Raw genomic sequence first — 230808 nt, 5'->3', positions numbered from 1 at the left:
TGCCCGGGACACAACGCCCGGTACCGGCCGGGATCCTCCCGGGACACGATATCCGGGATCAGCCCGGACGAAGCCGGTGCGCGATGTCCGCTGTCAGCCGGGCTCCTCCCGGGATGCGGTGCCGAGTTCCCGGGGTGACGCTGCCCTGCGCTGCCCGGGGGTCCCAGCCAAGAGCCACCCCAAAGGCGGTTTATATTTATCCCGGTATCTGCTTCGGGCGGAAAGTTTCGCTCTGCCGGGCACAGCTGTCGAGTCCCATCTCCCTCCTTCCTCCACCCCCGGCCGCGGCGAATGGCAGCCCCGGGTGCCCCTGGCCAGCCCGCAGCCCCCGGCCCGCTCCGTGGGGGTCTCGGTTTTGGGGTCCCTGTGTCACCCCGAGGCGCTGGGTGATGGGTGAGGGTGAAGGTGCTTCCCGCACACGCCGTGGTCCCTCCGTGTGGAGTCTCCCGGCCGCGTCCGACTCACCCACAGAACAGAAAAGATCCTGAATCGAAGGGACACACGAGGATGCTCGAGTGCCCCTCCTGGCCCTGCACAGCCCCGAGAGTCACACCGTGTGCCTGAGAGTGTTGTTCAAATGTTTCTTGAGCTCTGTCAGCCTTGATGCTGCGGCCACTTCCCTGGGGAGCCTGTTCAGTGCACGACCACCCTCTGGGGCAAACCTTCCTCTAACATCCAGCCTAACCCTCCCCTGACACAGCTCCGTGCCATTCCCTCAGCGCCTGTCACTGCCGTGCTCCAGCTTCCTGCCTTGGCCCTGCTCGGGCTTCTTCCACCTCTGAGAAAAGCTTCTGGCACCCAGTGAGGCTGTGAAGAGGCTCAGAGGAAAAAAAGCCAACCTTTTTTCATTCAGCATCCTGTGAGCTATGCATGCACCCACTTTTCCATCCATTTTCCAGCAGGAGCTGTAGAAAAAAAAGACATTCCCTGAGCGGCAGGAATTGTCTGGCTTTTATGCTCTTGCTTTCTTAACAACCTCAGTATACATATAAAAAATATTATATTAATATAAATTAATATAAAATATATTATGTATATTAGTATTATATATATAGACATATTGAATATATCGAATATATCTAGTATATATTAGATATTTGGTATATTATCTTATATAAAATATATGTATTATTTATATATAATATAATAAATATAATAGAATAAATATAATATAATAAATATAATATATAATATAATATAATATATAATATAATATAATATAATATAATATAATATAATATAATATATAATATAATATAATATAATATAATATAATATAATATAATATATATAATATAATATATTATATTATATTATATTATATTATATATATTATATATATTATATATATATATATTATATAATATATATTATATAATATAATATATTATATTAATAATATAATATAATATATTATATTATATTATTAATATAATATATTTTATTATATATAATATAATTATATATTATATTATATATAATATAATATATTATATTAATATTATATTATATTATATTATATTATATTATATTATATTATATTATTAATATAATATATTTTATTATATATAATATAATTATATATTATATTATATATAATATAATATATTATATTATATTATATTATATTATATTATATTATATTATATTATATTATTCTATATTAATAGAAATACGTTATAATATATAACATAACTATATATCTATAATAAAACTATTTATTTATAATTAAAATGAATTTTTTATTATTATAAAAATTATTACAAGACAGAAAATATTTTAAAAGTTAAAATATTATAGAATATAAAAATATTGTTATTTATTCTATTATTATTATATAAATTTGAATTTATTTTTAATTTTTAATTATTATTTATTTATTTATTTATTTTTATTTATTTATTTTTTTTTTTATTTCTTTATTTTATTTCTTTATTTTCTTTATTTCTCGTCCTCCCACAGCTCCCTAGCAGCCCCGTTCGGCTCCGTGCAGCGCTGCCGGCCCGGCCCCGCCGGCTCTCCGGGGCAGCCGGCCGGGCTGGCAGCGCGGGATCCGCTTCGAGCAGCTGGGGAGAAGTGCAGAGCACCGACAGGAGCTAAAGCGGAGCGCCCAGCCTCCGCCGCAGCGTCTCCATGGTGAGAGAGACCTCCCTGCCTCGCCGGGTTCCTTCTCTAGAGCACTGACAGCTCCTATCTCTTTCACTTTTCCCTTGCCTTTTTATTCTTATTTTTCTTTTTAAGCGGGACTGCACGGAGGGGCTGATGCTTCCTGCCACCCCTCGCTCCGGCAGGCGTGGGAGCAGGTTTGGTGAGCCTGGTGTGGTGTGGGAGCTCAGCACATCACTCCTGATGTCCAGAGCTACCGAGAGAACCCTTGGGGGGCTCGGGAGTCCTGGAATGTTGCCAAAAGCACTTGGTGGCTTGATTTTGATCCATCTAGAGATGTGCCACCCATGTATGAGGAAATGGAACATGCGAGAATCACTCAGGTGTGAATGGTGAAGGGAAGATATCATTATAGGGTGAATCACAAATTTTGGGGTTTCGGTACAGGGGGGTGGTAGAGACAAGATGGAGGAATCAGGGCGTGCCACCAAGCTCTTCTTTCTTCTTCCTGTCTTCCATCTTCTGGAGTGGTGTTGGCATTTGGAGATTGGTCTGGGATGAGAGTGTTAGTTAGTGACGAAGATGATAGGTATTGGGGACAAAAGGTAAATATGATAGACGTAGTTTTTGTTATAAAAGATGCGGCCGCCTTGGGGGTGGGCAGAGTGCCTTTGGCTGCCCTGCTGGTCAGATCCTTCAGGCAGAGAAAGGACTTTTTAGATAAGAGATAATAAACAACTCTGAAGACCGAAAAAACCTAGTGTCCAGACTCATCTTTTGAGGCCCAGCGTGCAAGAGCCATCCTGAGCGTGTGTGGGGGCAGAGACAGACAGCCCACCCCATAGTGTGGAACCGCTGATTTTGGGGACGCTGGGCTCACACTGCTGCTGCTGCTCTGCTGGAGGACATCGATGTCACTGCTGGTTCCCAGCAGCCTGGGACAGGGCGGGATGGGAGCCCAGCCCTTCTGCTGGATGCACCAACCCCCCCTGCAAACATGAGGGGGTGCAGGGCTGGGAGAGCACCCAGTCACCCCAGTATGGGGCAGGTCAAATTCAGCCCATTCCCCCAGCCCTGGCTGCAGAGCACTCAAAACCAGAAGCATCACAGACACCAAGTAGTAAAAAAATTCATGCATTGCCCTTGCACAGGCTGTGTGTGTGGGTCTGCCCCAGGTCCCACGCTGGGATAGCAAAGACACAATAACAGGCTGTGACCAGCAGTGCCAAGCAGGGAAAAAATATCCCTGCATAATTATCATATCCATCCTGCTGGTCAGCCTGGGGACCTGTCATTGTCCCTGTGCAGAGGGCAGAGGCCACCAGACACACCAAGCCTGAAAGCAACATCTGAAGGGATCCCTGCAAGCTAAGCTATGATTACTTTTCTTTTTTTTCCACAACAAAAGGAGAATGAGGCAATTAGGAGCTGGTTCCTTTGTAGACATGCCTTTTACTGAGGGAGACACCTGCCTTGGGAGGAGGAGCAGGCTGGGCACGTGTGTGGCTCTCCAGGGTGGGTGGCACAGGGAGCCAGTGGCACTTCCCTCCTGTGGCACAGCCCCCAGCACATGTCTGATGCCTTGTGCAGGCTGAGCTAGAGCAGAGGCTGGACAGAGCTAAAGAATAAAGCAGGGGTTTATTAAAAGGCCTCAATGGATCCACCTTGGGCAGCACAAGAGCCCAGCCAGGGCTGCACCCAAGAGGGATCAAAATGGTCCCAAAATGGACAACAGGTCATGGAGTCTCTCACTGTTATCAGTTCTGCTCCATTTGCATATTGGAGTTCATTGTCCCATTCCAGCTCCAGCCCATGCAGTCCCACCCTGCTTGTTTTTCTCTCTCCAGCCCACGGGGTTTGTGCTCTTGGGCTGAGATTTGGATCATTTGTCCTTGGTGCCCAGCTGGAGCAGGAATTGTTTTGTCTCCCTGCTCTGTGCAGAGAGCTCACCATCCCCTCATGTGAAGCCCAGACCCACACACTAAAGCAGCCCAGAATCTGAAAAATGTAAAAGCTCAAACCTGAGGCATCATGTCAACCTGGCAGAGCTGCTCCTCTGGTTAATAAATGTCCCCTCCTGTGCCCTGGGCTCCTCCAGGCTACCCATTGCATATGTTCTCATCCTGCCGCTCTCCTTTTCTTTCTCCCTCATCACTTTTTGGGTGATTTGGTCCCGGCACCAATGTCCCAGGGGGAGAACCCTCCTCTCCATCGTGCCTCCCACCATCCTCCTGCCAGGCCACCAAGAGGGACTTGCTCCTGACCGAGCCTTTGCCAAACATCTCTCTGAGGCACCACCAAGCCCTGTCAAAGCCAAGCAACCCCACGCCCTGCCTGCGCATGGAGCCCGGAGCTGCGTGGGTGGCAGCTGCCTGCCAAAGCCATTTCTTGGCAGAACATGAGGTTAATGGCTGAGAACTCTTTCCCTGACCCCCAAGCTGACAAAATCCTCACTGTGAAAACCCAAGCTGTGCCAGTTTTGGGCAGGCAGCGCTCGGGTGCGATGCCTGGGGCTCCGTGCTTTACCCCACCTTCTGTTCCATGCTGCTAACCTGCTCTGTGTCCTGCACCCAGAAGGTCCTTCTCCTGCTCTGGTGGCTCCCCAAATCCCACATGCTTTGGGCAGAAAGCAGACCCCAGAGCACAGAGCTCTGCACTGAGCAGAGCCACCCTCCTTCCCTGATTGGAGCACCGGCGTGGAGCTCAGGCTCACAGGGCACCGTGTGCCTGTGATTTCCTTTAGGAATATTGATTTTTTACATGTGTTGCTACACAAATCACAGCACCTGGCTCACCTTCACCCCTGCAGGGGGAGAGGGAGGAGGGGAGACAACCACTGAGCGCTGCCCCTCTCCTCTGCAGGCTCGCTGCTTTAGCAGTGATGAAAAACCCTGCTCCTTCTTCCCCCTGTGTGTCCCCTCTCAGCAAGGCACAGCAAATGGACACCCTGATCAGTGTTTTTGGGAACCAGTACCTGCTGGAGCAGCCAGGACCCCACAGCATGGCCCTGATTTCCATGAAATGGAAATGGAGTCACAGGAAACCAAAATTCAATACTGGCTAGGGAAGAGGTTAAACAAAGAACTGAGGTCTCTGCCCTGGCATTAGCCAGGCCCCCTCTCATGCATCACCTCCAAGGAGTCTGGCTCCGTTGCACATTTCCCCTGCATTTGTAAAGCAGCAGAGCCATTTGTTTGTGTATAATAAAGGGAGAAAAAATGTGCAATTAGCACATTCATCATATAGGTTTTTTTAGATATCAATGAAACATCGATCCCCTCCTTCCATAAATTCCTGCGCCGTGCTGAATACAAATCAGCAGCAATGCATAACCCCCCTCAGAGGTGCATAAATCTGCCTTCTTCTGGCATATCATTAAACCTCTGAAACACTGATGGAAAAACTCCTCTGGCAGGTGCTGAGCACTGATCCCCAAGCATGCCCCAAGCCCTGCTGGGCGGACATCAGCACCAGTGTGGTTACAACACAGGAACTGGCCAGAGGTTCAAAGTCTGCAGCTGGAGCTGTGCAAATAGTGAATCTTTCTGTGGAGAGAGAAATCTCAGCACTGAGTCTTTCTGGCTGGGGGCAGCCAGGTGAAATGTTGTGTGTATTCTGTTTTCTAAAGGGAAATGAAAAGGAGAAATTTTGGTTTGGTTGACCTAGAGTGTTTTGTTTTGTGTGAAGCAAACACAAAAACATTTCTTTTTGTTTCATTTTATTCAGCCTCCTGCTTCTTCTATCCTATTTCCCATCTTTTTTCTTTTTTTCTTTTTTTTTTCAGCAGGAAAGTCTGGCTGTTTGACCCAAAGAAAAGGAGGGTCAGAGGAGAACTTATTGCTCTCTATAAGGAGGTTGTGGCCAGGTGGAGATCAATCTCTACTCCCAGGTTGCAAGAGACAGGACGAGAGGAAATGGCCTCAAGCTGCACTAGGAGAGGTTCAGGTTAGATATTAGGAAAAATTTCTTCAGGAAAAGGGTTGTCAAATGCTGGAATAGGCTGCTCAGGGATGTGGTGGGGTCACCACACAACAACCACAGCAGAGCCCTTAGCTGTGGAACAAACCCCATGGTGTTATTCACTGAAAAGAGCAAAAGAAAAAGTCACTTCTTATGCGTGGGGTTTTTTACCAGGATAATGATGAAATTTAGCTCAGTTTGGAGGTTTCAGTTGCCCAGAAACTGCGTGGAGAAGACAGAGCTGAGGTGCTCAGCAGGAAAGCCCAGCTGAGTTTGGGCTGTCGCTTCCACACTGCTCTGCCTCTTGCCAGCTCCCCCTTGGCTCACACTGAGTGAGTAATTTGTCACTGCCCTGTCACTGCAAGGCTGTGGATGTCCCTCATTTCCCTCTCCATCTCCCCAGGCAGGGTTCTCTGCATCCTCTGGTACCCAGCTCCCGATTCCCTGGCAGCTCTCTGCCCTCTGTGGCTGCTGGCACTGCAGTGCTGACCTACCTGGAGCACACCAAACACCCCCCAGGCAGGAGATCTGCTCTCTGGGGCTGGAAAGTGCCCAGCAGTGATCCTGCCAGGATGCTGCCCTCTCCTGCATCCCACCTTGGGCTTTTCTGAGGGCACCAGGAGGGTTTCTCCCCAGTGAGGGCTTGGACCTGTTGTTCATCCCTGCAGAACCCCTGGGTAATCCCTATTGTAAATGTAGGTATCCCAAAGGGGGGAGAGAATGATGTATTTCACTTCATCTTATTAGAAGGTTAATTTATTTCTTTATTACACTATATTATGTTAAAGAGTACTATACTATATTATACTAAAGAATACAGAAAAGATACTTACTGAATGCTAAAAAGCTAATAATGAAAACTTGTGGCTCTAGAAAGAGTCCTGACACATCTTGGCCCCAGTTGGCCAATGAGTTAAAGCAACTCACCCTGCAGTTTATTTAAGCAATCACCTGTGGGTAAAACAACCTTTAAACACATTCCACATGAGCACAGCACAGGAGAAGCAAATGAGATAAGAATGGTTTTCTTTTTCTCTGAAGCTTCTCGCTGCCTTTCAGCTTCCCAGGAGAAAAACCCTGGGTGAAGGAATCATGTTCAGAGAATGTGAATGCCACAAATCCCCCGTCCTCTGTCTTCTCCACGGAGATGAACACCACCTGACGAGCTCTCCTTACAGCCTGCATCCCTCCTCAAACCTTCCTTGCTGGGGGTTACCCCCATCCTGCATTCTTCCCTGGAGCCCTCCCTGAGTGAGCGCTGCCTGTGGGTGACAAGGTCCGCTCTGGCAGGGATGCAGCTCTGGAAAAGCTGCTTCTGCTGCTGGCTCTGCTCTCCCCCAGTGTGCAGAGATGGAAGGGAGTGCCTGTAATTGCAGCTGTCAGGAGTAACAATCACAGTGCTGCTGTTATAAATGGCTCCTGCCTGACTTTTACTTACAGATTTCCCTCACGTGATGCTGCGAGTCGCACAAGATAAAACCTGCACCACAGAAAAGCAATTGCACCTTCCAGCTCTGTGGAGGGGGATTTATGGCTTGCCTTGGCTGTAAAATAGAGCAGGCATGGTGTGTTGGGGAGTTTTCCTTTCATGAACAGGATGGGACTGCCGGGTTATGTTCTGTGAGTTTTCATTTGCAGCATCAGCCTCATTACAGGGTTGAGACAATAGAAAGATGGCAAAAGCTCACGTGCAACCAGCAGCAGCCAGAGATTTCTTTGTTACAGAGCATTTTAAAAACTTTCTATCCAACAGCACATTGCTAAAGCTCACAGACAATTGTTCTAGCCAGTCACACCTACACCTGCTTCACACAAGGCTTGCCTGTCTGCTCTCTATTAACAATACACAATACACTAGTTCTGAGTTTTCTATTCTTTCTATTTCTAAAGCCTACTTTTCCCAAATTTCTCAAAATCTTCTTACCTTTACTATTTCCTACAGCATGGCTCGGGCTGCAGGTGAGCATGCCCTGGTGGGCAGGCTGGGGTGGCTCAGGTGTCCCCTCCGTGTCACCCTGCAGGGGCTGAGCCCAGCTGTCAGAGCCCCTGCCCATTCAGTGGTCCCTGTTAGCCAGGGAAGGGTTTCAGGCTAATTCCTGCCAGACTTGTAAAAATTGTGATGATGTCTGGAGACAGAGAGGATCTGCAGGGCATGGGGGTCTCAGGCTGTGAGGATGACCCCTGCCAAATCCCCTGGCATCGCTTGGGGGCCCTGAGGAATGCCAGGAGGTGGTTCCAGGGCTAATTCCTATGGTGAGGACAAAGCCAGGCTGCCATCAGAGATCCCAGCAGAGCACCGAGCTCCCAGCATGGACTCATCCAGAGCTGGGAGGGAGCCCAGCTGATGTGCTGCCTTCTCTCTCTGCCCTGCTGGCATGAGGATCTCTGGGACGTGTCCCCTCTTGCTTCAAATGATTCTGATCTGGCATCTGTCCTGAGGCTGCAGGACCTGGAGCTGCATGTTATGGTACCTGTGGATAGTTCACACTCAGCCCTGGTGCACAAGAGAATGATCCTGAGATGAGTGATTCCTTCTCTGGGCCAAATGAGACCCTCCAGGGAGGAACAGCCAACCTAATGCTGTCCCAGGAGCTGTCCCAGCAGACTGGAGCATGAAGTCTGACACCTGCAACCCACTGGGGGCACCAGCAGGAGCTGAGACCCTAAGGATGCTCAAAACTCAGGGCTCAAGCTAGGCAGGGTCAAGCCAGGTTTGGCAGGAGCAGCTGTGCTTTCATTAAAACCACAGGATCATTAAGGATGGAAAACCCTCTAAGATTGCTGAGTCCAACCATTAACTCAGGACTGCCTTGTTCACCACTAATCATGCTCCTAAGCATCACATCCACGCTTTTTTTGAACAATTCTAGGTACCATGACTCTACCACTGCCCTGGTTTGCCTGTTTCAGTGCTTGACCACTGTTTCAGTGAAGAATTGTTCCCTAATATCCAATTTAAACCTCCTCTGGAGCAACCTGAGGCCGTTTCCTCCAGTCCTGTCACAGGGCAGAAGAGATTTACTCCCACCTGGCTATAACCTCTGATGACAGCCCTTGCAAATAGGAAGCCTGTGGCCTTTCATGCACTTTGATAAGGCCCAGAGGTTGTTAAAAAACCCACAAAGCTATGTCAGGATTTCCAAAAACCCCTAGGAAGTCCAGCCAGCTTTAGAAGGCTCTGCCACAGCTATTACCACACACCTCAAGCTCACTGGCACTCGACTTTCTGTTGCCATTACTGGCACACTGGATAAAGGACACAAGTTTAGTGCAGAGAATTGCAGTGACACCTCCAGCATGTACCAGCTCATTGTGTCACACGTGGCCATGGGCTGCTCCTCCCAGCAGGACCTCTCACATGGCACGGCCCCAGTCCTTGTCTGTGTCACAGACAAGGGAGGGGTGGCACAGGAAAGAGGGGGTGGCACAGGAAAGAGGGGCTCCCCCAGCTATTGATGGTGCTTGTGGCAGCTTGGTGCCTGCAGCAGTGGTGCACCAAGTGCCAACATCTCCTGTTTCTAACACAGCCTGCTGGGACTCTGCTGTGACAGTGGCATTGGCTGTGGGACCCAGCAGCAGCTCCATGGCTGCTGTTTCTCGTCCCAGGTCACCTCCCTCCCTGCTGTTTGGTGGGTTTTCCTTCACTCCCCTCATGTGGTGTATTCCCCTGGGGAAGGGCCAGCAGTCAGGACGGCGAGGCAGGGCCGTGTTGTACAAGGCAGGTGAGGTTGCTGTAAACAGGACAGGAACGGTCCCAAGGCCACCTGGCACTTTACCAGCCCCTGTCCCCTGGAAAACATCCCAAAGGGATAAGGGTCTGTGCTGTCCCAGAGCACAGTGGGGCTGTCCCTGGACACGGTGAGGTGCAGTGGGCACAGGCTCCCTTCAGCTTCAGCAGGGGGATTTAGTAGTGCAGTGTCACAAACATGTTTTATGAAAAATCCTTTCCTCGGGATTTTTCCTCCTGAGAAGCTGAGAGGCCTCAGGAACAAATGTAAACAATTCTTGTCTGCTGCTGTGGGATGCAGCAGGTGGATCTGGGATTGGTCTCACCTGGTGGTTTCTAATCAATGGCCAATCCCAGCCCAGCTGTCCAGACTGTCTCAGTCACAGACAAACCTTTGTTATTCATTCCTTTTATATTCTTAGCCAGCCTTCTGCTGAAATCCTTTCTTCTATTCTTTTAGTATAGTTTTAATATAATAAATATAATAAAATAATAAATCAAGCCCTCTGAAACATGGAGTCAACTTTCTCCTCTCTTCCCTCATCCTGGGACCCCTGTGATCACCATCACAAGTGGTGACCCCAGTGAGGAAAGAACCACCACAGTGCAGCACTCCCAGGGCTGCATCAGGGAGGTTGGAGGCACTTCCCAGGCTCTCCTGGAAGCAGCCCAGGCAGCCCTGGGGCTTGGAGGAAGCAGCTCTTATTCCTTCTCTAATTTTAGACCTTTTCAGCGCCTTCAGTTTTCTTAACCACTGGTCAGCTGCTGTCTTCTCACACAAAGCAAGCGTGCATAAATTAAAGCAGGCACATATATGTGGGTTGGAAACCGTCCAGGAGCAATCACTGACACACCAGGGAAGGGCGTGAAACCCCCCATCTGCTCGGGGATTGAGGCGGCACAGCGAGTGCCCAGCCCAGGCAGCCCTGGCACGGCTCCCAGGGGCTCATCCCTGCGCGGCACCGGGGCACGCTGCCCTGCTGGAAGCCCCGGGGTAGGGGCACTGATCCGCGGGGCAGACCGGTGATTTCACACTCCCTGGCCGGGCTTCCAGGCAGGATGCTGCTGTGACCTCAGCAAAGAGGAGGGGACACGTGTGAGCCACCAGGAGCTGCTGCCTGCTCGTGAGTCAGCCCGGGAAAGGTCACCCAGGGCAGGGGCAGCTCAGCTCCCAGCACAGGGCACACTCCTGGGAAAGGGAGCTGCTGCTTTCCCCCTGTATCTGCATCCCTGAGGGCTTCAGCAGCAGCCAAACCCACAGATGGGCTTCCAGTCAGGGTGATGTTGGGATTTTAACATCAGGTGTGTGGATGCTGGATGAGCCATGCGTGGGACAAATCCTGCCTTGAGGAGAGCAGGGTGGGTGACAAGCAAGCTCACAGTGACAAGCAAGCTTACTGCCCATAGACCCACATCTGCATAAGCTGCCCCATCTGTGTTGGGAATTTTGAGTCCATATCCACCTCTGTGATGGACTCAAGTTAAAGCAGGAAGTTATAACGAGGTGGGAAATGTTTAATTTGCACATATGCCTGCAAAAGGGTCACTATCTGAACATAAAGAGTTGGTATTTTTCACCGCATCAGATTTATGGTAAAAAGCCATAAATATTTTTTATATTATGCTTTCCCCACCCTGGCAGAGAATAACATGAATTTAGAAGCACAGTAGAAGTGGAAAACAAAGAAAAGAAGAGATAGAAAGCAGCAGAGAAAGACAGAAAAGGTAAACACAGAGCAACAGAAGTGTTAATGGATCAAATTCAGCCAGTGGGTAAATTTACCCTGCTGCATCCAAGGTGGAGAAGGCACAGCCCCTCCTGGCAGGTCTCATCCTGAAACAGGGATGAAAGCATCATCCAACCCACCTTGGAAAATCTGCAGGAGCTGCCAGGGAAGTGCGTGGAAGAGGATGGATGGATACCAACATCTCTGCCACTGGAATCAGATCAATCCACTGCATTATTATGTCCTGGAAGCCACTGTTCCTCCTGGCTTTAAAGAACTTCCTGCAGGCAGCTAACCTGGCTGTATGAACACCCTGACAAGTCCCAATGGATTGGGCTGCTCCCAGTCTGACCTTGTGCACTGCCTCTTCCCTGGGGTCTGGGACCCCCCAGCTCCTGGTGCTCATCATCACACCCTCATCCTCCTCCAGCAGGGAGAGGAAATGTGAGAAGAATCAATAGCTCCAGCTCAGGCTGCCGGGGGATTTGTGCATTTTTGCACTGGGAAATCTGATCTATCGACCCCGTTCCTCGAGACTGCCACTGATGGAGCTGATGGTGGGAGGGCTGGGGACTGGGGGTGTCCAGCCCAGGGCTGCTGCTCTATCGATCCTGGAAGTCAGGGCAGCCTCTCTTGGTGTGATTTACTCCATTCCCTTGTTGTTCCACATCAAGTTTGCTCCCAACCTGCTTTTACTTCTTTATTTATTTATTCCCTGTCTTCCTTGCCAGACAGTGGCAGTGAAGCCTCTGGGTGGTCCCTCTGGAGCAGGAATCACCACATGGGTAGGGCAGGGCAGGGCAGTGAAGGATGCAAAGAGCAGCCTTTGTCCCTGCTGATGCCTCCCCACCAAGGCTGGGACATGCTGCTGCTCCCCAAACCCTGGGATTTGGCATAATTTCTCTTGGTTTTAGTGGAGAGTTGACTTTATCTTCCCAAATCCCGCTGATGTTGAACGACAAGGGAATTTAGTAAATCACACCAATCCCCATGACCCCACGGTCCAGGCTCAGCAAACCCTGCTCTGCTCATGGGGCCAGGGAAGGTCATGCTCCTAAAGCATTTCCTCCCGTGCCCACCTGAGCCCCTAAATATCCAGGCATATTAAAACCCTGGGGAGAGGGTGGGAGGAGGTCCATGGGTTTCCTGCATTGTCCCCTGCAATGCAAAGCCCTCTTCTGTGATTGTATGAATGCCAGTAAAGCAAATTTTCCCTCGGCAAGACTCTTTTTTCTAAAGGCTTTTTTGAAGACTCTTTTTCCCCAGCGATGCAGAAGCTTTAAAAGTATAATTATATATTTTTAAAAAAATCCCACCATGCTATTTATAAATTATTCTATATGCTCCCAACAAAGCAAGTGCCAGACTGCACTGGCGGAAAGCCCACTCTGGCTTCTCCTTGCTTGGTTTCAAAATGCAAATAACATTGCTTCTATAATTTTTTTTTTCCCTAACTACAACAGCACGGGGAAATCACAATGCAAACTCTTTCCTAGAAAAAAGAGAGAGAGAGAGATGAGGAAAATGTGGCAGCCTTGTGCAAGGGAGGTACGGGGAGTGAGATCCAGACCTAAGGTACAGAGGCTGGGATCCAAACTTGAGCTGTGGGGACAGAGATCCAGACCCAAGACTAGGATTTTTTGGGACTAGCATCCCTCATCAGTGTTGCCTGGACTCCCCCTGCCTGCCCTCCACCCAGCTGTAGGCAGAAGGCAGTAGAGGGAATGAATAGTGGTGGCCTTTTCTTTTTCATTTAAGGCTTCTCCTTGCCCTCTCTCCTTTCCTGAATTCCTCCCCCAAGCCTGGATATGCTGAGCTGAGAGTTTTGAAACCTTTAGAGGAGTTGGAAAGCCCCAGGTCCCAGCAGAGCAGTGAAACACGAGGATGCTCAGTGTGGTCCCAAGGGGTGTCTGATAACGGGAGGCAGGGATTTGCCAATCAGATATTTGAATGGAGCTGTTTCTGCGGGGCAATGGTGAGCAAAGAACCCAGCCTCTGCTCTGCCTCCCCTGCCATCTGTCTTCGTTTAATGACAAAAAAGTAGCATTTATTGATATAAAATAAATAAAGAGAAGCGGGCGGGGGGGATCACCGGTTATTTTCCATTACAAAATTTGCCAGCTGTCGTATCAGAAGACATTAATTTATTATACACCCCAGCACGTATTCCAGGCAACGCCTCCCGCAAATAACAAAAAGAATATTTATCTCTTAATCCCCTTTTCTGCCCCCCTGCTGCAAGTTATCTGCAGCATCCAAAGGCTCGGGGCTGTAACATCCCAGCTCCGTGGGCTGGGGCAGGCTCAGCCCCGGGCGATGTTATCGGGCACGGCGATAACAATGCCAAGGTGAGGCATTGAAAAGCCGCTGACCTGCGAGATGTAAAGTCAAGCTGTGGCACCGGGCGGGCCCGTGGCGGGGCCAGCTCCGGGCAGGCTTGCTGGGAAGTGTCGCAGCAAGGGCACGAAAGCTCTGCTCGTTAAAGGCTTGGCTGCAAACATAATTAAGAGATGGTATCAGCGAGAGCCAGGCGAATCTCAGCCCTCGCAAATCACAGATTCCCGGGGATCCTGCGACAGGAGCCCCGTAAATCTCCGCAGCAAAAGAGCTCTGCAGGGGTCAGGGGAGGGATGCTCCGGCAGCTGGAGCCGGGGAGGGACCTTGTGGTGCCGAGGGGAGGGTGGGAAAAAGCTGAAAACTGTCACACCAAAGGTTGGGAGGCTTCAAGGAAACCCAAATTGATCCCAAATCCCAAAACCAATGAACTGGGGAGGGGCAGGGTGAGGGTCACTGAGGAACCTTGGGATAACCAAGGGTTGCAGCCCCGTTCGGAGCGGCTCCAGTTTGGTCCCTCGGGCCGTGATCCAGTGGGTACCAAGTCCCCAGCCCCAGGGGTGTCTGTATGGGGCAGACACGGTCCTGTGCAGGTGGGATTGCTCCAAGGGATGCCCTGGAGCCCCTGCTCCCCTGTCCCAGCCCAGCATTGCCCAGCACAAGGGCAAAGGCGGTGGAGATCATTAAACTTTTGGAAAGTTTTTCTGTTCCCCTCCTTCCCCTTTCACTTCCCCTCTTATCTTTCTTTCTCTTTTCTCCTGGTCTTTTGTGGCCTGTCACACCAGCTTCCCTCCTCCATCAATCCTGCACTTTTTCCTACTCTTTCCCCCATCTTCACCCCTGCTCTCTGTCTTTTCTCTCCTTGATCCCTCCCCATCCTGCCACTTCTTTTTCCCCATGCACACCACTCTCCCTGCTACACTTCTCCCCTTCCCATCCCCTTCCCATTTCACCTCATCTTCACCCCATTCCCTTTCAATCACATCCCTTCCACATCCCATATATGCTAATCTCATCCCATCCTACTCCTTTCCCAATCCCATTCCTTTACCATCCCATCCCTTTCCCATTCCCTCCCTATCCCATCTCATCCCCATCTCATCACCATCCCCTTCCCATCCCATCCCATCACCATCCCATTCCCATCCCACGTGCATTCTCATTCCTATTCCCATTCCCATTCTCATTCCTGTTCCCATTCCCATTCCCACCCCTGTTCCCATTCCCACCCCATCCCCATTCCTGTTCCCATCTCCGTTCCCATTCCCTTCCCATTTCATCCCCATCCCATTTCCGTCTCATCGCCATTCCCATTCCCATTCCCTTGTTCCAATTCCCATTCCCATGTTCCCATTCCCATCCCATCCCCATTCCTGTCGCCGTTCCGATCCCCATCCCCATCCCCATCCCCATCCCCGTCCCCGTCCCCGTCCCCATCCCCATCCCCGTTCCCGTTCCCGTTCCCGTTCCCGTTCCCGTTCCCGTTCCCGTCCCCATCCCTCCCCAGGCACCCCGCATTCCCGGGGCCGTCCCGCCCATCCCGGGGGTCGCGGCTGCCGCTCCCGCGTCCCAAACCCGACCCCAAACCCGCGCGAGCCGCGGCGCCCCCCGGCGGCGAGCGCGGGAACGGCTCCTCCCGCGGGGCGGTCCCGGGGCGGTGCTGAGGCGGTCCCGGGGCGGTCCCGGGCGGTGACCCCACCCCGGGGCGGCGGTGCGGCGGTCCCGAGGGCGGGCGGGCCCGGGGCGGTGCCGGGCGCAGGCCCCGCCCCGCGGCGGTGGGCGGGCGGCGGTGCCGGGGACGCGCGGTGCCGGTGCCGGTTGGCTGCGGGCGGTGACGGCGGGAGGCGGTGGCGAACATGGCGGCGGCGGCGGCCGAGGAGGCGGCGGCAGCGGCGGGGCGGCGCTGAGGAGGCCCGAGGCGGGCTGAGGAGTGGCGGGGCGGGCGGGCGGGGGCCCATGTGCGGTGGCGGCGGACCCCCCCCGCCCCCCACTACCGACGCCCGTTCGCAGCCAGGCGCCGCCGAGGCGGCTCTGCGGGCGCGGAGCGAGCGCGGCCCCGGCCCGCCGGCGGCGGCAGGATGAAGTTCGCCGAGCACCTCGCGGCGCACATCACCCCCGAGTGGCGGAAGCAGTACATCCAGTATGAGGTACGGCCCCGGGCAGCGCTGCGGGCACCGGCCCCGGCCCCCCGCGCCTCCCGGTGCCCGCCGTGCCGCGGGGCGGTGCTGATGGAGAGGCGGCGTGTGTGCGCGTCCGCCGCGGCGGGGAGGCTGCGGCTGCGGCGCCGGGCACCCCTCGGCTGTCCGGCTCGTTAATTAGTGCATTAATTACCGCCCGTAACCTCTTGCCGGCGGACAGAGGTCGGGGCACACGCTCGGCACCGCGCTCCCGCAGCCCCGGCCGGGGCTCAGCACCAGCGCCGGTTCCCGGAGGAGCGGTGACTTTGAGAGCTCCCGGCCTCCAAGGGCGATCCCGCTGCGCTGGGCAGCTCCCGGCGCCCTCCCTGCCCTGCCGGGGGGCACTGGCACCGCTCTGGGCTCCCCGGAGCCCCCCAAAGCAGGGCTCCAAACCCCATCAACTCCCCTGTGCCCCCCAAACCAGGGCTCCAACCCCCCATCAACTCCCCTGTGCCCCCCAAACCAGGGCTCCAACCCCCATCAACTCCCCTGTGCCCCCCAAACCAGGGCTCCAAACCCCCACCAACTCCCCGGAGCCCCCCAAACCAGGGCTCCAAACCCCATCAACTCCCCTGTGCCCCCCAAACTAGGGCTCCAAATCCCCATTAAGTCCCCCAAAACAAGGCAGCAAATCCCCATCAGCTCCCGTTTTACGATCGTTTTTAAGTAAGGCTCTGCAGCTCGCGGTTTCACACTCCAGTCGGGGCGTTTGTGAGCACTGTTTGCAGCAAGTTCTGCTGCATTAATCGTGAATTATCTGCAGAACACAGCTTTTTCGGGCTTTATCACGGCAGCCTGCTAAAGGTCATGCTGATTGCTTCGTTTCAGATTTATCACACCGATTCTGGGCTTGGTTGGAGCTGGACAGAGCTGGGGGTGGTAATTTGTAGTAAAACCATTTCCTAATTTACTGTCAGCAGTAAAAGTGGCAGGTGCCAGAGATGTCTTTTCCACAAGTAATAATTAAATCTAGACAACGGAAAGCTGATTATAGGACAGCCGTGATCAGCAAAACTTCTTGACTGATTGACTCAGTTAAAACCACACAACATTTGTTATTGTTTGAGGGCCTGTATTTTCTCCCTAGGACTATAATAGCGATTTATTTATGCTATCCATATTAATCTGTCTGCATTTGCAAGGAAAACCACATTTATCTTAGCTGGCTTTGTTATAATGTCGAGCTTGAGAAGTTTATATCTCCCCTTTTCACTCTTCCTTTGTTTCCCTTTACCTGACTGCAGAGGAACGGATGTTTAAATAAAAACTGCAGTTGGGTTTGGCTTTACAACAATGTTGTGATCTCCTTGAATTATGTGGAGAGCTAGATGGCCAAATAATGCCATCAGTCTTTGAGGAGGAGGAAAACCGTTGTCTTGATAAAATAAAGGGCCAGCTTAGTTCTGCATTGTGTCTCTGATGGGTTATCCCTGTGAGAGTTGTCTTCTGCTCCTGAAAAAAGAAAACTTGGATCTCTTCCTAAGAGCAGCTCTGGAGGTGTGTTGGAGGGGAAGGCGAGGGGGGAATAAAAGGGTGAAAGATCTGGCTGCATGCTGAGCAAACAGCTGTGGAGAGAGGGGAGGGAGACCCAGTGAACTGCGACACCTTGATTAATGTGTGAAGAGCTCTGCTGCTCCTCGGCCGCTGTTTTCATTAGGGAAGGTTAATTTTCAGCTGTTTTAACTAGGGCACTAGTATTATGTCATTCTCCCTTCCTCCAGCCCAGTTTAAAATGTATATTTCAGTAAAAACAACTCCCTTCGAGTTGTTACTCTTTCTAATCATAAGGAATCTCCTCCTTGGATAGACAGCTTAATGTGGAGTGAGGGAAAGCACAAACCTCACCTTCCCTTTCAGTGATAACTTTCACACTCTTTGTTTGCCCTGTTGCAGCTGGCTGGATGTGAGTCAGCCTCCTGCTCATGCATGTTACAGTGGTGGAATAGCCTGGCATTTATTATTCAGTACCTGGTGGTCGTGTGGGTGCAGTGCAGCAAAGCCCAGCACCACCTCCATTTACTTGTTGATTATACCTGAGGCAAAAAGCACCCAGCCCTCCTTTGTCCAGAAAAATTCCCATTGTTGATTAGCAAATGTGAGGTTAAACTTTGCCTGTGTCACTTGTGCTGCTTGTAGAAGGTGTCACAGTAACATTTTAAAGCATTATTTGTGTATTTAGTAGCGTTATATTGTTTCTTCACCTCACAGTTTATACCTTTTTAATTAATGCAGGAAACACCCTCTCAGAGTGAGAGATCTTGGGTAGATTTTTACCTGTGGAAAGATTCTTCCTGTTTCCAAGATGTCACTTTCAAGATCACAGAATTCTGGAGTGGTTTGGCTTGGAAGGGACCTTAAAGATCATCTTGTCCCATCCCCTGCCATGGGCAGGGACAGCTTCCACTGTTCCAGGTGGCTCCAAGCCCCATCCCTGCCTGGCCTTGGACACTCCCAGGGATGGGGCAGCCACAGCTTCTCTGGGCATCCTTTGCCAGGGCCTCCCCACCCTCAGGAAAGATTTTTTGCCCAATATCTGATCTAGCCCTGCTCTCTTTCAGTTTGAACCTGTTCCCCATGAAAGGACTGAAAGATGATACAGAAATTGCTTTCTCTAAGTTGCTCTGTATCATAAAGCTTACATGTCCTCATCTTAATTTTCTGCTGTGATATTTGGAGCTCTTTCCACTGGAGAGCAGGTGATTCCTGGAGTGTGGCAGCACCCAGGTAACCTGTGAGATCCTTTGAAGGGATTTTGAGCAAGCTTTGCCTGTCAGACCAGGTGTAATCTGTTGGTGATAACCTCAGAGTGTTTTCAATACCTAAGAATGTAGCTTCACTTTCAGGTGGTCTCGAACAATTGATAGTTGATTGCCATCCACATGCTCTTTCCTTCCAAAAATAATCAGTTTAAGTATTCTATGTGTGCTTGTGGGAAGCATGGCAGTTCCCTGGGCTTAGGGCTGGCAGGCAGGGTGAGAGCTTTAGGGAGAGGAAAAAAACATAAGTCACACCTATCAAAATATATCTTACTTTTGCCTGTTTAATTTTCTTTCAACAGGCAAAAGTAAGATATATTTTGATAGGTGTGACTTAGATTTATATTTTTCTTTCAGCAAAAGCTCTGCAGTGACCATTACTGCACATCTAAACTTTTGGAGAAGGAGCACTTGGCTTACAGAAGAGAGGGGAAATGGCAGTGAATGCTCTTCTGTTTCATTCAGCTTTTCCCAAAGACATTTACCATGACTGAGCCAACAGTCATGTGGAGCTTTAAACCATGATGAGCCTGATTTGGCTTTTTATTCCAAATTTCCATTCTAAAGATTGCATGAAATGATGTGGATGTGCCTCACCCTGGCAGCAGCAGTGCAAGGCTTTGCTCACCTTGTTTTAGGGGCTCTGGCAGTGCATTTTATTCTGTAAAGTGAGTCACATTTTCCTAGCCTGTTAAACTACAGCTGTGATCTGTACTGCTTCAGGGTTCATTTTGCCTTAAAAGTTTTGGGCCACTCATTCACCCTTCAGTTCCTTTGGAAAAATAGGAAAATGGGAAAAATGGAAAAGAGGAAAAACATGAAAACAAACACAAGCCCAACTTTTTGTGTCAGAATGAAATCTCAAGTAACTTGCATGAATTTCAGCTGATTTTTTTTTTTTTTTTTTTTTGGCTGAGAGTGTGCTCTGCTGCATATAATGCTCATTTTGGATGCAGGGAACTATTGGGGTTGTTAGTCCTCTGTTTATCCACAAACCCTCCTGGGTTCCTTTGCTTTCATGTCCCTCTCTGGGTTTCTTTCAGGAGGGGAGCATTGCTCAGACTTCTAGATGTAAATGTGGATTTGCACATCCAGCTGATGGAAGTGTACAAGTCACTTGTACAGTTGCCAGATGGCTGTTTGGTTGCAGTTAATCTGGCCTGAATTTGTTTCTCTGCAGAAGCCTGGTGGTATTTTTATAGAAAAAGTACATAATACCTTTGGCATCTCAACAACTGGGGAGGGGGGAGGAGCAGAACAGTAATTACAGGTGCAAGGTTCATGGGAGAGGTGGGTAAAGGTGTGAGCAGGTGACCTCCCTTCCCTTTTTTTAAGGTTTTAAGTCCTTAAAACCCCAGGTTTTAAGTCCTTTTGCTGTTGCAGAAGAGAAACAGGTTGCTAAGTTTTAGGCATAATTTCTCCCAGACACCACCTGCAGCAGGAAGTGGGTGGGGGGAGAGGATAGCTGAGGTTGCCTGCTTGCCTTCAGAGTGTCTCTTGCAGAAACAGCCTTTCAGTTTTTGGGAGGTGGCCAATTCTGCTCGTCAAACCCAGCTTCATGATAGGCAGTTCACACCCAGGCTTGCCACCTCCTGACACAAATCTGTTGTGCTATTTCACTATTTGTCCTTCGGGCTGTTAGCAGAGGAGCTTAGAGGAGCTTAAGTGGTTTGAAAGACTCCTTTAAAACAGTGGGTTTTTTTGGGTTTTTTTTTTTTGAGTGTTTTAAGGTTTTTGTCCTTAATTTTGTTCACTATTAAGGTCTGATGGTTGCATTTTCAATTGTTTTCTTTTCGCCTTTTTTTTTTGTTCTCTCAAATGTATTTACACAAGTTGACTGATGGTGCAAGGTGTAGCACTGGCACAGTCTAAAGCAGGGAAATAACCCACTTGGTTTAGTTTGAGGGCAGAAAGAGTAATTCAGAAGTGTTTCACATTGACAGTGATGGATAACTTCTGTAAATGATCGCTTCTAAAATTCTGTAATCTGGAGACTAAATAGTTTAGGTGTGAAGGAGCACTGAGTCTTTCACTTTGAGGTTATTGGTTTACTTATATAGGTCAGGAAAGCAGTAACAAAATCTGCTGCCCTGCAGCTGCCAGATTGTACAATGTCAGTCTGCATGGGGAGAGGTCTGTGGGACGACTGACACCTTCAGCTTTCAAGATTGTTTAGTGCAGGACTGTCAGTGTTGTCCTTTTTAATTTGTTTTTTTAAAAAATGACTGATAAAACCAGAGATAGGAATCACACTGGGTTTACCTCTGGGTGGGTTAGGAGGTGAGTTGTTACTACAGTGACTTTCAGTGTGCTGTCTCTTCTGGTTTGTTTATCCTGTGTCACATGTTGGTTGTGGTTCATGGAAAAAGTTACAGGTAGGTGAGGATGATGACTGGGATGGAAAAGGAGGAAGATTCTTTGACTGCTGGGTGTGCAGAAGCAGATCATGTGCTGTTGAGCAGTGAGTCACGGGGGGAAAGGACTGAAGTGGCCAGTGCTCCTGAGGAATTTTAGAGAAGCACCAGGAGCAGAGGAGAGCTCTGCTGCTGGCATGAGGATCATCCAGCAGTGGCTCAGTTGGGAAAACAATTATGCAAGTGACCTTTGCTGAGACCTCTGACTCAGGAGCCAGACCTTTGAGAGATGCCAGAGCTGCTGGTGCAGGCAGCCACCTTGGGTATCTTGTGATAAACAGACTTGGCCTTTAGACCTTGTATTTACCCAGTGTGTTACAACAGCACTCGGCTCACCATGCTGAGCTGGTGGTTTTTACCTCCAGGGTGTTGGGGGATTTGTCATTTAACCTGGGAGCTTTTCTCCTGGGGCACTGTGACACACACCTCTGCTTCTGCTGTCTTTCGGGGTTATGGAAGTATGGGATATGTTGAGAATCAGGCAGAATAGATGGGAACTAAGAAGACCTGAATTAGTTCTTTGTGTTAGATTTCTGTGGGCTCAAGAATGAGGGAATAAGGTCAGGTTTTTGTGGTGGTGGAGGAGGGTACTCACGTTCAGTAGGAGCATTAAGATGTGAGGTGTGTGTAAGCAAATCACTGTGCAGTAGGAAAGGGTCCCTTCCTGTGGCTTTCACTTCCAAAATTATGGCTCAGGTTATTCATAAAGTCCTAGAATGTTTTAGGTTGGAAAGAACATTTAAGATCATCTTGTGGCATGGGCAGGGACACTTTCCACTAGACCAGGCTGTTCCAAGTTCCATCCAACCTGGCCTTGAACACTTCCAAGGATGGGCCAGCCACAGCTTCTCTGGACAACCTATGCCAGACCCTCACCAGCCTCACAGTAAAGATTTTTTCCCTATTATTTTACTCCAGCCTGCCCTCTGGGAGTTTGAATCCGTTCCCTCTTGTCCTGTCATTCCTGGCCACTTTCCCAAGTTCCTCCCCAGTTCTCTTGAAGCCCCTTTAGGCACTGGAAGGGGCTCTAAAGTCTCCCTGGAGCCTTCTCTTCTCCAGCTGAGCAGCCCCAGCTCTCTCAGCCTGTCTCCACAGCAGAGGTGCTCTCACCCTCTGATCCTCACTGTGACCCTGCTCTGAGCTCCCCTCATTCCTTCAGTCATGGGTCTGAATTCAGTTCGTGTGCATGTGAGTGAGCAAATCTTTAAGCTCTGCCTGGAGTAATACCAGCAGCTCAGCACCTGCCTGGGAAGAGCCTTCCAGAGAGGAGCTACAAGGCAGCTCATGCTGCCTCCAGCACCTGAAACCTGATTACTTAATTAATTCTGGCTGGTGTTAATGGTGCCCTTCAGTTCCCACTTCTAGAGAAGGCCATCGCCCTTGGTTCCCTGATCTCCTTCATCATGTTGCCTTCAGCTTTTAGCTTGTATGTGAATTTTTGTGATCCTGTGTAACAGTGATGAGGAATCCCTGAGGCTGCTTCTCCTCCATTTGCCTTGACAAACCCCTCTGTGTCACGCAACACTTCAGGTTTTGTTGTCATTTCTTCATTTTTTTTAATGTAAAGCCTTTAGCATCCTACCAACTGGGAAACATTTTTCTGAGGGAAGATGTTGAAATGTACAGTTGGAATAAATTTTATAGATTATTAAGATAACAGGCTTGAGATAAAGCAGTCAGTAAACATGAACCTGTTTCACTTGTGAACAGAAATGTGTGTGATAGCCTTGACATCACGTACCACAGCTTTCTGTGCCAGCCTGCAGGATAAAAGGGCTTTAATTGCTTTTGTTTTCAAACAGGCATATCAAAACAGTGTAATTTTTTTTTTCCTCTTTTAATACTAACTGTGTTCCTTGTTCTCTGCCTCTCCCTTGCAGGCTTTGAAAGAGATGCTATATGCAGCTGTGGACCAGGCCCCTTCTATAGAAGGTAAGCAAATTGTAACCCACAGTTGTGTTTTTCTTGGCACTGCGTGCTGGACATGTAGTCCTGCTACTTTTCTGTCCTTAGTCCTCCTAAATTGGTAAACTTAATATCCTGATGGGCAAATGCCTGGCCTTTCACAGCCTGCGTGCTATATTTGATTGTTAGCACTCTTTGTCCTCTTTTGTTGGGACAATAAAAGTCTTTGTACAGTTTGGGACAGCAACAGCTGGATTCCTCTTGCTTATAAGGTCATTCAGTGGTGGAAGTATTTTCTTCATTGCTTGAGAATAGAGCTCTGTTTTTCTGTGAGAGCCTGCCACTCTGGGGATAGCTGTGCTGGAGAGACACTGGTTCCTGGTTAGTTACTGGTGATTTGAGCTGGGAGAGTCTCATCCTTTTGTTCTGTGTCCTTCCTGAGTGCTGTGCTGCCTCTCCCATGTGGGCATGAGTCTATCTTCTTCTTTGCATGTGTTTATTGCCTTCTGACTGCTCTAGATTGCTCTAGTAAGGTGTTTGGTTTTAAGCTCACTGGATTTTAAATGGTTTCTTTAATTAAGTGATGATCTGTGTAAAATTTGTTAATTGAGCCTTTTACTCTCTGTATTTTCCTTTTGTTGTCTTTAAAGTACTGAAGCCTCTGTGTGACTTCACTCCTTACTTTCTTGCCCTTCACGTGGATTTCTGACTGCTTTCTAACCTCCTTACCTTTATTATTTTTTGCTTTTATTACACAGTTAATTTTACAGATTTCTGAACATGGCTCTGGGCTTCTTGTGTATTTATAGAGCAGGAGGAGAAGTGCTGCTCCTGGTGTAGTCAGTTGTCTAACCTCAGTAATGCTGGTCACTCTCAATGTCAGGCCATTAATTACTTTCCTTTTGTTGATCAGAACTGGGAAATGAGGTGTGACGTAGTTAATATAATGTGATTTGTTTTTCTTTAAATTCAACTCAACTCCACCTGTTCTTTGAGAAGAATTTTAAAGCCACAGCTGTAATAATTAATAGTTGAAGAGAGTGTGTGTGGGATGGGGCAGTCTGTCCTTAAACTCTTCAGAGGTGCATTCCAAGCTGAAAACTTTGTGGAAGCCATGCTCAGGCAGGTTAAATTTTTAAATTTAAATTTTTAAATTTAACCTGACACTTAGTAGCTCACTCAACTCATCGTGCTGATTTTGTTAAAAGAATCACACTTTTCTCTACATACAGGTCCTAGAACTAGGTTTCTAAAGGTTATGATCCTAGAATTCAAAATGTATGGCTTATCTTTGGGAAACTCAACATACCTTGGCAAAGAGGAAAGTGTTGCTTTATTATTTTAATGTAGCAAAATTCCATAAAACCCACCCACAAACCTTTCTTCCCAACAGCAAAAGACTAAGAGGAACTGAAGTTTTCTGTGTAGGCCAAACTGATGATAGTAAGTTTCCAAGACAACTTACTAATTAATTGAAAATCAGCTTACTAATGTTATTGGGAAACTGGAGCCATTATAAGACTTTTTCTTTTTCCCTCTCTTCTGTCCATTGGTTTATTATTGACAGTGTGAGCAAATGGTCTCTGTGCTAATGGGACTTCTTGGTCTGATGTTGGAATGTGACTGCCTGGGCTTGGCCAGGGTTATCTGGGATTTCAAAGTGGGCTTGAGTTGCTCATTGTAAAGTGTTTTATTCAGCATTTTGATTTCTTTCTTTGCAGTGCTCGTGTTTCAGTGGTGTTCTGGAATGTGCTGTGATGTTTATGTGTAAACATATTTGGCAAAGCAGGAGGAGGTGAAGAATAAAGTGATATTATAGTTGTGCTCTTTTAAACACTGTTAGAGTTTTAACCTGTGCTTCTGCCTCCTTTGATGCTTTAAAAACCTCAACAAAAGGGAAGCAATGACTTAAGACAGTTTCCATCAGTAGAACAATGTTCTTTTCATTTTTGGAGGGGTTGGGTCTTTTCCTCTGTACTGCAGAGAATATAATCCAAACAGAATATAATCCAAACACTCCTATTTAAATCTGTCTGCCTGACCTGCCCTTAAGTGCAGAGCAGTTCCACTAATTCCTTCACCTTTTGTGCTGGAAATAAATCAACACCTTTTTTCCATCCCTGTTGCTTGCATCCTTCTCTTTTTTAAGCCCTTCTGCCTTTGTTCATAGAAACTTTAGGCCAGGTTTAGTACTTGACTGCACACAAGCCATGCCCAGAGCACTGCTCTAGTCCCTGTCACAGGATTTGGAGCAAGTTCTTGCATTTTGGGAGGGAATGGAGTAGCTATTGTCAGGGGCTGGCTGTTGGCCTGCATGTTTCCAGCTTGATGTGGATTTTGCAGTGGATACTTCTGTGCTGTTTTGAGCTCAGCACAGAGACTACAGGGCTGTGCTCCTGAAACCCAGCCTCCCAGTATGAGCCTAATGTAAGCTCATTTTAGACTGGTCTAACTAAAATCCATTTGCTAATTGATCTCGTTGATCACAGGCACGCTGCAGAGCTCCAGAGCTGGCTTTGATTTACCTTGCATGAATTGTAAGCTAATCTTTGGATAATACATTGGATTGTGAAGACAAGGGAGTTTTGTACAGCAAAGCTGAGGCTGTTCCTGGTTCTTGTTCTGCTTGGCTGGATGTGTGATCTGGCATTTGTGAATGAATTTCTTAGATTGCTGCTGCAGGCTGCTTTCTATGTCAGTCAATAAAATTTGTGTATAGGCAGAAATGCTTCCTGTTGCTTAGCAGAATGCTGAAAGCACTTTGGAAATTCTTTAAAACAACAAAAAAAAAGTGCCACCCAACCAAAGCATACTGTAAATAATAGGCAAGGCAGGTAATAGGTGAGCCATCCATCATGAACAGCTTTCTTTGGGTTTGTATGTAGGCATTTTCTGTGTGTGTCAACAAATCTCACTTCAGAATGACTCTTACAGTTTTGCAAGTGATAGTTGCTTGTGCTCCTTTAGTGGACAAAGTGCTGCTGGGAAGAGGGTCTGTGCAGTTTATTCTGTGATTATAGTCCAAACTGTGCAGTTTATTCTGTGATTATTTATTATGGTGACCCTTCTCCCTGTGCTACATTGAATCACACCTATGTCTACCTGCTTTTTCCTATTTTTGGGTAATAAATGGACTGTGATTTTAACAAGAAACCTTGTGGAGGTGGATTAGCAAAACCTGTCAGGGCTGTGTGGTAGGAGGAGGTCGTTCATACACAATTGCAAGGTGCTGTGGCTCCCTGTGTTTGATGGGAGTTATTCCAGACTGTAGCATGTCTTTTCTGGCAGTTCCTAGCTGTACACATAGATTTCTTTAATCTGTTCAAAGATACATTTTTTGTCATCCATCTGTCTCCTTTGTAATGACAGTTTTTCATACAAGTGTTATTCCTCCAGATGCTCCTCATCTTTTTACAAGGCAATCCCCTGATGAAACCTGCACCATCCTTCCACCTGAGCAACATCTGCACTAAATTAGTGTTAGTCTGTTAATTCAATCCCGTGCACGTCACTGGGAGAGGTATCAAAGGATGCTGGATTCCCAGCTGTACGATGAGCCTTGCTTGGCTTTCTGGAGAGTTCTCTGGAGCGTGTTTGCTTCGTTAGCTGTTCGTTGCCTTCTGCTCACTGCTACCAGAACAAGGGGGATGAGTGGGTGCTGCTCCCAGGATGTCATTCCCAGCTCCCTGTGGCACAGCAGGAAGGCCTGAATGCAAGTGTGCCAAGCCAGGCATCTTTCCTGACCCTAAGATACCTTTAGCAAGAATTTGTGATGATTTAGAGGCTAAACCCAAGCATAGCTCTGCTTTCCTCTGAGGCAGAATGTGCAGTAGGGCAAAAGCACCAAATACTGATCTCATTGGGAGCACGCTGGCTTTTTTAGTTTTTGTTTTTGGTTGATTCCTTGTCCTCCCACTGCTTCCTGTTCCATTTGTCACCTAAGTAAAGCAGGTTAGTGGACCACTCTTGCTGGGAGTGCTGCTGATTATTCCACTTGGTGAGCAGCTGTGTCGGCATCTCCCCGAGCTCCTCGGCTGCAGCGGCCACCAAAGTGCAGCTGTAAATTATTCATCCTCATTTTCTGCTCCAATGGACAGGGGCCACTCTAAATATTGTTTCCTAGAATGTTTGCCTTTCAGATATTTAAATTTATCCTCTCTGTAATACTTGTGTAGACAAATATCGTTGTTGTAATATCAGATGGTACAGGAGCGTCCTCCTGGTATGGAAATTGCTTAACCCCAATCCTGAATTCCAGTGGCACCTTTCAGACAAGGATCACACTGGTTCTGTGGGGCTGGAATGGTGTATCAGGGTAGGAGTGGGGAGTACAGGTGCTCTAGGGGAGAATTTAAACCCAAAAGTAAGAGGTGGTGTTAAAGCAACATGAATTGATGGGGGAAAAGCTTTAGTGGTGGCAGATACCCTCTGCTGGTGCCTGTAATCTTTGTGGTCTCCTGTTTACTCATGATGGATTAGGAAAGCAAGAGATGCAAGTTTGGGACATTCTGAGAGTGCCAGCACTGGCAGCCTGTCCCACCCTTATTTCTGCTTTCATTTGTAAAGCACTTGCCCTGTTGACTGACAGCTACAGATCTTTAGTTTGGATTTATTTCTGTTGCTGAATAAACAAAAGAGTATTCTTTAGGGGCATAAATAATCTGGGTGAATAAGTAGGGTGTAGGACATCGCATTCTTTTTCTTTCCAGAGGAAGTTATGAGCCTGACAGTTTTTGTTATATGCAGACATGCTTTATAGGGTTGATCAAAGGCTTATGATTTGTCTGTATATATGCAGATGCCTTCTTTTTATTTCAAAATAAACATTTATTTCCAATTGCACAAGCTTACTTTGTAGCAGCTTGAGGTTTTGTTTACATGGGAATGCTTAAGGCTTAAAAGAGTCTTCAGCAGAAGTGCTGCACGTCAGAAGCAGTCACAAAGAGATTAATGCTTTGTCTTTATTTCAGCATGTTGTCACACACCCACGAGGACACGGGGGTTGGTGTCCTACACCCCAGATCCTTGGGGTGCAGGTCCTTGATTCTGTCTAGGCTGTAATTCAGCCTCTGTGTTTATAATTAGTATGTAAACTAACAAAAAAAAATATATAATCTCATGACAATCCTCTTCTCAGTTGGAGGCCTGATGCCAGGTATGGGATTAGCTGTAAAAAAATAGGTTCTTGGACTTGTGGGAAATGTTAGCTCCCAGAGTGTGCAAACGGTGGCCAGGAGGAGAACTTGGCAGCATAGCAGCATTTAGAGAAGGAGATGATGTCTGGTTTCTCTTCCTGGAGCAATAACATTTGAAAGGTAAGCAGTGCATGTGGTTGGAGTAGGGTCCAGAGAGAACAGCTGGGTGCTCAGTGAAATATGTGGAGCACAGATGCCTGTGTGAAAATGTGGAGTACCCCGTGTGTGCTCCTGCAGAAGTCGTTTTGCTGTCAGGAGCGGTTCAGTGCTCGCAGCAAGTGGGCACAGAGACTGCTGTGTGCCCAGCCCTGCCACTTCCTGTGCCTTCAGAGCAGCCCACGCTGCTGGTACAGCGCCTTCCTCTGAGGGGATGAGCACCCAGGGGCTGAATTGTGCTTAACCAGTCAGGAGTGCAGTGTGGGTGTGGAGTAAAGGTCAGGTGAGGCACAGAGCTGGAGTCACAGAGTGGCATCAGAGAGTGCTTTGGGCTGGAAGGGACCTAGGAAGGTCACCTAGTCCAGCCCTCCTGCCATGGGCAGGGACACCTTCCACTATTCCAGATTGCTCCAAGCTGGGTCCAACCTGGCCTTGAACACTTTCAGGGATGGGGCAGCCACAGCTGCTCTGGGCACCCTGTGCCAGGCCCTCCCCACCCTCACTGTGAAAAAAGCCATCTTCCTTCTATGCAATCTAAACTGAGTCTTTCAGATGAAAACCACCACCCCCTGTCCTAACACAGCAGGCTGTGCTAGGAAGTCTGTCCCCAGGCTAACGGGGTGATTGAAGGGGACTTGTTGATTGTGGAGACAACCAGCCAATGCAAGGCTTGATGTCATTTCTGTCCCACAGACCACAGGGGCTCAAGCTGTGGTCTGAGAGTACATTCAGGACCTGCTGGTGTGCTCAGGGTCCTGTCCTGCCTTCTTAAAAACCAGAAAGTCTCCTGGAGGCAGTGGGAACCTCCCTGGGGCTCTTGGGGTGGTGTGGGACCACACAGGGTAACTAGAAGCTCATGGGGCTCGGTGGTTTAGCAGCTTGATCACTGATTCTTTATGAAGGAAGCTTGTGATTGCAGTCACTGGAAATGCTGGACTTCCTCACCCTTTCCATTTGCCCCATGGCTGATTCTCTGCTTCATCTGTGTGGACAAGCCTGGAAACTTGTGTGGCTGCAACTGGAAATAAATTTTTTCCTGTGCTCTGTGGTGTGTTGTGTGCAGCCTCAGCAGCAGCTCCGGTTGCTCTGACACGTTCACGTTGCATGAATTACTCGAGTCCTGGGTGTACCAAAGAACAGGCTCAAGGCTTAGGAAGAGGCAGTTAATTGAATCATAAAAGGTTCTTGTGGGGGTCCCAGCTGTGGGTGTCTCTGGGTCTGGGTTGAAGGCACTTGAGATGATAGTTCATGTTCTGACTCAGGTGTTCATTATTTCTTATCAATAAAACAGTCTCACTGCTGTGAGTTCTGCAGCTTTTCATCAGAAGGCACAAAATGGCCAACAAGCTCTTGGTACAAGGGCTTTTAAGGCTAAACTATCCAATTAAGAACTGACACCTGGATTATTTTCCCTTTTAACCCAGTAACTGATCCCAAAGAGCCCCAGTGGGGACTTTTCTGCCCAATTACAGAATGCCACCCAAACCCATGGAGAAGGAGGAAGAAGAAGCATGAAGAAGAAACCCAGGATGACACCCTGTGCTCCCCATCTTGCTTCCATCCACAACACACTAAAAATCCCAAACCCTCAATTTCTCACCCAGTGACACACCCACACTGCTCTCTATAATCTATTTCACACTTTTGTGGGTTCCAGTCTATCTTGAGGTCTGGGAAACTTTCTCCATGGATGAGGGTCAAAGTCAGAGCTCCCCTGGGGGTCAGGGCACCCCAGAGCAGACACAGAAATATTCCCAGTGCCCTGGGTTACCACAGGTTCTGAGTTGGAAGGATTGTGGAGTCCTGACTCTTGTTATCCCTGCACAGGACCATCCCCAAAAGTCACACCATGTGCCTGAGAGCTCTGTTCAGTGTCCAGCCACCCTCTGGATGAGAAACCTTTTCCTAATATCCACCCTAACCCTCCCCTGACACAGCTTCAGGCTGTTCCCTCCCTGTCACTGGGCACCAGAGAGCAGAGATCAGTGCCTGCCCCTCTCCTTCCCCTCATGAGGAAGCTGAAGACTCTGCTGGGTCTCCTTTTCTCCAGGCTGAACAAACCCTCAGATGGTTTCCCCTCTGTACCATTCCCCAGTTTGCTCTGTAATTTTGTCCTGTGCCCTTTTCTTCCTTTCCTTCAGCATCCCTTGGTGCTGAGTGCTAAGAGGTGTTAAAGCCTGGATAATCCAGGAGCTGGGGAGGTGCAGGAGGTCCTGGTGGGAGTCCAGGCTGACCTACAGGAAAGGGCTGGACCTAGAGCCAGGTTTCCCTGGCAGCTCTGCAAACCTGCTGCTGCAGAGGGGGACTATTCCACATTATTATTATTCCTTAATAATGTAGAGTAACAGCAACATCAGAAATGCTCAGCTGTGCCTTTTCCTTTTCCCCCTCCCTGCATTTGCCTTCCCATACACTAAGATGCCAGTCTGTGCTTAGAGGAATGAGCAGTGCTTGTAATTTAGCTGGAATGTGCCAGGTTCCACATTAGTGGTCAGAACTCAAGGGTTGGAAAGCAGATTTGCCATGCTGGAGGACTGACAGGTAGCACCCCTGAGACAGCAGTGAGGTACCAGGCAGCACAGTGGCTGCACACATCAGAGCACTGCACATGTTTATGCAATAGGCCAGTATTTATTGCTCTGTTTCAAAAAAAGGCTTCTCTAGACATCTTAACAGCAAGATTTAGTGTGTGTGTGAGGCAGCTTCTGGCTTGCTAGTCATTCCTTTGGCACTGTGTTTGATAGAGGTGACTTGACTTATTAGACAATTAGGATTTTTGGATGAGGCTGTAGCTACTCAGTGAATAATGCAACATGAATTAAGGTTGATTGGATTCCCTCTCTTTAAAAATGCATGCTGTGCCCAAGGGAATGAGCAGAGTGTCCCTGGAAGGAGATCTCATCCTTCTACATCACAGCTGCTTGTGAGATGCTTCAGAAAAATGCTCCAGATGCCAGTGGCCATGGAGTGGTGACATCTCTGTGGGATGTGGTGGAGGACCAAAGGCTGTCCCTCTTCCTGCAGTGGTCCTTCCTGTTCTCTTCATCTGCTCTAAGGCCACAGCCCACGGAGAGCATTGCACAATTGGTCTCTGAGCACGAGGAGCTCTGTCTCTTTGATTTGGTAATTTTACAACTAGCAACAACGTGGCAAAAAGTCAACCCAGTCCTGGTGACTTCTCATTTCTGAAGTGAAAATGAAAGCCAGTTGCATATTTCACCTGTGCTGAGTTTTTTTTTTAAACAATGTATCTGTAGCCTTACAGCTTGACATCAAGCAGATAAAAACTCATTTAAAATGTGCTTTTTTAAAATACATAATCTTTAGTTTAACTTTTAATTTTTAACTTTAAAACTGCAGAACAACAGCATCTTGATTTTTACAAAGCCACTGTTAAAAAAATAACTCAGAAATTTATATATTATTCTATTTATTACAAGACCACGTAGTTAAGATATTTTAGATTGTTTTATGCTGCCTTTGTTGAGTGTGGTAACCTTTTTTCCCTGATTTAGTACAGCCTAAGTGTGAAAGCCTGATCCTATAGTCCAGTTCTTTTGGGACCTGAGAAGGGGAAACCATGGAGAGGTATAAACCATATTTTACTAACTTCTGGTATGACAAGAGTGCATCAAATTCCTTAGTTGTAAGGCAGCAGCAGCATGAGTCAGAGTTGTCTGTGTTTAACTAAAAATCACAAAGAGAACTGCCTGAAAAGACATAAATTTACTTTTTAAAGTGGTTTTTCTCTGTCCAGGGTGGTGACTGGGATCACAGAGGGCACAGACATCCCTGGGATGGTGCAAAGCCTTTCTGGGCACTGACTGTTCTCAAACTGTGCACTCAGCAGCTCAGCTTCCCCTCTGCAAGGGGGAAACCTTGTTTATCTCCTAGGAGATGGAAAACCAATTTCTACTGCTTGATGGGAAGCTGGCAGGCTATTTGACTAAACAAGAGAGGCAAGGCAGTGTGGCCAAGAAGAGGGGAATATAAATACCAATATAAATGCAATTTATTTTGCATGTGCTATATAGCCCCAAGCACACGTTTTAGAGGGGGAGTGAGAATCTTCTGCATGCTGAAATGCCAGCTCTAAATAGAAAAAGAGGCAAATTTGACATCCAGACTGTGTTTATAACCTTGGTTTTATTTTTACTGTAATTGCTTCTGCATGCTTTTATAAATGCTCCCAAAGTCTCTGTGGGGCAAAGTGCAGAGGAGCTGCAAAGATCAGTGTGGGTGAGCTGATAACTTGGGATCTGTCTTGTCCCACAGTTGCAGACTTGTTCTGACATGTGGCCAGGGCTGCTATTCTGGAACCTCCTTGCTGGGATCCCATCCCTGCACACTCTGAGAGTCACAGGGTTCAGTGCCAGCCTCTCTGCTTGTCAGTCCTGCCACGGGTCAGCTGTAGAGGAAAAAATGGGCACTGCTGGTCTAAACCCCCTTCTTTCATTTTCATTCCCTCCTGTTCCAGCTGACTGATCACTTGTATGAGTTTGTTCTGAATTTCTTTGGTTTGAATGCTGTGTTGGGGCGTTGGTGTGGTTGCTGAGAGTGAACCCAGGTCCTTTATGGGCTCAGCTGCAGGAGTGAGTCACAGGAGAGGCAGTAAAATGGGGTAATAACGAGCAGAATTGGCTGATGGACCTATAAAGTGAATTCTATAAAGAGCTTAATGGGATTTGGCTTTTACTTCACTATTTTAGTGTGGCTTTGTCTTCCTTAATCAGAAGTAGCAATCAGAAAGAAAGGAGAGAAATAATCTGAGAGCCTGATGTGGCATTCCATGTTATTTCATGGTCCTTGAGCTCTGCAGCACCCCAAGGCAAAAGTGTCCCAGCCACAGGAGAACACACTTCTCCACTAGAAGCCTTGGTTCTGCCTGCACCTTGGTGCACAAAGCTGCAGGAAAACAACTTTTGGATGTTTCATGTGCTTCTGAAGCCTTTGGGAGACTGCAGGTCACTATCACCCAGAGACAAGAAAGCTTCCCAGGGAGGATGAAGGAAAGGAAAAATCAGAATTCCTTTTGCCTGTCTGTGATGAAACTAGATGAAATCATGCTCACAGGTGGTATTTGTGTATATAGATACTGCATTTTAGATGCTGGAGGTGATGATTTTGACAGTCATTTATGGTGTGGATTTAATTATTACATCAATGAGATTCGTTTATGAAAGCTTCACGTTTCGAAGGATAAGCCAGTAAAATATAGATTGTAAATAGGATTTTGAGCAGTTGGAGGCAGAGAGGATAGAGACAGGATTCGGAGCTGGAAGGGCTGGCCACACCTGATCAGCCCCCTCTGCTGTCCTGATCCTGCTGAAAAGTGTCTGCTGGCTCTGGTCAGCACTTCAGATCCTGCAAAAATACCCCATGCATGTGTGAGTTTCAGCCATATCTCAGCAGCAGGGAGCCTGACACAGCTCTACTGCTGCTCCCTTCAGCAGATGTCCTTTTTGTGCTGAGGCCTTGGGAAGGGAAGGGTGATGAGTGGAGGGTTCATGTGTGTGCAGCCAGCATGGCAGGAGCTGCTCCAGTCCTGCTGCCTGCCTCACATTTCCAGGGGGTGAGGGCACTGCTCTCTGCCTTTGCTGGATTCAAGGTCTCAAATCAAATCCTCTGTTTAATTCTAAGCTTTGGCTTACAGGCCCAAAGTTCTGAGGGTTCCCTGCATTTTGGATTGTGACTTCTCCCCCTTCTTTTTGCACCAAGAACACTCCTTTGATGGGTTTGTCAGTCATCTTTCTTATGCATTAGAGCAGGCAAGGCACGGCTATAAATCTTAAAATCTTTCCACCACGGTGCAAGGCTCCATTGATCAAGTAGATCATCCAATTCTGGTGGATCATTTTGCCTCTGGTGTTACCTGCACCCGTGTCCTCTTGGAGGGGAAGGTCTGTTTGCTGCCAGTGGTGTTAAACAGGACTTTAAACTCAAGCCTCAAAGGTGCCAAAAGTCCTGACAAAAGAGCTTTCAGATCTTCCCCGCCCGTTTTAGAGATCCAAATGCAGCTCGGCTGGAATTGATCTGGGCCAGTTTCACTTTCAGTTTCTCCTGCTTCCAGGCAGCTCCTCCAGGTTCAGTTCCAGGTGTTGTTCACAGGGTAGATGTGGTGGCAGCACCTGAGATGGAGCAGATGTTCATCCAGCTCAGGAGGAATCCGGCACTGGAAGGAGCCTGATCTGGGCTTGGACTTGCCTAAGCCCAAAAGATGTAATGAATTAGTCATCAGGCAGAGAATTCACTTCCCTGGGGGCATGGTACAGCCCAGCTGGCAGTCGGGAATTGCTGATGCAGGAGCTGAGAAGGTTCCCCCAGTGCTGGAAATGCAATACTTTGAGGCTCAGTTGCCAAGTCCTTTGCTTTGGTATTTCAGGAGCAACACGAGGCCCTTTATGGCAAGTTTATGGTCTCTTTCCCTGTCCTACAGAGCCAGTTAACTGCAAACCTTAATTGTAGCAACTCTGCTGTCTCCTACATGTGAGGCAGTTTTATTGGGTCCTTTTTGTGTGGTCAGCAGGGCGTGCCAGAGGGTTTTCCCATCTCCACCTGTTCTGGGAGTGATTTCAGGGTTACTGAGCTATATGGGTCACAGTGGGGTGAGTTTGGGATGAGGTGTTTCTGCTCTGTCACCCTCGTACCACCTTGGCCACAATTCTCATTAGGTTCTGGTTTATTTTTCCTCTCTTGTTTTGCATTCAGCAGTAGCACGTGGCTCGTGGTGGCTGTTCTCATGTGTGATAATTATTTTCTGAGATGTTTGGAAGCTTTATCAAGCGAGGAAGGGGAATTACAGCTGTAATTGTGTGCTGTTCTCGACATAATTAGCTGAATGTCTTTTTGAGATTTTCACTTACATGCACTGTTTCTGTCTTTGGAGTGGTTAAAAAGGCTTCTGTCATTATTCTTTTCCTGCCCTCTGAATTTCCCCTGCATTGCTCCCAGCTGTGCCAGTCCTTAGGGGAGTTGCCATTATGGCTCTTGGCCAAACTCTCAATTTTTCTGTTACCTTTGCTGGACAAGCCCCACGTGCAGTAGCAGATAAATGAGTGATTCTCTGCTGTAGCAAGGGAAGTGGCACAAGAACTTCAAGATAATGGTTGTTACTGTGGGCTTTCAAATTTTTTTTTTTTTTTTAAATAGTGAATGGTACCTTCCAAATTTTAGCTTCAAGTCTGCCTTAACAACTCTCTGGTACCTAAAGGGCTTTATTTTTGTTAAGACCTATCCTGAGCTGTGTTGGAAATGCAAAATAAAAATATTGCAGGGGGATTTATTCTGTGCACTGCAGATGAGATTTCTGTGAAACTTTTTACTTGCACTCTTTGCTCTGAATGTTTTGCTGTTACTTCAGCCAAGATCATGTTGGAGTTTGAAGATGGTCTTGTGAGAGCACAGTCTAGGAATGAAGTGTTCAGTTTCTGTAATGTTGCTGTGTCATCACTTTATAGTAATTGTAGGAGATCCACTTGCAATAATCTAAATTAAAAAAAAAAGAAGGGGAAGGAGTTTAGACATGGTGCTAAATTCACAACTTCATTAAGTTCTTTTGCAGATGTCTATCAGACCTTGCAGTGTGAGTCTGCTGTTGGGAGATTTTTAAAAAGAGGAAGTAAAACCAAACCTCTCAGAATAGTATCTGAGGTCAGTGCAGGTTGGTGTCTTTTAAGAGTTCCTTGTAACTGTAACTCAAAGAGGTGGTATTATTTTAATTAATGATTATTATTTTAATTAATGATTTTTTGTCAGATGAAAATAGTTAGCTGTCACAGAATGGAGAAAACTGCCACTGTGCCTTCTCTTCCCATCCTTATCTTGACATTTTCCAGTCCACAGGCTAGGCTAAGGCAATACATCTTGGGCTGCTTGGGAACTGGTGTTTTGTCGTTCTTCATTTTTCAATTTTAAGTTTATTTACAGAAATCAGCAAAAATAAGGAAGTGCTTCATGTGCAATGCTCACTCGCTTGAGTGTTACATACGGTCAGAGTTGACAACTTCTCTTTTTAAGGGGCTGGATACAGATTTGTGTTCAGTCATCATTCAGTTTTTAATCTTTCAAGACTGGCATTATTGATATTTTTTAGTGCTGAGTCCTATTTCTGGATTTTTAGTTTGACTCCAGTTCTGCTGTGCTGGAAGTGAGTGCAGCACTAATTCTCTCTGCTCTGCACAACATTGCCATGAACTTCCTTGGAGAGCTGATTTATCTAGACCTTCAGTTTCCCCCGTTGGAGGGTGACAAGAGGTTATTTGAACTGAAAACAAAGGCTCAAATAGCTATTTGAAATCTAAACAGAGCAGGGAGTGTGCCATCTGAGAGCCAGTTCCCTTTGCTTTATGCAGTGCTGCTCTTGCACACCACACTTGGGGGAATTTTTTGTTGGTGGGGAGGAAAGTTCCCAGTTGGGTTGCAAAGCCTGTGGCTGTTTCTGAGGAGAGGGGAAGAGGAGGAGGCAGAATCCACCCACCTCTGCCCAATGCCCTCGAATTCATCTCCTGGGCTTCCCTTCAGTGCGTGGGAGACAAACTAGCTGCTCAGATCCTACCAAGAAATGGCCTATTTAATAAGCATTCTGTAGATTTATTTATTTACAAATATTCCTGGTCTGTAATTAAGGAAGGCAGCTCTTTTCTGTGCTGCCTGGTGCTCACTTCCAGGCTGGGAGCTGCACGGGATGAGTGACTGCATCCGTCTGTTCCCAACAGGCAGCTCTGCAGCTGATCAGAGCAGCAGGACTAGGCTGCTCCTGTGGAATTCAGCTGGGGAGGAGGGGATAAAGAAATAGCAGCTCTGAAGCAGACCTACCTGAACTGCCAGGCTTTGTCAGGATAACAGGAATCATTTAGTGGTTTGGTGTGGTTTGGTTTGGTTTGAGCAGAGGTGCTGTTCTTTCTGGTGGAATATTTGCTCTTCAAAGCCCAAACAAGTGGGTTACTCCTGATGGAAAGCTGCACTGCACACAGTTCCATGTGCAGGGCAAAGTTTATCTCCACCAAGCTGTAAGAAATGCAGGGCATCCTTTGTGGGTCTGGGTTTCCCAAACATGTTTCTTATAAAGAGGGTTTTTGCTTCACACACATGTATTAAATTAAAACTGCATGGATACTCCTATGTCTGTCTTAGAAAGCAGCATATTTATCTCAGCCATGGAGAAGAACAGGAAACTAGCAATATGCCATGGATTACACTTGCCTTTTGTGCTCTAGATGACAAGTCAGGTTGTCTTTCCCCCCACCACGTTTCTGCTTTGGTAATTCACCAGACAGTCTCACCTAAACTGCATTTATTGAGGTAGCTCTGTTCAAAGGCAGTCCTTTTGTTTTCTCTTTAATACTGCTTTTTATTCATCCAAAGTGCACCTCTGTGCATAGTAAGTACTTGATATGAGCCCATATAATCACCTTAATGTAAAAAGAAATAGCTTTTAGAACAAATAATTTTTTTCACGTTCTGCACTTAAGCATTTGAAATTATTTCCAAAAACTTAGATTTCGTTGGTTGAATTGAAGTTTATGCAAATTTCAGTGACCCATTAAATAATAAAATAAAGAAATGTACAGCACAAACTTTGATCTAGTGTTTTTGGAGCTGTGTCTGTGGAAATGCCACTGTCCCTGTCTAGAAAGAGCCAGTGGAAGAACTAAACCAGCTGCTATCAGCTGTGGACTCTTTCTGGTGCACAGTGAGGTTCTTGTCTCTTCTCTTGCATTGTTGCTTTATTTCAGGTTAGAAACCAGTAAAAAGTCAGAGTTCCCTGTTAAATGAAGAGTAGAAATACGTCAGTGTGTCTACTACAATCTGTTTCCACTTACTGCTCCTGTCAAATTGGTTACATTCACAAAGCACAAGTAGCAGTTGTGGTGCAGGATCATTTTAAAAGGCAGATTTTGTGTAATAGCTTTTCCTTGTAATTTTATTTTTATTACAGCTTTCTTCTTGCTGTATAGTGAGGATTTTAAGTCTGGAATAGGACTTGGTGTCTGATTCTTTGACAAGCTCATTTTGAGTCTAGCTGTCTTATTTTTATCGATTACAGTATTTCTTTTCTATTTTCTGGGTACCTGATTTAGTAGCTGGTAACTGAAGACACTTGTGTGTTCTGTAAAATTTCAGTGTGAGCGTTTGAACTTGGAGTATGTGCTGCTGTTGGGGAGTGGAGGAGGTGGAAGAAGAAGAAGCAGCAGAAAAGTGTGGTTTGCTTTCTGGGCAAGGAGTGAATTCCTGCAGAAGGCATGGCACTGTGCAAAGGGGAAAACCTACACTGATGGTCCTGAGCTGTTTGCACTCCTTGTGTTGGCTAAATCTTGTAAAATTGTTGGAGCTGTGACTCACTTTCTTACAGAGGAGAGTAAGATAATGTGAGTAAGCTCAGAGCCTTTTCTCCACTACATTGTTGATACAGGACATTTTTTCCTTGTTATTGTTAAAACAGGCCTGCCAGAGTACCTTAAATGTAGCTGGCTTATCTCCCATGGAAAACTCTCAGTTCTGGGGGTCAGGGCTGTCCTGCCTTGCCTCTCAACTGAAGTCACCTGGGTTGCTGTATGTGCTGTTGCTGGTAACATTTTTTGTGGAATTTTATGGAAGAGTTGTTGGCAGTGTGGGTTTGAGTCTGTGGGCTTTGATGTGAGCCTTGTTAGACATCATCATCCCTACTGCCTGGAAATGGAGGCCACTGGAAGAGCCCAGGAACATTCTAGAAACCATGAGCCAGTGTAGACAAGGCTGCAGAAAATGCCTCGGGGTGTTTGTCACGACTGAGAAGCACAAAGAGATTTGGTGATGGGTCCTGAGCAACTTGGAGCTTGTTCCCAAATTATTTTTGCTTCCAAATCACCTTCTGTGGCATTTGTTCAGTTAAGCCACTGGGTGTTTTCAGTTTTCCACGAGCTGCACTCTCCTGAGCTTTCCCCTTTGTGTCTCTTCCCTCGAAATGATCCTTTCAGTGTAGTGATTGGACTAATTTAGTTTTGTGGGCATCTCATGCCAGTTATTCCTGTTCTGGCTGTGAGCAGGAGCTCTTCCATAACAGCCAGGTTGCACCTCATCCCGTGACCCACTGCTGTGGCTGGTTCTGGTGTCAAAATTTACTTCAAATGAACTTATTTTAATTTCCCCTAGCAGTTGGTGCTGGCAGAGAGCAAGGATCTGATGTTCTGATTAAGAGAGAGCAGGAGGGAATTTGTTCTCTGCTGCTTTATGCCCCTCACCAGAGGTGTGAGACCTGCAGGTTTTGCATCTCCTGCTCTGCCATGGGTCTGATGGAATCTCAGACCTTTTGCTGTGCATTAGCATTTTAATTTTTTATATTTAACCCGTTTAACGTTCCACTTTACATCTTTCAAGCATTTTCTGTTGGGGGAGAAGTGGTGTTTGTTTGATTTGGAATCAGTGTTTAGCTTTAATCACTAGTGTGGCATTAAGAACTTTATCACAGTAGAAGCCTGAGGGTTTAAAAAAAAAAAAAGTCTGTGACTTCTCTCTGTTCTTGCTGTTTGTGTAGGGAAGTGTGTTGGAACATTCCCTGGTGATGCTGGTACTTCATTTGAATAACTTGGAAGTGTGGTTTCTTATAATGAGTAAATTTATCCTGTGGAAGGAACTTTAATCATCTAGATTTTTTTTTTTTTTTTTTTTTTTTTTTTTTTTTTTTTTTTTTTTTTTTTTTTTTTTGCATGACTTCCTCACACCTAGTTAGAAATTCATGAAACCTGGTGGAGTTTCCAGGACCCTTAAGGACTTGCAATGTTAAAATCATTCATTAACTGTTCTAATTATGTTTCTTCTAAGGCATGCCTGTGTGCTTCAGGGCAAGCAGATATAATGACAAATACATGACACCTGGCCTAAATTGCAGAAACACAGAATCATTAAGGTTGGAAGAGACCTCTGAGGTCCCCAAGTCCAACTGTGAATCATGTTCACCACTAAACCATGTCCCCAGGTGCCACATCCACACATTTTTTGAACACTTCCAGTGATGGTGATTCCAGCACTTCCTTGGGCAGCCTGTTCCAAAGCCTGACCAGCCTTTCAGTGCAGAAGTATTTTGTAATATCCAATCTAACCCTCCTTTGGCTGAGCCTTTTTCCTCTGTCCTGTCATGTCCTACCTGGGAGAAGAGGCTGTCTGGGAAGAGAAATGAAGTCTTCTCCTTAAATGCATCTGGACAGATGATGTGGCTGTTAAAAACTTCATGGAAAGAATAAAAGGAACAACATACAGTGGTAGGTCAGATGGTGATAGATGAACAGTGCACATGGATATCTTTATTTTTCAGGTATTTATTTGCAGGACCAAAAAACTTGGCACAGGATTTTCTCCCAAGTGTTAATGAAGGATTTGGTTTGTTGGTGTTCTGTTTTTAAAATCAATGGAGACAGTTTTTAAGACATTTTCTTTTACACCTACAAGGGCAAAAATCTTTTCCCAGTCAAGCAAACAGATCTATATTTTCCTGTGATTGATGTAGGCTGATATGGGTGGCATTTGAAATTCAAACTGCAGGCATCTCTGTTGCAGGTGGCTTCTCTGAGGTGGACCTGTAGATAAGGCTGCTGTGTAGGCTCTTCCAACATTTAATGTCAGAAAGGTGAGCTAAAAAGAGTTAATTTTATTAACAGAGGTAAGTTTGGGAAATGATAAAAGGAGGTGGTAATTTGTTAAAGTGTTTTTAAAGAGCAGTCAGTCTGAGTCTTTGCATTCAGGAGGGGTAAAACATGAGTCGCTGGAAACAAGGCTAGCAAAAGTTTAAGGTGTTCAAGGTAGAAGAGAAGCAGTTCATTGAACAAAAGCCAGAATGTCAGGAGCAGAGAAAAACCAGCTTCTTGAGAGAAGTTGTATCTGCTGGTCTGTCTTGTAATCCTGCAGGAGTTTGGCTGCTTGTGGATTTTCACTGAGCAGTGGGGTAAATTCCCTTGGACTTGGCTGGTGATTGGCTTCACCTGTGCTTTATCACTGGGTGCTGAAAGACAGGCATGCTGGCACCAGAGAGTTTGTTTAGATTTGCCCAAATGGAGTTTTAGTGTCTGTTAGAAATGAGTTGTAGCACCAAGCATGTCTCTTGAAAGTGCTTGTTGGAAGGTTGCCTTTTGTGTCAGAAGGAGGAGGGAGAAGTTATCTCATGGATACAGCTGTAAACTGAAAATAAACCTAAAATCGAACCTAAAAGTAATTTTCTGTTCCTGTGTCTGCACGTGATCATCTGGAGCCTGGAATGCTCCACAGGGAGTAACAGGACCAGTCCCACTGGAATTAGTAGGAAATTAGAGCTGTACAGGCAGATCAGATCTGAGAAGCAAACACTGAGCCACCACCACCACCACCACTCGTGGCTTTCTTTCTGCTGCTTTCTTTCCTCTTGCCATGCTGGGATGGGAAGTCCCCAGTGGCATTTCTCACAAAGGCTGAGTGTTCCTAGGAAAAAACAGGGAAAATGGGATTCTGGAGCCAGCCATGGGTTGTGGTGGCTCAGTAACCACGGGATACTTGAACAATACAGAGAGGTGTGTGGAGGACAGCCCACATTCTCCAGCTGTAGGCAAGAACTGGTTTTCTTGCATTTCCTTTAGAGAAACAATCAGGCTTGTTAAGATGATTAATTAACGGAGTTTTCAGCCATTAATCACTCCAAAGACCAATATGGGTAGCCTGCAGTAAAATCCATTAGCATGCCATGACCCTGTGCTAATTAATTGTTAAACTCTGGCTCTGTGAGCAGCTCAGTGCTGAGATGTGGATGGCAACGGGGTAAGGAAGGCTCCCTGACCTATGAAAATTATTGATAAAACTTGTAATAATGCTGAATTATTGATAAAACTTGTAATAATGCTGGCTCTCTTGTTGTTGGCTGACTTAAGGAGAGTGTGTCATTAATGCTAATAAAGTTATTAAGTAGGAGGGAGGAAGACATGATATGGAAAGGGGAAAATGGGTGCATCATCATCTGGTATAGCCTTGGCCTCTCAGGTTGATCCATATGAGAACTCATTTAAAACTTGTTTATTTAAACCATTTGACACACAGTTCACTGGGTTTGGAAAATAAAGATGAGGGGAGAATGAGCACAGTCAATGTTTCAGATGAACCACGGGTTTTGTGTGACTGTGACTGGAGTGACTCCAGTCCAGTGGAAATTAGTGCCCAAATGGACTTGCTGACTGAAGGCAGGCTGTCAAAACCTAGGTAAAATGTCAGTGACAGCTACAAACAAACTTTGCAGAACTTCTTTTCCACCACTCTTTTACTGGAGTGTCCTTGAGAGGAAGTGAGTTTTTTGGGAGTAACACGAATTCGTACTTAAAGTAAAAATATAATGGGCTTAAAAGGACAGACAGTGCTTGAACTTAAATGAGAATAATGCTGAAGGTTAAGATGACTGCAGTGACCAAAGTATTGATGTAAGGCAATGGTGATCTCTAAAATAATGGATAAGATCCCATGCATTTTGGTGAGGGAGGTGTGTGATTATCTTTATGTTCTTAATTGTATCAAAAGTGGTTGTTTGCATCTTGTGAATTGATGTTTCAGGTTTGAATCTGCAGGGTGTTCTTGATGCTGTTCAGTTGATTGTGGAAACTAATTAGGCAAGAAAGACTTCTGGCAACATTTACTCTCAGTCTCAGTATGTTTTCATTTGAGTCAATTGAGAGCAAGACATTGACCTTCTTTTATAAAAAATACACCTGAACTCAAGATTGAGCTAAAAAAACCCAACCAAACAACAAAACAACCAACAGAACCAAAGGAAAAAAACCCACCAAACACAAACCCTCACTGTTATAACATGTCAGGCTTAGACCAAAAGATTTGTATTTTAACTTTTTCAAATCCTTTCCAGCAGGAGGACTTTGTTTTATAGGAGATGTTACTAAGGGTGTGCAGTAGTGGTGAATTCTCTTTAAGGTAATGGCAAAGCTCTGATTTACTTCAAGACCCAATAAATCTCTCCTGGAAGAGCTGCTGGTGCTGTCAGGACTGTGAATGCTGGGACATCCACGAGGACACAGGTCTGCTCTTGCCATGGCAGCAAGCCTGATGCTGCTTTGCAATCCTCTGCTTGAAACTCTCTGATGTTCCTGGGATGCTTTTGGTCTCTCACCTTCCAGGAAACTTTGTGAAACTTCCTTATAGAGCTCCAGCTTCAATGGATATTAAATATCATTTGTCCAATGCAAGCCATCTGTTATCTGTTCCAGCAGCCTTCAGATAGCAGCAGTCAAAGAAAGAAAAATGCTTCCCTCAGTCCTGTGGTTTTTTTTGCTTTACTGTCTTCAAACAAGTTAATTTCGTGATGTTCATCCATTTGCCCAAGTTTCTTATCTCTGCAATCCAGACTTGAGGATTCACTTGCAGACCTGGTGTTTTGGGATGTGGAGGGGATAGGTTTGAGGGTTACACCTTCTCTTATCTCAATTATTGGTTACTTTTGCATTTCTTCTGTTAATCTTTGTTACTACTACAGAACTGCTTATAACTATGCATTTTAAGAGGCTGAATGGTGAGAAATTGAGCTTTGTGCTGTCACAAATGCTGGCATTCCTGTGCCACTTGGATCTAGCTGAAGAGTGGGGCTGTGGTTTTGTGGCACAGCCTATGAGCAGGTCGGGAGGTTCAGTTCTCTCTCTGCAACTGCAGCTTGGCTCATCTGGTCCCAGTTTCACCCTGTGCTGGTATTTCTCCTCCCTGAGAATGTGTGCACACAGAAGAGATTTTCCTAGGAGAATAAATTCCTATTTGTACCCCAGAACACATTACTCAGTTGTAGGAGGGAACTGCATGTTCATGGTATATATTTAATCATATAAATATCATTAATTCCACGGTCTCCTTTCCTCAAAGCACTGGTCTCCCATGGCTTTTAGGCAAGCTGGTGATAAACTGGGGCTGGTGGAAAGGAAGCTGATCTCTGCAGGGTTCCACCAGCTTCATATGGGTGAGGTGGGCCAGCAAATGGTGAGATTTTTGTCTTACCACCACTCTTGCAGCCAAACTGAGATTTTTGGAGCTCATGTTACCATTGAGAAGAGGATGTCAGGTCTTTTAAGATGCTTTCAGATTGACATGAAACAATTGAGGTTTCTGTTAGAGTTGTGGGCAGTTTTTTGGCAAAAGCCCTCCAAGGTACTTCTGTTCCACATTGGCAGATAAGTTGAACTCCTTGCTTGTCATGTAAATCAGGAAAGTGGGGTGGATGGCAGCCTGAAAGGTTTTGTGTGACATAAAAAAAAAATTTGTTTGGCTTCCATAAAAATGTTATTTGAGGAATGCATAGACTCCTTCCCAGCCCAGAAAAATATGGGATTTTTTTTGTACTCTGCACAATTGCAACTGAAGGGACTTTGTTCATGCTTCAAAAACATGACTTGTATTGGCAGCAGAGCCCAGGAATCTCTAACTTTCTGAAAGTTTGCATCATGTGGGAATTCTCTGTGATAAAACAGTAAAACTGTTAATTTTCTACTAGCAATTGGGTCATCTTTCACTGAAAGATGAGTTTAAAATAACCAAAAACCTTGCTCAAAGAGGAATGTTTGGTAATAGGTCTGGTGCAGGCAGACCCACAGGCTTTTCATCACATGAGAGTTTGGGACTTATTATTTAGTGCAGTTTCAAACACAAGGAACTTTAAATCTAAATTTGATTCCTACATAGAAATTAGCCATCTTTAGAAGCTGGAATGTATTCTCACAACAACTTTCATCTTATTTTAGATGAACATCTCCTGAGGTCACTCCTCTTTCTGTTTTAAAGCTCACAGTGCCACAACATCATAATTAAATGGGATGCTTTTTCTAACTTTAACATGTATTGTTTGATGGGTTTTTTTGAGACATCAGAAACTGGAATAGCTTAAATTAGAATGGTGAGAGAAAACCAGATTGCTATTCATTGAAAAATAGGAGGAATCGAGCCAGTATTTATTTTGCATTTAGAGCTGGTGATTTATTTCAGGTCCGTGCAGGGAGCAATCAGCTGTTTTATCTATCTGCAGTCAAGTTAAGGAAAGCTGCTGACATGATCTCCAGTTAATCTCTGTGCTCATCTGAGACTTAAGAGCTGCTGAAATAATGAGAACATATCTTCTCTCTTATAGCATTTGAAGTGATGGCTTTTTAGCATCCATACAGTACTGCACAAGCTGGTGAAACCTCATAAGTCTTTTTAAACAAAACCTCTCCACTTGGTTGATCATTTGGATTGGGTGGGTGATGCAAGATAGCTTGAAAAGTATTTCTGTCAGAAAGGATGATTTGAAAATTGGCCTTTTCTAGCCTGCAGTGTCTGAACAATTCTGGTGCTTGAAGTGTCTTCTCTGGTGATCAGCAAAGCACATTTTTCAGTAACTTCTAGAGAATAAAGAAATAATTGTGCCAAATACTTGTAAAGCGTCTTTGCCTTAGCTATCCTTCCTGGAGAGAAAATTCCTATTCTAGGTAGGAAACACTGATGTTAACTGGAGTGAAAGAAAGGGAAGAGGGGAAAACCTGTGCTGTGGTATGAAGATCTACCCTGAATTTCACCTCTGTTGCCATTTTTGAGATTATTTGACAGCACTAAGAGCCCATGTACCTGAAAGGAAATAGACAAGAATTTCTCTCTTGGCACTCCCTTGTTCAGATATCCTAAAAAGCTTTGGATTGTTTTGCTGGAGGTTCAGCACTTCATATTGCTCAGGTGCTAAGAGGTAAGGAGCTAAAATCTGTTTTGGAGCCTTGGTGTCTTATTTTAGTGTACTGGCTTGGTCACCACCCCTGCTATCTGATAGCCTGCATCCATCATGGAAACCTTCCTGGCTCATGGCTTTCAGCTCTGCTGTCTTGTCATGAATGATTATTTCCACTTGCCTGTGCCTTTGGATGTGGAGCTGGAGTCACTCTGGGTGTCTCATTAGCAAAACCCAGTCACTGCCTAGGCTGGTGATGCTGAATTGTTGATGGACTTGAGCCTCAGCTGTTGCTGTCTCAGTGGGGATTGGGTGGCCTTCATGTGCAGCTGTCACACAATGGAATGTGTGTGTTTGAATCTGGCCCATATACCCATTATTCTCCAGCTTCTGAATATTGATTGATCACTACATAATTCATAAATAAATTTTAAAAAAAATCCCTGTTTTGGGAGTGAGCTGCTTCCTGAGCTCTGGAACTGAGATTTTTTTTCCCCCCTCACATTTTTCTCAAGTGGTGATTTTGGTGTCTGACCCCAGTACAAGCTCACACCCAAGTTTTTTTCTTTACCAGTGCCCCTAAGGCAGAAACATGTCTGCACAGGCTTCCAGGGAGTTTCTTTCTCTCCTGTCTGCCTACTTCCTTGTCTTACTTGAGGAAGGTGCTGATAAAATGAAGGGGTGAGAGAGGCATCACTGGAAGGCAGATGTGCAGAAACTGGGCTGAAATGGTCACACATTCTGGGCCTAAACTGATGGAGATGGACAAAGAGATGGGGTCTCCATGATTTACATGCATGAAGCTGTTTCTTGATACACATTTATTGATACACATTTCTTGATACACATTTCTTGATACACACAGCTGAGTTTATTACACCTTTTCAGCTATAGCTCAAAACAGCACCACCATAACTTTTATGTGACTTGATGCCTTGAGAAGACTGACCTAGAACAGAGGCTGGACAGAGCTAAAGAATAAAGTAGGGATTTATTAAAAGGCCTCAATGGATCCACCTTGGGCAGCACAAGAGCCCAGCCAGGGCTACATCCAAAATGGTCCCAAAATGGACAACTGGTCATGAGGTCTCTCACTGTTATCAGTTCTGCTCCATTTGCTTATTGGAGTTCATTGTCCCATTCCAGCTCCAGCCCAGGCAGTCCCACCCTGCTTGTTTTTCTCTCTCCAGCCCACCGTGTTTGTGCTCCTGGGCTGAGATTTGGATCATTTGTCCTTGGTGCCCAGCTGGAGCAGGAATTGTTTTGTCTCCCTGCTCTGTGCAGAGAGCTCAGAACTACACACTAAAGCAGCACAGAATCTGAAAAATGTAAAAGCTCAAACCTGAGGCACCAAACTAAGTAACATTTCTTAATCACAGCTTTGTGCAGACCTGCACAGGCAGGTTCAGTCTTGCAGAGTTTCTGCATTCCCAGCACAGCCAGGTACACCCAGGTACCCCGTTCTCCTCCTTGGGGTTCTGCCCTCTGCTGCCAGGGCTTACAGCCTCCTCAAGCTCCCACATCCACTCCTGTCATGAGCTGAGCAGTGCTCCCAGCTCTGCTCTCTGCCTGAATTCCCACACCAAGCCCTGTCTCATTGAGACCCCTGAACAGCTGATTGTTCAGTATCCACATTGTGCCTTATCTCCAGATGTGTCTGCCTTCCTGCTGCCTACACCTGACTTGCTAATTGCTGCACTGATTGATTTCCAGCAGCACAGATAGCTGCAGCAGCTTCATTAGCAAGGGAATGGGTTGTTGAAATTGAGACTTGCTGAAGGGTTAAGCATTGGTACGTGGTCACCACCTGTGGATTCCTACATTTCCCTAAGGAGATGTCACTGGTGTGTTGTAACTTAGTGACAATTGCTCTTTAGTCAAAAAGAGACCTCATTTGGAGAAATCTGCCCAGGGAGGATTTTTTCAGGAAGATCCCATTTTATTTTTTTACATAGCAGATGATTCTGTAACATATTTTTGCAAACATTTCTTTATCAGGTCTAGCACAAGTAACATAATAAGCAACTTAAAGCTTGATGAAGTGGAGCATGGATTATTCTGCAAAGTTGATTTTCTTGTAGTTAAGAGGGAGTAGAGAATCAAACATTTTGTGGGAGGCCTGTTAGGGTCATCTGAAGTTTTCCATCTCTCCCATTTATTTCCTCTTGAGGGTTTGTCTTTATTTTTCTTGTACCCACCTGGCAAATGCTCTCACAGAATAAAAGTGGCTGTGTTTTACAAGGGCAATTCTTTCTTTAAAGAGCTGACACAGATGAGTGAGCCTCACTCAGATTTGTCTCCTGCTTTCATCTGCTTTCCTGATGGGTCACTGGAGCCTGACCTCACTTATGCTGGCCACACGTGCTTTTAAAAACACCAAACAGAGGAATCTGAGGCAGCAGAGCCTCTCCAGGAAACTGCTGTGACTTGGAGGATGAAACAGGATTTGGGTACCAGGTTGTGGCTTACTTTAAAAACCACATCTAGGCATAAAACAGTGCTAGCAGTCAGGATTTAACAACAATTCACTCAGGAGGAGAGTGAAGTACAAATAACTGGTAGAGACTTGGCTTAAGCAGGTTGGTCAAACATTCTGTAGCCATTCCTCCCCTTTTCAAGCACTGGCTGTTAATTCTGCCATGACTCCTTCATGCAGTAACTCCCCAAGCCAGACCTGTATCTGCTGCAAGTTGAGAATCTGCCTCAGATGATGGTGAGAACACATTCCCACTTACTCAGATGTGCATTTTCAAGGTGATGGCCCTGACCCACACAATGAAAGGTCAGTGAATGCCACATGCACTAAAGCAACAAGGTGATGTTCATATGATGGACATCCATGATGGAAACTCAGAGGTTTTTTATTAAATTGTGGTTTTGTTTGCAGTACAGCACAATGTTTAATTATTAGTGTAACAGTGCACCATAATGAGAAAACTTACAGCTTTCTTCCCCAATTTTGCTGAGGTTTCTGACACAGCATTTCTGAACTGATACTGTGAGACCAGATGCTGTCAGAATGTTGGTGATGTGGAGCAGCCTCTCCTGGCTTAGTGAGGTTTTTGTTCTTACTGCCTGAGGACATCTGCCTGGTGCTGACAAACTCTGTGTGGTATTTTGTAATTGTTGCCCCTTAGAAGTTGGTGCCCTTCTAGACTCATATCAAGATCCACACACATACTCCTGGTTTTTTCTAAGGTTACCATGAATAATAAAAAATGCAATATTCCAACCAAGAACTCTTTGTTGGTCAGTATTTCACTGTCTTGTCTTGACAGTCTCCTTGTAAATGCTAGAGGATTTTTCCTAAATAGTTGTGAAATAAAAGTGGAAAAGAAGGTAATTTTCCTTTTGCTTATGATGATGTAGTGTGAGCTGAGCTACTTTAGGAAATCTGTGTTCATCTTTCTGAGAAGCAGCTGGTAGAATTCCAGGCTGAGTGAGTGAATAGAGAGCAGAGATCACTGCTGGTGTATTTATTGCAGAGTTGTTGTGTGGCCTTTAACTTCTGAACATCTCTGGCCCTGTAATGTCATCTTGTCTCTGGCGCCAGCTTCAAAACTCTAACTGCCCAGTTTGTCCACCTAAGCCTCCCACCTAGTAATTTGGCTTCCTTAATTGATGGAACAGAGTAGAAGTTCTCTATATTTGACTCCTATTTACTTTAATTATAGTAAATTTTGTCAGAAATAAAATATCACTGTGCTTTATATGTTACAAAGCTCATCTCAAGGAGCTGCATGTTCTCCCATGGATGGAAGTTTTTGCTCTCCCTATCAGCTGTGAAGCTTGATGGAAACTGCACCTGTGTTAATGCTGGAGCCAGGAGCCAAGGTGTTGCCTTGAGACTTGGCAGCACAGCATGTTTTTCAGCCACAAAAACCTCCACACAGCAAGTGTGGAAGCTGTTGGTGAGATTTGGTTATGAACCACCATCACCCAGATCTGTTTACTTTAACCAAGCAGTGCTGTACTTCGAGTTCACCTGCTCTGTTTTTACCTTTGTGTCTTGAGGAATTTCTTTAGGGCATCCTTAACCATCAGGTGTTGTGCAGGCACTGTGGGCATGGGTAAAAACATTTGTGGAAATGTAAAATATACATTGGTAGAGGATGGGTGTTGCTGCCTTAATTCCTGTTGTTTAAGGTTTCTTTGCTCACAGCTACAATGAGTTAGTTGCTCTACTTGTACTTTTCATGGTAGATCCAGTCATGAATGCCATTTGCAGCCTTGTTTTGGGGGGTTTTTTATCATCCTTGTGCCTTTGGTCTCCAGAAGTGCTGGCACAGGCAGCCAGGGAGGCACTGCTTCTCCAGAATACCATTACCCTGAGTTACTCTTTCATGCAGTAACTGGAGGGATAATATTCCCAAGTTCCTCACACCATAATAGGAGTGTGTAGCAGGTATGAGCATGCCTTTTATGAGCCACTAAATGTGAAGAGCTCCAGGCAGGCTGCTTGTCTTGTAGCCCTCAGCTTTGACACAGCTATTAGTGAGACTGGCTTTGGCTAGTTGTGTAATTGTGTAATGCTGTTGTGGCTGCCTGGCTCACCTCCATAACCAAAATGAAGGTAAATTACAGCATTCAGCACAGAAATGGATCAGAAGTTAACAATGCTTGTGTTTATAAAGCAGTTGGAAATTGATAGTGGAGATGTCCTGGTAATGGTGTGTCTTATTGTTCTAGCTTGTTGGTGCCTATCCTGTGACCTTGGGATTCAGGAATACCTGAGTCTTTGGTACTGTGCTAGAAGAAAAGAGAGGCAGGAGGCTTTGAAAGTAAAGATATTTAGTCATTGGGTCTTAGGAAGAAATTCTTCCCTGGGAGGGTGGTGAGGCCCTGGCACAGGGTGCCCAGAGAAGCTGTGGCTGCCCCTGGATCCCTGGCAGTGTCCAAGGCCAGGCTGGGACAGTTTAAGGTGTCCCTGCCCATGGAACAAGATGATCTTTAAGGTCCCTTCCATTCCCAAACCATTCTTGGATTCTCTGATTAACTGCTGGAGTGGGGATGGGCTGTGGCTGTAGTGGGAATGCTCTTGGTTCTTCTGTACATCATTACAGTGATCATGGGTACAGCTCCTTGGGGAGACAGCAGGTTCTAAAAATTTTTATAATTTTTGTCCTCCATGGTGAGTGAGGAATAGCTGTGTCCTTGAAGCACATCTTGACTCTTTGTGGCTGTGGAAAAAGAGTTCCCTAAAAGCTCTTAGATCTTTACTTTGGCAACAAGAGACTATAGTTGCTAAAAGGAACTCCCTAAGTTTGAGTTTATTATATCTGCAAGACTGGAGGGATGGAGATGATGGAATGTCCAAGGGATTTGTCTGGAATGAGGCCCTGGCAGCAGATTTTGCTGTCCTTCAGCTGTCCTTTGTGGACAGATGAGGGGCATGGATGGAAAAGCCATGTCTCACTTCTTGTTCCATTTCCCCATGACTGCTGACCCGAGTGCTGCTCAGCCTGGAGTCACGGGGTGTTATTCATGGGGGAATTTCCCAAGGCCAGCAGAGCTGTTCCTTACTTACATCATCTCTGTGTCTGTGGGCTGCATGAAGCCATTGGTGGTGTGAGGACTGGAAGGTGCAGGGAGAGCCTTCAGAGTGTGCAGAGTTTCAAAACTTGGTGTTTATTCTTCCAGAATAACATCAGGCCCAGTTCCCTTTGCACGTTGTGCCTGGCACCCAGGTTTGATGGGGGGGCAGCGAGGAAGTGACTTGGGGGATCTTTCAGTGATTTTTCTCAAGGCTGAGATACCAATATCTTGACATGAAAAGACTTTTTACTCTCAAAACTGGGGAGGAAAGGTTAAGGGGATATCCAGAAACAATGTTAGACTGTGACCTTTGGAGGCAGACCTTCACCAGGCATTTCCTCCTAAATATCTTGTAGTAAAGTGTGAGGTGGAGGGGCTCAGATGGAGCTCACAGTACCAAGCTCCTGACGGCTTCCACAGGGCATAGAAGAGGATCCTCAAAATTTCCTAGTCTTTTTTCCCTTGAAATCACCTTTGGGAGTATCATGATGGACTTCCATCATTTAAAAAGGTCCCCAGAGACCCAGGATGGAGTGCTGTTGGAGATGGGATCTCCACAGATACTGTCTGGTTAATCCTGAGAACAAGTGTGTGTTTTCCCACTTGCTTTAGGACTTCATTTAGATAAGAACTTCTTCCAGCTTCTCCTACCTCTGCTCTGGCTGATGTAATTCAAGCCAGAAATGAGTATCCACACTTATGTCCAGAACTTCAGGCTTTGCTTGCTCAAGATGCATCAGATCTTCTGTGTTTCATCAGTGCACGTGGGCAGTAAAACAAGTGGTGAGTTCAGCATTTGTGGGGAGCATCCTACACGTTTGGCTGCAACTCCTGCACAAATGAATCCTCACTCTACTTGGACAGGTTTTCTGGGCTGGAGGGGAGAATGCTCTGGGAAACATGTTTCTGTGTTTGTTGGAGAGTTTCTGAAACATCCTACTGGTGATTGATGGCCTTTGGAATAACTTCTAAACTCGACACAAGGAATCTTTAAGTAAAACTGTCAGCTCTCCTCCCCACCTGTGAAAGTGAAGTTCTCAGAAAAAGGTGTTAGATGTAATTGTAAATATGTCCATGGCCAGGATATCCCATCACTGTTGATACAGCTGTTACCCAAAGCTCATGTAGAAGCAGATGTGAAATCAATACCTACATGATGCCTCCCAGTCATCAGCAAACAAAGCTTATTTCTGGATCACATTCTTTTAGCTCCAGAGAACCGGAAGGGGCTGGGAGTGGGGAATTCCCAGCGGAGTGACTAACTCTCACTGGGAAAAGAAACAGAGGAAATACCTCAAGCAACCAGTCTGCCCAATGCTAGCAAGCATCACCATTAATTATTACTTCGGGGTGATCGTGTTTTCCTAATATTTGTCAAAAAAACCCCAGTTAGAATGGAAGAGATTTTGTGGAAGCCATCTTCAGGAATAGGGAAACACCTTTCTAAGAACTATTGGGAAACAGTGAAAGAACATGTCCTCCTGTTTGGCTGTGTTCCTAGAAAATGCAGGCTTTGCTGGCTGACCTTAGCAGTGGGTTTACATATGTTTAAATATTTAACCCATTGCATTCTTTGTAAGGAAGTGTGTTCATGTCTGTAGGGATGGATGTGATCTATGTCCTTGGTGTGTAAACCCTCTGAGACTGTCAGAGGGCAGAAGGGTAGCCAAGGATAAACCCAAATAACAGGAGAACTTGGATTTGTCAGAAAATAATCCCTTTCTTTCAGTAAAACTGTGAGATACCTGGCATGGGAATTTGAGACCCTTAGTTAACAATAATAATAATACTACTAATAATAATGATGATGTTGCATTCCTCCATGCTTTGTGGGTGTGCTAGCTGAAAGATTCAGAATAGCTGGAGAAGGAGGTGTTTCAAAGAAATAAAATGGATCTAATATTGGTGTTGCTTTCCTGTCACTCCATAGTTTTAATGTTTTTCTGTTTGGAAGCTGGGAATGCTGAATGCCTTATTTTGACTCTTTCTCCCAGCTGGGAGGTAGGAATCCAGATCACATTTGATGACTGCTCAGGGCCACAGAGATTCCTATTTCTTTTATTACTGGTTGTAGAAGAGAGTTACAGCATCTAACTGCTCCAGCAATCAAAAGCAGTTAATGCTGTAAAGTGAAGAGACTTCCACCCTGACTTCAGATGTAGTAAAATTTCACAGCTGGTAACCCAAGAGAGGGAATGAGGGAAATAAATAACTCAGTCTGAGGTGTTACAGACTGGCATGTGAGCCCTGTGTCATTGACAGGGGAAGGACATCTGGGGGCAGGAGCCCCTCTGCTCTGGGGACAGCCTGGGAGAGCTGGGGGTGCTCACCTGGAGAGGAGAAGGCTCCAGGGAGAGCTCAGAGCCTAAAGGGGCTCCAGGAGAGCTGGGGAGCAACTGGGGACAAGGGCCTGGAGTGACAGGACACAGGGAATGGCTTCCCACTGACACATGCCAGGGTTACCTGGGATGTTGGGAAGAAATTCTTCCCTGTGAGGGTGCTGAGGCCCTGGCTGAGGTGTCCCTGCCCCTGGCAGGAGGTTGAAACCCAGTGGTCTTCACCAACCCAAAGCATTCTAGGATTCTTTGCTGTTGGGACACACAAGACAGATGATGGACTGTGGACCTGGCTAGCATAAAAGATTTGATAACAGGATGCCTTGGCAAGAGCAAACAGAACTTTGAGGATTAAATCAAGATTGCAAGATTCAATCAGACGAGCTCGCTGGAAAAAAAATTACATCAAGACTTCTGCCAGCAAGAGAGGTTAAAAATGCATAAATTTGTTTATGTGATGATTAACCCAATCATTGTAGTAAAATATTATTAGTCTTCCTTCAATGGTGTATAAGCATATGTAGCCCACAGTAAAATTGGATTTTTTGACCACCTCCCTGTCTCTCCAATCACCAATACTTTGGTTCTGTGAGTCTCATAATTCCCAGAACTGGTCATGATACTGAGATCATTTTATTAGATGAATTAGGCAGAGGTGTGAGTAGTCTTGTCCTTTGCAGCCACAAATGCCTTTCAGAGAGTCTTTCCACGTGAATACTTGCAGGAAAAGGATCTGCAAGGACAGCAGTCTTGTAAGAATTGACATAGGAGCAAAAATCTCTTTACCATTAAGTGTGCTAAGTGTTTGGATTTCCTGTTTTGCAGCAAAGAATTGGTTTAGTGTCTTGGCTTTCTCCATTCAGTTTTGTTCTTGCAAGCAAAATGTGAGAGGAATTCACTGCCCTTTTCTTGTTATCAATCCTTAAGAAAGAGGAGCTAGGGAATCTTTTCATGGCAGCTGGATTCCAGGCACAGGTAGATGGTGAGGATGACGTTTGTGTGGGCTGAAATTGGAGTTTATTTTTCTTTTTGATGTGTCTTTTGTTATAGATCTGCTCTCATCTCCCTGGAAACTGAGGAGTTGGAGCAGCAGTCACAGAAGTAACAGAGGAGCAGGTTTTAGGAAAAGAAAAAGCTTATTAGAGACTGGGAGATTGACCTGACTGCATAGCTAGTAAACACCTGAAAAGGAATATACTTTCCTTATACTAACCATGCATTCAGTGTGGCAGTTGTTGCTGCATTTTTTTGGTCTTTGAGATTATTGTGGTTTTTTATATATATATATTTTTTTTAATTTTTTTTTTTTTTTCACTATTCCTTGAGCTTTACATTGAGCTGACTGCAGACTTCTGCATTGCCTCCCACCCTGAGCCTGCCTCTGTCCTTGAATTCTCCTTGCTTTCTGAAAGCACCAGCAGCACTTCCTGGAAAGATCCAGGCTTTTTGCACTTGAGCCATGGAGATTTCAGTGGAGTCACTTCATGTTGTGCAGTGCCACTTACTTGAATACATATTTTCTTTAATAATTCTGAATGTTGTTCGTTTTGTATGCCAGACTAAGCTGTTTCAGGAAAGACAAGAATTCCACTTGGAAGTTTCATGGTAGATTTGGGAGGATGCTACAGCTTTGTAATGCCTAAGTGCTTTGTATGGATGCCTTAGTGCTTTGTGCTGAATGTTAAAGGTGTGTGTATGGGGAGTCTGTGAATAATTAACAAAATGTCTGTGCTTCATTTTCTTTTGATTGACTGAACAGGAGGACCCAAAGTGGGTTCAGCATTCTGTCTTCTTGCTCAGTGTTGATTTATCACTTGGATTATTAATCTTCCTGAGCTGAATTTTATGCAAGTTGTCTCTTGCATCCCCATGAAGGAACAAAATGTTGCTAGAATAGTTACCCAGCTGTGGAAACTGAGATCAAGAAACTATAGCAACTCTTTTGTATATTATTTTCACAGTTTTGGCTGATGTTTTATCGAGGACAGCACACTCAAATGATTGATTGAGACCCCTAGAGATTCATAACATGACAAGAATAGGTACCAAACAAGTCCTTCCTGGTTTTATCTCTAGTTGGTCTTATTTTTTTGTCTGTCAGCATTTTGTGTTACTGTCATATTTTCTGGAAAAATCCCTTTGCCAGGATTTCTTTTCTTGGGAAGCTGAGAAGCCTCAGAGAAAAATGAAAACAATAATTATCTGATTGCTTCTCCTGTGTTTTGGAACGTGGTCTGGACATTGTTTATCCAGCAGGTGCATGTTTGATTGGTTTCATGGGAATTGTTTTTAATTAATGACCAATCACAGCCAGCTGTGCCAGGACTCTGGAAGGAGTCACGAGTTTTCATTATCATTCTTGTTAAGCCTTCTGTCTGTATCCTTTCTCTATTTGTTAGATTAGTTTTAGTACAGCATTCTTTAATATAATATAGATCATAATATAATAAATTAGCCTTCTAAGAACATGGAGTCAGATTCATCAATTCTCCCCACACTGGGGTTGCCTGCAAATTCAAGAATTTTGTGTTGAATGTCTGTGTGTTTGTTCCTGGGCATGCAGGGCTGCACTGAAGTGTGGAAATGCACCGTGCTGGGTGAATGTGTGTGTAAAGGCACCTGAACTCTTGAGCAGGAGCTGGCCCTGATGCACAATCCTTTACTTTGTACCTGAGAGAGACACAGCTGCAAAAGGGAAAAGATGGTATGTTTTTAGCAGATCAGTTTTGTGTCGTTCTGGTCCTGCTCTTCTTCCCCCACCTGCATATGTCACTTGAAGAGGTTTGGCCAGAGCTGGGAGGGGTGCAAAGGGGGACAGAAAGGATGAATGAAGAGCAGCTCTGGTGTGACTGTGTTCATTAGCACTATTCAGCCTTGAGTAAGAGAACTGGGAGAGGTCTGTGTGATTAAAAACATCAGAGGTTTGCTCTTTCTGCAGAAACAAGAACTAGGGGACATCAAAGGGAAGGAGCAGCTGCCAGATGCAGAGCAAGAGGAGTAACTAATTCTGCAGGTGCAGAGGATGTTAGGAGGAGGCTGTGAGATCAAAAAGGGATTCAGCAAATTCTATTGGACACAAATATATTTAAGCTCTGGAAGGCCCTTGACCATGAATAGCTACTTCTGGAAAGGTTATTTAGAGGAAGCTTCATTTACACAGTTTTTTTTTGTCATCATCTCTTTCTCAAGTCAAAGCATAAAGGTTGTAAGAAGACTATTAATTATTGTGAGATGACTTGCAGCAAGCTTTGAGCATTTATTCTGATGTTTTGGTTACTTCATTAGTGCTCCTGTTGCTGTATGAGAGCATGTAGGATCTGTAAAATTTGCTTGTTGGAGTGTCCTGGCAATGCAGGCCTCTGCATGTGTCCCTTTTTGCACATTTGAATTTATGTGCAGGCTTCCTTTCACATCTCTAAAAGGGGTTTAACTGCATCTGTTTGTATAAACCAGGAAAAATAATTGTGTAGGCAGCTGTCTGTTCTAGCTCCTGGAAGTTATTAATGAAAAGGGAGGGACTGTCACACCCCTCTGCTTGCTTTGAATTAAAAGGGATCTGGGGGCAGATGTCAGTGCCTGTGTCTGCCCATGGTGCTTTCGTTCTGCTCTGGCTTTTGGCAAAGCAGCCAAGTGCTAGAAGGGGATATGGGATTTATCTGCAGGATAAATGGGATATGGGATTTATCTGCAGGATGGGATTTATCTGCAGGCACGGTGAGGTTCCCTCTGGGCTGCTCTGCACTCAGTGTGTCTTCTGCAGTCAGAAACAAGTGACATCCTTAAAAAGGTGTGTTAAACACTAAAAACTCTGTCACTTGGCATGGCCAGCTTTCCTGCCTGTGGACACAGGACATTTGGCAGTCATTGTGAGCCACTTCCTCAGATAAATCCCAGCACTTTAGGAGTTGTTTAATAAGTGCTTTCTTTCTGGAGAAAGGTGAATTATTATATTATTACAGTAGATTATTTTATATATATATATATATAATATATAGATATTGTATATATATAATGTGTAAATATAAATATATACATTATATTTAAAATGTATATATATACAATATATATATTGTATGTATATAATATATATACAATATATATAATGAATATATAAAAATATATATAAATAAAAATAATATAATATATAAATATATGTAAATAAATATATAAAGATATATAAATATACAAGTATATATTATATAAAAGAATAAATATAATTAATTTATATATAACTAAATATATAATATATATAAATATTAATAAATAATATATATAATAAATACAAGAAATACATATAAAATAAATAAATAAAATATAAAATATATAAATTTATAAAGTAATAAAATATTTATGTATAATATATATAAAATATATATTATATAATAATAACTATAATAATAACTATAATAATAACAATAATAATGATGATGATGATGATGATGATGATGTAATGAGGCATTGTCCATCCTTGTTGTTATCACTGTTATCCCCAAGAGCTCTCCAGCTCCATGCCATCCCCACAGCAGGTCTCACTAGCCAGTTGCTCCTCTTGGTGAGGTGCTGAACACCCGAGGGCTGCCCACAGTCTTTGTCTGCTCTGATTACAGACATCTGGTGGTACAAAAGCTCTCTCCTAATGTGTTGGGCATAATGCAGGTGGGATGGGATGCCTGGCTTTCAGTATTCACCTTTGTCCTGCAGAGCCTGCTGCTGGTTTGAGTGCTGTGAGCCTGGCTGCTGCTGCCTTGTCCATTCAGCCCCTTGTTCAGAGGCTGGCAGCAATCAGGGGATGCTGCTGCCTTTGGGGAGAGCCTGTTCTGGGGCAGGCTGATAGAAATGAGGTGTTCCTGCTTCAGCAGGGGCATGGATGGATGGATGGATGCCTGCTCACGTCCCTGGCAGCTGTTTGGGGGGAAGCTGTGCTCAGTGGGGATGCTCCCCAGGGCTGCAGTGCACCTGTGTGTCCCTGGGGATTGCCATGCTGCCTTACTGCTTAAAAGCTCATTAAAGTTGCATCTCCCACTCCCAGCTCCCTCCTTGCCCCCTCTGGCTAGCTGTCCAGGCTTTTGTGAGCAAACTAGAATTGATCATAGCAATTAGCTAAGCCCAGGGGACATTTTGAAATGTTAATGTATATGGTTTTTTCCTCGCTCTCAGACAGCTCTTTGCTACTGCCAGTGATTTGTGCTTTCTTCCTTTGATGCATTTGCTCTTCTTCCTTTTTAGAGTTCTCAGTAGATTGGTATTTAGGTAACATGGTGCCCTCAAGATGTTTGTTTAGCCCTAAATCTCCAAGTCAGTATTAAACTGGTGATGTTTCCAGCAGCTGTTAAAATTCTGCTTGTGTTTTTGCCCCTGCATTGTGTGCTCTTACACCAAAGATGCAGAGCAAGTGACATTTAATTCATCTAAAAGATGAATGGCACAAGTCAAGATTTTGTATATTTAGAAATAACCCAAGATCCAAGCTGCTGTATGCTTTTAGAGGAGCTGGGTTGTTGGAGCTGTTTCTTGCTTGTAACTTCCTTACCTTGAAACAAATCCAGTAAAAAAAGAAAAATGTGTAAATATTTGGTTAAGAGGTGATGGGGAACTACTGTCTGAACCTCAAAGCTGTGACTGTTGTGTGTGCCCTAACAAGCATGTAGCTTGCCTCTTCTTGGAAAATGTTTGTCTTTTTCCTACAGAAGCAGCATTCAGTGTCCTTTTCTGACTGATTTCCTCCTTTGTTTTTTGGCCCAAGTTCAGCCTTAGCTTTGGTTCTGAAGTGGAAACTCATCAGAAAGTTGTGGCTTGCCAATTGAGAATCTCAGCTGAGGTGGTGGTTTTGTAGTATTGACTCCATGTGGCAGTTCTGATCAAAATAAACACAGCTCACCCTGGGAACTGGATGCTTGCCTTGGAAAATAGGATTGAAGAAATCAAAGCTGTAGTATTTTAGTCTTTAGGATGTAATTGTAAACACTTAAACAGCAATGGTATGTATTCAGTTTCCTCTCCTTAGTATCACAAGTAAGCCCATCTTCTTTTAGGCTAATCTAAATTTTTCCTTAAAGATTATTAGTTATTAAAGCTCTTAGCAATTTCTGGGGCTGGTAGAAGTCCCCAGGTGCTGTTTATTTAAGGATGTGGGAACATCTTGTACCAATACCCTTCTTAAACTATTTTTGTTTGTTTTAGAAAAATGCCAGACTAGCTTGCTGTATTTCCCAGTGCACACCATTATGGTGCTCTGTTACTTTGCTCAGTTATTATATGTGTTTGTAATGTTTGTGGACATTGAGTGTTTAATTATTTTTGCCTTGATAACCAGACCCAGTTTTACATTCTGTACTTTTCTAACAAAGTGTGAAGTGAGCTGTTGCTGCTCACTCTCAGTATAGAATTAATCCTGGAATAACCTCTGTACCCAGCCATTTGATGCTCTTTTTTTGGGTTGCATCTTTTTGATGTGAGAGCAGGGATTTCAACTGGTGAACTTGTCTCTTATCACTCAGGTGATGGCTTGGGTAGGTGGCTTGTATAACTTAAATTTTCAAGGCTCTCCCAGTCTTGTACTCTCTTCTCAGTATTAGAGAGAATTCTTGGAATTAACAGGGTGCCCACAAAGCTGTGGCAGCCCCATCCCTGGAAGTGCCCAAGGCCAGGCTGGACAGGGCTTGGAGCAACCTGGGAGAGTGGAAGGTGTCCCTGCCCATGGCAGGGGGTTGCAGTGAGATGAGCTGTAAGGTCCCTCCCAGCCCAAACCACTCTGTGATTCTGTAATTAAAAGAGCAGCAGTGCTAAGTGAAATTATTGCAGGTTTGAGTCAAAGGCCAAACCTTTGCAGGTGAGGGGCTGGTGGTGACCTTCACACTCTGAGGAGGACCCCAGCCCTTCTCTTGCTTCTTGTGTCTAACTGGGGATTTTTTTTCTCTCTTTCTGCCCTTCCTCTTCCTTCCATATGAATTCTGATTCTTTCTCCTATTTTGACTCCTAACCAGGGTCACCCTGTGGTTCCAACTCACACACTGAATTTGGTGTTTTTGTAATATCACAAAAATCACTTCCTGTCTTGTCAACAGCATTAGGACTATAAAAAGTGCTCTGGAAACCTCAGAAGCATCCTCCATAAATATATTTAATTAAACCCATAGTTTCCAGTATGCCTCAAACACATATATTGTTCCAACTCATGACACAGTGATAATAAGATGACAGCTTTAAAATGTGCTGCTTTGGCTAAGGCCTCTCCTTCCCATCTTCCTGTGTGGTTTTTAGAGGCTATTGATGGTGCAGCCTTCATATGGCACATGAATTCTTTGGCAGAGTTCCCTCTGCTTGCAGTCCAGACCTTTACTGCTGCTCTTCTCACACATACAAATGTTGGGGGGGTTGCAGTCCGTTTTTGTAGCCTTGTTGTTCCTTGCTAACCACAAAGCATAAAAAGTGCTTTAGGAATTCACAAGAAATGCAATTCTTGCATTGTCTGGTCTTGGTTTTTTTCCTCCTTCAGCGATCTGTGGAGATGTCTTCACCATGAGAGAGGCCCTCAGCTCAACTCTGCCTCTTTCCTTCAACCTCACCTTTCTGTAAAGGTGAAATTTTTTTTTTCTGCAATTTTTTTTTCTGCAATTTTTTTCCCTACAATTTTTTCCCCTGAAAAGTAAGGACCTCATGGGTTGAAGATGCCAAAATCAACTCCAGAAATGCCTCAGTTTTCCGAGTAGAAACGTGGAGCATTTTTTTCTGTGGTAGGGTGAAGATGGAGGTCACATGGTGGCCAGGAGATGAAAGTGCCTTATGTTATAGATTTAATTGTCAGTCTGCTCTTTGGTTGTGATTTTGTAGGCACTGGATGATTTGCAGAGCAGTTCATCATGAGGGAATAACAAATCCATTGAAATGCCCAACATATGGATTGCTTTGGGAGTGGGAAATGTCAAGGAACTTGCAGAGGACTGATCAGGTTTGGGACCAATAAATGTGAAGTTGATTTATAGGTTTTTAATCAAACATGCTGCTACTCAGACTTGCTTTTGCCAAAAGTAAAAGCGAGGTCAGAGACTAGAATTCCTGCTTTCCCTGGCTTTCAGCAATGGCTCTGTAGCTTGGAAAAAAGGAGTCTTCATTGCCCTCAATGGCAGTGTGGAGCTGGCAGCAGCTCCAGGGCTATTGCTTGTGCCACCCACGCTGCTGGAGCAGTGCTGACACCCAGCTTCAAAGCACAGCTGTGGAATCCTGCCAGCTAGGTGGCTTTGCCTGCTCCCAAAAGGTGGAGTCACCTGCTGCTCTCAATTGGAGGTGGATGTGGAGGGGTTTTTTGGAGACACCCCTCACCTTTGGGAGCCCCAAGCTAAAGGGAGGGAGAGATACTCTTCACACTCTCCTCTGTCCATGGGACTTCATCCAGCACTTCAGTTCATAAATCAGATTATTGCTGGTCACCCTCGTTTTCTGATGGAAAAAATAACTTGGAGAAGGAGGTTTGGGATGGAGATGGGTGTGATGTGCTGAGCTGGATCAGAGCTCTCTCTGCTGCTGTGGGTTCACATTTATCCAAGCATTCACTCTGAATTGTAGGCTGCAGCCCTGGGCAAAGACAGGGCTCTAATTTTGGGCTTTGAGAGATGGACTTAGCCAGGACTGCCACACATACTGTCTTAAGAGGTACTATAAATGCTGGCCTGAGGAAAAGAATGTGTTTCATGATCATCTCTCTAGGTAATTATTTTAAAATTCACAGGGGGAGTTTATTTCTGCAAATTAAAGCAATTAGATTGTGACTCTCTGCACAGCCTTGCAAGGAGGCTGGTGAAGTGTCCAGTTCCATGCACACTCATCTCAACACATTTCAGTGTCATGGCAAAGCTTTTCTGCCCTGGAGATCCCTGGGCTGTGGGAATTCAGCCTTGCCAGGAGCAGGGCCAATTTCTCTGCTCTCAGCTCTGGCTAACAGTGGCTTTTTTCTTTATGATGTAGATAAACATCTGTAGATAAACATCTTCATCATTCTGATTATCATTTAAAACCTTCAGCTTAGATTTCTGAGCTACAAGTTTTCACCCTAAATGAATGGATGTTTCATCCCCTGCCCTATTCCCATAGAGCACTTTTGAAGTCAAGGAAAGGCAATTTCACTTGGAAAAGAACAAGATATTGTTTATGGCTCCAGCAGTACTCCAGATCCTTGTCTGGATAAGCAGAAGGGCATTTGGAAGGTGGTTTCCTGCTTTTCTTCCTGCAGGTTCTACAGGATGGAGAGACTCCACCAGGGAGGGGAGACTGGGGAAAAGAGAAGTATATGGTTTTCCTTTTTGCTTTAAGTGTCTTTGAGACCTCTCCAATGACACCTTTTCTTCTTGTCTGGGGGTCTTTGGTCCAAGATGATGCTCAAAGCAAGTCAAGCTGGATGAGGTGGGTGAGGGTCTCATCTAACAGGGCCTTGGTTATCTCCAAGGATGGAGATGCCACCACCTCTCTGGACTGTCACTCAGTTCTCCACCATCATCCTGGTGAAAAAACATCTTCTCTAGCTGGGTTTCCTAAGCTGCAGTGTCCATTGCCTCGTGTCCTCGTGCTGTGCACCTCCAGGGAGAGTCTGGCTCCATCTTCTCTGTGCCCTCTGATTCCAAAGCTGCAGTAAGGCTTGGTCATTGATCATCTCAGTGCTGACTAAACCTGGTCTTCTTAGGTTGTCTCAGCTTGGCTATATGGGATGTTTTTGTGAGAGATGATCTAGAGGTCTTTGGGCCTTTCAGCTTCTTCCTTAGTTTTTGAGATGAAAGGAAACATTCACTGGAAAAGCACCAACTTGTGAAAGACTGCTGGGACTTCCCTCTCTAATTCCACATTGCAAATCTCAACAGCTTTCCTTTGCAGACATTAGTTACCTTGGCTTGTTTCATTTCTGAAGGAGTCCAACTCCAGAGGAACTCAGTGACCTCCCTGACAGGTTGTTTGTATCCAGAATAATTGAGTATTGCCACTGCATTCAGTCTGTGCAGTTAGAAATAAAGCTCTGGTGTTCTTTGTATGTTCAGGCAGATTTTTCAAGACTTTTAAGACACTTTTTCTTTCAGACCTGCATGGTTTTGAATGTATATTAATGTGTCTTTCAGAAGCAGAGTCACAGTAAGGGAAGGTGTTGAGCACCCAAAATATCTTCTCTGTTTTCTTCTGGCCTGGCACATGCAGCATGCTTGCTTAATTAGTTAGTTAGTTAGTTAGTTAGTTAGTTAGTTAGTTAGTTAGTTAGTTAGTTGGGAACAGGGCAAAACTTCTCCCATTCAGAGCTCAGCCTTGCAAGTAGTTGGGCTGCAATAACACAGGCAGATGTTGGACTGGAAGGAGTAGGACTGGGGCAAAGACCTGGGGCACAGAGGCAGGAAGGTCACAAAGGTGGTTTTAACAGGTTCCTTGTAATGGTTGTACTCTCAGAACTCACCCAGAGCTCCTTGCCAGTTCTGCTGTTAATTATATTTGCCTAGACTTTTTATAGCACAAGTTTATTTGCAAACAAGGTGTGGGAATTCTAATATTTGCCTGTGGTATGTTTAAGAGCTGAGAGCACTTGATCTTTTTTTTTGTTTTTTTTTTTTTTTTTGTTTGTTTTTTGTTTTTAAGCTAGATCTTAATTTCTTTGAGCACCTCACCTTAAATAATATTGTTTTAAGAAAACAAAAACAACCCCCCAGGGCAAATCTCATTAAATTTCATAACTGAATCAATTGGATGCTGGTTCTTCATAATTTTTTCTATTTATAGTGCTGCCATGGAAAAGACCTGCTCTAGCATAAATTCCTTCCTAAACAAGCTTTTCTGTCCTTGTGTCCATTTTTCTCCATTGCTTAATATTCAAGAAGCTGCTGTTGCTTCCTAGGGGGTCCTGGTTTTGCTTCAGACTGCCTTGCAGCATGCTTTGTTCTTGTTGCAAAAGCATCATAATTGGTTAATCCTGCCCTTACACTCCTGTTGTTTAGTGTCTTGGTTTTTTACTGTTTAATGTGCTTAGTAATGTCAACTTAGCCTTGAACCTATTAAATATTGTGTTGCTTTGTTTTTAACCTTTTCTCCCCTCACTGTGATGTCAGTATATGCTCAGTATCCACAATGCTGTTTCACAGCTCTGTTGCCTCTCCCTCTCCCCCTTTGAGAATGGCCTAAAGGGTTTTCAGAGTTTTTAATTAAAAAAAAAAATTATGTCTGTGTGTGTATCTGTCTTTAGGGATTTATTCAAAGTGGTCTTTTACTCCTTGTAAGTTTTCCTGTTTGGGATACCAAAAGGATTTTGAAAGGTATTGAGAAGATTATTTGGCTTATTTTGAAAGAAAACCATTTAACTGTTTCCTCTGGGACCCTTGCTCTTGCATCTGTAATTTAGGAGTGCAAGTGTCAAAGATAGAGGCAACTGGCTTAAGTACTTATCTAGGAACATGGATAACAAGACTGTTGTAGAGTTTTCCTTATGTTTTCTGGCAGGAAAAATTCTGCATGTACTTGCTGGAGATAAACCAGGCTTTTTAGTCATAGCTGTAGGTTTGGTTTGTCAGTTTGGATGGCTGAACTAAATTGCACTATCATCAGTCTGCTTTCTTCCCAGCTTTGAGAAGGCATGGGATAAATGCTCCTTATAGCAGAGGAGGCTGTCACTTCCATTTTCGAGGTGCTCTGGTATCCTGTGATATGCAGCAAAACATGATCAGGATGTCAGAGGGGATTTTCACCTTCCCAGCCCTTTTCCAATCCCCATTTTTCCTCCTGTCGCTGCTTTGTTTCCAGCTCGTGGTGGAAGCGAACAACTTCTCTTCCAGCTTTCTGCAGGCAGCTTGAAATCTGAAATTCAGAGTGAAAAGGGGTCTCTGGAGTTAGTACAGAATGTTGCTTCTTTTCTCATCCCCGTAGGTTTAAATTTCTGCCATGAAGTGTTTTGCAGAATAAACAAGCAGTACTGGCCTCATCTGCTCTCGTTGGTTTTGCAAAGCTTTGTTGGAACGACTCTTTGAAGAAAGAACAATTCTGCAATTAGTAGGATTTTGCTTGGTGTTAAAGGTTAAAAATCTTGCTGGCAAGGAAACTGGGCCTGTGCCAGAACATGCTTTTAAATATCTGTATTCTGATCCTGTTTCCAAAGGCAATAGTAAGAAAGCCCAACCCCTTCACTTGGCTGCTGGGGAGAAAACGCCGTGCTGGAAGGAATCCATCTTATCAGCTTGTGCCCTTTTCCTTTGAAGAGGAGCTCTTTGTCCTTTGCCTTTCTGAGAGCCTCCTACGAGCACAGCCAGCTTCCTTGGCTGTTGTGTCCCCTCCCTGAGCTGCCTGGTTAGTGCTGGGCTGGGGTGGCCTTTCCCCAGGGGTGAGACACCTGGCCCAGGACAGCGTTCCCTGCTCCTGCCTGCTCTCCATCCCTGCTGCTCACTGTCCAGAGCCTCCTCATCCACAGGCTGGGGCATCTTGGCCATTGTCACTGGCACAGAAACCATGTCCCTGAATTTCTTTTGTAGCCCTGACTCTCACCAGTGATCTTATGTGTGATCACCAGGTTGGGACCCTTGTGACAAGAAGGACTTTGAGGGGCTGGAGTGTGTCCAGAGAAGGGAAAGGAGCTGGGGAAGGGTCTGGAGCACAAGGCTGATGAGGAGGGGCTGAGCCTTGAGAAAATGAGGCTGGGGGGAGATCTTTTTGCTCTCTACAACCACCTGAAGGTTGTAGACAGATGAGGGAAGGCCTCTTCTCCCAGCTAGGAAGTGACAGGATGAGAGGAAACTACCTCAAGTTGCTGCTTTGTGTGGATGTTAGGAAAAAACCCACTGGAAGGGTTCTCAGGTGTTGGAAGAGACTGCCCAGAGAAGTGAAGAATCACCAACCCTGGAGGGATTTAAAAGCTACATAGATGTGGCCCTTGAGAACATGGTTTAGTAGTGGCCTTGGCACTGCTGGGTTAACAGCAGGGCTCAATGGTTTTGCAGGGCTTGTCCAGCCTAAAAAAATCTATGATTCCATGAGAAAGAGCCATGTGAATTCCCAGCTTTCCCCAGTAGATATTGACGGTGCATGTGAGCCTGTCCAGCCATCTCCAGCTCCTCAGAAACAGATGGGCACAAAATGGCATCATGGGACTGGAATTTCATTAGTTATCATTGTTCTTGTGCTTTGGAAAATTAATTTAATTTGAGATAACAAATGAAAAAGTCGTAGGGGAGCCTTTCCCGCGGTGGCTTTGCTGCCACTGTGCCTCTGCCATTTGCTGGGCAGGCTGCTCTTAATACATCCATTAACTCCTCCTGGATGGGGTGAGCTGCTGGCTGCTCTGGCTGCTGCTGTCAGTTCCCAACGTGGAGCATAAGCCTGTGAGCCATTATGCCACTAATAACCAAAAAGGCCTCTCTGAGTGCTTTTTGCTGGTTTGCAGCCTGTTTCTGCAGGCTTGGAGGATGGAAGGGATGGGTGAGCCAGGTGGGTCGTGCTTGCAGGAGGTGTTTTTCCCTGCTCTGTAGGACAAATGTGGGAATATGTAGTCTGGGCATGTTTATTTTCAGGCACACAGCAGCAATTCTTGCCATGTTTTAAAAACTGACTCCTGAGTTGCTGTATATTACAATATTGATATCTTTCAAAGAAAGCTGCCAGAGAGAACTGATCAAAGCTGAGCAAAGACAAAACACAAGCTCAGAGCATTCGAGTTTACTGACCTCATTACCTTGTCTCCAGCACTTTAAATTAAGCTGTTTAGATGACAAAATTCCATCTTCCTGCAACTGAGAATCGGCTTTGACAGCACACTGAAATTGTAGTGTCTGCTACCTCTGGCCCGTTCTGCATAATTCATAACATCTTCTTTGCCTAAGCCTTAATTAAACCTCCAGATAAGTTGGGTTTTAGTGCTATTTACACATTCTGACCAGAAGAGCCTTACTTTTGTGCCAATGTCACCATTTCCCACGGATTTTTGAGCAGGGAGCAAACGGATCAGCTTGTGTCCTTTCATGTCTCTATTTGCCATATGATTTTTTTCGTTGTTACCAAGGCAACCCTTCTACCCACCCCCCGACAGGCAAGCACTCAATACAATGTAAGTTATTGTCTGGAGCAATTATTAGGCTATTATTAAAGCCCTGTTGAGATATGTCAGTATCCCATAGGAATTTTAAACAAGTGGGAGCAGAGACAAAAGCGAGCCTTGGAGGATGGCGAACTCGTGCCGCTGCTAGAACAGGGAGGGTGCCCGTAGCCCCCCTAACAACATCTCACAAAAACTGTGAGCAGTCTCCCCAAACTGACAGAAGTCAGGATGTGCCAGTGTGGATTAAGATGGAAAGGGGGAAGAGGGGAGAGTGCTCTGCCAGGGCTTTTGGGCTGCGTGCTGCTCCTTGCGTGGCTGCTGTGCGTGCCGAGCGCCTCGGCGTGAGGTCGGTGCAGCCCACGGGGACGTGCTGCAGCACTGAGCGTGTTCTTGTGATGGAGGTGATAGTAAAATACCCCCGTGCCACGTGGATGGCAGAGTGCTCTTTGTTAGAAAGTCTTCTGCATTCGTGATCCCTGTTTGTGTGCCCTGATTTTAAAAGGGAATTATTCATCGGCAGCGGCAGGATGTGTGGGAGCTGGGCAGCAAGCAGCTAAAATAGGAGAGGAAAGTGGCTCTTGACATGATATGTTTATTTGTTTATAGATTACAGCGTGGTGTTTCTTTTCCAAAGGAAGGCTTTTCCAGTTTCCCAGCAGTAGAAATTCAGAAGATCCAGGAGCAGAACTTGCCTTGCAGTCTCCTCTTGCCATACATTCCCTGCTGGTGCCACTGGGGTTGTGTTCATGAAGCCACCACTGCTCATGCAGCCATAACAGCCCAGCCTTCTCCATCCTACCCCCTATCCTGGGACTGCATTTTCTGTCGCCTTTGTCTCGCTGATGCAGTCCTTCTGTTGAGCAATAGCAGAACTGACAGGGTTTTATAGCACTGTATCGATTTCTTCCAGGAATTTCCTTCCAAGAAGCTGCAGTGTTGTCATGGGTCAAAGATGTCACCAGACTGATTTGGCGTTTCATTTGTGACAGTTGTCAGAGGAGGCTGTGGCTTGCCCAGAACATCTTTGTCTTGGGCTGTGCAAATGTTAAGAGCAGTTGTGAGTGCAGATGGAGAACCCATTAATGAGCTGCATATGCAAAGGAAGAAAAAAAAAAACCAAAAAAAAAAAAAAAAAACCAGGAGAGTTTGCAAGAACCTTTTTTCTGGCTGTTGGAAAGTGAGGTTCTTTCTGGTTATTTAAAAGCTCATTTCTCTGGGAAGCTTGCTTTTAACTCCTGTAAATAAAAGACCCACCTCCACAACTTCTCCTTCCCACTGCTTGGGAAAGGTGTCCCAAGGTCTCTCAGTCCTCCACTTGGCACAGAAGTGGATGGGGTTTGCCTCATCCCTCTGCACAGCAGTTTTATTTCTATATTATCAATAATATTGCGACAATATGTTTTGTCAGAAAAAATACTCGGGGACATGTTTGTATGTCTCTGGTTTGGTGCTCCTCTCAGACTAGGGCACAGCATTGTAAGGCTGTAATGCTCAGAAGAACACATTTATTGGTTTTCATTTATGGTTTTTCTGTGGTTTAGTCCTCACATAGATTTTGTGCCCATGGACAGCAGCAGTGAGGGCTTCCCAGCTAGCAGAGAGATCCAAGTGCATCTGAATCCATCTGCTGCTGGCATCTGGCAGCTGTCTGTCAGGTGAAGCCAGCAGTGGGCTCCTTTTTCCAGTTCCTGCATCATTTCAGTGCCTGGTCTGCTCCCCGGGCTGTTTTCCTGACCTCTGCTGAAATAAGGGCTGGGAGTTGAGTGAGCTCTGTGGTCACCCATAGGTTTGTGGGAGGCAGCACAAACGGATGCAAACCCTCCCACCACAGCTGCTCAGAGCTTTTTGTGTCTCAGCAGTGGAGGCAGCTCAGCCCAGCTCATTAATGAGCACTGCAGCCAGGCACGAGCTGTTCATAGAGACTTTGTTAAAGGCTTGTTACAGGAAATCAGGTTTCATTGCTAATGGCACTGGAATATCTATCAGCATATGGCTTTTGACAGCATTACCATTTCAGGCTCTGAAAATGATGTAACTGTTTTACTATAATAAAATAATTACAATTTTCAGAGAGGAATCTAGGGCAGTAGGCTATGGTTCATAAAAACACTTGCTTTGGCAAACATTTTACCACTCAAAATAAAAAGCAATTATTTAAAACTATAAAATCTCTTTTGCACAATGTTGCAAACCTTATTTTAAGTACTGGCAGCGTTCCTGAATGTGTCTGAGCACACCATCACCTCTATGGAACACAGTTTAAGTCTTGTCAGATTGGCCCACTCGAAACTTTGTTGTGAATATTTTAAACATAGGCTGTTGCTGTTGAGCCTTTGCTGCTAGTTGTAGAGGTGGCATGTATTTATACTACATTTGCAGGGAAAGAGTTTGGTTTCATCTTTCAGTGCCAATGAAGCTGCTGATGAGGAGAGATACGTAGGTTGTGGGTACCCAAAGAGCAATTCACAGGTCATTTCTTAGGTAGTATTAAACAACGTGCTAGTAAGGGATGCTAGGTGGTTGTGCTGGTGGGTTTTTAATTGCAAACAGCAGAAGCAAACTCAAAATAATAAAACTCTTTGCTGTTGGCTGCAAAAATGCTTTTGCATGAAATGTCACTTGCTATAAATTCCCTAAATTTGCTCTTTTACAATAAGCACAAATGATACCCGTTAGCTCAGCAGCAGCCACTTGCTCAGCTTGGTCTTTTCAAGCTTCTTCTCAAGCAGCAAGACTGATTTAATGTTCAGTGACTTTTGTTTGGAGGCTGCCTGTGTGCCATAGTGTTCTGTGCCTTGTGGGTGTCCTCGTGTCCCTCCAAAAAATCCCCTGGAACTGATAGCTGAGCCCAGAGTGCTGGGGCTGCTCCAGGTATCCACACATCCCTGGGAAAGGAAAACCTGCTTTTTTCTCAGGAAGTGATTGCACTTCCTTCAAATGTGTTTGCATTTCATTCTGTACCAGTTTTCCTTGTTGCCTTTGGTGCCTTGTGTTGCTGTGTCCTCTTGTGCCATACAAACCTCCTAGGTTGGGTATGTTAACACCAAATGGACCTTTCAGATATCAGGGTGATTATAACAAGTGCTCAGCTCAGTCCTGCTTCCAAATTTCCAGTGTTATTTAGACTCCCTGTCTGTATGAAGAAGGAGAGAGGTTTTTTTCAGACCTGCTTCTGCTGTGCCCATTGTTACCTGTGTGTGTGTGACAGCCTGCAAGTGAGATCCAAAGCTGAAAACTCTTTCCCCAGAATGAGCTGTGTGTTCATTCTGCCTGAGTCTGTCCCTTACAGAAAACACTCTGTCTTGGCCTCTGGTGCAGGTTATTTTCTTTATGCCAGCAGTTCTTCTTGGAATGGTCTCTAAATTCAGGATGACTTCTTTCTGTGTGTCAGTTTAATGCAGACACAACAACAGATACTTGGTTGAGTTTACATCCTAGTCCCAGGAGTCTCCTTTGGTGCTGAATGCAATTTTCCTTCATCCAGCTGAATTTGAGATGACAACAACAGTGGAAGTTCTCACCTCTGGAGAGCAGAGATGTGACAAAGCTTTTGGTGGAGCACCTAGCAGTATGGTTTGGGGCTTCCTTTTTTTTTTTTTTTTGACAAAGAGTTGTTGGAATCCTTCTGGCAACCCCATCTTGTATTTCTGCTGAATTCTGACTGTTTTGTCATCTGCATGCTACCTGCCATGTGGCACATTTCATATACTTGTTTGGCAAAGGAGAGGAAAATACATCCATGTTCTGCTTTAAAAATAGTGCTGCCGTCTGTAAGACCACTTGTGTTGTGTGGGGGGACTGCCTTGCTAACACTGTCTCTGGAGGCAGATTGACAGCTACAGAATTGCAGTTTTGGGCTCTGTGTGTGTGATTCAAGTGATAAAACAGCCAGGAAACCTGAAAATTAATTCATATGTTCTGTGTGAGTTTGCTGGGTGGGGGGGCTTTAATCTTTTGGACTACTTTTTGGTTAAAAATTACCATTGTTGCAGAGGAAGGGCAAGATGCTTCATGAGAAGCTGAGTTGACTCCAGTGGGTCAGAAGAGGTGGCTGGGACCTTGTTTAGCAGGAGCAGAGGCTGTGTTTCTAAGGCAGGGTAGTGGAGACCAAACCAGAAGCAAGGAACTCTTGTTGGCAGCATCAGCAGCTTCCCTCCAGAGAGCCTCAGAGGGCAGGCACATGAGTAGCATTACTGTCAGGAATATAAATAAATATACATTTGTCTGTACATTGGGAACCAGGGTGGTTTAGTGTTGGTAAACATGAAGGTTTTTCAGTTTGAGACGTTTCTTTGAGCTTAGTTGTGAGCTTTGTCCTTCAGGAGGCTCTGTGGACATTTTGCTTGTGTCTCTGGCTTATATTTCCACTTCATTCATTCCATCCCGTCCCTCCTAACCCATCCCTGTGTTCTTTCATGACTGTAATGAATTAATGATTTTATGCAAATGTGGTGTTTGATGGACTGAGGAGGTGTGCCTTGGGACTTGTTTAAGCTATCACATAGGAAATGCATCATCTGCTTCATGTTTTCTGCAGTTGCACTCGGTTTCATTTTTCCTTTATTGCTTTTTCTTCTTTAATTCTTTTTCCCCTCAAAGCAGTTCTTCAAGGGTGTTTAGACCTCTTGCCTGGATTTGAGGATTTAATTCTATTTTTCCATCCCTGTGCCCCACCCCCTTATTTTCCACCCTAAATGTGAAGGGGAAAAAGCAACCATCCCTGCCTTGCATATCTGCTTGCTATTCAGTTCCCAGGGGAGAGGCACTGAAAGCTAAATGCAAGGGCTGGAGGTCTGGGCTCTCTGCTTAGAGTCACTGAATGTCACTAATTAGAGCAGAGTGGTCACTTACATATTTATTCATGTTTCAGAAGAGTTTGTGAATCAATTGAGTGAATGAACTGGGGCAGCTTCAGTTCTTCTTGTGTTGAATTTGCTAAAGGACGAACCCCCAAACCTTACATGCTTAACCCCCAAATCTGTTGAGGTTGGTTCTTTGTGCTTTGCTGGTGCACACCAGTATGGATGTAACAAAACTTCATTTCTGTGTGACTTATACACCAAGCTTTCCCCCTCCCTCGTGGAAAAGGAGCTGATTCCCACCTCTGAAATACTTGCCAAAAATAAAAATAATTTATTCTGGTGAGAAGAAAATAACATTACCTTTAAGGCCATCCTCACTGTTCTTGATGGATTAATTTGCCTAAAGCTTAAATTAAAATCCTGGCAGGACTTGAAACCAGGACAACAGCCACTTGTGCTGGTGCACGAACAAACCCCCCAGAACAACCTCGGTGGGTTTTTTTAGCCAGTGCAGATGGATTTCCCCCATAAACACCTTGAAGTGTTGCCTTTCACCAAAATCCTGTCTGAATTTAGCTCCTAACTGATAATAGCTCATTTCCAGGGTGGGAGCAGGCTGGTGACAGCCTCCTGGTCCCCCCTCCCTGGGAGATTTGCATTCCATCTGCTCTGGCTGTTGATTAGCAGCATGCCGGCTACATGAGCAGTGCTTCTGGATGCTGCGGTCATCTGTTGTGATAAAATTCTTCTGTGAGGACACAACCACACAGCTCAAAGCACGGTTTGGGCAGTGAGGATATCCATTTTGGGCCTTGCTGCTCTGTGCATGGCTGGCTCCAGGTTTTCCAGAACACGGCGAAAGCTTTGGCGGAAAGAACTTTGCCAAGCTTTGGTGGACAAAACTCTGAGCTCCTCCTGCTTCCTGCAGCTGCACTTTGGGATGTTTGTCTCTCCCATTCTAGTTGGATCCCCCATGCTTCAAATAAGGATCAGCCTTTAATTTTACAGGTTTTGCAAAGAAGAAGGTTTCGAGTCAACCAGAGCTTCCAAGTGGGCAGTGTCTCGTTAAGTGCTGCCTGGCAAAGGTTTCTTTGGGAAGATAGAAGCCCATGTTTTTAGTGATGTTTTTTAATTCAAATTTATTGAAAGTCCTGTTATTCTGTCCTTCTGCACAGCTGATGCTGCAACTGGGACTTTAAATTTAGGCTTTTTGCCACTGTCAGGAATAGGGGTAAAATAGAATTAAATGTGGTGGCTCTGTAACACTTCCTTTGAAATGTAAATAAAAAGTGACTTAGGAAGTTGGGCCATTGAGTTTTTTACTCTCAGCATATTCTGAGTTTGTGTTTGGATGCAAAACCTTTCTGTTGGCAGTTACTTCTGCAGTTTGTGTATTCCCTTCCCACCAGGTTTTGTTTGGGAAGTAATAGAAATTACTGAATGGTTCCTTTTGCCTTTTTATTTAGCAAGTGCCAGCAGTGCTGTGCATTGAGCCTGGGGGAGATGTGGAAGGGGGGGAAATCACATGCCTCTCAATCTTTCTTCTCATTTGGGGTATAAAAATCCTTTTCAGAAGGATTCATTCCAGTTCCAGTTTGGCAGGGATGCTCCAAGAGGAGATACCCAGCCCGTGTGGTTTCTGGCTGGGGACTTGTGCTGTGCAAAATGAAAGAGATTAACTTGGAAAACAGACAAACAACCAAGTCCTGATCTCTGCTGCATTTTAATCTTAAACTAAAATTGCCCCTGGAACACAGTAGCTCTGTTGAGGAGTTGAAGTGGGCATTTCAAATCAATCCCTGGGAAAGACTATTTTTTCTCCCCTTGAAGGAAGGACATTTGAACTGGAGCTTATTCCTTCCGTGGACTTAAATCATAGCAAAGTGGCATCTGAGGAATGCTGCTTTTGCTTGAATTGGATTTAAACAAACCCTTTAAGTGCAGGCTTGAGAAGAAGGGAAGGCAAGGGATGCTACCTGAGCATAGGAAGAAAACAACTCCAAACTTGTGGGGACCTGCACTGGAGAGCTTCTGCTTATCTTGAATTTACCACAGTGTCTCCAGGCGTGCTTCAAGCCATGTGGTTTAATTAATACAGCAGGGTAGGGCTCAGCTGGGTGGCTGTGCACTGCATGAACAAGGGGGAATATAACCTTGGGTAGGCTTTGTAGTGCTGTGGAGAGGATCCTCCAACATCTGTTGCTGTAATAATGTAAGAATTAAAGCAGAAGAATTGCTGCCCTGAGTGGAGAAGCAGCTACCTCAATGTTAATTTGCTGGTGTTTTAGCTAGAATGGTATAATTTTAAAAGAAAAATATTGGTTTAAATTGTGCAGAATGCTTAGGAGGATGTTGTTGTAAACATTTATGAGAACTAACAATCTGTTCTGTTCCTGAACATGATCTGGCTCTGAGGCCCTCTGGTAAAATCTTGCACAGAGTCAGTCTCCAACCCTGTGTCATTGCTCTGAGATACCTCAAAAATATATTTTTCTTCATCTGATAACTGCTCTCTTATTATCTTCTTGCCAACTGTTTGCATTTACTAGCTAGTAAAATAAAAAAGGAAAAATGAATTTGAGTCGTGGTGGCTCCCTGGGGGGAAATGAAACCATTGAGAGCAGGTTTGAAGTAGGTTTGTCTTTGTGCCATGTGCTCACTGTACTCCATACAGGGGGGCTGTTGTTGTTTCTGCATCATTTGTTTTGTCTTTCTGGTTGTTCTTAATATTAATTGAAGTCTTTCCCAAGACAGTTCTGTTAATCTTCTTTTTGTCATTTCCCTCCTACTCCTGCCCTCAATATCTCCAATGAACATGTTCTCCTGTGTCTGAAAAGAGCTCTAAAAGTAGCATTGTTGTTGCTTTTTTAATGGTCATGGTCCATTTATTCACCTGTTTGTTTTTTCCCCCACCAATGCTAATGTTTCTAATTGTTTGCTTAGCATCTGAATTTTATATGTGCTGTAATTGTTATAAGGATGCAAACAGTTTCCTGGAGTGATGGGTATATGTCTCTTATCAGCTCCAATTATGCAAAATGTTTTCAATTAGCTGCAATTCCCTTCCCTGCCTCCCCTCAAACCCGGGGAGCTGAGCAGGGTCTCTCCAGGGACACCACTGTGCTTTTCTGGAGCAGCCTTTCCCCTTCCACATCCCATCCTGTCCTGGCAGTCTGAGGATCAGGAAACACACTCTGCTCCTCCTTATGTTTTACAAAAGTGAAAATACTCTTAACCACACCATTTCCCTGAAAGTTTCCAGTGTTTTAAAGGAGGAGAGATTCACTCCACCTTTATAATCCCCCAGTTTAGCCATCAGCAATGGAAACACCCTGAAATATGAAGCTTTTCCTGGAGCACATCCCTTGCTGTGCAGAGCCATAGCAGGTACTAAAGTGCTTTTTACAGCTCTGCTACCCACCAAAGGGGGATGCTTTGGTAGATGGACTGATGGCCAAAGGTGGAAGGGCAATTTCTGGCCTGTCTTTGCACAGATCAGTTGCTGAGCACTGACCAAAATGTTCCTGCAAGCCTTGAGGTGGTTCTGGCTCTGAGGTCACCACCTCTGTGTCTGGTGGAAGGTGTCCCTGCCCTTGGCAAAGGGGCTGGAAGGAGCTGCTCTTTAAGGTCCTTTCCAACCCAAACCTTTCCATGATGACCCTGGACAGTGGCAGAGGACAGCAAGGAGAAAGCAGAGGAGTTTCCTGACAGAAAGAGTTGTTGTTTGGAGGCTTTCTAGAAAAAGAATTGTGGATGTGGATGGTGTTTGCTTGGGTAATGCAGAGAAGAGGCCCATGCCTTCTGCCTAGTGTGGAAAAGATTGCTGTGTTCAAAACAGGATGAACTAACTGTGCTTAAATAGCTTCATCTCTCAAAAGAAATATTTTGAAGCCCTCTAAACACTTCCTCTGTACTTGGAGTATACTTTTCTTCCTATCCTGCCTCAGAGTGACCTTGCTGCTTGTTTTAGGCCTTATCTTGGCCCCTAATTCATGGCTCCCTGCCTGTCAGAATCCAGCAGGGAGCTGAGGAGGTTGAGGCTCACCTTTCCCAGCACATGGTCGTGTGTTTGCTGGGTGCAAGGACTCAAAGAACTGCTGGAGGCCAGAGCAGGGTTTTGTAAAGCCTAATTTGTTGCCTCTACTTCTGTGTTACTCATCAGTCAGGAAGGGTGGGTGCAGTGTGTGCAGCTGCTGGAGCCCTCCCCAAGAAAAGTGAGCAGGGTTTGGTCCTACAGTGTGCACACAGGGCTTGGACAGGGCATGGCTTTAATGCTGAAATGTGGCATTTCTTAAAAGTGGATACCACACACTCTCAGAGTGTGTGTGCTGCTGGTGGCCACCTGGAAGTCTTGATTGTGGAAAATGCTTATTTTATGATTGGCTTTTTGCAAACATTAAAATGAATATTATCTCTGTTGTGTTAGAAAGTGATGCTGTATTCATTGTCTTAAGTGTGTTAAATATAGTTTTAGGTGATAACATAAGGCTAAAATAGAAACTATGCTATGTAGGATACATTTTTTAAAGAAAGGACTCTCACTGAGATAGCAGCCACAGGACACCTAAATCTTTCAGAGAAAGAGAATTTATTGCCCCATTATCAGAAATGAACTTCTTCCTGCCGTGCTCAGCCCTGAAGACACCATCAGGATTCAGAGGGAGAAGCTGACACTGCCCAGACAGAATCCTGTGTGTGAATGGGATTGATGCACCATGGATGAGGTGTATGAATATGCAACAGGCTGTTGCTTTAAGGGTTAATCCTCTGTTAACGTGGGTCCTTTTTCAGGCCTATTTTGCCCAGAAAAAGGTACCCGGACTGTCCATAACTCTTTGTTTTTATTGTCTCATATTGTCCTAATCCAAATTGTCCAAATTATTATTACTCTAATTCTATTGCTATTTTTATAACCATTTTATTACTATTAAACTTTTAAAATTTTAAAACCAAGTGATTGGCGTTGTTCACATTGCTGAAGAGCAGAGCTCTTGGAATTCCCAGTCTCAGTTTGGATGAGCCTGGTCAGGGGCAGTGGCTGGTGGTGCAGCACAGGTGATCTCCTTGTCAGGCTGCATTTGCAGGGATGCCTTTATCACTGGGAAAGTGCTGACAGGATCTGGGCCTCTTGTTTGGGCATAAATTACCACTTTTCTTGTTGCATTTGCTCGTGCACAACCTGATTTTTGCCAGCAATTTAAAAAGAAAAATCAAATGTACATGTACTCTGCCGAGTATATTTGGTAGGAGGAGAGAGGGAAAGAAAGTGGGGAGAAAGCACTGAAAGAACAAGACTACAACTCTGATTTCGAGATGGTTCTGCCCTGCATTTACCTTGTTCATCAGATGTGAGGGTGACAGTTCAATCTGTCATCAGACCCAGCAGAAGACATACCTGAAGGATATCTGTGGAGGGGACAGTGGCCAGCCTGTCCAAGAGTACTTTGATCAAGGCATTGCCCATTTCAAACATCCAGCTTGCAAATGTTGCTGCAATCATTGTGCAATGCCACATCACAACAAATTCTCTTTTTTTTTCGTTTTCCAGCTTATTTCTTCTTTTCAGCATTTTACATTTTTACACCAGAAGTATTTGAAGGGGCTCTGAGCAACTTGGTCTGGTTGAAAGTGCCCCTGTTCATTGCAGGGGTTGGCCTTTAAAGGTCCTCTCCAGCCCAAATCATTCTGCAATTCTGTGATTTTTATTTCTGTGCAAAATAGCTTAAAGCAGACTGAAATATCTCAAAAATGTCAGTTGTGCTGGAGGAGACAGAGCCAGGCAGTTTGCATCCAAGACAGGGATGGCTTTTCCCCATGAAGGTGTCGTGGGAGAGTTGGAGAAGGCAGGGCTGGAGGCACATGGAGTGTTGGCAGGAGGGGAGATGCTGCTGAGAGAGAGACACCAAAGCCTGGGTGAGTTCAACCTGTTTGAATTCAATAACCCAGACATTTCCTGTGCTGGTACCAAGGGTATGGGCATGTGAATCCAACTCCAGTGAGTTTTGTTGGCTTCTCCAACATCTCCTTGTCAGCTGAGCTGTGGGGTCATGCCTTGAGTCATCTCCCATCTCAGGAGTCCAAGCAGGTGATGTGATATTCCATTTAAGTCAGTCTAACTCTGCTGCCAGAGGAGGAATCTCACTCTCACCACCTCCTCCCTGCGTGCAGGGAGTTCTTCCAGAGGGCTAAAGCACAGGGAAGGACTTTATTGATCAGTTTGGTTTTGAATGCCTTTCAGTTTTAATGCTGGCTAGTTCTTTGAACACCATATGAACTTCCTGAACTGGTTCACTGTGGATAAGCAGCAGCACCAGAGCAAGGAAAATGGCACTGTGTGTGTGTGGAAGAGAGGGCATAAAGGACAGCCTTAACTGCTGCTGAAATTCCCCATAACTCCTTCTCCATGTGGTTTTCCTAGGAAAAACTCCATACATATATACATGAAAAGTACACTGTATCAACTGACTGTCATCTCAGTTTTGTTTCAATTCTTTTCTTCTTTTTGGTTATGTCAGATGCTCTGACAGTTTTTTGTGCAGTTTTAATGAGAAGGAAATTGTTGCTGCTCAGTAAAATTCTGGAAGTAAAACTATGAAAGCTGGAGGCTCAATAAAAGGAGCACAAACAGTCATTTTATAATGAAGCTTTATTTCCTGACAGAAACATTTTTGGCTCAATTAAAATATTCACAATATCAAACTAGTCTTTCTTGATAAATAAGAACACACATTAAAGATTAGAAAGTTTCCTTTTATATCTCTTTCCATGCCACTTTCCACCTTCATTCAGGAGATGGGGCAGAGAAAGAATATTTGTGGTTTTTAGGGTGATGGATCTCTGCTGTAATCAGCACTGTTTGATTTTACTTTGATTTCCTTTTGCTCTGTTGCATTTCCAGTCCCCAAGTTCTTCTCCCCATGCAAGTCCCCAGTGTTCCATCACTGTTTTGGAGGCAGAACTCCACAGCTTGGGGTGATTTTGCCTTGCCTTTCCTGGAGCCAACATTTATATTTATTTAATTGTTACTTGGCTGGAAGGTTGGGAGATTTGTCCTGATAATCAGCAGAGTTTGCTGAATGCACTGAGTTTTGCCAGGCTGAAGGGAGAGGTGGGGAATGTGACTGTATAGAAAAATTCAAGTTTGAACTCTGAGCAGCTGCTTTTTGATATCAACAATTCTGGTCCTGGTTTTCCATGCTGCTGTGTGCTTTTCTTTTATATTTGTCTTCTTGATTTAAGGAACAAGCTGGGCAACTCAGGGAAGTGTCCTTATTTCCATCCTTATTTCCATCCATGTGTTTTAGAGGAAGGAAAGTTTTCCAGACAGGTTTGCAGCTTCATAAAACACAGCTGTGCTATTTACTCGAGGTGCATCCAGTGGATCTTCAAAGCATGAGCAAGTGCTGCTAAGTTTTTCATTTGGTGGCCCTGTCACTCATGAAAAGGGAAAAAATATCCCCTTGGATGCAACATTGCTCAGATGAAAGGCTGATAAAGGGGGAATAGAATGGATTATTTTTCTTTTTTTCCTGTTTTTTTTTTTTTTTCTTCTTTCTTCCCTGGGGATTTTTCTAGCTTCCAGTTGCTTCTCTAACTCTGTTTCTTCAGGGAGGTCCCAACTTTCACAGGTGTCCTCCTCATACAGGGCACCACTAAATGTTGAGTTTTATCTTTTTTTTTTTTTTTTTTTTTTTTTTTTTTTTGTTAAGGTTGAGATTAAATGTGTGAGATGGTATTTTTTGTTTGGACTTAGATGTTTATTAATTCTGATCTATATTACAGTCTCACAAATCCTGAGTTTTATAGTATTTCATTCTAATAAGCTAAAAATGGATGTGTATTTCTCTTTCTAAGGTTTTTTAAGGATAAATTGTCTAATTGAGAAATGATACTTAAATTATTTTTAACTTAATAACTAACTACTCGTGGCTTGTAATGTGGACTTTTTATTTAATTATACAATACTACTTGAACTCATGAAGAAGAAGATGAAGAGGAAGGTAAAGAAGGAGGACTGCTTTCTGCCCTCACACTTCTATCTTGCTGTATAATTACTATATTCTAAAACCTTAAACTGAGTTTTCCACCGTGTGATATTGCACACCTCTATTGTACCCATTATCCCAGTTCTGTCATTCCATTTTGGAAGCCTTCTCCATGGCCTCAGGTCAGTGCAGTGTTCTCTTGGGGGTCAGTGCCTGGCAGCACAGAAAGTCTGAAATTCTCAAGAACCAGCAGGAGTGGATGGCAGTACTGAGCTGTTGTCTCATGTAGCATCAACCAGAGATGCAGGGACCAGTTCAGATCTCATCCAGAAGAGGCTGGAACATCTCTGCTTTCCTTCTTTCCTTCACCTCTGGTGTGCCAGCTGGGCTCTGGGGGTTTTGTGCAACCATAATTGCTGCTCTCTTGTCTTGCTGTAATAAAAGCAGAGCTGGAGGCAGCAGGTGAGCAGCTGGAGGAAGGTGCAGGTGTGTTATGCAAGCTGGGAATGTCCCAGTGTGATCCTGGGAATCCCACAAAGCTCTGGGATCTGTGTTTGCATCTCTGGCTGCTTGGCACCACCCAGACCTGGGCAGGTTCTGGTGTGTACCAGCTGAGTAACTCAAGCCTGGTGTTCTCCATTCTTTGTCCTGGACTAAAGGTCAGTGTGAAATTGGACTCTCAGTTCCTGTTGACTGTCTTTCCTTCACCCTGGGGTGTGTGGCAGTGCTTCTGCTCTAGTTTATTGGGAGGCTTCTGCAAAAACTCACATAAATCTTCACTTTTTTCCTTGAAAAGAGAGAAATATCAGGGTGGTTGTTAGCCAGGGAAAGGGGGTATTGAGTGCTGTCCCTGCATGGTGTCTCCTGGCATCCAGGTCTGTCATCCTTTATCATTGGTATTTTTAGGGTAGGTTTTGAAATACTGCTGGGCATTTCTGCTGCTTTTCTTTCTTTATTTTATTTTTAATCACAAGTTTCTGCCTAGCTGCCCTTGAAATCTGAGCTCTACCACCTAGGCTGAGTTTTATAATTCTCCTGGGAGCAGTGAATCTCTTAATGGTACAGAAGTGAAGCATTAGTGACTCTCCTGGAATAGCTGACAAAGACTTGCTTGCAGAAGGAGTTATGAGAGCTGGGTGCTTGTTTAAAGAAGAGCACCTGGAAACTGCAAAACCTTGGAATTGTCTTCTCACACATGGCTGCTTTGTGGCCTGGTTTTTCTGCACCTGAAGTTCATAGCAGGACGCATTCCCAAGTGGAATATGAGTTTACAAACTCACTACTATCAATAATTTATAGTGGACACTTGGTTGGATGTCTAGCTTGCAGGCACGTTGTGGAGCTTGCTTTTGCTTTCCAGCTAAACAAACCAGCTATAAGAATCTGCTTGGTTTCCTTGTAAGATTTCAGTGATAGAGTCTAAAAACTAAGAAAGCAAGGTTTTTATCAATCTGAAAATTGTCATTTCTAAAGGTATTTTGGAATAGGTTTTGTTCACTCTGGGCTAATTGGTAAAAACAAAGGGTTTGTTCAGTGGAGAGCTGACCAGCTCATCTGGGCTGGCTCACAAAAGCAGCTATAGCCTGCTTTGAATTTTCTTGCCGTTGTTTTTAATATCAGCTAGCTCAAGAAGCTTCCTCCCTGATGATTTGTCATTATTTTAATTTGAGGTCCACTTTTGGTGGGTGGAATAAACTCCAGAAGAGTTGCACACCATCACCTGTGCAGCTTGCAGCTCAGATCTTAGGGTGGAGTAACATGAACACAAATGATCCTTTATTTGCCCACAGAACTTTTTTTGTTGTTGTTCCTTTATTTATTTGGCTTCCTTCTTCCTATAGCAAGAATAAGTCCTAGGAAGAAATTTCTATAGCTGTACTTTAGGCATGTAAAAGTCTGTACAAGCAAACTTTTATTTGCCCTGAGACATAAAAGTTCATGGTGAGTAATTAATTTACTGAACATTTCAGTAAATAATCCAATTTGCAGCTGACCCAAGTGAGAAAGGGAGTTGCCTTATGGAGAAACTTTTCCTTTGGAAAAATATCCCAATAAACACCAGAGTTTAACAACAAAACCCTGTAAAGGGTTTTGTAAAGATAATAATCTTTGCATTAAGGGACTTCACAGTCTGGTTTTTTTTTTTTTACCTGCAGAATGTCACTGTGCTGTGTAAAAAGGTTGGGGAAATGAGAATTTTGGTGCTGCAGATCTGTCAAGGGTGTGACAGAATTGTGATGGTTGAGTAGACAGACAAAGCTGATGGGGTTTTGGAGACAGATACATGTTTTCATTATAGTGACCCACTCTTTAGCATTTTCAGTAGCAATACAAGTGGCTTTTTCTTGTTTTTCCCCCTAGTTTGTCACTGGGTCTAGAAGTATAGGCAGTTACTGTCTTTATAGAAACAAGAAAACTACCTTTTAAAGCTTGTTAATTTTTTATAACACAGATCTGTTGCTGTACTCCTAGTTGAGTGCTGGGTACAGGGTATGAAAAAATTTAAAAAATGAGTATATTGAAAGTGGTGCTGATGTTAAACTTGTGATCACCTGTTCAGTATTATTTGATGTGTTTAATGCCAGTGTTGAGCTTGATTTTTATTTTTATTTCACTGACTGGATTTCAGATCCCTCCTCATAAATCAAATTGCCTCCTCTGTAGCTAAAGTGTTGAAATAATGTTACTCAGGTAGAGCTCTTTTGTGGCAAACAGAAGATGATTGAGAGAACTACACCTGTGCTGATCTCATAACAAAGCTAATTAATCTTTTTTAATTAAATGCTCTTTAAAATTCAGCATGATAAAGAGTAGAAGGCTTATTAAAAATGATAATTTTAAAGGGCACTGCTCTAACAAAGACAACTTTTCCTGGTGTGTTCTTGCAAGGGACTGAGTGAGCAGAGCTGCCTGGGATGCTGATCATTTGTTTGTAGACTACAGCTGCAGAAAATGAGAAATTAAATGCAAAGTTGAGAGGAGCACTGAGAAATGAGTGCTTGGGACAACTTAGGGATGTCATTTGGATGTTATTTTTTCAACTTCAGGTTCTATTTTAGGTGTGCCAACATCTGAGCTCTCTGCAAACCTGAAAATGTGGCAGGGGGGAGAAATCCAGATTGCTGCTTTGGGCTTTGCAAGTAAAAGCAAGAGATTTGCAGGCTTCCTGTGGGTTTTTATTTAATTCAGGACAGGGAATCCATGGGAGGATGAGGTCTGGAAGGTGCAGTATTGATCAGACAGTCTGCTTGGAGCTGAGGGTGAATGGAGTATGAATGCTATAGAAAAAGAACAAAAGGAAGGTTAGGCCAGCCCTCCTTGGCAGCTGGAGCTGGATGCCTTTTAGAAACAGCCCCTGTTGTCATGGAGCTCCTGAAGCCAAGGCCAGGGGTCTGGCACTGTGATTTTCTCATGGCAAAACAGCCTTGTCCTGTCCTAGCCTTGGGGGGAAATAAATAAATGAATAAATAAATGAATAAATAAATAAATAAATCCAGGCAGTAGCCTTGGCAGCACTTGTCTATTATTGCAGCTCAATGACTGAACTGCAGTGGGACCAGCACCAAAGGGAAACCTTTTCTTCACAGAGATTCCTCATTTTTTATTTATTTAGTTATTTATTTTAAAGTCTGGCATCTGCCCTGGTCTGCAAAATATCTTCTATAAGGCAGCATTTGACATTTGGAGAAGGATTTTGAATAGTTTATGTAGATCTTGCTTTTCTCTGAGTCAGCAGGGTTTTGAGGCTGAGATAGAGACCTGAATTCCTAATCTCAAGGGTTTTGGAAGGGCTTCCAGTAGGAGTTGATTTGTGTTCAAAGCCCATTTTCCTGTTCTAAACTTTAGATTATGGTCAAACTGTTCAAAATACTTATTTGTAATTTCTTGAACTGGTCAATAATTTACAAAACAAGACATTAATTGTGTTACTTGGCATTCATTATGTTAGTTTACCTCTTTGTTGCTTTACTAAACTTTTTGGCCACTTGGAAAATGCTGTTTTGTTTGCACAGAAATATTCATGCTTGACTTTGTAGACAAAAAGCATATTCCATGCTTAAAGGCATTTTCTTTTTTTTTTTTTTTTTTTTTTTTTTTTTTTGTTTTGTTTTTAATCCTTTGGTAGTTACAGAAGTTTAAAAACTTGCTTGGTCCTACTATTATTTTGTGAATGTACTGAAACATAAAAGCAAGCTATGGTGGAAGAGGTTTGGAAGAGGAAAGCAGTGAGCCTGTGTGCTTTGATTTCTTTATGACTTATTTTTTAAGTGCAGGAAATGATGGTTCCCCCATGTCAGAAAGCACCTCTAGATAAAATTTTCTGCTAGACCTGGGTAAACTCTTTGTGCTGAAGAATTTCCTTTTCAGGTCCATCCTTAAAGAGTCAGCTCTGGTTTGGTACCTCCTGATTACTACTATTTGCAAAGTTTCAGGCATCTAGTGAATAAAATCTCTGCATTTTTAGTATTGCATAGTAATTTCTGCTGCTTCACCCCCTCCCTGTTTGTGCTTTTCTGTCAGGTCAAAGATTTGGAAGTCTTGGAGGCAAGTTCAGATCAACTTTACTGGGAGGGCCCCAGGCTGGGATGTTGTAACTGCTGTGACTCTGCTGTTAGGAAGAAAAGTTATTTTCTTATTTTCTGTGGTGCTCAGGCTGCCCACGAGGAGGGATCCATGTGGGAGCTCTCTGTGGAGTGGGATTGCTCATCCTTGGGCCAGAGCCCTGGAGCAGGGCTGCAGTGACACCCCAGTGGTTGTCCTGCAGCAAAGAGGAGCCCAAGCCCTGCCATGCCAGGGTTTGTTTGCTCCAGGGAGGGAGTCCTCATGCTCAGGAGTAGCCACAGAGCTGCAAGTAAAATGACTGGATGAGAAAATAACGCAGGGAGCCAAAGCTTGGAGTTTGGAACAGGCTGCAGGGCCCTTGAGACTTCTTCTCTACAAGCCCTTGGGTGGTGGAGTTGTAAACACCAGGCAGAACTGGTTATTTTCTCTCTGTTTACTCTTCAAAGCATCATCAGACTCCAAAAGAAGACAGACTTCTTCCAAAGTTGCCCCTGCACTGCAGTTTGGTGTTGTGCTCTTTGCTCTTTCCATCCCATCCCTGTAAAATGGTGCTGACGTGTGTAGGTTTGTGGGGCTTAATATCAGAGCCAAACCAGAGGAATCTAAATGTTGAAATTTTGTATTTCAATATTCTCTCGAGGTTGGTTTTACCTAGAAATTAATGCTAAAAGGAAGAGATTTCTTGGTTATGACAGTCCAATATGTGTTTGTGGTAGTGAATGAAACTTCACTGTAGTCATTTGTCTTCTCAATTTAATAACATTGATTTCAGCATCTGTTTGAATCTGGTAGAATCAGTATTCCTGGAAGTGCTCCAAAAACATGTGGATGTGTCACTTGGAGACATGGCTTAGTGGTGGGCTTAGCAATGATTGGATTCACTCCTCTTAATCCAGCCTGAAGCAATTCTGGGGTTCTTTGGTCTGCTTCTCAACATTGTTGAGACCATAATAAAATCTTTATTTTCCTGTTTGTGTCAACACTAACCCTTGCAATCTGTGAAGATTCAGGGGCTGTAACTATGGGAGGGCATGAAGAGTCTGCTCTGCTCCAGCATTAGAACATTTGGTTTTTGACAGTACTGAAATTGGTAATTATAGCCTGTCTTGATTTTTTTTTTTTTACTCATTAAACTAATTTCTTAATTACTAGAAAACGCATTCTGTCTTTGAGATTCTGCACTGTATTTTTTATTACAACAAAGTGACTGAATAACTGCTTTAATTTCAAGTTTTGACTTTAATTATGGAATCGTATGTAGTTCTTGCAAAAGAATTAAAGCTGTTCCAGAGCAGTGGGGTGAAGGAGAGCTGTGGATCTGATCACAGTCACCATAATTTATGTCTTTTCCTTTCAACTTTGCTGATGAGAAAAGCTTTTATTTTCCAGGAGGGAAGCTTCCACACAGTTTTCTCTATGGATTTTAGTATGCTATGGTGCTATGTTTGTATTTGAGGGATTACCCTGATGAGAAGGTGGGAATGGTGGCTGAAGCCAGTGAGTCTTCCTGGAAGATCAGGTGAAGGCTTCAGTTAAAAATTTGGTGTTTTCCTTCTGAACACGAATGTTTGCCAAGCTGGAGTGAACACTCAGGGTCAGCTTCAGTCTTTGAAGCAAAAATGGAGTTGTGAGGTCTGAAATAGCACTTGGAGGATCAAGAAAGGTGATGGGAACTTTGGTCAGGGTGCTGTTATGAGTGTGTCCCTCTCTGCCGTGGTGCAGTTCCTTTTACAAGCAAATATGTGTTCCCTCCAGCCCTTTGGACTTGGTTGTTCCTCTTCCTCTGCATGACAGAGATGGTGGATTTGCTCTGCAGGACTATTTCCATGGCAGCCACTTGTAAAATTGTCCCTATGTCCTTCTGTTACAACTTCTTTGTTTTTCTGTTTTGTTTTGTAGACACAGATGAGGACACGGTGAAAAGATGTTTTGCCACGTTTGAAGAGAAATTCTTCCAAACCTGTGAGAAAGAACTTGCCAAAATCAACATTTTCTATTCAGGTAAGGTGCTTATTTTGTGTGTATTTGTGGAAAATTCAGCAACAGAAAAAGGGCCTGAAGGTCCCAAACTTTCAGGATAACCACAGTGGTGATGCAGGTCTACCATCAGGTAATTAGAGGGTGAGTTTGTGTGGAAAACTGCTCTGGTTTAATCACAGATCTGGAGCACAACCCTGGTATTAACCTGGCTAACCCTGCCTGGAGGGAGAATGAATGGTAGGTGATTTCACTTCTTTGAACTTTCATGCTGAACTTTATGGAGATGCTCTTCAAACTAAAGGGCACAGTCTTTCAGTTTTTGGTTTTAGGTGTTCTGAGCCTCCTAGCTGGTGTTTCCTGAGCTTCTGCAGGAACAGCTCTCATGGGCTTGTTTGTGTATGGTAGCTTGATCATCTTGATGGGTCCAACAAGTTTTTAAACACTGAACTCTCACTGAAACCCCTGCAGCTTCCTGGAGTACAAAATCCAGCAGCAATTGCGTTGTGCCAATTGGGCTGTGTATTTTGAGGAAAAAAGTTGTGTAGGTAAGAGTGGGGATTTTTAGGTGTCATATACCAAGTGCTGTTTTTTGTTTCCTCTGAAAAAGTTGCCTTCCCATCCTGTGTTCTGAAAACAACTTTAGAACAGGTTAATTGGAAATTCACCCTGTAAAATTGCTACAAAAGGCTCGGTGTGCTCTGGCTCCTCCTGCCATCACACTTCAGATGATTTTCAGCCTCTTTTGGTGAGGTGTAAAATGGGGTTTCAGCTAGAAAAGCATTTAAATGTAGATACAGCAGTGCATTGGCTTCCTCTTAACATGTTGATTTATTAACTTAGTGCTATAAACATGATTTGCACCACAATATGGTAGCCTTTTATGGTTCTGATTTTAATTTGATAACAAAGGCACAGCTGAATTGTGCAAAAATATTTTCATAACCATTGGGTGCTGACTTTATTGCTGGCTCTTTTACTGCCAGCCAGGATCTGGGTTGTGAACTTGAGGAGAGCTGAAAGCATGATGGATGCAGTGGCTGAGCACTGCAGCTTCCCTCTGTTCAGCTTCCATCTAGGGAAGTAAATCTCCTTGGGGCTGGCTGTGCCTGCTCTCCCAGCTCCCTGGAGCACCGTGGGTGTCAGGACAAGAGGCAGTTTTTTAGGTAAAACTGGTAGTTTTTATTAGGTCAGCTGGGGTTTAGACTTTGTAGGCATTTTTCTGCACACAGTTCGTATGTCCCTAACTCAGAGCACTGCTCTGTGTTGTTTCCCTGGGAGATCTTGAGCTTCTGTCCCAGATCTGAGCTTTTTATGCTCAGAAACTTCCTTTCTGAGCCATATCAGATCCTGTGCACTGGGAGCTAGACTCTGTGCAGGAAGTTCTGTCAATTTAGATGCACAATACAGATTAGAATTTCCTCTAATGAGGACCTGCTGCCACACGTGCACCCACATAGACACACCCATTCCAGCACTGTTTAAAATGGCATTAATAACAGAGGGTAGGGTTGGGGTTTTTTTCCCCAGCTAGCTGTCATTTCAAAAAGTTCCAGGAGAGAATACATGTAATTTGAAAATCTCCTGTGATAAGATTAAAATAAGTCTTTTACTTGCAGAAGAGCAACGTGACTTTCATAGAATGGAAAGCCTGTTATTAGGGTTATTAGCATTGAGCTGCAGCAAGACATGTTCCATCAGTGCTTCCTACCCTTGATCCTGTCAGAAATTTGTCATGTTGGACCCTGTTGTAACTCCAGGCATGTGTTGGCTTGGATTATGACCTGGCACATCCTATTTATTATAGGTTTGTTGCCCAGCTTATTACCCCCTGTCCTTACTACAGTAAATATTGTTCCTTTTTCAAGAAAATCAGATTTTCTGTTGATCTCTGCTTCATTTCCTCATCATCTTTCCCTAGGCTGAAGGCTCCTCAGTGAGCATCACCCACAGCACAAATAACCTCATCCTCTTGGGGTGGCCTGGTCCCAAGCCCCAGTTCCTCCATGGAACACTCAGAGTCTGCTGCAAAAGCCTTTCTTTGCCCTTCCTTGTGTGCTCCCCCCAAAACATTCCCTTAATTCCCCAGCCCATCAGCCCAGCTCAGTGGAAAGGAAAACTGCCATTAACTAAATCAGATTTGATAAACAGTTTGCAATTTTTTTTACTGTGCTTAAGAAGATCCATCCCCAGCTGAAAGACAGAAGAATTGCAGTGAAATTTTCAGATGGTTCCAGCAGAGGAATGCCTAATAAATGCCTGCACTCCTTTTACTGATAGTTCTATTTTCTTAGAATTATTTTACTAATAGAAATAAAACAAAAGTAGAAAACAACTGGATAAAACCCTACACAACAATTTACAAAAGGTTCAAAGCTGGCCTGAGCCACATTTACATCACTGAAGAGACTGATAAGAGACTAAATAAGCCAAGCTACAACCCACAAAAAAAGGCTTTCTGAGTTTATCATCTCTTTTAGAACAACAAGAGGTTTTATTGTTTAATACTATTATTTTTTTTAGTCTGGTAAATACTTCACCTATAAAATAAACAATTTTCCCCCACTCTTCTCCAAAGAAGTATTTTTCCTGAACCAATTAAGAAAAAAAACCTGATTAAATCTACTTTTGAAAAAAACCCCTTCAGAGGTTCTCTCCCAAATTTACCCTAAACCAAAACTCTATTCAAGTGCTAAAGTTTTATCTGTGGTCCTTTTGGGTTGTGTTTGGAATTTTCTAGATGACAGGTTTGTTATATTTTAAATCTCGATCATCAGGACTTGGCTAAACAGTAGCAAGCAACATTTCCGTGGTTCATTTAGGAATTGTTATTTGCAGGAAACCCTGGCTTTAAACTGGAAAGCAAAATATTGACCATGAAATGTACAAGTAGGGAAGGGGAGGAATGCTAAAACTAAAATGTGCTGCTGGCTGCTGATTCCCTCCTGTCTGGTGGAACAGGCTTTGATCACACCCATGCCCATGGAAATGGAATCTGGGGGAAATTTTCCTGGTTCAAAAGTCTTTTTTCCATCATCCTCATGTGTGAACTTTGATTTAAACTTGGGAAACGAAGTCAAAAACCAGCTTGGAGCTGCGTAGTTGAGGTGATAACACTTTAGGCTCTTTTAGTCAGGATTTTAGCAGCATTTTTTGGGCCAAGCTGCTGCTTTATGGCAAGCACTTCTGTTAAAGTCTGCCACTATTGGTTTTGGATTTCTTGTTAGTCTTGGCCATGAAATTACACTTGAGCTGAGGGCTCTGTGGGCATCAGGTCATGCAAAATGCTGCAACACAAGAGTGGTTCCCGTTTCTGAGCTTTTTTTTCAGCTCTCTTGTGTGACATTTTTTTAGAGTCACTTTTCAGAATGTTAAATTAGTGATAGACAGTGCTAAATTAGTGGCAGGGGTATATGACACTTCAGTGATTCTGGAGTACACTGCAAACTGAGAAATTCATTTCTACTCTGCTTTGCTGTTTCCATGGGCAATTCCCTAGGAGGTTTTCAGAGCAGCAGCACTCTCTGTTTTGTTTTGTTTTGCTTCTGCATTGAGTCTCAATGGTAAAAAAATCATACTTTAATAAGAAGAAATGATTTATGGGTGGGATAACTCGAGTCAATGCAGGAGAGAGAAGGTGGTGACAGGATGCTGTTTCTCAGGAGGGGCATTTTTTATGGATAGCTGCAGTCATAAATATTTCAAGGCATCGTATTTTCTTTAAATATTGTGTTATTAGGCTGATGGATGTTAGGATTTTTCTGGACATAGGGACAATGGAACAGTGCTTTCAATTGAAAATATTAATTTAAACTCTTCCATATCTACTGATTTGATTTAAAGGAAATTTCAGTGTATCACAGATGGTTTAATAAATGTTTTCAATATAGAGAGTGAACTTCTGAGCTTTATTTATACGAAGGCTTTTGATTTGAACAGATATCTGTTCCTTCTTCCCGAGGGAGTTCCCAAAGTGGGGAGGGATTATTGTTTTGGCAGTCTGATCTTGTTGTGGTAAATATTATGTGGTTGTAGGCTGTGGGCAGACAATTCTCACTGTGGGCTGCATTGCCTCTGTTTGCTGGAGTCCTTGCAGCTGTGGAAGTTGTCAGAGAGGAGTTGCCCTTTCCTGCTTTTTAAATCTTCTTCCTTTATTAAAGTTGATAAGCAAAAAGTTTAGAGTTTCAGGCTCCTCTGTACTTGATTTCCTATATTGATCCCCATTTTCTGTTTGGAAAGGCATTCTCCTTCTGGCAAATACCTTATGCACAAATGTCAAATTATTTACAGAGTAGTTTTGCTCTTAAAATTAAGCAGAATTGATTTAGACAAAGGAGAAGGGAGAGTAAATCTGAGTGGGGAGCAATTGAGAATCATCACTGAGTTATGTAAGATACTAATGAAGAGAGTTGTATTGACATCCAGGAGGCTGTTGGGGCAGAGCTTTGTGTAGTAGAGGGACCTTGTGGTCTCTTGTGCAGTGTGGGGTGTCCTGCTGGGTGGAGGTGGCTCCAACACTCTGAACCTGGTCAGCCTCTTCGTGGCCAGCACCAACACCTCTGCTGTGACCCTGCTTATCAACAGAGATGCCAAAGCTGTGAGTGAAGCTCAGCAGGAGAAAAAAAGCCTGGAAGGAACCAGTTGTACAGAACAAAGAGAACGATAATGGTCTTAACTGTGCTGGTTTTAGCTTTAAAAGATTGTTATTTAGCCAAAAATATTGTTTTCTGAGAGTACATAAAGCAGCATGTTTGAAGGAACACCTTCTTCATACTTCAGAGACAGACTCGTTCTGAAAACACATCAAAATGACATTTAAGTGCAGGTTGATGGCCTCTTTAATCAGTAAATAACGAGGCAATGCTTCCAAAGTGAGGAAAAGAGGGATAAATTATTGCAGTGGATCATGTACAGCAGCCAGCAGCGTTGTAACTCCTGATCAAAGCAGAGCTGTGTTTGTCTGTCGCTGGGAGCTTGGCAGAGGGGCCGTGCTGCTCTCTGAGCAACAAAATTCAGTGTCACATTTGAAGTGTGGGGTTTGTCTTCTTTGATTTCCCTACTGTCACATGAAAAGATAGTAAACACAAAGTCAGTAGTGGGTGCACAGATCTGAAAAACGCTTTGCTTACTCACTGTCATGTTTCATAATATTGTCTAACAGGATTTTTCTCTAATGCTCCTGGTGCACTTGATTTATGTGGGAAAGAGGAGCAGCTTTTCTGTTGTGCTCAGAGTAGATGTGTGGTCAGTGCTTTGGTATTTGGATGAGACCCTAAATGAAGCAGAATTAATTTAGGGTCCAGCCAGTGTGGGGAAGCCTGCCCCACTGTCCTTGTGCTGGTTTGCAGTCCCCAGGTTCAGGCTGGGCCTTTTCCATCCCTAACAGGTATTTGTGTGGTGCTGGACCGAGCATCCTCTAGAAATCAAAGCTGGGATGGAAGCTGAGAGGTCTCAGTTCCTGGCTAATGCTGCTTTAGTCTGTGCTGAAGGGACAGCCCCTTGATTTTGACCCTATTAATTTTTTTTTTTTTTTTTTCTTGAGAACTTATGTGTTTTACGTAGGTTCAATGAGGAAAGCTTCCTCTTTTTCTCTGCCCCTGTGAGACCACATCTGGAGTTCTGCATCCAGGTCTGGGGCTCACAGCACAGGAAGGACACGGACCCAAGAAGAACAAAGACCCATTAGAGTGGGTCCAGAGGACTGGAGCAGCTCTGCTCAGCCAGGCTGGGAGAGCTGGGGCTGTTCAGCTGGAGAAGAGAGGGCTCCAGAGATCCCTTACAGCCCCCTCCTGTGCCTAAAGGGTCCAAGGAAGCTGGAGAGGGACTTGTGACAAGGGCTTGGAGTGCCAGGACAGGGGGAATGGCTTCACACTGCAGAGGGCAGGTTGGAATTAGACATTAGGAATAAATTCTTCCTTGTGAGGGTGCTGAGACCCTGGCACAGATTTGCCCAGAGAAACTGTGCCCAGTCCCTGGAGGTGTCCAAGGCCAGGTTGGACAAGGCACTCATGGGAGATGTCCCTGCTGATGGCAGGGGGGTGGAATGAGATGGCCTTTAACCCAAGGCAGTCTGTGATTCCATGCTGTGACAAGAGAAATCCACAGAGCAGGGACAGAGGGCAGGTTGGAATTAGACATTAGGAAGAAATTCTTCCTTGTGAGGGTGCTGAGACCCTGGCACAGATTTGCCCAGAGAAACCATGGCTGCCCAATCCCTGGTGGTGTCCAAGGCCAGGTTGGACAAGGAACTCATGGGAGATGTCCCTGCTGATGGCAGGGGGGTGGAATGAGATGGCCTTTAACCCAAGGCAGTCTGTGATTCCATCCTGTGACAAGAGAAATCTGCAGAGCAGGGACAGAGGGCAGGTTGGAATTACACATTAGGAAGAAATTCTTCTCTCTGAGGGTGCTGAGACCCTGGCACAGATTTGCCCAGAGAAACTGTGCCCAGTCCCTGCAGGTGTCCAAGGCCAGGTTGGACAAGGAACTCATGGGAGATGTCCCTGCCGATGGCAGGGGGGTGGAATGAGATGGCCTTTAACCCAAGGCAGTCTGTGATTCCATGCTGTGACAAGAGAAATCCGCAGAGCGCTTGGGTTACCTCACGAAGGGGGAAGGCCGTGCAGCACGGCGCGTTTCACCCACAGGCACGGGGGTGATTTCTGGGGCGTTTTTGCTTTTCGGGGTGTTTTTGGGGCTGGCTGGGCCCCGTGTGACCCTGGCAGGTGACGTTTCCCTCTCTCCACCCGCAGAGAAGCTTGCGGAGGCGCAGCGCAGGTTCACCACGCTCCGCACCGAGCTGCAGTCCACGCTGGACGCGCAGAAGGAGGCCAGCGGGGCCTCCACGCTGCAGCGGCGCCGCAAACCCGTCTTCCACCTGTCCCACGAGGAGCGGGTCCAGCACAGGAACATCCGAGACCTGAAATTGGCCTTCAGCGAGCTCTACCTCAGCCTCATCCTGCTGCAGAACTATCAGGTACCCGCTGAGGGCGGCGCTGCCGCGGGGCCCTGCGCGCAAACGTCTCCGGGCTTTGTGAGTGCTTTGGTGCCTCAGGTTTGAGATTTTGTGTTTTTCAGGTTCTGTTCCACCTTAGTGTGTGGGTCTGGGCTTCACATCAGGGCATGGTGAGCTCTCTGCACAGAGCAGGGAGACAAAACAATTCCTGCTCCAGCTGGGCACCAAGGACAAATGATCCAAATCTCAGCCCAAGAGCACAAACCCCGTGGGCTGGAGAGAGAAAAACAAGCAGGGTGGGACTGCATGGGCTGGAGCTGGAATTGGACAATGAACTCCAATATGCAAATGGAGCAGAACTGATAAAAGTGAGAGACCCTGTGGCCAGTTGTCCATTTTGTGACCATTTTGGTCCCTCTTGGGTGCAGCCCTGGCTGGGCTCTTGTGCTGCCCAAGGTGGATCCATTGAGGCCTTTTAATAAATCCCTGCTTTATTCTTTAGCTCTGTCCAGCCTCTGTTCTAGCTCAGCTTTTCAGAGTTGCCTCGCTCAGTTTTTCATTTATTTCTTCCTTTCTGGGGGGCCCCATAACACTTCTAAAGAAAAGGCAGGTAGCAGTGTACACCTGGTTGCTCTTAACTGAGCTGGAAGTGCTGAGCTGACCTGCTGAAGGACTTTTCCTTCTTCCTTTTCTGGGCTGGCTGACCCCAGCACCTTTGTCCAGGCAGGATCTCTTCCTTTTGTAGCGTGTTGTTCTATGCAGGGCAGGTTGGGGAAGAAGCTCTTTTATCTTCTATTTGTCCTGAAACTTGAAATCCCAATGTTCTGTTTCCTCTTGGCGTTGCCATGGTAGCGGCTGTGACCTTGCTGTATCAGAATTTCTTGCTAAAACATCAATTTAAAAAACATATATTTTGATTTCTGCAGGATACAGGCTCATTTGCTTTGAGGTATGAAAACAAACCAATCTTTAGTTGTACTTGGATTTTTGGCTTGGCTGCAGATGCTGATCTTGTTCCAAAAATCTTGAAATAAAAATCTGAAACTGTTAATATATTTTTGGCTGGGCTACCTCTTCTGGAGTTAAATGCTCTGAAATGCTTTTAAGTGTTTTACTGTGAGAGGCTCTAGCTTGTTAATTAAGAATGTTGGAGCTTAAATTGACTACATGTTTATTTTCAGATCTTTGACAGATCTTTACTGCAGAATTTTACTAAACAAAATTCAGTCAGAGTGAATTGAATACCACTCTGCTCTGTGGACAGAACTTAGTCTCCCAAAATTTTGAGTATTTGTACCTCTCCTGCAGTGATGTTATCTTTGAGCATGTGTGTGGAAACTCTGAGTTTCTTAATAAAGTGTTTTAACTGTTAGTGGTAGTTCCCAGTTCAAATTCCTGGGAAAGGTGGAGTATCTGTATCTTCTTAGGAACGGAGTGAAGCAGCATCACCTGCTGTGATTTCTTCCCTTACATTTTATTTTCTCTTTTAACAGAAGACAGCTATACTTTTAATTACAGAAAAATCAATTCTGAGGCTTGATGAAGAATTTAATTGGGGGCTAACAGTGATCATTCCCTTGGGAAATCTTTTCCTACTATTCCTCAGTGTAGAAAGGCTGGTTCCACATGATATTTTTGCTTTTTGCTGCCATGAGTCCAGACCCACTGTAAGTCTACTAAATATTGATCTAAACCCCATCTGGTTTTTCACACTTTGCAGAGGCAGCAGAACTGCTTTCTACAACATAACTCCAGAGAGAGAATGAGAAAAATTCCCTCAAACTGATATTGAAGTTGAGGACAAGGAATACAAACACAAAAACAGACATAAAACTAAATCCCAGAGTTCTACTGCTGTTAATCACTCTTGAGCTTAGAGTATAACAATGAGGAATATTCAAGCTCTTGCAGTTTTGGAGAGAAGAAAAACCAATAACTTGGTGGGAGGATGATGTACCTGAGCCCTTCATGTGGGAGATAAAAAATGAAATCAACAGCAGCATGATAAATATCAAACTGGCTTTGATGAAGTGCTGATGCCTTGATTTGGGTTACAGAGGCAGGAAAATCCACCTGAAGCAAATTCCTCACTCTCTTAGGGGGGAAACAAATGCATTCATTCCTGAGGTACACAAACCAACTGTCAAATGCAGCTGTAAGCAGTCTCCAGGGCAGCTCTTGCATGTTTAAATGATTAAACTCCTGATAAAATGAATTTATACTTATCAGCAATGTGTTCTTCTAGAGTGTGTATATACATTAAAAAAATCTATCTATTTGAAGTGCTCTCTTTTAGGACAAACAAATTAAGCATATAAGATTTAGTTACTTTTTCTGTATATAATATAATGCATTTATTGGGTGAATAATGGAGGCTGAACCAGTTTTATTAAATTTCCTTGCTGGTGCATTTCCTGATTTATATGAGCAAAGATTTTTTGAGTCCCCTGTTTGATTCTACTTGATGTTGCATTATATTATTGCCTAAGTTGCACTGTTTGTTGTTTGTGGAGGGTTTTTGGTTGCTTTTTCTTTGTTTGTGGTTGTTTTTTGGATTTTTTCTCCACAGAATGCAGCAGAAATGGAGGTCAGGCTTGGAGAAGGCCCCTTGCCAAATAAAAGCAGCAAGAATAGCAAAATATCAGACTGCATAAATGATGTTTGTTCTGTTCCACAGTCCCATCACTGTGTGTTCCTTGTCAGAAGCATCACTGTGACCAGCAATGCTTTTATCATGCACTTTGGGACTGCAGAATTTTTGCAGCCAGAGGATGAAATGCCACTGGAGAGGTTTTAGGGTGTCTGGTATAAACATATCCCAGCCAGCCAGGGCACCCCAGATTTAGGGGTTGTACCCGTGGCAGATGAAGGGATGTTAGTTCAGGCCACAGAAAGGTCCCTGACCAAAAATCATCCTTTTGTTGCAGTTTTTCATGTGAAACTTCTGCTCTCCTTGGGGTGGAATGCTGGTTTTTCCAATAGAAAGTAATTAAAGTCTCTTGTCTGCAATGAGGCAGGTCATTAATGCTTTGGCTTCCTGCTCCTGTCTCCCCAGCCTCATTCCCCACCTAGATGGGAGGGTCTGGCATTAAATCACTCTAAGCATAATCACATTGAAAATAATTTCACTGAGTAGTTGGTGCCTCTCCCCAGGGCATTAGATTTTGCTTTATTCTCTGGTGTTCTTTCCAAGCTGCTCTCTAAGCTTTTTTCAGAAGTGAGTCTTGCCGTGCTCTCTCTGTGTTTCTGCTGTTCTTTGACTGAAGCATTGAGTTTTTTAGGCAGCACTTCCTGCACAATGAAATGCAGGATTGCAAATACATCATGCCACAGAAATTGCTGCTGTGTGATGAGCTTTCCCTGTCTTAGGTACTCTGCATGGGTGTTGAATCAGGGATCACCTATAACTTGGAAATCAACAGTTGCTTCTTGTTTTCAGCATTGTGTGCTTGTCTCTGCAGACTGGAGAATTACATCTCCCACATCTGCAAGCCTAAGCTGGTTTTGCAGTCATTGTGCAACATACTCTGTGAAAAAACATGCTGCTGTGGGGATGGATTTAATCTGCAGCACTGACAACTTTCATACAAAGATTTCCCTTCTATAATGAATTTAACTGGAGGACTTGATTAGAAACCAGTGTCAAGTTTAAAGAAGTCAGTAGCTCAGATTTTTCAGGAGGGAAAACCCCTTAAGGGTTATTTGTCTTCAAGGTAGCATCAGGTCACTTCTTGAATAAAGGAGGAAGCTGGAAGTGATCTGGCTTTTCAGGAAATAAAAAGCTTTAGGTAGCTCCCTTTTTATGCTACATTTCTTATTTTATTTGCTAGGATTATATATTCCTTATAATAAAGTAAGAACTCAGAAACTTCCTGACAAGGAATGCAATCATTTTGATTCTCATTAACGATTCCTTTCTCGCTGGCACTGGGGAGAGAACCATTTCTCTTTCTTGGGAGATGGCAGGGGTTTGAGAGATGGCTGGGCTTTAAAAGCCAGCATGTTCTTTCCCTTGCCTGCAGAACCTGAACTTCACCGGATTCCGCAAGATCCTGAAGAAGCATGACAAGAACCTGGAGACGGCGCGGGGCGCGGAGTGGAGGGTGGCCGAGGTGGAGGTGGCTCCCTTCTACACCTGCAAGAAGATCAACCAGCTTATCTCCGAAACAGAGGTGAAGAGGCTGGCCTGGGCACTGCCAAAAATCCCCCCAAAACGAGGTTTTGGTCACTGCTGGTCTCTGGAAGTGTTCAAGCACGGGTTGGATGGAGCTCTGAGCAAACCTGTGCTAGTGGAAGGCGCCCATGGCAGAGGGTTGGAACAAGATCTTTAGGTCCCTTCCAACCCAAACTGTTCTATGGCACTGTAATTCCCATCGTGTTTTGCCCTCTCTATAGCTTGTATTTACCACCAAGATGGGTAGTAATTGATTTTGAAATGCCACTGACTTTTAGCACTGCTTACATCAGTATGGGTATGTTCTCTTCAGCTGGGAACTTCTCCCTTGGCAAAGCCTAGTGCAGCTTTAACTTATGAAGGAGCTTGGTACAGCATGCTGAGCTTTTCATGTCTTTGTATTAAAAAAATACTGGGCCAGGGCTCGCCTCTAGCTTGGAAACCAGCATTTAGTTTTGGTTTGACCACATGCTCATCATCCAGGTGACCTTCAGTGGTGTGTATCTTTGTCTCCTCAGGAAGTGGTGACCAACGAGTTGGAAGATGGGGACAGACAGAAGGCAATGAAACGTCTGCGTGTTCCACCCTTAGGAGCAGCTCAGGTGAGACACGGGGGCTGTGGAGCAAAGCTGCTCCTCCAGCTTGTCAAGGTGCCAAATCAGAGTCAACATCTGAAGGAAATAGTGGAAATAATTGATGTGAGCGTGCATGGGGCAGGGCCAGATAATCTGCTTTAGTTCCGGAAGGTTTGGAAATAGGTTGCTGCTCCTGATGCATGCAGACAAGGTAATGAAGGGAGGAGATAAGTGGTAAAAGGAAATTTGTACTAATAAAAGCATATGCTTAGTGTTTGTGTGGTCTGGAATATTTTTTCAGGGGCCACTGAGACTCCCAAACTCCATTTCAACATGGCAAGAATATTACACAGCATTTTCAGTTTAAAAAACCTCACTTCAAAAGCAAGAGTGCAATAAGGGATCAGGAGCTTGTGTTTGTGGTTTTAGGTTGGCTCTGCAAACTAATCTGACTCTGCTGATAACCTGTTTCCCTCACCTTAATTCTGCTGTGGCTTTGTTCACAGCCTGTACCAGCCTGGACGACATTCAGGGTTGGACTCTTCTGCGGGTTGTTCATTGCACTGAACGTCACTGTCATACTTTCAGGTAGGTGTCCTGCCATGCCTGGGTTTGGGTGGATTCTCCTCACTTAGGGAGGGCCTGGACCTGCATGTTCTGGGTTAAATCAGAGCCATATCACATTGGTGTGAGCTACTGGCTCTGCTCAGCAGTAGGTTGTGGTTTTTCTCATGTTGTATATGTCAGTGTTGAAGACAAAAATCCTTTACTTGTGGTTTCCTCCTTATTTTTGGAGGGATATTCTGAGGGTGCAACATCTATGTGTAAAAGCAGATTTTTGTTATCATTCTGGGAACACACAGCCTGTGCCAACTTTGAGACAGGTGCTTGTAGAACTTGAGCTTTGCATGGTGTTGACTCCCTAAAGAAAAGACCAGCAGACACAGAGCCATGTGACCAGATGCCTGTCGGGATGGAAATCAGGAACTCATGTGGAAATTCCTAGGATTTCAATGCCTGGAGTCTGCTAATGGAATTAATTGACTTTTTCTTATTGGCAGTAGTTGGCAAGATTGTTTAAAAGCTACAATTAATGGGTGCATCTCTCAGGCCCTGGCTTTATTCTGCTTTATGCCTTCTGAGTTTGGCCCCTGATTAGAGTAGTACTGCAGATCCAGACACAGAGCTTAATCACAAGCAGCTTTACTAATTGTGTGTGTGATTTCTGGAGTGTTGTAACTTGCTTAAGCAGTACAAAGGAAAAGGCTTAACAAATCAACTTACCAGCTCTTGCATTAGGGAGAGCCCACGTCTGTATTTTTATGACTTAAAAGAATTTTTAATCGGATGTTTCTGTAATTGCATCCAGCCATCTCTTGGGATACAATGCCTCTGTTTGAGGAGCTGTTTGCAGTGCTTCTCATTTGGTCTTCCCATTTTAGAGGCATGAAGCTTACCCATCTGCACGAAGGCACTGTTTAATGTGTAGAAACTGTTCTTTATTCCTAATTTCTGTTACTTAAACATTTGATCTCTGTGTGAGATGCAAAATGATTGAAGCCCGTTGTGTTTGCTCTCCCTCTCGGTGCTAAGAATGAAGAAGTGAGGCAGTTGTGAGAAGGAATTCATAAAAATGATTATATCTCCAGAGCAGGTGTTACTAACCCAGTGTGGGTAATAGGTGAGTTGTATCAGCAGGCATGATCTGATAGCTGAGCATTACAGCAGATATTGGGCAAAAACCTGCATTCCAAGTGCAGAGTGGGTGTTTTTAATTGGTCTGTACTTTGCTAACCTCTCAGCTGCTTTTGCCAAATTGTTTGTGTGATTTGATCAGCTAAGATAGGATTTTAGTGTTCTGTGTGGTGAATTTGTGAAACAGCATCAGAACATGGCTTCTGCCAGTGACCCAGTGCTGCACTGCCTGATTTGAAAAGTACAGAGATGAGTTCATCACCACTCGGGGTCTGTTAAAGGCTGCAAAGCTACAAGTGGATCCCAGGAGGGTGTCACCCTAAGGAAGACAAATTCAGAGGTTTCACTGTTTCCAAAGGGGTTCCCTAGGTGCCAAGCTAGTGTGTAAGTGAGGTTGGAATTTCACAGAAATGTGCATTTATTTTATTAACCAGAAACCTGAAAGGCTTCATGCAAAATCTCGAACCCTTACAGTGATCTTGCTCTTGTTTGAGAATTAGGCTGCCATTAGACATGTCACCAGGGATATTTTCACTTCAATTCAGTCAGTATTTTTGGGGCTACTCTGCCCTGTTTGGTGTTTTGATCAGATGACCCATTGTGGTTCCTTCCAACCTTACCCGTTTTGTAATTTCGTTTGGTTTTCAGGTAAAAATCTGAAAATCTTTCTTTTCAATTCCACCTTTAAGACTTAATTTCACATTTAAGATATGTAATTTCTTTCATCTCTTTTGGGGGTGTGTAATTTCTGCCCAAAAGTTGACTCTGTTTTGCCTGAATCCAAGAGTCTAAAGTTGTACATTTAAAGCAGCAGTTCTGGAGTCATTTTTTCTTGCACAGCTTTTTCTCTGTAAGTTATGTCATATAAAGTGTAGGTGCTGAACACATGAAATTCCCTGTGGATTTGCTATCTCTGAGAATACAGTTTGAAAAACTTGGGGCTATAATTCAGGCAGGTCTGTGGGAATAAATTCTCAGCCTCAGTTCTGTGAAGTGCAGGTTCTTTCTTTTACCCCTCTTAGAAAGCACGTGGGGGAGAAACTCTCAATGAAACTAAAACTGAGGATTTTGAATAACTTTATTTAATTTATGCTTTTCTTATCAAACCTGTGCCTAGTGACCAGTCCTTTATAAAGAGGTTTATTCTGGAGAAAGCTGCTGCTGTCTAAGGCTGCTCATTGTTTGAAACGAAGCACATTTGTTTCCAAAGCCCTGAAAACTGAACAAAGGAAGCAACAGGCTTTCCAGTGCTGCTGCCTTGTGCTGGGATTTCTGCTTGGGTGGGGCTGGGTGTTGTAATGCTGGCCATGAATATGTATTGCATTACCATTGTACTGAGTGCGGTGATTAGGAGGTCTTAGCATTGTTTTAAATGCTGTAAATGGTTCCTCTTGGTTTTGTGGGGAGCTGAAGTGTTTGTGTATCTGTCTGTTGGGATTTCATCTCTATTAAAGCAGAATATTTCAGTGTCTCTAGTCAGATTTATGCTGGTGCTGTCCCTTGTGCCTGTAGTGTGAGGCAAGGACGCTGCTAATGACTCGATTACAGCAGCTGGAAAGGGAATTTTCCCCAAAATGCTCCTAAATCCTCTGACAGGCTAGACAAAAAGTCCTCCACTTGCTGGAACCTGCAGTGGTGTACACGTGTACCGTGTTTTCTCAGGGTACAGCCGAACATCTGAGATCCAGGATAAAGCCTTGCTTTGTGACATGACCTCTGTTATCCCTAAAATCCTTCCTTTTTTTTTTTTTTTCCTTTTTTTTTTTTTTTTTTTTTTTTTGTCTTTGCCAGGTGTGGCTTTTATAGATGGACCAAATGTGTGGCCACTGGTGAGAATCTATCGAGGTGGCTTTCTCCTGATAGAATTCCTCTTTCTCCTGGGTATCAACACATATGGCTGGAGACAGGCTGGAGTCAACCATGTCCTCATCTTCGAGCTCAACCCCCGCAGCAACTTGTCCCATCAACATCTCTTTGAGGTGAGCAGGAGGGATTTTAGAGTGGCTGAGCCGTGCTGAGGATCAGCAGGATAAATCCTGCACCATTTCCTGGCAAGGACTTCTAATACAATTAGAAGAGGAAGTTGCTGAAGTCTGATTAGATTACAGGGTTGAGCACTGCTCTCCCTTTTCTTCTAATGAGAACACATTGCAGGTTTCGGGGCTGTGTTTTCATGATTGTTTGTTTGTTTTCCTGCAGATTGCTGGTTTCCTGGGTGTTTTGTGGTGCCTGAGCCTGCTGGCATGTATATATGGTCAATTCACCTACATCCCCATGCAGGTGAACCCACTCATCTTGTATGGCTTCATGTTGCTTTTTCTCATCAACCCTACCAAAACCTTATATTACAAGTCCCGTTTTTGGCTGCTCAAACTATTGGTAAGTGTCAAAGCTGGTTGAAATAAGTGATTTTTTGTTTAAATGCTGTGTCTGAGCAGTAGCTGTGAAGTGTATTCAAGTGTCATTAACCCTCAGGAAAGAGGGATGCTGGGGGGTGCTTATACCACTGTGATTTACAGAGCACACCTGATCAGGTGTTGACTGCAGACTGTTTTTGAGGGTGGGTTTGCAGAAGCATATTCTGCTTCCTGTACCAGCTGACTTGTTAACCTTCCTGTTGACAGCTGCTTACAGATTTTTGCATGTATGGAAGCCCTTGGATGTCTTGGTTGTTTATTTCTTAACCTAGTGAGACAGATTGATTAGAGGTCCAGTGCTCTAAGGCAAGGCTGCATGGATGCTCCTTAGCCCAAATTGGGATAGTGCCAACGTTGAGAGGGTTCACTGATGGAGAGAAAACCTTTGGGAAAGTTACTACCTATAAAATTATGTTCATGGGTGGGGTTTTTTCTATTTGTGCTCTTTGTTTGAGACTGAGCTCTTTATTTTTTTGTAAGATAAGTCTGGTGAATTCAATGTCAATATATGTGCTGCTTCAGTGTTCCAGTCATAGGTGGGAGCTCTGGAAGAACAGTTTTCAGGCTTGCTGGGTGACTCAGGAGTTTCTTCCCAAATGGCTGTTTCACATGCTCTTCCCCACCCTGTGCACCCTTTTAAATTGGCTTTAATCAAGCTGGTTCCCTTGACACCTTCTTCTTGCTAGCACTGTTCTGAGAGCTTCGGGCAGAAGAGGGGGTTTGGCTGGCTGGTTTTCTTCATTGAATCATTTCAATGCCAATTAAAACAATTAACTTTATCTGGAGCACAGCAAAGATGAGAACAGCCTCATGCTTTGAGGACGTGTGTGCAGGTATACACACAGTGAATTAACCTCTCTGAGCTCACCTCTGTTATTTGATTTGCTGGCTTGCTGCTATGCCAGCTTCTTCCTTTGTGCCTTCCAGCACTCAGCCATCCCTCACAGAGGTACCTTCAGTCCCAAGCCTCATTAGTCTGACTGCTGTCCCCTGGTGTGAGGGGAAGCACTGGATGTGCTTTAACCACATGAGCAATATCTCTGCTAATTTACCTCAATATCTTACCGGGGTGAGGTTCTCAGTCTCCACAGAGCTGTTGGGCTGTTTGCAGCTCCTGCCCTGTCCCAGTGATCTCCAGACTGTGCTGCAGTCTGAGATAGAGTTAGAGGATCATGGAATAGCCTGAGTTGGAAGGGACCTTAAAGATCATTGAGTTCCAACCCCTCTGCCACAGACAGGGACATTTTCCACAATCTCAGGTTGCTCTAAACCTCATCCAGTCTGGCCCTGAACACTTCCAGGGATGGGGCAGCCACAGCTTCTCTGGGCAACCTGTGCCAGGGCTTCACCGCCCTCACAGGGAAGAATTTCTTCCTTGTATCTAATCTAAACCTACACTCTGTCAGTTTTAAGCCATTCCCCCTTGTCCTGTCACTAAATGCCCTTGCAAAAACAGTCTCTGTCCACCAAACCTGCACCTTGAAATATCTCAAGCTGGAAGGGATCCATAAGGTTCATTGAGTGCCTTGAGTGTGCAGAGGCCAGTTCATCCCAAGGTCTCCTGGGGAAAAAAAGCTTCATCAAAATGCCAGATCACCTTAATGGTGGGAGATGACATGGTACTTGAGTGCATTATGTGGAAGGAGGAAGGGGAAAGAAGAGGCCAGACCACATAAAGAGCAGCTTTTATTGTGTGTACTTGACCAGCTGGGTGTGTTTTATTTCTCCATGCAGCTGCCAGCAGCTCTCTGGGTGAAAAGAGGTTTAAATAGTGCAAGTCTTAGAACTGTTCTGCTCACACAAAATTATGTTTGGTGAGCATTTTTCTTCATATGCTTCATATGTTTCATTTCCAGGCAAAACAAAATCTGACATATCAGGTGTAGCAGAGCATTACTGGCACTTTCAATTTTTCTGGAACCAAATCAGGGGCATGCTTGAGTGTGTTGTAGCATTTCCTCGTGGAGCTAGGAGTCCTCCTGCCTGGCCCTGTGACCAACATCAACTGCTGGTCAAGGGTGGGATCTCTTGTGCTAATTCCTGAGGGATGGCGAAACATCAGAATTGATCTTCCTCTGAGTGAAAAAGGTTCTTTAGCCTGTAGTAAAGTCTAATTCCCCTGCCAGGCTCTTCTTTCTTGCCTGAGTGCTTAGGTGAGCATTCTTGGTGCCTTTGCTGCCAGTGAGAAGCTCCTGAGTGCCCTGGTGTGGGCTGGGGAGAGCAGCTCAGCGGGTGGAATTGGATCTGAGCCCAGGGAATGTCCCTGTGCCCAGGGAATGTCCCTGTGCCCAGGGAATGTCCCTGTGCCCACGTTCTCTGCAGGAGCTCCATGGCCACAGCAGTGCAGGGAGCCTGTCTGTGAGAGGTGAAAAGCTAGCAAGTGTTCAGCTCAGATATCTGGCATCTCAGCACCAATTAGAAGTGCAGGGATCAGCACCAGGAAGTCTGTGCTCAGGCTGTGGAATTGTTGACAGAGAATTGTAACTGGTTATTGAAACTGAGGTGCAGCTCTTGTGTTTTATGACTTTGTCCTTATCTGGAGGATGTTACAGACACTTCTCAGCTGGGAAGCAAGGAGCTGGCTGTGGTACCTCCACTGGAATTGGGGCTGCAGCTCCAGCTGTGCCTGGGCAGCAGGCAGAGGCCACAGTGCCTGGCTCATGGCGTTGGGAGGGTTCAGATGGCAGCTCAGGGTCTGAAGGAGGTTTGACTCAGATGCCAGTGCCAGATATGTCATAGATCTATCTGTTGACTCCTCCTCAACTGTAACCTGTAGGTGGAAAACTTACTCTCTTAGAAGTTTTATGCTGTCACTTGGCAGTGCTGAAGTATTTCCCCCTAAATTAAATAACAAGAATATTATTATTTATTGTTTTCTTTCTTTTTTTTTCCCCCAGGGAGATCTGTCTGTAAAGCTATTTTCACATTTCATTTGCTTAGCTAGTCTTTATTCATGGACAAAACAATGGTCTGTGATGAAACAGATAAAGATTGTATCAGGGAGTGTTGGGAAAAGGGAGGAAGGAGTTTCTGTAAGGGAAGGCTGGTGTGGTCTTTGACCTCTGTTCTGCAGCTGGGCACCTTTGAAGACAGTCCTCCCTAAAGGCTGGCCTTGTTTGACCTTTGGGAATAGGTGCCATCCAACATGAGCACAGAGCTTTCTGGGTCAAGATCCATAACTGCTTTATGCCACTAACTCTTAATCCCCTATTTGGCTTTGAAATTTTAGGAGCAGAGCCTTAAATCTGCATTACAGGCTGATGGGGGTGTGTCAGTCCTTTCCTGGCTTTCTGCAGCTGTGCACCCTTCAGGTTAATAAGGAGAGCAGTGTAAAAGATCAGTGTTAGCCTGTGCTTTCATTAATTTAAAGGTTCATAAATCCCACAATGACCGGATGGTGCTGGTGCCTTCTCTGTGAGAAATTGGCCATTAGTAGCTACAACTAACTGGGCAGGGAGAGGAGTAATCAAAGGTAATGGAGCAGAAAACTGTCTCCTTTGGAAGGAGCAAAACTGCTCTTCAGGATTAGAGGGGAAGTGGACTGGGATTGAGGGGGAGTCCAACTGACAGGCACTAGGATTTCCTCTGCCTCTTCTTTCACCCTTTCCCTGCTGGAGGCATTGGTAGAGCCAGTAACAATCCTCACTGTCACAACTTCTAACACCAAAGAACAACTCATGAGTTAAGTAGACCAAGGCATGACCAGACTAATGGCTGTGCTGAGGGTCTAAATCCAACTGACATTAAGTGTGAGGGGGAAGGCAAACGTGGAAGATGTCGATGGACACGATGTAAGTGCCTGAAAGAAAGTGCTGATCAAAGTGAGGGGCAGTGAGAGAAATGGAGCTGTGTAAAGCTCTTAAATAGAGACTGGGAGTTTCTGGGAAAGAGCCTGGTTAGAGGAGACTGGGCTGTTCTGCCAGTAAAAAACAAAAGGCTGAGGGGGGCACAGGAATAGATGCATCCAGGAGGAGGAAAGCAGGAATGTTCTTTGTACTGAAAGCAAGGAGACAGTTATCCTTTTTTGTCAGCAGGAGCAAAAGGCCAGCAATAAATCTTCAAGCATTTCTGTTATTTCCATATTTGTTCAGTTCTGTGATGTCCTGCCACTGCATTTGGATGCCTTTGACACAGCCATGAATTTTTCCTGCTTTGTTTTTCCTGACAGTTTCGAGTGTTCACTGCTCCCTTCCACAAGGTAGGCTTCGCAGATTTCTGGCTGGCTGATCAGCTCAACAGCCTGGTGGTGATACTTATGGATTTGGAATACATGATCTGCTTCTACAGCTTTGAGGTTCAGTGGGAGGACAATGCTGGACTTCTGGCAGATACAGGTAATGCTGGTGACCCTGGGAATGGGGTCAAAATGGCCTGAGAAACACTGAGCCAGGCAACTTCCTAATTGTCTGTTTTAAAGAGGGTTATTAATAGTACAGGAAACCAAAATAATTGGCATTTCTTGTAAATGTGGCATTAGAGAGATTCTCCCCTTTCTTACTTCCATCCAGAGAAATGGAATTTCACATCAGTGTTCATTTCCTAATCCAGTCATTTGGCCCGATGTCTATATCCATCAAAGAATTTAGACACAGCGCTCCTGATTGGAAAGAGAAATCCATTTTCCTGGCATTGTTGTTTTATTTCATAGTAATTTAACCATGTATTTGCCCTTAGCCTCTTCCTGTTGCTCATCATGAGAATCCTGAGCTTGTTGAGCACAGCTTTCTGTGCTGTAGCCTGGTTCTTACGGGCTCCATTCCGAAGCAAGAGAGGATGGAGAAGCTCCTTGGTGCCACCTCTTCCTTGATTTGAGTTGGTGCTGCTCTGCCAGGGCTGTCCATGCTCTGTCTTCCCTTATTTTCTAGCCAGAAGGAACACAGAGCTGGAATGTGAATTTTGACTTTGGCCTTCCCAGTGGCAAAACAGTACCTGTCTCCTTACTGCTGACTTTCCATTTTAAGCACTGCTGGCAAATCATATTGTCTGATGGTTTTGACAGTTGCTGAGAGAATTTACTGTATGCTTCAATAAGCATCAGTGTTCACTTTGTTCTTCCAATCTGTCTGATCTTTCCCTTCATTTTAAGAGACAGCATCGTGAGCAGCTAAATATTTACTTATTAAAAATAAAAATTAAAATACATAAAGCAACTGTGTGCATAACAATTTGTCCTCTTCCAATCTGAGCAGTGGAATGATAGCACGGTGTTTTGGGATAAATATCAGCTAATAATGTGTCTCCCTTAGTGTGAATAAGAAAGAAATGAATGTTAGGCAGCAGGGTGTTTGGTTTAGATGTGCTGAGACAGCAGAAGAATATGGAGTTCTTGGGAAGTTCCAGGAAAAGCTGAGGGTTTCCTGGTCATTGCCTTAATAAAAAGAAGGCTTTCAAACATGGAGGATGGGACACAATGGCATTGTGGTGTGGTTGCTTCTCATCTCAGTTTTTGAAACCAGCCTATGCCTTGGCTTTGCTTTTTGAAAAACAAAGTGAAAAACGCTAAACCCTGTCCCATACTGAAATGCATTTTTTCCTGTTACAGTGCACAAGGAAAACAGGTCAAGGACATCTTTGGCAAAGTAGCCTTTTAGAGCTGTCCTGCAGAGTTTCTAAGTGCTCTCCCATTTATGCACAAAAATGCAGTGTCAGAGGCCTTTTGTAATTCCACCCTTAATTTGATTATTCACAGTCCCGCCAACAATGCTGAGCACGTTTAAAAATAGATAATTTCTAATCTAGCATGCTGGTTATACTGGCAGGATGAGGGAGTTAGATGGTGATCTGTCTGGATGTGTTATTGATGCCACCTGAACACCTCCAAGATGGAATATTGAGCTACTTTGGGCTTCTTGCAGTTTGTGTGCCTCGGTACCAGCTGCTGATGGGGAATCGCTGCCATAAAGTGAAATTGCAGACAGGAAGACAAAACCAGTTCTTAAACTTACTAACTCTTTGCCTTAACAGCTTCATCTCCTGTTTTTCTTGCAGATAATCAGATTTGTAACAGCTACTCCTACGGAGTGAGAGCAGTTGTCCAGTGCATCCCTGCTTGGTTGCGATTCATCCAGTGCCTGCGCCGTTACCGCGATAACAAACGGGCCTTTCATCTGGTTAACGCTGGAAAATATTCCACCACCTTCTTCGTGGTGACATTTGCAGCCCTCTACAGCACTCACAAAGGTATTGGTGATTTTGGAGAATCCTGTGCAGCTCCTGGGGTTTGCTTTCTTTACACTGGAGAATCTCGGAGTCTGGCATGCCATTGAAACGCGAGCTTCTTGTGTTTTGGCACCTGTGAACCATCTCTGGGGAAAGGCAGGGGCCTGGCCAGCTTGTAAAGAGTGTTTTAAGATCTTATTTTAGGTGTTTTTCACATCCCTGGTCTCCTTAGAATTGCACTTAGGCAGCGGGGGAGGGAACTTTTAGGTTTGTCTTTGAAAGCTGAAATACCTGTCAGGTTCTGCTGTGAAGGGAGGTGAATGGGAGGGAGATATATGAGAAAAGGGATAGCACAGAAAATACTTCTCTCTTAACATTCATGAATATTTAACCTGCATCATCTAAATAACTGGTCCATCATTCCTAAATGTGAAGGCATGTGCACACTGCCAGGAAAAAATGCTCTCTCTGATTTTCCTCTGTGATTCTCTCCATGTTTTTTCAGCAGCTGGTAAGGAGTTGTTTCCAATCCATTTAACTGCAGATTGAGCTCTGATCCCTGAAGTTCCTCATCTCCCTGGAAACGACAATTACTCGATTCTACTCTTGTTCTGAAGGAAAAAAGCTTTTAGTTTCTGCACTTCAGGCAGTCGCCCTGCCCTGCCTTTCATTGTTCTGAAGCCCTAAAAGCTGTATTCTTTCATTTGAGAATATCTCCCTTCTATATACCCAGAAATTAGCAACCACACACAGTTGTGAGCAATTACTTAGCCTGGAATATTCCTGTGGTGAGGCAGGGAGAAGTGTTGAAGGCATGATTCTAGTAAACAAGCTGGGTTTTTTGGAGGGGTGGCAGGGTTGTTACAAACCTTCCCGTGGCCAAGAAATGTCTGCTTTGACATAGCTGGGCCAAGAGTCACACTGGTGATGTTTGTCATTGTATTTTAGTGGCAGGGAGGGGCAGTGGCCCAAGCTGGCTGAAGGCTGGGAGTTGGGCTCTGTATCCAGAGCTGGTGTGGGAGCAACCTCTGGGAGCATCCCTTCTGCATTTCCTCCCTGCTCCCTTGTCCCTGAAGCTTGTTCCTGTTTTAACTTGTTTGCTCAGTGACATTCTGCAGCCCTGCAGTCCAGTTAGTCACCACTGCTAGAGCCTGGGATGAGCCACTGGCAGATTCCCTGGCTGCAGAATCACTGCTTACATCCTCTGTAGCCAGAGCTGCTCTGGGGAGCCTGACTAATGCTTCTGCCTCCCTCAGGGGGGAGGCATTGCCAGAGCCTTCATTTGGGATGGGGTTGTGTCTTGGTTTGGAAAGCCAGGTGTCTGCTAAGGAAGGCAGGAGCCTCCATTGAAATGGAAAATGTAAACCCCCTCCTCTGAATTATTGTATATTTGAAATTAAACGCTCTCAGGCAAAGATATGGGAAGAGGAATAACAGTTCTTTACTAGGAAAAATAAAATACAAATGCAATGGTACAAACAAAAACCACTGCCAGAGTCAGAGCAGGCCCTGCCCCCTGTGTGTCAGGGTGGTGGCACAGTCCCATCCCAGGATGGCTCAGGGTGGTGGCACAGTCCCATCCCAGGGGGGCTCAGGGTGGTGGCACAGTCCCATCCCAGGGGGGCTCTGGGTGGTGGCACAGTCCCATCCCAGGGGGCTCAGGGTGGTGGCACAGTCTCATCCCAGGGGGGCTCAGGGTGGTGGCACAGTCCCATCCCAGGATGGCTCAGGGTGGTGGCACAGTCCCATCCCAGGGGGGCTCAGGGTGGTGGCACAGTCCCATCCCAGGGGGGCTCAGGGTGGTGGCACAGTCCCATCCCAGGGGGCTCAGCCCTCCTGCAGTGCCAGCTGTGGTTCTGCTGGAGCAGGGATCCTGCACAAGGGGGGAGTTTTCCTCTGCAGCTCCAGGGCTGCTGGAGATGGGCCTGGAATTCCTCTGGGAATGCAGGGCAGGAGAAAGCTGCTCCTCTGGGAATGCAGTGGGCAAAGGCTGCTGTGCTGTTCCCAGGGCAGATTGGATCCAGGTAGGAATGCTTGGCTCCTCCCCTGGGTGGAGCATCTCCCCATGGGATGCTGGAATTTGATCAGCCCTGCAGGGACACTCACTGGCCATGGACAGAAGATAATTAATAATTAATGGCCCATGAACAAAAGAGATCTCCTGGAGGGAGGATTGGCTGTGGGAGAGATAAAGAAACCTGCCCAGTGAACAGCAGAGAGCTGCCCCAGCTCTGACAGATGGTGATAGAATACACACATATCCTACAGCCCAGGACAGGTTGGAACCAGGAGAACCAGCCTCTGTCAAAAGGTCCTGTTGAAGAGTTTGACCTCCTTCCACTGTGCCTGAAGTTTTTCATCCGTGCCAGTGTTGCTACCCCAGTTCTGGTCGCTGCCACACATAACTGGTGTCCCCTTTCCCAGTCTGGCAGGGAGTGGGCTGTAATGAGGTGTTTATGAGCCTTGTTCCAGTTGCTGTGAGACGTTCCTGACTCCCAGCTTTGGTCTGTCCAGTTTTGTCAGTAGCACATCGTTGTTGGTGTTGTACAAAAAATATTTGAAGCTTCGTGGCCTTTGGAAATTACACAGTAGCAGAGATTTGTAAATGTCACTCTGCTGGGCTTTTCAGAGGGCTGCCTAAAGCCCTGGTCATGTCCCCTGAGGCCTGTAGGCCTGTTCCCATCCTGCCATATGCACACTTTCTAGTGTGCTGTACCTGTTAAGAAATTTTATCTAAGTGCTTTACATAGATCACCGGTTTGTTTGGAATTTGGAATCAGATGGTTTATCATCAAGTTGTTATGATGCTACTGTTGAAAATAGATGTGCTGCTCACCCACACCTTCTCTGTGTCTGCCCAAGGATAGCAAACACCTCTCTCTTACCTCCTAAACATCTGCTGGGGGGAGCTGTGTGTTCTGAAGAAAGTGCTGCCCAAAACAGGTGTCAAATTAGTGAAGATCCTTGCTCCTCAGACCTGCTCTAAATTTCAGTAACAAACCTATTAGTTTCTGTGGTATCAAGAGTTTTATTTTAACAGTCTTCCATGCCTGTGCTTGCAAGCCTATGACTTACACCTCTGGAATGACAGCTTTTGGCTGCCAGGAGGAGAGGGCAATCCCTGCCCTTCCCTTGGGAGGTCAGGTAATGGACACCAGTGCCTGTTGTCCACTTGGGAGGCCTGGGGACATCGCGGCCCTCTGAGAAGTCTCATCTTCCTCCCAATAGCTTGTAGCTGCTCTGTGGGGTGTAGTCAGTGCCTGCCAGCCATGTGAAGATGGGCTGTGTGGTTGGGAGGGTTTGCTGCTGTGGAGAGCAGCTAATTTGTACCCAGTGCACTGACAGCACTTTGTGTTTTCCTGGGTTTGCTGCTGGAAAATAACTCTAAACAAACATACAAATGTCACCTTATTAAGTGATGTTTCTGTTCTAGTCCTGTGTGGTATTCCCTACTCCAAACCTCCTATAGTGAAGGATCCCCTCAGTAGCACCATGTACTGTGGGCTTTTGACAAGTATCTGTTTCCCCAAAATATCCCTGTTTAATAATTCATATTGCTCAGGCAGTGTATAATTCTGATTCTTTCTTCCTTGGGAGAAGCCATTTCTTTCCTTTCCTTCCCTTGGATTCAGATGCAGGGTGCAATTTTCTCTGCTAATTGCAGTTTGGATGTCAGACCGTTAAGAGAGCAGAGTGAATTCTGTTAGGTTTCTGCAAGTCTGAAACTTGCAATGCTGTTGGTCTGGGACCAGACCAGCTTTACAGGGGTAACTCCAAGCTGTCATCTTGATATTCAGGTATCATTTGGATTAGTGAAGCAAGTGGGAGAGGAGCTACCCCAGAACATAATTCTGGAGCAAGCAGAGGTGACGTAGACGAGTGCAGACTCCAGCACGGCTCACAAGCACAGCCACATTTCAGGGACAACAGCAACAACACGAGGACAACTGTTGCTGAGTTCCCAGAGGAGGAATTCTCAGTATTTTTATCTCTCCCAAAGGAATGGGAAGCAAAGGCCGTGTTCTGTAAATATAGTGCTGCAGGGTGTGTTTGCTCAGGCAAATGAGGCATGGTTGTAACTCGAAGCTACCTGGCAACCAGGGAGCCGCCGGTCCCTGCCCGCTCTGTCCCCTTCTTTCCCACCCTTGCTTTGCACTAAGGAGCTCAGTGCTGGCATTAAGTTCCCTGCCAGTGCTGAGTAGCTGTCCCCAGAGCCAGCCAACAGAGTATTACATTGCCTTATTTAATCCCTAGGGAAACCTACGTGCTGCTGGGGAAGCAGATGATTAAGCCCAAGCCTGCGGCGGAATATTCAGCCCGAGCGCGGCGTTGTTTTGACACGCAACTGCTTTCTGCTGTGTTTTCACTCTGCCAAAAGCAGATGTGCTCAGCTTGACAAGTGCACCACTAAAGAGGCTCCCACTTCAGTCCACGTTATCACAGCATTTGTAGAATCATAGAGTGGTTTGGCTTGGAAGGGACTTTAAAGATCATGGAGTCCCAACCTGCATACTTTACGCTATCCCGGGTTGCTCCAAGGCCTGTCCAGCCTGACCTTGGAACACTTCCAGGGATGTGTTCCACAGCTTCTGTGGACAGCGTGTTCCAGGGCCTCACTACCCTCACAGGGAAGAATTTCTTCATCACATCTAATCTAACCCTGCCCTCTGTCAGTTTGTAGCCATTCCCTTTTGTCCTGTCACTCCAGACCCTTGTCCAAAGTCCCTCTCCAGCTCTCTTTGAGCCCCTTTAGGCACTGGTAGAGGCTCTAAAGTTTCACCAGAGCCATCTGGTCACCTCTCAAGGCTGAACACTCCCAGCTCCCTCAGCATGTCCCTATAGCAGAGGTGCTTCATCCCTCTGAGCATCTTCATGGCCTCCTCTGGACTCAGTCCAGCAGATCCATGTCCTCCTTACACCTAGGGGATCCCAGAGAGGGACATCCATGGGCCTCCCTTCTTGTATAAATTGTGCTTGCATTACAGAAGGCACACTGACATATCTGGAATAGCCAGCTTTGGTTTCACTCCTCACTCAGACCTGACTCAGGCTGTGTAGGATAGGGTTCTTATATTTAGGTGTTCAGCTCTTCTAAGAAACAGTTGTGTCGTACTACTCAAGGAGTGCTGGTCACTTCTGAAGCTTTAGTAGTGATTTTTGCTCCAACTTTATTCCTTTTAAAATGAGACATCGTGGTTTTGCTGCTGACAGTTTTCTCTCACCTTGATGCAACTTGCTCACATGGTATCATTGGGAATACCAAAATACAGGTTTGGCTTCTGTGCTTGAAGAGCTTCTTGAGTGCTTCTATTTCATAATTTTCTTGTTTTGAGGGATTTGCTGGTTCAGTGTAACCATTTTTTGTTTACCTTGTTATTAGCTGTGTGGGATTTTATCCTTTAACTGAAAGGTAGGATGGTTTATGGACATTGTCAGTTTGATTCACACACTTTATTCAATGAAATTCTTGTGGTCTAAATAGAATCCTGCTATTTATTAACCTCTGAATTATTCCAAAGTTAATCTACATGGCCTGGAAACTTCAGTAAGCATCTCTTCTTCCATCCTGCTCCCACAGTTTTTCCAGGTACTCCAGATGAGCCTGCTGAACACCAGTTGCCATTGGCTTGGGGTGCCCTGGAGAGCCCTAGGTCAGTCTAAGATAATGGAACTGCCATGCACTTTCTCATTAAACAGCCCAGGAAATTGGCAGTCATTAAAAATACGGAAGTTAACTAAATAGGGCTGTCTCTGAAGGGCAGTGCTTCTGTCTGTGCTGTCCCCATCACTTCAGAAAGAGGTTTCTCTGCAGTAATGTCTATTTATGATTTTTAAAGGCAGCCCTAAGAGAAAAGGGCCATGGGACAGAGATGTGGAGTGTCAAGGCAAAAGCCATCCTATGATTAATGGGAGGTGTTGGACCGTCCCTTATGAATAGAGAGCTTCAAGCAGGTCTGACCAGAGGAAGATGAATGGGAAATGTGCAGCTTTTGGAAAATGCAGTGGAAGATTCCCAGGTCTCTCCCTGCTGCCCACTCCTCATTAATCAGGATGGCTTTGGCCGTTCCCAGCGGTGACACCGTGTCACACTGGGACAGGTCACTGCTTCTGCCACACTCTGTCCCCATGAGGGCCCTGAGGAGGGCTCTGACTTCTGTACAAATGTAGACTCTTGGCTAAAAGAAATGAGATGTTGCCTCTTGACACTTCTTCGCTGCTGCTTTGCTTAAATTGTGCCCGGAGGTGACTGCAGAGGTTTCTGGTCACCATCATCTGATGGTGATGCACAGCTGGCTGAGGTGACATCCAGCTGTGCCCCTGGGGGCTGCAGGAGGTACCTGGCTGCACCTGAGCTCTGTGGGTGGTTGGTTGTGTCGCTTAGCCCTTGTCATTGCTGTGTTAGAAGCTGCAGGTGGCAGCCCCGTGGAGTGAGGCTGCTGGTAGGTGGGACAATAAAGCACTGTGATCCTACATGCTTACAGCAGGAGACAGTGAGGTGATGTGAGAACTGGGACTGAAATGACAGCAGTGCAACAGTGCACAGTCCCCCAGCTGGGATAGATAAGTTCATCTTTAGCGGGTGGGGCAGGGCAAAATAAGTGAACATGTGGAATTTTTGGAAGCACAAAGCTTTTAAAATCACAAAACAGTGAAGCAAGTAGCATTTGTGAGATCCTGTTCCCTCACTTGTGTGTTAGTTCAAGACCTCCCATCTCTCCCCCTCTTCCTCAGCACTGAAAGAGCTGTCAGCATTTGATTTAGGTGTCACAAGAGCCTTATAGAGTGCTTGGATTGACCTCTTGAAGTAAAACAAACTTTGTAATGGGATTAACTGGCTTCTTCTTAATACTTGCTTTTTCACAGCCTTCCCTTAGCACAGCACACTGGCAGCTCCACCAGGATGATTATTTGGAGCCAAAACATGCACAGTCTGTCACATTGCTGGGAGCTAGGATGAATTTTTGTCTGCAGCCCTGTCATCCCGTGCCCAGGAGGCCTCCAGTAATGAGTTGTGTTCATTAGGCAGTCTTTCTGATCCTTTCCATCAGAGAGGCAGCAGTGTCATTAGGGAGGAATTGGGAGGCATTGCCATGGGCAAACATCTCTCATCCTGGCCCCTGACCTCCTCAGGGCTCTGTGGTACCCTGCTTTCTCCTGGTTTCCTGTTAGCTCAGCTGATTGCTGACACCCAGCCCAGTATCCCAGTGATGGTGCTTGGGGTGGAGCTGGGAGGAGCCGGGAGCATCCCTGGAATGCTGCAGCAGGAGCAGCCACAGTTTATTTTTAATTTTGGTTTTGCTAATTGTTAATGTTAGGTTTAGTATGTTTGACATACTGTTGGTCTTTTACTTTTAAAATAATTTCTTTATTTTTAAATGTGACCTTTACTTTTAGTTGTTTTAATGAGTTCTTACCCAGCAGTGCCTTTGGAGAGTTGAGTATATACAACAACTTATGAGTCTTCACTTGTTTTCTAAGTTTATATTTTGATGGTTTGTAAAAATATGCTTTCTTAGATTGGTTAGTTGCCCCCTGACTATAACATAATTATTTGTTACAGGTATTAAGGTTTTATTTAATATTGACTGTGTTACCTCCATGTCTACTAAAATTTTATTTTCTTAGTCTTTATTTTTTTACTTTAACTTTTTGCTTTAATTTAAAAGTCTTAAAAATAGGTTGAATACACTCAGTTTGAGTTATTTTTGTTGGGTCTCTTAAATTATTGGAAACGTTCTTTTTTAATAATTTAAATACTTTATTACTTTTTTGCTGTTTATGACTGGTCGTTACTAAAATTTTTATAGCTCTCTGAGTAGCTTTTGTTTTTTTAGAAGAACACAAATGTCACTTATTATGCCTTTGTGTTAAAGGTGGCTGGGGAAATGGGGATGCTAATGAATGAGGTGTAAGTTAAAAGGGTGACCTACTGATTCTTAATTTCACAGGCACTTAAGGTGGGAAGCCTGACCCTTTTTTTAATGGAACATTTTAAGAAAAGCAAGTGGCTGCATTACAAGCAATCTTCCTGTCAGATACACACAGGTCTGGAGTCCGTGGTGGTGCAGAAATGTAGGGGATGCAGTCATCTAACAGTTTTTCTCTTTTGCTTTTAAAAGAAGTAAATTTTGAAAGAATCTGCTGTTGGATGTCAAAGGGCTACAGAGGTAGCAGATGGCATTGTATCCCCATCCCCATGCAATTCATTGCTGATCATAAATCCAGATATTCTTGTTAGTGAGACTTGTGGCAAATGCTCTGATTGGAAACCCCATCCTTCTCAAGGCAGGGATTAAACTTTCCCTAAGAGCACTTCTCAAAAGCTAAAGGAGGCACCAAAACAGAACCAGCTCCAATCTCAGCCACGGCTGACATGCTTCCTCCTGTTTGCAGTTAAATCACACTTGTCACTTGCTGAGGTACAAGCCAGGAGTTTGCTGCCATGTCTTGAAATTAGACACAAACCAACGCAAACCTGCAGAGGGTTTTTAATCCAAACACGATTTTGGGATTTCCCTGCTCTGCAAATGTAGACTCTTGGCTAAAAGAAGATGTGAGATGTTGCCTCTTGACACTTCTTCACTGCTGCTTTGCTTAAATTGTGCCCGGAGGCGACTGCAGAGGTTTGCACAATGCAAGGGAAGGTTCTTTGGGAAGAGTCGGTGCTTGGCAGGGCCCATCAGCTCTCCACAGCCAGCCCTGCCTGTGCTCCTGTGGGTTATTTTTGCCTTTTAACTGCATCAAGTCCCCTGTCAAGTCCTGCTCCTGCCATTGATCAGTGCTAAACAGCAGGACGTGCTGGCTGGGCAGAAAGGCAGCTACCCGCTCATTAAGATATCTAATTACTGAGGGGAGAGGTAATGCTGTGCTTTGAGCACTGAGATGTTAGACAAATGCTTGGGGATGTCACTCTGATGGCAGTTCTTGTGTAGATAAGTCACTTCTGGCTGTCACCCTGCTCTGTGCTGTGCTGGGATGGAGTTAATGGGCACACACCATCCCTAGGCCTGCTCAGAGCTGTGCTTGCCTTGCACACTAAATACATCTGTGCTTTGCTTCTGCTCAAATCTGTGATTGAGGCTGGCTTTGGCAGGCCTGGACTGGGAGTCGTTTAGTTGGCAGAGTTGCTGTGGCTAGCTTGGTGTTCTGTACAGCAAGGCTTACCTGGCTGTGTTCCCTGATAACCTCCAGCTGTTATCAGAGCCCTCCCCATCAGCACAGCCCACGGTGGGTGACAAGCCAGGAATGCTTATCAAGGGCCATTGTGCTCTTATCCAGCCCTTCAATAATACATGGCATTGATTTTTGCTGTGTTGAATACTATATAGTGTTTACATTCCCCAGAATAATTCAGCAGGGTAAACAGCTGAATTCTTTGGAAGTAAAGTCAATATTAACAGCATTCAGGAGAGCACTGGCTGTCTGTCTTTGATGGAAAGCAGCCTTTTCTCTTGCCTGTGCTTCGAAGGGGCTGGGATTTCTGCAGAGCAGTGCTCCCTCAGAATGCCACTCAGATTCTGTGGCCCCTGGGGCTGGTCTGGGCATCCAGGATATTGCCTATCAGCAGTTTTTGCAGGCAGTAAATTCTGCTGCTGCAAGTGCCTTTGCCTGTTTTCTGGGACTGTGGCCATTCACAGCTTCAGTTCAAAGGTGGAAGCCATCCATTATTTATCTAGTTGACCTTCTGGAGCAATTTGAGGTGTATTTGTGCACAGGATCTGCTGGAATTGCATGTTACAGGGTAAACTGAGGATGCTAATGGAAATTCTGTGGTGAAGGCTGCAAACAGCTCCCGGGGCATGCTGCTTCCCACAGGCTTTGTGGCAAGTGGAGGAGCATTGTGGACTCAGATAGCCTCTGACATGACATAACTGCACAGCTCCAGGCTGCAGACATGGCAATGTGAGCACTGAAATCAGCCCATCCTCAGGCTCTGAGCTGCACCTGCAGCTTCAGAGGTTTTGTGCTGCTGCTGTTTTGTCCTGCACGTGCTGCTTTGAATAACAGCAGCTCAGGAGGTTGCTCTGTGGTGGTGCCCTTTGGAGCATGGAGCAGGAAGGTCCTTCATGCCTCTCCTGGGGGATGTCACTGGTGCCATGGGGCACTGAAAACTTCCTCTTTTTTCCTTCCTGGAGAGGCTGAGATCTGCCAGAGTGCTTCTCTCATCCAGAGCCTCCCTCTCATGGTTTTTGGTGTTTTCTAGCACCTCATTAAACAAAGAAAAAGCACACAGGATGAAACAGTTCCTGCTTAAATAGACCCTGACATCATCATAAATATGCAGGGCTCTGTATTGCTCCTGGAAAACCGGCAGGCCAGGAGTTGATGGAGCCTCTGGGCAGAATATGAATGCCTTGATTTTCTCTCCTCCTGAGCAGCAGTGGAGAGGGCTGCTAGGACCAGCCAGCAGAGACCCAGCTATAATTGCTTGCCTGGAGCAGTAACATATTTCTGCACACCAGCTGAATACCAATGAGGACAGAAGGAAGGAAGGTATCAAACAGAACTGCAGGCAGGAGGAAAAGGAGGATAAGTGATTAAAGGAAGGAATTGGAGGCCAAGACTGAAAAGACAATGGGCTAGTTCTGATTAGGGCCTTTTACCAGGGAGTGATTTGGGTTTTTAATGAATTTTTTTTTCAGGAGCTGAATGCATTGCAGAGCTGGTTGGTGAGAAAGGGAGCAGGAGCAAGGGGCCAAGCAGTGTGACCCCAGGTGCCACTGAAAAGGCTGCTGCAAAGACAGAGGCAGGGAGAGGGGAACTGAGCCCAGGATAACTTAAATGAAAACAAACACATCCTTTTGAGATTGGTGAGATTAGATTTCTCACTTGGGCCTTTTCCTTCCCAGTTCTCCTCTTTGTGATTGCTCTCAAGAGTCTGTGCCACATGCTCTGGATGCCCCTGCTTGAGCAGACAGGTTGGACCAGGTGACCCACTGTCCCTTCCAGCCTGAGCCATTCTGGGATTTAGGTTTAAGCAGCAAGAACCTTTGAAATCCCCTTCCTCTGTAACTGCCAACTTAGGATAGAGTTTTCCTCACCCTTTGAGTGCTTGGAGATGAGAATTAGGGGGCAGACTGGCCCCTGCATGAGCACAGAGCTCCAAAGGAGCTGCCCAGCAATGCTTCCCTGCTCTTCTGCCTGCTCCTGCAGGGCATGGCTCAGGATGGTCCTGGCTGCACTGCCTTCTCCATGGCTGCTCCATGAAGGAGTGGAATAAGACTCAGTTTATTTGAATTCTGTCCTTAAGGGGAGAAAAAATGCCCCAAAAAGAACCCAACCCAAAGCAGCAGGATGTAACTTCCAAGCCTAAGGTGAGAGGAAGCACTGCAGCATCACAGGGTGTTTAGGAGCATTTTAGGTGGTTTGAAAGCACATACAACCCATGAACTGCCTCTGAATTATCCTTTAGGGTCTGGTAATGGGAACTAAACATGGAGATCTAATGAGCTAAAAATAAGGCTGGAAAGAACAGGCTTAGTGTCTCATGAGTCACCGAATGTCAGCATCTGCCTTTTCTTCCTGAAATAATGTTGTGGAGGCTTTGGAGGAGCTGTGGGGGGAGGAATGAAACCTGGCAGTGCAGCCCTCATTGCTGAGCTCCAAAATCCTCACCTGTGTCCCTTTCTGTGGGCAGCTGCACGTTAAAAATAGCCTGGGAGAGGCTGTTTCCAGGCAGCAGCAGCAGCGTGTGAGGTACCTGGGCATCCGTGAGCGCTGCTCCTGGGTGACGTCAGCGCTCTGCAGGGACCAGGAATGCGATGCTGGAGCCGTGTCTTGGCCAAGCTGAGGATGTGGGGAGTGCTTAAAGGCTTCCAACCTTGCCCCAAAGCAGGGAAGCTGCTCAGGGCTGGGAGCTGCAGCCATCCCGTGCCCTTTTCCTGTGCAAAACGGGCTTGCTGTATAAGTGGTTTGCCTTAGGGGGTGTTTTGAGAGGGGAAGATTCAGAGGTTTGCCTTAGGGGAGTGTTTTGAGAGGAGAAGGAGCGTGTGGGTTTGACCTATATCCTGCACATCATGTCCAGGAAGCCTGAAAGGCGTAATGGGAGGAATGTACTCTCATTTTCACCTCCATTAATTTTATCGGATCGCCGCTTTACATCTAATCGGAATTGCTGGAAATACAGAGGGAAGGAGAGGGGAAATTGTCCTGTTGCTCTCTGGCTGATCAGCTGCAGGGATTCTGTTGTTTTAAAGCCACATAAATAGAAGAAGGTGCTGTTGTTTAGCGTGGCGTTGGGCTTGGGCTGAAAACATCTTTTTTTGTACTGGAAACGTTGTTTGCTTTGTTAGAGGGAAATCAGTGAATGAGCAATTGCTGAGGCTGCACAGAAAGGAGAGATTCCTGCTAGCAGCCAGGTGCAAAATGTCTCAGCCTTCTGAAGCATCATAATGGGGTTTATTTGCATGAAATTTTTGAGCCAGCTTTCCAAAAGCAAACAGAAATACCAGCTCTGTTTGGTTTTCCCCAGCCAGCTGATGTAGGGAATCGTAGCCAAATTGAGAGCAACGTAACCTTTCCAGGGGGTAGTGGGAAACAACCTTGGAGAAACTATCCCCAGCTGAGCAGATGGTGGGCCCACAGTCTCCTGTTTCTGAAGAGGAGCTCTGTGTGGGTATTTAAAACTCCATACAGAGCCTACTTTAGGATTTGTGCATTTTAATGTACTGCTGCCTTTTCCCTTTGCCACCACAAGCTCTGAAATGGCTGGGGGTAATTCCTGTACTGCTCATGCTCTTCAGGCTTTTAGCAGAGAGAAAATGGGGGAATTACCAGCTGATTCACAGTTGTTGATGTTAATACAAACTCAAATATTTTCTTGCCAAACCCTCCTCACTGAGCTCTGCGTCAGTGCTGTATCCTTTGTACGAGCCGTGTCCTTTGTGAAACGTGGCCCTCAGCTTCCACCTGCCGTTCAGAGCCAGAACGGCAGCTCTGCCATGAATCCAGGAAAATAAAAATCGTGGAGTATCATGAGCTGGAACCCACAAGGATCCTCGAGTCCAGCTCCTGGCCCTGCATGGGACCATCCCCAAGAATCCCACCATGTGCCTCGGGGTGTTCCCCAAACATTTCCTGGATTCTGGCAGGCTTGGGACTGTGACCACTTCCCTGGGAACCTGTTCCAAATATTAATGTAAATTTCAGTGCTGAGAGGTGAACGAGATGAAAGTGGAATTTGAATAACAATATAAAGCAGGTCCTGCTAAGGGTGTTGGTTTGGCTCAGATTAATATTTGATGTATTTTCCCAGAACTTGGATAGAAGAGGTGATTTCCACTGTTCAAGTGAGGCAGTTTGTAGCTGTTTTAAGAAGGAATTTGCTCTCAGTTCTACAGAAGTGTGTTGTTCTTATCTTTTCCAGCTAAAAACCACAGTGACACCCAAGTGTTCTTCTACCTGTGGATTATCTTCTGTTTCATCAGCTCTTGCTATACCCTCATTTGGGACCTGAAGATGGACTGGGGTCTCTTTGACAAAAATGCTGGTGAAAATACCTTTCTCCGAGAAGGAATTGTCTACCCACAGAAAGTGCGTATGCAGCCTGCTCTTACCTTAGGACAGGCTTGTAACACTTTAACCAAACTTGCTGAGTTTAGAGCATGTTGCAGTTGCTCACTGGAGCATTTCAATGCTACAGCCTGGGATTTTCCAGCAGTGGAGCTGATTTGTTTCCAAGAGATCATTTCTAGTTGAAATGATCAACAAATGAAATTTGATTCCAAGAGATCATTTCTCACTTCCAAGAGATCATTGCCCTTGTTTTGTTTGAGTTTGAGCAGCAGATTCTGTAGCTTCCCGAAGACCTGATGAGGTCTTTTGGATGCAGAAGGTGTTTGTTGAGCTGTTTTGTTCTTGTTGCTCCTCAGGCATACTACTATTGTGCCATTGTAGAAGATGTCATCCTGCGTTTTGCGTGGACCATCCAGATCTCCCTCACTTCCATGCAAATCTTTCCCTACGCTGCAGACATCATTTCTACTGTGTTTGCCCCCCTCGAGGTGTTCCGGTAAGGCTGCTGGGCTGAGCAGCTCATTTCTCTTGTTTTTATGTTCACTTTTTAGCTCTGCAGCATCAGCATGGGAAGCATGCTGGATCCTTGGATGTGGAATATCCTGGTTTTTATTTCAAGGAGACCAGCATTAGCAGGAATGTTTAATCCAAACAGGGTGTTGAGTGAAGAAAAGGGTAGGGGCTGTGCCACAGTCTGGAGCTGAATCCTTCACACTGTGTTTGCAGTTCCTTCTGAACCATGACATAACCTTGAGGGGTTAGTTTTTACCAAATTTCTCCTTGAAATTTCCAGTTGGAACTGAACTTGATGCTCAAGTTTCCAATCTTCAAACCTCTTTGTATTCTGTGTCGTCGATTTGGATCCTGCAAGCTTCCAAGACTTTTAAATACCTTTCCTGTAGCTGGAAACCCACCCCCAAAGCTTCCTGGGAAGAACTTGATGCTGACCCTCTCTCATGTAGGGGCTGGAGGTGGCCTTTTGTAGCAGTGTGCTCCCCTTTGATGGAGTGACAAAACTATCCTTTGTCCCCTCAAAAAGGAAAGAAGCCCAGAAGTTTCTCTCCTCGATTAGGTGAAAAAGCCACCTCATAGGCTTAGGGGACTTCACCTCAAACTTAAAGACATCCAACTGGACAGAAGCCAAAAAGTGCCACCTGGGTAATTTACTAGAAAAAGAAGTGAACAAAGAAACTAATGGCTTTTGTGAGGTGTTTTACCAGGAACAAGAACCTCTTGCACCTCACTTGGTTTTTCTCTGTTTGTTATTTTGCCTTTTTGTTTCCAGCACTGCAACAGAAGCCATCCTACTGATTTTAATGCTTCCAAGGGTAGCTGTGCTATCTTGGGTGTGTTTTAGACCTCCAAAAGCTTACAAGACCTGGCTCGAAGAAGCTCCTATAACAGCCTTTGGCTTGTAATGCTTGAACAATGAACCTCCATGCTGGCCATAGTGGGATAGGAAATAAGCCTGACAGGTTCTGTTCTCCAGAGGAGAGATGCTGCTGTTAGCCACTGGATTTTTCTCCAGTGCTTTGCCAAACACAGGAAACGCCTGTAGAAGGGGACCTCAGTTGGTAATTCCCCTTTTCTCTCCCCATCCATCCATCCACGCAGGCGGTTTGTGTGGAACTTCTTCCGTCTGGAGAACGAGCACCTGAACAACTGCGGGGAGTTCCGTGCCGTGAGGGACATCTCGGTGGCGCCGCTCAACGCCGACGACCTGACGCTCCTGGACCAGATGATGGACCAGGAGGACGGCGTCCGCAACCGCCGCAAGAACAAGCAGTGGAAGCGCAGCCTGAGCGTGTCCCTGCGCAGGCCTCGCCTCGCCTCACAGTACGTTCAGCCTCTGCCCTGCCCCAGAGCCCTGCCCCCGAGCTGCTGGTGGTGCCTGCTGGGTGCTTACAGCCTGGGAGTGAGTCCTGCACCGGGAGTCCTGCACCGGGACTCCTGCACCGGGAGTCCTGCACCGGGAGCGGCACAAAGGGGAGGGCGGGTCCAGTCAGTAACGAGCGTTCCTCTCTCTGCCAGGGAATTAATCCATCCTTTAGGCATTTGGGGTTCTGGTAAACCATCAGGAAAGGGAGTTCTCTTTATACTTTTCCTTTTAAGGCTCCCCTCCGGCAGAAATAGTCTGCCAGAGGTTATAAATGCAAACTGGAGGAGAGGTTCTCCTCAAGCAGACATTTATGAGGAAGAGGGAGAGGGGCTCTTTATACCTCATGGTGACAGAAGGGGCAATGGTTTTAAACTGACAGAGGGCAGGGTTAGATTAGATAGTAAGTAGAAATTCTTCTCTGTGAGGGTGGTGAAGCCCTGGCATAGGTTGTCCAGAGTAGCTGTGTGTGCCCCATCCCTGGAAGTGTTTAGGGCCAGGCTGGATTTGGCCCGGAGCAATATGGTCTGTGGATGTCACTCACATCCCTGCCTCTGGCAGTGGGGTTGGAACCAGATGATCTTAAAGGTCCTTTCCAGCCCAAACCATTCCATGTCTCTGTATGATTCCAGTTATTCTTTGGTTAAGGTTCATATGTAAGATCTCAGACTCCTTCCTCTCTCAAATCCAAGCCCATACATTTTTTTCTTCCCACCCATCATTCTTGTACCCCAGACGTTTCCCCACCCTGAACCCCAGCCCCTGAACCTGCCCGCTGTGTGCTTTCCCTGCAGTGTAGCTCCAGTGTCCTGTGTCCCTCCTGCCCTGGCAGCACAGCTGTGCAGCCCTGCCCTTTGGCCAGGGAGCAAGCCCAGGCTCCTCAGGGATGCTGAGGCACAGCGGGTCAGGAGTGTTGTGCAATCCCTGCAGCACTGCATGGGAGGGGTGGGAGGAGGAGGAGGAGGATGTGCTCTGGCCTCAGGGCTGTGCTTGGCTCTTATCCCTGCACGGATGGGACCAATACCAACAGCCTTGGGGTGGCTGCTAGAGACTGAAAAATGTTATGCAAAGGGAATGTGAGCCAAAGGCTGCTGGAATTCCCTCCAGCCATGCCCATTTATCCCGCAGACATGCAGTGAGTGGAGATGTGCCAGGCATATCCCTAAAGAACTTCCTGCTCTTCCTGCAGCCCAGCGGGAGATGCAGCAGGAGCACTCCCCTGGATCCTGCAAGGCTTTGGTGGAGTTCTGTGGGGAGGGCTGGGCAGGTGCCCACATCCAGCAGTGCAGTGTCCCCAGCCATGTCACAGCCTGGCAGGTGACACAGGCCATGGGCAGAGTGGGCAGTGCCACAGGAGGAGGATGCTGAGGGACAGCTGGGGATCTTTACAAGGCTCTGCTATTCCCAGGGTGAGTGGGAGGGTGTGAAACAGTAGATTGTTTATTCCCCTTCTGCATAAGAAAGACATTTTTTCCCTTTTTTTATTCCCCTAAGTGTACTGTGGGTTTGCTGTCTGCACGTCATTCCAGGAATTCCTTCTCCCCAGTGAGTGTTTTGTGTTTTGTTCTTTTCCAGGTCCAAGGCTTCTGACACAAAGGTATTGATAGAGGACCTAGCAAACGAAGTGAACACATGAGATGGCCACGTTCTCTTATTCCACATCCTTTGTTTTCTCGTTCTGTTTCCCTCTTCCCCAAGTAACCCGAGCTCTGGTACAGATCCAGCTGAAAACAGGAGAAAACACTGAACACGTTTTCTGAGCTCTTCCAGACCAGATCCTATGGACTCCAACAAGCTCACTGTGTTTCGTTTCTTTTCTTCTGGGTTAATTTTAATGTTCTATTTTAAACAAACAAACAAACAAACAAAATAAAATATTTTACTTTGTTTTGCCAATAAAGAGGACAGTTCAGGAAAGAAGGATTGTTTACAGTCTCAACAAGGACATGCAAACCTTATCTGGATAACGAAGCATCATAGGGACTCCCTCATGGGACAGTGCCAAGAGCACACTCAGTTTCTGCTTGGCCCGGTTTTGACTGGTTGAAACCGGACTTTTTAAATCTGATTTTTTTGTTGTTGTTGGTTTTTTTTTTTTTTTTTCAGTTGTTTGGTTTTTTTCCTTCATATCCAGCGCTGAGGCACTGGCTGCACTTGCAGGGAAAGTGCACTTAGAGCAGTATCTTCATTCATGAAGCTACTTTTTAATTTGATGTAACTTTTCTTATAATTTTTTGGAAATATGATGTATCTGTTGCATATGGTTTCCACATTATTTATGAAACTTAACAACCATATGAGAGTGATTTTGAGTCCTGTGCAATGAAGGTTGTAATGGTAAAACAAAGTGGGGAATGTAGATCTCCATCTCCAGGGTTATGGGGTGATGGCCCTGCAAATACCCCTTCAGTGAGACAACTTGCACTTGTGTGTACCTTCTCTCTCTCTTTTATTTCTTTTCAATTTTGTTTTAAACCAAAGTTTCTGATATTTTTTTAGTTGCTGCTACTGCTTCTGGGCATGTCTCTCATGCCAGTTCAAAGCCAACTTCTCCATGTGTGAAAGTAGTGCAGATGATCCTAAGGAAAGGAGAGTTGGTTCCCACCAACAGCACAAACCACTGAGCGAGCAAAGGCTTTGGAACTTCATTCTCCAGACCCAAAAGTACTTTTCCAAGCCTTAGGTGTGTCATGAGGGCATCTCAGTCCGAGCAGGGAGCTTTTCAGGAGATCTCCAGCAGCCCAGCAAGGTGGGACAAGGTGAAGAGGTGACAGTTCTCATGGGACAGAGGGGGTTCATCAGGCTGGGGCTTAGGAGTGGTGGTATGTTTCAGGGAGCATGGAAAGAACTGTGGTGTGCCCACCTGATGGGGAAGGTGAGGTGGAAAACAGCTCTTCTGTGGCTTCTGGTTTAGTAAAAAGCCTCTGTTGGGCACTGTCCTGGTCATCTGCCCCTTGACTCATCTCATTGCCCCAGTTTGGGAAGTGGAATGCTTGAGCAGATTTGGGTAAGGGACAGCTGAGCAAATCATGTTGGAAGAGAGATGTGAACTCGATGGTCTCGTTGGGCTCCTCTCCTCCTGGGAGGGAGCCATGGAGGCCTCAGAGTCCTGTGGTCCTTCCCTTCCCTTGTTCTCCCTGGGTCTGCAAGGGAAGGGTGAAGCTCCTGGAGGAGGATCCTCAGCTGGCTGGTGACAGTTTGGGCAGTGGAATGGCAGCAGTCTCTCCTCAGTTGCTGTTTGGTGGTTGTTTCCCTTAATCAGCACCGTGTCCCCCACGGCCAGAATGTTGCATTTCCTCAGTTTGCCTGCTGTGCCTCTTGCCCAGAGGAACTGAAGAAGGAAACTTGCTTCTCTTCATTTAGTTGGAAATAGATTAAAACCCTTTAAATAGATGAAAACTCCGTTGGGATGCTGCTCCTCTCATCTCCCTCCATGTGGGGCTGCACTGGTGGGAGCAGAGCTGGATGAGCTGGGGCTGTGCTGTCCATCTCCCCTGGATTCCTGTCTTACCTCCCTTAGGTCAGCTCATACTTTAAACAGAGCATTCCCATTCCCATGGAAGTGGAGTCTGGGATATAAAGCCCCTTAAAATATTTCAGCCCTTAAAGTATTTCAGGCCCTTAAAATATTCCAGGTTCCTAATTAGCACTGGTGCCATGTCCAAGCCACGTGTGGGTACTTCCAGCAGTGGGGAATGGAGCCATCCCTGCCTGGGGAGCTTAGGGGAGGGCAGCTGCACTGGGAGGGTGGCAATCCAAAATTATTTGGATTCATTCAAATCAAGTGACACCACTGGGTGGTACTTAAGCAAAGTGGGGCTTTTTTAATACAAAGAATCTGAGCTTTACTGGTAATTATCTTCCTTTCAGAAGGAAATTAAAAATACAGAGAGACATTGTGAGCAGTTTGGTCTAGTGGAGGGTGTCCCTGCCCTAGGCAGGGGGTTGGAACTGTATGGTCTTTAAGGTCACTTCCAACCCAAACCATTCCACGGTTCTGTGATTAGGAAGTGATGCCAGTCCCCTGGGAGCACCCTGCCTTCCTCAGCTGGGCTGGGGAGGGTGGGGCATGGCTGGGTGGCCTGTGTCCATCTGTCCATCCTGCAGTTGCACTGTCCCACCCTCGCCTTCCCAACGTGATGGGGTGGGTCGGGTTGCAAGTGATTAAATTCTTACACTGTAGTTTACCCAAATCCTTATGGGAAGCAAGAATTCAGTGTGTCCATCTGCTCTGCTCCTTGCTCTGCTCTTTCTCATCCTTTTTTCTGTCTTTGCTGGCAGGAGAAGTAAGGAGAGGAAAAAAAAAAAAAGGGGAGGTAGCATGCTATGAGGAGCAAACATGATCTCCTAAAATAAAACATGGTCCCTTTTGGCAGTGAAGATGCTGTCTCGGGGGAAGGCAGCCTGAATTCCCAGAAGTGTGGCTTTTAAAGGCTCCTAGCTCCCAGCCCTGCATCTGCCTGTTCCCTCCCTCCCAGAGATTTCTGAGAAATCAGGCGTGCAGATTCCTCCTGAGAGAGAGTGCTAAAGCCAGGATAGCTCCACGTCTACAGGAACATCTGGCCAATAAAGGGAGACCTAATGAAGTAGAACAGATGGTGAGAGAAAATAGCCCTGTCCCTCCTTGGGAGCAGCAGGAGCCAGGGCAGTGGGGACATTCCCAGGGTGGCTTCATTTCCTGAGCTGGGCTTTGCTCCTGGGTGCTTGAGAGAGAGAGAGCAGCAGGGTGGCAGTCCAGAAGGACAAAGCAACGTTAAAAGGAGCTGGGGGTGAGGGGTTTTTCCACTGCTTTAGTTGCTGGCATGCAGCTGGGTGAGAGGTGGAAGCTGAGGAAGTCTTTAAGCCGTGGATTTCAGGTGCTGGGCTGTGCCTCGAGATTCAGTGGAGGTTGGATTGCACAGCTCTCAGGATGGTGTGGAGCTGCTTTGGTCCGGTGAAACCCATGGATGGTGCAGTCTAGGGAGAAGAGATGCCACACTGTGGCATTTGTGACTTTTGGAGATTCACTTTGAACTTGCTTCTCCATGCTGATTCTCTCCAGCTTTCCATCCTGCTGCTCCTCTGGGGATTTTGGGGGTAAGGTGTTGCAGCATCCAGAGTTTATTTGCTGCCTGGGGTTCCCTGTGTGGCTTTGGGACAGTGTCACCAGAAACACCAGGTCCCTGTGCTTGGGTAGGGCAATGCCATGTGCCATGGGTGTGCTCCCGACAGGACAGCAGGGCAGGATTGGGATCTTTGGACTCAGCAAGCAGGAGTGGTTGCTCTCCAGTGAGAAGTGATGCTGTCCCACCACATTTTAAAAGAAATGCATTTGCAGCACTCCTGGCTGCAGCCTTTCTGTATCCAGTAAGCTCCTACCTCTCTCATCCAGGTTCATTCCCAAAGTCAGCTGCTGTTCATCCTGCACCTTTCCCCAGCCTGCTCCTGGCTCTCCTCATTCTCTCAGTGTCTTTGCTGATTGATTCCAATGAAAGGGGACAACTGGCAGCAGCCTTCAGCATGAACATCCTGGAATGGGAGAGATCTCTGGTGGAAATCTCAGCAGAGCTGGATCCTGCTGCTCCTACTCCCCTAAAAACGCTTGTGCTGCTCGTTCTGCCTCTGCACTGGTGCTCAGCTGCAAGGCCAGTGTGGCAGACAGGGAGGGAAAGCAGCTCCTGCTTCAGGAGATAACAATCCCTGGGGATTCACTTCCAGCGAGCAGTGGGGACAGCGTGAAGCCTTTGCTGTGTTTTGAGCAGGGGTTTGGCCTCGTCCTGCAGGGATGCTGCCCTGCTCTGCTCGCTGGGCTCCAGGGGCCGTGTCCCCAGCGTCAGGCCACGTGCTGGGAAGTGTCCTGGGGCTGGGACATGGCTTGGCAAGCTGGGGACACAAAAGCCATTTTGCTCACATGCTGCATCCCAGCTCCGTGTCCTCCGTCCTCTCCTCCACCCTTCTGCTTTGCACTCGCAGGGGGAAGGTGATCTTCTGCCTTAAACTTTATTATTATTTTAATTTCAGTTTTTATTCCAGAAGGCAATCGGATTGTTTTGTCTCCTTGGAAAAGAGGGGCTGGGGCTCCTGGGGGAAGAGTGGGAAATCCCTAGGGTACCTCTGCAGCAGTCACGGCTGGGCTCAGTGGCTGTCACCTCATCAAACCTTGCCTCCTTTTCATTGCCCCAATCCCAAACTCTGCACCTTGGGGCGAGTGTCCCCTGCTGCCACCGCGGGCTAAACTGCTGTGTCACCATCCCTGGGGGCTTTGATCCCTGCTGCAACAGCCCGGAGGAGGAGAGGGAAGGGACACGGCCCGGGAAGCTCCCCGATGCTGACACCCCAGCCCTGCTCCCGGGGGGAGCCAAAGGCTGCCCTGGCCCGGGCAAGAGGCACCGCCCCCGCCTGGCACGGTGCCCTGCGGCCTGACAGTCCCTCAGGCTCTGTAAACCAAATTGCAAACTCTTCACTCCAGAGGGGAAATTGGGCATCCTGGTAGAAGTTGCCATGACCTCTCCATCCCGCAGGTCCTCGTGGCCAAGGGTGGGCGCTCGGGAGGGGCCCGGAGTGGAAATGCCAAAGTTTCTCCCGGGCCCCGCTGCCGCCTTCCTCTCCCCCTCCCCGCTGTGTTGGTCTAAATGATCTTTCTATGAAGCCCTGTAGATGTCAAAAGTAATTATGGAGTGTGATTAGTCCTCTGTGGGTGCTTTCTTTCTTCCCCTCTCCTTTCTCTTTTGCTATCCCCTTCTCCACTCTTCTGTTTTGGCTCAGTGGAAAAGGTGAGGACAAAGAATTGCCGCTTGCTTGGACTCATGATGTATCTGTGACTGCGCTATTAGCTGTCTCCTCCTCCTTCCTCCCCAAATGGATATAATTTTTGAAGTGTGGAATTCCCTTCTTGATAAGTAGGTTTAAAAAAAAAAAATACTGCACAATGTGATACTGTTTCATAGTTTCTAGGTGGTTGTATACAGCAAAGTTACTGTGATTGTGTTTTTTCAAAGGAAAAAGTGATTGGTTACAAAATCTGTCTTTTTTTCATTATTACAAGCTCTTTGTTTTCCAATGATCTGATGGCTCTTTTGTCCCTGGTCTGTGTGTGTGTCTTCCCAAGTCCCACCCCTGTGCTGCGTCCACCCACGGAGCATTGGCTCCTGCTTCTCCTGCTCTCTTGGGAGCTGTGGGATGTCGCTGGAGGTGGAGGACATCCCTGTCCTGGGAGGAGGTGGAGGTGCTTGGAGGAGGGAGATGTCTGCAGAGGGGTTGGAGGGGCTCACAGAAAGCAGCCCACGTTTCCCTCAGCACCAGCCCAGCTCACACCCCACATGCCAGGGGCTGGTGCTGGAGGAAGGCTCCTGCCCAGACTGTGCTGTGCTGGCCAAAGGCTCGTGGTCCTTTTGGGAGCCTTTGGTTGCCTCTCTGCAGCTGATCCCCAGTCCAAGGTGGTGTCCTGCCAGCACAGTGCGTGACCAGAGGCTGAGCAGCCCAGCCCTGGGTTGTTTGGGGTCTGTGCTTTTATTTTGCTCTTTAAATCTCTTCGTTGCCTCTTGCAATCAATCTCCCTCCAGAAGAGAGCCCAGAGCCTTGAAATCACTCTAAGCCTGTTGCTGCTCACAGCAGCCACTTCCCGGAGGTTTAATCCCAGCCACGGCTCCCTGCTGGCATTCCTGGCTGGTGACAGGAGCCTGGCTGGTGGCAGGAGCCCTCCTGCTGCCCTTGCCTTGGCACCTCACCCCAGCTCCATGGGGACATCTCCCGGGCGTGTGTCACCTCCAGAGCCCAGGCAAAGGAGCCAGGATCCCTTTCTGGAATGGCCTGCAGGTAAGGATGGGTCCTGGTGTCACAGGGGAGGTTGGACACAATGCTGGGGAACAGGGTGAGGGGGGTTCCTCTGCCCTGGGCTCTTCCACACAGAGCTCTCAGCTGGCCCTTCCTGCCTGCAAGCAGCCACGTGAAGATGCTCAGTCTGTCCCCCATGGAGCCACCCGTGGGGAAGGAAGCCCTTGGGCTCAGGTTTGGCTGTGATGAGAAGCCCAGGGCCACCGGGGTGGCTGGGGACATTTTAAGAAGATAAAAGTGATTTCTTGCTGCTCGTGCTGGCAGGGGCCGGTGCGGCCAGAGCCAGGAGGATTAAAACAATTTCATAATCCTGGTGATTTCCTTTTGATCGGGATTATGAAACCAATCACGAATATCAAAAGCCACAGCTTAAAGCGGCAGCCGGAGCGGGGCCGGGACGCCCTGGGCCCCCTCAGAGCCCCGGTGCCCCCGGGACGGCAGCCCTGGCACCTGCAGGTAAGCGCTGCCCACCCGGGACCCTCGTCCTGCGTGGGGGGACCTCGGGGGAGGGGGCAGGATGGGGGTGTCGGTGTGCGGCGGGCAGGCACGTGTGGCATGCCGGGTTTGGGGGTAGGGATGTGTACGGATGCACCCAGCTCGGCTCCCACCGCCCTCCCGCCTGGAAATGCCACGGCCCTGGCTCGCTGTGGGTCCAAGCAGGATTTGGCCTCAGGGAAGCAGGAGAATTGAGCACAGCTGCAAACGTGTGATGCTCGCAGGAAGGCGCCGAGAGCCGGCGGGCCCCGTGCCGCGGGGACATGCGGGACAGCCCCCCCGGCCGCGGGGACATGCGGGACAGCCCCCCCGGCCGCGGGGCAGCGCCCGGCTTCGCTCCACAGCCCACACAAAGGACGTTTCTGAGGGAGGGCCAGGGCAGGATCCCTCCCTCCCGGACCGCTGGGTTTCCCTCCTGTGGCGTTCCCTGGGGGGCAGCGCGGGGTCAGGCCCTGTCCCCAGCGTGGCGGTGGCCGTGGTGGCCCTGCGGGGACCGGGCGGTCCCGGGCCGGCTTTGGCCGGGCGCGCGAAGAGGAGGAGGAGGAGGAGGAGGAGGAGGAGGCGGCGGCGGCCGGGACCGGAGGCAGGGCCAGCCAAGGCCCCACAGCCCAGCCAAGCGGTTGAGCTCGGGCTCGGCTGGAGGGGCTGGGATTTGCTGGTTTGGCCTTTTTTTTTTTTTTAATTTCTTTTTTTCCCTCCCCTGCTTCCTTCCCTTCTTCCGCTTTCTTTCTCCTTCTTCCCAGCCCTCTCCCGATGCCGCTCCGGGGGTAAGGACAGCCCTCGCATCCCGCCCGTGGCCCCGTCCCGCTCAGCCCGGGGCAGTGAGGGGCTGCGGGGCGGCGATGGGGCCCGGGGGGTGCCACGGGGATGCTCCTGCAGCCCCGGCCACGGGGGAGGCTCCTCCAGGGCCACCACGGGGACGAGATGGGACGGGATGCTCCCGGCGGGGTGCAGGAGGGCAGCGGCTCCTCGGTGCCACCGGGCCGGCGAGGCGGGCGCAGGACGAGTGCCACGTGTGGCCCCGGGGGCCGGGGCGGAGCAGGGGGTGGCTCTGGCTGGTGGCATCTTCGGCGAGTTGTCGACGGGAGGGATTTGTGTTCCGCGGAGGTTTGGGGCCCGGGTTTAGCTCGGGATGTGTCAGTTCCCTCCGGGCCTTCTTGCGGGGTGCCCCCGGGCACCCGGAACAGTGTGGGTGGGCACTGGCGCTGCACAGCCCCTGGCCACCCGTTTTGGGGAGCCACCGATCCCTCATTGCTGCCCCATTCCCCGCTGCTCCCCAGTGATGCTGGCAGAGTGTCGGTGCTCGGGGTGGATGGGTGGCCTCGTGCTGTGTCACCTCCGTGACCCCTTCCTCTCCAGCCACACGCCGGTGGCATTGCGTGCGTTTACCCCCCAGGGCAGGTGGGGTGATGCCCTTTGTGGGTGGGCGAGGGCAGTGCAGGGGTCATTCCCTGGGTTTTATCCCCGCAGGAATCATGGAGGGGAGCCCTCCCGCTGAGGCTCGGCGCCTGCCGCGGCCCCCCAAGCAGCACCCGCAGGGCGGCCGCAGCCCTGCCCCGCCGGAGCGCCCCGAGCCCGCCCGCGGCCCCCACGCCGTCCTGGAGGGCAAGGTGAAGGCGCTGAAGGAGAAGCGGGCCGGGCGGCCCGGGACCCCCGCGGCTGCCCCCGAGCGCCCCTCGCCCAAGAAGCCGCGGCCCCGGCGGGGGAAGGCGGAGGTGGAGCCGCGGGTTCAGCTCCGCACCTACCTGACGGACGGGCTGCTGGACGGCGGCGAGCCCGAGCCTGGCAGCGCCCCCGCAGCCCGCGGCGGCACCCCGGGGCTCTGGAGGGTCCCGGCAGCCAGGGAAGATGTGCCGGGCGGCCCCGAGCTGCCCCCGGACAAGGGTGGCAGGTCCTGGCACTGTGCCTCCCTCCACGAGAGACCCTCCCTGGATGAAGAGGCCCGGAGCCCGCGGCGGGACCGGGGGCGTCCATCCGTGCCCGCCCCCCTGGCCGAGAGCTGGGAGAGGCTCTCGCTGGCTGAGCGGGTGGAGAGGAACCGGCGGCTGCTGCAGGAGGTGCTGGGCCTTGCCGCTCCCGGTGGGTGTTCTGGGAAGGTGGTGGCTCGCTCAGGACAGCTGGGGGAAGTGGGACGGAAAACCTTTGGGATGACGGGAGTCCTCAGGGCCAGCCTGCCACGCTGCAGGTGCAGCTCCCTGCTGCCTCACACCCCAGGGCTGCCCCATCCCCTGCACTGGCATGTAGGAGGTGCTCATGGGTGATACCTGTCAGTCCCCTCTGGTGTCCTGGTGAGGAATTTCACTGCTGGAAGCAAGAGCAAGAAAATTTTGGGGACACACCAGGTCTGTGGGCATCACTGTCCCTTTGCAAGCTGCCGCCAGAACAGAGAATAAATTTCTCTTTTGATAGAATCTGCCCCAATGACCCCATGCCCCCATCCCCATAGTCCCACACCTACAGCCAGGTGCTGTTGCCCCACCTTCCACTCCTTTGGGATCTCCCAGAGGCAAATATCTGGGAGAGCCCTGTGGAGGGTGGTGGGATGGGATTATATGGGGGTGCTATCAAGAGGATGGGGGCTGCCATCCAACCAGGCTAATGCCTTGTCCTGTCCTGCATTTCAGAGGTGCCAGCGAGCGATGGGGACTGGGACTCGGGGGTTTCGCTGCAGGACGCTGAGGGCTGCAGGTAGGTCAGTCCCAGCGTGGCAGAAATTTCCCACTCCCCAGTCTTGTATTTTAAATGCACCTGCTGAGGCAGCTCCAGGGAAGGGCTGTGCGGCAGCTGGTGAGGGAGTGTGGCTGGGCCCCAGCGATGCTTCAGAGGGACAAGGGACAGGAGCTGGGTGTCCCCTGGTGTCTGAGCTCAGGACATCCCTGCCAGGACGCCGGGGCAGGAAGGGAACTGGGGAAGAGGATGGGACAGAAATTTGCTCCAGGTGCTTAAGAGGATCGAGGTGGCAGGATTGTGTAATCTTGTTGGGCTAATGAAAAACCTTACAGGTATGGACTAAAAATAAGGAGGTGGCATAGGCAGGTGAGAGGCTGGGGGTGCAAAGGGCAGCACAGTGAGTGGGGAAAGCCCCCCCCCAGTCTCGTGGTCACTGCCTCTGCTCTGCTCTGGCAGCTGGATCAGCGATGGGGGTGCAAGGCAGAGCAGGGATGCAGCACCTCCTGTGGGCAGGGCAGCCAAAGCCTGGGGGAGGTCTGGGCCTCCCGTGGTGCTGCTGGGGGGGCAGCGTGTGCCCACCGTGCTGCACTGAAGAGGTTAAGGCCAGGCTTCCCGAGGAGGCTGCCTGAGCTGATTATTTTAATCAGGAGGATTAGGGCCATGGCCAACCAGGAAGGCAGTGGTGCAGCAGGGAGAGCTGTCAGGTCCCTCACCCTGCACTCAGAGGGGGCTGGGGTTGTGGGGAAAGACCCCCTGCAAGGGAAGGGAAGGCAGCAAGACAATCAGGTCAGGGGGCCGCCCCAAACCTCCCTGCCTCCCCACCGCCGCGGGATTTACACTGGCAGGGATGGGAAGTGGTGCCTGCCCCCGTTTCCCTGTCTAGCTCCGGGATGCCCGTGGCATAGAGCAATGGCTCGGCCGAGCCTGTGCCAGAGCTGGGTGGGTGCTGAGCCCGCCCCAAAGTCTCACCTGGCACACCGGGGGTGCGGGGTGCCCTACGGGCCATCCCCCGGCGTGGCCGCCAGCCCGCCCCCGAGTGGCGGCCAAGCCCCGCTTTCCCTGGGCAGGGCAGACTCGCCGTCACTGTTAAAGCACCTCTAATCCCTGTTATTTTTTCCTAATCCCGCTGCCCGCTGCGGGGCCGCAGGGCCTTTGTGGCCGGGCAGGAGCTGGAGCTGAGCCCGCGGCACGAGCAGGCCAAGCAGCTGCTGCAGCGCGCCCGCATGAAGGCCCGCACGAACCCGCTGCGCGCCAGCCACGACATCCTCCTGCTGCCCAGCGCCGTCCCGCAGCCCAGGTCAGTGCCACCTCCCTGCCCCACGGTGTCTCCCGGCCCGCAGCCCAGGTCAGTGCCACCTCCCTGCCCCACGGTGTTCCCCGGCCCGCAGCCGGGTTTGGGGCACATCCACACGGGGTTTGGAGCGGGCACATGTGTGCGGGCAGGCGTGCGGAGCCGGGGGCTGAGCCGCAGCCTCATACCCAGGATGTGCCCGGCCTCTTCTCAGCGCCGTGTTCGGGAGGCGTTTGGGAGTTAATTGTGGTTTGTGATCGCTCGGAAGTATCAGTGCTGGGAGGATGGCGTTTCCCCGCTGATGGGGAATGTTTTCCTGGGCTAGACTCGCTGCTGGAGGCTGGACCACAGCGGCGTCTCGCCAGGTCATGTGCGATGTGGTGTTCCCGGAATGATTAACCACACACCTCGGGCAGGGAAGGGGCGATGGAGGTCGAGCCGTGGCAGCAGGGAGGTGCCGGAGCCTCTCCGGATTTCACCTTCGGGCTGGAGGGAAGCAGGGCCGTGCACAGCCGGGGAGCACCGGGCGGACTTCCCTCCTTGCGCTGGGTTTTGCACTTTCCTCCTTTTGCACTGGGTTTTCCCCCTCCCGCCCTGCTTTCCCAGGGTTGCCGAGCAGCTCGCCTGCAGGGCGTCCGTCTGTCTGTCCCCATGGCAGGGAGCCCGGCGGGAGGCCGAGCGTCGCCCCGCGGGACGGCGGGAGCCTGAGCGACTCGTCCAGCGGGGAGTCGAGCTGCGGGCGGCCGCGGCGGCCGCGGGGACCGTCCCCGTCCCGCGTCCGCTTCGAGGACGAGTCGGCCCGGGACGCCGAGGTGCGGTACCTGGAGCGGCTGCAGCTGCGGCACCGGCGGGCGCTGGGCTCGGCCATCGCCTCGCCGGAGCCGGCCGGCAGCAGGCAGCCGGGGGACGGCGCCGGCCAGCCCAAAGCCCGCGGTGGCGACCTCGTGGCCGGGGGCAAGTGCAGCGCCTGCGGCTCCTTCCTTGGTGCTGCCGCCGGCCGGGGCACGGACGCGCAACCTGCCCCCGACCTGGCCAAAAGTAGCCCTGCGGCACAAAGAAGCGTCCCAGGGGATAGCAGAGGGCCGAGCGCTGCCCAGACAGAGCCTAAAATCAGGCCTCTGGGCCCAGGAGGGTCGCCGCTGTGGATCCTGCCCTCCCGGCAGCGCATCCACACCGAGAAGATCAAGGAGACCTACATCGGGGATGTCACCTATATCGACGAGGTGGACTCGGCCCTGGAGAGCACCGACACCTCCGACGGCTGCCGGACGGACAGCGAGGAGGCCGGACCCCGCAGCCCCCACCTGCGGGGGCACCGGGACCCCCGCACTCGCGGGCACAGAACTCCCCGCGCTGCCCCGCAGCCTGAGCCGAGGGCCAGGAAGGGGACGTGTGTGGCCAGCGGCGGCCCCGAGGATGGTGACTCGGGTCCGGGGCCTGTTTGCCCCCCACCACCGGGACGAACCAGCAGCCGGGAAGATGGGGAACCCCATCGACCTCCGGGGGGCAGCAGCAAGGGAGTGGGGAACACAGCTCGCCCTCCGCAGCAGCCCAGTGAGCCCCTGGAGCCTTCCTCGCAGCTGACGACCAGCACCCCCATCCCAGGCACCCACGTCCCTGCACCCCCTCCTACCAAGAAGGCCTGCGCCCAGGTGCCTTGCAGGAAAGCGCTGTTCTCCAGCGGCAGCCGCCAGGCGCCGAGCCAAGGAGTCCGGGGCCCGGAGCCCGATGCTGGCAGCGCAGCCCCACCGCAGCCCGGGGGCACGGCGGGGCCGGCCGAGCGACGGAGTCCCTGCAGCCCCCGGTGGCTCCCGGGGAGCCCCCTCCGTGCCTTGTCCACCAACAATTGCAACAACACCCACGGGCAGGATGCCCCGGGGGCAGGCAGAGGTAAGAGACGCACGCATGGGGTGCTGGGGAGTCCCCAATGAAACAGGGGTGTGACTGTGTCTCTGTGGTTGCAGGGACACTGTTACAGCCCTCTGGCAGCCCAGTCACTACCGTGCCCCCGGAGGCTGCTCATCCTGCCGGGGAAGGTGCCGGGATGTCGGAGGCGCAGCCACAGCAGCACCCGGCCGGGAGTGCTGCACACGGGTGAGTGAGCACGGGCAGCCCTGGCATCCCTCCTGGGCACTGCAGGATGCTGCTGGGTTGAGCTCCCTGGCTCCACAAACCTCCCAGAAACCACAATATGGGAGTTAAAATGTGCCCGTGTGTTGCTGTGAGTTCGGGGGAGCTGCATTTCCCCACATCTGGTTCTGCCAGGGATGTTGGAGCAGATGTGACAGAGGTGTTTCGCTGGTGTCGGGTTCTTCCCTATTGAGGAAAATCTGCTGCCTAGGGGCTTTCCAAGTGCAGTCCTGCCAGCCCTGTGCCTGGCACTGCATGTCAGCCTGGCAGGAGAGTTCCAAGGTGGTGCTGGGTCCTCTGACCCGTTGGCAGGATGTGATCCCTTGGGGCAGAGCCGGGGACTTCTGAGATGTGTTAAACCCCTGAAATAACGGAGAAAACAAGGAGGGAGCCCTTCAGGTCACTCTGGGTAGTGACCAACTTGTGTGTGCTGGGTCACTGCTGCGGGGAGGCGGCTGCCCCCGATCTCACCGTGTGCACCCCGATCTCACCGTGTGCACCCCGATCTCACCGTGCTGCAGCTCTCGAGGCTGCCAAGGCGAGTGTAGGATGCACCCCCAGCCAGAGGCAGCTGCAGGTCCTGCAGACACTCAGTGTGTGACCGCCACGCCTCTCCTCCTCCACCCAGGGAGCCGGGGCGGCCAGTGAGCCGCAAGGGCAGCAGCGCTTCGGCGTCGGGGCTGAAGAAGCTCCTGTGCAGCCTGAGCCAGAGCACCAAGCAGCGCCTGGGCCGCTTCCGCTGCTACAGCATGGAGCAGCTCCCGGCCCCCGGCGGCTCCCCGCAGGGCAGCCCCGGCGTCAAGAAGTCACCGTCCCTGCAGTCCCTGCAGCTGGTGAGCTTGGACATGTGGTGGGTGCCCATGAGGAGTCTGGGGTGGCACAAGGGGAAGGATGCTGGGCTGGGATGAAGTGTTCCTGAGGATGGATTTGTGGCTCGGGCAGTCCTGGAGGGGGCACGGGGGGATATGCCACCCAAACCTGCTGCGTTTGAAAAGCTCAGAGCCAGCTGGGAAGTGGAAGGAGGGAGAGAGGGTGGTACTGGAAGAGCAGATATGCTCCTCCCTCCTCAGCAGTGAGCTGGGGAGTGCTCCACAGGGGCGGGATGTCCCAGTTCCTCCACTCCCTCCGCACATCAGTGGGTGAAGCACTGCAGTGCTGCACAGTGTTTGTCCCCATCTCAGCCAGGTGTTTCTCCCCAGGTGTCACCCTTCTGCCAGCCCCAAAAAGCTGCCTCTATCCAGAGCCTGCATCCCCAGCTGGGGAAGGCACCTCGTGCCAGTGCCTACCTTCTGCCCCAGACCACGGCTGACAGGTAGGATGGGGCCTGGCACATCCCTGCGGTGCCCAGGAGGCTGTTCTGGCATGCTGTGGTAGCTCAGTGCTGCCAGGGGCTGTGGCAGCTTCCCTAGTCCGCACTCAGCCGTGTTCCCTCTCCCCACAGGAAGGGGGGCTCAGGGCCGCAGCGCTCGCTGAGCGTGGAGGACATTGGGGCGCCCGGCCAGCTGCGCGCGGTGGGGCGCGTGGTCCAGGTGTTCCCTGATGGCACCAGCCAGCTGGAGCTGCAGCGACCCCCCCACGGCGCCTTCGGCTTCTCCGTCACCTCCGGACATGGCCGGCCCGACACAGGTACTGTGGGATATCCCAAAGCTTTGGCACACTGTCATCCCTCCAGTGGGCTCCCGTCCCACTCCAGGGGCGAGCTTGGGCACGGGTGCAGGGGGTTGCTCCATTGCTGCTGAGGAGATGTAGGAGGGGGGATGCCGCCATGCGTGGCTTTGGCTGCGCACATTCCCGTGTGTCCATCAGCTCGGGACACTGAGCCCACACCAAAGGCCGTTTATGGCAGGTTGGTCTCTGTGCAGCCCCTGGGCTCTCACCCACGCCCGTTCCCTCCGCAGGTATCTACGTGCAGGAGATGGCGGATGCTGGCACGGCCAAGCTCTACGCGGGGCTCCTGGGCGTGGGGGACGAGATCCTGCAGGTGAACGGCGCCGCCGTCTCGGGGCTGGGGCTGGCCCAGCTCCGGCAGCTGCTGCTGCGGGCCGACAGCCTGTCCCTGCGCGTGCTGCGGCACCGCCCCGCGCCACGCTAGCCCCGGCACGGCTCCTGCCAGAGGAGGAGGATGTCCCAGTGATGGGAGAAGGATGTCCCAGTGATGGGAGAAGGATGATGTCCCACTCACGTCCCAGGATGCTGCAGAATGGCATGGCATGGACCAAGCTGCCTCGCAGCGCCATGACCTGCCTGGCTCCACTGCAGTGGCTTTCCTTGTCCCCCTGGGAGAGAGTGTGGGACCAAGGACCTCCCAGAGTCTCCAGGAGCTGCCCAGGTGTGAGGGACAGGGGACAGCCTGGCCCCAACAGAGCTGGGTGGGTCTGTCCTGCTGGGCACTGGGGTGACCAGCATGGGGACACCCTATCTCCGTGACCCTGGGAGACAGAGGGCTTTCTGCCAGCGCTGCCACCTTGTGCTGGATGGCTGGTGAGGTTTTTTAAAATTATTTCAAACTGAAACCCAAAAATACATCTCTGCAATAACTAAACAGTGCCCTTGGCTTGTGGCATGGAGGGGCTGGGGTGGTGCTTGTGGCCATGGGGCCTTTGCTACTTGTTTTCCCATGGCCCTGCTGCTCCACCAGCCGCCTCCTGACCATGCTGTGGTGCTGGGGGGCCCTGGGCAGGTAGGCGGGGGGGCTCAGCCACCTGCAGGGCTCCTTGGAGATTTTGAGGGGTTCTTTTTTCCAGCCATGGAAGGCAAAACACATCCTTGGAGTGTCTCCAGCAGCAATGGCTGCCCTCTGCACGGTGGTGCTCCACATCTGGGTACAGCTGTCTGCAGCATCCCCACATCTGGGTACAGCTGCCCACAATGCTGAGGTGACCCCAGAAACTGCAGATGCTGCTTATGCCTCAAAAACCAGGATGGTGATGCCTGGCAAATGCTGGTGGGAGAGCCTTTCCCCCTCCCTGGTGCCAGGAGACCCCAAGTTTGTCCCGGGAGCATGAGTCAGGCAAGGAGGAGCGGAGACCTATGCTGCTGCACCTTTATTTAGTGTTCAAGGGAAGGGCACCACCAGCGACAGAAAAGCAAATGTACATGGGGAAAGGGACCAGAGACACTCGGGTGGCTTGTGGTGATGTCAGCAGCTGGGCCACCCCCTGGACTACCAAAGGAGTGCTCCTACATGGGAGTCATTCCCGAAGGATGCACAAACACGCTGGAAGTAACACGGGGATCAGAGGTGTGCAAACAGCAGCCAGCAGCGAGCTCTGCTCCCTGCCCAGACCCGTGCTCCTGGGAACCTGCTCCTGGAGAGCTACAGACCCACCGAGTGAGTGGCACAGACTGCTACAGCCAGCCTGGGAAAGCAGACACCACCTGTGCCCTGCAGGGATGCTCTGCAAGGATAAGGAGCCACTCGACTGGTGAGTGCGGGTGGGCGCCGAAGCACCACGTGTGCGTTACTGACGAGCAGCCGGGCGGGCGGGGAGGCTCCGTCCGGCCCCGCCCGGCTGCGGAAGGCACCGAGCCGCCGGCTGTGCATCCAGCGCCTGCGGGAGGGACAGGGGGGCCACGCAGACCTCGGAGGGAGCCGCGAAGCCGGGAGGGGGAGGAGTGTTCAGTTCCGGAGGTAAAGCCGTCCGGTGGCAAGATTCTAAGGCGGGGGAAGGATGATTTTGGGGGTGATTTGCAATTTCAGCAGAAGTCTTTGCGTCAGTGCCAATTAACTTCCTCCCCCAGCCCCATCTGGGAGCCATAAGCCAGGCTCTGCTGAGTCTTTTCATGTTTGCAACTTAAAATATGGGAGCAGGCTGGAGTAAGAAAGAGTTTTTGCTTTCCTCAAGAGTCACCCCCTACCCCACAACTGGTGCTTGCAGCACGGTCCCTCTGCCTGTTCCTCTGCAGTGATACTGCCCAGGTGAGCTTTTTTCACATTTTTGGTACTGCCCACCTGGCTACTCCACATTCCCTGTAGGGAATCTGACTGAGACAACTGGAGTGACAAACAACTGGGAGGTAACAAAAGGGCTGGGAAGGAATATGGAAACATGATCTTGCTTTGAATCTCCTGCCTTTTGGTTGCTTACAACGGAGGTGTCCAAAAATAGCGGTTGGGAAAAATTAAGACATCCTATTTACAAGTTCATGTACACTTAAAATACATCACTGAGCACTGTTCCTCTGGTCATGTGTGCCGTGCACCCACAGAGAACGTGGCTCTAATGGTCATCAAAAAAATCTTTAAAGTTTTTTTTTTCTTAAAAAAAATAAGTTATTTCAGACATGGCAAATCACTTGCCAAAGGGAAGCAGCTGTTAAACAGAAGCAGTGACTCAGTTATACAAGGGCAAAGAAAGCATCAGTCAATGAGCTTTAGAGGCCTGTATAATGAGGGAGGCAAGTTTAAAAGCTTCAAGACTCTCCCTCTCTGGCTCACAGCTGATTGCCAGCGCTCGGTGTGCAGCACCTCAGGTTTGAGGCTCTGGGGTGTCTGACGGGGCCTGGGTGGCCGATGGCAGGACACGAGGCCCTACAGCTCTGCCCTCTGCCCAGGTAGGGGGCAGGAAAGCTCTGGTAGGACTCACCGTGCTCTCTCGGCAGTGAATTGGTGCTACAGAGCCCGCCCACAGGAGGCAGGGAGGGGCACAGGGAGCAGGGCCAGGGCTCCCCTCGCTGTGGCTTGGGGGGTTTCACCCTTCCCAGTAATGCTTGAGGCTGGCACTGGCAACGCAGTTTGCAATGCTCAGTGAATTCAGTAACTCCTCACCCCGTCCCATCCTCCCCAGGGCTCGCTGCTCTGTGTCCACCGGCTCCTACCTGCAGCGGGTGGAAGCGCGGGGTCAGGTCCCCCTCCGGCTCCATGGATCCAGAGCCGGAGCCCAGGTCCAGGCTGCACCGCAGCAGGGGCGGAGGCAGCCCCAGCGCTCCACCCCCTCTCCCCGGGGCCAGGGGAGATGCCGGCGCAGCCGAGCCGCAGTCCTTGCAGGAGGATGGTGAGAGCTGCGTGCGGGTGTTCCTGCCGGGGATCTCTGTGGGCGGACGGAAATGGGCAGAGTTTCATTTCCCCGCGCTGCCGGGGCGAGGGGGCGGGGAGGGGGCGTCCCAGGAAGTTCAGTTTTTGTCATCACAGGACAAAAAACAGGATGAGCACCACTAGCAAGATGACGAAGAGGACAACAATTGCACACCACTGCCGTCGATCTGGAAAGAAATGGAAGCATCAGTCTTCCTGCTATAGTGGAGAAGGAAAATTTGGTTCTGCTAGGAACCGAATTCAAGCTTAAGCCACAAAAAGCCAAAACAACAGCTCCTGTGGGAGAAAAGCTGTGGGACTGAATACTACAGTGAGGATTCTCCTCAGGATACACTGGAGGAGTTTGGGAACAGCTGTGGGAATTCTGAGGCTTCTTCCCAACCAAGTTCAAACAGCTTTGAAAAGCTGTCTCAAAAGCAATTGGGAGGAACAAGCAGAGAGCTGCTGTGTTTGCTGCTCATTCATAGAGCAATCTGTTTGCCAGAGGAACAAGAAGGGATCCGGTGAAAGGTGCCCTGAGGAGCTCTGCCAGGAAGAAATTGTGGCGGCTTCCCTTAGGACAGGGCCAGGAATCAGGTTTCCCTGGACATCTTCACACCCCATTGGCTCAACACCACATCACCTCTGAGAGCTGCTGTGCGCCTCACGAGATGGTGTAGCAGTGGGGACAGTGCCGCTGGCATCCCCTCAACTCTTAGGCACAGCAGCTACCCCAGAAAGAGCCCTCCCACTCTCCCTGGAATAGGAGATTCCAGCAGAAATTCCAGCCCTTTCACTACACTCAGAAACACTCTGCAGAGATCCACGGGTTTTCCCAGAGGAAAGAGCAGAGACAGGGTTCACCCGTGTTTGTGCTGCTGCTGAGCTACTGCTGACCCAAAGTGCACTGTCAGCACTCCAAGTGGTCTCTCTGGGGCTGTATTCCCACTACCTCGTAAATCCCTCGGACAGCCTAATCCTGCAGAGCAGGAATGCTTTTCCTCCTGACAGGCTGCTGCTTTCCCAAGGTCCCGAGCACCCAGGGGAGAGGGGTGCTGGAGGAGGTGCTGGCTGGGCACGGTGCCAGGCTCAGAGGCAGCCTCAGCGCGGGACTTCCCGGCAGCCAGGCCAGGCTTCCTGTTTGCTCTGCCCGCGGCCCCCCGGCTTCAGGCACAGCCTTATAAGGACTTTTCTGTGGGCTCAGCACAGAATTCAGCTCTTTCCTCTACCAGCTGAGAGAGATGTGACCGACCACAGCCTGCAGGCACCAGCAGCCCCAGGGCAGGTGGGATTTGGGAAGGGGATTGCTGCAGGCGTTCTGGTGAGGGGCAAGCCACACACGGTGGTGGCCGGTGTTTAATGGCACCTTGACAGCTTTTGTTCCACAGGCAGCCCGGGAAAGCACAGCAGAGCAGGAGGCTGCAGAGCTTCCCCTCCTACCAGCTAGAGGGGGATTTTCCCAGCAGTAGCAGCATAAACAGAAAGGCATCTGTAAATAAAACAAAGGGAGGGGACAGGCAGCAGAGCAGTGTCTGGGCAGGAGCAGCTGCCGGGCTTGGAAACCTTCCCCTTCTTTCAAGAACTGAGAGCTGCTCCCTCCCCTTGGCTGGGTGGGTGGGAGCACAATGTCCCAGCCTGAAGATCCAAGGGCTTGTCTGTCCATTTCCAGGACTGGATCCCCCTTCCCAGGACCTACCACTCGTCATGTGAGACACTTTGGCGAGCTTCTTCATGACGTTATCAAGGCGCGACTGAGTGCTGTCCAACTCGTGGGAGAAGTCATCCAGCATCCTGAGGACACAGAAGCAGGGCACTGGTCAGCACGTGGCACATCCCTTGGGGATTCTGCACCATGCTCACAAATGTGGATCAAAACACTGATGTGAGCAGAGAACTACACCTTGGCAGGCAAAATGAATGTGGCCTCCTCTCCTGGAAGCACCCAAGGGAGGGAAAAAACCCTGCTGAAACAGCAGCTCTGCTTTGGTGGGAAGTAACTCGGGATTCCTGCCAGACTGATCCTCCTGGGTGTTTGTGGCTGAACTCTACACACATCTGCAAGGTGAGGAGTGGGGGAGGGGCTTCCTCCTTACAAAAGGAAAGTCTCATTTATAATCTGTGATTAGCATCTACATGTCAGCTTGGACTTTAAATCCCTTTTCTTGTTCAGGGCTTGCAGTTTAAACTAAAATCTTGTTTCAGTCATGCATCAAGTGGGAATGAGACCTGCAGTTGCTTTTAAGGTGCTTTTCAAGCTCTGCACGGAAGTTACCCTTTTACTTCCTCCACACAGTGACTGTAATGAATCTGAAAGCCTTCCTGAATCCGTGCTTTGTCAATGCCAGGGCACATCCAGAGTCAAGGTACTAATCCAACTGTCTCCAGCCAGAGGGACTTTAAAGCTTAATGAATTTAAAAGGACAGACTCCTTCATTTGGAGTGCCAGGGCACTTGTAAAACCTTCATTCAGTGGGGAAAACCTCACTGTGGTAGTTATGAGCTAATCTCGCAAGCACTGATGGCTTGTGTGATGATCTAGAAACAGACACACCACACCAATCTCTGTGAGAGCAGAGTATTCTCATGCTGCACAACCTCACACAGGAGGGAGGTTGAAAGCTCCTCCTCTCCATCCAAGATGAAATCACTTCACAAGGGACATGGCCCTCCAGACTCCTACCAGCCAAACAAGGAGGGGTTTTAGGCTTGAACCCTTCAAGCCTTTCTGGAAGCATAGCTGTTAGCCTGCACAACTGGGAACTTGTTTGCAAAGGACAAGAACTGGGAAAGAAATCTAATTTATATGTAAATGGATGGAAGCAAAATGACTTGGTGAGCTGCCCTTTAACCCTTTGCGTGGGTGAGGGTTATTTTTAACTTCAGTGATGAAGAGCAGCTCTGTGCTGTGTGTTTCAGGGCACAGCTGAGAGCTCCTGGCCCCAGCAGCTGTCCAGGGGCAGCACAAAACCCTGCAGAGTGGAGAGGTGGCCAGCATCTGCATTGCACAGTACCTCTCTCCCTTATCTGCTAGTTGCCTGAGGGGGAGCATGTGAAAAGGAGAGGAGAAAAGGTAAGGTGGCATGGCAGTTAAGCCTGCCCTAGATGCAGGCTTCTAAAGGAAGGAGGTTGCAGTTGGATCCTTGCAGACTGCAGTACAAAATGCTTTCCACAGGCTGGCAGGGAGAGGCTGCCTGAGGGATCAGTGAATTCCAGGCTCTAGCAGAGGCAGAGATAGGTGTGTGAGGACATCCAGCCACGCTGCAGCCAGCCCTGTGCCAGGTTTTTGCCACCATGTCTCACACTTACACTGCCTGCTCTTCCAGCTCCCCGCCAATGCGCTGGGACATGTTCTTCAGCACCCCGATGCTGCCAGAGACCAGCTCCAACTGCTCATCCTGCTGCTCCACAATCAGCTGGGGCCAAAGAGAAGAGAAACGGGCAATTACAGATCTGCTGCCTGCAGCTGGCTTGGAGACAGTCCATCCAGTGGACAGGCACTTGCTGCTCAGCCAACATCAGCTGTGAGGCCTGGGCTCAGACCTAAGCCACCAGGAATGAGGACTACATTCCTAAGAAATGCTGGAGAGGAGACAACCAGGGGAAAGTCTCCGCGCCATGGCATCCCCATGGCACAGCAGGCTGCAGCCTCCAGACATCCCTGCAAATCCAGCCTCAGCTCATCCATGCTGCATGCGCAGCTGAAGAGACTTTGGAAAGCTCCAAGGGCTGGTCATCAAAACCTTGGCAAGGTGAGCAGGCCAGGGAGGCACACTGATGCCTGGGAAACACCACCTGGAATGTGCTGCAGCTAACACAGGGTTAATGCAAGCAGAAGGCTGTTGCAGCTTCTACAGCTAAAAATAGCCAGCCTGGCTCTGAATGTGCCAAAGGAATAAGTCTGCTGCTGTTTTAAGTCATTTTCAGGGCACAGTCACGCTAAGGATTAGCCTTACCCTAGTTACCTATTTCTGAAGCTCTTTATCCCCCTGGAGTCAGGAGGTAAAACGTGTCTGGAAGCCGAGGTGGCAGCACGGGTCAGGAGCTTTAGCAGAGTTTGCCACCTCCAAGTCACCGCCTGTGTCAAGGCCCTGCAGTTCTCCAGGCTGTGCCTGGCCTGGGCACTTCTCCAGGCAAACTCCCCTGTCAGCTGGGAAGTGCAGCTGGGAAGTGCCTCACCAGGGGTTCTCCCAAGGCCTCCCACAGCCCTTCTCACTAATCTCATGGTGACAAAAGCAGGAAAAGGAAGCAGGCGCGTGCTCCTGCTCCCAGCCTGTTCTGATGGGGGATGCACACAAACAACACCAAACATTTTTTAACCAGGGGAAGTTGCATAAGACAAATGGGCCCTTTTCTTTTTGCAGTGTTTCTACTCTTCCAAGGATTTCAGCAATCCTTGCACGATTAAATCTTAGTGTGCTACATCTTTCAGATTGTGCCAGCTGCCTCCTAAACACAGCAGAAGCCCCAGGCCTCCAGGGTTAAAAACCCTGTGCCGAGATCACCCGAAGCTGTGCTGCACAGGAAATGCAGGCACAGACACATGCCACAGGCAAAGAGGAGGACTGTCAGGCTCCTGGAGCCGGACCAGCCCCCCTGGCACCCATTTGGCAAGCAAAGCTATTTAGTCTGTGATGCCAGCTGCCTTACCTGTTGTTGAGCTTGCTGCTCCTCGATGAAATGTGAATTTGCTAATTGCAGCTCCCGGTCCAGACGGCTGTATTTGTCAGGTCCAGAGCTCCAACTCTGACTCCCACTGTCTCCCAGGAGTGCCTGAACAGATGCAGAGAGCTCTTAGCAACACCCTTGTGTCTGCTCACAGTCCTTCTACAGGGTGAGGTGGGAAGGCAGACAAGGCAACGCTCATGTACACACTCACACAGCATCCCCCTCCTCCTGCTCTGCTGCTACTCAGCCAAAGTGCTGTCATGAACTAAACCAAGACAGAGCCAAAATTCCAGCCTGGGAAGTCTCTGCAGCCTGGAATTGCAGAGATGCCTCTCCAGCAGCAGGAGAGCTGGAGTGTGGCCGACTGACAGTGTGTGCAGGAGGCCTGCACAGCACAAAGCACTGGCAGAGGCCTGCTCAAGAGGCAGCACTGTGTGCTAGGACATGTGAGCTGGGAAGTGTCTGGGCATATTATGTTAACAGATGTACAGCTCCATCTGAGCACTATGCTGCTAATGACAGGGGCTTAAGAGGGTCTGGATAAAGTACTTAACCAGTTGAGCTGACAGTAAAATAATGCAATCTATAACCAGAGCAGTGCTGTATGCTTATGTTCTATGATCCAGGCTGCCTATCTCTCCAGCAGGCTCTTCAGCTGCCAGCATGCAAAGTCACTCTTGCTACCTGCCTACAACCTGAACAGAGAAGCCCTGCAAAGCCTGCAGAGAAGCAGCTTTCCAGCCAAATATGTCTGGCCCCTGAAAGGGGAATAACCCAAGCTACAGATGCTGGAAAATGAACATGACCTGCATGTGAGGAACTGCACCCTGCAGCACTAGGGAAGGGTTAGGGACTCTGCCCTCCAGTGTGGAAGCCAGGCTGACTTGTAATGAGACCATCCTGCAGCTCCTGGTTGTGGGCAGGACGAGTACTTGTGAAGAACAGCAAGACAATGACCAAGCTGCTCTGTCAGGCTGAAAACCAGAGAGTGTCTATGGTTCATCTCACTTATAAGGTTCAAGGAAGGGTGAGGAAAGCTGACAGACTGACCATGCAGGAAGCCAGCAGGACATCTGGCTTTTCTGCCCCCAAGACACTGAGCAAAACCCTGGTCCCTCCAGTCTGTGGCAAGGGCAGCTCCTTTTTAATTAATGCAGTGTACTAGCTTTGCCTGCAGCTTCAATAGAAAGGCCCTGATTGCCAGCCTGGGCTGTGAGGGCCAGGGCACTGCTGGCCAGCTCCTCAGACACAAAGCCCAGCACAAGCCTTGCTGGAGTGAAGGTGAGCAGCTGGGAAGGAAGAGGAAGGCAGCAAGGGGAAGTCAGCCTTCCTGACCAGATGTCACCGCATGAGCTGGGCCATATGGTCTCCTGCAGCTATCAGGAACCTTATGCAAAGGAAAGCAGCAAATTGCAGGGAAAGCTACAGACTTGTTTGAGCAAGGGTGTCAGGGACTTTGTTGCTGGGAGTGTTTGCCAAGCACATTAATTAACCCTGTGACAAGCTCAGGAATGAGTCCCGTGCTTCTCAGTTTGTTGTTTTTGCCACCTGTGGTAAGGCTGATGCAGTACAGACAATTAACTGTAGGAAGCACACATCAGCTTTTACTGGAGTGGGTCTGGAAGTCAGCTCCAGTATCTCCTTACAGCCTCTCCATCAGTCAGGAAGCAGCACAAGCTGCATCTATTTCTATTCCTTAGATTACAAGTGCAGACAACAGCAGACTCCTGGAGCTCCTTCCATCTTCTTACACGGCTATTACGAGAAGCAGCTGCATGAAAGGATATTGCACCATCTTGGCTCCTAAATCCAGCAGAGTGCAGGATTACATTCATTGACATGGATTCTGAGCTGCCTCCCCCCAGGGAGGAGGAGGAGGAGGGAGATTTCCCTTTCCATGGGATGGTGCAATGCTGACAGTTGTAAACAACCAGCTCTGAAGACAGAGACAGATGGTGAGTGCTGACTTACTGCTCTGAGAGAGGCTTGGGAGAGGCTGGCAGCCTGTGAGAACCAGCTCTCCCAGGGCAGCCAAATGGACACAGCTCAAACCCAGCCTGGCTGCAGCGTGGGAGCCCCTTCCCACACCCGAGGTTTGTAAGGGGAGGGACTCCAGACAGGACAGACATTGTAGCAGAAATACATTGCCCGTTTCTGGTTCTCACCTGCCTGTTTTTCCTTTCAGCCAGTGCTTGCATGGAAGAGTTTGACATCTGATCCTTCATGTCCTGTTCATTCAACAAAAGAAGGAGCATGTGAGCATTGGATTTGAGGTGACAGGCAAATTCAGGATGCTACAGGGCTGTTTATACCCAGCAAGGCTTCTACAAGGGGGAAAGAGGGAAGGGAGATTTTCTTTGAAAACCCACACTTTTGAAGAGTCTGGAAACACAGTGTAGAAAGTTTCATTATTATACTAATGAACACTAATGAATGCTAATGAATACTAATACTGGAATCAACAGCATTGGGATATTTTGAGAATATTCCTCATTTACTACTCATTTTTCTCCACTACAACCAGAACCACGTTGATTTGTGAATAAATGAATGTTCCTGTTGACAGAATGTAAGGAAGTGTTTGTCAAGGCCTTGGAGCCTGTAACCCCCTGTGCTTTATTCCCAACTGCATCTGGTTTTATTTTCCATAGTAGAAGGTTCCTGTCCTGTGGCCATCCTCTCTGACTGTGTCAATGTTCTCTCCTACCGATTAATTTTTGCTGTGGAGCTCCTGCAGAAGGTCACTAACCACAGAAGTCTCCCCAGTACAATGTAACATAACCTAGATTTCATAAATTACCAAGTAGCCAACGTCATCTGGCAGAGGCTGATCCACCAGAGGATTCAGATGTGTTTTGCTGTTCAGAGCTGTGCAACACATCACCAAAGAGCACCACCACATCCCACCTGGTTAATTCTCACTGGCTGTAGCACATCACAAATTTCCCCTTGGCAACTGGAAGTCAGCTGCACAGGCCCACTAACAAATTTCACTTCCCAGTGGGAGACACTGCTCCAAAAGGATTAGCCAGCATTTTTCAGCCAGGAGAAGAGGACCAAAGAGCAGGCTTGCCTGATCCTGCCCATTAGGGAGTGAACTACAATGAGGACAAGGCAGTAAGCACATGCCTGCTACCTGGGGCCAGTGTGGTTTTGGGATCAGTTCCCAGGCAGCAAGCCTTAGGAACTGCATCCAGACCACAGCACTGCAGGTAGGGTAACAGGCTTGCTGCCAGCCACACCAGTGCATTCTGTGGAGCAGGAACATCAGAGTCGTGAGGGGCAGCAGAAACTCAGTGTAGCTATTAATAGACAGCAAACTTCCTAACTATCAGCTTGTTACCAGGCAGTGAAGCTTTTGGAAAGATGTTTCTTCTCTATTTGTTACCACCAAGTTGTAAAAATCCCCTTTTTGCTTCTCAAGTGTAAGCTTAAACTAAAAAAAATCTTCCTCAAGTTAAAAATAAATCCAGTGGTTGTTTGGACTGTTTTGCAGGGGTAGGAAGCTGAAGTCACCATGCCAGTAACAGCAGGCTTTAACCACCTCTCAGTGTTCAAAGTGGTCTCCCTGTTGAAAACCAGTGCTACAAATGGTCAGGACTGTTGAGATTTCCCTCAACTCTGAAGGGAGGCTCTACACTGCAGCTGTGTCTTCACTCTTCCTCCTGCTGCCACAGGCTCCCAGAGCAGTGTGAAGACTTCAAGGGTCAGCAGCATAAAAGGAGGGAACGCACGGGGAAGAGGAGGAAGCCTGAGACTCAGCAGGTAGCAGGTTTATTCTCTGCTCTCCATTGCACCACAGAACAGCCTGAATATTTCCTTTTTTAGTCACCAGTTCCCCCCAGGCCTTCCCCAGGCCCTGAGCCCAAGGACAGGTTCCTTACCCTGACCACCTGGCGCGTGCTGGTGATGAAGGCTTTGCGGATGCCCAGCTCCGTGGCATCGAGGTTGAATTTCCGCGGGTTTGCCTCCACGATGCCTGGGCACCGAGTCAAGGAGTCCCTGGAAGCAGGGCTGGGAACACACACGGACACACAAACCCTGAGGGTGCCAAGGGGCCACTGAGGTGTGCCTGCTCCCAAAATGTGATTAGCAAAGAGCAGCAGGCTGGATGGAACAGGAGACATGGCCGGAATGCGCTGTGCAGCGCAAGCACACACGCGAGGTTTCTCTTTTCCACGTGTTTTTTGGGTTCTGTGGTGCTGTGCAGAGCTTTCAGGAGCACTCAGAGGAACACAAGGGAAAAGGAGAATTTCTGGAAGGCAGCCTAGAGAATGAACTGACCCCGCAGAAATCCAGATTCACACAACACAATAGGGTTTCTAGAACAAAGCCCCTTAGAATATACTTTGCAAAAAAAGGCAGACAAAAAGGCAAAAGGAAAATCCTTGACTTAATTTCTCATTTGCAATTTGAGAAAAGCCGATGTGAATGCAAAATTCAATCCCAAGCAGTCCTGATTTTTCCAGAGTGACAAGCACTGGGACTTGGCTATTTAGTTCAACCTGAGAACTGCAACTACCCCCAAAAGGCCACAAAAAGGATATTAATGGTTTCATCCAGGTCTTCCAGGTCCCACTCGATGCTCCGCAGGTTGTTCCTGAGCTCATTAGTGGTCCAGTCGATTTCTTCTCTTGTGGCGATGGAGGGATCTTGCAAGAGCTCTGTCCACCTCTGGAAGAGCCCCTGGGCAGTGTTCACAGCTTTCTGCACCTCCCTGCAGCCAGGAGGAGAGTGAAGAGAAGCCAAGAATTATCACCAGCTGCCCTGCAGCAGTGACACTGGGACAGCCCCGTGTCCAGCTGAGCAGGGATGCCACAGTTTCCTCCCAAACATCTCTCCTTCCAACAACTTTGTGTTTATTTTATAAAATAAGGATTTGCCCTGTATCTCACTGCAGCATGAAGTTGTTCATGAAGGGACATATTTCTTCAGGGGAAGCTGCTGAGTGTCACCCAGGCAAGCCAGGGCAGAAGGTCTGAACAAGGCAGCTCTTTGGCAATCCACGCTTTGCATTTTTCTCTCAAAAATTTTCCTCTCAAGGCCCTTAACAACTCATGTAAGACACCCCCAGGGCACACAGAGTTACAGGAACTGTCCCCACAACACAGCCAGGCAGATTGTTGAATACAGAACTGTTTATTTTAATTCAGCATTTTAAAAAAATACACAGGCCTACTATGCTGGCTTAGGAAACACAAGTCTTTTCTGCTGCTCTAAGCTCTTTTGGAGACGAGGGCATTCACAGCAGGGGAAGGCATTGCTGACAGCTTGCTTTGGGGCAAGCAGGTCTGTAAATTTGGGTCCCAGACTCTCAGTGTGGTTGTCTGCATTTACAAACTCTGCAGTCCCGAGCTGTGAACTGCTCCCCCAGGTTCACAGGGAGCTGGGAATGGGAAGGGAGGCGAGATCAGACTGTGCTGGTGCCCACCATGAGCTTGCACACAGCAGTCAGATGTTTCATCCCAGTGAAGGAAAGCAGGGGAGGCCCAGGGCAGATGAACTGATGTCTGTCCTGCCAGGACTGCAGCTCTCTAAGTTCCACCAGGGCCTGAAGTTCTCCAGCTGCTGTCTAAGCTGCAGTCTGCAGCACTCAGACAGTTTCTCAGCACTCTGATGCATGTCCCTCCTACAGCTCTGAGGCTGCCACTCTTGAGTGCCCTAAAGCCAGCAGCCTGCACTGAGGCTCTGGAAAACTTCATTCCCTCCTCTACTTGCCAGCACAAGTTTTGGTTTTGTTTGTTGGTTTTTTGGGTTTTTTTTTTCACACTTGTGGAAGCCCCCAGCAGCAAGAATGTAAAGCAGAGCTGGATGTCCTCTGATGGGAGGAGCTACAGACACCAGGAAAGCAAACTAGTAGCAGTTCTGGTGGCTACACCGCCAGCAGCCCCTCCGACCTGCCAGGTAATAATTAACTGTGGGAGCGGCAGCACATCCCCTTTCCCCTCCCTGCCCTTCCCCACACGCTGCAGGAACATCTTTGGAAAGTTTGACAGGACGTTTGCTCCCCACCCATGGCAACTCCTACACTTTCCTCTTCGTTCAACCTGGTAAAGGGATTCACTTTCCTTGGCTGCATCAGTTTCCCTTCCCACACTTTTGTTCTTGCATGGCTCTCCCAAACACCCCACCAGGAGCCCCTGTGCTGCTCCTCAGGGCTGTTTCGTTGTGACAAGGGGCAGAAGATCAGCCCCCAGCACAAGCTGAAGGTGGCCTGAGGGCAGTGTTTAGTGAGTGAGCAGTTTTCACAGAATCACAGCGGTTGGAAGGGATCTCTGTGGATCAGCCAGTCCAAACCCCATGTCAAGGCACCGTCACCTAGAGCAGGGGACACAGGGATACCTCCAACCGGGTTTGGAATGTCTCCAGCAAACTCCACAACCCCTTAGGAAGACTTTTCCAGTGTTCTGCCACCCCCACTGTAAAGAAGTTCTTCCTCACCTTGAGGTGGAACTTCTTGTGTTTTAGTTTATGGCCTGTTGCTGCAAAGGGTCTGGCACCATCCTCCTGACACGCTTAGAGATATTTATGTGGACTGATGACATCCCCTCTGTCTTCTCTGGACTAAACAGGCCCAGCTCCTCCAGTCTCTCCTCACCAGAGAGATGCTCCAGACCCCAGATCATCTTTGTGGCCTCCATTGCACCCTCTCCAACAGAGCTCCTTCCACCCTATTGATGAAAAATTTCCTCTGGCCACCTTTAGCTGGTATTTCCCTGCGTTCGGGCTCCTCTCTGCAGGCTTCCTCTCATGGCCATTGTTTGTCCCACAGCCTGCTCCCTGCTCCTCTCCACCTTTCCCCACTGTCCCCCCGCCTTCCAGCCCCGAGCCCCCAGCCCCGCTTTGCCCACTGTCCCCAAGGCCGAGGGCCCCTCACAGAGCCCGGGGAGGCCCGGCCGCGGCCCGGCACTTGCCCGCCTCCCCGCAGCGCCTCGCTGGCCGGGCCGGCACAGCCGGCGGAGCCCGCGCTCACCCCTCAGCAGCACGGGGGCCCGGCCGCCATCTTCCCCCCCTCACAGACCCCCGCCCGCCCGCTGCTCGCCCCCCGCTCCGCGGGCCTCCCGAGCTGCGCGGCGGCCGTGCCCTCCCTCTCCGCGCTCGGATGCGGCCCCGGCCCGTTTCGCGTCCCTCTCCGCGCGGCCCGGAGCCCGCGGAGCGCGGCGCTCACCCCTTCACCACGAAGAAGGGGTCCTCCATCGACATGGCGCTGCCGCCGCCGCACGCCACGGCCGCCGCCAGGCCACGCCCCCTCCATCGGGCCACGCCTCCGCAACGCCCTCTGCGGGCCACGCCCCCGCCGCGCGCCGGGAGGGGCGTGGCCGAGTGTCATCGCCCGGTGACGTCACCCCATCATGGCGGCGGCGGGGCTGGTGCCTGGGCGCGCTGTGGGGTCGCGGCCATGTCCCGGTTCTTCCCGAAAAGCTCCCGCAGCTCTTCCCGCAGGGCCCCGGTGTCCCTGTTACCTCCAGGAAGGGTCAGGTGAGAAGGGAGCACGGCGGTGCCACCTCCCCTCTCACCCCAGAGCACGTGGCGCAGGGCTGTGCCCACACGGGGCTGGCACCTCTCCAGTGGGGGACACTCCGCGACCTCTCCGGCGATCTGTTCCATGGCGTGGTCACTCCTGCAGAGAAAAAGTTTTTCCTTCTATTCAGGTGGAACTTGCTGTACATCCTGCCCCTTGCCTCCCATGTCCTGGTGGTTGGCTCCCCGGAGCAGAGTCTGGCTCCATCTCCTTGGCACCCCTTCCTCAGAGCCCAGAGCTGCCTGCAGCACTCCCAGTGTGCTCTCGTCAGGGAGAACAGGGATGCGGGATTGCCGACCCCAGCACTCGGCTGCCCTGTAAGGACAGAGGTGGTGACATCTTCCCAGGTAGTACCTTCCCATAATGGTCCTTAGCACCACTGTGCCACCAGGAACGCCGTGCAGGAGGTGGTTTGTGTCCCATTCCTTGGGTTTGTGGATTAATATTTTATTTTAGAGAGCTAAAAGCAGCCTTCTCAATGCAGAGAGGAAGTGAGGTAAGGCATTCAAACACCATCTCCTCACACACCTGCAGTTTGCAGCAGTGTTGTTCATGTCAGACTCCTGTTGAGAAGAAATTTTGTGCTTTATGCCAAACCCAGGAGACTAAACTCCTTCCCTCTCACAGGATTTGCAATCTTTAAAACCTCACATAAACCAGCCAGCCAGCCTCCTTTCCCCAGTTCCATGGAGCAAATCACAAACCCCTTGGCGCGGTGGGGCTGTGTCCCTGCAGGAGTGGCTCAGCCAGGCTGTGTTCCCGGGCAGTGAGGGAGGAAGCAGGAGGGAGCCCCAGGCAGTCTGCCTGGCTCCTGCTGCCCTTCCTGCCCTGCAGAGGCACAGGCACTGCTTCCTTCCTCCTGCCTTGTGTGCGCTGAGAACAGCCCTGTGTGGCCTGGGTGTTGACCATGCCCGGGTGAGGATCCCTCATTCCCACCTCTCTCAAATTTGGGCTCTTTAGGAGCTGAGCACAGGCAGCCCTGGGCTTGCAGCAGCTGGCAGGAGAGGGATGGTGCCTGCAGAGCACTGGGAGATGTCCCCATCCATATACACACAGCAGAGGGGTGTCCCTGCCTTGCTCCCACTTGGGCTGATGTTGCAGAGGCTTGGCCAGAAGTTTTTCACAGAAAGGGTGATAAAGTTCTGGAATGGCTGCCCAGGGAGGTGGTGGAGTCACCATCCCTGGGTGTGTTTAACAAAGCCTGGATGTGGCACTGGCTGCCAGGGTTTAGTTGAGGTGTTTGGTTGTGTGAAAAATGTCAATCACTTGTTTTTGGGTTTGTTTTTTTTTTGATTTTAAAAGTTTAATGATAATAAAATGGTTATGGAAATAGCAATATATTTAGAGTAATAACAATTTGGATTAGGACAACATGAGACAATAGAAACAAAGAGTTACAGGCAACATAAGCCTGAAAAAGGACCCACCTTAACAGAGGATTAAGCCTTAAAAGCAACAGCCTGTTGCATATTCATACACCTCATCCATGAGGCATAAATCCCATTCAAACACAGGATTCTGTCTGGGCAGTGTCAGCTTCTCCCTCTGAATCCTGACAGCATCTTCAGGGCTGAGCAAAGCGGGAAGAAGTTCATTTCTTCTGATAATGGAGCAATAAATTCTCTTTCTCTGAAAGATTTGGGTGTCCTGTGGCTGCTATCTCAGTGAGAGTCCTAAAACTACATTTAACACACTACTTGAGAAAATTAATACAGCATAACTTTCTAACATAACACATATTCATTTTAATATTTGTGAAAAACCCCAATCATAAAATACAAATTTTTCACAGTTGGACTCGATGATCTTGAAGGTCTCTTCCAGCCTGGTCATTCTGTGAATTCTGTGAATCCCCCAAATTTTAAGCAAAGAGCACATCCTGCCCTGCACTTCCCAAAGGTGGCAGTGGCCCAGCATCCCAAGCAAAGGCAGGGAAGGGGCACAAACCCCATTTGCAGAGGTGCCTCCTCAGCATGGGAACAGCAGAGGCAGCTTTTGCAATCCCAGCAGCTTTCCTCACGCTCAGCCTGGGCTGGGAAGGCTGTGGCACACGTTGAACCGGTTTCTTGGGCTGAGAAATCCACCTCCTGCTCTGGCCAGCCCCACACCAGGAGTGGTGCAACAGGTGGCAGCTTTAGGGCTGGCATTTGCTGGCCTTTCCTTGCTGGATTTGGGATGACTTTCCCACGCTGGCAGCATTTGGGGCGTCCCTGCCAAAGGTGTGCTTAGCATGGGAGGTTCCCTCCAGGAACAAACAGAGTTCCTAGGAGTTGCTGGTCCAGTTTGTCTGTCCCTGTCCCACAAAGACCTTGTGCTTCCCCAAAACCTCATGATCCTCCTGTGACTTCCAGCTGTGCCTGAAACCTTCACTGCCCTGGAAATGGAAAAGGGGAAATGTCCTGTAGCCTCTTAGAATTACTAGGAGTAATTACCTAGAATTTTACTTTCAGAAATCCTTTGATAAATTATTTGAACTCTTTATTCACTTGTTTGAAAATATTTTTTTTTTTTTTTTTTTTACAGAATCACTTAGGTTGGAAAATACTTAAGATCTTTGAGTCCATTTGCAAAAAAAAAGTGTAGAGCTTCACAGAGCTGTTGAGGGCTGAAAATAAGGATTCTTACCAAAACCTAGGGGAGTTGTAAACTTTCAAGGGATAAAAGAGACAGCCTGATCTTTGATGCTAGAAATTAATTTACATGATGTAGTAAATAATTTAGATTTTCTCCTGAAAGCCTCTCCAACCACGCTGTGGTTTGTATTTTTTAGAACCAGGCTGGTTTTTGCTATTCCATAAGGGAAACTTTGATTTGGGGCTTGGAGGCAGCGAGGAGTTTTTTGGGAGTTCTTCAGTGTGCTCAGCTAAGCAATTCCTGCTGGGAGAGGAGAGCTGGGTGCAGAGCACACAGCTGCAGAACTGGTCAGGAAAGATCTGATGAAACATTTCTGCACCGTGAAAAGTGCCAACTCATCAGAATCCCAGCTGTCTGCAGGGAAGAGCTGGGCTCCCTGGAACTTTTATCAGGAAAATCTTTGTGGCATGTGTGTACATGCATGGTGGGGAGTGTGTGATCCCATCCTAGCTTGGTGCAGAGAATGTGCATTTGGTGTGGGAGAAGTGCCTTTTCTTTTCAGGAAAAGGCTGGAATGGTTTGAATTTGAATTTATTAAAGTGGAGGGGACTTTCCCCTCCCCACCCCTGAAAAGGTTTTACAGCTAAAGGAAGAAGCCATAAAGGCTTTCGGATGCTTGGGTGGTTTTCCTCCTCGTTTTCGTTTTTAGTGATAGTTGAAAATTGTCAGTGGTGGTTTTAAGAGGATTAAGGCAGGGATGATGATACAAAACACTGGTGTGGAGTTAAATATTCAGTGTTCTGGTGAATGAAATGGGGAAATGAAGTTGAGGAAAGGCAGGATGGCTTTCTGCAGGATGAATCCCTGGGATTGCCTGCTGTGGGATGCCAGGGATGCTGAGATCTTACAAGGATCCAAAAAGAGATAGTTCAGTTGCAGAAGCAGTGAGGTGCTGGACTGCCAGGGTCCTTGTTAAACAGGTTGAAATTAGAAGGAACTTTTCCAGGCAGCCTTCAAACCCTAACAACTTCCTTGTAATCCCTGTGTCCATGGATGATCTCTGTGGGCTCCAGGCTGCCCACAAACCATGAGAAGAACAAGGTGGTCAAAGGAAGAGGGAAGGGGCAGAGATCAGCAGGAGCTGAGGCAGCCAACCCTGCTGCCAGGCACAGATGTTTCATTTCGCATTTTTCCTTGGTGGGAAGAGGGATTTGACACAGAGAGGATCTGCTCTGCCCTTGCAGAGCATCTGCTCTGCCCTTGCTGCTCTCAGCGGTGGCTGCTCCTCTTATGGTGTGATTTTCTGGCAGGTCCCAAGGTCCCCGGTCCCCCTGGGGGACCTGGAAGGAAGCAGGGAGCAAAGCAGGCAGCTCCGTGGCTCGGGAGCATCTCTGTGCCACCTCCCCATCCCGCCTAAAACGGGAAGCAAAGGCACCGAGGACACATCTGCGCTCTGGGAATGCGGCTGTCATTTGCCCCATGGCTACGAGGAAGGTGACATTGAGATGCAGGGAGAGGGGGGAAAGATAATTAGGCGGAGCCTCCTTTGGGCAGACAAAGCACCCTGCGGATTGCCGGCTGTGGCTGCGGAGTTCCCGTGATTAATTGGGGATGTTTCGCCCCAGCCACCGAGGCTGCTGCCTGCTTGAGCTCAGAGTTTGCTGGGGAGCAAATCACTCCAGTGAAAAACATGGGCTTTGCATCCCAGGGCTGGCCTGCTTCTTTATGCCCTGGACACAAAGCAGCCTTTGGAAGTGGCACAGGACCCATTGCAGGCGTGTCAGAGAGGGCAAAAAACATACAGGAAGGTGTACTACAATAGAAGGGTTGTCTGATAGGAAACCCCAAACAAATAAATGCATTTTTTCCCCAGGAAACCCAAACCAGTACCATAACCCACTGAAAGATGAGGGGGTCACATTTTTTCCAAGGGAAACAGCTGCCTGAAGATGCTGATAACTGGGAGTGGGATTTCCCCCCCGCCCCCCCTTTGTGTTTGGAGAGGCTGCTGGAGGAACAGCAGGATATCTGATGGGCAGAGGGACAGGTCACTGTTCTCCAGGGGAGGAGAGGGAAATCCCAAGCCAGTGGCTCAGAGGGAGGGAAGGGAGATTTTAAACCATTTGTGCAGGGGGAGAAGGGGGAATCCCAGATCACTGGTGAAAACTAAAGGGAAAAAAAAAAAAGTGTAGGAGAGAGTCCTACCTGCCTGGGATAGCAGCACTGTGACCTCTGCCATGGGAAGGGGGTTTTAACCTTGGAAAACCCCTTTGCTTTCTAGTAGTGGCTGTGCTGCAGGCTCACACCTCACTGTGGTTTTGGGGCATGTGTCAGCGCTCTCAGAAGCCGAGGGAGCTGCTTCCTCTCCTTTGGGTTCACGTCTGTATTGATTTGTTTGTATTTGTTTCACTTGTGTTTGGCTTTCATTCATCAGCGATTAGTGTTTGGCTCTCTGGGCTGTGTTTTGGGATGGTTCCCAGCTCTTCTGACCTTATCTCCAAGCAAGGATAAAGCAGAGCAGTTGGGAACCCTGGGGGATTAGTTACCAATATCCGATTGTGGCAGGTCCAGACTGAAGCCACGTGAATCACTGATTTTTCTGGGAAAAAAACCCAACCCCAGGCAACTTTCCTCCTCTTCCTCCTGAGCTCCACATGGGTGCCTTGCAATTTAGATGTTTATTCCCATCCAGAAATGAACTCAAGCTGTGGATAGATTCCCATTTGGAAATGTTCCTCCCTGTCCTGTTTGGTTTATGTCAGCAATCACTGGGGACGTGCCTGGATCTCCCAGGGGCTTTGGCTGTCCTGAAGTTCTGGTTTTGCTCCAGGCAGCTGTTGGTGTGAAGGCTTTTGCCTCAGCACTGCTGGTGGTGAGGGGCTTTTGATGGATTTGTTCCCACCCTCCTCTCAGGAAGGCTCTACTCACGAATCTTGGTCTGAATGTGTGAAAAATGCGTATTTTGTGATTGGCTTTTCACAAATATTAAAATAAATATTATATGTGTTATGTTAGAAAGTGATGCTGTATTCATTTTGTTAAGTATTGTGTTAAATATAGTTTTAGGTTATAACATAAGGTTAAAATAGAAACTATGCTATGTAAGATTTTTTTTTTTAAAGAGAGGACTCTAACCACATAGAAGCCACAGGACACCTCAGTCTTTCAGAGAAAGAGAATTTATTGCCCCATTATCAGAAGAAATGAACTTCTTCCCACCTCGCTCAGCCATGAAGATGCCATCAGGATTCAGAGGGAGAAGCTGACACTGCCCAGACAGAATCCTGTGTTTGAATGGAATTTATGTACCATGGATGAGGTGTATGAATATGCAACAGGCTGTTGCTTTAAGGGTTAATCCTCTGTTAAGGTGGGTCCTTTTCCGGGCTTATTTTGCCCAGAAAGAGGTACGTGGACTGTCCATAACTCTTTGTTTTTACTGTCTCATATTGTCCTAATCCAAATTGTCCACATTATTGTTACTCTAATTATATTACTATTTTTATAGCCATTTTATAACTATGAAACTTTTAAAATTTTAAAAACAAGTGGCTGGCGTTTTTCACATTGATGAAGAGGCATCGATGCACGGCAGTGGCACTGGGACAGCCGGTGATGGATGACTTCAGCGTGTGCTTCGAGGAGACCCAAATTTCACCATCCATCCTAGCTGGAGGTTTTCCACCTCTTTACTGCATCTGGCTTCCCTTGGGGCCTGGCCCGCACATTTGGTGACAGCGAGGAGCTGGCGGGGGGCTGAGAGGGGGTCAGGCGTCGCTGTCGGAACAGGATCTCGCTAACCACATCCTCATTCCGCGGGGTGGCCGTGCTGGGAGCCAGATGGCCGGGCCGGGCCAGGACGGGGCTCAGGCAGGCTCGGGGGGCGGCAGAGCCGCGGTGCTGCCGGAGCCGGGCCCCCCTCAGCATCCCCCGCCGCTCCCGGCCAAGGCGCGACCGCACGGATCCCCAGCGAGCATCCCGGCGCCGACCTCCTCTGCTCTGAATTGAAACGCCTCCAAAAAAAAACCCCAAAAAAAGCCGGTGGTGTGTGCGCAGCCCTCTGCGATTATTAGTCGTACCACAAGCTGCTTCCTCCCTCCCTCGAGCTGCTTTTATGTCGCATTGTTTTCCTTTCCAGGTGGCCCACCGGGGCTGCCTCCTGGCCACCGTGCCGGCCGCAGCTCTGCTGGCGGAGAGGCCACCTTTGTCTGCCAGCCAGCCCGGCCGCCCCCTTCCTCCTCCTCCTCCTCCTCCTCCCGCTGCTGCCAGAGCTATTTCGGGAAGCAGCAGCTGAGCCGGAGGATTGTTAATTGTTCGTCAAAGCCCTTCCAAGCGCGCTGGATCACATGAGGAGATTAGAGCGGCCGGTCACACCCTTTCCCTCCGCCTCCTTCTGCCGTATCCCCCCCTGACCCGCAGGGCTGGGGGCGATGTCCCTGCCGCGGGCACACGGAAGGGCAGGGGCGCGTCCAGCTGTGCCCAGCTGTGCCCAGCTGTGAGAACCGCGGGGGTGCCGAGCCCTGGCTAGCTGGAGAGCGCCGTGCTCGGCGGGGTCAGCGCCGGCGGAGCCGCTCCGGGCGAGGGCAGGAGCCTCGGGGCAGGCACAAGGAAGGCAGACAAAGCCACCCCAGGCGCTGACCTCAGAAGCTGCCATGTGACTCTGCCTCAAAGTTACTAAAGCATGACATCAGCCTGGGAGGGAGCGGCAGGGCTGCCACCAAAATACTGCCTGCCTTCAACCGGCTGCTGCCGCTGTCCCTGCTCTGCTGGGACTCCCCCGCCGGCCTCTTCCCTGGATTTCCCCCCCCACCTCGAGGGATGATTGCCATTCAAGGGAGATCCTGCTAGGAAAAAAAAAAGGAAAAAGATCGGTTTGACCCACAAGCTAAAAGCCAGCCTAGTCTTTGGGTCATTCCCAGGGTTGAGAATGAAATGTGTCTGTGAAACAGCCCATTGTAGATAATGATACTCATGTAGTGTGCATGCACCTTTGCTTTGGCAAACGTCCTGGACCATGATTCTGAGATGAGATGTTGTTGTGGAGAAGGAAAAACCATCACCCCCTCTCTGCAAAGGGCACGGAGAGCAGGCAGGTGTCGAGGCAGGGCGTTGGTGCTCCAGGAATGCCGTGCTGGTGGCTGTGCCTGACACCAGGCATGCTGTTGGTGGGTGAAACTCCTGCTGCCGGGTACCAGCTCTGCTGCCCGACGTTGTGCACCTCTGCTCCTCCCTGCTGGTGCTCTGTCTGAGCACTAAGAGGGATGAGGGCTCACTCAGTCCCCATCCCCATCCTGCTGATCCCTGGCCAGAGAGGGAGCGGCTGCTGGGCCGCCTGTTCCCAGGCAGGGTAGTGGCCAAAAGGCAGGGACTGGGGAGAAGTGGTGCCTCATGCCATCAGGGTGAGGTGGTGAGCAGCAGAACAGGTCAGTCTGCTCCGATCCAGGCATCTTCACCCCACAGAGCTCCCACGCTCTGCCTCCTCCTCCTGCCCTGGGCTTTTCCCAGCTGGTGGGGTGACTTTACACTGCTGCTTTTTGTCCCTGAGTTGGGCTATGCCCAGCTAAGATGTATAAATCTGACTTTCTGACCCTCTACTGAAGATGCAGGTGCCCAGATGTGGCAAACAGCAGTCCCAGAGCTTGTGATGGCTCTTCCAGGGGCACAGCCAGCCCTGTACCACCAAGGGGACACTGGTGGTGGGCAGATGTGGGTGAAGAGCCGTGACTGCAGTCCCAGGCATGCAAGCCCAGACCTGCCCTGGCTGGTTAGGCTGACCCCAGGGCTTAGGACAGGGTGTTGCTGGCCCCGAGGTGCGGGGAGCAGGTTTGGCAGGTCGGGAGAGCCTCGGTTCCCACCGGAGCTCGCGTCCCTCCGGCCTCCCACGCCGGGCGTGGAGGGGACAGCCCCACTCCCCGTGACCAGGACAGGCTCTCCCTGCTCTGGGTTGAGCTGGGACCTTCTGCCTCCGTGATTTTTTGTCTGGGCCTGGCTGTTTTGGCCGTGTGGCTGAGCGTGCACCAGTCTGGTCACTTCAGAGGGTGGAGGTTTGGTGGAGGAGGGCTGGGCAGTTTGAGATGTCAACACCCAGGCTGACATGCTGTTATGTCTGACACCCAGAGAGTGGCATTTGAGGGTTTCCATCTGTGTTTGACCAGGAGGAAGACATATATCTGTTCTGAGTGTGGGTTTGTTGGTTGTTTTTTTTTTTTTTGAGAAGGCTCTTGCTATGTCAACCATGCGTTGGTGTGGCCTCATCTTCACCTTTTTTTTTGTTACCTCTGTGACCAGCCACCCTTTTGTCCTTCCAGAAAGCCAGGACAGGGTTACAGGCCAACAAAACATCATGACAGCCAGTGGCTTTCCTTTGGGGGAGTCTGTGGATTCATCCCCTGGGAAAAAAGGGATGGAAGTGAGTTGTTATGTGTCATCTGGGAGTGGGAACTGATACTCTGGGGCAGCACGTTGAACTTCCTTAATTTTAGGCCCTTTCACTTCTTTTCTGCTTGCAGATGATGGTTAGTCCTTGGTGGAAGAAGGAGGATTTGCATGCCAAGCTCTGAAACACCTTCCAACCTTTCTCAGAGGCTTCCCTGGTGCCTGGAGCTGTGTCTGGGGGTGACAGCATCGTCCCGTGTATCCCCCAGCCACCCTGCTGATCCTGCCACCAGCTTTCACAGCTACAGCCCAGTGGTGTTCCAGTCCCCAGCCAAGGTGCTCCAGTTTGCTGTGGTCCCCATCACGCTTGGAGATGCCCTATTTGTACTCCCCGTAGCCCTTCCCAACCCTGCTGTGGATCTTCTCTCTCCCCTGGGCTTTCCGAGAGCTTCACTGACAGACCCCTGGAGCAGAATTCCGCCTGGCAGCTGGGCAAGCAGGGCTTTCTGCTCCACATCAGGGCAGATTTTCCCTGAAATCCTCACAGACACGCTTCGCCCTCCAGCCATCACCACCAGCAGCTCCTTCTCTAGCACGGTAAGATCCCAGACAAGGGGCTGAAATTGCGGGAAACATTCCCAACCTGACCAAACGGAGGCTGCGCTGGGTTTGATGTGTTTTGTTCGGTTTGTTGTTTGTTTTTTTTTTCTCCCCGAGGAACGTTTCCATCTCTTTCCGAGGCCAAAATTCCCCCCGTTCCCGAGTGGGGTGCAGCGAGCCGGGGGTGCCGCGGTGGGCCCCACCCCGCGCGGCGCGCTGGCGTTGCCGTTTTAAGAGCCCTCTCCGCGGGGCGAGCTTTCGAACGCGCTGCCCTGCGCCGCCATTGGCCGGCGCGCGCGCGCGGGGGCCAGCCGGCGGTTGGAGCGGCCGGCGGCGCGCCCTGATTGGCCGAGGCGGGGGCGGTATAAAAGGCAGGCGGGCGCGTGGGCTCGCTCAGTCTGCGGCGCGAAGGGGCGGCGTGCGGAGCTGGGGTGAGGCGTGGGTCCCCGCTCGGCCCGGGGGTTTTAATTTTTTTTTTTTTTTTTTTTTTTTTTTTTTTTTTAATTCTTTACCTCCCGCTCCCCTTCGCCTACCTGCTTTCCCCATGGAGTTCAAGCTGGAGGCTCATCGCATCGTCAGCATCTCACTTGGCAAGATCTACAGCGCGCGGGGCCAGCGCGGCGGCCTGAAGCTGCACAAGAACCTCCTGGTGTCGCTGGTGCTGCGCAGCGCCCGGCAGGTCTACCTGAGCGAGCCGGGCTGCCCGCCCGAGCCGCCCCCCGTGGCCGCCGGCCACCCCGAGGAGGAGCCGCCGCCCCGCACCGCCGCCTGGGCGGCCGAGGAGCCGCCGCCGCCGCCCCCGCAGGACGAGGCGGGGAGGGACTGCCAGGGCCCCCGGCCGCGGCGCTGTTGCTGCGGCGAGAACCGCGGGGGCTGCGCCGGGGCCCCCCCGCCGCCGCACTGCCCCCGCAAGCGGAGCGCCGGCGAGGGCGGCCAGGCGGGCTCCCCGGTGAAGAAGCCCCGCCGCGAGGAAGAGGAGCCGCCGCCGATGCCGCCGCCACCGCCGCCCTCGCCGCCGGGCGAGCAGGAGGACATGGAGACGGGCAACGTGGCCAGCCTCATCAGCATCTTCGGCTCCAGCTTCTCGGGACTGCTCAGCAAGGAGCCCAAGGGCCGGCGGCGACCGCCTCTGGACGGCGGCGAGGCGGCGGCGGGCACGGCGCCCGCCGAGGCGGCGGCCGAGCCGGGACAGATCTGCTGCGACGAGCCGGTGCTGCGGACCCTCAACCCCTGGAGCACGGCCATCGTGGCCTTCTGATGGCCCGGCCGCAGAGACTGGCTCCCCGCCGCGGGCCGGGGGGCCCGGAGGTGACACCCACCGAGCGCCGCGGGGCTCCGGCGCCGGCCAGACCCGGCGCCCTATGCCGCCGCACGGGAGGGACCGCGGGCAGCAGCGGCGGCACTTCCCCGTTCCCCGCCGGGTCCCGGCTGCCGGCACCCGCCCTGGGAGCGCCCCCGGCCCTGCCCTCCCGGAATTCCCCTTCCCGGCAGAGCCGCCGCCCTCCCCGGCGCCTGGGGGAGGCTCCTCGGCTGCCGCCGACCCTGGGGGCGCCCCCGGCGGGTGATATTTTAAGCTTGGAAAGTATTAAGTTTATTAAATAAAGTGTCTATTTTGGAAAGGTTTAGGTCAGAACTATTACATGGTGCTTTTTAAAAGTGTTTATTGAGAGGAACGAAGTTTACAGACGCTCTGACGGAAAGTCCTTGAGCCTGTTTGTTAGGCTTGGTAACTCCCGGTCTTTGTTGTATAAAGGCTTGGGGCTCCCGTAGGGAATTTTGTACAGTGTTCTCCTTCAGTGATGTATCATGTTTTGTATAAAATGTAATTTCTACGTGTACAACACGTATTAAATATTTTCAACTGTATGAGCCTAGTTCCTGTTTGTGCCCCGCTGGCTCGAGGGGGAGGAGGGCAGGCAGCAGCCGGGGTGTGGTTCTGCATGTCTGTGGCTGGATCCACCCAGCCTTGCCAGAGGCTTGGGGTGGGTTAGAGTCCAGCTTTTCTGGGAGCTGGGGAAGAAAGGAAACTTATGTCAGGGTGCCTGGAGTCCTTCCCGGGATCTTCCAGGAGTTCCTGCTGCTCTTCTGGCTGTAGCCTCTTCCCGGGACCGGAGCTGCCGTGGCATTTGAGGTCTTGCTCTGAAAGTACCTAATGTGCAGAGTCACTGTCTGTGGGTGGGAAGCGGTTGCTAAATCCCAGAAGAGCAGCTGGGTGCAGTCTGACCAGCCTGTGGCACAGCTGGGCTGAGCACTGGCCTCCAGCATTGCCTGCTCACTGAGCTGGATTGGGGCTGTGTGAGTGGATTTCACCCAGAACACAGCTACTGCTCTGCAGGAAGTGTTTCTGTGCCTCTTTGCTGTTACTTGCAGAATAGTTCAAACGATAAATATCAGAAGGTGGTGTGTTTTTTTTTTTTTTTTTCCCTTCTCTTTCATTATCAGTAAAACTATAACTGGGTTAAAGTTCCTGCTGTTAGGGGTGGGGAGAAAAGTTTGGCCTCGGCTTCACAGTGAGTGGAGCGCCCCAAGGCATTGTAATTAGACTGAATTGTGGGGGAATTTTTTTTTTTTTTCCTTGCTTCTTGCTGGAAGATTCACTAGAGGCTTCTCTGCTCCTAATTAATGAACTTTTTAACTGGGGATTGCGTCTCTGGCAAGTCGAAGATGTGAAACGCAGCCTGGGATATCTGGCTGAACCTTGGGAACCCCTTTTGGGGGGGACATGAGAAGTGACCAGCGTGGGGTTTTTAACACCTTGGACCTGTGAGAAACTGGAAGTGTTGGGCTGGGTCATCCCAAAGCAGGGGGATGGGAGAGATAAGGAGAAACTGCCTGGTCTGGGGTGGCTTTGAGGCAGCTCCACTACTCAATGTACAATTTAATAGCTCCTTATTCTTAGGTAAAAGCAAAAGTCCTACCATCTTAATTTTCTGGGTAATTGCACTAATGGTGACACAATTTCAGTCTGGTAGATGACACAAATGGGGTATGATGAGACATTTCTTTTCACTGACTGACCTTTGGGAGGTGATGGGAAGGCGCTGTCCTGCTTCCCTCCCTCAGGTGCTCTCCAGGACTACCCCACACTCTCACTGCTGTCTCAAAGGAGGTGAGTGAGAGAAGAATAGCAGGAGAAGGAGGATGGCTACACAGTGCTGTTTCCCCCAGCTCTCCTGCTCTTAGGCTTGGAAGCTGGGCTGGAGGATGGAAACAGCCTCCTGCCACCAGCACAGTTTCCTTCCCAAGGCAGGGGGTAGCAACTTTCAGTCCTGCTCCTTGCCCACCAGCAGCATCTCCATGGAAGTGAATGATTTTGCCCAGCTTCCAAATCCCAAAAATGGGATGGGGGCACTCCTGATCTTGACATTTCCAAAAGTTTTCTAGGCATCCAAGCCCTGGAAGATCACCTGGTCCTGCTGGTTTGTGCGGCCCTGGTGTCCCTACATAGACAAGACCCAGCCTCCCTCTGGCACAGAGCACCCAGCAGCACTCCTATCTACTCTGTCTTCCAGAGGAGAGTTGTGCAACAGTTTAATTGCTGCTGGCCTCTGCCAACAGGGCAGAGACTGCCCACAGGTGCCCACGCAGCTCTCTCGGGCTGGTGTGACCTCCCGTGGAGCTGCCTGAGGTGAGCGAGTTCTCCCTTCCGTGTCCCCAAAGGACCTGGCCCAGCTCCATCTGCTGTGCTGACACACGCCTGGTTTGATCCCCTGGCTGGGCTTTTTACCTGGGGGTTTGCTCCCTGTGACGTGCATGTGTGTCCCCAGGGAGCCTCCGGCTGCTGTGGCTTAGGGGGACTGGAAAAAAAAAAAAATAATAGATATGTCCTAGCTGCAGGTGAGCTCTGCTGAGGGGTCTGGACCAAACCAACCTGAAATTGAAAAGACCCCTAATAATGGCACTGTGTTACTTATGGAATAAATTTTTCTGCTCTGTTTTATTTTTTTTTTTTTTTTCAATTCCTATAATCACTTTTACCTAAGCTGGGTCTGTTTTCTTTAATTCATCTCTTCTGTTATGCTGCTTGTACTTTTCTGGACTTTTCTTTCTGCCCACAGAGTTACAGAGATGAGGCTGATGGAGGGGACAGCTGAGCAAGGACAGGGAATGAGCTCAAGCTGAGGCTAATGACCCAAACTCACTGCCCAGGCCAATGATGAAAGAGGGAAGAGAAGTGCATAAATAAGCCAGATAAAAATAAAAACTTCCATCATTTGGGACAGAGGTTGACTCCTATGGAAACTGCCTCACCGGGTCGAGGAGGAGATGACTTAATGGGAAGATGGCAGGATCCTACCCTTCCGAGAATAGTAACGAGCTGCTGGAAGCGCTGGCCTCAGCTGCTGCCCTTCCCCCAGCTCGGGTCAGCTCCCGTGGGAGAGGAGAAGTGCTGGGAAAATCCTCCAGCACCGCCGGAGGGTGGGATAGATGCTGGCAGAGGGAGCGTGGCAGCTGGGCTGCCTGGGTGATGCTTGGGAAGGAGGGCAGGCAGCAGCCTTTCACTTTTCTCCTGCTGTAACCATCCAGGGGCAATCCCTGGCTGCGGCTCTCCTCGGGGAGAGGGAAGGACTTCAAACCGGCTCTAACCAAGAAGGGAGTGTCAAAGGTGTGAATCATCCCGGCCTTTAAAGTGTCTGTCCGGGCCAGGTGCCAGCAGGGGCTGGGGGAGACCCTCGGGGCTGGGAGCCGATGGGCAGCCAGGGGTTCGCAGGAGCTTCGCGTTTCACTCCGGCTGCTCTCGCTCCTTCCTAGGCTGATGCAACCCGGCCATCCCTCCTCTCCTGGGGCATGGGAAGAGGAGGAAGGCTCTGCACACTCACTGCTGGAGCATCCTGTGTCAGCGCTCAGGAATCCGGCAGGCTGATGGGAGGGGGGGCGGGAGGCAGGCCAGCAGCGCGGCTGTGCCTGCTGGGGCCTCTCCCTGACTGGGGAGCCTCAGGGTACCGGAGCATCCCTGGGGGCTGCACCTCCTGGGGGTACCAGAGCATCCCCGGGGGTTGCACCTCTTGGGGGTACCAGAGCATCCCCGGGGGTTGCACCTCTTGGGGGTACCAGAGCATCCCCGGGGGCTGCACCTCCTGAGGGTACCAGAGCATCCCCGGGGGTTGCACCTCCCGGGGGTACCAGAGCATCCCCGGGGGCTGCACCTCCTGCGGGTACCAGAGCATCCCCGGGGGTTGCACCTCCTGGGGGTACCAGAGCATCCCTGGGGGCTGCACCTCCTGAGGGTACCACAGCATCCCCGGGGTCTGCACCTCCTGGGGTCTCTCCCTGCCCGGGGGTACTGGAGCATCCCCAGGGGCTGCACCTCCTGAGAAATTTCCCTGCCTGGGGGTACTGGATCATCCCTGGGGGCTGCATCTCCTGGGGTCTCTCCCTGCCCAGGGGTACCACAGCATCCTCGGGGCTGCACCTCCTGGGGTCTCTCCCTGCCTGAGGAGCCCGGGGACACCAGAGCAGCTCTGGCAGGAAGCTTTGCCAAAGGCTGAACCCCAGGACAGGGTATTTCGGGGGGAAGAAGGAGTGTGGCACAGTGCTGTGCAGCTCCAAAGGCTGAGCAGAGGCACGCCTGCATCTCCCGAGCTGCTGCGGGGCTTGCATCTGTCTCCAATGTACTGTGCTTGCCAGTGATGCTCTGCCAATAGATATTTAGGGTGGCTGGGGGGACCCTCCCTCAATATAACCATTCTCCCCAGTCCCCAGCGGGTTGGGGGGCTCTTGCAGGGGAGCAGGGAGAGGCTCTGTGTTTTCCTGGGCAGGGTGGTCCAGCCCAGGGGGAGGGGAAGACGGTGGAGCTTGCTGGCAGGGCTAAGGCCCATGGAAAACTCCAGGGCTTCTTCCAAGGAGGATCCTTTGAGAGGCTGGAGCGGGGCAGAGAGAGGGGTTGGCAGCGTGAGGGGATGGCTGGAGTGGGGAGAAGCTGGCTGGAAGGTGCCCAGAGCTGCTTTGGCAAGAAGGAAACCCAACAGAGGAGAGTTATTCCAGGCCAGCACGGGCTCCTGGAGGCAGGGTCAGGGCCAGGCAAGCACTGGGATGAGCGACAAACACAAACAACTCCCTCCTCTCAGCCTTCTGGTTGTGATTTCTGCTCCCGACATGCAAACCCTGAGGGGCCCCCTCCCCTCCCTCCTTCTCCCCAGCTGGGCGAGGGCTGGCCTGGCCGCCTAATGAAATGCAGAGCTGCTTGGGAGAGCAGGGGAAAAAAAAAAACCCAAAAAAACAAAAAAAAAGGGCTCTGTTCGAGGTTTTGTGCCTCTGGTTTCCTCTGGCCCTCTCTCCCAGCGGGGTGATTTATTGGCGATGGAGCCTGGGGAGAGGGGGAGGGAAGGGCTGAGAGCTGCAGGCAAATAGTCATCGTTTATTTCCCAAGCACTCACGCGAGGCAAAGGGAAAAAGGGGAGGAGAGGGAGGGAAACTGCCTGGGCAGGGCTGAGGAGCATCATTTACTGGAGCTGAGCTCTCCCAGTTGCTCTGAGGCGGTGTTTGAACACTTTGCACCCCAAAGGACTGGCTTTGAGGTGGATGCCCTCTCCCTTTATCCCAATTTCCCCACTTTCCCTCCCTCCTCCCTTCCCTCCTGGGCACTGGGGTGCCCAGAGCAGCCTGCAGGCATCTGGGCTGGCTCTCCTGGCCCTGCACTCTCTTCTCCAGGGCACCCAGGGTGGGGACACTTCATCCTTTTCCCCTCTCCTGCAGCCCCAGCCAAGGAGGCTAGCCAGACCTTTCCCAGGCTGGCAGAAAAGCAGAGGTACCCATTGTCACTGACCCTTTTTTGGGCACCTGCATGCTCCAAAAGTGACATGCTGTGACCTGCCTGGCTGGAGATGCATTTGCTGCCTGCAGCTACCCCGGCTCAGACCAGCCTTACACTTAAGCCAGGCTTTAGGCTGTGCAGCAGGGCCAGCAGGGAGGTGTCCCCATCCTGTGGGATGCTCTGGCGTGCTGCTCTGTGGCAGGGTGATCTCCTGCTCAGGAGAAGCAGCCAGGGCTGTCTTTTTTCATGCTCACTGCTCTGCTTGGGAACTGTGAAAAGCGCCAGTCACTTGTTTTTTAAAATTTTAAAAGTTTCGTAGTAATAAAATGGTTATAAAAAAGGAAAAGAATTAGAGTAATAAAAATTTGGACAATTTGGATTGGGACAATATGAGACAATAAAAACAAAGAGTTACAGACAGTCCGGGTACCTTTTCTGGGCAGCATAAGCCTGAAAAAGGACCCACATTAACAGAGGATTAACCCTTAAAGCAACAGCCTGTTGCACATTCATACACCTCATCCATGATGCATCAATTCCATTCACACACAGGATTCTGTCTGGGCAGTGTCAGCTTCTCCCTCTGAATCCTGACGGCGTCTTCATGGCTGAGCACGGCAGGAAGAAGTTCATTTCTTCTGATAAGGGGGCAATAAATTCTCTTTCTCTGAAAGATTGAGGTGTCCTGTGGCTGCTGTCTCAGTGAGAGTCCTTTCTTTAAAAAATGTATCCTACATAGCATAGTTTCTGTTTTAACATTATGTTTTAACCCAAAACTATATTTAACACACTACTTAAGAAAATGAATACAGCATCACTTTCTGACACAACACATATAATATTCATTTCAATATTTGCAAAAAGCCAATCATAAACCACGCATTTTTCACAGGAACGAATGCAGATTCCTCGGGGGAAGGTCTCCTCCTCCTCCTCCTCCTCTTTGCCTCTGCTGACAGCGTCTGACCTCAGCTGTCGTCCCTGGCGGTGCAGGGGATTAATCTGAGCCTCGGGACAGGTTGAGGCATGTCCACGGCGGAGGGAGGAGAGCTTCATGCGTACAGACACAGAGGAAGGAACAAAAACAATTCCCAGGCAAATATTTTCCTGCTGCTTTTCCTGGCAGCGAGCAGAGCGGGAGGAAAAGACCTCCCTCTAAATTGCTCGCAGGAGAACTCCAGCCAGGGATCGGCTTTCCCTTGGCCTCCTGCACCTCGTGGAGCTCAGCCCCCAGCCCAGACCCACACAGGGATGGCACAAAGGGGGCTTGATGGATTAAGGATAATTTAATAGTGTATTTTGTAAATTGTTTGAATTTTGTGAAGTTTTATTAAGGTAATTTTTTTTTAAAAAAGGTATATAGATAATTTAAAGGTAAATAAATAATACAAATTAATTTCCCACAGGTGCTCAGCCCCCACTCAGCATCCCAGGCTCTGCTGAGCCAAGGTGTAAATTGTTTGAATTGTGAAAAGTTTTATTAAGGTAATTTTCTAAAAAAATATAAATAGATAATTTAAAGGTAAATAGATAATACAAATTCATTTCCCACAGGTGCTCAGCCCCCCTGGGGTGCTTCTCAGCATTTCAGGCTCTGCTGAGCAAAGGTGTAAAATTTTTGAATTTTGTAAAATTTTATTAACGTATTTTTTTAAAAGGTGAATAGATAATTTAAATTTAAATAAATAATACCAATTCATTTCCCACAGGTGCTCAGCCCCCCGAGGTGCTGCTCAGCATCCCGGGCTCTGGGATAAAATTTTTTTAAAATTTTGTAAAGTTTTATGGAGGTAATTTTTTTTAAAAGCTAAATAGATGATGTAAAGGTAAGTAGATAATACAAATTCATTTCATTCAGCCCCCCGAGGCGCCGCTCAGCATCCCGGGCTCTGCTGAGCCAAGGATTGCCTCTGCCAAGCTCCGGCCGCTGGGAGCCAAGCCGGAGCACTTGGAAAGCAAAGGGAGGAACCTCCCCAGCACAGAGCAGGGCCCGCTGCTGGACTCTGCCCTTTGCCTGCTCCTCCTCCTCCTCCTCCTCCTCCTCCTCCTCCTCCTCGTGTGCTGTTTGCCTTGGCAAGCCCCAGCCTCCGCCCTGGCAGCGGAGCGCTGCGGTTCGGGTCAGGCGGGGAACGGGGAGCAGGGAGGGGAATGGAGGAGCTGAGGCTGCCCCGGCGGATGGGACCGGCCCTGCTGGGAAGGGCAGGAAGGACACGGCTGGCTCGGAAATCTGCGGGTGGGATGGGAGAGACAGGAAGGGGGAGAGAGAGCAGGATGCAGGGAGCATGGCCGGAGGGGGATGCAGAGGTGGGAGCCCCAGTGCTTGGTCTGTGGCAGTCCTGTGGGGGTCTGCTGCCCTCCTGGGAGCATCAGGAGGTGCTGGCAGTGTGGCACAGCCCTCCTTGGAGCACCAGAGGATGCTGGCAGTGTGGCACAGCAGCACCAGAGGATGCTGGCATTGTGACACAGCAGCAGCAGGCGATGCTGGCAGTGTGGCACAGCAGCAGAGAGGATGCTGGCAGTGTGGCACAGCAGCAGGGGATGCTGGCAGTGTGGCACAGCCCTCCTTGGAGCACCAGAGGATGCTGGCAGTGTGGCACAGCAGCAGGGGATGCTGGCAGTGTGGCACAGCCGCAGCAGGGGATGCTGGCAGTGTGGCACAGCCGCAGCAGGGGATGCTGGCAGTGTGGCACAGCAGCAGAGAGGATGCTGGCAGTGTGGCACAGCAGCAGCAGAGGATGCTGGCAGTGTGATACAGCAGCAGAGAGGATGCTGGCAGTGTGGCACAGCAGCAGAGAGGATGCTGGCAGTGTGGCACAGCCCTCCTTGGAGCAGCAGAGGATGCTGGCAGTGTGGCACAGCAGCAGAGGATGCTGGCAGTATGGCACAGCCCTTCTGGAGCACCAGAGGATGCTGGCATTGTGGCACAGCAGCAGCAGGCGATGCTGGCAGTGTGGCACAGCAGCAGAGAGGATGCTGGCAGTGTGGCACAGCAGCAGAGAGGATGCTGGCAGTGTGGCACAGCAGCAGGGGATGCTGGCAGTGTGGCACAGCCCTCCTTGGAGCACCAGAGGATGCTGGCAGTGTGGCACAGCAGCAGCAGGGGATGCTGGCAGTGTGGCACAGCAGCAGCAGGAGATGCTGGCAGTGTGGCACAGCAGCAGGGGATGCTGGCAGTGTGGCACAGCAGCAGGGGATGCTGGCAGTGTGGCACAGCAGCAGCAGGAGATGCTGGCAGTGTGGCACAGCAGCAGGGGATGCTGGCAGTGTGGCACAGCCGCAGCAGGGGATGCTGGCAGTGTGGCACAGCCGCAGCAGGGGATGCTGGCAGTGTGGCACAGCAGCAGGGGATGCTGGCAGTGTGGCACAGCAGCAGAGAGGATGCTGGCAGTGTGGCACAGCAGCAGCAGGAGATGCTGGCAGTGTGGCACAGCAGCAGCAGATCCCCCCCAGCGCTGTCCCACTGTCCCAGCTGGAGCATCATTGGGGGAAAAAAAAGGGAGGCAGTGGCTGTTTCAGTGTGTGCCACTCAGTTTCTCAGACTGACTCCTGCCAGCTTGGGCACGGAGCAGTGCAGGCAGGTGGGCTTTGCCAGCACACGTGGTTCTCCATGCCAGCTGCTCCCAAGCAGTGTGTGTTGGTGGAAATGCCAAGCCAGCAGCCAGGGCAGGGCACAGGTTTGTCCCCAAGGCACGGTGCTGAGGGCACCAAGTGTCCCTGCCTTGCCTCCACCAAGGAGGCTGTGGGAGAAGCACAGTGCTCTATCTCCATGGCACTGCTGCTTTTTAAGGCAGGAGGAATTGATGTGGGTTTGGGTTTTTCCCCCAAAACTGGCCCAGGGCAGTTTTACAGCAGAGTGCAACATCAACAAGCATCTGCAGTCCTGTGGGAATGGGCAACTTGTGAGGGGCAATGGGACAGCCTCACCTCTGTGGGTGAGAGAGAAACCCCAAACTTGGCCCCAGGCCGGGGCTGAGTGGATGGAAAACTCTCAGGGACAAGGGTGTGGGGAGGGCAGAGCTGACCACTGTTGGTTTGCAGCCTTGTGTGCTCTGCTGGGAATGTTTGACCCCGTGAGCCCTGGACATGGTGGGGAGGCTGGGAGGAGCCACATCCGGAGGAAGGCACAGCTCCCATGGGAAGGCGGGAGGGACGGAAGGACGGACAGGGGAGGGAATCGGGACTTTTCTTCCTGTCATTTGGAACAGGTTTCCCAGAAAAATGGATGCCCTATCCCTGGAAGTGCCCAAGGCCAGGGTGGATGGGGCTTGGAGTAACCTGAGACAGAGGAAAGTGTCCCTGCACATGGCAGGAGGATTGGATCTTTTAAAGTCCCTTCCAGCCCATACTATTCTATGATTCCCTCCTCTGTGGGGTGGCACGGGTGGCCAGGGAGAGCTGCAAAACCCTGTGTGGTGTTTTCCAGCAGGGATTTCCCCCGTGCCACGAGGGCCATGGCAGCACCCAGCCCCCAGCCTGTGCCACCTCCTTCACTGCTGTGTCCCTGCCCTGTGGCTTTGCTGTTAGTGGAAAGCAAATGTCAGCAGGATGGAAACCCTGGATGGAGGGAGCTGGCTATAAACCTGGAGAAGAGGAGGCTCAGAGGTGCCCTTATTGCTCTCTACAACTTCCTGAAGGGAGGTTGTAGTCAGGTGGGGTTGGGCTCTTTCTCCAGGCACTGACAGAACAGAGGGCACAGTCTCAAGCTATGGCAGGGAAGGGATAGGTTGGATATTAGAAATAAATTTTTCACAGAAAGAATAATAAAGCACTGGAATGCTCTTCCCAGGGAGGTGGTGGAATCACCATCTCTGGATGTGTTTAATAAAAGACTGGACATGGCACTGGGTGCTACCTTCTGGATGAGGTGTTAGGGCACAGGCTGGTCTCGATGATCTTGGAGGTCTCTTCCAACCTCATGATTCTGGGATTCTGTGATTCTGTGATAAACCCCCCTGGATATTTGTGATGTTGCTCTCCCATCCCTTCTCGGAGTGTGGCTCTGTCCTTAGAGGACAGCAGTTTGAATTTCTCCCAGCCTTGTCCTTGTTGTGGTTTCCCAGGAGGAATCGTTTTGTTTTGAAGGGCCAGTGTGCAGGGTGGTGGCCAGGGTGACACATGCCTCGTGCTTGACCTTGTCTCCCTTTGGTCCTGGCAGCGCTCCCTGCACTGGGTTCACTGAAATTCCCTTCCTGGAAACAGCAGAGGAGCGAGCGTTTGCCTTCAGCTCGGGAGGGTGTGACGTGATGTCCCTGGTCAGGGGCCAGCTGGGGAGGGAGCAGCCACTGGGCTGGGCTGACAGCAGTGCCACAGGGCTGGCTGCTGCTGGGACAGCACCAGGAGACGCTTCTCAGGGGGTGCTGGGGAAGATGAAACAGAAAAACCTTATAAATATGATTGCTTGGCAAAAGGTTTTGAGAATATGGAAACTATAAGTGAGATTGAAATGAAAGCAAGCTCTGAGATACCTTAGTTACTGGAAAACAATGGTGTGGCTGGCTGAAGGTAATTCCCTTTTGATGAAACAATACCCTCTGCTTGCAGGCAGCTCCAAGGGTCAGAGCAGACCCTACGGGCTTGGCAGGAGGGGTCCAAAGAGGAGCTTTTAGGGTTTAAAATGTAACACAGTATGGTAATGTAATGATTCTTACAGGCTGTATGTACATGCTATAGGATTTGTATCTTAGATTGGTTAGTGAGAATTGGAATGTTCAGCACAGAAGAAGATTTATGGTATTGTAATGGGAACTTCTCTCTCTTTTACTCTTCCTCACTCTCTCATCCTCTTTACCACGTTCTTGCCTTCTCTCTCTTTACTTCTCTCAGGCCTGCTCTGAGCTGTGGCTGGCAGCTCCCAGCAGGGCCCTGCACCCAAGCCCTCTGCAATAACCCACAAGTTCCGACCTGGCTGCAGAGATCTCTGCTCTCCGTCCCTCCTGACCGTCCTACCCCTGTCACTCCCACAGGGGGGCTCACAGCCAGGCGGGAGGGAAGGCTGTTAACACAAGCAGGGTGCCGAGTGGAGGAGGAAGGGAGGGTGGCTGCGCTGCCTGGCCAGCCGAGCACAGAGCCGGGCTCTGATCCCAGCCCTGCCATGCTGGCAAGGTCAGTCCCTCCCAGGTCACCCCAGTGCCTCTCTGTCCCTTCCCACAGCTCCTTCCCTCTCAGCTCCGCTGTGAGCCCGGCAATCCCGGTTCTGTGCCCGCGGCGCTCCCTGGAGCTGCCCGTGTCTCCTCCTAATATCCAGCTCGGGCCGTGTCTCCTCGGGGTGTGGAGAAGCTCCGGGGCAGGGGGAGCCTGCTGGGGTGCTCAGCCGTGCCTCGCTCGCTGCTTTTCCCAGCACAGCCCCGGGGGGAAGCAGTTGTTCGGCAGAAGCAGCCGGAGCATCCCCTGCGGCTCCCGGCCGGCCGGCCGCGCGTCGCTTCGTGTTAAATCACGAGTGGAGCGGGCTGGAGTGACCTTGGGAGAGGGATGCTGTGTGCTTCCAGCCCTGCAGGCAGCCTGGAGAGAGCCTGCCAAGGGATCAGCCAGGCTTTGCCCTCAGGGAACTCAGTCCCCCGTGGGATTAAGGGCTGTCCTAGCCCCAACCTCACCGTTTTGGGGATTTGTTTGAGGTTCGGGGACCTGGGGGATCTTCATCCAATGTAGCCATGATATTTTCTGAAAAATCCTTTCCTTGGGATTTTTTCTCCTGAGAAGCAGGGAGGCCTCAGGAACAAATGTAAGCAATGATTCTCTGCTGCTGTGGAATGCAGCAGGTGAATCTGGGATTGGTCTCACCTGGTTGTTTCTAATTAATGGCCAATCCCAGCCCAGCTGTCCAGACTGTCTCGGTCACAGACAAACCTTTGTCATTCATTCCTTTTCTATTCTTAGCCAGCCTTCTGATGAAATCCTTTCTTCTATTCTTTTAGTATAGTTTTAATATAATATATATCATAAAATAATAAATCAAGCCCTCTGAAACATGGAGTTAAGATTTTCGTCTCTTCCCTCGTCCTGGGACCCCTGCGAACAGTGCCACAATTGGTGACTCCAAGTGACAAAAGCCACCACAATCCAAGGCAGCGCTGCCCAGCCCCAGGTGCATCTGCTCAGACCAGGGCTTGGTGTCTGGAAGGACACGCCCAGGGCTGGCCAGGCCAGGTGCAAGGCTGTCATTTCCCGGAGCCGGTGGCCTTCGGCTTGTCCCTACACGTCCCTGCGCCGTGACTCACGGCTCCTGCTCCGTGAGTGTGCACGGAAGAGAGGGGGAATTCTTTCGGCCGTGCTGGGGGCAGGAGACTCATCATCCTCTCTCCTGCTCCTCCTCCTCCTCTGCCCTGCGAGTTCCCACGGTGGCAGCCAATGGTGCTTCTCTCCGTGGGAACAAGGCACTGCCCATCCATCAGCAGATGTGCTTCAAAGCGCCCGGCTCTGCCGGGAGGGACTGCGGGGACAGCTCGGTGCCTCTCCAAGAGCACTGGCCAGCCTCTTGTGCCAGGGGGTGCTGAAGGCGTGTCCCTGCTTTGGGGACAGGTTTAGTGCCAGAGTCTCTGGGAAAGCTGGGCTCAGCTGTGGCCAGCCTGGGATGCAGCTCACCATGGAGAGAGAGGCTTTGTTGCCCTGATTTTTTAAGATTTTCTGAGCCTTCTGATGTTTACATTCTTATAACGAACTTTCTCACACACTTTCTGTAAATAACTCATTGTTTTGCATTCTTTTATAGAAGAGGAGAAATTTGATGGACTGTTGGTTTGTGCAGTGTCATTGGAGAGGTGGCACTGCCACCCTCCAACCCACGTCACTTTTGGAAATCTACAAATGTTGGAGTCAGAAATTAAACTCCCCTTTTCCACCTTGAGAACAGCAGTGTGTGCACGTCGTGTCATTTCGTGTCCTATAGTGACACCTCTCCAAGAGCACTGGCCAGCTTCTTGTGCAAGGGGCTCTTGGAGGCTGTGTCCCTGCTTTGGGGACAGGTTTAGTGCCAGAGCCCCCTGGGAAAGCTGGGCTCAGCTGTGGCCAGCCTGGGATGCAGCTCACCATGGAAAGAGAGGCTTCAGTGACAAAAAAAAAGTGTCAATACTGTCACTCCCATACAAATGTCACCTTTGGGTGTAATCCTCGGTGACTGTGTCCTGCTGGTGCCTGCTCAGCCCTGGCTGAGATGTGGGGGGAAAGCAGGACCTAGTTGGAAGCAGGAGCTCCTCTCATCTCCTTTCCTTGTGCAGCAAAGCCCTCTCGTGGAAGCTGGCAGTAGCTTGCCAGAGAAAATCTGGCTGCTGCAATGTGCTGCCTCTTCCCGGGGGATGCAGTCTGCTCTCTGTCACTCTGTCCCCTGTGGGCCCAGCCTCAGAGGAGGTGGGACAGGCCCAAAGGTGCCACCCCCCCACCCTGAAGTGCACATCAACACTGTGTGACTGCATTCCATCCCATGGGGATTCCCAGGTTTTTCCAGGGAGCTGTTGAACCTGCTCTCTTGGCTGTGTTAGGAGACACTTGGCACCTGGAACCCTCAAAGAAAAAAAAAAGAAAAAAGGAAAAAAAAAAAAAAAGTGGGGGAAATGGTTGTGACTTTGGCTTTCTTTGTGTATTTGTAAGGACACCACAGGACACCCCCAGCCTGTGGCACTTGGCACAGGGATGCCAGGGTGGGACAGTGTGTGGTTGTTCCAGAGCTGGTGCTGCCTGGATCTGCCCCAGACCCCATGCACGTCCCCAGAGCCTTGGCAGGGATAATTCCCGGGGCCAGCAGTGAGGGTGTCAATTTCTTGTGGGTAGCCTGATGTGAAAGAGGCTCAGAGATGAAGCCAGGCCAAGGTACAGCATAAACACACCTTGCTGGGGCAGGTGTGCTGGCTGGGAGAGGGGAAGACACCGGGATGGGGAAGACACTGCTTTGCATTGGCTTCTCTGCCTTCCTACAGGAGGCAATGGCAATATTTAAAAAAAAATAAAATTATTTAACTAGATTGGAAGAGACCTCCAAGATCATCGAGTCCAGCCCAGCCCCAACACCTCAGCTGAACCCTGGCACCCAGTGCCACATCCAGGCTTTGTTAAACACCCCCAGGGATGGGGACTCCACCACCTCCCTGGGCAGCCATTCCAGAATTTTATCACCCTTTCTGTAAAAAACTTTTCCCTGCTATCCAACCTGTATTTCCCTTGGTGCAGCTTGAGGCTGTGTGCTCTGGTTGTGTCAGTGCTGCTGGAGAAAGAGCCCAGTCCCAGCTGAGCACAGCCACCTTTCAGGAGCTGCAGAGAGTGATGGGGGCACCCCTGAGTCTCCTTTTCTCCAGGATAAACACCCTCCAGCTCCCTCAGGGGTTCCTCACAGGGTTTGTGCTCCCAGCCCCTCTCCAGCCTCCCCTGGATGTGTTCAAACATCTCAGCATCCTTCCCAAACTGAGGGGCCAGAATTCCTCCTGGAGGTGCCAGGCTCACTAAGAGGGAGGACATGGACAGGATGGTGGGTGCTTTGTGCTACTCCTGGCAGGGTGCTTGTCCTATCCCCCATCACTCTCCCAAGGTGACACTTTATTTACTGCAGCGTGTCTTGGCTCACCTGGGAGCATCACAGTGGTCAGTGGCACCTGGGTGATGGGACATTGTTCTCACCTCTCTTCACCTGCAGGGCTGGGTCCCAACTGCTCTCACCTGGGCATCCCCCCCACCCTGTACCAAAGGCTGCATTTAGCTCAGCTCAGGGCTCTTGGTTCCTAGTTTGGCTCTTTGGGGGTGGTTGGGTTGTTCTGTTCCTGAGGTTCCCCTTTGGCCCTGCCTGGTGCATGAAGGCTGGGGGTGTGGGTCAGGCTGGAGCAGCATTTTGTTCTGGGTTGTAAGATGTGGCTGGGGTGTGTGTTCTGTCACCATCTGTCAGAGCTGGGGCAGCTCTCTGCTGTTCACTGGGCAGGTTTCTTTATCTCTTCCACAGCCAATCCTCCCTCCAGGAGATCTCTGCTGTTCATGGGCCATTAATTATTAATTATCTTCTGTCCATGGCCTTTAATTATTAATTATCTTCTGTCCATGGCCACTGAGTGTCCCTGCAGGGCTGATCAAATTCCAGCATCTCATGGGGAGATGCTCCGCCCAGGGGAGGAGCCAAGCATTCCTACCTGGATCCAATCTGCCCTGGGAACAGCACAGCAGCCTTTGCCCACTGCATTCCCAGAGGAGCAGCTTTCTCCTGCCCTGCATTCCCAGAGGGAGAGCAGGCCCATCTCCAGCAGCCCTGGAGCTGCAGAGGAAAACTCCCCCCTTGTGCAGGATCCCTGCTCCAGCAGAACCACAGCTGGCACTGCAGGAGGGCTGAGTCCCCCTGGGATGGGACTGTGCCACCAGCCTGAGCCCCCCTGGGATGGGACTGTGCCAGCACCCTGAGCCCCCCTGGGATGGGACTGTGCCACCACCCTGAGCCCCCCTGGGATGGGACTGTGCCACCACCCTGAGCCCCCCTGGGATGGGACTGTGCCACCACCCTGAGCCATCCTGGGATGGGACTGTGCCACCACCCTGAGCCCCCCTGGGATGGGACTGTGCCACCACCCTGAGCCCCCCTGGGATGGGACTGTGCCACCACCCTGACACACAGGGGGCAGGGCATGGTCTGACTCTGGCAGTGGTTTGGTTTCTTTCTTGTACTCTTGCCTTTGTATTTTTATTTTTCCTGATAACGAGCTGTTCTTCTTCTTCCCATATCTTTACCTGAGAGCAAGATTAATTAAAATAATAATTTCAAAATTACAATAATTCAGAGGAGGGGGTTTACATTTTCCATTTCAGGGGAGGCTCCTGCCTTCCTTAGCAGACACCTGGCTTTCCAAACCAAGACACATCTCCCCTGTTGCTCTCCTGCAGTACACAGGGAAGGAGATTTCTCCTCCCTGGCAGCCCCTTTGGTGCTGCTGGCAGTGCTGGGTGATTTCCCACCCCAGTCCTGGCTCTGTTCTGCTGGTGGGTGAGCAGTGCCTTTGTTTTTGCAGGCACTGGTACCTCCTGGCCACTAAACCCCACCATACCCCCAGGTGCTGGGATTTTTCTTTGCACTGCTTGAGCATGTGGTTCCCTTTGTCCTGCCTGAGTTTAATTCCCCCTGTTGGGTACGTTTAAGTAATTTTCCTGCACTTTTAGTGATGCAAAAATTGTTATGCTGGCTGCACTTTTAAATTCTCAAATTGTAGAGTTGCCACCCCCTTGCCTGAGGGCTGATGGCAGGCTGTGTAAATATTTAGTATTTCTGCTCCCCTGGCAGCAGCCTCTTGGTTTTCCCAGCCCACCTTCTCTGCTGTTGCCAGCAGGGGCTTGTTCCTCGGGCTCTGGGGGCTGACTTCCACCCTGCTGGGGGTGAGGGGTACAAAATTACTGCTGCATCCTGCTGGGGAGTGGGTGCATCTCTGTGCTCCTGTGTGTGGGGAGCAAAGCAGTCCCCAGCTTGCTGTGGCTGCTTGGCAGCAGGTGATTTTTGCAGATTTTTTGGGTTCCTTTTGCAGATTTCTTTGATTTTTTTTTTTTTTTGGGGGGGGTTGCCTGGTAAAGGTTTCAGTGGCCTGGTGAAGCTGGTTTTCTCCTGGAATGCAGAGGGGAAGCAGGGCTGGATGTGGACTTGTTTACCTTGGAGCAAACTTTGCTGCATACCCTGCAGAATATATGATAATGAGTTAGCATCACAATAAGTAAAGCACAGACCCTGTGCTTTAGCAGGGAAAAAATTAAAATAAGAGCTATTTTATGGAGCAACATTTCTGAGAAACAAAAAATCTAGGATCTTCCACTCTGTTCCCTGCAGCAGAAATGTCCTTGTAAGAGCACAGGAGATCCCTGCTGCCCCTTTAGCTCGAAGCTGTGTGCCTTGGAGGTTTCCCCTCTCCCTGCAGAGCTGGAATTTGTGCATCCTCCGTGGCCAAGCCGGCAGATGGGGCTCCTGCCCACGGCGAGCGGCTCCAGAGGAGGCTGCAGAGCCAGGCAGGTGTGGGAGCCCAGGACATTCCTCTGGCTGCCCTGGAGGGCTCCAGCCCCTGCCCAGGGGGCTCAGAGACCTTGGCACACAGCCCAGGACCCCTGTGCCTTTGATTGAGCCCTTGGAAAAAACAATTACCAACCTTATATGAAGGATTGCAAGCCACAAAAGTTTAAGTAGAATAATGGTGAATTTGTCACAGGGTGAAAAATAGATTTTTGGGGTTTTTAGAATGGGGGTTCAGGGGGCAAGATGGGAGAATCTGGGCATGTCCAGCCTTTCTCTCCTTCTTCTTGGCCTCCATCTTCTGGGTGATGGTGGCACTTTTGGATTGGTTTAGAGTAGAAGCTCACTGTCTAACACAGGTGATGGGTATTGGGAAGTAATTGTAAATATTGTACATGTAGGTTTTAGTATAAAAAGATAACACTGCCCTGGGGCAGGCAGTGTGCCTCAACCCAACCTGCCAGACAGACCTTGGCAAGTGGGAGAAAGAATTTTATAGATAAGGAGCAATAAACAGCCTTGAGAAGGAGAACAGAAGAATCCTGACTCCTTCTTCAGTGCTGGGCTGGGAAAAGAGGCTTGCACGGTCTCAGAGTCTCTGGCCAGCAGAGATCCTGAGGGGCAGGCACTGCTGGGGTGCCCCAGGGATGCTTCCTGACCCCAGCCCCTCCCAGAGAGCTTTTGCCCCATTGCACGTTTTTGGTTTTGCCTCCTCGTTGTCTCACAGCAGCTGAACTCAGCATTTCCTCGAGGCTTTCCTTGCTGTGCTGAGCCTGGGCACACACCTGGGGTGAAGGAATCCTCAGCCTGGCCCCAAGCCACCTCTGAGCTGCTCCTGGCCATGCACTGGGGGACCCTTTCCCCTTGGGGGGATCCTTATGGTGGAGCTGTGCCAAAATTGTAGGATTTATGCAGCGAGTTGTCAAGTCTTGGTGTTGCTTTTCCTTTTTCCTGGGCTGGGGGCTGAGCTCAGGTCAGGACCACCCTGGAGTAGAGAATCTGCTCTGCTGGCACCAGAGCATGGCTTTGCTCTCTGTTTGGAGCCTTCTTCTTCTTCTCCTTTTTTGAAACAGGAGTGTTCTGCAGCTGCACACTTGTGATGGACCAGAGGGAGGTTTAGGTCAGGAGGAGCCTGTGGATGAGTGCTCGTGTCCTGTGCTGTCCCCTCTGCTCCTGCTGTGCCTGAGCACCCCATGGCCATTCAGGATGGGCCCCCCAGGGTTCTCCCCTGCTCTGGATGCCTCCAAAGGCATCTCCTGGCATTGCACTCCAGGGTGCTCCTCTTGATGCCTCAGGTTTGAGCTTTTCTGTTTTCCAGATTCTGTGCTGCTTTAGTGTGTGGGTCTGGGCTTCACATGAGGGGATGGTGAGCTCTGTGCACAGAGCAGGGAGACAAAACAATTCCTGCTCCAGCTGGGCACCACGGACAAATGATCCAAATCTCAGCCCAAGAGCACAAACAACGTGGGCTGGAGAGAGAAAAACAAGGGGGGGACTGCCTGGGCTGGAGCTGGAATGGGACAATTAACTCCAAAATGAAAATGGAGCAGAACTGATAATAGTGAGAGACCCTGTGACCTGTTGTCCATTTTGGGACCATTTTGGTCCCTCTTGGGTGCAGCCCTGGCTGGGCTCTTGTGCTGCCCAAGGTGGATCCATTGAGGAGATCCTTTTAATAAATCCCTGCTTTATTCTTTAGCTCTGTCCAGCCTCTGCTCTAGCTCAGCCTGCACAAGGCATTAGCATCCCCCTCTGAACTCTGGCACTCTCCTGCCAGATGTCCTGTGAACATCCAGATGCAGCATTCCCTTTAATTGTTCAGCAGCATCTCTGATCAATAAATCACCTTCAGCCATCTCCAAAGTAATAAAATAAAAACCTCCTGGGTGCCCAATGAGTTGGTGGAGATGAATGATTTTCTCATTGCCTGGCTCGAGCTGTAAAACACCCTCTCCCAGGCCTTGTCACTCCTGGCTCCTGTTCTCATCCTGCTTTCCATCTCCCTGGGGACAGCTCTGCTCCAGGGGACTTGAGGAATGGCCTGGAGCACTTGGCCCAGCTGGGAGATGACTGTCAGCATTGCTGCCTGCAAATTGTGCTCTTGGAAGGGGCTCAGGAGTGCCCCAGGCCCCTTCCTCCCTCCTTTCTGGCAGGCAGAGGAGGTTTGGGATAAAACCTGGTCTGGTCTCCTTGCCAGATCCATTCCTCCCTGAGCCATGATGCTGGAGATTCCTGCTGCCATCAGCTTCCCTGCTGGGTGCTCTCTGAGGTGAGGAAGAGGAGGTCTGGGGAGTACCTGGAGCTGTTTCTCTGTGAAGTCACCAGTGACTCAGAGAGAGGAATGAGGGGATTTTGGATTTTATGTGAAGTCTGAGGGGCTTCAGCTGGAAGCAGCAGGATCCAGATGCATGGAGCTGCGTGGTGCTTGCTGCAGAGAGCTGTGGGTGCTTCAAAACCAAACGAATTCTGAGCTCAGGTGGTGAAAAAGTCTGGAAAGGGAAGACTGCGGAGGGCTATGAAATAGAAATGAGTTTGTCTGTGCTCTGACACCAGGTTTGCAGGCTCTGAGAGCTGGGAGGGTCACGAGAGGTGATGGCATTGCCCCACGGGGGGCTGGGGACTGCCCCAGGGATGCTGCAGGTAGAAGCAGCTCGCTCTCATTAGGTGAGTTTAAAGCCTCAGGTGGTGACATTGGGTGCAATTAGGCAAACTGGGGAGGTTTGTGCCTTTCTGGAGCACAGGGTGGAAGGCAGTGGGTCACTACCCTGTCCCTTTTCCCCTCTGAACAATTCTCCTCTCTGGCAGCAGTTGCAGTGGATTTGAACAGTCATTATTCTTGGCTGCTGGGCAGAGTGAACTTCCCTCCAGAAACATCTGGGAAGGTTTGCTCATCCTCATCCTCATCCTCATCCTCATCCTCATCCTCATCCTCATCCTCATCCTCATCCTCATCCTCATCCTCATCCTCATCCTCATCCTCATCCTCATCCTCATCCCTGGCAGTGCTCAGGGACTGGGGTGGGACAGCCAGCTCGTGGAGCTCCTCAGGAATGAGGGAGGATGGGGGTTTGCCTGGTGATCCCCTTGTGTACAAAGAGAGGCTGAGAAGGGCTGGATGGATCCCTGAGCCCCAAATGTGGGCTTTGAGGGAATCCCTGCCCTCCTGCCTGCCCCTGGAGGTGGCCAGTGCTTTGTCCAGGAAAGGCAAACCCCTTCCTTGTGCCAGCCCTCTGCAAAGCCACCATAACCTTCCCTGGCTGGCAGGGACTCACTTCTTGATTTCTGTCTGATTTGACTAAATGTCTTGGTTTGGAAAGCCAGGTGTCTGCTAAGGAAGGCAGGAACCTCCCTTGAAATGGAAAATGTAAACCCCCTCCTCTGAATTATTGTAGTTTTGAAATTAAAAGGCTCTCAGGCAAAGATATGGGAAGAGGAATAACAGTTCTTTTTCAGGAAAAATAAAAATACAAATGCTAGAGTACAAAAAAAGAAACAAAACCAGTGCCAGAGTCAGACCATGCCCTGCCCCCCTGTGTGTCAGGGTGGTGGCACAGTCCCATCCCAGGGGGGCTCAGGGTGGTGGCACAGTCCCATCCCAGGGGGGCTCAGGGTGGTGGCACAGTCCCATCCCAGGGGGCTCAGGGTGGTGGCACAGTCCCATCCCAGGGGGGCTCAGGGTGGTGGCACAGTCCCATCCCAGGGGGGCTCAGGGTGGTGGCACAGTCCCATCCCAGGGGGGCTCAGGGTGGTGGCACAGTCCCATCCCAGGGGGCTCAGCCCTCCTGCAGTGCCAGCTGTGGTTCTGCTGGAGCAGGGATCCTGCACAAGGGGGGAGTTTTCCTCTGCACCTCCAGGGCTGCTGGAGATGGGCCTGCTCTCCCTCTGGGAATGCAGGGCAGGAGAAAGCTGCTCCTCTGGGAATGCAGTGGGCAAAGGCTGCTGTGCTGTTCCCAGGGCAGATTGGATCCAGGTAGGAATGCTTGGCTCCTCCCCTGGGTGGAGCATCTCCCCATGGGATGGTGGAATTTGATCAGCCCTGCAGGGACACTCCCTGGCCATGGACAGAAGGTAATTAATAATTAATGGCCCATGAACAGAAGATAATTAATAATTAATGGCCCATGGACAGCAGAGATCTCCTGGAGGGAGGATTTGCTGTGGGAGAGATAAAGAAACCTGCCCAGTGAACAGCAGAGAGCTGCCCCAGCTCTGACAGATGGGAATACACACACCCCCCCACCCACATCTCACAACCCAGGACATGTTCCTGGTGGTTTTCCACAGGGGTGTCCCCCCCAGCCAGCTGCTGCCCAGGGGCTCAGGTGTCCTTACCAAGGGCTTGGACCTCCAGTGTTTTAGGCTGGGAGGTTTAGCTGGGTGTGTATTCTATTGTTATCTGTTAGAGGTGGGACAGTTATCTTTTCTTTATTAGGCAGTTTTCCTTATTTCTTCTACAACAAATCTTCTTTCTAAGGAGATATCTTCTGTTAATTGAGTGTCCCTGCAGGGCTGATCAAATTCCATCATCCCATGGGGAGATGCTCTGTTCAGAGGGAGGAGCCAAGTATTTTCACTTGGATATAATCTGAGATTTGGAACAATGCAGTTAGCCCTTTTTTATTTCCTACATTCCCAGAGGAGCAGCTTTCTGCTGCCCTGCATTCCCAGAGGGAGAGCAGGCCCATCTCCAGCAGCCCTGGAGCTGCAGAGGAAAACTCCCCCCTTGTGCAGGATCCCTGCTCCAGCAGAACCACAGCTGGCACTGCAGGAGGGCTGAGCCACCCTGGGATGGGACTGTGCCACCACCCTGAGCCCCCCTGGGATGGGACTGTGCCACCACCCTGAGCCCCCCTGGGATGGGGCTGTGCCACCACCCTGAGCCCCCCTGGGATGGGACTGTGCCACCACCCTGAGCCCCCCTGGGATGGGACTGTGCCACCACCCTGAGCCCCCCTGGGATGGGACTGTGCCACCACCCTGAGACCCCCTGGGATGGGACTGTGCCACCACCCTGATCCACCCTGGGATGGGACTGTGCCAGCACCCTGAGCCATCCTGGGATGGGACTGTGCCACCACCCTGACACACAGGGGGGCAGGGCCTGCTCTGACTCTGGCAGTGGTTTTTGTTTGTACCATTGCATTTGTATTTTATTTTTCCTAGTAAAGAACTGTTATTCCTCTTCCCATATCTTTGCCTGAGAGCGTTTAATTTCAAAATTACAATAATTCAGAGGAGGGGATTTACATTTCCCATTTCAAGGGAGGCTCCTGCCTTCCTTAGCAGACACCTGGCTTTTCAAACCAAGACAGAACTTCACCCTGAGGGACATTTTATCCCATCCCCAGGCAGTGTGTGTGCTCTTTGCTTGCTCTGTGTGCAGCTCCCTCGAGCCCCTGCTCTCAATCAGCTGTGTGCTGATGAATCCCACAGGTTAATTGCCTTTGTGTATGAAGGAAAAAAAACCCCAAACAAACACCCTGGAGATGATCTGACTGTTCTCAATTCATTGTGCTTTGGGATGAGTTCAGGGCTGTTTCTCTTGGTTTTTGTTGCAATGCATCACTCTGAGCTCCCACCTCTCATCCCAGTGCTGCTTGCTCCCTGCTCTTCTCAGTCTCACTGTGGTTGGGATCTCTGCAGACACCCCTTGGCCTCATCTCCTGGTCTGCTCCTCCCTGTCTCCCATGCAGCTGGAATTCTTGATTGGAATTTTTGTTGTAAGCTCCCTGCAGCTTGGGAAGTGTTTGCAACACAAAAGCATCAGTGTATGTCTTGTGGCATCTCCCAGGAACTCATAAAATCATCCTTCTATGATTAAACCTGCTTTTGTTGCTGTAATGGAACCATTCTGCTGTTCCTTTGACCTTTCTTAGAGATGCAGGTGATGTCTGCTGTGACAGCATCTTCTGGCATTGTGGTGTGACCCCCCCCCTTTGCAGCTGAGAATCTGGGAATCTTTTCCATATCTATTTATGGATCCTGGCAGGAACTGCTGTGTTTGGCACCTGAGGTGCTGGAAGCCTTCAGACTGCCTTGTGTGGGGGACAGGAGGAGCTCACGTTGAGGGGAGGTGGATGAAAATTCTGACTGCACCAATTTACTCTTCCTTCAGCTGACAAAACAGTTTTCTCCACGAGGAAATTGCAGTGCTTCAATGCTCAGCTGTCTCAGGCAGCAAAGAAAAGGTGATTATTCAGCATGGGAATTCAGAGTTGGGCTCTGGAGTGCTCCCAGGGTAGAAAACCTTGGTGCACTGAGGTGTTTTCTTGGGGTCTCTGCTGCTCACAGTGACCCCCAGGTGGGTCACAAAGTCTCTTTTCCCAGCCTGGCACTGAAGAAGGAGTCAGAGCTCCTCAGTTCTCAGTCTCAAGGTTGTTTATTGTTCCTTATCTATAAAATTCTTTCTCCTGCCCAGCCGAGGTCGCTCAGCAGGACAGACAGAGGCACTCTGCCTGCCCCAGGGCAGTGTTGTGTCTTTATATTAAAACCTACATGTACAATATTTACAATACCCTCCCAATACCCATCACCTGTGTTAGACAGTGAGCTTCTACTCTAAACCAATCCAAAAGTGCCACCATCACCCAGAAGATGGAGGCCAAGAAGAAGAATGAGCAAGGCTGGACACGCCCAGATTCCTCCATCTTGCCCCCTGGATCTCCATTCTAGAAACCCCAAAAATCTATTTTTCACCCTGTGATAAATTCACCATCATTCTACTTAAACTTTCATGGCTTGTAATCCTTCATACAAGGTTGGTAATTGTTTTTTCCAAGGGCTGAATCAAAGGCACAGGGGTCCTGGGCTCTGTGCCAAGGTCTCTGAGCCCCCTGGGCAGGGGCTGGAGCCTTCCAGGGCAGCCAGAGGAATGTCCTGGGCTCCCACCCTGTTTGACCTGAGCTGCATCTCTCCTCTCAGCACCATCACTGCAAGGGAGGTTGATCTGGAGCCTTGTCCCTGTTCTCTGCCTGCTGGCCCAGGGAGCTGCAGCTTCATTTGCCCCCCCAAACCCTCAGTGCCCTCCTAGGGGTGCTCTGAGCACCCCCAGACCTGCACCCAATGTCCCTGAGCAGCTCCTGCTGCTGACATGAGCTGGGCTCTGTCTCTCCTGGCCCCCTGCACCTTTGCAGAGCCCGTGGCTCCCTGATGACCCAAAAGGACTTTGCAGCCTCGAGGTCCCACCAGAGCCTGGCTTGGGGCTTCTGCAAGCTCTGCTTTGCTCTGCACCCTTCCCCTTGGCAGCAAAGGGAGGAGGGACAGCCCAGGAGCCCCAGAGTGGGAGAAGAGCTGGTGCCAAAGCCTTGCCCTGCTCTGCTGCTTCCCAGGCTGTGGGCAGAGGCTTTTCAGGGGCACTCTGGGTGGTGGTGGCTGCATCCATCTGCCTTCCAGCTGTCCTGTCACCCTCTGCCTGCCAGGCTTTCTGCTCTCTGGGGTGTCCCTCCTGGCTGGTTTCTCTGGCAGCAGCTCCTTGCAGGCAGTAATTAGCTGGGAGCTGGAGCACTCGATGCTGCAGCTGAGATAAAGGGGAGGGGACCTTGCTGCTGCCATGTGCCACCAGGGTGGGGGGACCAGACCCCCCCCCCCCCCCCCCCAAGGGCTGCCTGAGCTCTCTGCTGGTCCTGATTACAGGCTGGGCTGGCAGGATTGCTCCCAGGGTGGGGGAGATGGCAGGAGAGCCACCTCAGGGCTCTGGGGGTGTCCTTTGCTGTGCCACTGATGCCCTGGTGCCAGGCTGGGGCTGAGCTGGTGGGGTGAAATGGCATTTTTGGGGGGGGAAATGCTCTTTTGGGCTTTTTCCCAAAGGGAGTGGGACGTCTGGTAGCCTTGAAGGCTGGTGGCAGCTGTGCCCAGCCTCATCCAGGGAGGGCTGTGAGGTGCCCAGAGGTCGGGGGGTGCTTGTGCTGCCATCCCTCAGGAAGGTGGAGGCTGCACAAAGAGCATGGGCCGTGCACAGGAGATGGAGAGAGCCCCAGGCTGCACCAGGGCAGGCAGGGGAGGTTGGGATGGCAGGGCCCAGGGGCAGGCTGAGGGTTCTGCTTTGCCCTGTGATGGAGAAATGGCCTTGGGAGCCTTGGCAGAGCTCCCTGGATGCCAGCTGGAAACGATGAGACAAAAATCACCCCCCTTGGTGTTCACTGCAGAGAGGGGGGGACAGGAAATGGATGTGTTCACTGAGCTCCAACCAAGGGGATAAGAGAAACAACAGGAGCAGGAAAAGCCAGGAGAGGAAGTGATTCATATGTTTAATTCACCCTCCAGTTGCTATTATCCCATTTTATTCCAGCTCCACGGCAGCTCTGGGGGCCCCAGCTGAGATCTGTGTCCCACACGTGCTGAGCCTGGGCTGGGAGGAGCAGGCAGGAGGGCCAGGAGCATCCTTCACCTGCAGGAAAAGCAGATTGTGGGCTGGGGCAGCAGCTCTGCTCCTGATTCCTCCCCAGGACTGGGCAGTGAGGAGGGGAGGGGATTCCCTGGGGCAGGCACAAACAGCTTTCCATAAATCACTCTCCATCCCTGCGTGCTCCTGCTGCATCTGGGGCTGTGCTTGGCTCCTTCCATCACATCTGCTGGGCCTGGGGCAAACAGCTGGCTCCTCTGCTGCCCTACACCTCCCAGGCTTGGATTTGGGAGCTGCAGCACTTGTAGGGCAGCTGCAGCCCAGCTGTGCAATGGGAGCTTCAGAGCAAGAGGGATGAGGGATGTGCTGCCCACAAGCCTCACACTGGGCACTGGCAAAGGGCTGGAGCTCCAAAGAGCACCTCCAGGCAGTGCCTGGTGCAGCAAAACATTTATTTAACCATCTGCTGTCTGTGCTGGGCGAGTTTGGCACCGAGCAGAGCTGGAGCAGGAGTGGAATAAATTTGTCTGGTGGGGCAGCAGGCTGGGGGTGGGCTCTGCTGGGCTCAGGGCAGGCAGGAACCCAGCCTGCAGGGAGGGTGAAGCCCTGGGGGTGTCCTCAATGCTTTGGGGCTGGTGGGGCTCAGCAGGCAGGTTTGCAGCAGGGGTGTGTGTGCTTCTAGTGGGATGGGAGAGATCCATCCTGTGCAAAATGCAGATTTTATAGCCACAGAGTATCCTGAGTTAGAAGGCACCCACAAGGATCATCGAGCCCATGCTGGCCCTGCACAGTCCCAAAATTCACACCATGTGCCCTGGAAGTGTTAGATGGTACAGCTGACTCAGCAAGACACTGCAAGGGGAGGCTTTCTTCATGTAGGAAATCGTATTTTTTAATGTAGGGAACAGCATTTTTTTAATGTAGGAAAACAGTATTTTTTGATGCAGGAAACAGTATTTTTTAATGTAGGAAACAGTATTTTTTAATGCAGGGAACATTATTTTTTTAATGTAGGAAACAGTATTTTTTGATGCAGGGAACAGCATTTTTTTAATGTAGGAAAACAGTATTTTTTGATGCAGGAAACAGTTTTTTTTTAATGTAGGAAACAGCATTTTTTTAATGTAGGAAAACAGTATTTTTTGATGCAGGAAACAGTTTTTTTTTAATGTAGGAAAACAGTATTTTTTAATGTAGGAAACAGTATTTTTTAATGTAGGAAACAGTATTTTTTTAATGTAGGAAACAGTATTTTTTAATGTAGGAAACAGTATTTTTTTAATGCAGGGAACAGTATTTTTTTAATGTAGGAAACAGTATTTTTTAATGCAGGAAACATTATTTTTTTAATGTAGGAAACAGTATTTTTTTGATGCAGGAAACAGTATTTTTTAATGTAGGAAGCAGTATTTTTTAATGTAGGAAACAGTATTTTTTTAATGTAGGAAACAGTATTTTTTAATGTAGGAAACAGTATTTTTTTTAATGCAGGAAACAGTATTTTTTAATGCAGGGAACAGTATTTTTTAATGTAGGAAACAGTATTTTTTAATGCAGGGAACAGTATTTTTTAATGTAGGAAACAGTATTTTTTAATGCAGGGAACATTATTTTTTTAATGTAGGAAACAGTATTTTTTAATGCAGGGAACAGTATTTTTTTAATGTAGGAAACAGTATTTTTTTTAATGTAGGAAACAGTATTTTTTAATGCAGGAAACAGTATTTTTTTAATGTAGGAAACAGTATTTTTTAATGCAGGAAACAGTATTTTTTAATGCAGGAAACAGTATTTTTTTAATGTAGGAAACAGTATTTTTTTAATGTAGGAAACAGTATTTTTTTAATGCAGGAAACAGTATTTTTTTAATGTAGGAAACAGTATTTTTTAATGCAGGAAACAGTATTTTTTTAATGTAGGGAACAGTATTTTTTTAATGTAGGAAACAGTATTTTTTTAAATGTAGGAAACAATATTTTTTAATGCAGGGAACATTATTTTTTTAATGTAGGAAACAGTATTTTTTAATGTAGGAAAACAGTATTTTTTAATGCAGGGAACATTATTTTTTAATGTAGGAAACTGCCTCCTGCATCCCCTGGGTTGCTGTGGGTCCCTCTGTGAGGCTGGAAGCAGCCAGCCAAATCCCCAAGGCTGCAGTGGCAGAAGAGCAAAGCTCTCCACAGGCTCTGACTGGTTCCAGGTAGGACAAAGGTGGGCATTCCAGGGTGGTGGCTCCATCTCCAGCCTGTAGAATGACAAAGGATGATGTCCCTGGTGGCCGTGGATGCCATCCCACTGTCCCCAGGCAGAGGGATGCCGTGCTCATGGATCCACCCTGGAAAAGAGCCAGAGAGGAGAAGCTGGTCCAGGCACCTGGAGACCAAAGGGGGAGCAAGTTCACCCCAGCCCTGGAGTGGTCTGAGGGGAAAAACAAAACCCCACAAAACCTTTAATGGGTGTGGTGTTTGTGAGGGTCCCCAGGATGAGGTGAGAGATGAGAATTTGACTCCATGTTCTCAGAAGGCTGATTTATTATTATGTTGTGTTATGCTATATTTATTATATTGTGCTATATTTATTATATTATCCTTAATTATTCTATACTAAAACTACAGTAAAGAAAGAGAAAGGATACATCAGATGGCTTAACAAGAATGATAATGAAAGCTCCTGACTCCTCAGTCTGACACAGCTGATGGGGATTGGTCATTAATTTAAAACAATTCTCATGGAACCAATCAAAGATGCACCTGTTGGTGAGCAATCTCCAGACCACATTCCCAAGCAAGCAGATAATTATTGTTTTCATTCTTTTCTGCAGTCTCTCAGCTTCCCAGGAGAAGAAATCCTGGGCAAAGAGGATTTTTCAGAAAATATCACAGTGACAAATGGGATCCAGCAGGCCACCCCACCCCATCCTGCTTGCTCAGCAGATGTGCTTTTGTGATTAGCACCAGCATCCTAAATAAAGCTCTGATTTGCAACTTCCTGGGCTGGGAGTGAGTGCCCAAACCAGGGGCCAGCCCCTGTGCCCTGCACTGAAGGTGCTGCTCCAGCCAGGGCTCCTGAACAGTTTCCCAGCAACAATTCCCTGAGCTCCTGGCTGCCTTCAGCTGGAGCTGCCCAAATGTGAGCTCCGGGGAAGGCGAGGGGGGAGAGACTGTCAGGACCAGGACATCCCTCTGGCTGTCCTGAGCAGCCAGGACCCCTGCCAGGGGGCTCAGAGACCCTGGCACACAGCCCAAGACACCTGTGGTTTTGATTGTGACCCATGGAGGGAATTACCAACCTTAGATGAAGATCTGCAAGCCATGACAAATTAAGTGAAATGACAGTGAATTTATCACAAGGTGAAAAATAGATTTTTGGGGTTTTTAGAATGGAGATCCAGGGGGCAAGATGGAGGAGTCTGGGCATGTCCAGCCTTTCTCCTTCTTCTTCTTGGCCTCCATCTTCTGGGTGATGTTGGCACTTTTGGATTGGTTTAGAGTAGAAGCTCACTGTCTAACACAGGTGATAGGTATTGGGAGGTAATTGTAAATAGTGTACATGTAGTTTTTAATATAAAGACACAACACTGCCCTGGGGCAGGCAGAGTGCCTCTGTCTGTCCTGCTGAGCGACCTCGGCTGGACAGGAGAAAGAATTTTATAGATAAGGAACAATAAACAACCTTGAGACCGAGAACTGAAGAGCTCTGACTCCTCCTTCAGTGCCAGGCTGGGAAAAGAGACTTTGTGACCCACCTTGGGGTCACTGTGAGCAGCAGAGACCCTGACAAGAGACTGCAGCTGAATCTTCTCCTGCTCTCCTCAGAGCAAAGCAGCAGCTCTTGTTTTGCAGCACCATTTCCATCAGGCATCCCTGAAGTGACATCCTGAGGGGAACAGGGAGAAGCTTTCTGAAGCCCTGCCCAGGTGAGGTGGGTCAGGGTTCTCGGGATCTCTGCTGGTCAGGATGACCCCAAGGTGTTGGAAAGTCTCTTTTCCCAGCCTGGCAGTCGAAGAAGGAGTCAGAGCTCTTCAGCTCTGCTTTTCAAGGTTGTTTTTTATTTTCTCTTATCTATCACATTCTTTCTCTGGCCTGCTGAGATCTGTCCAGCAGGTCAGTCCAAGGCACACTGCCCACCCTTGGGCTGGTGTCAACATTTTATACTAAAAACTACTTTATTTACAGTAACTTCTCAATACCTATCACCTATGTTAGACAGTGTGTTCCTACCTTAAACCAATCCAAAAGTGCCAACATCACCCAGAACATGGAGGCTAGGAAGGAGAAAGAAGAAGGATAGGGCACACCAAAATTCCTCCATCTTGGGACCCTGAGCCCCCACTCTAAAATCCCAAAAATCTATTTTTCACCCTGTCACAAATTCACCATCATTCTACTTAAACTTTCATGGCTTGTAATCCTTCATCTAAGGTTGGTAATTGTTTCCATGGGTCAAAGACAAAGGCACAGGGGTCTTGGGCTCTGTGCCAAGGGCTCTGAGCCCCCTGGCAGGGGCTGGAGCCCTCCAGGGCAGCCAGAGGGATGTCCTGGCTTCCAGCAAGGGTGAGCCCAGCAGCTCCTGCAGAAGGGTGGGAGGTGAGAGCAGAGAGACTCAGCCTCAGCTCATGAGAACAATTTCTTTTCCCCCTTTTTTCCATTGCTCAATCCAGGTCTGCTTTTCCAGATTTTAAAAATAGTGCAGCAGCTTCTGTTCCACATCAGCTGGGTGTAACAGGCTGTGCTCAAAGCTGGTACATGTAGGCCTCATTTCTGTGCTCCCCTGCCTCCCTGGAATCTTCATTTTCACATGCTTTTGGGACTGCAGGTTCTCTCCCTGGCACAGTCACCTTCACTCATGGCTCCAGGTTTGTCCTAGAGGAATTCACAGCTGGGCTGTGACATTCCAGCATCCTGCTGGCCCCTGGGGAATGCCTGGGATTCACACTGGCCTTCAGCTGAGGAAAGCTGGGCTGCCTTTCTGTGTGCTGCAGGTGATGCTTTTCCTCTGGGGCTACCAGCTTCCCCTGGATTGAGCTGCATTGTCTGGATCCAAATTTCCTCAAAGATCCCTTGAAACCTCACTTTTCCTGGCAGACACATGGGGAGAGCTGTATCAAAGTTGAGAAGAGCTGGCTCAGAGCTCCCAGCTTTCACAAATGCAGCTGCTGACAGCTGCTCCTGCAGGGCTTTGACACCATTGTCAGTGGCTGCAGCAAGCAGAGGGGTCAGAGCAGGGCAGGAGGGCTTAGGGTGTGTGCTGGCTCCAGGTGAGCAGCTTGGGGATGAGAGGGGAGCACTGGAGCACAGCTGTGGCTCTCTGCAGAGCCTCTCCCTGAGCAGGAGAAAAGCTCAGGTTTGAGCTTTTCTATTTTTCAGATTCTGTTCTGCCTTAGTGAGTGGGTCTGGGCTTCACATGAGGGGATGGTGAGCTCTCTGCACAGAGCAGGGAGACAAAACAATTCCTGCTCCAGCTGGGCACCAAGGACAAATGATCCAAATCTCAGCCCAAGAGCACAAACAACGTGGGCTGGAGAGAGAAAACAAGCAGGGTGGGACTGCATGGGCTGGAGCTGGAATTGGACAATGAACTCCAATATGCAAATGAACCAGAACTGATAAAAGTGTCAGACCCTGTGACCTGTCATGCATTTTTTGTGACCATTTTGGGTTGTGCTGCCCAAGGTGAATCCATTGATGCCTCTTAATAAATCCCTACTTTATTCTTTAGCTCTGTCCAGCCTCTGCTCTAGCTCAGCCTGCACAAGGCATCATGCCCAGGAGAGGGAGGAGGCATTCAGGATTTGTCTTTCTGGCTCCTGGTGTGCCTAAAGCTGCAGTCCTTGGGGCTAAAAGAGGGGTGGGAATCACAGAAAGGTTTGGGTTGTGAGGCTCCCTAAAGACCATCCAGCTCCACCCCATTGCCAACACCTTCCACTAGATAAGTTTGCCCCAAACCCCCTCCAAGTGGCCTGGAACCCTTGCAGGGATGGGATCAAGCATTCCATAGAAAGGGGACTTTGCAGGTCTGTCTGCAGGGGGATGCAGGCATCACTCTCAGGATGTGACTCTGCCTCCATACCAGTCCTGGCTGGCCCACCAGGAGTGCCATGGGGCACGGTGCTCCAGACTGCAGGGCAAGATGTATTCTATTGCCATCTGTAGGGCAGCTGTCTTTTGTCAAGTGGGCAGTTTCTCCTTATCTCTCTCTGAGGGATCACAATCACTCCTCCCTGGGAGGGGACATCTGCTGATAACAGGCCATTGAATGTCACTGCATGGCTGATGAGAACTACAGCATCCCACTGGGAGATGGGAGCCCAGAGGGAGGAGCCAAGCATTCCTACCCAGATATAATCTGGAGATTCTGGAACACCAGCACAGCTTCTCCACTGGATTTCCTTCCCAGAGGAACAGCAGCTGCCTCTTCCACTGGATCTTCAGAGGAAGACTGCACCCTTTCCTACAGGATCCCTGCTCCAGCAGAACCACACCTGACACTCCAGGAGGGCTGCAGCCACATTTCCAACTGGACTGCTACCAACACCCTGACCAACAGGGTGTCAGGTTGAGTTCTGACTCTGTCAGTGTTGTTCTAGTGTACTGCATTGTTTATTTTATCCTTTTATTTCTTCTTCCTTCCCTAGTAAAGAACAGTTATTTCCTGCTCCCATATTTTTTTTGCCTGAGAGCCCCTTAACTTAAAATTCATAGCAATTCAGAGGGGTGGGGAGGGTTTGCATTCTCCATTTCAGGGGAGGCTCCTGCCTTCCTTAGCAAACACCTTCCTCAGCAGGCACCTTTGGTCTTTCCAAACCAAGACGCAAGGAAAAACTCTGGTGTAGAGGAGAGACTGCTCAGAGACTGGGATTGAGGGAAAAACTGCACCAGGAGGAGAGAGGTGCCCAAAAGAACTCCTCAGCATTAGGTTTCCCTTGTGTATCTATCTCTGGGTGCCTCCTGCAGCGAGGCTCCCTCCCTGCCTGCTGGCAAGAGGATGCTTTTGGCTCTGTTTAGACATTATTTCACTGATATTGTTGTTTGTCGTGTGCTGGAGCTGTGCCTGCAAGCCTGAGCAGCCCTGGGGATTCTGGCTGCCTCACTGTGTGCCTCCCTGGGCAGGATCCCACCATGGAAACAGCTCTGGGGCTCCCTGGAGATGCCCATCACCAGCTCCCAGCTTTGCTCAGGGAGTCTGGAGCTCTTGGGTGAGTTTAGATAAATCTGGGGCAGGCTGGCAGCGTGGCTGGACCTGGCCTGGTGGCTGTGCAGGGACCCCCTCTGCAGTGTTAAGGTCATTTTCAGCCCTCTGGCTTCAAATTCGTGGCTCAGATCCCACTGGGGGAGCCTCTCTCTTTGTAAATCCATTGGTTAAAGGCTTGGGGAATAAAATCCAGCTCATTTCTGCAGAGCAAAGCAGGTGGAAAGGGCACGTTCCTTTGGACTTGATGATCTTGTGGGTAATTTCCAACCTAAGAGATTTTATTCCATGATGTTTGGTGCTAAATCCCTCTTGATCCAGGCAGGTGAATTAGGCTGGAGCTGCCAAGCCCCAGGACATCCCAAATGAGTGGATTAGGCCCAGCCTGTGAGAATTCCTGGGGCTGCTGAGCCTCAGCTGTTGGGGTGGGTGTGTTTGGAACAGGGATATCAAAAGGCTTTTCAGCTTCCTGGGCTTCCCTGGGCTGAGGATGAAGCTGTGCCTGACTCCTGCTTTGGCCCAGCCAGGGCTGGGAAAGGCTGGGGGGACAAAGGCAGGTTGGCTAACTGTGTTGGGGGTTTGCACAGCTGGGACACGACTGCTGGGATGCTTTTCTCCAGCTTTATTTGCAGCATCAGCCTCAGGGCATGGCTGAGACAATTGAAAGATGGCAAAACTCATGATTTGTTAGTAGCAGCCAGAGATTTCTTTGTTACAGAGCATTTTAAAAACTTTCTAGCCAACAGCACATTGCTAAGGCTTACAGATGGCTGTGCTATCCAGTCACTAAAAGCACACCTACACCTGCTTCACACAATGCTTGCTTGTCTGACAAAATTTTCCTCTTTTAAGCTCAAAACTTTCTGCTATCTTGCCAGGCATACTTTTCTGCAGTCTTAAGGTCTCTCCTAGCCAAGCTAAAAACTCAAACTATTGTTTAATATCTTTGCTTGCTGTACCATGATGACTTTTTCTACCTTCAAACTTTACAATTACAACTAATTCTAAGTTTCTCTACTCTTTCTGTTTCTAAAACTTACTTTTCCAATTTCCTAAAAGTCTGCTTACCTTTCCTATTTTTCCCACAGGCAAGCTGCAGAATTTCTGTGCTGCTCTTGCCAGGGCTCTCAAAAGACCCTGCTCATGCTCTGGCATCCTACAAGCTTAGAGTGGAAAAGGCAAAAACTGTTAAATGCTGACTTTTTTGGAGTCTTTAGAACAGATTGTGACAAACTGGCTGCCTACTGCAGCTGGAGGTGCTGAGCCCTCCCTTCATCTGGTGAAGGGAGATGTTTTATGAGGGAAGGGCACACAGCTGACCACATCACAAATATAACCCACAAAAACACTGATTTTGGAGCTGTGCTTGACTTGGATAGGAATGAAATCAGAATTTGTAGTGAGGAAAACATTTTCTGGTCCATTTCAGTGTTACTGTAAGTGCAGGAACATTACAAGATGTTTGTTTCTGGAACCATTTGGGACCCAGCCCTAAGCTGTGCTCGTCAAAAATATTCTTAATAATTCACTAATATTTTAATAATGTGAAAAACAATAAGGCTGCTGGTGAGGTCTGCAGCTGGTTGGAGGAGCTGGAGAGGACAAAATGCTGCTGTAGGGGGTTTGGGAATCTGGAGCACTCTGTTGCACTGCTTGGGTGGAAAAGAGTGGCTGGAGAGGAGTAGGGGCTGTGAAAAATCCCTCAAAGCCTGGCTTAAAACCACCTGGATGGGCCCTGGGGTTGGGGAGGAGCTGCCAGCAGGTGCCAAGGGACACGTTAAAAATACACCCATTTTCAATCTTTTATTTATTTATTTGGTTTTGGTTATTTATCTTTTATTTTATTTATTTGGTTTTATTTATTCTCTTGGGATAACACCCTGTTCTGCTTTGCAGTCAGGGGGATGCTGAGGAGTTGTCTTGGAGCAGATTCAAAGAAAGGCTGCTGAAGGTTTGTTGGGAGAAGTGCCAGCACCTGGTGGTGTGTTTGGGCTGTCTCAGGGAGGAGCTGCCTGGATCTGTCTCTTGGATTGCCACCAGAGCTTTAGGGGGAGGCTCTGCCCATCCTGCCCGAGCACAGGAGCTGGGAAGGTGCTGGGTGATGGAGCTGGAGGCTGGAGCAGCAGGAGCATGAGTGGATGAACAAAGGGAGTGCTGGCTGAGATGCTCAGATGAAGCACTCACCTCCAGGATCCTCCTCGTTCAGATTTTGGGGTGAAGGCTTCAAAGAGACAGGGCTGTGCCCTGCTGTGCCTCCCTCCAAAGCCTCTGGAGCAGTGTGGATAAGGAGCAGGGTGGTTTTGGGGAGGTGCCTCAGCTGGGCAGCACAGCAGGAGCAGCTTTGCCCTGGTCCTGCCTGGCCACTTGTTTGGGTTGGATTTTCCGTGTGTGTGGACACCAGAGAGGTTTTTGCAGGGAGCTAATTGACTTTCCATTGTCTCCTCGGGTCCTCTGGCGAGCCAAATGACTAAAACGCTGCCTCAGGCTTCCCAGTAAACAATGAGCAGTTGGTTTCACATGGCTCCCTGTCAAAAATCCCAAACTGGAAAGGCAGGAAAACAAACAATCAGATCAGAAAGAAATGGGGTTTTGGCACCAGTTCCCTCTGTGTTGACTGGGCTGTGAGACAGACCCTGAGAAATGGCTCAGATTTGAGTCAAACAGCCCAGGCAGGGATGGGGAGGGTGGGGAAGTGGATAAAAATGCTGGATAAAAATTCTCCGTGCTGAAATGCAGGCACCTGCAGGAGCTGAGGAGCAGGGGGAGAGCACAGGTCCCTGTGTGCTTCCCACATGGCAGAGACATCTGAAACACGGGAGGCTGGCTGCTGAGGCACAAGGAGTGCCAGGAAAATCTGTGCTCCAGCTGAAAGGTAGGATTTGGGAAGTGGAGAACAGCACTTGGTTCATAAATGGAATATAAACTGAGGCTCTGAGGTGGAGCAGCAGGCAGGGCACAGGCTTCTCCTTTGGGCCCAGGTTTCAGTGACAGGCTGGAGCTGCTGCCTGTTTGGTCATAACCCAGGTGGCAAAATTCAGCCAGAGCATTCAGAGGGAAATTTGCTGATATTTTTATTTGCTGATATTTTTATTTGCTGATATTTTTATTTACTGATATTTTTATTTACTGATATTTTTTATTTGCTGATATTTTTTATTTGCTGATATTTTTCTTGCAGTCTGCGGCAGCTGATGGGTAAATGAGATTTTCAGGAGGTTTTTTTCAGACAGATTCAGTACTTCTGGATCATCCCATTCAGGATGCAGCTTCCTTGTGATTCAGCTGGCCAAAAGTACAGTCCCAAAAGAGAAAAATCCATGTTTTTGTCTGTCTCCCACAGCACTCTGGTATTTTTCTTTTGCAACCTCATCTCATAAATTTATTGCTGAATTTTTTTTTTTCTTTTTATTTTCCAGGGAGGATTGTCTGCTTTTGGAAAAGTTCCTGCTTCAGGAAAGTTTAGTCTCACTTTACATAAACATCCTGAGATGTAGGATGATTTTTTTTCTCTCCTCTGGCCTTGTCAGCGTTGATATTATTGCGAGAGAGTAAATATTATTAAAGATATTTCAGGTTCCACGGGCTCTCCTGCTGTTAAACAGAAGTCTCTAGTTTGGCACAGGCAGCTCCTCGGGAACAAACCCTAGTGTGAGCAAGTGGCATTTACTGGAAAGTGCTTTTTTCATCCCAAGGTAGAATTCTGAGTATTTGCCAGCTGTGGAAGGCACACAGCACCCCTTGTTCAATTTCCCTTCCTCGTGGCAATTGCAGCTTCCTCTCTCCAGGGCTGCAGGACTTGCTCTTGATGGAAATCTGTCAATGTTTGGGTCTCTCACCACCTGATGGGACCAGCAGACAATTTGGAGGTTTTGCTGAATGCCCTGGGCTTCTTTGTTTTTAAAGATGCTTTCAGCTGGCCCTGGGCTTCCTCTCTTGACTCTTTAGCTCTGTTTAAAATCCCCACAGGTTTATTTGGTAGAAAAAAAACCCCCACAGATCACCTTGAAAGCCACTCAAAAGGGGCACAAGGAGCTGAAGTTTCTCATCCAGGCTGGCCAACTTTACAGGTCCTGGTGGCCCCAGAGAGGGTGAGGAGCTGGGCCCCACCACTAATTCCTGCTGGGAAGTGGAGGGTGGGCAATGCCATCCTGCTGCAGCTTCCCTAGGAGGCAAAGAGATCCATGAGTGCTGTTCCCTGATGAGCTGTGGGTCCCAAGCACAGGACACTGCAGAAGGTGGAGGCATCACCCCCAAAAAAGCTGTTGGCCCACTCCTGGTTGGCAGGAAGCAGTGAAAAGTCAGCCTGAAGCAGGGACTCAGTGCTAAAATGCCTGGGGAAGAGCAGACCTTGCATGGGGGTGCCCTCCCAGCCTCAAGCTGCTTCCTCCAGCCCACCTCACTGGTGTTTGTCTCGCCTGCTCTCAAATCCCAGCAGCTTCCCTGTTGTCTAGCCCACAGCTTAAATGATCCTTGCCACTGAGGTGGTGGTTTTTTGGTTTTTTCTCTAGTCTAATCTACAATTTACAGCCTCATCCTATTCCCTGTGGGGATGCAGAACAATTTATTCCCACAGCCTTTGCAGCAACCCTCTACATAATTGAAGCCTGCTACCAAACCTCTTCTGATTCCCAGACTAGACAAATCCAATTCTTCCAGGCAAATTTTTCCCCCAGCAAGTTGTGTTTTGCTGCCCTCTGAACTGCCCCCTGTTAGTCTGCACCGGGGATGATCGTGGCTGTAGATGTGAGGAGGAGGAGGAGGAGGAGGAGGAAAACCAGTCAGGATTTTGTGCTGTGCCGTGGGTTAGAACCTTGGAGGTGCCTGAGGTTATTCTGCACAGAGCTGCTGGGTGGGGATAAGGGGTCAGCAGAGCCCGTGGATTGGTGTAAGAAATACAAGAGATGGGGTCCAGGTGCTTTGGACAACAGCCTCGGCTATCTGCAGGTGCTTCCACGAACCTGTGCTCAAAGCTGGACACCCCTGCGTGTACAAATGCTCATTCCTGCCTAGCTGGGCTTTGCAGCCCTGCATTTCTGGGCTCTTTTCCTCGGACCCTCACCCTGCAGGGCTGGGGGAAGCTCCTGCAGCTCCCCCCAGGGACGGCAGCAGCTCAGCGCCGGGATGCGGCTGCTGCTCCTGGGGCTGTCGCTCCACATTTCACTCCTGTCTGGCTCCGGGTGGTGGGAGGAGATGCTCAGCTTTGTCTCGGTGCCGATCAGGAATGTCTTTTCTTTCGGGATGAGGAAGCTGATCTGCATTCGTGCCCAGTCATCCACGGAGCCAGCAGAATTATTCACGTAACGAGTTCTTGGGGAGAACCCGGCTTCTCCTCCCCCTCCTGCTGCTCTGGAGCTGGGAGCAGCGGGAGAAGGGAAGGCAGAGTGGAGCCCTGGGGAAGGGGGACAGGGAGGGATGGGTGGTGGATGGTGAACTGCCCGGAGTTCAGTCACCCCCAGCTGCCACCGTGAGCAGGTAACCATGGAGACATCGGCATGCACGGCGTGCCTGGTCCCCAAGGAACGGCACGGGTGGATTTAAATAAACGCACCCCGGGCTTGGAGCCTTCGGCCGGCTCCCAGCTGGGTGAGTCCCAGCAGCAGAGAGCCCATGGAAAGCAGGATTTGGGAGCACCGAGCATGCAGGGCTGGGGGGAGATGCTGGCCGAGCCCCTGCTCTGGGGAGCTGGAGGGATGCCTCCAACAGGGAATGTCCTCATCCCTGTCAGTGCCAGCTTGTGGCACCAGGGGAGAATGAGTGGGAGAATTGCTGACAGGAGTGGATGCTGTGGCAGCATTTACACCCTTCTGTACGTGCCCAAACGGCCTCGCTTGGGCTGGATTTTGGTGTGCAGGGTTTTCTATCCATCTGGGAGTTGTTTGAGGGATTTCTGCTCATCCCAAGGGGAATGGGAACATGTAGGTTTTCCTCCCCGAGGTGCTGGCAGGAGCATGAATGAATGAGTGCTGGATGAGATGCTCAGATGAAGCACTCATCTCCAAGATTCTCCTCATTCAGTTTTAGGGATGAAGGTTTTAAAGACACAGCAGCCAGGCTGGGTGGCACAGTGTCCCTGCCAGGGGTGACAGAGGTGCCAGCAGGGCACTGCAGAGCCACAGGGTGTCCTGGCAAAGCACGAGGAGCAGAGGTGCTGCCCCAGCTCTGGGGTGTGTGCCCTGGAGCAGCACCTGCTCAGGCTCAGGGACAGCTTTGGGGCAGCCTTTGTGGCCAGCCCTTGAAGCTTAAAAGTCCAGGATGCTGCTGGATGCTGCCGAGCCAGGCAGGTTTCCTTTCTGCACTGTGGTGAAAAGAAAAAGCCCAGGCAAAGGGACATGGTGGTGTGGGCCACCCGGAGGAGCCTGCAGGGTGTGGCCTCCCAGAGGAGTGACGAGATTTTGGGGGCTTCTGTGCCCAGCAGCTGTGCCGTGCCAGGGGGAATATAAGAAATCTGTGTGAGAAATCTGTGTGCTGCCTTGGAGCAGCAGCACCGGTGGCAGTGCTGGGAGGGCTCCTCGAGTGACACAGAGCAGCTGTGTCACCTCCAGGTCCAGCCTGGGAGAGGCAAACAGAGCCCAAGCAGAAGGAGAGGAGATGCACCCCTGCAAAGGGGGTGAAAGAGGGAGCCCGGGATGCACAGCCCCTTCCCAGCCGGGTGGGGGGATAAGCATCCGTGTCCCTTGTCCCCACAGCTGCCCTTGTTTTGGCTGGTTGTCACGGTCACCGTGCCCTGGTGACCAGAGAGGAGGAGGAGGGACTGGGGAGCGCCGACACGGGCTGGGGGCAATGGGGGGTTCATTGCCAGGTTTGGGGGTGCTGCTGCTGGGCCCTGCTGCCCCCGGCGTGGCCTGGCTGGGCAGAGGGCAGGCTGTGTGCCCGTCCTTGCCGGGGGCCGTGCCAGGGGCCGTGTGCCCGGACAGTTGCCGCCGTGTGCTGTCTCGGCTCCTTCCCTCCTTTGTTATCCCCCGTCTGCCCCCTCTGGTTTATGTGCGAGTTCCCTTCCTCCGATTGTCAGAAATTTCTTTTTCACTGTGTGGGCAGGAGACAGATTTTAACTGTCTCTATTTTCTTCCCTTATTTTTTTTTTAAATTTCGTTTTATCCCCCCCTCCCCCTTTCCTTCCTTCCTTGCTCCTCTCGTCTCTCCCTCCCCCCTTCCTCTCCCCTCCCTCCTTTTTTTCCCTCCCTTCCCCACGGCTCTTTCCCTCCCTTTTCCATTACAAACCATGCCTCTGGAATAACCCCCGGCCGGATCCATGCCTCTGTCCCCAGGTAAGCCATGCCCAGCGGGATGCTGGCCCTGGACCAGCTCCCTCTCGCTCTCCCAAAGTCCGCGGGGACATCGCGTGTGTCCCCCTCCCTTCTCTGCTACCTGTTGAGGACGGTCGGGAGACGCCAGTTGGGGCTGTCTCCATCCTCCTCCTCCTCTCTGCGAGCGATTCCCGGAGGACACCTCCTCCCCTCGCTGCTGTCTCGGCTCTCCGGGATGCGCGGGGCTCCGCGGCTGCGGCGCGGGGGAAGGAGCGGGCGGCAGCCGGCGGCCACAGGTGGGTTCTGCCCGGCCACCTCGGGGGCTCCAGCAGCGCTCTGGGACGACACCCCAACTTTGAAGGCAGGCGCCCGGTTTTGCCCATTCCCGAGGTTTTTGAGGCGCGGGGATGGGCTCTGGCAAAGTTTGCACTAAGGGAGGCTCGGCTCTCTGCTCAGGGTGCTTGGGGGGCCTGGGGGTCCCGGGGGAGCCGGCACGCTCGGGAAGGACGGTGTGGTAGGGGGGCGGTTCTGGGGGTGCCCACCCTCATGCCCCGGTGGGTGAAGCCGGACTGAGATGTCACCCCCTCTGCTGCCCTGCCTTGGGTGCCCTGGGGAGCCCCGGCTGGGATGCTCGGGGCTCCTCCGGCTCCAGCCCAGCTCCCCTGCCAGCCCAGGGCTTCCCAAATGAGCGGGATCTCTTTGCTCCTCTTCTCTCCCAACCCTCAGCACCCAGGGCTCTGTCTGGTGTTGTCTCTTTGCACCCAGTCCCCGCTTTCTGTGGGTCCAGGTGCTGCTCCCGAGCGCCTGGGTGATGCTGGTGACAGTGATGAGTGAGTGGGGTCCTAAATCAGGGATTGTTTGCCTCGTTGCTCCAGCTCTCCCAGCTCCTCTTGCGTTGCAGAGCGTGTGTTTGGGTGCTCGTGGCTCCAGCGGCTGGAGCGGGACCAGGGATAACCCTTCCCTCACCATCCCGGGCTGACAAGTGACAACCTGGACCCTGCCCCGGGGGTCACACCTCCCTCCCGCAGCCCCGGGGTGATCTCAGCCGGCTCTGCGGGCTCGGTCCGTGCTGCAGACGGGCTCAGGGTGCCCTGGATGTTGTGACACTCCGGGCTCGGGGTGCCCTGGGTGCGGTGACACGGTGCCCTGGGTGCGGTGACACGGTGACACTCCGGGCTGCTCCCGATCCTTGGCCGGGCTGCTCTGGCAGAGCATCACAGAGGGCGCTGCCAGCGGGATGAGCCGGGTGCTCCTGCCTCGGCTGCTGCTGCCGGCAGCTCTGGCAAGGCTGGGGCAAGGCCACCACCCTGTGAGTGACTGGAGACACCGAGTGCCACCCAGACGAGAGCGTTTCCAGCAGCCCCCTCTGCCCCAAACAGGTAGGCTGAGCTCCCCTGGATGGGGCCCTGCAGGGCTGGGAGGTGGAGGAGGAGCTGGTGGTGGCTTCAGGCCCTGGCACTGCACTCCCCTCTGCTCTCTGCTGCTGCCTGGCAGAGTTGCTGGGCTCCTCGGCGGTCCTGGAATGCCTGGAAAGTTTGTTGCCTGTAGTTTGGGAAGCATTTGCACCCCTTGAGTACCTGGGGGGGCTCCTCCTCCTCTGCTGCCACGCAGGGCAGTGCAAACCTTTTGCCAGTGATGGGCTCAGTGAGAGCATGGCCTGGCCCTTTGCACCTTGGCACCTTTTTGAGGCTGAGGCAGAGCCTACCTCTGGCTCACCCACCCTGCTGAGGGCCCTGATGGGGACCTGAGCACGTGTGTGACATCTCTGGCAGCTGTGCCTGTGACCCCATGCAAGCAGCCCTGTCCCCCGGGCCGTGTGAGGCTGCAGCCCCCCGTGCCCCATCCCCGGTGTGGCTGAGTCAATGCAGCCACCCACTGCATCCAGCGTGTGACTCACAGCTTTTCATGCACTGCTGTGAATCACTCACAGCCACACCGATGACTTTAGTGACAGCTGAGAAGAGAAACCGGTCCCCCCAGCACACTCCCAGCACCTCTGCTGCTGCCACATGGGCTCCTGGTGACCCAAGGAAACTTCTGTGAGTGGCACTCTGCTGATGGCAGCTGCAGTTTCTGCTCATTCCTGCATCCCGTGGGTGCCGCTGAGGATGCTCGTGGCTGGAATTAATGGGTGGACACCAGGCTCATGGAGACAGGGGGTGACTCTTGTGCTCTGCTTGCTACATTGGGGTGACTCTGGTGTTGTTCTGAGCCACTTCCCTCAGGCCAGGGCTGCACTTTGGGTCAGTTCTGCCAGGGCTGCTCCATTTCCCCCCTCTGCCTCTCTGGTGTGGTGGTGTGGAGCCCCAGGCAGACCCCCTGCTCTGGGATCTCCCCAGCCCCTGGGGTGCAGCAGCTCTGCCCGAGCCCCAGCGTGAGCAGCTGGGGATGAGCAAGAGCTGCCAGCAAAAGCTCCAGATCCCCCCATGGCTCCGGCTGCTCCTCTCCGCGGCTGGCAGATGGTGCTGGCCAGCAGCTCGGCTGGTGCCTGCCGTGCTCTTTGCTGCCCTGTCCCCGTGGCTCCCCCGGGGCCGGAGGTGCCTGTTGGAACTCAAAGAGGCTCGTTAATTATCCTCTCCGGGGACCGCCGGCTGTCACCTTCCTGCCTCTGCTGGAGACGGTCCAAAGGAGCAGCCTGGGGATACACTGCCTTCCCCTGCCTCCCCGGGCAGGGATTCCAGCCACCCTGCATCCCTCGCAAGGATTCCAGCCACCCTGCATCCCTCGCAGGGATTCCAGCCACCCTGCATCCCTTCCCCAACCACAGACAGGGATTCCAGCCACCCTGCATCCCTCACAGGGATTCCAGCCACCCTGCCTCCCTCGCAGGGATTCCAGCCACCCTGCATCCCTTCCCCAACCACAGACAGGGATTCCAGCCACCCTGCATCCCTCGCAGGGATTCCAGCCATCCTGCATCCCTTCCCCAACCACAGACAGGGATTCCAGCCACCCTGCATCCCCGGGCAGGGATTCCAGCCACCCTGCCTCCCCGGGCAGGGATTCCAGCCACCCTGCATCCCTCGCAGAGATTCCAGCCACCCTGCATCCCTCGCAGAGATTCCAGCCACCCTGCATCCCTCGCAGGGATTCCAGCCATCCTGCATCCCTGGCAGGGATTCCAGCCACCCTGCATCCCTGGCAGGGATTCCAGCCATCCTGCATCCCTTCCCAACCACCTACAGACCCGCTGGGGGTTGGTGGAGCATCCCTGTGTCCCCACTCCAGCGGTGTGTTTAGGAGGAGAGGATAAACAAACCCAGTGCCTTGCAGCTCCACAGAGCTCCAGGGAAGGCACAGCCACGGAGCAGAGGGGACCAGACGGGCTCCCCAGGTGCCTTCCAGGTCTCAGCCTGCCCCTCATCCCTCTCCCGAGCCATTTCCATGCTGCTTTGCTTTATCCCTGCCTGTTGCTCTTGAGAAAGCTCTTTCTACCCTCCCCTCCCGGTGCCGGCTCCCCACCAGCATGTCCCCTCCTTCCTTCCTGCTCCCTGCGGCTGAAATGAAGTGCTGGAGTATTTCAGGGATGTCAAAACATACCATTAGTCACGGTGGTGAGGCCTCGTGCCTGGGGAGAGGCTGCTGAGCTCTCTGTCAGGCTGAGAAATGATCAGGGCAGGCTGGAGCCCGGGGCTTGGGGCGAAGGCTTGGGGCTTCCTCCCTTGCTGGTACCTCCTCTGGCATCACCCTGACTTTGCTCTGAGCCAGCAGGGTGGCTCAGGTGCTCCCTGGCACCGATTGTTCCACAGTTCCCCAGTGATGCTGGGATGTGGCATCTGCAAAGTGAGGGGGGTGGGATTCTCCCCCAAAAAATCCCGTGTCAAGGCCACCCCCCCATGGTGCTATTGACTGGTTTCCCTCCTCTTTGGCAGAGATGTGTTGGGATCTGTGCTCCCAGCTTCAGAGGCCGTCTGCTGTGGATTTAAATCCAATATTGGCTTTTCCAGGCAGTTGTTTAGAGGAACCAGCCTGGGCACCAAAACACCCGCTCCTGCAGTTTGCCATCCACAGGCAGCTGTGCTTCCCAGCCTGGCCCTGGGTTATTGTTCTGTTTCTTTAGTGCCAAACCACTTCATTTGCTCTCACTTAACGAGCAGGGAATGGGGGGCCCCGTTAAAAACACCCCAAGCTCCAGGTGTGCAGCCCCTGCCCCAGTCACTGGAGGTGTCTGGGCCTGATCTCTGCAGGAAAGGCAGCAGGAAGCTCAAAATGATCAGGGGGAAGGGGCTCAGCTCCCGTGGTTCTGCAGGGACTGCTGCCTATAAATAAGCACAAACCAGCTGGAAAGGTGCCTCAAAGCACAGAGGTGTGGGCAGGCCTGAGCCTTACCTGACAGCACATCCCTGGAGAGAGCTCATTAAGCTGTGGCTAATATTTTTGTGGAGTTCTCTGGTGCAGACAAGAGCATTTGCATTCCCCTTGCCTTGTTTTTGTCCAAGCTGCAGGCAGAAGGTGCTGAGGCTTCCCAAGCAGAGCTGGGAAATCATAACCTGGTTTAAAATTAATTGGGAGTTTTTCCTTCAAGGAAAAGAGCCCCTCTTGTACACGTTCCCATATCCTGGATGAGCCCCGTGGTGGGTCGGTTTTGAGATGAGTTTTAATGGAAACCTTGCGTGAGAAAAGCAGGCTGCACCGAATGGGAGTTGCTCAAGATGGTGGCTAATTACTGTGATTAACTGAGCAACACTTTGGGCCGCTCTTCCTCCTGCTCTGCCTCTCATCCTGGCCCCTGGGGAGTGAGCCAGGGAAGGATCACACCCCGCTTATTGGGGGGACTGGGAGGTGGGGCACAGCCCCCCAGCAGTGGGGTTGTCTGCCTGGCCATCTCTGAGCCTCTGCTTTCCCTAAAAATAGGAGATTTTCCCCTGTGGAAGCAGCTGGTGAGGGAAGTATTGTTGCTGTGGGCATAGCTGGAGCTGGGACCTTTTCTTGTGGTGTGATACAGGGTGAGAAACTCCATCCTAAAATCTTCCAAGTGTGACTTGAGGCGTATGGAACATGTTGGGAAACAGGGACAGCCCTTGAGTATTCCCCTCCCTGTTTTCCTCTGTGGGATTTTTCCCCGTGATGGGGTCCCTCCTTCAGCTCTGCCCCACCCAAGGCTGGCTTTGGATGTTTGGTTCTGCCTTCCTAAACCTTAAAAAAGCCCTGTTTACAAAACCTGTCCCTGCTGTCTGCTTCCGTGGGCTGCGCTCCCGGCTCCCAGCGAAATGTGTCACTTGCACCCGGCTTTATTTTTAGAGCTGAGGTTTGCAGAATGCAAAGGCTGGGCAGGTTTCTCCAGGGTGCCAGATTCCTGGGAGGAGGAGGAGGAGGAGGAGGAGGAGGGGACTGGGTTGATTTCTTGCTCTGTGCCACGGTGTGGTGGCTGCTGCCTCACCAGTGTCCTCTGAGATGGTTCCACATCTGCGTGGGGATTTGTGGATCCTTTATGTGCCTCTCTTCTGGTCCTCCTTGCTCTGTGCTCAGTGGTGTTGCTGCCTCCCTGCTCCATCTTTGGAGGCTGCTCTGGGCTGCTGGTCTCTGTCCTTCCAGCCCTTTTCCTTGCCTGGGAGCAGCTGCCCTGTGTCCAAGGCTGGTTGGGATGGACAGGCAGCAGGAATGGGCTGGATGGCAGCTGCTCTGGAGCTGTGGGAAGCTGGTCCTGCCAGCAGAGCTTTGCTTTATCCAGCTTCACCTTCACACCTGTCTGTGGAGCTTCTCCCTCTCCTTCCAGCCTGCTTCTGATCCAGGATGGAAAGCCACCAGTCCTGCACCCTGTACATCAGCCTGCTGTCCTGTAAACCCTCTCCTGCTCCCTCTCTCTGCATCCTGAGCTCTGAGAGAGGTCTCCTCCTCTTCCAGCCTTACTTGGATGCATCTGTGAACTCTTAAATTTTCCACTGGGCATGTGTCTGCTTCTGTGTTTTTTCCAAGGTTGATGTGGTTGCTGATGGGTACTAGATCCATGCTCCACACGTGTGAAACTTGGTCTCTTCTGAGACCATGTTTTGGTCTCTTCTTAAACATTTTTTTCTTGGTCTCTTAAACATGTTAAGCTTGGTCTGTTAAACTTGTCTGTTAGACTTGTCTCTTCTTAAACATGTTTTTGGGGAGGGACCTACAGGAAGCTGTGGAAACTGAGCCTTTATAAAGACAGTGTCCCAAAGTCTGCAGTGTGAAATGGGCACTGGGAGGTCGGCCTGGCTCTGTTGACAGTGAATGTGAATTCTGTAATTCTGCCCTGGAGCTGTCCCAGGGCCATCCCCCCTGCAGATCCTGGAGCATCAGAAGTGCTGCTGGGTCTTGGAGCACTTTGCAGTGTCACAGGGGGTGAGGAATGCCCTTAAATGCCTTTTTGTGGGTTGGGGTGATGCTGAGCAAGGAGGGGAGGAAATCACTCCTCAGGGTGATCCAGGGAATCCACAGACACCCTGTGTGTTGGACCAGGGTGCAAAACCAGCACACCATGGACAGGGGTGTTCCCTCAGCCTTGGAAGCAGCAGTTTGGTTGAAATTGAAATGCTTCTGTGGTGTGGAGCTGGTTTTACACCAGGCAAAACCATGAGAACCAGTAAAAAGGGTGAGAAGAGGGTTGCAGTTTTAACAGCATCCAAATTTGGTGGTGTATGCCATAGGAAGCTGAAGGTTTGGAGGGTTCAGGTTTGAAAGCCATCTTTTAAATCTGGTACTGTTTTTCCTGTGGTGGATGTGATATAAAAAGCAAAACTGAAATGAAGTGTCTCTGCTGTGTTGGAATAGACGCTTTCCACCAGATAAAATTACTTTTTTCTTTCTTCTCCCCCCACCTTGGCACTTTTGCCCCCAGCAGATCTCTCCTGCCCCTTGCCTGGCTGCCACCCCACACCCTGGGCAGGCAGATCTATCAAAGGTCTTGCAGGGAGAATTTCTCACTCTGCTGCAGGATTTTTCCCTTCTCCCACTGAGTTATGGTCCAGGCTCTTGATCTGGACCCTTGGGGTGATGTTTCCCATCTCCCAGCGCTGCATGGCCAGGGGTGCTGCAGTGTGCCCTGCCCGCCTCCCGTTCCAGTGCCTGCTCCCATCCACCTGCCAAACCTCCCTCTGTGGCTGCCACATCTCCCTCGGCTCACTTGTGGCTGCCATGACTTTGTTTTAGTCACTTTGTGTGTGTTGCTCATGCGGGGAGCACTCAGTGCTGCTCAGAGCGTTTATCAGCCTTGAAGCCGTCACCTATTTCCTACTTGTTATTCCAGGTATTTAATTTGCTGCTCGAGAGCTGGAGCTTGTTTTCCCTACAATTCCCTCTGAAGGGAGGTGGTTTTTCAGCCTCTGCCTCGGGGAGGGGGTGATGGAGAGGGCTTTGGTGTGCCTGGGGCTGTGGCTGAGCCTCAGACCTGGCACCGCACCTTGCTGGGATTTTTGGGTGACTGGAGCTGGCCCAGAGCAAAAGCTGTAACCTGAATTAATGTTTTAATTATGCTGCTCTCTTCCCCAAGGCTGTTCTCTTTGTTTTGAATGTGTTAAGCTCTTGTGTGCATTTTTCCTCTCCCCTCACCGCGCAGCTCTTTCCAGGATGAGCTGGGCTGAGGTGATGAAAAGAAAAGCTGAAGCTGCTCTGATGGCTCAAATATGTATTTTACTAATAAAGGCTTCCTCTGTGAATGAAGTGCCCAGCAGCAGGAGCAGAGTCAAAGCGAGGATTTAAATGCTTGAAAAAAATCAGATTGGAGAGGGAGTAACTGATGGTGTTTTCATCTCCCTCTGTTATTCCTCAGTTCCTTTAATAATTCAGGTGGGGGTTTTTTTTTCTATATTAAACAGATCAGACATGGCAAATGAGTGGAATGTGGCTCCTGGAGCTACAGAGTAAGTACTGAGCCTTGACAGTTCTCCTTTCTGGGTGATACTGGATCATCCTTGCTGTTAGAAAACACAAGTACCCTACACCAGGAATTGATCACCCTGTCTTGCAGCTAATAATAATAATAGTAATAATAATAATAATAATAATAATAATAATATTGCTGTACGGGATTGCACTGGGAAATGTTTCCACCTGCCCAGGTGTGATGGGCTAACTCACACTGGCATGTTGGGGTGGGAAGAACCTCCCCATCCCCTGCCTCCACTTTAGGGGCTTCTCTGAAGCCGGGCTGGGTGGATGTGGCCACGGAAAGAGGCGCTGCCTGTGTGATTCTTGTGCCTTGGGGCACGTCCTGCCCCCCTCAAATCACCCTGGCTGCGGTGGCTGTGGCTGTGCATCACTGTGGGGAGAAGACAAATCCCCTCCCTCGGGCCGTGCATGGTTTCCAGCACAATATAGGGAATCTGTCTTGGAGAGCTTAATGAGTGTCCAAAGGGTGTGGGTGACTGGAAAAGGCCTCCTTGTGTGTTGGCTGCATTAAATGCCTTTGTTTGGGTTTTTAATCCCTTTTCTCCCCTCGTTTTGGGGCGGATCTGTAGCTTTGTGGATTCAAAGGCTGAGTGCTGCAGGCTCTGGGCTGCTCCTGCTGTTCCCTTCAGCCGAGGAATGTAAACATTGCACTGGGATATGGAAATGTGTGAGGCTTTTAGTTTGTCACCTAAAAAAAATGAGCTGAAGAACCCTAGCTCTTGGATTAACTCTTGGCTTCTTGTATGAACTTTTTCAGGTCTGTTTTCTGAAGCTGGGCACAAGGAGGGAGGGCTCTGAGGAGCTGCTGGTCCAGCCCTATTTTGGTCATGGAACATTTTACTCTGGTGGCCTCTCTGTGATGCTTGGTGGAGCTGAGGGGGCTGTTGCCTCTGTTTCATCTTGTGAATGCCAAATAACTGCATTTCTCATCCCTTCCCCAAACTCATGTTTCTCCACATCGTGCTTCTTTTCTGGCCTCTTGCTTGGTGTGTGTTCTCCTGAAGCCTCAGTGGCTGGGGCTGCTTTGGGAATTGCCAGGCACTGCTGCTCCTCTAGTTCTGAGCCAGGATCTCATGGCACAGCACCTTGAGCTGAATTTTCCCTGATTTCCTGCCTGCAGACCCCATAAATACCCAAACCTTAGGTTTGCAGGGTCCCTGTGGTGGGTTGGGGTGACACTGAGTTTTTAGGGTCTCCGTGGTGGGACCAGGGGGCTGAGCTTGGGTGGTGCTGGCAGTGAAGGGCTCACTGCCCCAGCCTTTCCTGCATGGAAAAGCTGCAGCTGGGTTGGAGCTGGCCCTGGGGATGCTGGGGAGCTCAGTGCAGGTTTGGCTGGGGGGGTGGAGCCCCTTGATTCCTGCTGTGCACCGTGAGAGCAGGTGCTTGGCACAGGAGGTGTCTGAGCTCCCTGCAGCAGCCTGCTGGGGCTCAGTGGGGAGCCCAGCAGCAAGGGTGAAATCAGGCCACTTCTGCTGGCTTTAGGGTGAGCTCTCATCCCTGCCACTCCTCCTTGAGTCCCATAGGTGACAGCCTGGTGGCTGCGTGCTCCTCGCTCTCCAAGGCAGTGTGGGGCTGTGTTCCCACGCCCTGCTTTAGACCTGGGGTGAAAGTGCAGGTTTTACTTCTTAAACAATGATCTGCTGCAGTGGATGCTGAGTTTGGTGGCAGCAGTGACAGACCATGGTTGCTGCTGTCCTTTTGTCCACAATATGGTGTTATGGAAGTGGATTTTCCCCCTCCTCTTCCTTTTGACTTAATTTGCCATTTGCAGCACAGGGGAATTTCTGGGAGGCTGCTTCTGCTACAGTTTTTTTTTTTTTTTTTTCTTCCTTTGCTTTATAAATTTATCACTGCTCTGATTTAGGTTTGTTTTTTTTTTTTTCCCTATTATTATTTTTTTCCTCCTGGCATATGGAAATAGCAAGCTTGGGAAAAATGCAATCCGTTAGCCATTTCAAGCAGGCTCTGCATCCACGGGGCTCCACGTCTCTCAGCAGGCTGAGATTTTTAGAAACACTCAGCACTGGCCTCGTGTTACAGCTCCTGTGGGATGTGGGAAGCACCCAAACCTCTTTTAGAGATGCCTTGCTTGGTGTGGAGCATCCTCAGGCCAGGCTTGTTTGGGGTTCAGGCTGTGTGCTGGGGTCTGTGCTGTGCTGCTTTGGTTTCCACCTGGGATGGGAAAGCCTGGAAGTGAAGGGATCTTCACCCAGAGGTGTTGGCTCAGCTCCTGGCAGTTTGCTGGGACAGCCTTGGAAGTGAGCTGAGTACCTGGGCTTGCTCCTGGATCCTCACCAGGCTCTGGGTGGTTGCTGGATCCATGCAAAGAGCCTTAAACCACTGTGGATTGTTCTTGTGGCATTCACATTCTTCGCCCAGGATTTTTCTCCTGGGGAGCTGAGAAGCCTCAGAGAAAAGGAAAACAATTCTTCTTTCATTTGCTTCTCCTGTGCTGTGCTCATGTGGAATGTGTTTGGAGATTGTTCACCCACAGGTGATTGTTCCATTGCATTCTGCTGGGAGTTGTTTTCACTCTTTGGCCAACCAGGGTCAAGCTGTGTCGGGACTCTGGAGAGAGTCAGGAGTTTTCATTATTATCTTTTTAGCCTTCTGTAAGTATCCTTTCTGTGTTCTTTAGTACAGTTTAGTACAGTATTCTTTAATATTCCACAGTATAATAAAATCATAAATTAGCCTCTGAGAACATGGAGTCAGATTTATCATTCCTGCCTTCATTGGGACATTCCCAGCAAATACAAGATTATTCTTGCTTCCCAAAAGCTTCTCCAGAAAGGCACCTTGGGTGCCAAGGCTTTGTTGAGTCTTGCGCCTCCCGGCACTGCAGGGATGCTGACAGCTCGGGGAGCTCTCTGCATGTGGCTCCCCACCTTCCTTGGGCACTCAGTGGTGCTGAAAATCTTCCCTGCTGAGCTTCTGGGGCCAGGTTTGCTCTGCAAAATAAACCTGGCTGTGGCCATGTCCCGGCTTGACTATGTAATGCTTTTATGATATTAAAAGCATCTCCCAGATTTACCCAGAGCCAGAACAAATACATTTAGGGATGAGCCAAGGTGCAGCCTGAGTGTGCAAGGCTGGGGATCCATCCAAGGTGCAGCCTGAGTGTGCAAGGCTGGGGATCCATCCTGAGGGGCTGCAGGATGTGGGCAAAACCTGAGGGGTCTGCTCTGCTCTGCAGAGGACTGGCTGATGTGGTGTCAGTGCTTTGGCCCAAGGGTGGTTTTGGAGGAGATGTGGCAGATTTCTGTCTTTGTGTCCAGTTGGTGCTTCCTCAACAAATTCTGGAGTGGTTTGGGTGGGAAGGGACCTTAAAGATCATCTTGGTCTAGCACCCCCTGCCATGGGGGGACACCTTCCACCAGAACAGGTTGCTCAAAGTGGCTTTGAACACTTCCAGGGATTCCAGGGCACTCACAAGCAGGGGAGGAGGGAAGAGCAAGGTTCTGGGCACAAGACCTGCTTCCTCCCTGTTGGCATGCTGGAGTTGCTCCCTCACAGGAAGAAGGACCAGGACAGACCCTTTGCCTTCCCCTGTTCTCCAGGACCCATGGAAGTGTTCAAGGCCAGGCTGGACAGGGCTTGGAGCACTCTGGAGTCCCTGCCCATGGCACAGGGGCTGGAACAAGATCATCTTTAAGGTCCCTCCCAGCCCAAACCATTTCTGGGGCCTGACCATTCAATGGGCCCCGGGGCAGTGATGAGCTGGGTGTCACTCGCAGCAGGGGTGACAGCCTGAGCATTGCCTGTGGAGGGTGACAGGGCTGTGGGGCAGAGCCTGTGAGCAGCTCTTGGAGAGGCCATAAACTCAGTGCTGGCAGCCAGGGCTTTAGGGGGAGGCTTCTCTGGAGGTGCCTGGTCCTGGCTGCAGTGCTGACCCTGAGATGGGGGATCCCATCTGGGGGCTCAGAGGCTTTGAGCACCCCCTGTTTTCAGCTTGGGTCTGTGACTGGGGACTGTCCAGCCCATGTCAGGCAGAGGGAAGGGTGTAAAACCCAGGAACACACGAGGGTAGTATTCCCAAATGGTGGTTCTGTGCTGCTGTGTGGTGAGATGGAGTTTTGATGCAGACCCACAGCCCCTGGAGGAAGACTGTGGTATTTTTGGGATCCCCCAGATGGAGGGGGAATTGAGAAATCTGACTCCATGTTCTTAGAAGGCTAATTTATTATTATATTATCTATTATATTATGGTATACTAAAACTATACTAAAGAATAGAGAAAGGACACAGACAGAAGGCTTAACAAGATATTAATGAAAAACTCCTGACTCTCTCCAGAGCCTCGACACAGCTGGCACTGATTGGCCATTAAGTCAAAACAATTCCCATGAAACCAATCAAACAATGACCAGCTGGTAAACAATGTCCAAACCACATTCCAAAGCAGCAAAATGCAGGAGAAGCAATCAGATAATTATTGTTTTCATTTTTCTCTGAGGCTTCTCAGCTTCCCAGGAGAAGAAATCCTGGGCAAGGGGATTTTTCCAGAAAATATGAATGTGACAGAAAGGCTGGAGCCCTCACAAGTGGTTCAGTTGGCAGCTGACACACAAACAAGGTTCAAAGCAAGGAAATGACCTGGTTTAAACCCGAAATGTTGGATGGCAGTCATGTCTCAGTGCCAGGCTGGGGAGGGTGGATGTGTCAGCCTGGTCCCTTCTGGGAGGGATGCATTTTGGTTGTTGCCACTTTGGGCTGTGCAGGAGGGGGCTGGGGGCCACCAAGGATGATTGCTTGCTTCTCCCTAGCTCAAACATGCTGCTGGTGCTCCCAATCCTGCTGGCAGACGGTGGATGGCTGGCATGGGGAAAATCAGTGGTGTGAAGCTATTTAGGAAGGAGTGAGTGGGCAAGAGGAGAGAGAGAGAGGGGGAGTGGCGCTGCCAGAAATAGCCCTGCCGAGGGGCTGCGAGCCAGTGGGCTCTGCTGGTGTCCAGTGTGGGGGTGGTGGTGGGCACAGGGCCGTGCTGGCCCGCTGGGCAGTGCCAGCTGGCCGTGCCAGGCTGCAGGAGAGGCAGCCCCTGGTGTGTGCAGTCAGTCAGTCCGTCTCACACCGCCGGGCCTCTGCCATCCTGGAGATGTCTGAGAGTGCCAGATGGCAGCTCCCTGGTGTAAAAAGAGCTCTGTGTGTGTGTGTGGCCTGTGCAGGAGCCTCGTCTGGAGCCTCTCCAGAGCTGGAGAGGGATGGATGGGGGGGCCACCAGCGAGCAGCCACCACAGGGTGAGGCTGATGTTTGCAAATGTGGTGAAGTCCAAGCTCCCAAGGGCACGTGCTGCTGCAAAAGGGCCAATTCTGTGGTGGATTTAGGAACTGATGGAGCTGTGGGGCATCATTTCAGCAGGGAGATGGAGCTGATGAGTGGAGCAGCCAGCTTGAGTCGGGGCAAAGCTCCGTGCCTGGACTGGCTGCTCAGCCAGGGCTGTGGAGAATGTTGGGCTGGACAGATTCATGTCTTATATAGGGAAGAAATGGGATGTGCATTGCTCTTTTCCTGCTGGACCTTCCCAGGCTGCAGCTGTCAGCAGTGCCAACTTGGAGGTTTGTTGTTCCTGGCTGTGCCTGCCCTCCTGTGCTCCATGAATTAGTCTCATCCTAAATTTGAGCCTGTTTGCACCGTGCTGAAGTGTCCCACAAAACAGCTCTCTGGCTGAAAGGTTGCTGTGGCAGGAATTACTCTGAGGAATGTGCTTCAGGGGGATGGAACAGCAGAGAGGAAATAATGCCACAAAGAGGAGAAGGAGGGAAGGCAGGCACGGCTCGGCGCCAGCGATCGCAGCGAGCGGATAAAAGGAGGGAAAGCGGCGCTGGGTGAGCTCTTGTTGGGAGAAAAAAACCTTCAGAGGAGAGGGAGCCCAAGGATAAATCAGTGGCTTTGCTCCAAAGGGAGGTGCTGGAGCTGCTGGCAGTGAGGAAGCGAGGCAGATGGGGGGTGATCAGCACTGCTGGGGCTGTGGTTTGGGGCAGGAGCGGCATCGGAGCTGGGGCAGGGCTGTGCTGATGGGGGGACAAGGGGCCACTGATGGTGGCTGGGGTCCAGCTGGGTGTATCTGGAAGAGCAGTGTCTCCAAATGCTGTGCTTCATGCCTGTCTTCTTGCCCAGATGGTTTCCAGAAGCACAGACCCTTCGCTTGGCACCTTAGCAAAGCACCTGGGCTCGTGGCCAGGCTGGCTTAGACCCTCTGCAGGGTCCAGCCTTTGGCAGCCAAGAGGGAGCAGCCAGGCTTTCCTGAGGTATTTGGTGGTGTCCCCTGAGCAGGAGAGGGGCCTCTGGGACTTCCTGGGAGGGTGTGTGCATTGAGTAGGAGGTGAGAACTGCGTGCTTGCTGAGCCAGGTTATTAGTCCTGGTGGAAGAAGCAGGATTGCTGAAATGTTCTTTTTGGCTCCACAATAACATTTATTTGTTTTGTTCCCGTCTCCCCAAGTGTGGGAGAAACTGGGCTCAGAGGATGAGCTCTGGGGGTGTGTAGCAGCTTGGAGTGGCTGAGGATGGCAGGAACAGGGGAGGATGAGGAAGGGGAGGGGCTGGTCCAGGCTATTGGCCCTAAGCAGCAGAATGTCCTGGGAGATGCTTTCCCAGCCAGTAGGGAAGCTGGTTGTTTGCTGAAGGCTCCTCAGGGCCTGATTTCAGCATGTGTGATGCTGCCAGGGCAAAAAAAAAAAAATTACTTTTTATTGTCCATTTGTCCCAACCCTGCTCAAGCCAGGATAAGCCAAATCCACTCTGTTCTCTGTGGTAAAGAGCAAAAGCAAAAGGAAAGCCTGCTTTTCCTCCTTTCAGGTGGAATCAGGAGGATTTTGCTCTGTTTACCAGGGATTTAGGGCTCTGCTCTGTCCTAATGCTCGTGGCTGTAGCTGCTGGTGAAGACCCTGCAGTGGGGGATGCACAGCACGTGCTCTCCATGGAATTCTGGAGTGGTTTGGGTTGGAAGGGACTTTAGAGATCATCTTGGTCCAGCCCCACCTGCCATGGGGAGGACACCTTCCATGAGACCAAGTTGCTCAAAGTGGCTTTGAACACTTCCAGGGATGGGGGCGGGGGGGTCATTCCCAACTCCTCTGGGCAGCCTGTGTCTCACCACCCTCACTGGGAGCTTTCCCCCCCAAGAATGGCAGGCCAGACTTCCCTTCTTCACTGTGCAATTTGTGCAAGAGATTGTCTTCATTTTTGCACAAACCATGAGAACCTTTTCAGCAAATCTTTGTGCATAATGGGAGCAGAAGTCAGAGAAGAATAAAGCCTGCTGTCGCTCACCCTCGTGGCATCCCTTTGTTTTCCCCTTTCAGGGCTGCTGTGACTCCTTTTGCCAGGAATCTGCTGTTTCCAGGATGGAGTAATTACCTGTGCAGGTCTATTAAGCCCTGACACACGTTGTGGTTTGTGAGTCACCTCAGCCAAGGCAGGCACTGTTGGAAATCAGAGCTTGTTTTCCCTGCCTTTGCCAGGTTCAACATCGGTTTCGTGGCCATGGGATGCTACCATCCAAGCTGGCTGTCCTTCCTGCCCCAGCCAGCAGGAGTTTTTGGGGCAGCCATCAGCTGGAGCATGAAGCCAAGGTGCTGCTGATGCCTGGGATGCAGCAGGTGCCACTCAGGCCAGGGCAGTCCTCTGGGGAGCCCAGGCTGTCACAGTCACCTCTGCTGTGAGAACTGGGCTGCTTCAGCCTGGAGAAGGGAGGGCTCTGGGGAGACCTTGGAGCCCCTTCCAGTGCTGAAAGAGGCTACAAGAGATCTGGAGAGGATCCAGAAGAGCAAGAAGAAGCAACTTTCAAGAGGAGCACAGAGTGGCAGGAGAAGTGGGAATGGTTTCTCATTGACAGAGGCTGGGGTTAGATGGGATGTTTGGAAAAAGATTATTTTTCCCGTGGCAGGGTAGTTTGAACCAGATGGGCTTTAAGGTCACTTCCAAGCCAAATCATTCTGGGATCCTGGGACCACACGTGCTCAGCCTTGATATGGGCAAGCAAACTTTTCCCAGGGCAGTGCCCAGGAGAACTGAATGCTTCAAGCATGACTTCCAATTGTTCCATCTCCATCTACACCAAATCCTCTTTATGTCCAAAGAGGTTCCAAGCTGACCTGATGTTCCCCAGCAGCAGCAGTGCCCTGCTCTCAGCCCCTTCCTGCAGGCTCCCTCATCCCAGCTGGAAGGAGCCTGGGCTGGCTGCCTTCTGCCAGCAGTGCTTCCCAGAGGCTGCTCTAATTATTGATTTATTTTAAAAAGCATTTTCTTTCCCTGTTGCACAGCAACTTCTAACACACCCTGGTTGGCTGGGCAGCTCCTGGCCCTCTCCATGGCTTGGCAATTCTTCAGCTGCTGTAGGGCTCAGGGGGATGGGGAGTGATGCTGAGCTCTGGTGCTGTGTGGGTTCTCTTGTCCCCTCTGAAATGTGCCAGCTCAGGCTGAGTTACCAGGCTTGGCAGCTCTGCTTCCCATATTCCCATCCCTGGCTGTGGGAGCAGCTGAGGTGTGATGTGCAGTCAGTGCTGCTGCTCTGCACTGTCAGGAAAATGAATCCACAAGCACTGGAGGTTTATGTCCCAAAAGGAGACAGAGGAGTCCCTTTCTGGCTTTATTTGAATAAAAGGAGAGGCCATGGGGCATTCCCCTGGGATCTCTCCAAGTTTTGGAGGATGCAGCCTCCCTTTCTATCCCAATTTCCCAGCTGCATTTCCCTTCTCTCTTTCCCCATTTCTGAGGTACTTGAGAGGTTCAGACTTCCCAGAACACCTGATCCCAAAGATTCCCTTCTAATGTACACCCCTCCCTTTTCATTTTTAATTCTTATGGAATTTAGGGGTTTTTCTTCCCCATTGTTCCTTTCATCTTTCAATGTCTAATTTCATTTAACAGCAAACCTAAAGTTTATTTGTAAAAGCAAATCTCTTTTTCCATTCATCAGTCAGTGGAATCCTTCCTGCTGTTTCTTTTCTCTCCCAGTGCTGGTTTTATCTACCACAGCTTGTTTGGAAAGACAAATCCACTATTCCTCTCAGCACTAAAAAAAAAATAAATGTAGATTTAGGCTGTCCTTGGGGTGCTGGGGCTCTGTCCATGGCCACCTGCATGCACTGGCTCTTGGATCACCATGGAATACCCATGGAATGGTGGGCTGGGCCGTGCAGATGCCACTCTCCCTGTGCCTGGGCAAGGGGACAGTTTGGGGCTGTTCCCATACCTGTGCTTTGCCTTGGCTGTGTGCCCTGCCCTGGGGCACGACAGGGAGCCCAGGGGGCTGTTCTGGCTTCCCAAGGGAGCCCAGGAGGCTGTTCTGCCTTCCCAGGGGAGCCCAGAGGGCTGTTCTGCCTTCCCAGGGGGGCCCAGAGGGCTGTTCTGCCTTCCCAAGGGAGCTCAGGGGGCTGTTCTGCCTTCCCAGGGGAGCCCAGGGGGCTGTTCTCCCTTCCCAAGGGAGCCCACAGGGCTGTTCTGCCTTCCCAGGGGAGCCCAGGGGGCTGTTCTGCCTTCCCAAGGGAGCTCAGGGGGCTGTTCTGCCTTCCCAAGGGAGCTCAGGGGGCTGTTCTGCCTTCCCAAGGGAGCCCAGAGGGCTGTTCTGCCTTCCCAGGGGAGCCCAGGGGGCTGTTCTACCTTCCCAAGGGAGCCCAGGGGGCTGTTCTGCCTTCCCAGGGGAGCCCAGGGGGCTGTTCTGCCTTTCCAAGGGAGCCCAGGGGGCTGTTCTGCCTTCCCAAGGGAGCCCAGAGGGCTGTTCTGCCTTCCCAGGGGAGCCCAGGGGGCTGTTCTGCCTTCCCAGGGGAGCCCAGGGGGCTGTTCTGCCTTTCCAAGGGAGCCCAGAGGGCTGTTCTGCCTTCCCAGGGGAGCCCAGGGGGCTGTTCTGCCTTCCCAGGGGAGCCCAGGGGCTGTTCTGCCTTCCCAAGGGAGCCCAGAGGGCTGTTCTGCCTTCCCAGGGGAGCCCAGGGGGCTGTTCTGCCTTCCCAGGGGAGCTCAGGGGGCTGTTCTGCCTTTCCAAGGGAGCCCAGGGGGCTGTTCTGCCTTTCCAAGGGAGCCCAGAGGGCTGTTCTGCCTTCCCAAGGGAGCCCAGGGGGCTGTTCTGCCTTCCCAGGGGAGCCCAGGGGGCTGTTCTGCCTTCCCAGGGGAGCCCAGGGGGCTGTTCTGCCTTCCCAGGGGAGCCCAGGGGGCTGTTCTGCCTTTCCAAGGGAGCCCAGGGGGCTGTTCTGCCTTCCTAAGGGGAATCTCCTGGTGGGAGCAGAGGGAGAAGGGCAGCATAGTTCCCTAGGGGTGAGAGCTGAGCTAATTCCTGGAGGGTGGCCTGGAAATTCTCTGGAGGAGTCCTGGCTGTGCCCTTCTTTGGAAAGGGAGCTCCCGAGGGAGCTCTCCCTGCCTGTGCTCAGCCCTGCTGGGCTCTGGGCACTGGTGCTGCACAGATCCCTTTGCCTTTGCCATCCTGCTTTATTCCTGTTGCCAGGCTTGCTCCCTGCTCTTTGCAGAGCTGCACCCTCTGGAGCAATGCCCCTTCCCTGCTGGGTGAAGAGCTTGTACATGGAACACTGAGCTGTGCCAGGCATCGTCCCGTCCTGCCCACCTTGGATGGCACACACCCCCTCAGGTCTGTCTGTCTGTCTGCCTCTGCTCTGCTCTCCCGGGGGTTTGGGATGCTGGTGTGGAGCTGGAATTGCAGGTGGCAGGTTGCAGGTGTGCTGGATGTGTGATGAGCTGCAGAGAGCTGCCTGCCCTGCAGGCAGAGGGGCTGAGGTGAGACTGTCTCCAAGGCGGTGCTGGAAGAGGTTTGGGTTGTCAGGATGGGTGTTCCCAACCTCTGTGCCTGGTTCTGCCCCTGTGCCAGGCCTGACTGCCCCATCCCTCACTGCCACTGCAGCAGGGATGTGCTGCTCATGCCCTGAAAGCATCCTTGGGGCTGGGCTTTGCTATTTGCTGGGCACAGGGTCCTGCTCCCCAGCAGTCTCTGTCTCTCCTGGCTCTCTGTGCTGAGTTCTTTGATGTGCATTTATATAAATAGTCAGTGGTGTTGTTTAACAGTTGCCCTGAAAGGAGAGATGAGATGATTTTATGTTTTGGTACTCCTGAAGCTGATCCCCTGGGAGTGGTGCTCTGTAGGAGGGCTCCTGTGCTTGGGGCTGTGCCACCCAGGGTGAACCCTCAAACTGGGGGGCTGCTGGCCTTGGAGATGCCTCCTGCCTGGGATGGGGCCTGAGCAGCAGCCTGGCTCCATCTGGGCTCAGCTCAGCTTTTCCTGGGAGGCAGAAGTGGTGCTGGGCCCTGGGGAGCAGCCTCTGCTGCTGGAGCATCACTCCAGCTGTGACAGCCCTGGCCTGGCAGAACAAAAGCTGTTCCCAGACAAAAGGTTCTCTCATGTCTGCTGCTGAAGCCTCTCCCGGCCTGGAGCAGCTCCTGGGTGTTCTGAGCTCTGCTCTTTCCTCCATCTGATCTTTGCAGGTGTTCCAGGGGTCTTTGTTGTGTTGTTTTGGTGTCAATATGGCCCAAAAAATAGTGTGTAACATACAAGTGGGCGATGAGAAAATGATGTTTTTTGAGCCAAGTGGCCTTTCTTGGATTCCACCATGTCCCTCTGCCCTCAATGCACCAGTTCATGTGATGCTGCCTTTCCTGACTCTCCCAATCTGGTACATTTGACCTGATCCTTTCATCCACACCTTTTGCTGTGTGTAGGACTAAATCTGTGCAAGAGACCTCTTCCTGTAAACTCTTCTCGTTCTCTCTCCCTTTCTCTCTTTCTTTCTCGCTCCTTTTCTCTCTTTCTTTCTCTCTTTCCCCTTCCCTTCCCTTCCCTTCCCTTCCCTTCCCTTCCCTTCCCTTCCCTTCCCTTCCCTTCCCTTCCCTTCCCTTCCCTTCCCTTCCCTTCCCTTCCCTTCCCTTCCCTTCCCTTCCCTTCCCTTCCCTTCCCTTCCCTTCCCTTCCCTTCCCTTCCCTTCCCTTCCCTTCCCTTCCCTTCCCTTCCCTTCCCTTCCCTTCCCTTCCCTTCCCTTCCCTTCCCTTCCCTTCCCTTCCCTTCCCTTCCCTTCCCACCTTGTTTAAATCCCTCTGTTACTGGTGTACAACTCTCCCAAGCCTGGAATGCAGCCCCAGCTCTCAGTGGGTCCCAGGGATGCTGGGAGCAGCTCTTCCCAGCAGAACCACTGCAAATCTGCCAGTGCTGGAGGCTTTGGGAAGGGGGGTTTAATCCCACAAACTTGCACCCAGCATCAAATGACTCGACTAAAAATAACCCACTCACCAGCTGGCTCTGCTCTGCACAGCCCCAGATGGGCAGGAGCACCCCAGAGCTGACCCAGGCAGGGCTCACCCACCCCAGCATCCATGTCAGTGCCAGGGGAAGTGCACGTGGCAGGAGAGGAAAAGGCCACGAGGATGAATCAGCCTCTCTCACAGCCCATCTGTCTCTGTTTGGAAGGGCCCCACGCTGAAATTCTTCCGAGGAGCTTTGGAGCTCTGCTTTTCCACCCTGCCTAAGCTCCCCTTCCCCCTTGCAGGTAATTAGCAGGGACTGGTAATTAGCAGCTCAGGGCAAGCCTCGGTGGAGGGAGGCTCTTGATTGTCCTGGAAACCAAGTGGCCCCCTGAGCCGGGAGCAGCAGGGCAGCATCCCTGTGTCCCAGGAAGGGTGGGACCAGGCTGAGGTTCAGTCCCAGCCTGTGAGCTCCCAGGGGAGCAGCCAAGCTCCCTTGGGCTGGTGAAGCAGAAAATCCTTGACTTGGGTGGTCCCCAGGGTGCTTGGGTGCAGCATCCTAGATCCTCTTGTCAGGAAAATTAACCCACAAACACCAGAGGGTTATGTCCAAACAGGAGACAGAGGAGTCCTTTGACTTTGTTCCAATCAAGGGAGAGGCCATGGGGCATTCCCTGGGGTCTCTCCAAATTTTGGAGGACGCAGCCTCCTTTCTATCCCAATTTCCCAGCTGCATTTCCCTTCCCTCTTTTCCCATTTCTGAGGTACTTGAGAGGTTCAGACTTCCCAGAACACCTGATCCCAAAGATTCCCCTCTAATGTACACCCCTCCCTTTTCATTTTTAATTCTTATGGAATTTAGGGGTTTCCCCATTGTTCCTTTCATCTTTCAATGTCTAATTTCATTTAACAGCAAACCTAAAGTTTATTTGTAAAAGTAAATCTCTTTTTCCATTCATCAATCAGTGGAATCCTTCCTGTTGTTTCTTTTCTCTCCCAGTGCTGGTTTTATCTACCACAGCTTGTTTGGAAAGACAGATCCACTATTCCTCTCACTCTCACACAGATTTACATTATGTGTATATATAGCTAGTATCATACACATTTCTCATACATACATACATATATTTAACAGCTTCTTGCTCTGATGCTGCTGTCAAAATCATCCTGCAGATCCCCAGGGAAGGCTGCTGAGCCACGTTTGGAGGGCTCCAGCAGCTTGGTTGCCTATGGGGTACACCACAGCCAGGGTTTGTCCATGCTGCCCTCTCTGGGAAGGGATCTCTGCTTCCCTGCCCTCCGGGGCAGTGCTGGAGCTCATCCCGGGGAAGCTCATCCCGGGGTAGCTCAGCCCTGGGGAAGCTCAGCCTGGGGAAGCTCAGCCCGGGGAAGCTCAGCCCGGGGAAGCTCAGCCCGGGGAAGCTCAGCCCGGGGAAGCTCATCCTGGGGAAGTTCAGCCCTGGGGAAGCTCATCCCGGGGAAGCTCATCCCGGGGAAGCTCAGCCCGGGGAAGCTCAGCCCGGGCAAGCTCATCCCGGGGAAGCTCAGCCCGGGGAAGCTCAGCCCGGGGAAGCTCAGCCCTGGGGAAGCTCAGCCCGGGGAAGCTCAGCCCGGGGAAGCTCAGCCCGGGGAAGCTCAGCCCGGGGAAGCTCAGCCCGGGGAAGCTCAGCCGGGGAAGCTCAGCCCGGGAAGCTCATCCCGGGGAAGCTCATCCCGGGGAAGCTCAGCCCGGGGAAGCTCAGCCCGGGGAAGCTCAGCTCGGGGAAGTTCAGCCCGGGCAAGCTCAGCCCGGGCAAGCTCATCCTGGGGAAGTTCAGCCCTGGGGAAGCTCAGCCCGGGCAAGCTCAGCCGGGGGAAGCTCATCCCGGGGAAGTTCAGCCCGGGGAAGCTCAGCCCGGGGTAGCTCATCCTGGGGTAGCTCATCCCGGGGAAGCTCAGCCCGGGGAAGCTCAGCCCGGGGAAGCTCATCCTGGGGAAGCTCAGCTCTGTGCACCAGCGCAGCGTTAAAACCTTTTCTTTAACTCCGGGGGTTTTTGGTAAAAGTTGTTCAGCTAATGGAAGCAAAGAGCTCAGCCAGCGCCTTAAGTGCTGAGTGCAGTGCTGATGGTAATGCACCTTTCACTTGGCTCAAGGCTTGATTGCTGCCATTGGAACACAAACACACAGAAAACCCCTACAAGGCATTTCCTCCTCGCCGCTGCTGCCAACCTGCTCCTCCCTGCGGCTCTTTATTAGTTAATCAGCTGCCAGAGCGGGGAAAAAATGAAGCGTGGTGTGAGATCTCTGGGTCTCCTGCCTGCTGGGGTTGAGATAGCGGGGTTGAGATAACAGGGTTGGGTCTCTTGAGGATGCTGTAGGGAGGATCTGTGTGCGCTTCTTCTTCCATCCCTCGTGCTCCTGTGCTTGAAAAGCCTTTTCTCGGTGGTTTGGGGGGTGAGGATGCTGCTTTTGTGTCCCATTCCAGCCCACATTGATGTACCAGGGGCCAGGGCTGCTCTGTGTTTGGCCGTGTAAATCCCAAAATTCCTTGGATGGATGGATGGATGGATGGATGGATGGATGGAAGGAAGGAAGGAAGGAAGGAAGGAAGGAAGGAAGGAAGGAAGGAAGGAAGGAAGGAAGGAAGGAAGGAAGGAAGGAAGGAAGGAAGGAAGGAAGGAAGGAAGGAAGGAAATGAAAAGAAATGCACAAGTACCAATGTTTTTGGTAGCTGAATACCCCCTCTCTAATTCAGTCTGGCCATTCTCGGTGCCCTGTGGCCATGGTTTCATCCAGATGATTTCTCTGCAGCAGGAGCTAATAGTGATTTTCCTGACTTTTATTGCTTTTAGAATGAAGTTTGGGAGGTGAGAGCTTCTGGAGGCTTCCCTTTAATGTAAAGCCTGCTTTGTGTCACAGTGCAGTGGTTCCTTGGCTCTCCTGTATCAAACACAGACCAGCTGGGCAGGCACATCCCTGTTCCTGTGGCAGGGGCTGGGAAGCCACCTGTGGGACTACAGGGGGGTCAGTACAGGTGGATGTGCTGTTTTCCTGTGCTGTTTTTAACCCCTAATTGCCATTAGTGGAGGTGTAAAGTCATTTTCTGCCCAGCTGTTAACAGGGAGCTGTGTGGCAATCTGGCTTTATCCCAGGAAAGGGCTGGTCTGCAGCTGGAAGGGCTCAGAGGCACTGAAACCTGAAGGGAGCCTACCAGAAAAATGGAGAGGAAATATTTATGAGGGCCTGGAGTGACAGGACAAAGGGGAGTGGCTTCACACTGGCAGAGTAGATTTAGGTTAGATATTAGGAGAAAATTCTGCCCTGTGAAGGTGGGGAGGCACAGGTTGCCCAGAGAAGCTGTGGCTGCCCCATCCCTGAAAGTATCCAAGGCTGGATGGGGCTTGGAACTGCCTGGGATAGTGGAAGGTGTCCCTG

At 49.5% G+C, this 230808-nt stretch overlaps 5 protein-coding genes across 5 annotated transcripts; 4 read left to right on the top strand and 1 right to left on the bottom strand.

Annotated features, from left to right (window-relative positions):
• The first annotated feature begins 15843 nt into the window (after positions 1–15843).
• XPR1 (xenotropic and polytropic retrovirus receptor 1) lies at positions 15844–126656 on the top strand. Its single transcript, XM_059854746.1, has 15 exons — positions 15844–16001; positions 23082–23133; positions 87293–87394; positions 94123–94346; positions 98348–98497; positions 99018–99101; positions 99581–99662; positions 102561–102748; positions 102969–103148; positions 107355–107520; positions 109175–109366; positions 122712–122878; positions 123217–123356; positions 124475–124696; positions 126312–126656. Exons 1-15 carry the CDS (start codon positions 15933–15935, stop codon positions 126370–126372), a joined length of 2079 nt encoding a protein of 692 aa, XP_059710729.1. The 5' UTR covers positions 15844–15932; the 3' UTR covers positions 126373–126656.
• A 5150-nt stretch (positions 126657–131806) lies between these two features.
• On the top strand, positions 131807–132664 carry LOC132331414 (uncharacterized). Its single transcript, XM_059854855.1, is given in 3 exon segments — positions 131807–132182; positions 132185–132530; positions 132624–132664. Coding segments are annotated over 3 exon segments (675 nt in total). The 5' UTR covers positions 131807–131894.
• Positions 132665–133649: 985 nt separating this feature from the next.
• KIAA1614 (KIAA1614 ortholog) lies at positions 133650–141676 on the top strand. Its single transcript, XM_059854745.1, has 9 exons — positions 133650–135122; positions 135668–135731; positions 136861–137010; positions 137663–138894; positions 138969–139098; positions 139763–139967; positions 140334–140446; positions 140576–140760; positions 141033–141676. Exons 1-9 carry the CDS (start codon positions 134453–134455, stop codon positions 141224–141226), a joined length of 2943 nt encoding a protein of 980 aa, XP_059710728.1. The 5' UTR covers positions 133650–134452; the 3' UTR covers positions 141227–141676.
• Positions 141677–142163: 487 nt separating this feature from the next.
• Positions 142164–156113, bottom strand: STX6 (syntaxin 6). Its single transcript, XM_059854747.1, has 8 exons — positions 155982–156113; positions 153361–153530; positions 152698–152792; positions 150979–151041; positions 148796–148918; positions 147455–147561; positions 145845–145939; positions 142164–144336 (listed from the first exon to the last, which is right to left on the bottom strand). The coding sequence occupies exons 1-8, from the start codon at positions 156014–156016 to the stop codon at positions 144260–144262; spliced, it is 765 nt and encodes a 254-aa protein (XP_059710730.1). The 5' UTR covers positions 156017–156113; the 3' UTR covers positions 142164–144259.
• Positions 156114–166271: 10158 nt separating this feature from the next.
• IER5 (immediate early response 5) lies at positions 166272–167750 on the top strand. Its single transcript, XM_059854748.1, has one exon. The coding sequence runs from the start codon at positions 166429–166431 to the stop codon at positions 167140–167142; it is 714 nt and encodes a 237-aa protein (XP_059710731.1). The 5' UTR covers positions 166272–166428; the 3' UTR covers positions 167143–167750.
• The last annotated feature ends 63058 nt before the right edge of the window (positions 167751–230808 follow it).

The sequence above is a fragment of the Haemorhous mexicanus genome, chromosome 9, assembly GCF_027477595.1.
Source record: "Haemorhous mexicanus isolate bHaeMex1 chromosome 9, bHaeMex1.pri, whole genome shotgun sequence".
In the NCBI taxonomy this organism is placed as follows: domain Eukaryota; kingdom Metazoa; phylum Chordata; class Aves; order Passeriformes; family Fringillidae; genus Haemorhous; species Haemorhous mexicanus.
The sequence above is the reverse complement of the archived record's forward strand: the minus strand, read 5'-3'. Positions and strand labels throughout refer to the sequence as shown.

Excerpts from the sequence above, each read along its gene's own strand:
- IER5 (XM_059854748.1), top strand. The coding sequence starts at position 166,429 with ATGGAGTTCAAGCTGGAGGCTCATCGCATCGTCAGCATCTCACTTGGC.
- KIAA1614 (XM_059854745.1), top strand. The coding sequence starts at position 134,453 with ATGCCCTTTGTGGGTGGGCGAGGGCAGTGCAGGGGTCATTCCCTGGGT. Across the intron at positions 135,732-136,860 it reads CAGGACGCTGAGGGCTGCAG|GGCCTTTGTGGCCGGGCAGG; the intron begins GTAGGTCAGTCC and ends GCGGGGCCGCAG. Across the intron at positions 139,968-140,333 it reads CCCTGCAGTCCCTGCAGCTG|GTGTCACCCTTCTGCCAGCC; the intron begins GTGAGCTTGGAC and ends GTTTCTCCCCAG.
- STX6 (XM_059854747.1), bottom strand. The coding sequence starts at position 156,016 with ATGTCGATGGAGGACCCCTTCTTCGTGGTGAAGGG. Across the intron at positions 151,042-152,697 it reads GCACGCGCCAGGTGGTCAGG|GACATGAAGGATCAGATGTC; the intron begins GTAAGGAACCTG and ends TTGAATGAACAG. Across the intron at positions 144,337-145,844 it reads AGTGTCTCACATGACGAGTG|ATCGACGGCAGTGGTGTGCA; the intron begins GTAGGTCCTGGG and ends ATTTCTTTCCAG.
- XPR1 (XM_059854746.1), top strand. The coding sequence starts at position 15,933 with ATGAAGTTCGCCGAGCACCTCGCGGCGCACATCACCCCCGAGTGGCGG. Across the intron at positions 94,347-98,347 it reads TCCTGCTGCAGAACTATCAG|AACCTGAACTTCACCGGATT; the intron begins GTACCCGCTGAG and ends CCTTGCCTGCAG. Across the intron at positions 107,521-109,174 it reads TGGACTTCTGGCAGATACAG|ATAATCAGATTTGTAACAGC; the intron begins GTAATGCTGGTG and ends TTTTTCTTGCAG.